The sequence below is a fragment of the Trachurus trachurus genome, assembly GCF_905171665.1.
Source record: "Trachurus trachurus genome assembly, chromosome: 10".
NCBI lineage: Eukaryota > Metazoa > Chordata > Actinopteri > Carangiformes > Carangidae > Trachurus > Trachurus trachurus.
In genome coordinates, this window is record NC_139894.1 from 10354869 (window position 1) to 10643226 (window position 288358).

Below are 288358 nucleotides of genomic sequence, written 5' to 3' on the forward strand. Positions count from 1 at the left end.
GCTTGCACCGACAGTTACAGGTAACAAACCTACTGCTAAGACTATGGATTATGGGCCAATTTGCCAAAATGTTGAACTATCCCTTTAAAAATAGTTTCTTAAAGCGTCTTTGATAATAGCCCCGCCCCCCTCCTTCCCGCCTCCGGCTCTCTGCCTCCCATACACGCAGCACGTGGCGGATAAAAAGGTAGGAAACTGTGCGGATGCTTGTAAGCAGACCTGCCAACTTTTGGTAAATGTGTAACGTTAGGATACTGTCACAGTGAAAATAAAATACGACGTCATATCGGGGCCAATAGGGAAATAGTTGGAGATAATGTACTGAAATCTGTCGGTCATGTTCCTCTAATGACCCCAATGAAAAAAGAGAAAGAAGAGAATTAGCGTGAGCGGCCTGGGTGTGTGCATAACAATGTGGAAAATACCAGAATTGTAGTCAAGAACAGTGGCCTACTTATCTACTTAGTTACTTAGTCCCCACTGTTTTTCTCTGGCCGTATATTTTAAGGTTAAGGACAGGACCATTTTTTATTTTTCTGTTGATGGGTTTTCTGATGGATATCTGTGAAGAAATGGTTAAAATGTCAATATTTTGTTCATTAACGTGATATATCATTTTATTGTTTTTGTTTTATAACCAATTTCCAGCCAGTGAATGATGGGGAAATTACTGTCTGCAGAAGAAATAAAAAGCCACAGACACAAATGGTAGCTACTACTATTATTATACTTTTTTGCCAAGGTTGGCAGGTCTGCAATTCCAGTAAAAAGAGAAAATATATAGGCTTATATACATAATTAAAGTAAACTAGACTAAAATTGGCGTAAAATAAGACTAAAATAGAAAAGTCTTATTTTTGTTTTATAACCGATTTCCAGCCAGTGAATTATGGGGAAATTACTGTGTGCAAAGCAAAGTAGTTGCAAAGGCAAAAGTCTGACACAAGGTTGGCAGGTCTGACCAAGCGGCAACTCAATGTGCTTTACATAAAACAAACATTTAACAGTAAGAATTGGAAACAAAAAACAATCAAATAAAATTTTTAAACATACAATTAAAAGCAAGAAAATAGAATAAAAGAAAGTAGCCTACAGGAAAAAGAGAGAAAATATATTGTAAAATTGGCATAAAATATGGTAAGACCACTGGTAAGACGGTAAGAAGAAGTGTTAGCTTTGGATACATTAAAATATTCTTGTTATATCTGTCTAATTTCTCTTGTGGCTTCCTGTTTTCCTTCCTGTTGCAGGACTTTAATCACTCAGAGCTGCAGCTGCATGTGTGCATGATGCAGCTCCATCTCTGATTGGTCGATTGATGTCTGATTACCATAATTAACTCCACCCACTCTTACACACAGCTCTCGTGTGATTGGCTGCTGGAGACTGAACCCTCATCTGGTTGTTGTGCAGCCTTGTTTGTGCTCCTCAGTTTGACCTGCAGCAGCAGCAGCAGCAGAGACAGGGCGTTGCGGCCACGATGCCTCGCACGACCCCGACCTTCTCCGACTTCTACTTCGAGCCTCTGACGGAGGACGTGGAGCAGCTGCTGGCTCGATTCCAGCAGACCAACTCCGTGAGGTACGAGGTGTTTTCATCCATCTGGAGGGACATGAGCTTCTCTGACGTCTTCACGGGGATCCCGCACCTGAGCGAGATGCGGCGGTTCTGCAGGGTGACGCTGGCCACGGCGATGAAGTACTTCCTGCCGCCTCACAGCTACCAGATCAGAGTGGGAGGCCTCTACCTGCTGTTCGCCTTCTACAGCACGCAGCTCACCGTCACTCCCATGGCCATCAGACTGGCGCTGAAGGACTGGGTCCACGTGCAGAAGTTCCTCAAGGACTCTGTGGAGGCCGGGCACCAGGACGTGCTCTACGTTTACCACAAGCTCGTGGCGACTAGAGCCATCCACTACGCCGCCATGACGCACTTCCTCACCTTCCAGAAGCAGAGGAAGCCCAAGAAGGAGCCGGTGTGCGAGGAGTTCCTGGACAGGAGCACGGCCGTGCAGGATCTCATGTCCTTGGAGATCCTGGACGAGGTCGCCGACATCCAGAGCCAGTACGAGAAGATGAAGGCGGCCACGGCGGAGGTCAGCGGCCAGGTCGCCATGACCCAGCCGGAGTTCGTCTCCCACTTAAAGGAGTGCATGTCGGAGTTCCTCGCCTGGCAGCAGGAGGCTTCCTCTCAGGACAACAAACACAAGAAGGCAGGAAGCGACGAGAAGAAGCCGACCAGGGCTCAGCTCCTGACCTCCATCAAAAGCAAGAGCTACAGCAGCTTCCAGGTAGGGATGTTGTGCTTGAAGCAGACGGTTCGACACAGTATCGATCTGTCAAAGCAGAAGTATCGCGATGTGTCGATGCCTCGCTTTTTCACCATGCCAAAAATTACGTGACTTTCCAAATGAAGCTTCCTTACGGCGTGTAGCGGCAGATTTGAATTTAGGGCAGAGTTTTCAAAATCACTCTACACTTCGTTTGACAGGAGGAGAGTTTTTGTGTGCGTTGTTGTGATAGTTTCATCGATTAACAACCAGAGAGAGTGCGTATAGGAAAGATTAGTACAAAAGACAGCCACACTCACGTTGAATCACAAAGAAGGGAAACAGACTGAAGCAAAGCTCAACTCAAATGATCTTGTTATTAACTAGAAATCAGAAGCCCTTCCCACTCTCGCCAGCATTTTGCACAGTTGTCATAACAGTCCCTAGTAGTAGCACAAGCATTTCCCAATTTTCTTCCACATTTTTGTATTTTGTAAATACAATTTTTGTATTTCCTATCAATGTTGCATATCTTTATTAGCCTACATACAGCATGTTATGAAGACACAATCACATTATAATCCAAGTGTAACAGTTGACACCTTGCCCTTTATTGTTAAAATGCTATGTTAAAGGTTGACCAGCAGATGGCGCCATGTTGAATTGTGTCAAATGCTTCGAAACACTGAACCATTTCAACACAACTGCTTCATATTGATTCAGTGGTTCAGAAAGCTACTACTACTACTAATACTACTACTACTACTACTTCCAGGAGGCGCCGAAGGCCCGGAGGCACCGCCAGGCCGCGACGGTGGAGTCGTCCAGCTCAGGAGGCGAGCAGCTGCAGGAGCACGTGAGCACTCGGAGGAGCAGGAACAGGCCGAGGTCTCTGAGCTCCCGGATCCGGCTGAGCCTCGGGCTGCCGCACGAGGAGCCGCAGGCCCGGGCCTGGCTGCTGAGCGCCCCTGAGGGGACGGCAGTGAGGAGGTGACCGCCAGGCCATGAGGAGGATCAGGAGCCGGTTCAGTTTGTTTGTAAAAAGACATTTTAATTTAAAGGGATAGTTCACCCAAAATTGAAATTTCTATTGAAACTCATTAACTACTCACCCTCATGTCAACTAAGGGCTGGGAGAAGTTTCAGAGTCCTCCGTGCCTTCTCTGAGTTACAGGGGGTCTCGGCGTAGCACTGCATGTCCATATGACGGTTGCAAATGGATACCAACTGTCTTCGTAACAAAAAGACACACCAAAAAACATCCAAATACCTCCATGCTGCTCTAATGTAATGTCTGTCTTGTATTGAAGCCCAGAATTGCGAAATTGTCCCGAAAAAAATTAAATAAGTCTATATTTCAAGCTTGTTTCGTAGTGGAAGCTTCTCGAAGCCTGATCCTGGTTCGTCCAAATTTGACGAACCGGGAAGAGGAGCTTCCGCTACAAACAAGCTTGAAATATAGACTTATTTAATTTTTTTGGACATGCAGTGCTACGCCGAGACCCCCTGTAACTCAGAGAAGCCACAGATAACTCTGAAACTTCTCCCAGCCCTTAGTCGACATGAGGGTGAGTAGCTAATGAGTGAAATTTCAATTTTGGGTGAACTATCCCTTTAAGTATGATTAACATTTGGATTTCTGTTGATCCGTTTAGTTGCTGCATAAAGAGCCATTTAATTTGTGAATAAATGAATTGATCTGCTAATAAACTGGTTGTCATTTAATTTTTATAGCTGATAAACCTGTTGTCTGCACACAAATGAGTGAAACTGATCATTTGCAAACAGGTGGGTCAGAAAAAGCCATTATTTTTCTATCTCTGTGGTGCAATGTGTAAAACATAGATGAAATTCTCAAATTACTTTTTACTGTTTTGTCTGATTAACCACCCAAAAATCCAATGAAGATGCAAAATGAAAGTAAAAGTGGTGAATCCTGGATTTCTGTGTTGATGCGTGTGGAAGTTAGTAAAAACAAAAAAGTGTAAGAAGTGTAACAAGAATATACAGTATGATAGAAAGAAAATATTTAACCTCAGAAGAACATACATACCTTGTGCTTTTTTCAGACATTTAGTAAAACATCTATTTATTCATTCATTAATTCATGTATATTTTACATGTATATATCTAGCTATGCAATTGTTTGTATACTAATATAGAATTGTTATATATTTTTAATAGAAATATTAATTTATACATTTATTTGTCCGTTTAAAATAGATTTTTGTTTAACTTTTTTACATTTATTAAAACATTGGCATTTGTTTGTACACCAATATATAGTATAGTTTTTTTTAAATAAAATTATTTATTTGTGCATTTATTTATTCATTTTATGTATTCCTTATGTATGTTTTCTGTATTATAATATTTATTTATGCTATGATTTATTTCTCTGTTTCTGAGAGACGCCATGAGTTACGTCATGACGCAGTACGGCGGCCCCTGGCGGTCAGACGGTGGCGCTGCATCAACACAGCGCCGCCGCCGCCGCTTCAGCCCGGAAATATCGTTGGAAGAAACTTCCCCCGGAGCTTCCTGTGTGTGATAATCCACTTGTTGAGGAGCCGAGAGGAGAAACACAAGGGGAAGAAGTCAAACTTGAAGCTCCGCCACTCATTCACACACACACAGCAGGAGGATATATAATATGATGCATCAGTCCGCCGTGTAAGAGCAGCAGCAGGAAGCCGCGGTCGGAGCACCATGTTCGGGCTGAGAGAAGCCGGAGTCCTCGGTGTCTCCGTGGTCGTAGCGGGAGGAGTCGCTTATCTGGTCTGGAACTACGCGTCCTCCTCCGGGCGGAAGAAGCCGGAGGCCGGAGGAAAGAAGGAGGAGGAGGAGGAGGTGAAGAAGAAGAAGGAGGAGAAGAAACAGCAGCAAGCACGAGCCGAGCCCACACAGGTAAAAAAAAAATATATATATATATATAGCTATATTACCTGGACAGGTGGAGATTTGTTATTATTAGTGCAGCTATTATTATTATGACGTCGTTATTATTACTACAAACAGGTGGGTTTGAGCGCCAGCCATGGACCACAGGGCACTGGTAGACAGAAAACACACTGCAAAAACTCAAAATCTTACCAAGAGTAGGCCTATTTGTCTTATTTCTAGTCAAAACAAATCTCATTGTACTTTAAAATAAGACTAATTACATAAAAAGTAGCTTGTTTTTAATACGCATTTTACTTCTTTCAAGCATATTTTCACTTGATAGTGGAGCAAGTTTTTCTGTCTGGCAGATTTTTCTACTTATTTCAAGTGAAAATGTGTTTGAAACAAGTGCAAATTATCTAAACACAAGTTAATTTTTAGGTGATGAGTTTTATTTTAAGTGGAAAGACATTAGTTTTGACTAGAAATTAGACATTTTTGCAAGAAATAAGACAAATATTCTTGAAAAGATTTTGTGTTTTTGCAGTGCACACCGTTTATTGTTGTTTATGTGTGTTCATTTCTCTATTTTCTACCTTTATTGCACCTTTTTATGGACATTTTTGCATCTTTTTGTGTTGATTTTTGTGTTGTTGTTTTTTTTTTACATATATATTCCTTCTATGTGGTCACTGAGCATGTGCTTGTTTGTATTGTGTCATTTTGCATCAGTATTATTATTGTGTTTGGGTTTTTTTTCCATTTAATTGTTTTTTAGTCGTGTTGCGTTAAGTCTGTGTGGTAACTTCATGTTCAGACAGACTTGTTATGTGTCTGTTCATTTAGCATCTCTCTGCATTTGCTCTGTGTCTCTTATTATTAATTATGTGTCTGTTTTTTGACCATTTTGCATCTATTTGTGCTGCTGTTGTGTTATTTTACTAGTTTTGTGGTCACTGTGTGTCTTTGAAGGCATTTTCTGTGCACTAATGAATGTTTGTGTCTATTTTTAGTTATTACGTGTCACTATTTGGTGTTGTAATTGAAGTCGGCCCCTATTTAATTGGTTTTCGGGCTCTATTATTAGTTTGTGTGGTCAGTGTTGCGTCTCTGCAGAGATATTTTAAGTCTACACAGACTTATTTTGTGTTTCTGCTATTACATTTTGTTCATTTTGCATCTCTGCATAAATTAATCGATGCAGAACAGTCACTTTGTGTCTGTTTTGACTTGTTTTGTGTCTATTTCTAGTTCTAATTGTTGTTGTTTGATTGATTGTTTGATCGACTTTCCAACATTAATTATTAACCGCCGCTTCACACAGAAGCTCAGGCCCAGGGCCATTTCTAATGTAGTGTTTGTGTGCAAGTCTGGCTTTAATGTAACTAAGGTTAGACAGTGTTTCATTGAAGTAAAGGCCTTGTATTTCTATTCTTACTTATATTTCACAGATGAATTGAAGATTTTTCTTCAATAGAAACAAAAATATTGTTTATTATTAACAGAAAACCATCCTTGTCGTATCAAACCCAGCCATGAATGGATATTTTTATGTTTGTGTCATGCCAACAAGACACATTTACTGACAAATCAAAAAACTAGACAGTCCTTCCTGTTGGTACTGTACGTATCACTTTCAGTACTCATCTGTATATCGCTCTTGGTCTCATTGCCCAGGCCTTTTCAATAAATAAAGAAAATGCAAATGTTTTCAACTGAAAAAGATGTTTTTAGCTTCTCAGCATCGTCCAACCACACAAATGTGTTATTTGGATCTCCCTTACTAAACAGTTTTTGTCTTATAAAGTCATAGAAAGGACAGTATAACACAAAAGGAATTTCATTCTCCACCTAACTGTCTCCGTGTGTGTTTTTTATTTTTATTTGCATCCTCAGTCCGGGCCGGTGGAGTCGGGGGGGACCCAGGTTCTGGTTCTGGGTCTGGACGGAGCCGGTAAAACCAGTTTGCTGCACTGTCTGTCCACCGGGAGCCTGGAGCAGGACATGGAGTCGACGCAGGGCTTCAACGCCGTCTCCATCAACAGAGAAGACCTGCAGATCGAGTTCCTAGAGAGTGAGTCTGAGTTTTTATGTATTAAAAAACACCTGATAATAACTAGTCGATAGTGAACGTGACTCATGTGTGTGTGTGTGTGTGTCCGTCAGTCGGAGGTAAGGAGGAGCTGCGACCCTACTGGCCGAGGTACATTTCCAAGGCGCTGCTCCTGGTGTTTGTGGTCGACTCCTCCAGCCAGCAGCTCTTCCCCGTTGCTAAGAAACATCTACACGAGCTGTTGACCTCTGACCCCCGGCTGCCTCTCATGGTGCTGGCCAACAAACAGGTGAGTGTGACAGAAAAAACACTCCAGGCCGCTTGTGATGAAAGCTGTTGTCAACGAGACCGGCTCAGTTCATCAAGAGAGAGATTTTTATAACGCAGCTGATTCATTTTATTATCATGGATTATTTTTTTTTACTATTATGGACATAAATATGAGTAAATAGAGAGTTAGTAATAAAATATTTATCACGGTTTCTCAGGATTCATGGTGATGACGGCCTTAGATCGTCCTAATTTTGTCCTGAGTGGGAAAAGACCACGTGTGCTTCTGCCTGTGTCATTTGTAAACTTTCAATCCTCAAAATATAATGAATATACTTAATATAATACAGTAAATAATACTCAAATAAAGGTAGATAAAAATAATCTCCAAAATCCACATTTATTCATAATAATAATATGATATCGTAAATATAAGAAAATATTTACATTTAATGTTCATGATACCAGAAAATGAGCCGCTGATTTATTTTGTTGTGCAATTAATTAATCTTTAATCAGTAAGTATCAAACCAAAACTAAGTTTTTGTTTCCTGGTGCCATGAAACACAGAAATAAAATCAGTTTACTGTTATTGTCAAATTTTGGTCTGAGAGCTGAGAAATAAACTACAAAACAATTTAAGTCAGAACATTATGTTTGATCCAAGACAACACAGTGATTAACACGAAGGCTGCGATGCAAATCAATAAACAGGAATAAAACGTTCACTAAAGAAGAAGAGTCAAACGGTTTTTGTTACTTTTTCTGCTACAAATCTGATAATAATGTTGTTGTTTGTTCAAAATCTAAACTGCATCAACACGGTAGTAATGCTTCTGTTTTTTAATTTAACAAAAACTGATGTTAGTTAGTTTCATATTTGTTTTTCAAGACGCCATTACACTACAGAACATGTGTCATCATCTGGTTTTACAAATGTCAACAAAAACAGATGCATACAATAAATTAAGATACAAAATAATGTGTTACCACCAATGTTCTTACATCAGAAAAATAAAATAAAATATCTATCAAATGAATTGTATGATCTAAGTTTTTTCCAGGTAACAAGTTAAAGCAGAAGTGAGTGATATATTTGTGTTAATATAAGTCTTAAATAGTTATATCTTCCGACAGCAATCACTTACATAGAGTGTTTGGACTGAAACACGGGTCTCTCAGTCCCTCTGCTCTGCTCTGAGCCGAAGAGAAAACATTTATCGTATCCTACAGTTTTTATCCAATGAGGAGAGAGAACGGCATGCAGGGCTGTGTGTGCAGCCAAGGAACGCTGTGAATGTGGTGACGTAGCGACGAGGAATGTTATGGTGCGTTCAAGGAAACTCGTATTTTTCCGACCGTGAAGTGGTACCAGTTCGATCTGGTACGAGTTCACCGGTCGGAAGTTACGAGTGGCCGTTATAGTGACTTTCACCGGTAAAACAGGTCGGAAAAACAGGAGTGGGTTGCCTGGAACGCTACAAAGTCGTAAGTTGTGACTTGAAGCTGTAATTTACGATTTCAAAAGCCTGCCTGGAACGCAGCATTAGCGAAAACGACCGGATCACTCACTTCTGCTTTAAATGTCTAAATATTTAATAGATGTAGAAGAAAAAGTAGAAGCAGGATCTTTGGAGTCGATTCTTAAAATTTGAAAGATGGGATGTTTTATTAAGATCATTTTTAAAATCACATATTAACTCTTCCAAGATCTGAAAAGTTAAACTCAATAAATAAAAAGTCAGGTGATTATATTTTATCTCCCCCTGGTCTGCAGGATCTGCCCGGCGCCTGCAGCATCACCGACCTCCACGAGGCTTTGTCCCTGTCCGAGGTCGGAGAGCGCCGGCTGTTCCTCATCGGTACCTACGTAAAGAAGGGGGAGGCGGAGCTCAGCTCAGGCGTCCAGGACGCCCGGGACCTGATCACAGAGATGGTGAACGAGGGCAGATAAACAAAAAGCAAAAAAACAAAAAGAACAAACACTGTGTTTCTGTCTGTGGGCGGTTTGTTGTCACTTCATCCTGTGCTTTTGATAAAAGTTCAACAGTTTCTTTGCACTTTACTGTTTTCACTGAAGCAGGTCGGCTCAAACTCTTTTTTATTTATTTGTGAGAATATAAAACTTATTGTTTTGGGTTGTTACAGTTGGGATTGAAGCTCTTTTTTTGTTGTTGTTCACCATTACCAAATATTTCAGACTGATCTTTATATGAGATTATTTACATATTTCATCGTCACCAAAACTTTATTTTCCTTTTTTTTCATCCCTGCAGGTGTTGTTGGGTCAATTTAAACCCTGTTAGCTCACTTCACTTCACGCTGAGCGACTCTAAAAGTAGCTCAGTGTGAACTGTGAAGTAACAGGTTTTAATGCAGGTGACACAGAGTCACTGTGGATTTAGTTCAGGCCACCTGGGGTTTGTAGTTTCATCACCAGCTGTGATTTTAACAGTTTAGCGTCATGGTTGTGTTTTTCTAGTGGGAGACACAAGAGGGGCAGATAATAAAGTGTCTAATTTGGACTTTAATGTGATTTTATTCATCTTTAAGCTACACCAGGGCAAGATTTTTAAGATTAAATTAACATATCAGTCCATAAGTTTTTGTTTTTGTCCATTTTTCCCCAAAATCCACAGCACAAAAACACAAAACTCCTGCTGTGCTCAAGATTTCTGCCTGTTTTTTTTTTGTTTTTTTTCATTTCTATTATTTGAACAGTGACTGCTTTCTGCCATGTGGGACCGCCAACGTGCAGCTTTAAAGACAAACATCATTTCAACAGGAAACCACGGTTGTTGTCTGTTTGTTGTGATTTTCACCGATGATGTAACCAAACCTTTAACACTACATGGCGTGTTTTGTCACTGGAGCGGAGGCGTTAAATTACAGCTACAAAAACACAGTAACTTTTGTTTTGTCGTCATCTTGACAAGGAGACGAGGGATTATAAACTACATGTGTTTCTCTTAATGTCTTTTTGAATAAGCTTTATATCTTATTTGCTGTTCAGAGAGACGTTACCCTGTTTATTTTACCACTGTTTTATTTTATATAATTTAAGGAATTACATTGTCGAAGTGCGTTTAAACCTCTGTATATGTACTACAAATGTAACTGAGGAATGTAGCCTAACGGTTTCAAAAAAACACATTTTCTGTTACTATACCAAAACAAAAACAACAATAGCAACAGCAACAAACAGGTCAAAGTGTTGTGTGAAAAGATAAAGATGCCTCCCAGTTTGATAAAGTCTTACAAAGTGTTTTTCACATTTAAATAAAAATGTTTACAGTTAACTGCTCAGTGTAGTTTGTCTGTTATTGTTGTCTTTTCTTATATTATACACCCAAATTAGTAACAAGAGATGACTATTAGCAAGAGATATAAATACACAATCAATGCTTTGTTTTGGATTTATATCAAATTGCATTGCAAATAAACCAAAACAAAATATTCGCTGTGGCATTAAGGGGATAAAAATTAATAATATTGATAATATCAGCTTATCTGAGAATGTATATTGACTCCTCCTGATGTGATGAAAAACCTAAAAAACCAGTTGTTTCCTGTGTCAGAGAAACATTTATACATTTATTATAAATGTGAAAACCCTGCAGCCGCTGCCTTTGACCCCATTGTATCACTTTTCCTCCTCAACATCCTGCGTTAAGAAATCTTGAGACGACGGGAGGGAGGGAGGGAGGGAGGGATGGAGGACGGTTTAACCGCTCAGACTCCGGTTTCAAGGAGTCCACTGGCTGGCTGGTGGTTGCCAAGGACTCCCGGCTCCGTGGCAACAGCAGGAGATTAGTGTGTGTGGCATCGGGCCAGTGTGACGGACACACAGCTCTGCTGCAGGTGGAGATGGTGTCGGACAGACAAGGTAGATTTAAACAATTTAAGATCAATATAAGATGTTCAGCTGAAGATAATGGTGGTTATGGTCTGATGTGATGTTGTTGCAGGTGTTCGGTCCAGATTTGGTCCATCCAAAAGGTGAAGTGAAGTCTTTTTTTAATCAGTTTTTTACTTTTCTTTATTTGTGTCAATACGTGTTAAGATGATACCAACTTTTAAAAACGTATTGAATATGCACTAGAATGTGTTTGCTCTGTTAAAATATCAGGTTTAAATGTTTTTACAGGTGAAATAATTATCAGATTGTCGTAGTTTGCACAATTGAAGTATTGTGTTTTTAGCTATTTGAGATTTTTTTTTGTAGATATTTATTTCTACTATGTTTTTTTATTTTTTTGACAGTTTTTGCACTTGTATTTCAAGTATTCAGTATGAAAACATTCAGTTGTTGCTGCTGCAGTGGCCTCACCTGTTTGTATGTGAAGTTGACATTTAGGTTGTATTCTTATATATTTTGTGTTTTTTTAATGTTTAGAAATTACTACAGCTTTGTGTAACCTTATCTATCGATTCCCCTCTCTCTGTCTCTTTCCGTCTTTCTCTCTTTCTTTATTTTTTTCTTTCTATCTATCCCGTCTGTCTTTTTCTTTCTTTCTTTCTTTCTTTCTTTCTTTCTTTCTTTCTTTCTTTCTTTCTTTCTTTCTTTCTTTCTTTCTTTCTATCCACCCCCTCTCTCTGTCTTTTGTCTTTCTTTCTCTCTTTCTGTATTTCTTTCTATCTACCGTGTCTCTCTGTCTTTTTACTAATTTCTTTCTTTCTTTCTTTTTTTCTACCCCTCTCTGCCTGTCTTTTTACCTACTTCTTTCTTTCTTTCGACCCCTTTTCTCTGTCTTTTTACGTCTTTCTTTCTTTCTTTCTTTCTTTCTTTCTTTCTTTCTTTCTATCTTTCTCTCTATCTACCCCGTCTCTCTGTCTTATTACTTCTGATTACCTGATGTAATCTCTGTCTCTATTGTTCTGTAGTTGTCTTTAATCGAAAAAATAAATCATATTTCTACATTTCTGCTTCTTTCTCTTCCCTCATGTGTACCTCTGTCGTCTGGTCTCCTTCATTCTGAGCTGCCAAATAAAAAACCACTGCGATGAAAACTAAAGACTCTCGGATAAACTCTGACAGTTTCATCTTTGAGTTTGATTAGTGACCACAGGGACAAAACCCTCTGTTTACACTCAGGAGCAGGAGCAGCTTTAGGATGTTTCACCACTGCCAGAAGGAGTAGAAACCCCTCCACAGAAACATGAAGTGCCTGAAATACACTTGTATTTGATGCTGATTTGTTACTTTTTTACATTTTTGTGTGTGTTTCTTTTTCTGGCAGAGTCCTGGAGCTGGCGCAGCACAAAACCTCTAAAACAATTTGGGCTACAACTCCGTGGTGAGCAGCAGAGTTATAAATTTTTATTTTTTTTCACTCGTCTTCCAGCTCTTACATCATGTGAGGTTGGATTTTTGCTCATTGATCCAAGAATCCACCAATCACCAATAGTGCATGTTTCCTTTCGTTAAACCGACCTGAAAACAGATGTCTGGCACAATCAGAGCAAACAGAGACCACGTCTGATTGAAAGTACCATTGTTTCATTTGGTGATTGACCGCTCTGAAAATATGTATTCTGCTCCTGCATCCACATCCACATCCACATCTCCTTCTCTTTGTCATTGATCAGTTTGAGGCTGAACCGAGGTGACCAGGAGCCAGTATGGCCGCTGGTCGGTCTTGGAGCTTGGAGCCAACAACAAACAATAAATTGTAGTTTATCGATGTAAAAAACTTGACAATTTAGTCCCTGACAAACCATTAAAGTCAGTGATGAAAGAAACAGACGAGATAGAAGTAAAGAGTTTGGTTTTCTCTTGTTGTTGAATTGATTCTCTTTGGGTCAAAAGAAGACATCTATTGAGTTCACCATTGGTTTTAGTGAACTTAATGAGTTATCAATAGTAGAGATGATGTCATTATGCAAAATAATAATCAGATTATTCATCTCATTATTTAATCTCATTCAACAAAAAAGAACCAGAATCTCAGAAAATGCCAATTTTTACTAAATGAATTAAAAATAATTAAAAAATAATAATAATAATTAAAAATAACCTAAATCTGGATGAAAACATCCTTTATCAATACTGTATGTCATATCTCTTGACTCTAAACTTAAATCAGCAGTTTCCTCTCTTTATTAATGATCAGTGAGAAGCTGAACTGGGTGATAAGGAGCCAATATGGCCTCTGTCAGCCTCAGCGCTCGGAGCCGGTCCAAGTGCAAGAATCCAATACCTGGCCAAGTGCAAATAAAAAAGACAATTCAGTCAATTTGAAACGTTTTCTGTCTGAAGAATTGTAGACAATTTTGTGATTGATAAACCATTAAAGTCTTAATTAAAGGAGATGAGCTAGAGGTAAAGAAAGGACTTTTTTTTCTTTATTTTGCTGTTAAATTGAATTTGCATTGCATCTTCTGTAGAGGCCACCATTGGTTTTGAGAACTAAATGAGTCATTAATAGAAGAGATGACTTCATTATGCTAAATAATAGGCTAATATAACTAAGAATGTATTTCCAGTTTAAAAAATGCAATAATTATGACAAAAATTATTAAAATAACTCAAATCTGGATGAAAACATCCTTTATCAATATTATAACGTCACATCTCTCGACTCTTTAGCTAAATCAGCACTTTCCCTTCTTTATCATTGATCAGTGAGAAGTTGAACTGGGGCAACGAGGAGCCAATATGGCCGCTGTCCGCCTCGGAGCCTGTCCAAGTACAAGAATCCCATCCGATTCAATCAATTTGATACGTTTCTGTTCAATAATATTTGTCGATGGAAAATACTCAGCAATTTTGTGATTGATAAACCATTAAAGTCAAATACTACCAAAAGAGACGAGATAGATGTAAAGAGTTTGGTTTTCTCTTGTTGTTGAATCGAAACATTTGCAGAGCTCGCCATTGGTTTTGTGAAGTAGGTGAGTGATAAATAATAGAGAGGAATTCGTAATCGTAATGCAAAATAATTCGAATGACCAATTCCCCAAAAAGGTAATTTAATTTTGCAAAAACAACCAGAATCTCAGAAAAATGCAATATTTATGATAATAAAATGTTAAAATAACAAAAATCTCTATGAAAACATCCTTTATCAATACTATAACATCACATCTCTTGACCCCCTGAGCTTAAATCAGCACTTTCTCCTCTCTGTCATTGATCAGTGAAAAGCTGAACTGGGGCAACCAGGAGCCAATATGGCCGCTGTCGGCCTCTGCGCTCGGAGCGGGTCCAAGTGCAAGAATCCAATACCTGGCGAGGCACAAAAGAGACTTCTCAGCAAGGGAGGACCACCGGAGGTAACTGTAGCCTGCAGTCTGCAGCCCGAACATTATTGATGACTCCATCAAAAAAGCATGAGAGCCTGAGAGGTTTGTGTTTGTTTGTGTTCAGGGAGTGTACACAAGCTTTTACCGTTGTGCTGCATCGACGCTATTTGTGGAAATGTTTTGCTGGGTAATAACTTCGAGAAAGTCTCCCTGATGATTCAGGAAACTTTTTAAAAGCCACATTCAGGGACCGGAGCCAAGATGCATCCTGGGAGCTGTCGGGCTCAATTAACAGAAGGGGGAAGAAGACCTGATTGTGGTTACAGCCCCCGAGGGTTTTATTTTGATAATGTTTGTTGCTTCCTGACTCAGCCGTCACATTAAAAGCACAGAAACATGCAGTGTAACTCAATCAAGAAGAAGAAGCCCACGCAGGAAGTTGCAGCTCCTAGGAAAATAATAATCATTTACTGTAATTGATGATGATGATGACTGCGATCGATCACCTGCTGGTTTGCCCATCGGAGAGTGATGAGTCCGTACAGATGAACGGACTAAATTTAATCTGTGATGAATGCATTTGCAGGTCTGTTGTGTCTGATAATTACACGACTGTAATCACATCAGTCTGCGCTACACAGGTCTCGTCCATCTTCTTCATTTCTAATCTAATTATTTGGAAAAACCCGTCACTTTAAGAGCGTCTGCTCCTGTTCCACTGTCTGTTTATTTATACCAGGAATCAGATATCATTGTATTATGATGGTGGGATTACCATAAGTATGAGTGACGGCTTCAATACACGGCTTAATTTCATTAACAATTCATCCTCTTATTATCATCTTAAAGCAGAAGTAAGTGGTCCGGTCGTTTTCGCTAATGCTGCGTTCCAGGCAGGCTTTTGAAATCGTAAATTACAGCTTCAAGTCACAACTTACGACTTTGTAGCGTTCCAGGCAACCCACTCGTGTTTTTCCGACCTGTTTTACCGGTGAAAGTCACTATAACGGCCACTCGTAACTTCCGACCGGTGAACTCGTACCAGATCGAACTGGTACCACTTCACGGTCGGAAAAATACGAGTTTCCTTGAACGCACCATAACAGTCCTCGTCCCTACGTCGCCACATTCACGGCGTTCCTTGGCTGCACACACAGCCCTGCATGCCGTTCTCTCTCCTCATTGGATAAAAACTGTAGGATACGATAAATGTTTTCTCTTCGGCTCAGAGCAGAGCAGAGGGACTGACAGACCTGTGTTTCGGTCCAAACACTCTATGTAAGTGATTGCTGTCGGAAGATATAACTATTTAAGACTTATATTAACACAAATATATCACTTACTTCTGCTTTAATTAATCACACAGGTCTCTAGAGCATGTTTGCTTTGTCTGAGTTGTTTTAATAGTCGAAACCACAAATATATTAAGGAATCAACCAAGAAGCTGGAACTAGTCAATGTTTGGTGCTTTTGCTTGATTTTGCATTGATTGACAGTTCAATCAATGTAATCCATTCCAAATACTCAACAATTTTGTAATCAATAAACCATTAAAATCAAATTAAAGAAAAAGATTCAATGGACACAAAGAGATTAGGTTATCAGAGTTTCTGTTTTCCTCTGTTGTTTTGTTGAATTGAATCTCTTTGGATTTCAGATTGTTGTTTTGACAAAAAAAAAGACCTTTCAAAGAGTCACCATTGGCTTTGTGAACCGTATGAGTGATTAATAACAGAGAAAAAAACTTCATTAAGCAATGAATTAATAATTACCCATGCGTAAGATGTTAATTTTGTTCAGCAAGAACAGTCAGAAACTAAGAAAGGGCAACACACATTGTATAAAATGATATTAAAATAACTAAAATCAATATGCACACAGTTTTGTAGAATCAAGTCTTTGTTGTTCTTCGATTGACCATTGATACGAAAAGTCTTAGAGATTACTCAGCTCTTTATCACCATTATTTACTCCTTGGGTTATTGTGTTAAAGAACAAAAACTGGATCAGAATGTCTTCATCAGCGGGAAACAAGTCGCAGTCTCAATTAAACGTTTAACAAAATTGAAATGTTTTTGCCGGTGCAGACGATTTTCTCCTCATACCTCCATCATCGGCTGAGCTCTGACACTCATCCATTGTTCTCTACTACACCCTCCCTCCTTCCCTCTGACTACACTCCACATTGTTTTGTCCCTGACTCACAACACAACACAACACAACACACCACGCTATAATAGTCGTGGTAATAGCTTCCATTTTCCTACAGGAAGGAGGAGGAGGCGAGCGTCTTCAGGAAAACACAGCGTCCTTCCTCCAGGACGAACCGGTACGAGAACATTGTCCGCCTGTCGACACCCAGAACCAGGAGCCGCGGCTCCCAGGAACCAGGGTAATCACCGCGTTCGCCATCAATCAATACCCAATACGTTAAGTTAAACTGGGAAAAACCAAACAAGCTCAAGTTAAATGAGTGTTATTATATAGCCATTATCATAGCCTCTGTGGAGCCCAGTTAAAACAGGTTGGGTTTTTTTATTTGAAGGCCAAAATAGCCATAAATTGACATATGCCTGAACTATAATAGTGTTTCTGTTATTCATTATCAATCTGAACATAAGAAAACTCATTAGTTTGATTGTTTGTTGTCAAGTACTAACAGTTTTCCCACTGAATCTCAATGTATTGTTACTGACAGCAACAGTTTGGAAACTTATTTACCACATTAAAACTGCTGCTTTGATGTGAAGACATGGTATGTAAAGCAGCTCCATGACAAACTCTTCAGGTATCTGTTTTACAGATTGTCTCCACCTCCAGCTCTGCAGTACTAGACCTCCATGTCACCGCTGTTTTGGCAGATTTGCGACTCCGAGCTCCAAAAGCTTTTCATTCTCCCCTCAGGGAGCCCGCATACAAACCAAAGTCTAGAATTTAATCACTCCAGAATGAAACATATCATAAAGTTAAACTGGAGAAGGCCAAACAGAGGCCCGCGTCCAACACTAACGTCGTAGCTGTTTGAGGAAGCCAACGTTTGGACATCTGTTATTTCACTGTCAGACTGTGGGAGAGTGAAGAGCGGAGACAATAGAGCTTATTGTCCACAGTTCAGGACCCCTGGGACGATCGCAGACAGCCGCGGAAGTCTTTTTATAAATCCTCAACGCCGCAGCCGCAGAACATGGTGCTGTTGGGATGGAGATTCATCCATCCAGGGTTTTATATCCTCAGCTCAGTAGGACACAAAATGAATGCATTACTGTACATTGATAGCTGTTTTAATGCCAAATGCACAACAAATAATAATCTCCAGCAGTGGAGACTTATAGACCTCACATGTTGTTGCTCCATAGAAACGAAATCAACAAAAAATAAAGAAATGGAGACAGATAAACAAATCAAATACAAAACAGAAGGCAGAACCACGTGGGAGCAGATAAAAATCAAATACTTTCCCCTCCAAAATTAAACAGATCATAAATCTACCCCTTCAGAATAAAAGCGTAACCCTACCTAACCTAACTTAACAAAGAACAAAGTAATTGTTGTTCTTTTACAGAAAATTTAAATACCTAAGGAAGAAAGAGAATCCATTCATCAGGTTTCTGGATGTAGGATCTTTTTAATCCATCAAGACAAAGAGGAATAAAGTCTAAGACAAATACAGCTCAGTTGTTTTATGCCATGCAGCGTGTTTGAGAGGCGTCTCTGCTCTGTTGGTCCCACAGGCCTCCTCCTCACACACCTCAGTGTGAGAATAACTGTCCTATCTGGCACATCGACCCAAGAGTGAAAACTGCTGTGATCACGCCTCGACTGCTGCAGCTCTCACAGCCCAAACTGAACCATCCAGACTTCCAGAGCAACAGAGAGGTGAGATCCTGCAGCACAGGTAATAATAATCACTGACAAAAAAAAAATAGAACAGGTGATTAGAAGAAGACGTCACCTGAAAAGTTGATTTGTCAAGATGTCAAGAGTGGAGATTTCTGAAGTGAAGTGTGTAAGCATGTATGACAAATGTATAAAATAAATAAAGGATGTGCCATAAAAACGTGGCAGATGATATTCAAACAATTTGCAAACAAAATAATGCAAAACAAATAAATAAGTATAAGTTGCATACTCAAAAAGGATGGAGAAGAAGTAAAACGTATTCACTCACACCCCTTCTCTATAACATATATCGGCATATATAAATGTACATGTTTCCATAAGCGCAACAATATCCTATACCTAGTAACTACCAACACTCCATTCCTATATTTCATAAGGATTAAATCTTTGTGTTTCTTTTTAAACAGTTTAAAATTTTGGACATGCTTTATTTCCACTTCAAATCCATTAAGACTATTATGTTATAAATGAACTTAAATCATAGCTGAGGGTCTCTGTTGTCCTGAATGAACGAACACCACCTGATTATTTTGGTGTTTTTACATTTATGGTACGACAAGCTTTTCTAAGAAAAGAAAAAATGGACATTTAAATATACGTTTTTGCTACAGCTACAAATGTGTTGTCAATTTATTCTGCTGTGAAATGAACAACTCGGATATTGCAACTTAAAATTGCATCCAAAACAACCCCTGTTTACGAACCAGATGTCCCCTAAACACCTCACAGCAGAAGCTACAATATCCGCATTCTTTCCACGCCACACATGCAGACTACAATTTACAGATCTCCCTTGAACGCCACAGTCTTACCCCACTCACAGATATGCAAAACATCTTGCAGATTGTGCTGCAAGTTTGTGTTGCAACTTAAAGGTACAGTATGTAAGAAATCTAAAGCAACTGGCCATCAAATCCTCCTAATATGTCACAGAGACTCAGGAATAATGTTCATATAACATGATGAACTCGCCAACAACAATAGTACAGCCAGAGTATTCGCATTAAAAATCTTTTTTTGCAGACTGCAAATCATGTTTATGTTTTGAATTTACATGTTTACATGTTGCGCCACCTAGCCCTCTCTCCCAGTCACGGCGGTGTCAGTGGCATTTCAGCCTCCGGTCTGGTCCACTGAGCTGCCGCTACGGCTGGGAGAAAAAATGAGATTGTTGTGTTTTGAATTTGACTGCAGTAACCGTTTTTGGCCACATTCTTACATATAGCACCTTTAACACCCAATTTTACTGTGTTATCAAACTCCTCACACCCTACTGGTGTTGTGGTGGCAATATGGTGTGACACAATAGAAATTACATATATCTGATTATATTAGACCACTGTAAGGACTTTGAATATATACTTTGATGTATAATATATCTTTGTACAACAGAGTTTATTATTGTTTCTCAAATTGAGACTTTGTGGCACTGGAATTCATTATTTATTTATTTTTTAAATACCTAAGTGATGGTTGAAGGACTGATTTACCCTTTAGAGATCAGTTAATTTTCTCTGTGTCCTCAGAACGCCGCCTCCGTCGTGTCCTTGGCATCCAGAGGAACCCGAGTCCCTCAGCGACTGGTTCGGCTGTCGCTGCCCAGACTGAAGCAGAGCAACATCTGCTGCGAGCTCGGACGTCCGGAGGAGCCGATCTGGAAAGTAAGAGCAGTCATTGACTACTATCTACCATCCTCATCTGAAGGATTTCTGTAATTAAAAACCAATGCAAGACTCACAATCCACTGATATCAGTAGAGGGAGTAACTAATCCCCCTGAGACTGTGTCAACAGCAGCAAACATGAATACAGAAGACAACAGCGTTATCTGGCCTGGACACTCTACATCAGCAGCTGTGAAGTTAAACATGATGAAAAGATCATTACATTAATTGTGGAAATTTCCAATAATTGCCATCAGCCCAGTGACTAATGTGTTGTCTGCTTGCACGCAAGTTTCCAGATTTTTATTGCCCATCCATTGTTTTGCAGTCTGGTTCGTATTCAGGCTGATTAATGGCTTTGAAGACACGAGTTCTGGGTTCATTACTTTCTGAGTTTTCTCTGGCATTTCCTTCTCAGACCCCCTCTCTGACTTCTTTTGTACCACACATCTCCTCAGACTCCTCTCATGTTGCTCATCGTGTGTAAAACCAGGTTTCTGCGGCGGCGAGGAAAGCCACAACAAGCGCTCGAGTTGAAATGCTGGCATGTCCGAAGCAGCTTTCTGAGGACTACGTCCCTCCACGACGCCCAGAGTGGAGCCGGAGAAACACCATGTCCACCTGAGCCCCAGCACCAAAACCAGAGTCAGTGCTGGTCTAAGAAGATTTTGTTCATTGTAAAACTTTGTGAAAGATGAAAAAGTAAAATACAATCCATTGTCATATATCAGCTTTAATGGTCCATATTTTATACATTGGAAGTTTTGAAACATGAGAGGAGAAATCTTTGGTTGTAAGAGTCAAAAACCACCTCAGGAGTGCGTGGTCCAATCAAAATAGAGCAGATTTCAAAATAAAACACTCAGAGAAACCAAATCCTGAAAGTTGTTTGTTGGATGGTGGGTCCCAGTGGTGGTGGGCGGGGCTTTGGGTGACTGCTTTGTTGTGACATCACAAAATGACAGGAAGTCCTGACGGCTGGTTTTAAGGCTCAGTTTCTGAATACAGGCTGTGTGCATTTCTCTGTGGACTGAGGCTTTGATACTTTCACAGAATTAATATAGAACCTAGAGCTGCTTTATAATCACACTACACATGCAAATCTCACACTTTTAAAGTTGGTAATCACAATAAAACTACGGCAGTTTGTGTTAGTTCAACATTTTGACAAATTGGCCCATTGCCACAATCCCTATAGTCATAGCAGTAGGCTCGTTATCTTTAATTGTCGGTGCAAGCTATTTTTAGAACGGCGGAGCAGAGCCGCGAGCTGCTCAGAGCTACACTACGGAGGCTAATGGGATTTCTTGGTTTCCCTCATCAAATGCACAATCCAACAACTCCAAAACGCTCTGGTGGACAAGTTGTGACCTGCACATTCACCACGCTATGAGATAATAACAGAACGTTACCAGACAGAGTTGTTTTAGAGGTAAATTCATGCAAATCCGCTGATGTGCATTCCCGTCTGTGGCAGTTTTTCATCAACAGTCTCTGCATTTCCCTCTAAAACAACTCGTTCTGGTAACGTTGTGTTATTATCTCATAGCGTGGTGAATGTGCAGGTCACAACTTGTCCACCAGAGCGTTTTGGAGTTGTTGGATTGTGTATTTGATGAGTTTGATGAGGGAAACCAAGAAATCCCATTAGCCTCCGTAGCTCCGTAGCTCGCGGCTCTGCTCCGCTGTTCTAAAAAATAGCTTGCACCAAACAAAGGTAACGAACCACTCCTAAAACTATAGGGATTATGGCAATGGGCCAATTTGCCAAAATGTTGAACTATCCCTTTAAGTAAAATTTAATTCAAAAGAAGGATCCTGACACAAACAGCTTTAAACTGCAAACTCCAAAAAAAAATAAAGAAAAATCCAGATGAGCAAAGACACCAGTTATACTAACAGGATGTACATGACAACTTGAAGTAAAAAAAAAAAAAAAAAATCAAATTATGACCTCATCAAAAAGAGTTTAAAGTAATAAAATCATCACTGAGTGTGTTAAAGTGTTTAAATTCCTGACTCAGTTTGAGAGATCTGTGCAGCATCCAACCTGCTTCATCTGCTGATATCATCACCGTGAGCACGGAGCCTCAAAGACGTTATTGTTGGATTATGATATTATGACTTATTTCTGGTTTGGATCTCAAAATCAGAAGCAGACGAACTGAGCGATGTCAGGAATAAAAAACACGTCTCCTGCTCTTTCTCTGTCTCTCTCGCTGCCTGAGAGCTGCAGCCTCAGCGTGATATACTGATCCACATGGTTTCTCCTTTGCACTCGAGCTGGATTTAGTGTTTATATCACAACCATGTGCGGACGAATCCCTGCCGGTGCGCTGATTTCTATTCAGTCTGTGCTTTGAACAAAGCCATTCCTCCAATATTGAGGTCGTGCCTTGTTGAAAAATACCACAAACCTGCCCACAGTGCAGTTGACAGAGGTGCTGGGGCTTCAGTTTTGGAGATCCACTGTAATCCCACTGACACCTCTCTAACATAAAGCCTGGCCACAGCTGATGTGAGGCCCCCTGTGCTGTTTGGAGGCAGCGTGGGCCGCAGGTTTGTGGCCCGACACCAAGGGAGATTGAACCCACGTCCTGCTCGGAAAGGTAGTGAAGAGGAGGAGGAGAGGCGACAAACAAAACAGAGTATAAACAAAGTTTTAACATAGCAGGATCAATCTACACTTCACAGTCTGTGGCCTCATCCGCATGGAAACGGAGCTTCACCCCAAAACGATCTTTTTCTTGTTCATTTCGATAAAAATCTCAACACGGCATCGTTTCAAGAAATATCTGTGTACACACGGATCCACTGAAAACGACTCAAAACACTCATTTACACGAAAACCAAATGATTGCCTTAATCCGACTATAACTGGACAACTGAGTGCATGTAAACGCGCTAGTCCGACTAATATTGGACTAACGCGACTAACTCCGGTTAAGACATCCAGATAATGCGATTGGAATTCGACTTTCTCCGTCATGTATACGCCGTAATCAGAGTTCAACTGGACAACACATGTGCGCATGCTCCACACCCCCCGGAACAAAAACATCCAAGAAAACCGGTCGCAGAAGCTGTTGTTGTAGCGTTACGGCATTCTTGTCTGCCTCTCGAAATCACCGTGACCACGAGGGATGGCGTGCACCTTATCTGCACAATAAGTAACGCGCACATTACGTATGAGATGAACAAAGCTGTACGATTAACCATCTCGCTGTTGTTCGAAAACCTATTTTCTCAGTTGCATGTGAATTTAGACAGCAGAATCGAATTTTGAGCATAGCTCGATTTAGCTGTGCATGTAAACGTACTGAGTGTAGTAGCTACATACTGTAACGTCGCCACACATAAACACCAAAAACAGAGAAGAAGAAGCTATAGCCTATTCAAACTCTAAAGTGGATTAATTGTTGACCGAGAGTCGTGTCAGAGCAAATATGACGATCGATGATGGTTTAACGGGCAAGATTCAGCAGCAGCGTCTGAGGAAACCGACAGTAGTCAGCTGTTGTTATTACGTTACGTCCATAGACTGTAACATCTGGCTACAGGTTACAGGTGAGAGCAGTGGGGGGTATGACATCATCATTTAACAGCAGATCCGTTTTGGGTGTCTACACAAAAACACTGCGGGACAGCATTTTTTTAGATTTTCTGGAACCCGTTTCCAAAAAATACTGTTTTCAAGCCCCCAAAAACGTCGTTTCTGTCTGGATGAAACGGCGAAACGATTAAAAAAAAAAAAAAAAACTTATGAGGATTCACTTAAGCCCGTATCCGTGTGGACGAGGTCAAATGATCTATTCCACATTTTAAAACCTGCAGTGTTTACAACCAGCGTCACATCGACTCTCCATCGTTTGTTGGCTCACACTCGTTCCTCATCGCCGCCTCCAGCTGTTGATCAGTGGAAACCCGTCAATAGGAGTGTGTATCATCATGTGAACCACACGCTCGTTCACACACATGGATCCCATCTCATCTAAATGTTGCTGCACTCTGCTGCCAGAGCTGAAAAAACTTTACAACTTTACCACTTCTAAACGTCTCTTATCATTAAAACAACAGTTTACCATAAAAATGACTGGACGTCTGCGTGAATCCTCATTTAGTGTCCAGATATTTAGATAAAACTGTCTTTCATGGCCGTTGTGTTGGTTTTTGCTGTCGTTGTGTTGTGCTGAAACCCACAGAAAATTAATTTTGATAATATTTCAAAACATTTATTCAAACCAAATGTGAAATGTTTTCCCGTTGCAGCTCCTCCCATGTTCAGATCTGCAGCGACGACTGAACATCTATTAGTTGAGACGACTGAAGAAGACGTCATCTCTGTTATTATGCAACATTTTTACCATTTTATAACACAGAGAGGTGATGAAGTGAAAAAATAACAGAAAGATAAACTGATCATAAATATGATTATGTTATATTATTAATGATAAATACCAGAAGATGTTTGTACATCGAGTGCTTCACTGTGTCTTTTCTGTTGTGGGTGTGTTTTTTTTTTTTTTTTTTACCTCATTGTTTTGTGCCAACGGCCTCTGACAGGATGTTGTGTGCAGTCAGCCCACACCTTCTGCAAAACACAGGAAGTCCTGCAGTTCATGTGAGACGCTCTCATACCATCGTCCAGACACTTTATAGACACTTTAACAAACCAGCTTGTTCTTGTTTTGTTTTTTCTAAAAACAACTCCCTGATTTACACCTAATTAATATTTTGTCAGTGCAGCGATGGAGAACCTGAAACCTCCTCTCATGTAATTAAACTAGAAAAGTCAAACCATGTATGAAACCATATCTTAGTTTTAGGTTTGTGAGAGTTAAATTATCTCTGGTTATCATTTTGTGTTTTGCATGATGTCGCTCTGCAAACAACCGTGTCAGGGTGGAGTTACAGGAACTCTCTCCAAACAAATAACCTCCTCAGTAAATATTAAACCAGAGAAAACCACTGCATTCTGATGCTACAGTGGAAGTGCACTGATCCAAAGAGTGAAACTGCCTATAGTTTAACATTTTTGGTGAGATTCTTCCCCACTGAGCTGTTTGTTCCTTTTACCTCCAGTGTTGTAACGTGATGTAAACTCCTTCCAGTACCATCATCTTGTTGCTGTGGTTCTTCCGTATCTAGATATTGAAGCTGGTGTTGACTTTCACAGTGACATTTTTTTTGGAGCTGGGTGCTATAAAAACAGAAAGTCAGTGGGTGGAGTTGTAGATAGATCATGTCAACAGTGTTTTATATTATCACAGTTATCAATAGCACATGTAGATAAACACTGGACTCCAGTTCGTCTCCCTGTCGACTTAGAAACTGGAAAACAGAATTGTATAGTGTGTAATTGTGTAGTTTTTTTTAATTGTTTTTACCAATGATTATTGATTAATTTGCTCTAATCTTTATTCTTTGTTTGAAACAACATGTCAGCTTGTCTTCATCCCATTCGTTTATAATGGATGGACGGGTGGATAGATACATCCCTTGCCTTGTCCATCTAATTGGCTATTGATCGGCACATCGTCTTAACTTTAAAGGGATAGTTCAACATTTTGGTAAATTGGCCCATTGCCATAATCCCTATAGTCATAGCAGTAGGTTTTTAATTGTCGGTGCAAGCTATTTTTGGAACGGCAGAGCAGAACCGCGAGCTGCTCAGAGCTACGCTACGGAGGCTGATGGGATTTCTTAGTTTCCCTCATCAAATCATCAAATACACAATCCAACAACTCCAAAACGCTCTGGTGGACAAGTTGTGACCTGCACATTCACCACGCTATGAGATAATAACAGAACGTTACCAGACAGAGTTGTTTTAGAGGGAAATACAGAGACTGCTTGCTGAAAAACTGCCCCCGAGAGAAACGCGCATCAGCTGAATCAGCATGAATTTGCCACTAAACTAAAGTAAAACTAAACTCTGTCTTGTGACGTTCAGTTATTATCTCATAGCGTGGTGAATGTGCAGGTCACAACTTTGATGACCGCTAAAACTATAGGGATTATGGCAATGGGCCAATTTGCCAAAATGTTGAACTATCCCTTTAACATGCATTAACACAGGTGTTGTTTTTTTTATTTTAGGAACAAACTGTTTAAACGTTTAAAGAGAATAAAGAAGAATCACTTTAAAAATGGTAAAAACGTGATGAGGATGAAGATGAACAGTGACAGGTGCAGAGAGAGAAACGACTCTGCAGGATTTCTGCACAAACGTGGCGAGGAAACGATCGGGTCGATGTCACATCAAGTGGAACAAAAAAGTCAGGTTGCAGAGAGTGACGCCGGCTGCAGCCTGGCAGCGTCCGAACGACAGATTCCTCGCTGCTCTGCACAGTTTTACTTAGCAACAGACAAAAACCAGGCTCCATTCAAATTCTGCACACACATGCTCATCATCAGCTCTCGTGGCGAAACAGAAGAAAAGAGGCTCAGTTCACTCCGTCATATGATCAATGCAGGAGAGGGAGGGGTGGTCAGAACTGTGTAACTTTTAATTAACTCTTATATCAAGTTATAATCAAGAAAGTAAAGTTTATTCAACTTGTCGTCCCATAGTAAAGTTGTTTAGGGAAGTTATCAACTTTCCACAAACTAAACCAGTGTTTATTTTCATCTTATTATGAGTATTATACAAATTGCTATTGATTTAAGGTAACTAAGATTATAATATTCTTTGAGAGCTGTGTTATCTGTAACAGAGACTAACTCCCTTTGACACACACACACACACACACACACGTAGTTTTAATAATGAATAAAAAATACAGCTTTTATGTGTGTGCAAAGTTTCTGAGTTTCTATTTTCTAATGATTTCATGATTAAACATTTGAATATTATGACTTAAAGACAAACATTAACTAACATTAGCTTCTGGCTGGGTGCCCGTCTTGCAACAATAACCCAAAAAACACAACAACAACTTTATTTTAGTATGCTAGTATTGCTTGTATTTTCTTATACTTTATAATAAGTACATTTGGGTAACACTTTATAATAAGTACACACTAAGCATTAGTTAAGCTTTAAATACTGAATTCATCATTTGTAACACATGAATACTCATTAGTTTGTAGTTAAAGATGTTTTGCTCATCATTGATAAGCACCAACTGTATTTATAAACATACTAATAAGTATTCATGCGTTATTAATGAAGAATTCAGTATTTATTAATGTTTAACTCATGTTTAATAGTGTGTACTTTATTATAAAGTGTAACCGTACATTTGCAACAGCTGAATCTTTTCCTTGTTACAGTATTTCAGAAGCAGAGCAGCACGAGGTCAACACTGTGTGATAATCAACACAATATGAAATACATCTTTACAATAACGCACATAAAGTAATAATTTATAATAATTTAACATTTTTACGTTGAATTTGACCTCATTTTGCTTCTAATTTTCTGAGGACCTCCTTGTGTCCTCTGCACCGACTCCTGATGAAAACATCTGGCTCTTACAGTAAACTGCTGCCGGCTTCACCTTATTCCCTGGCAAGTCGTTAATTTAGTTTGTCTGGCTCTTCAGTGCTGCAGCAGGTTGAGGACAGACTGCAGTGAGTCTTAGGTGAAAACAGCCATCTGCAGTGAACCAGTAAAACTGTGGGCCGTAAAATTTAAAAAAAGGAGCTGAAAGATGCTGAAACCCTCGATAGAGCAACAAGACCTCGTGTTGCTCCTTTAAAAATCTTCATTATAATAAAGATTTAGAGTTGAGTTTAGCAGCAGTCGAGCTAAAATTAGGACTGTGTTGAAATTTCTGCCATGAAACTCTGACTGGTCGTAAAGTTTCACAACCTCACTGTGTGGTATCGTGGGTTTTCGTCCACCCCCCTCCGGGCTGCTGCAGCAGATACATCAACCGCATCGTGATCGTTCTTTAACCTATAGGGAACAACAACATCTTTGGTATTCAACCGTTTTACAGTGTTGTGCAATTCAGCTGAGATTAAATTGGGGATTTATGAGCCAACAGCAGCAGAGAGGGGCGGGTCTGGAAACTAATGTATGTTTTCAGCCGGGGGCTTGAGCAACTCTCTGTGTGTGTGTGTGAGTGTGAGTGTGTTTGTGTTTCTTTCAGTGGGTGTCACAGCCTTTTTTCTTTTTTTTTCACGCTCAGATGAACAGAGGAAAACACCCCGGGCACAGGAAACAGACACCACCACAATGTGTGTTTGGTTTTTTCTATACTAACGAGGATCAAATGTCCTCGTAAACAAAACTGAAATCCTGCGGACAGAGAGAGAGATGTTAGATTTAGGAATAAACAGGATCACTAGTGCACACTCTATGAATGTGTGTGGGATGTCACTGTGTGTGTGTGTGTGTGTGTGTGTGTGTGTGTGTGTGTGTGTGTGTGTGTGTGTGTGTGTGTGTGTGTGTGTGTGTGTGTGTGTGTGTGTGTGTGTGTGTGTGTGTGTGTGTGTGTGTGTGTGTGTGACAGTGTGTGTGACAGTGTGTGACAGCAGCCGGTAAAAACACAGGTGTGTTTAAGGAGCGGTTGAACTACCTGTTGGGTCGGTGTTGGTTTCTGTTGAGCTCGTTGTTGTTACAGTCGGTCGTTCCCACGATCTCAGCGTCTTCACTTCACTCCCGGCTCTTTGGCAGCAAACCCCATCCCCCCTCTCTCTCTCTCTCTCTCTCTCCTTCTTCAGTCTCTTCACAAACTGAGTCCTCGCTCTCTTCCCGTCCATTATTTCTCCATTATTTCCATCTGTCTATCTGTATACTGTACAACATGTGCAGCAGCAAATATCCTGTGTTTAACTTTTTTTTTTCTTCAAAATTTTACCAAATTTTTCTCACCAAAATATTACTTTTTTTTCTCCAGAAATTTCCAAAAGTTCATGCCATTGGCAGTAATTTGAACGTATATTGACTAAAAAAAAGCAACGTTATTCACTCTCGGAACAAATATTTGTGTATTTCTGGTGTCAATTTAGAGGTCCTTGATGTAGAAAAAGTTTGAGAACCACTGCGGTAGAGGACTGTGGTTATCATTTACACAACTGAAACTTCAAATTTAACTCTTATTCTTACAGTAATATAAATGGTCACTATCATCATGATAAAAGACAATTTGTTCAGTTTTATGTTACTGTTTTGAGTCCTTTTTCATTTTGTATTGAATTTAGGGCTGTCAGCCAATTCAAATTATGATTAATCTAATAAGTGTACATAGTCAATTGTAATTAAATGTCATTAAAAGACCAGAAGAGGCATGACACTAGTCTTTCTGCAGTATCTGACTTCCATATATTAGTTGCTTTTAGCCCATTGGTCCCTTCTGAAGATGTAAAACTGTGAAAATTATTCGTTAGAAGGAGTTTTGTTTACAAATAGAGCTCAATATTGAATCTTACTTTTTCATTTTGTATTGAATTTAGGGATGTTTCCAAGTGTCCATTTCCTTTAGAGTGCAATAACCTTTTCCTGTGTAATATTACATCTGCAGTGCAATAAAACATCTACTATCTATTTTTTAATTATGTATTTATTCTTTGTCTTGTGTGATATTATTGCACAGTTTTTTGGGGGGGTTTGAGCACCCCAAATTTCATTACACATGTTAAAGTCTAATCAATCTATCAAGTTGATCCATTAAAATATGATTAATCCCCATAGTCAATTGTAAGGAAATGCCATGAAAACATCAAAACCAGCAACGCACCAGTCTGACTTCCATATATTTTTAATGATGTCTACAAAAAGAGTTTTGTTTACAAGTAGGGCTCAATATTTTGTTTCTGGACAACAATGGAGCTCTGTGACAGAGTTTTAATAGGCACACAATACTTGTTGGCAGAAACCATTGGTCTTTTTGTGGACATGTGGACGGTGGCGGTGCAGAACTATCGCCGGCCTGATCCTTTTAAAGTGGACTCTCTGTGAGGCCCAAAGCTCTAAATCACCGGTGAGCTCACGTCCCCCTTTATACAGAACTAACTCGGTCACGGGGGGAGAGAAGAAAAAAAGGGACAATGAAATGACATCACCTGCCATTTGTTTAGCCCATGATGCCATTCAGTTCGCTCCGCTCGGCTCACATGTCCCTCCCCCCTCTCTCCCTCTCTCTGTTGTTGGACATGTTCCAGATTTGTCTCTGGTCGTTCCTGCAGCAGATTCCAGCAGCATCTATTGTAATCCCAGCAGCGCTTCCTTACATCTTTTATAACCCTGTGAACCGCTTGGCGTCCAGCCCCGCTCCCTGCTGATGGACACGCATGTAAACAAAGCCGGAAAACAAAAGCATAACCCCCCCCCACACACACACACACACCCTTTTTTTTTTTTTTTTTGAACATCCCGCCATTGTGTAACCCGGCTTCCTATGGAGGGTATTTGAACCCCAGATGCACAGTAGCACACGTCAGAGTCGGTTTAACTTATAATAACAATATGTTTATTATTTCTGTAAACATGGCGGTTATAATTGGCATCATCATCAACACACAAACACCTTCACATTCTGTAAGTTAAAATAGCTTCATAGATACAAAAAAGAGAGATGGACACATGGATGGAGAGGGAGGTGTATGAGGAAGAGGAGGAGGAGGGAGGGAGATGTGGGGAGGGAAACGAGGCCAGCGCAGAGCTTCGGGCATCCAGGAGGAGGTCGGGAGGTCTCAGTCCAACACGGAGCCCAGTTCAGCCGGAAGACCCTCGGCCTGCCGCCACTGTGCGTTACGTAGCTTGAACCATTTCTGGAGGGGAAAAAAAAAAAGCATAAATAAATAAATAAATAAAAATATGAAAGAGGGGGTAAACAGTGGGGGTTTTGTAGGAGGAAGACATGCACATTTGGCTGCAGAACCTGAAACACGAGAGCGATGAGGTAACTGGGTCCGGTTGATCCGAAATGCAGCAATGACATGAATATTCCTGAGAAATTATCCAGGTGGAGTTCTGCTATTGTCAGGAGTGATTTGAACCAAAAACACTGACGACTCCAAATGCATTGTTATGCTTTCCTCATCCCCAGGCCACTGTCTACATTTACATGTGGCTTAAGCAATGGCTTCGCCCGACTGGAAATAACAACCAGGGGTGTAAATTCAGCTTCCTATACAAAGGTGTTGGACTGGAAACCTAATAGTGCTGTTTACATATGCTGTGGTTATAGAAAGCATCCAAGCAAGACACAACATGGGATTTAGTACATGCACAATATTTTGACGGCTGTCTGTAGCTGTCAGTGCACAGAACAGGTTGGTGCAGTCGTGGTCAAAGCATAAGAAGCTGCCATGACATCATAATGAGGAGTTAGATGAGTTCATACTAATCTCATGTTTGTATAACAGGATGTAGACAGATCGTGTTATCTTAGTTTAGCATGAAGTCTAATCCCTACACAAATTTGAATACAATTATGACAATCTGCAAAGTCTCATCCGGTTTCAAAACATTATTAGTTAACTTGGAGGCTGACAAACTGCGAAAATTAACGTATTAAATCCTCACTCAACTTTTTAAATGGTAATTTTTAGACAGGATTACATCCATATGAGTACAACTCAACAGACTACATGCTACACACTAAACTATAATGTCCACCATTGGCTAAAGTTAACATGTAAACATAACAGCTATTGTTTTTAATATATTTTGGCATGATAGCGTTAGCGTTAACTTTATTGTTAACACACACTGATGTCTGGCAATTAATTGTTCAACTTTAACGTTAGCATGGCAACGGTCATGTTTACTACTATTGAATTTAACAGACTGGAGATTTAGCATATATTTAGCATTTTATCATGTTACATTACAGTAGCTACAGTAACTTTAAAGGGATAGTTCAACATTTTGGCTAACTGGCCCATTGCCATAACCCCTATAGTCATAGTAGGTTTGTTACCTTTATTTGTCGGGGCAAGCTGTTTTTAGATCGCTACACTACGGAGGCTCATGGGATTTCTTGGTTTCCCTCATCAAATACACAATCCAACAACTCCAAAACGCTCTGGTGGACAGGTTGTGACCTGCACATTCACCACGCTATGAGATAATAACCGAACGTTACGAGACAGAGTTGTTTTAGAGGTAAATTTATACAAAACCGCTGATGCGCGTTCCCTTCGGGGGCAGTTTTTCAGCAAGCAGTCTCTGCATTTGCTTCAAAGACAACTCTGTCTGGTAACGTTCTGTTATTATCTCATAGTGTGGTGAATGTGCAGGTCACAACTTGTCCACCGTTTTGGAGTTGTTGGATTGTGTATTTGATGAGTTTGATGAGGGAAACCAAGAAATCCCATGAGCCTCCGTAGCATAGCTCTGAGCAGCTCACGGCTCTGCTCCACTGTTCTAAAAATAGCCTGCACCGACAATTAAAGGTAACAAACCTACTGCTATGACTATAGGGATTATGGCAATGGGCCAATTTGCCAAAATGTTGAACTATCCCTTTAATGTTGTCAGTAGCATTAGCACTAATGTGCCAACATGCATTACACTGTAAGTATGAAGTTATAGCAGTTTACAGGATGGCTCAGGTTTATCATCTAAAACTGTGTAGTATTAAGATTGTAAACATGGTTTAAATAATGTTGAGGGTTAAGGACTGTGCTGAAGGTTAACATTACCAGCTGTAAAAACCTTCAAGAAACCATGATTCACAGAGAGAAACAAACTGCAGTTATTTTCCTTTCTGGCTCTCGTTGGCTTTATAATCACATTACAGTCACATTTCTTGGTGCATGTAAATGTGGTGGCTGACTCATGCAGACACAGCAGTGACCCTGAGGTGAAGTTGTGTCAGGGAAACCACAGAAAAACGAATGTTTCCATCCAGTTTTAACAGGGAATGTTTGGCACAGACCCCCGGGCCTGTTTCTCTGGATCCAGTTGCCTGTCTGCTCTCCGACCACTCGGCTAATGACGGCATCGACTGCAGCCAGCGCTACGATAGCTACAACACACCCGCGACCCGTTGCCGCATCGCTGTTTTTGCCGTTCAGGTTGTCAAGGGATCCACAACAGAGCTGACATCATTTTGATAACACCGAGGGGAAAGGGAGGGATACGACTCTGAGGCTTCGAGACACACGACCCTGACTCTGATGTGTGCGGAACAGTTTCCACATTTTATACTGAAAACATATTAGATTCCCATTTGGAGGTTTCTGGGTTTGCACTTAAAAATATACAGGGACAAAATCAGTCTCAGTCTCGAAACTTGGTTTCTCATGCTGCAGGTCTGGCCTTTAAGGGCTTAAGTCTTTAAAAATGTCATTTACCTCTTCCAGGATTTGAATGGACTTGAATTGCTTTGTACCTTGTATTGTTTCTGGCCCTCTCTCAAAGTACAAAAGTTCTTTGAATGTCTTATAAAAGCATTACACACATGCCATCTCTGAACAATAATGTCAAGATTTATAATCCTGCTGACCCACACAATGGTGCTTGTGTCATGTTTTCCCCTCGACTAACACCGGATTACATAACCAGGTCTTTCAAACTTGACTCTACCTTTAAAGCCCTGACTTTGCAGCACAGTAAAACAAATAAAATAAAATAAAATCTGTGAAAGGAGCTTAAACACGCCACACAGAAGCTGAAGCACATTGTAAACGCTGTTAATGTGAAACGGGGAGTGGCGGCAGGAGGGGGGGGGGTGTGTTTCCTCAGCTACACCTCCTCCAATGAGACCTTTGTTAACAAGTCCAAAAACACTCCAACTCCAGGAGGTGTGCTGCAGGAAGAAAAAAAAGAAAACCAGAAAAAAAAAACATCAGCTGGGAACGAAGTGAGGTCCTTTGATGAGCGGCCAGATCTTTACCTCACTGTGCCTGGACTGGGCCCCCCCATGTCACATTGGCCACAGCTTCTCCAACCTTCCCACACAACAAATAGTAGCTACCAGTCTCTAACACCAGAGGAAGGATTGGGAAGCAGTAGCCTATGGTGCATTAAAAAAAAGTCATAACCTCTCTTGAAGCAGAAAAAGCTCAATTTAAACCTTGATGGGCAGAGCCAAATAGTAAAACCCATCTGCTGTCACGGTAATGACAGGGTGAAGATGCATGGGGATTGGCTGTAATAGAGTTAGATGCAGTTAAAGCTAAGCTAAATCAAATTGGTATCTTTTCTGTCTTTTCTTGTTCTTTGCATGTCCACTCAAAGATACATCTTGACGGTCACACCGAGGCTTGATGTCTGGGCGACACATTTTGGCGAATGAGTTCAAGATATTTCGACAGTTGGCGACAATCAAACAATTGGCTTGTTTGACGTGCACATCACCACAATGCATCTGCTAAAAATACAGTGCTTTGTACGACAACTGATCAGCAAGCCTCCACAACCAATAGTTACCCATAAACCTCCTTTTTCTGCAAAGATTCACATGGGTCCTCACAACTGTTCTCACATCTGATCAGAGTGACTGGTTTGGATCACCTCAGGCTGCAAAATAAAACTTCTGGCCGATCATGGCCCAAGTCTGGCACGTAGCTACACTTGCAGAGTCCAGCTGTTATCCTTCAGTATTGACCGACAGCTGGAATATTTTCTGTACTGCACAGCACATTGGTCCAGATGTAGGAGTAGCATCAGATAATCGTACTGTGTATGGGCCAGATTTGGGCCATAGAACCGGGCCAGAAGAAAACAAACATGTGGCTCAACTTGGCCAGATTTGTTTAGCTAACTGATGTCTATTGGATGCATGAATCCCATCATAGAGATTAAGGATTAAAGTATTTTCTCTCAACGTTCATAACTGCTGTTGGATCACAACCAATTAATCTGCTAAATTTTTATGAGCAATCGAGTAACTTCTCGGTCTTTAAAGCACCGGGAAAAGGTTAGAAATGTCTGCTGCAATTTCCTCCAGCTCAAGGTGACGTTCTCTAGCCTAAATATATTGAATTTTCTACAATTAAGACAGGAAATTTAGCGAATTTTCACAATTAAGAAGCTGAAACCAGCAGATGTTTGTCATTACGGCTTGAAAACTGACTTAAACCATTATTCAGTTATCAAAAACAGTTGCTAATTCTCTGTCAATCAATTAATGGACTAGCCGTTGCAGCTCTAAACCACAGGGATTGATGAATTAAGTCTGAAAGATGCAACAACTATCGTATGATATGAAATTCTTCCTGTTTAAATCAGGGGGAAACTCCACGCAGCAGCTGTGTACGCATCGGCATGAAATGTGCAGCAGATTTAATGTTCCCTGAGAAATCTGGAGGAACTGGTTTGTGGAGTCGAAGTGGAAAAACGAGCGACGCAAAACATGTGTCTGACGCACACACACACACAAGTCATTGATTGGTGAAATGTTTGTACTGAGAGAGCTAATTATGAAAAGGACACATGTTCCACGCCATGTGAGAGCTCCGTCTCTCTCTCTCGCTCTCTCTACAGCAGCCTCAACCCGCCTGTCTGCTCACAAACACAAAGACCGGCAGAAATTTGCCTATAAAATGAACCCGATGTTTTGCTTCGACTCCAACAGAGGACAGAATTTACATGCAGGGCTTTAACTCCCAACAAGTACAGCTAAACTCACAGTGGCGTTGTTTGCCTGTCAAATTGCCAACAGCAATAACAACCGACTCGTTTCATCTTAAAGTAAAACATCCGTCACTCCTGTAGAGAGAGATTTCTTTTTTTACAGTGACCTATCCATGAGAGGAATGCTACTGGAGGTGCCTGCAAAGCTTCAGATGTTGTTATCCGTGCTCTGAAGCTTCACATCTGGCTCCTGATGTGACAGTTGCCTCAGACTTCTCAGTGTACAGTACAGTAGGCCAAAGGCATTCCTCACGATCCAGGATGGTGGGAGTGCTATAACGTGTGGGAGAGGAGGGCGAGTGAGCGAGGAGACTAAATACCTCAGGAATAATGTGTTGGGGTTTGATATCTATATATAAAACTAAATGACAGTCACCGAGTGCAACAACATCTTTAAATCTTACTCCACTCAGCGTGTCTGGTCAAAACAAATCAAAACAAGCTGGTGGATAGCAAAACAATATATAATATGGATATTTATAATCAGTTTTTTGGGGTAATTTTCAATTATATTTACATCCTGAACAGTGTCATACAACTTGCATGATGTGTTTATGATACAGTTGTCTCATCCTGACAATTATGAACTCACAAGAAAACATTTTCTAGTTCTTTAGTGTTTGTTTTCTAATGATTTTTAACATCAGACGTCGTTACTGTAGTGAATGTACTGTTGAAACTGAAGGGACAGATGTACAAGACATCTCAATTCACATCATAACTCGAACCCATATACGTTTTTCCACTGATGATGTGGTTGAAAGCTCCAGAAAACTGACCTTGAGTCAAGGTTATTCTGAAGTTTCACATTAAAACCTCAGAGTTGGTTAGGGGTTGGGGTTAGAGTTTGGTTTGCATGATTTTTCAAAACCTGTTTCCGTGTCATTACAGTGACTGAAACTATTGCAGAGGCCCATCTAAGCGTCAGGTGCTGTAAACTCATTAATAATTAATAAATAAAGTTTACAATCAGATTAACCCAGAGTAATATACCCAGGTTGCATTAAGCTGTGTTGCATTTGAGGAACCAGAGTGTGAGTTGTTTCTCCTTGTAAGTGACTGAGGACGTGATTCTCACCAAACATATGACCTCTTCACCCTGAACAGACGAATCACTGTTTGACTGTGTGAAGTGAACAAGTCGTTCTCAGAGCTGAAAAAGCAGCAGGAAACTCGACTCTGACGTGACTTCACCATGAAGAAAGAAAGAAAAAACGACCTGGAGCTGCTCCGCTGACGATCAATGAGGCGCTGCCTTGTGATCGGATGATTATTTCATCCTTCACTGTGACAGAAACACTGACCAGCACCGCCACTGTCCACAAACCTGCTCCATTCACTGTCAGTGGAGCAGCACCAGGTTGGACATTTCAGATTAAAAGTCTTGTTTTTCTTTTAGAAAAGAAAAAAGAAACACCCTCTTCCTGCAGACAGATACTTTGTGTCAGTGCCTTTAGAAGTATTTCCTCAGATATCACCTGACTGAAAGGCTGATAGTGACGATGATAACCCTCATGACTCTGCAAAGTCTCTTTACACCAAGCTGTGATACCATAAAGTCAAGTTTCCTGAGTCGAGATCTCGTGTTTTTAAAGTCACGGCTGGAAGCTCATGTCAAACCTCTGAAAACTGCACAGAAGTCAAATACCAACTAATGAAAATAAAAACATCTAGTAAAGTACTGTGGTAAAGTGCACTCCCACTTGGACTGGCACTCCACTGCAATTCTGTAATATAAAGATAAAGAATATAATTTATCACATAAATGCATAGTTATTCTCTTTTATCAACCGGACCAGTTACCTAATGAAAATACAAGCTTGCAAAATTACACATACACAATTTAACAGAGGCATGTTCTTAATGAATGCCCTATACCTTTATCCTTTAAGTAATAAATGTATAGATATACACTTGGATTCCTATATTAATGGGCTTTTACTTGTACTGGAGTCTTGTTACATTGTGGTATCGGTGTTTCTGAATACTGATACTTAATCTTCCAGCACAGGAGAAAACCAATCAATACACTTCCTATAGGAAACTTGTTTTACATCTGTCCTTATGGGGGGGGGAGGGGGGATGATTTTATGACAAGTATAATAGTGGAAACTATAAGTCTATATGGGTCCTAGAGAAGACATAAATCATTGGTTATTACCAAGCAATGTTACTAATGATTACAGCAGTTCAATCAATGGTTTCATATCCTCTTCAAACTCTGAACGTCCTGTTTGTGTGCAAATCTGCAGCAAACATCTATAAATAAGTCAAAAACATCAGGAAATCATCATCACTACATTCCTGCTCGCAGAAACTGAAAGATTGTGACTGTGAGAACTGAAATAGGAGGTTTCCACTCACTTGTGTGTCCTGCTCTGACAGTCCACACTCCGCAGCCACCAGCATGAGCTCCGTGCCATCCGGATGCTTGCAGCCTTTGAAACTGTCCTCCAGCACTTTGATCTGTTCCTCCGACAGGTTCAGACACTGCATCGATTTAGAAGCCATATTCCTTATAGCTAGTTCGTCCTTGTTGTAAAAAAAACAACAACAAAAATATTCAGCCTCAGTCAGAGCTCCGGTGTCGGCGCCGCGGTGCGCAGAGGACGCACAGCCGGGTGAAGGAGCGTGGAGCGGCGGATGATCGGTGACAGCTCGGCGGGGAGCGGGAGAGTGTGTGAGGGCGGCAGCTACAGCCTGTGACTGTGGGAGTTGAGTGTGTGTGTTTGAAGCTTTTACTACTGTCAACAGAGGCACGTCATGCATGAGGCCAGTCCCACCAGCAGGACCCTCCCACAAACACTGGAACTGGACTGGACCGCAAAACATGCAGCACATAGGGCAGCAGAGCATAGTGTAGTGTGGCCTAATGGCAATAAGAAAACTAAACCAAGTGAGATAGGCCTAGATAAACGTTTGATTGATTTAGACAAAAATTTTAAAAAAAGTTAATAGGCTACAGCAATTTAAGTTTCTGAATATTATTAATGTAGGTAATAATATCCAATGGTATCATTTTAGGAGACAAAATAATCTTGGTGAGAATTTGTGCAGTGTTGTGTGTTTCAGTGCTGTGCTGTTGTTTCATATCAGGCCACTGGGAGGCGCCAAAATCAGCTCAAAAATATTTTTCTTCTTTTTGTCGAGCTATGCAGCCTTAAATAATGTTGTATTTTATGTTGTACACTCACCATATGATGTAAATCCAGGTGATTAAACTGTTGATTCTATCTTGAATTAGAAGGAGGAGTCAGGTAGGACTATAGATCATTACCTCCTGCATGTAGATCTACGTAGACTACCTCACTTAGTGTCAACCATATTGACATTACAAATGCCACGTGACGTGAATTAAATGTATGAAATATTTAGTGATATTAAGGATGGAAATAAGTGTAGACATTGACATTTCTTTCTCACAAAATGACATTAAAATTAAAATAAAAAAGTCATAGGATACTATTCAAAGCTAACCTACTCAATGGGGGAATTTGGTTTGTTCCTAACTGGCAAATCTTTCTGATTTCCTTCAGTGTTGTCATAATGAGTTGCCAGGCAACCAGTGGCACAGAAGTTTCACCACCTTAGTTACTGCTGCTATGCCTGACGAACATTCCGTTTTAGTTTAGCACACTACTTTACGTCGATGTTTACAGCGCTCCACAAGGCTAATTCTCAGTTCTTTTTTTAAATGGCTGCTTAAGTCCCTGTTTTTTAGAGAGATTTAAGAAAGATCCTCTAGTTTTATGTAGCTAAATGTTTATAGCTTGGTTGCTAATTAGGCTAACATCATGTGTCCCTTTAATTGATTGAAAATGTCTCTGGCTAGCTTTTTGCTAAGCTCCATCTTAACAAGCTAAAAGTGAATTACCCTGCACAATTCCTTCGTTTACTTCATTTACCTGTGAGCTGGCTAAACAGGTGCTTGATAAAGGTACTGTATATGTTGATATAATGAACTTGTTTGTTTTTCTTTTTGCTTGTCTGGTGTGTCTCGGTTCCCTTTAGTTTTTTCTTAAAGTAGCTATTTGATTATTCTAAATTTAGATTTTCTGATTTATTTTTACACGCACATTGATAAACAAAAATATGCTGAGTTGTACATGAGAGTGGTACCAATGCTTGGCAAGAAATGTAATATGTTAGCCTACATGTAGGCTATGTCCAAAAATGTTCACCGTTTCCTAAAGATTTAGCTGTAATGTACCAAACACTGCTGATGAAGACAGTATATACAGTAAAAGCCTTAAAAATGGGGAAAAAAGAAAAGAATAAAGGTCACTGGAAACATAATTGCCAAAGTAGCTACACATAGCCTACTGTAGGAATATTATGTAACATGACCATAAAAATCCAATTGGCATATGCTCATAGACTATTGTGTGAGTCCCAGGGGAGCATTTAGGTTTAAACAAGGATACAGGCTGGCTCAGCTGGAGCCTGAAATAATCCAAGGATAAAGGACTAATTTACACTATACTTTAAGATTAATCTGACTCTGTTTATGTTCATGCATCTCATCCACTCTCATTACAGAACATGTTGACTGACTTGAGGAGGGCACAATGCTTTGGGAGCCGCCTGTTCTAGCATGACAACATAGATAAGATACTCCTTTTAAATCGTTTAACCCCCCCTTCTACAATCTTCAACACATAAACACGACACACACACACACACACACACCCTAAAAACACTTTCCTCACCAGCAATTGTTATTACGCAATTTTAACTGCACTGAAATGAGCGGAATATTTACATGACTCACTTTGATGAGATAAACACAGACTGTTATGGTGATTTTGTGGCAAAGGAAACATCCCGACCGAGCATGTTGAATTTCACATGGTAGAAACAGTAAATAGCGGCCTGATAATGCATCTGTATCCTCAACACACACACACACACACACACACACACACACACACACACACCACAGAGTTCCCTTTGATGCTATCTTTGGATTTTGATTAGACCCATAATTATGTGGTACTCTCACTGAAAGCTTGACTTAAGCCACTGCAAAGCTTTCTGGGTGATTTCCTCCTGCCTGCCAAATAATGTCTCGCCCACACGAATCCATACAAAAACCTCACCTGTGATACAGACGGTAAGTTATGATGAATTCAGCCCTCAGACGCTCCATCTATCCTTTAATGCAGCCATCTTTGCAGCGTTGTTTACCGTTTATCTGAGGTCTAATCGCTGGGCTTTTAGGTGTCTAGAAACTGCTTATTTCCTTCTCTACCCCTCTTTTTTTTCTGACAGTCAACAACCACTTAGAAAATCCTTAAAGGGATAGTTCAACATTTTTGGCAAATTGGCCCGTTGTCATAATTCCGATAGATTTAGGAGTAGATCGTTACCTTTAATTGTCGGTGCAAGCTATTTTTAGAATGGCGGAGCAGAGCTAGGCTACGGAGGCTAATGGGATTTCTTGGTTTCCCTCATCAAACTTATCAAATACACAATCCAACAACTCCAAAAATGCCCTGGTGGACAAGTAGTGACGTGCACATTCATCACGCTATGAAATAATAATGTAATGTTACGAGACAGAGTTGTTTTTGAGGCAAATACAGAGACTGCTTGCCAAAAAACTGCCCCAGACGGGAACGTGCATCAGCGGTTTTGCATGAATTTACCTCTAAAACAACTCGGTCTCGTAACGTTCTGTTATTATCTCATAGCGTGGTGAATGTGCAGGTCACAACTTGTCCACAAGAGCGTTTTGGAGTTGTTGGATTGTGTATTTGATGAGTTTGATGAGGGAAACCAAGAAATCCCATTAGCCTCCGTAGTGTAGCTCTGAGCAGCTCGTGCCTCTGCTCCGCTGTTCTAAAAACAGCTTGCACTGACAATTAAAGGTAAAGAACCTACAGTACTCCTGAGACTATAAGGATTGTGGCAATGGGCAAAGTTGCCAAAATGTTGAACTACTGTATCCCTTTAAAGTGCAGGATTGTTCTCTGTCCAGCACGACTGTGGTGTCGCTTGTTTATTGTGAAATCGCAATCTGACACACTCAGAGGAAATTACCTCAAAATGCAAGATTTCATGGGCGTGAGTAGGCAGGGTGGGGGGTGGCGGGTGGTTGATATGTGATAGCCAGCAGGTCCTCAGGCTGGAAAAGCTGAGAACAAAATGAAGTCGGAAGTCAGTGTGTTGACCTGGAAGTCGACCTCCAAGGGCTGAATTTCTCTGGTTTGTTTAGTTTGCGAATCCAAATTTATCTCTGACCTCCCACTGCTCTTCTTGCAGAACTCTACCTCTATATATTGCAAAGGGCTGTGTTGTTGTCGGACCTTCTTGTAGCCCCTGAACGCAGCAATAAAAGCCGTTTCAGACGTTGCACTACACAAGCAGAGTTTGATGAATGATTGAATATCGTCCCTCTCCTACACACCACAGCATATGTTGATCCTGCCGATAACAAGCTGTTGTTTTATGGCGGACAAACATAATTTGTGGGATTCAGTGGAAAAGGCCTCGTCGTCGGGTAAATAAAAACTGCCGCCGTCCGAGCTGATTGGCTGCTGCAGATCGCTCCAGTCGTATTTGAAGATAAGAAAAGTAAATCCTATCTGAAGGTTCAAAGTTCACACCGAGCGCCTGAGGGTGTCGGAGATGTTTCTGCACATGACACCAAGTAGAACAGTACTATCTTTTACTGTTTGTCAGTGAACGTATCGCCTGTTTGTCGTTTTAGTCTCTGTGGGAAAAAACACGATTTCTACTGTTTCACACAAACACTAACTCAAAGTGTCCTTAAAAATGGGTAAACAATGAAAGTGTCAGTGATTTTAAACTCATGTAAACTATGATTATAATGAATCTTATTAACTGTTGGATTTATGTTTGGAGTTAGACCTTTAGATAAACTGACTGTGTCATGTTACTTCACTTTTTCTGCACTAATGTTGCAACAAGAAAAGCAAGTTTTTTGTTGCTGAATCACATGGAGGAGTTTATTTTGGCAATAAACAAATATCCTCCAGTTACTGAGCAAAGTGTTTGGTCTGAAAACCATTAAATCTCCTGATAAATGAGTGACCTGCTGCTGCTTTTCTGCCTACTACATGTGGAATAACAGGACTTCTCTGGAGCCAGAAATAGAGAAACACTATGATAACAGTGAGTGGCCCAGAGTAAAAATATCGCAGGAGGTCACAACCTTTTATTTCCAGTCAGTGTCAGAGATAGTGAAGTCATTCATGAGGCAGGATTTGTGTCCGTAAATGTCAGCGACCTTGTGCGACCAGAACGTCACACACTTGTGATTAATACTGTTAATACTTTATAGCAGTAACGAATGAGTCATGGTTTCTCCCTCACAACAGAAGTCAACAGATTATGAAAACATCATAAATATCTACTTTTCGGAAACTGAAGTTAATGGGTTTCATTGCATTTCTGATTCAAAAAAGGGAAAAAGTGTTCACTTAATGATACTTAATGTCATCCCTAATTTATGGTTTAATTTGCAATTAGTGAATGTTGAAATTGTTTTGAAACCTGCAAATGGTACAAACTCAAGTTTCTACAGCACATATTTTAAATTATAAGACTGAAATGATATGAGGCAAAAAGGATTTTGATTATTTATCCATTACATTACATTTTCAGCACCTCCCAGCAGCATAACAATAATCCATGAGGATATTATTAATTATTAAGTAATTGTATGAATGGGGTCTTTCAAAATTGTAAAGTTTTTGAAAAACTGACAAAATTGCTGATGAGAGTATTTACTTCCTGTTACTGTGACAACATCGTGTGTGTTTTATATCAGAAATAAAGTCAAATTTGATTTGTAAAACTGACTTTAATCTGACACATACTCTCCAGTTTTATTCACACCTAAATTAAGATGAGGTCCTTTTCTCTTTCCTGATTTTAACAAAGTTAAAGTCTCGATGAGGCCCTGACATAAACATAAACAAAAAAAAAATCGAACAATTACAACTAATTTAGACAGAAAAACCTTCACATATTGTTTTCACGTTTTTTGAAACTGTTTTTAGTTCAAAGTAGAGCAGGCAGACTGACTAATGACAGTGTGGAGGTGAAGATGAGCTCGTCCAGCGGTGATCTCATTCTTCACTGTTCTATCTGTAGGACAAGTCACTATTTACATCCACTGCTGTCGTCTTTCCAGCTCAACACGTTTCTCAGCAGCAGATTTATCAGCGAGTCGACTCCTCGACTCTCCAGATAAAACTGAAACACTCACTTCACTCATCAGCATGTTGGAGGATAAGAAACGCTCCATAGCATCAGTTCACTTTGTTCTCTTTATCTTCATGTTTGACGTTCAGAAGACACGTTCTTTACAGTATGTGACCAGGACACACTCCACTGGTACATATTAATCTCTATCAAACAGTCATTTACTATTGGCTTGTTAAGAAAAACAAAACATTTTACTGTAGAAGTTTATGTTTGGTAATATAGGTAGTATATTGTATTTAAGTCTGTTCATTGTGGGGAAAATGACAAATGTGCAGATTAAACATGGTGCGACTGAATGGAAAATCAACTAGTGATGGGAACAAATGTGAATTAATATAATTAATCATTATATTTCAGTTTCTAAATCCGTATACGGCAATTAGTATGTTGTGCTCGTACTGTACATAATTAGTATATAGTTGGGGCATGACATATGGAGCAGTCTGTATGTGAATACACTTGAAGTCTGATTGTTATGGGTCATTATTTGTAATTATATTGATATCATTGATGCTCAATTGGTTTTTGCTTGTTTTTTTGTTTACATTTTCATTATATATAATAAAGATGGTCTATAATTGAGTTTGATAAGTGTAATCAAACGTATAATGAATTCTTATTTATATCCACACACCACTTAACTACCTTTATTGATGAGATTCAAAAGGGATGTCCACATTTATAATTAATTTACGTGACCAGAAGCTGCACATGGGACATGAAAGATGGAAATATCTTATAAATATCTAACAACTGTTTGTGAAAGTTACATCAGACTGATCTGACTGAACATAATCCATGTGAAAATAAAGAACGTGACTCAGTTTTCTCTGGGACGGAGCTTCACGATCCCTCAGGATGTGATTTCTGTTGCGAGGATAAAACGGCCCTGAGGTGATCGCACACTCGTGACAAAGTGTGAATCACTGAAGATCCCATGTGGCATTCCTGCAGCGAGACATGGGATCATCTCCTCGCAGACGACGGCCGCATCCTGTGCAGGCATGTTGCAAAGTGTTGTTTTTACGCCTAAGTACAGGAGCACGCGTCAAACTCCCCGGCTACTAACGCCTCGTCACTGCAGCTTTACTGTGATTTCTCCACTCGTATACAGATGCTCGGCCGGAGTCACAGCTGTTTACTGTCACAGTCAGAGGCTGACGTCATGACATCAGTAGCACAATGTCACTGCAGTCTACCTGTCAGTGTTTCCATTAGAGATGGAGAGACGGAAGAAGACAGGGCGGTTACTGCCAAAGCTGTGAGACATATGTAAATATAATAACAGCTCCTACTAATGTAATGATTGATTTTACGAGGACGACAGCGTTTACAGCCTGAATAAGCTTGTAATGTATGATCTCAGATGGGCTCTCACCAGTTGGACTTTGTTACTTGACACTTAGGCCTATTCATTAGTCATGGAAAAACTAGAGCAGTTACATTAATCCAGGTGTCAGATCCATCAGAAGTAGCGTTAAACAGCTCCACCACAGTGAATCTTTTTATACAGTGGTGTGCAAAAGTTTGGGCACCCCTTGGTCAAAATATCTGTTAATGTGAACAGTTCAGCAAGTGGAAGATGAAATGATCTCCAAAAGGCATAAAGTTAAACATGAAACACTCTTTTTCAATATTTTAAGCAATATCAGTGTATTGTTTTTGTTTTCTACAGTTTTAGAGTGAGAAAGGGAAACAAAGCAGCAGCCTGCAAAAGAATGGGAAACCCAGGAGACTTGAGCTCTCGGGTATCTCAGGTACCAAGGAATCAGACAAGATATTTACTATTTACAGGCTGTGATAGTTTCCAAAGGAGGGGGCTATAGGTACTGACTATGCCAGGTGGCCAAACCTTTGCTGCTCGCCCTTTTCATTTTCTGTCATTTTGAAAATGTATATATGTTGTTTAAAATGTAAAGGGAATGTGCCATCCATAACTTTATGCGCCTTTTGGAGATCATTTCATCGTCCACTTGCTAAACTGTTTACTTTAACAGAAATTTTGACCAGGGTTACCCAAACTGTTGCATGCATGCCACAAATCAAGAATCTGTGGTTTAACAAACAAGAAGTCCTACAATGTTGAGCCAATATACCCCCAAACCACCTAATCGGTTGGGCCAAAAACACAACATGAAACTTCATTAATACTTGATTGATTGCCATGAAATCCCTTGTTTTGTTTGACCAGCAGACCACACAGAGATCTATGGGAGGCTTTGGACCACCAGCGTCCACCACCACCATCTTCAAAACACCAAACAAGGGAAAATCTGTAGGAAGATAGGTGTTTGTCCTCCAGCATGTACTGTAGTGACCCAAAACAATACTGAGACACTAGATGTTGGTTTTTCCTGTTTCCTGTCATCCGTCTGTATATTAAACAAACACAAAGTGATTACTAGGCCCATAGCTAATAGTGGTGGTTGTTGACAGTGATATTTTCCATCCCCGAGTGGAGATAAACAGATAGGAGTTGGCCAGTGGCTAATTTGCTTTGAGACTTTCATGAAACAGGAATGGATAATGTCAGGTTTTCATGAATACATCTCAGTGTCTGTTAAAAAAAAGGCAACAAATGGCAAGAGCCTGTTTAAGCAGGGACCTGAGGAGCAGGAAAGGAGGACTAAATCCAAGACAAACACTGAAGTTTGTGTAGAGAAGTGGAGCCTCATCCTCCTCGTGAGACAGTAAATCCATGGAGAATCAAATATGTACAGTAGGTTACTATTAATAAATCTCAGGCTCCTGTGGGAAACAGGGAGAGCAGATCTCTGGTAGTCTCACCACCCTCGTCCCCCTGTCCTCATCGTTTAACCCTCGTAATTCACACAGCCTTGTTTTCATTAAAGAGCGGCTGCGAGTCAGGACCGATGCCCGGAGGAGGCAGTTCATTATGTTGGCTGGGAGTCATGGTCGGCACATGGCCCTTACATAAGTCTCAGCTCCCAGCGACTCACTCACCCACCCACCCACTCGTCAAACAAAAACATCTGGGAATGGAGAATCTAATTCACATTGACCTGAGAGGGGCGGAAACGTGGCTGCCGTCTCCCTGAGTGTTTACAATGAACTGCTGTTGACAGACACACACACATGGTTGGAGGCATTTAAAAAAAAAACTGTGAATAACAGATCTGTAATCAGAAGAAACTTAAAGGGAGAATAACTATAACTCATGTTTTCAGATCTAATGGTCTCAAGCTTGCACACATGACCATGACGTTATTGATCTGTAAAAGGTGAGTGAATTACCTCATTACCCAGTATTACTGTACCCTGAGTCACTCTGCTAGCAAAACCACTGGTGTTTCCCAATGAAGCGGTTGTATCTTTTGGAGGCAGCATTTGAAAACTGATCAACACCCAAAAAAACAACTATCTGGATTGCCATGTCAGCATGGGTCCTATGGGATCCTACCGAGATCCATCTAGGTACAACCAATACCTAAGATTCATTCCATGCCAAATGTTAAATGTTGTTGTCACCAGTTGTAAGTGTTGCTACAGTTGGTGACAGGAACTTTTGACACAAAGGTTAAGAGCTGGCACAGCTGGTAATGCAAAGCAAAAAGACCATACCATCTTATTTCGGCTACAAATGGAAACAACCACAAACATCCTTGAACTGGGACCTATGACTGGGACACAACTTAAAGGGATAGTTCAACATTTTGGCAAATTGGCCCATTGCCATAATCCCTATAGTCATAGCAGTAGGTTCATTACGCTACGGAGGCTAATGGGATTTCTTGGTCTCCATCATCAAACTCAGCAAATACACAATCCAACAACTCCAAAACGCTCTGGTGGACAAGTTGTGACCTGCACATTCACCACGCTATGAGATAATAACAGAACGTTACCAGACAGAGTTGTTTTAGAGGTAAATTCATGCAAAACCGCTGATGCACGTTCCAGTTTTTCAGCAAGCAGTCTCTGCATTTACCTTGAAAACAACTCTGTCTCGTAACGTTCTGTTATTATCTCATAGTGTGGTGAATGTGCAGGTCACAACTTGTCCACCAGAGCGTTTTGGAGTTGTTGGATTGTATATTTGCTGAGTTTGATGATGGAGACCAAGAAATCCCATTAGCCTCCGTGGTGTAGCTCTGAGCAGCTCAGGAGTCTGCTCCACCACAATTAAAGGTAACAAACCTACTGCTATGACTATAGGGATTATGGCAATGGGCCAATTTGCCAAAATGTTGAACTATCCCTTTAAGAGTCTACCACCATGATACCAGCTTCAATGTCTACGTCAATGGGAAGTTCTGCAGGTATTAAGGTCATTTACCCGAGTACTAGACATATTAAAGTTTGGGCCCAGTGTTGGTCAGGTTACTGAAGTTCATCCTGGTCGACGTTGAATGTTTGTACCAAATCGTTCCCAATAGCTGTCATGATTTAGCGATACAAAGCTAAATCCTCAAGACGGCACCAATCATTACCATCTGGGGAACATGAATATCAGTATAGATAATATTTGCTGGGTCTGCTGTGGGGGTCACCTCACAGTTACCTGTTTCTTTGATACCTCCTTACTTAAGTGTTTAGTCTACTTGCCAACAATGAGTACCCGGAAATGTTGAGTACCCCAAAGTTTTATGTTAGAAATAGATAGTATGGGTCCCCAGTATTCAGAAACTGCCGGATGCTAACTTATATATATATATCTAAACCGATGACCAGATTTTGAAATCCATCAAAATCGGCCCACTGGCGGTTAAAATCAGGTCACTTCCGGTTTAGACAGCCATTTTGAATTTTGAAAATGTCAGAAATGGATTCAGCATCACCAATAACCCCTAAAACCACTCCAATATTGCCCAGATCAGCCAAGTCAATTTTGTTGAAATATTGCCCATATAGGCAATTATGCAAATTTATGCTAATTATGTCAGTTATGCTAATTGCCCAATATATATAAGTTAGCATCCGGCAGTTTCTGAATACTGGGGACCCATACTATCTATTTCTAACATAAAACTTTGGGGTACTCAACATTTCCGGGTTCACAATGGGGCCCTATGGGCTGGCAAGTAGACTAGTTCAGAAAACAGCTGGTTTGCTGACAATTTTGTGAACATGTAGCTCACAGATTGTCTTTAATTTTTCAGTCAAGCCAGAAAAGCTGCAGCTCACTGGCTGGAGTTTCTTCAGAGAAGCCCCTGCTCTAAATGTTTGTCCAACTAATCCAATCTGTTTTCAAATCCAATCTGGATTTCAACACCAACATGTGTGGGTATATTTATAGCGTGGTTGCCCCCGCTGGGATGGGAATCCTGAACCACAGTGGCACAACTGCTGCGCTGTAGAAACATGGATGGCGACACAGAGATTTCTATCTGGATATTTTCCATTTGTTCTTCTTTGTTACTCGGGCTGGCATTCATAGAGGAAGTGCTGAAGACGTTTCAACAGCCAGAAAGGGGAAGCCAAGACTTGACAGCAGGGAACAACTTCCTGAGTTGGTTTGGGGATCCAACCAATACAGAGGAAGCAGAAGGTTTCGAGGAGCTGTAAGCTGGCAGCGTAAAGGCAGGATCTGTTACGTAACAGGGTGGATTTATACATTCCACGTCAAACGCCGGGGGCCCTCGGTATAACGACTATTGGGAGGAGGTCAAGGCTGAAGCCCACCAGTTGCTGCTGCCGCCAGCCAAACGCAACAGTGCAAAAGCAGCAGACTGAAGAAGTGCCACCTTGTTATGGAGAGGCACCAAAGGAGCTGTGAAAGAGCTGCTCTCAGTCCACTGAACTCCAAAAACAAAACAGTTGAGCCAAAGATTTGCAGCTTTGAAAAGCAGAAAAGTCTTTGTTTAAGCAAAAACAGAGGTTTTTCTGAACAATTTGAGGACTTGAAAAACCTTTAAAACACAGTGTGGGTGTTTCTACATGAGCCCGCCCTTTGAGAAAATAACATTCAGGTTAGTGTTGTGTCACTTCCTAAAATTATCTTTCCATTTAACAATTGTGAAAAATGCACCTTCCAGATTACTCACTTTGTCTTGACGTCAGTCCACAATGGGGGAATTCTCTGAATTACGGCAGAAAAGTGTATCAAAGGAAACAGACAGGGATTAGTGCCAAAAATGTCAGAGGGAAGACTTAAAAAATGTAAAAAATTACATGCAAAATACAACTTATAACAATAATAATAAGGTGCATTTCTTATATTTTCACTGTAGACAGAACTACAGTGGCCCTGAGAGTTCAAATCACCGTGACTCCGGATAACAAATAAGTGTTTCTGGACTGTTTGTTCAAAGCTTCTTGATTATTAGAAGTTATGAAGACAGCAGCTACCTGTTGTTTGAAAATAAGTTTGTTTGGTTTATCATAACACCACTATCACATGATTCAGATATGATTATTGCAAATATGTATTGCTAGCTTAGCATTAGTCAAGTTTTTGTGTCTCTGGAAATTGGAAAAAAACCTGGTGTGGTGAATTTTTGCACCACACTGTCACGTGATCAAGATGTTGACATCTAAGGAAAAAAGGTAAGCCTTTAATTTAAAGGCTGTTAATTGCGTGATAATGTCCAGAAATAGCCTAGAAATAATGGTCAATTTCATAGTATTGTCATGTTTTTCATAAAGGCAAAAGATTACACATGCTTTTCATACTTTGAATTTTTTGGGAAGGAATTTTGCAGAGTCTTTGCAGTGGACCGTTATTTCTGGGGCTATTTCTACATAATCAATCATCTTGGCTACATTTCTCAACATTTATATGAAATTGGTCATTATTTCTAGGCTATTTCTAGACATTACAGTATGACGCAATTACTTCTTATTTCTTGACATTATCACGTACTGTGATTAGCGGCCTGTAAATTAAAGGGTTACTGGGAAATTCTAAGGGAATAAAATGTGTGAATATGTCCACTTTAGGCTTCCATAGATTGTTAAATAGTCCTTATAAGGTTTCTGAAATCCAATCTTCAACTTCACTTAGTTCTGATTGAAGACATCCAGACAGAAACTGGCAGCAGAATGAATCTAACTACTGTATTAACTTGAGTATGATCATTAACATGTGATCTGGAGGATGTGGGAGTTATTACAGGAGATGTTTAAGGCTCATCTCATGATTTTAAGTTCCTTTAGTTGAGCCTCACAGGATGAAACGAGGTCCAACACACACTGCTGGGCTCTGGTGTGTGTGTGTGTGTGTGTGTGTGGTATGTTGTGCGTGTTGAGGCCTCCACCAATGGCGCCGCTGCAGTTGTTCTCTCTGAAGTCGTTCTGCATGTGGTTCAAGTTGAGGACTCGGGGCCATCTGAGGAGGAATGCTCATCAAAACAAACTCTTCTTCTTCTTCTTCTTCTTCTTCTACTTCTTCTTCCTCCTGGCAGCCGAGCAGCCTGATCAGGAGGTCGGAGGGACGACGGTCAGCCGGGGCCACGAGGGGCCACGGGGGCCGGTGGCTGGCTGCAGGAAAGCTGAACAAACAGCGGTGTTTGTTCGTAACAAAGCGTGGAGGGCGTGGCGGTAAAGAGGACGTGACGACGGATAAAAAAAAACACATCAATGCTGCTTTCACAGACAGGTGTTGTGAAACCGGTCCTTTTGTTGTCTTTTAGCGCTTATGGAAACTTCTGAGGTTGAACCACAAGTAATGAACTCCACAGGACAAACCTCCCTGAAAGAGAGCTACGGACAAAACACGCAACCGCATTTTAAATAAACCATCTGTGTCTCGTACCGAACCACAGGCAGAAAAACAAGGCACGAGGTCCTTATCTGGCCTCAGACTCAAATATTTTTCCCTCGCCGACTTCAAAAAGTAGTTCTCTCTCTCTCTCTATTTTGACTGCAGCCCGGGTCTATCTGAAGTATATCTGCTGCAACAAAAGCCCATTGTTTGCTTACAGGACCAGCACAGAAACCGCCTTTGAGCACAGCCAAGAGAAACCCTCCTCAACCCCCAACCCCCAACCAGACGGCAGAGCTCGTATCACAGGCAGATAACCTCCGAGAGCACGAGACCAGGGCGGCGTGCGAGTCCCAATAGTTCGTTTTGATTTCAGAGAAGGAAAGAGTAAGATGTGGAGGGCGGCGGCGGCAGAGCGGAGGCCTTATCTTCTTCTAACGGTCGTCTCAAGTCAAAACTAAAGTCGGTGATGAGGGAAGCTCCACCCAACTGAACAACCTGCTCACTGTCATCACTCGTCTACAGTATCAAAACAAACCGGTGACACAGGTTTTCTATGGAGGTACATTTGTGTCTTTATTATATTAAAAAAAAAAGGTAGTTTAAACAAAAAATATATTTTCAATCAAAACAAACTTCACTTCAATAAAAAAAAAGTTTGAATGCAAAACAATATATTTTAGACCCCAAAAATTGCATTTGAGCCCTTTTTTTCTTTGATTGAAAAGGTTTTTTTTGATTGAAGTGAGTTATTATTTGATTGAAAATATCTTTTTTGTTTAAATCAACGTTGTTTTTTTTTGATTGAATAATAAAGACACAAATATTCTACCCATATGGCCCAAATACAAAAAAGATGACTTTAATCCAAACTAAACTAAATCTTAATTCACCAAATCAATAAAAAAAAACCTTCTAAATCAAAGGAAAAAAGTGCTCATTTGCAATTTTTGGGTTCTCAAATATTTTTTTTTTTACATTCGAACCCTTTTTTTCTTTGGTTGAAAGGTCTGTTTGTTTGTTTGTGTTGATTGAAGTGAAGTTTGAAAATACCTTTTTTGTTTAAATCAACTTTTTTTGATTGAATAACAAAGGCACAAATGTACCTCCATAGTTTGCAGCTGCTCAGGATGAATAATAATATGTGACATTAATAGATGAATATCAGCTGCTGCAGGTGTTTTTCCTTCGGTGACGCAACTTTATCTGGAAACAAACTAGTCATTAAAGTTTATTTAATGTTGTGCTGATATTTTCCCATGAACAAAGACTAACATTGGTTGGTTTCTCATAATTATCTGGGAGCATAATTCATTTCCTTGTCACTGATAAAGTTTATTTAGTTCAAACAGAAACTTTACTGTGATGATATCTTGGTTTTACAGGAGTCTGGGCTGAGCAGCGACATCCTCCTGTTGCCACTCTTCTCTTTTCTATGTGTTTATTCATTTTAAGTTTTTGAAGGTTTCTTTGATAAGGAGAGTAGAGACAGAGAGGGAGTCGAGGGGATAAAAACAGGAAAGGGTTCAGCCGGTCGGGAATCGAACCGGTGACCTGCTGCTCAGAACTCATTAGGCTCAATATGAACATTGTATGTTGTCACATTGAATCGACCTTTGATATACAGTATAAGATTAAATTGTATCACAACACTTTGCAGGGCAACTCTAGAAGGTATTGCAAGACCTTTTATTTATTATTTTAAACACGAGTTACCATCTGCTCCATCTTAGTTTTGGCAGCTATTTTTATTCTATTTTATTTTTCAGTTTTTAACCCAAGAGTGTCTGATGTCTGGTATTAGTACGATCTGTTCTGTTACTGTTTTGTCTGTAGTTGTATATTTTGAGTCTTCTTCTGTCGTCTTCTGAATGGGATGTTTGTTGTGTTGTGTAAATATGAAAACACAATAAAAACACTTTGATCATTATTAAATTCCACCACAACATCAGCTGCTGTGATATAATTAGTGCATGCAACTCAAATTAGGGCCAAAAACAGGTTTTTGTCAGGTCAAAATGACCTTTGACCTTTAAATTTCAGTTTGTTTTAGACATTAAAGGTCCAGTGTGTAAAACCGTGATATCTAGCGTTCAGGAGCATGGAGCGACGAGGTGAAGATCTAAACCATTTTACGATATGTCTGCTGCCTTCTTTCCTTTCGCCGCCTTCTTTGTTGGTTTATTTATGAACACAATGGATGGATTTTCCCTTCAGGCTGCCGTACAAAAATGGCGGCACAAGATGGCGACACTCTCTAAAGATAGATATATCCACGATATAAAGATATAAAAGAATAATTCTAAGGCTATGAAAACCAAACAAATTTTATATTATAGCGATTATACACTTATACAAATGTATTCATGGATAGTATATTCACATATTGCCAAAAATACTTGACAATTATTCCACACTGGACCTTTAAATTAAGGTTTCTCGCAAATTCAAAGAGAAACATCCTCAAGTCGTTCCTGAGAGATTGTGTTCAGAACGAGTCGTACGTTCAATTGTAAAGCTTTAACACGTCGTAAACATGTGACAGATTTTCAGTCCTTCAAAAACTTCCCATGTGATGTTGAAGAAGCAAAAACTTCTTAAAAAAAAAAAAAAAAAGCATAACTGATGTTTCTGAGGGGATTCATCTGCTCTCACTGAGGCTTTTATTCCTTGTTTAACTTCATTTGGTCTCTCGTTACGTGGATTATTACTGTGCGAGGAAACTGTGACTTCATGATCATAAATAAATCAAAGAGGGTCTGTAGTGAGAGGGAAAGTTGGACCGGAGCTGAGGGGGTGGGATGGGTGATGAGGAGGGGGCGCTGCCTGGGAGTGGGACCGTTGGAGGTGTGTGTGTGTGTGTGTGTGTATGTGAAGGCCAGAGTTTAAATATAAACCGTCAGAACAGCACTCGCTTGTGTGTTGGGTGGAAAAAAAAAGAGAGAGAGAAAGAGAAGCTGAAACTCGTAAATGACGTCGAAGTGAAGCAGATTTGAAAAATCTCTGAATTTAATTTGTCTGAGCGGAGGGAGGACCAACATCTGGCAGCACAAATCCAATTATCCCTAGATTTGTAAAATGCTGCTTTTCAAAATGCCTTTTAATGACTCTGCAGCACTCATCTCCAGCCAGGTGGTTTCTCTCCCTGCAGCAGCATGTTCACTCACATTTTACCCCAAAATCTGAAAAATGAGAATGTAAAAAATTTTGTTTTTTTTTTTCTTCTTTTTTCTTGGTTGGCATCAAGAGAGGTTGAAAAATGTTCAGTTTTCCATGAGAAGCAGAAACAGCAACAGCAGCAGCAGCATCTGGGAGCCAGATCTGTTTGCAAATGGAGCGAGAGAAGAGTTTGTGTGTTTACTACAGACGATTAGTTGCAGAGTATTTCATTTCACAGCTCTGTCTTAAAGCAGCTCCACTCTCTCAAATAAGGAAACTAACTAATGGAGGATGAAGTGTTTTTTAGGGGGGGGGGGTATCTAAAAAAAAAGAAAGAAAAAAACTCATGGGAAAACTTCCAGACTATGCTCCAGTGTTCGCCGATAAGGACTCAGTATCATGCGTCTTCTCAACGGTCCGATCCTGAATGTTTGGCAGCATCTGTCGGTCGGTAGGAGTGAACGGTGGATGAATCGGTTCAGTGTGTACGTTTGTTTGTTTGAGTGTGTGTGTTTGTGTAGATTTCGCTGAGAGACCGACAGACGACGCAGTCATGCTGCTGCTCCGGCCTCCACATGTGATTCTGATTTGACTGCAGGAACGTACAGACCTGAGCGCTGTTGTTGTCTCAGAGGCTCGGCGTCAGGACAAAGCTCAGAGACGTACAGTAGAGAGATACGTCTCGAATTTGTTAGGTTTGTTAGAGAAGAGCTGTGTAGAGGCTGGAAAATAAATATATATAAAATTAATGGGTATTACTGATTATTATAAGCACTGATTTAGATTTTCTTGTGTGCTACAAAAAAAAAGTGGCAATAATTATCAATACATAGATGCCAAGTATTGATCTTTTATGTAAATTGCCAAGTTACAAATTTAAGTTTTTAGTACTTTAATACTTTTTTAGGACTGTTTTGGTCCCAGAGCAAAGTAGCTCTAGTGGGAACCAACAGAAACCCAATGATACAATAGTATCCTGATACTTGAGTCACGATAAAAACATTACTGCAAACTTAAACATTTTGTGAAATCCTGAGTGTTGCAATCGGGATCTAATGACCATTTTGCAATTGTTAATCTCATAATTTGCACAGGAAGAAAGGTGATTTAAGTGACTTTGAATGTGACGTGGTCGCTGGTCTGCGCTTTTCAAAAAACTGCTGATCTACTGTTGTTTTTTTAAGTGTATTTTTTGGGGCTTTTTCACCCTTAGTTGATAGGATAGTTGAGAGAGACAGGAAACGGGGAGGCAGAGAGAGGGGGAAGTTTAATACGGCCCCCTGATCTACTGAGGTTTGGACAAACAACCTTGTGTAGTGTTTAAACAGGGAATAAGCCTAAAAAACACTTAACTGGGTTACCCTTTAATTCACAGGCCATTAATTACATGATGATGTCAAGAAATAGCCAAGAGATAACGGTCAATTTCATAGTAATGTCGAGAAATATCGCCAAGAAATAATGATTGATTGCGTAGAAATAGCTCAGAAATAACAGTAAATTGCAACGACTTGGTGGAGAAAAATTCTGGCCTTTCCCAAAAAATTAAAAGTATGAAAAGCATGTGTGATCTTTTGCCTTTATGAATGAAATTGACCATTATTTCCAGGCTATTTCTTGACATTACTACCGAATTAATTGTTATTTCTTGACATTATCACGTAACTAACGGCCTGTAAATTAAAGGGTTACCAAAAATTGTCCAAAAGCTGGACAATAACAGATTAGAAAAACGTCGCCTGGTTGATTTCTGCCGAGACATTTGGATTGGTCGGGTCACAGTTTGGTGAAATCCTAGGTTCATCCTGGTTTGCATCAACAGTTCAGGCTGGTGATGATGATGTGGGGGAAACTGCCCCGACACCTTTGGGCAACCGAGCTTTGACCTTGAGGATGCGGTGGTGGAACAGGAGATTCACATCGTGGATATTCAGAAAAAACATCTGCAGATACTGTAGCTACTTAGTTGAGTCTGGTCTTTAGAAACTTTGCCTTTTTTCTGAGAGTTTTGTAACTGGGACGTTGAACAAAAGGAAACCAAAGCAGCCGACAAACAAGATGCAGCTTCACATCTGTAAACAACTGTTTCAGCAGCATCTAAATTTATCCTCGTCACACTCGTCCGAGACATATTTACAGTTTCCTTCCTTTTTATACTTTTCCGTAAAAACAAAACGCAGCTTCCAGTTGTCCGACACAAACAGACGACACTCAGCCTCATCAATACAGGACAGTTTCTCAGATTGAGTTTAAAGGTAGAATCTGGAGTTTTGTTCGTTGCAGTTTGTAAACAAAACATTGAAACTCGGCCCCTCCTCTCAGGCTAAACTGTGTAGCCTCCTGCTCCGAGAGTGGCCTGCCCCAGACAGCTGGAGCCGTGGGCCGATAGCCGATTGTCAACAACACCGGGAGCCTCCGGTGTTAGCAACAGACGCTAACTGCTACCGCTAGCCGAAGTTAGCATCGAGCTAGCTCACCACAACGGTCCTAATACTTGTTACCAGTCGAGGCTTTAGTTGTCGGTGACGGTCGGGAATCGGTCTGCGGCTCCATCGCTTCACTCGGACTGTATTTCTTTTTCGTTTGCGGTCCTGACTGCTGCTGCTGCTGAGAGAGAGACGTGCTAGCACCTGTTAGCATCAGAGACAGCTAGTGCGGCTAGCAGCCATAGCTGAGCCCTCCTACTCTGCTGCACGTAGCTTCACCTGAGCTCCGTCAATGGCGGGAGAGAAAACACCGACTCTCTCGCTCTCCACCCACAAACGTCCACGTGGACAACAAAACACAGCAAAATACCAAAATACAGGCAATATACAGGCAAAATACAGCCCCCACCACACAGACAGATTTCATTTGTATAAGTCTAGTGTTTATTTTTGGGCACAAAACTCCAGACCCAACCTTTAAAGGGACAGTATGGGACTTTATTGGCTTTTTATTGACAAAAATCAAATATCGCTTTCATAAATACGTATTTCACTGAAGTGGAATCGCGCCCGCATACAAACGAGCGCTTTCTCGTACCTTAGAATGAGATGTTACAAGTCGTTACAAACATACAGGGGGGGGGGGGTTCACCGAACCTTCTCTGCCATGTCGCCATGTTTTACGTTCAGTGTCACCGTGGCTGTAAGTAACCTCAAACTCGGGCCGCCGGAGCTTCTCGGCTCGGGGAGAAAGTTTTCCAGACAGCGCCTGTTAAAACTGTCACCACCGTGTAGCTAGTGTGAGGAAGGACGGAGGCACTGGTGTTGCCTTCAGGTGCAGTCAGACACCTGAATGACGCCGTGAGTGACGCCGTCGGCAAACCAACTGGATGTTATTTTACTCGACGAGAGAAAGCCGGTAAAACGTGGGTCAGGTAAACAATACGACATCACCATGACAACATATTGTCACGCCTGTATTGTTTTGCCTCGTGCTGGCGGACCGTTTGTTTACATAGAGGCTTGTTTATCCTGATACATGCAGCGTGTGTTGTTTTTCTGACTTCTGCCCGAGTTTACGTAAACGCAACAGCAAGAATACGTGCCGACATGCAACCGCACCGCTAGATGGGGGTAAATCTCACATACTGTCCCTTTAAGAACCTGCTGCTGCTGACGCTCGAACATCTGTGTCACTGTACGTGATTGTTCTGTTATTTCTGGTGTCTCGGTGTGTGTCACGTATCTGCAGTTGCCACTTTTGTAGACAGATTTATTTTGGGACAATTCATTTATCCTCCCTAATCTTACACCTAGTCTGAATTGGCACACTGTAAGGTGGATGAAACACTAGTAGAAACACTTTTCATTTCTAGTTTCTGCTTTGAATGGAGAGCGCAATATAATAATTTCTAGCAGATCTTCACCATTATATTATTGTTTATTGATTTACTTAGGAGACTTAAATTTGAATCTCATGTTTGGCTGTAAAGTGTCAGAAAATTAGGTCCCAAAAAGAGAGAAATGTCCTCAGCTTCAGTGATGATGGCAGCACTGACAGTTTGAGGCCTGTGTGTAAATAAAAGTTATTTCTTTATTCTGTTAGAAACCACAGATATCTGCATGAAAGAGGCCGAGTTCTGTTTTTGTTTTTTATTTAATAAGCTGGTTCATAAATTATCGCACATAAAAGATTCTTTTCAATAGTTACAAAGTGGAGAGCAACTCGAGTTAGCGCCTGGAAAAAAACAAAATTAAACAAATGAGAATAAGATTGTTGACAGAGGAGGAGGAAGAGGAGGAGAGAGGCTTTTTCTTTTTTCTTCTGAAGTTTGAGCTCGACATGAAAAAACCAGTTCACAAAGCAGAGCGGAGAGAAGAGGAAGAAGAAGAAGGAGAAGAAGAAGAAGAGGAGCGGAGCCGACGGCAGCTTTTTTCCCCCCCAAACGTCCAAACTCGTCATCGTCGTCGTCATCAGTGTCGTCGTCGTAGCAGCAAACAAAACGGTGACATGCGTATTTTCAAAGCTCAAGCCGGTAAAAAACAACAGAAGGGGACGTTTCTGTTCTCCAGTGTATTCAAGTGTCTCAAAATAAAATAAAACCGAAGGAGCGAGAAGAGGGAATAAATTATGAAGTAAAAAAGAAAAGAAAGAAAGAAAGAGAGGAGGAGAGAGAGAGAGAGAGAGAGAGAGCACTAGCTACATGTGAGGCTCACAAAAACAAGTCAAACTAAAAAAAAACGAGCTGCGGTGGCGTCTTCTTCTTGGCTCGACTCTTCTCTCCCCGTCTTCTCTCGTGAGCGATGAGCCGATGTGACGAGGGGGAAACCAGTGATTGATTTGATTGATTGACTGATTGACTGACTGACTGACTGACTGACAGGCATGTGACCAATCCTTCATTTATTCCTTTTTCTGTTCTGTTTTCTACATCTACACCCTCTCTCCCTCCCTCCCTCCTCACCTTCAGATGGAGGCGGACCAATGAGCTTTCGGCGCTAAGACTGACTGGGGGTCTGAGGGAGCGGTGGGAGTCCGTCGGTGGCTAAAAACTCTAAGTTTTCTCACTCTACGAGACTGAAAATCCTTTGCGGCGCCGGTTGGAGGATCCCGACCCGGAGGGAGCGGGAGCGGCGACGGCGACGGCGGCGGCGTCTTCTCTGGGCGTGAGGAGGAGGACAGGAGGACGGTGGCCCTACTTGGACATTTGCTGCTGGATGTGCTGCAGGAACTCGTGGTAGGAAGAGGCCGAGTCCGATCGATCCTCCACCAGCTGCTGGAAGAAAGAGGATTTGGCCGAAGCGTCGTCCCTGAAGAAGAAACAAAGAGAGAGAGCGTTAAAAGTTTGGTTTTATATTACATCATTATATTCTTTTAACACCAATTTCTCATTAAACAACGTATATTCATCTATAAGTGAAGGACGAGACAAGTCAAACATCACTTTGTCCTTTGGGAAATTAAGTGGATTTTCAAAACTACAGGACATTTTTGAGACTAAAGTGATTCACAAATATCAAAAATAGTTCCTGTGAGTTTGACAGGAGAATCTCTAATGTCAGTGATCTTCGCTTTGAGAGGAAAAAAACTGTTTTAGTCGGACTATAAAGTTTAAAGGGATAGGTCAACATTTTGGCAAATTGGCCCATTGCCATAATCCCTATAGTCATTGTCAGTGCAAGCTGTTTTTAGAAGGTCGGAGCAGAGCCACAAGCTGCTCAGAGCTACGCTACGGAGGCTCATGGGATTTCTTGGATTGTGTATTTGATGAGTTTGATGAGGGAATCCAACAACTCCACAACGCTCTGGTGGACAAGTTGTGACCTGCACATTCACCACGCTATGAGATAATAACAGAACGTTACGAGACAGAGTCGTTTTCGAGGTAAATGCAGAGACTGCTTGCTGAAAAACTGCCCCTGAAGGCAACGCGCATCAGAAGTTTTGCATGAATTTACCTCTAAAACAACTCTGTCTGGTAACGTTGTGTTATTATCTCATAGCGTGGTGAATGTGCAGGTCACAACTTGTCCACCAGAGCGTTTTGGAGTTGTTGGATTGTGTATTTGATGAGAATATTTTACAGCAGACTCTGTCTCCATCCAGATGTTTCATTCTCAACTTAGGCAAATAAATAAAAAAAATAAAAATAAAATCAGGAGTGGAAACAACAACAAAAATCTGTGGTCGTGTATCAGGTGCGTTCTGTCTGGGGTTCATTACAGGTGCAGATGTGGGGCCAGATGTGTAGCGTGCTTAGTGGTGCTTACTTGATGACGTGTAGCGTGGAGCTGAACGCCCGGTTGTCCTGCAGCCAGTCCAGAAACGCTCTCACCCGGTCGGACAGCGGCGTCTCCAGCTCAGGAATGTGACTCTGGGATTCAACAACAACAACAACAACAACATGAACAACAACAAGGTTTGTTTTTACTGCAGCGCACACAGAGAGACACACACAGACAGACACACACACCTTTGTGGAGGAATAAAATCAACACACAGGTGCTGACTGCTGCTGTTTGTGTGGAGGTGACAGAGTTTTCTAGGCCGAGTGTTAAAAAGCTGCAGCAGCAGAAAACACAGAAACACGGTCGCTCTCTGACTGTCGAGCAAAACTCTGACTCATTTTCTAGAGAAGTGTGTGTGTGCGTGACAACTGGGCGGCGGCAGCGTTTGTGTGTGTGGAGACGTTCGACAACGCGTTTCACTTTAACACAGTTTATTTACTGATGTGATGAAACGTCCTCCCTCCATGGAGTACGAACCAGACTGAACTAATAATGATTGTTATTCTTTTATTTTTCATTTTGCAGACACTCAGGACATTTAATGTTTTGATATGTTACCTCTTTACTTCTCTTTTTTTTTTTTTTTCATCACATTTTAAACCAGAAAATGTTTTAAAAAGTAAGTGAATGGACGGATAGTTGGAAGAGCACAACAAAAATATAGAAAATAAGAAATTCAGCTCCTATAAAATACACTATAAATATGCATTAAAATTAAATAAGAAGAAAAATATTATTCAACTTTGTGTCGTCTCATATAAACAGATGGAGCTGCTTTCAAATTGGAAATTTAAATAAGTTGAAAGTGCAAAAAGTGTAGAAAAAGAATAAAAAAGTATTAAAATAATATATATTTATAACATATATTTCAGCTGAACAGGATAAACAAAAGTTGGGGTCGTCTAAAATACAACAACTTAAAAGTTTTAAAACTAAATATTTGCGATAAAAGCATAAGGATGCTAATCGTTAAAACTCCTCGCCAACTGCTTTCAGCTCACTCTTGCTCTTCAAACGATATCCGATACGTTCTACCATAATACTCACCATGTTGGGGGGGATGGAGGCGTAGTTGGGGCAGCCCAGCACGTCTCTGATGAACATCTCGTTGCAGCATTTTCCAATCCACAGGTAAAACACCTGCAGCAGGAAGAGAATAAAATAAATTTAACTACAAATATAAATATAAACATAATCGATCAGAAATAAACTTCATCTCCTTCGTGAATAAATAACGTGACGATAAAAAAAAAATCTCCTTACGCTGCCACAGTCCATGAGGAACGCTCCGTCTCTGCTCACGCGGTCGGACGCCAGGTGGAGCAGGGGAGGCTGCGGCACCACGGTGTCGTTCAGGTGCAGCGCCCCCTACAGGACGCACAGGGACACAGCAGCTCGTTAGTAACAGGTTCGATCCCCACAGGGTTGAATATGCAGAAGCACAATCACATCAATTACAACTAATGTGCTGAGTTCATAGTGACAACAGCAGCTACACACAAAAAACACACAGCAGGAGTTTTTATGAGGCTGCATGTCGGGGCCTCAAACAGTTCACTTTAGCTGTAGTCCCAGGTTCAATTCCACCTAGCGGCCCCTTTGCTGTCATTCCTCTCTCTCTCTTTATCCTTATCTCTCTCCATTTCCTGTCTCTGTCCAGCTCTACTGTCAAAATAAAAGGTGAATAAAGGAGTCGAGCTACGCATGTGTTGGAGGGATAAGGCCTCTAGAGCCAGATCTGTCTTATTTCTGGAGATAATTTCCCTTCTCACCGTGCTCCCTGTCTTTATGCTGTATAGATGCCGTGTACAGTTATATAAATATCTATTTTTCTTTTATAAAGAAGCATTTTATGGAGCTAATTTATTCCTTCATTCTGGGGAAGACGTACTGGTGTGGGCGGAGTTGTGTTTTGTTTAGTTTAGCCTGAAAAAAAAAAAACCCAAACAACTCAGGCTGCACAATATAAAAAATATATTGAGATTATATGAGCAGATGTTGTGATGTTAGTGTGAATTTTTGCATTAAAAATGTTCAAATTCAAGATTTTTGTTTGGTCATTTTGCAATTTCAATTACATTGTGATTAACTGTGCTGCTTGAATTTTAACATTTATTATTCCCACACCTCTAATATTCACTATGTACTTATCTAACTAACCCAATGTTTTACAATTGGTTTGTAATTGTAATTATGTAGTTACTTAATTAGTTATAAAAAAAAACTGAATGTGACCGATGTAAGCAAGCACTTTTACTTCAGTATCTGTTTGAGCTTCAGAGATAAACGCTGTACTGACCACTTTACATTTACCCAGCAGCTGTATTTTTACTATTTACTTTTCTAATTTATGATAAATAGACACAAAACATACAGATTCATGTTAAACATACTAATAAAAATGATAATAAACATGGTGAACGACGTTCTGATGGCCATTTTGTATGATTCCCTTTGACACTAATGTGCTTTAATAAGAGTGAAGCTTTAAAAGCAGAAGTTGAACTTGTAAAACATGTTGCTGATTTAACTTCAGTGAAACATCTGGATCCTTCCACCACTGGTTCTATAGCTCAGGACCAGTTCAATTCAAACTAACCCCCCCCCCCTCCCTCAGAGGGTCTGGTTCTGATCCCACCTGGTCCGACATGTTGTCCAGCCGGTACAGGTCCGGGTGAACCATCCTCATCAGCTGCTGCAGCGGCTGCGTCTTGAACTCACACATGGCGAAGACGCGTTCATCCAGTCGCGTGCTGGTGCCGGTCCGCAGAGCTCGCTGCAGGGAAACGATCACATGACAAGTCACTTCCTTCTGGTTCTCACTCGTTTACAGGTTTAATTATAGACGGTGTTTTATGCGTTTTATGTAGAGTGTGTGTGTGTGTGTGTGTGTGTGTGACCCTCGGAGGTGAATCTGTGGCATTTTATCTCACAGTTTTACTGCTCTTAGTTTTACTTTACACCTTCTTCTGTTTTAACTCTTTTATCCCATCTTTTCTTATCTTTTTGTGTCTCATCTTAACTTTTTTATCATTTTTAAATAGATTTTTATTTATTTTATCTAATTATCTTCATCCCGCATTTTAATTTTTTAATTTGAGTCCTCCTGGTCTCAATTTGTTGCTTGGGTGCTCCATCTCTTATGGTTTTATGGCACTTGTTTGTGACTTGTGAAACACTTTGTAAACTTGTGTTTTTAAAGGTGCTATATAAATAAAGTTATTATTATTATTATTATTATTATTATTATTATTATTATTATTATTATTATTATTATTATTATTATATTAATAAGTTGAATTCACTTAATTTTACACTTTAGTCTTCATGTTTTTTCACCTCATTTAGCTACTTGACAGTCACAAAATCAAAACTGTGAACTTATTAACTGTGTATGTCTGTAATGTCCCTCTTGTATTGAAGCCCCGACATGAGAAATTGTTCCGCCGGTCATTTGCACTGACACAGGAAGAGCAGTGAACTGAGACACTGGGAGCTTCCGCTACAAACAAGCTTAAAATATAGACTTATTTCATTTTTTTCGGAACAATTTCTCATGTCGGGGATTCAATACAAGAGGGACATTACAGACGAGCAGCATGGAGGTATTTGGATGTTTTTTGGTGTGTATTTTTGGACGAAGAAAGTTGGTTTCCATTCACAACCATTATATGGACAAATACTGCTGCGCGGACCCCCCCGTAACTCCGAGAAGGCACGGAGGACTCTGAAAATTCTCACAGCTCTAAGTTGACATGAGGGTGAGTAGATAATGAGTGAAATTTGACTTTTGGGTGAACTATCCCTTTAAACCCTGCCAATTCAGCATTAAATTAAATAAATGGACTAGTATCTTTGTAAATCATTTTCCTTTACTTTGGCGCACATCTGCTGATAAGGTTCTGACATAATCTTTTTCTGAAAGTGACGGTATTTAGGAATCTTTACGATCAATTAATCATGACGTTTAATACCGCGATTAATTGTGAAAACATTACAACTAATCGTGACGTCCCTGATTAGAAATGCAGCAAAGTTTATCACATATTGCGTTCAAGAAGAATTTTATTCCAGGGGCGTTTTATTATTATTATTATTATGTGGATTAAACGGAGGCTGCGTCAGAAAATAAATCAGGTTTCGACTTCTCGTCTTGAATGGCGGGTGGCGGTTGATGATGTAATCTGATTTAATTTCTTGTTTCCGGGCACGCTTTCATTTCTTTTCAGCTCGTTCAGGGTGTGTGTGTGTGTGTGCTGCTGTCGTGACCTTTAGGAGGGTTTTTCTTTTTTCTTTTTTTTGTTTCAGATGACACAGAGGGTGTGTGAGCGTGGACACACCCTGTTCTGGGTGGATGAAGAGTCGGTGACCGTGTAGCAGCCTGTTCCTCTGTAACCTCCGCCTTTATGAGTCCGTGTGTGCGTGTATTAATGTGTGTATGTGTGTGTGTGTGTGTGTGTGTTTGCAGCTCAGGTACAAGGTGTTTTCAGGGTGTGTGTCGAATAATGCGCTTTATATTCCACGTGTGTCATCGACCTGCAGACGTTTGATCGCTGTGTGTTTAACTTTAACGCCTCTGTTGAATGTGTTTGAAGTCTGAGCCCACGTGTGTGTGTGTGTGTGCGTGTGTGTGTGTGTGTGTGTGTGTGTGTGTGTGTGCGTCACCTGTTTGAGCAGAGCGAGGATGTAGAGGGGGAAGAGGCACAGCGAGGTCGGGACCACCAGGCCCGAGTGCTGCAGGTTCGACACGTTGCTCTTGTAGGCGCTCGCCAGGTCGACCACCGCGTTCACCAGCGCGTCCCGGGCGTCCGACAGGCTGGAGGTTATCGACCGGTCGATGGCTGGACGGAGAACGAGGACGGAGAGAAAAGAACAAGACGAGTTGTTCATATTATCTTTTTAAAAAATCTGGCCGATGTGTCAGACTCTGAAGTGACCTGAACCTGAGACATTAAAGGACAATTCCGGCCAAATTCAACTCGGGGCTGTATTTTCATAACATTTTAGGTCTAAAAGAAGGAATCTGAAGATTTTCAGTTTAATTGCTCCTGTTTTGCGCTAGTTGTGTCTGTACCCGCATCACCACGGCAGCAATGAATGGGAGAGGATTGAAGTTCCGCTGCTTAGGCTGTTTACATCCCTCAAAGCCGCAATTGTTTTCCACAGACAGCGTCAGATGGCGACTCAAACATGCACGAGAAGTTTATTTACTTCAAGCAAGTCAAGAGTTGATATTCCTGTGCTTATTTGTTAAGATTCCTTTATTTGTATTTGTGAAGTAAATAAACTTCTCGGTGCATGTTTGAGTAGCCATCTGACGCTGTCTGTGGAAAAAAATTGCAGCTTTGAGGGATGTAAACAGCCTAAGCAGCGGAACTTGCATCCGCTCCCATTCATCGCTGCCGTGGCGATGCGGGGACAGACACAACTACCGCAAAACTGGAGCAATTAAACTGAAAATCTTCAGATTTCTTCCTTTAGACCTAAAATGTTATGAAATTACAGCCCCCCCCGAGTTGAAATTGCCCAGAATTGTCCTTTAAGTCTGTCAAAGTGAAACTCAAAGAAAAACATTCAGATAAATAACCAGTTCTTTGAGGCTCATCGTTCCTGTGTGAGACTCACCCATGTTGGCCAGTAAACAGGTGATGGCCTGGACGTCGGCGCCGGCGTACACGTCACTGAGCTGGTTGACGACCGGCAGACACAGAGTGTGAACTCGGATACGTCTCTTTCCTGCAGAGACGGAAACAAACAGACGGACGGTTTGTTTGGTTTGGTAAATCAGAGACAGAGAGAGAAGAGAGAAGAGATTTCTTCTTCTCTCTTCGTTTCTTTTTAGTTGTTTCCCAACTTTTCCCAACAGACAAACCAAAACACAACACTTTCTTATTCCCTGGATGGAAACATAATTATGCAAACATAATTATTCTGAAAGAATCTGTCAGTCACTGAGCAACAGTCTTACAGAAGTAAACAAAACAACAAACAAACAGAGAAAATAAGCGACACTGATGATCTTCAACAAAGCTGTTCAGGGTTCATACACATTTCTCGAGACCCTCATTTCCACGTGCGCTGCAACAGCTGATCAGCATCACATCCACTGATCTCCGTCTCCGCTGATCGCACTCAAATATTATATATTCTTTTGGCGCAGCGCTGTTGATGCGCATCCATTCACAGGGACTGCGCTGCACAACTGGCACATCCTGTCAGTCCTCCTGTGTAACTTTCTGCTGCGAAATACGACTGAAGACACGTGGAAGTCTGCAGGTGTCGACACGCCCCCATGAGTTGACAACACAAGGAGCTAATTATCTATATTATTAGCTATATTATCGGTTAATGGTTAATCATGTGCATCCCTAATAGCGCATACAGAATAATTAACCCAAATAACTTCAGATAAAACCAAACCCAGATAAGTATTAAGATAAATATATTTCCATACAATGTTCCATATGTGTGTACTAGGAGCCCTGTGTGTTGGTACTGAGGTCAAGCAGAAATATATATATTTTTTATATCCTTAGCAGGTGATGTTTTAAACTCTCAGATCTCCACATGTTCACATTTGAACGTGAGCCGGAGTCACGAGGAGCTCATAAAACACGTTAAATGACACCGGGAAGTGTTGAAAAGACTTTGGTCACTGACCCACAAACACTGATCCAAGTGTGTGTGTGTGTGTGTGTGTGTGTTCGTGTGTGTGTTTTATGCACCTTTATTGGAGGTGTAGAGCAGCGCGGCCTGGAAACAGGCCAGAGACGAGTCGGCCAGAGAGTCTTCGATCGACATCTGGACAGCGAAGGCAGAGTCTGGGTTCACGTTGGCCAGCGACAGGAGGTCGGTGGAGCGGACGAAGAAGTTACCGTGGAACGTGTGGATGGACAAACCTGAGAAACAACGAGGAAAACAACAAACAGGTTGAGGGAGGAGCTCGGGCCAATAAAAAACCTTATCTTATCTAATCTTTAATTACCTTTAGTGCAGCGTATTCTCATCACCGCCTCGAAGCCGATCTTCCGGGTGAAGTAGCGATCCAGATCTCTCTGGAACTTCTCCAGCTGCGCCGGGTTGTGGATGTGGTGGAAGGAGGGGTAGTAGAAGATGCTGCCCGCCGAATACTTGGAGATACAAGCTGCAGACGGAAGGAGAGGTGGTTTATTACAGATTACACAGAGGATCAAACTCTTTTTTAATGTTTTCAGGTATTTTCTGTTCAGTTCAGACATGAATCAGACGCAAATTAAGTGTTAATTTAGCGTAATAATGTGTTAATATGGTGCTTTTTTGACATAAAAGACTGCAGATCAGTTCAGATTCACAGCCGTTACATTGGATCAATAATAATCCTGATCATTTGGTGTTAAAGAAAAAGCCGCCAGCTTTTCTGAACCACGTTTTAACCTCTGATAAGTGATACTAAATAAAATCTGAGGCCGATTCAGACAATAGTTCCTGGTTTCACCACAAATTTAAGTGACAATTTCAATTTCTCTGTACAGATGTTTCTCTCTCTTTAAAAGCTCTAAAATCAGAAATGAATTAATAGATATGTGCCATGAAAGAAAATATTATAACTTATTGGATGCAGAAAAGAAGCAAAACGTTCTACAAAATATGGCAACCAGTTTTAATTTACATGGAAGATCTTTCAACACACCAGGCTGAGTAATCTCCCTGTACTGGAGCTCGACTTCACTTGATCCATGAGCAGTGATGTTTCTCTCTGTGTCTCTGATTATTGCATACTGTATTTTATTTCTTCTTTTTTTTTTTTAAATGTAAATTTTTTGAGGTGCAAGAACGATATAAACTAAACTGTAACTTTGATCCTGAAGAAATATAAAAAAAAATTTTTTTTAAAAAGAAAGCTCTAAATCAGAGGTTAAAGAGTCAATCAGTGATTTTTAAGACGTTGGTGTGTTTACCCAGCGAGGCGAGGTCGGTGTACTGGGAGCTGAGCACGAACAGGTCGACACCGATCTGTTGTCCTGAACAGTCCAGAGCCAGTTTCTTGTAAAAGTCCGTGGCCGGGCCGAGGTGCTGCACCCCCTGGGAAGAAATACAGACGTGTTAGAGAAGAAAGAAAAAAAAACTTCACTTGTTCCCTTCTAACTGTGATGCTGTATAAATACAGAGTTGTTTTAGAGGTAAATTCATGCAAAACCACTGATGTGCGTTCCCGTCGGGGGCAGTTTTTCAGCAAGCAGTCTCTGAATTTACCTCTAAAACAACTCCATCTTGTAACATTGGGTTATTATCTCATAGCGTGGTGATACAACTTGTCCACCAGAGCGTTTTGGAGTTGTTGGATTGTGTATTTGTTGAGTTTGCGCGGCTCTGCTCCGCCGTTCTAAAAATAGCTTGCACTGACAATTAAAGGTAACGAACCTACTGCTATGACTATAGGGATTATGGCAATAGGGCAATTTGCCAAAATGTTGAACCATCCCTTTAAATACTTTGCAGTAACTTCTTGACAAATCAAAGATAAATAAAGAGCAGGATTCAGTCTGTAAACATCAGCCCTGAAAATACAAGTGCAATAATTACTGGATAACATAAATCCTCACAGCAGGAGGAAGAGGAGGAGGAGGAAGAGGGAGTTGCTCTTCCAGATTTCATCAGTCATATGATTTGATTTAAGGGTCATAAATCTCAGGGAAGAGCTCGACCAACATCTAATTGTCCCGTCTCATCTAAAAGCTGCAGCTGCTGCTAAAACAACAACAACCATCTTCATCATCATCATCATCATCATCATCGGTCCGCTGCGTCTTTACCTTACTCGACCGCTGGTTGGGGTCTTCCCTCGACTGCAGCTTCCCGGCGCCGAGCGTCGGCAGCTGCGTCTGGAACACGGTGACGCGGCCGCCGGTGGGCGACATGAGCTTGAAGGCGGCCTGCAGCGCCGGCCCCAGTGCATTGTGGGTCTCCCTGCTCTGAGCGAACATGGCCGGCAGCGACGTCAGCAGGTCCTTCACCAGCTGCAGGAGGGAAAACCAGAAAATGACACGTTGTTGTTACCATTTATATTTCATTTAAAGGTGAAGAAGATGATCCTGGAAAAACGGTTCGAGAAGCAGGCGACATTTTGAAAATACACAGTTTAAAAGTCAACGCTCATTTTCTTCTTCAACGTTTGTTCTTTCCTGCCATAACGTTTCTGCAAATGTCTTGTTGAATTCAGCTTCGTCTTTTCCATATTGTAAATCACTGAAGACCACGAGCATGTGCGCAATTAGTTTGAGAGACGCATCACGATCCAATAAATTTGTTTGTGGCATTCAAAATGATTGGTTGGCGTTTTTACAGGATTGACTGTTATTTTACATTTTTGTGAAAAATCTTTTGATTAATTGGCTTCAATCAGGGGTTGAAGAGGATTTATAAACAATAAAGCTTAAGAAAAAGATCTGCCCTCCTGCGTTTAAGTTGTTTAATTTTACACAAACCCACTGGAGACTGTGAGAAAACATTTGACTTGTGCATGTGGGTCAGAGCCGGTAGAAGGAAGGAAACCTTGCACCATTATTTCTTATAACAGTCTGAACCCAACACGATGTGATGAATATAACTTAACATGTAGCATTTGTAAATATTATTCCTATTCACTTTATATTTACATATTTTTCTATTCATTTTTACACACTATTTACATTATGTATGTAATTGCCCTGCATGTACAGTAAACACCTGCTGCTGCTTCCCAGCCTGGGATTAATAAAAGTATCTCTCTCTTATCATATCTCAAACACAATTAAGGTGCCACTATCATACTTTATTAACTTATTTCAAAAACAAATGTTCATCTCAACTGCCATCGACTTTATTAACAATAACCAATGGACTTTATCTGTTTTGATGTCAAACCTAAGTTTCCACTGCTCTTGCAATGGACAATAAAGTATTTCTGATTTCTTAAAAAGGCAACAAAAACAAGAAGTGAAGAAAAACTAAACAAATTTTGCACCTTAAAGGAGAATTCCGGCCATTTTTGACCCCTAAATTTTGACCCCCTAAATTGTTTTCGTTTTGCTTAAAAAACGGCCGGAATTCTCCTTTACATGAAAGCAAACTTGAAAAAAAAAATTGTAAAAACATTAGTGGAAGAAGTTCATAAACACATGTGGAAGAGATGCTTACCTCTTTGCTCTCCTTCAGGTTCACCATCAGACTGTCGTGAGACGGGATGAACACGTCTGAGAGAAGAAACAATGACAAACAAAAACATAAAGTTTAACTACAAATAAATAAAAAAAACTGAAAAACCTTCACTCACCTACCAGCTGCTCTGAAATTTCATTTATTTACACATTTGCAAAAAGAACAAAGCACGCATCTTAATTGTTTTAAGTATTTCGACATAAATAAAAACTAATTTCTCTATAGGTAGAGATCATTTGTGATGAAGTTATAATCCTCCGGCTCTGATGAATCCGAGGTGAATTTATTTTCTCTTTTCTCTTTGTAATAATTAAATTTTTAAAACATGTTTCCGTATCAACGCCGTGACGTACCGTCGATATCAGACACCACCAGCATCTGCGGCTGCGACAGCCCCTCCTGCAGGTTGTAGAAGTGGATGGTGCTGTCGAAGGTGAGGAAGCCGACCCTGGTCCGCGTATCCCCGGGCAACCTGAGAGACACAAATACAAAATACACACACACACAAAAAAAAAAAAACACTTTTGTGTCAGAAACGGTCGGTTCAGATGGAGAAACAAACATCTGCTTGTATTTTTTTTTTTAAGGACTGACTTATCCAGGTTGTCGAGCAGCGATTCACAGAGGTGCTTCAGGTAGCCCGACTCCACTGCATTATGGGATACGTCGAGGACGAACAGGTAGACGGCCGGCTGAGGAGGTCGCAGCTGAGCACACAACAAAAACATGACGAGTGGAGACGAGACCGATACAAATAAATTAAAACAAAACATCAGATCAGACGTGAAAACTTCTCATTTAATTTCATGTGTTTGTTTCTTCTGCCTGTTTAACTTCACACACACGCCTCAGATGTTTAATCACCAAGACAACGCTGTCCTCTAGTGGACAGACCATCATACTACACCAACTATGTAAAGTCAGGGAGGTCAGAGGAGGAGGAGGAGGAGGAGGAGGAGAGATGGTACCATGTAGTCTGAGGAGGCGATGAACTCCACGGTCGAGTTCTGCACCTCTGGTCTCTTGTGAGGTTCACCGTACGACCTGGTGACGGGGTTGTACATGAACTCATCTGGAACTGGAGGAGAGAAGGAGGAGGAGGGGGTAGGGGGAGGAGGAGAAGAGAAATAAAGAAGGAGAGGAGGAGGAAGAGGAGGGGTGGGAGGAAGAGGAGGAAGAGAAGAAGATGATGAAGAAGAAGAAGAAGAAGAAGGAGGAGGAGGGAGAGGAGGAGAAGAAGAAGAAGAAGAAGAAGAAGAAGAAGAAGGTGGGGGAGGGGGAGGAGAAGAAAGAAGGAGAGAAGAAAATGAAGGAGGAGAGGGAGAAGTAGAAGGAGAAGGAAGAAGAAAGAGAAGGAGGAGAAAAAGGAGAAAACGGAGGAGAAGGAGAAGAAAGAGAAGGAGGAGGAAAAGGAGAAGAGGGTAGAAGGAGAGGAAGAAGGAGGAGGAGGAGAAGATAAAACGTGAGTGAAACATCTGCAGTGACTAAAACAACTGGACATCAATGATGAAGTGATAATAATTAGATGAATGAATGAAATGAACTGGTCGGCGTCTCACCGTCGTTGACGCGGTAACAGAGGTTGCACTTCCAGCGGCGCTGGTCCAGGAAGGTGACGAAGGGGTTGATGTAGGTCCGACAGGAGCGGCAGCGCACGATGGTGTTGGACGTGATCACAGGGAGTTGCTGCACAACAACAACAAACAAACAAATAAACAAACAAACAAACAGAGTTATTAACCCTCCTGTTGTTCTTCTGTTCCCTTCCTCCTTTCCTTCCTTTCTCCATTCCTTCTTTCCACAATCCTTTTTCCCTTCCCTTCGTCCTTACTTCTTCTTCCTTCCTCTTTTGATCCAATTCACCTGGTCTGTTCCCTCCCTCCATCCTTCCCTCCTTTTCCCTTCTTCCTTCCTTGAACATCTCTGTTCTCTCCCTCCATCTTTCTTTCCTTTCCTTCCCTTTCCCTTCCTTCTTTCCACAATCCTTTTTGTCTCCCTGCCTTCATTCCTTCCCTTCATCCTCACTTCTTCCTTCTTTTCTGACCCAATTGACCCAATCCGTTTCCTCCCTCCATCTATCTTTCCTTCCTTTTTCCCTTCCTTCTTTCCTCCCATCTTTCCCTTTCAAGGCTCAAGGTTTTTTATTCGTGTCCCCGTAGGGCAATTATTGTTGCAGCGAATAGAAAAAAAAAAAAATACTGATACAAGACACACAATTTAAAAGTCCGTGAGGGAGGGGGGTAAAATACAGTGTGTTGAAACAACAACAGTGGCACGACTTAAAAAAAAAAAAAGTCCTTCATTCCTTCCTTCTTTCCCTTTGTCCTTCCTGCATTCCTTCCTTCTTTCCCTTTGTCCTTCCTTCCTTCCTTCCTTCTTTCTATCCCTTCATCCTTCCTTCCTGCCTTCCTTCCTTCCTTCCTTGACCCAGGAGGTCAACAGGAGGGTTTTAATCTGATGTGTTTTTACTCCACATTCACAGGTCGCAGGGCCGGGGATCGAACCGCCGATCTTTTGATTCAAACGTTCCTCCGCTCACGACTGAAGATTTGAAGCTTTTTGTTTCTGTTCTGAATACATTTTTGTTAAAGCGACGCCTCCGTCTGTTCCCGACGCTTCGCTTCCCTGTTTAACTTATTGATTACGTCTTTTTTATTGATAAAACCCGATCACTTCACTCTGCGCTGCTGAACTTGTTAACTGACCATTAATTGATTGAAATATTAATATGACAAATCTCCTCTTTCTTTTATTATCCGTTCAGTTAAATGGTTAATTACTGAGCTCCACTGATGGAGCAGTCGCTTTCTCTCACAAATAAACAACAAACACTAGAGTTGATTAATCACTTCTTATAAGTATTTGTTGATTCAAAATGTTAAATAACCTTTTTTTTCCTCTGTTTTATATTATTAGAAATTAAATATCTTTGTGTTTTGGACAAAATGTTGCAGATTATTTTTAGCTCTGGAAAACAACAATTGGTATTTTTCACAATGTTCAAACACTAAAGAGATGAAACAACTAAGAAAATCATCGAAAGGAATGATGTTTTTACAAAAATAAACGGTCGAGCAGTGCAGCGGTAATGTCCTGTGGCGGGGAGAGCAGGCTCTCTGCGATCGGATAGTAATGTCTTTCCAGGATGTTTCTGAGGTGAGTGACTACATGCAAAAACACAAAGTTTATACTGTTTATACTGTACACTATCTGAGTTCAGTGGTGTCTCGTAAGGATTCCAGTCATGTACCATAGATATTTTATTGTTTTTTGAGTGTTTGTTGTGGTTGAAAGAATTGCCCCCATGGGTTAGCGTTGTCGCTATCCCGATCGCCGGGTAGCCATGGTGTAACTTTGGTTTGCCTGCATCAATTTTAGTCACGTTTTTTGCTCCCCCCAACACTGAGTGACCACCAGGAAAACGATTTAGGGGTCAAAAATGGCAGGACTCCTCCTTTAAAGATGATAGTTCCCCACTGTCCTGCCAGTTTTTAATTTTTGAATGGGAGGCTCTTAGTTATTAGCTTAGTTAAATCCAGGTGGTGACTTCTTTTTTTGGACGGGTAGTGTATCTTTTCTTTTTAGCTGAGGAGAAATGTAACTATCAAGCCACGTGATTATTCTGAGTACTGGTAGTGATACAGTGATGGTCCTGAAAATGATCTCACATCGGTTTGACGGTCTCGCCCACAACGCTGCTGCCTGAAACTCTGCATCAAGCTGCTCGGCCGCACAAAGTTTCCATTCACTTCTGAACATCGACAAGCGTTCGGCCGCTGTCGCTGTTTTTCCGGCGGTATCAGTGCATCGCTGTTCTCCGTCAGCTCTCGCTCTCCCTCTCTCTCTGAAACCACGTCAGCCTCGACGACACCTCTATAAATACACTCTCACTCTACAATCTGCCTTCGTCTTATCACCGTCCTGCCGCCGCTGCAGCTGCAACTCACTCCAACTGTCTCAGTGAGTGGTGAGCAGACAAACTTTACACAAGGTGAAAACAACCAAGTACAAGATTAAATTTATATATTTAGGATGAATAAAGAGAAAGAAGTGGGAGCACCCTTCTTATTTTTAATCGTATGGAAATAAAAAAAATTTTTTTAAATGATGTGCTTTGCAAAAAGTTAAGAGGACAGAACGACTGCAGCCTCTGATGATGATAATGATTTTTAATTGCAGCCATAATCAAATCTCTTACTTTCTGTTGCAAACGGATCAAGAAACTAGAATTAATGCATCGTAGTTAGTCAGTGAGTAAGAAGCATTTGTGTGAAATCTGGTCATCGTTTATGGCTAAAAACTGTATCTTGGGGTCACACTGACTCTGACTTTTGACCTTTGACTACCAACATCTCATCTATTTGATTAATTTTTCTGAGATATAACGTCTAATGAGAACAGGACAGACAGAAAAACTGAAAAAAATAAAACACGGCTCCTGTTGCAAAACTTAAAAATGCAGCAGAAGTGCTGTTTATGTTCTTTTCTGACGCTATTTATTTTATGTTTTACAGATTTTGAACTGGAAATAAAAAATAAATTAAAAAAAGTCCTCACACACTTGATTTCTTCGGGAAATTAAAATGGAAAACGTTAAAGATACTAAACTCTCATTAGAAGATAATTAACGTCTAAGGTGGTTTGTGTCTGAATGTTTTACATGTTGAGTCTTAAAGGTCACAGAGGTTCGTTCGTACCTGTAAGTCTCTGAACGGGTGCAGCAGGAGGCCCAGAGGAAGCCGGGCCTTGTTGAGTAGCGCCTGGGTCTGAGGGATGCTCGACAGCGTACACCTGAAGGTCCTGATCAGCAGACACACATTTAAAGATTAGAAGACTCTTATTTTGAAATTTCCTGATCATAACAAGACTTGAAGGGACAGTTCAACATTTTTTTGGCAAATTTGCCAATTGCCATAATCCCTATAGTTTTAGCAGTAGGTTTGTTACCTTTAACTGTCGGTGCAAGCTATTTTTAGAACGGCGGAGCAGATATGATATGATATGATATAATAGCGGAACGTTACGAGACAGAGTTGTTTTAGAGGTAAATTCATGCAAAACCGCTGATGAGCGTTCCCGTCAGGGGCAGTTTTTCAGTAAATAGTCTCTGTATTTACCTCTAAAACAACTCTGTCTGGTAACATTCTGTTATTATCTCATAGCGTGGTGAATGTGCAGGTCACTTGTCCACCAGAGCGTTTTGGAGTTGTTGGATTGTGTATTTGATGAGTTTGATGAGGGAAACCAAGAAATCCCATAATGAGCCTCCGTAGCGTAGCTCTGACCAGCTCGCGGCTCTGGTCCGCCGTTCTAAAAATAGCTTGCACCGACAATTAAAGGTAACGAACCTACTGCTATGACTATAGCGATTTGGCAATGGACCAATTTGCCCCAAAAATTTTGAACTATCCCTTTAACGTGTCGGTTCACTCACTGCGGGCTGCAGTTGACCTTCCTGAGGTCGGCGCTGAGGTTGGGCTCGGGGCCCTCCAGGGGCCGCGGCGGCAGCAGGCACCGCTCCTGCAGCAGGTTGATCGGCCTCAGGGCCTCGACCTCCAGCTCCGGGACACCGCTCAGGCCGCCGAGCGCCGCGGAGAGCTGGGACAGGCTGGGGAACGGCTGCACCTGAAGAGAGGAGGAGTAGAGAGAGAAGAAAAACAAGTTTATAAAATCTGCAAGGTGATAAAGAGTCAAACCAAACGATCAAGGAGATAAAACCTCTGTAATAACTTCATCAATAGTTCCTTTAAAAGCTGCTGTTACATTGTTTAATCTCTTTTAAAAGCTCAGTGTTGAATATGTGAAGTTCTGCAGGTTTAATGAACCGAGAGACTCAAACTAAACTGAACACAGTCTCAAATAAATATGCAACGGAATTTTCTACTTCTAATTGTTTGACCGGCTGTCATGGTAATATCTTGAAGTTTAGGCCCCGTCCAGACGAAGCCGTTTTTTTCGAATCCGGATAAATACTTTATCGGATTGGCCTCGCGTCCACACGGATCCGGCGTTTTCAGGGGGTGAAAACGGTATTTTTTGAAAACGGGTCCCAGAGTGGGAAAATTTGAAAACGCCGCCCCAGCGTTTTCGTCTGGACGGCCAATACGGATTTTTTCAGAAACGATGATGTCATGCCCCCCGCCGCTCTACCTGTAACCTGAGACACACACACACACACACACACACACACACACACACACACACACACACACACACACACACACACCGCTGCAGCAGCTGCACACTGACAGTCTGGACGTAACAACAACAACGGCCGACTAACGTCGCGTCGCTCAGACGCTGCGGCTGAATCGCGCCTGTTTAATCATCACTGATCATCATATTTACTCTGACACGACTCCCTGTCAACATTTAATCCCATGTTTGAGTTTGAATACAGCGGGGAACTTCTTCTTCTATTGAATTACAGCGGGGACTTCCCGTCTTCTTCTCTGTCTTAAGTGTTTATGTGTGGCAAGCAGCGCTGCAGCGACACACACGCTCCACACACACGCCTGCAGTATGCGGGTACAGCGTTTTGGGTCGTTTTCACTGGATCAGTGTGGACGCAGATATTTCTGAAAACGATGCCGTGTTTACGATTAAGAAAAAGATCGGATTCAGTGAAGCCGCGTTTTCGTGTGGATGGGGCCTTAATCAAAGCGATGTCAACTAGCGATGTTTACGGCGTGACGTAATCGTTAAGTGACTGTTGTTTACACGCGGTTGCAGACACGTGGTGGAGAACGAGCCCGCAGCGTATTACGTGTGCGCATTCCTGGCCAAGCGTACCGTGCCCAAGCACACCTCTCCCAACCGTGCCGGGCCAGGGAAGTGTACCGTGCTCAAGCACGGAAAACTTGCACTCACACTAGGGCACTGTACGATTGCCTAGTGTGAGTGCACCCTTATTCTATTTTAGTATTTTACTCATAACAGAACATATGCATGGACACAGTTTATATGAATGTGCAGCTCACAGATCTGAAAGTACCTACTGTAACCTTTTTAACCTTATTGCATCCAAAACACGACTTCATTTCATTAAAAAAAAACAAAAAAACAAATCCAACCAAAAGGTACGTGAGAATTTCGACGAAATTACTTGTAATTATGTGACAAATAAACTTTAAATAGGTCTAGCTTGTTTTTTTTGTAAGGAAAAGTACCTAAATCTTCTCATGACGCCTCTAGTGCATGGTTGATAGATCATGATGATGATTAATGGCCAATTAAACAAAAACAACTGGAATGGCCACCACTGTATGTAGTGTGTATTATTCTTACTTTTCTTATATCTGTGTTACATTGCCCTTACATTTTTATATATATATATATATATATATATATATATATATATATATATATATATATATATATATATATATATATATATATATATATATATATATATATGGGATTGGATTGGATACTTGAATTTCCCTTGGGATCAATAAAGTTTCTCCAAGTCTAAAACAGTCTTTCAATCTCTAAAATAATAGAAAAACAAACAAACAACAAAAAAAGCTTTTATATAAGTAAAAACCCAACTAACATATTGTTCATAAAGAAAAATGTTGCTCTGATTGACTCTTGTGTTTCTCCAGCAGCAGAAACAGACCATAATCAACCCTGAGAGAGAAGCTGCTGCTGGTCGGGTGGTTATTGATTATTGATCCGTCCCCTCCTCCTCTCTCACCTTTGCGTACTGCTGGTAGCCCGTCGTGCCGCACAGGTCGTGTGTCGGGGAGGAGTCGCCGCTGTGGGGGGCCGGAGCCTGTCGATAGGCCGGCTGCATGCTGGGGTAACCATAGCTACCGTACGACTGCGCCTGGTTGGTCATGTCGTTGGAAGGAGGCATCGAATCTGAGGAAGGGAGAGAGAGGGAGAGGTCATGTGAAGGTGTGATATTTATGTTTTAACAGGTGTTTCCATAAGTTCAGATTATTTATTTCATGTTTTAAATTATTTTACAAGGTGGGAAAAAAAAAAACGTGTTGTAATTGTTTCTTTCGTCGTCTGAGCAGGTTTCAGTCGCTGCTCAGCGAGTTTCATTTTCAGTTCGACCTCCACGCGTTTGGTTTTTCTTGATTTTCAAACCACAGACCGAAACTATGTCAGTGCCAAGTTATGATTTGTAATAAAGATAAACATCTGAAACTGAAACCTGAAACAGAACAAAACACATCGTTTACATGTTTAATGGTGAATTTAAAGCAGAAGTAAGCAGAATATTTGTGTTAATATAAGTCTTAAATAGTTATATCTTCCAACGGCAATCACTTATATAGAGTGTTTGGTCTGAAACACGGGTCTGTCAGTCACTCTGCTCTGCTGTGAACCGAGGAGAAAACTTTCCTTGTATCCTACAACCTTTATCCAATGAGGAGAGAGAACGGCATAAAGGGGCAGTCCTCTCTGTGTGTGCAGCCAAGGGATGCGCGTGAATGTGGTGACGTAGGGACGAGGGCGGGGACTGCTAACTCCATCGGCTGACAAGAAGTTAGCCAAAACGACCGGATCGCTTACTTCTGCTTTAACTAAACTCTGTCGCTCACTGTGAGTTAATCATACATTTTAAATAAAACATTTTATTTGTAAGCATTTTTACAGTTGAAAAACTGAAAACAACACGGTTCCTTCCCAGAAGGCATAAAAATAAAAGTCCTGCAAAACTTTAAAAAGCAGCTGTTTCAAGACACTGTCTGTTTGTTTGTATGTTTAACAGATTCTGATTATTTACATTGTCAATGGTGACGCTCACTGTGAGTTACTCCCAATAAAAGCAGCAGGTTAACACCAAAACTCATAAAACTATACTTATACTTTTAGATTTAGATAAGAGTGTGTTTTCTGGAGAGTTTGTACCTGGGTAGCTGCCTCCTTCCAGCGAGTCGTAGCTGTTGGGAACCGGCGAGGCGCTGCCGGTCGTGGAAGAGGAAGTATCACCACCTGAGAGAGAAACAGTCAGAGACACACGTTAAAAATCAAAAGATTTTAAAAACACACAAATAAAGAGATAATAAAGAAAACAGTTGAACCAGGATCCAGAAGGAGGGATAAAAAAAAAAGCTAAAAAGTAAAAGAGAAAATGAGGGAAGAATGAAGGACGGCAGCTGCAAATGAAGCGAATAAAGGACGGTGAGGATGAATGATACAAGAACAAGAGGGAACGAGGGAGAAGAATAAAAGAGACGAAACATTAACGGGAATGAAAAGAAGCTTTTTTTTCTGTGTGTGTGTGTGTTTGGCCGTGAAGCTGCGCTGAGCTCGGACTCCCTCTGGGCTCGGAGAGAGAGAGAGAGAGAGAGAGAGAGAGAGAGAGAGAGAGAGAGAGAGAGAGAGAGAGAGAGAGAGAGAGAGAGAGAGAGAGAGAGAGAGAGAGAGAGAGAGAGAGAGAGAGAGAGAGAGAGAGAGAGAGAGAGAGAGAGAGAGAGAGAGAGAGAGAGAGGGGGAAGGATGGAGTGAATACAGAAAAGAGAACAGGATGAAGAGCTGCAGAGAAAACATGGAGGACGACGGCTGCATGAGAACAACCAGAGATGAGACACAGATCATGAGATCGACTCTGAACTTTACCGTCTTCGTTTCCCCAAACACTCAGAGTTTCTCTTGTATCGATTCACTGATAAACTATTTATAATATCTTTTATCTTTTCTTAACATGTGAGTTTAGAAGGAGAAAAACAAAGACATGTGGGAAACAGCACTAGAAGAAGAAGAAGAGGAAAAAGCTCCAATCTCAATTTCTAACCCTCAGACGTGTAAATGTTTTCAGCTTTAATAAAGATTTTAAAATTACCACAACTATTTAAAGTTGTATCCAAATCGTGTGTGAACCTGAACACATCACGACCCCTGTTCTTCATAGAAAAGATCTAGTTACATCGTTGCTGCTCATTTGAATAAAATCCTTTTTGTTTTGTTTTTTACACATTTTCATGTTTGATGCAGCAGCTGATGCAAAATCTAAAACCAAAATCCTGCAGCAATTAATTAATTAAACTTTTTTTTTTTTTTTTTTACTACTTGTCTGATATCGATACATTACAATGCAACACAATGATAATGTATATTACAGAATCACAGTGGTGTCTCATTATGTAGGGGAATATTTCTATCATTACCAACCCTCGCCATGTTAGGTAAAAAGGTATGAAAGTGAGTACTGAGCTCTTAAAACTTGAAAATATCTTACTTGGGTATAAAAGAGTATCACCACCAGCAGCAGATACTTTAACGTATCAAATTAAGCATGTGTGCATTAAAGTATGTGACATTATTGAATCAAACAGACTTTTATTGCTGTAGCAGCTCAAAGTGAAGTGAGTTTTAATGCTTCTTAAACTTGCTGTAGTGTTGGAAAGTAAAAAAAAAAAAAAACACCTCAAACTGATGGTGTTATTGTGTTTTTTTATCTGCTTTTCCTTCAGCTTTTACCTTTAGAGGGTGATTTCATACATTTCCCATCCCATCAGTAAAAACTGAAAAACTCAATCAGTCTGATCGATACAGTCGATCTCCTGTCTGATTCGTTACCGACACAAAAAGTCAAAGTGTAAATCCTTCAGATCTCATCTGCAATAATGAATGAGTTGTTTTAGTTTTTAATTCCCAGCAGGACTATTATTATTATTATAATAATAATAATTATAAGGGTCCACTATGTCTGAATGCATTGTCGACGCCTGTGGGGCCAAGAGGAGGGATCAAACCGAGACACGCGACAGGAGCCGGTGGCCAAGAGCTGATTGGACGGGAGGGGATCCAATTATCTCCGACTAAATCAGAGCAGCAGACTATTGGATTATCTGCTCTGAGGAGGAGGAGGAGGAGGAGGAAGACACCAGGACAGTTAAGCCTTCTTCTTCCTCTGTTCTGTCACAGATGACAGATCAATAAAAAGAAAGAGGAAAACAAACTGTTTTTGAATTCCTTCTCCTTCGTCATCTGATCCTAAGTTTTCAGTCACCTCCTCTTCCTCGCCACTATCGCCCCTCGTTAATGATAATTAAAACTTCATTCACACCGTGGTCGTCCCTCCTCCTCCTCCTCCTCCTCCTCCTCCTCCTCCTCCTCCTCTCTAATCGCTGCCACTGATCTGATTATCAACGATAACGTGTTTCAGTTTTCACACTGACGGTCGACGAAGGGTTAAAGTCAGAAAATGTAACGTGCGACTGAAGGATGAACTCAGACGCCGGGCGCCGCCGCTCTGCTTTCATAACAAGAGCGTTCGATGTCGCTCACTTGAGACACACACACGCACGCACACACACACACACACACACACACCACCACTCAGCGGATTCTGGCTCCGGCTCCAGAGTGACTCAGCGGGTTTGGCAAAAACACGACAAAGAAGAAATCAAAACACTGACAGAGTGTGTGTGTGTGTCTGAAATCAAAGTGTGAAGATCTGTGTGAATTTGGACGATCACTTTCACACTTTTCACAGTTCTGAGTAGAAATGAACAATATTTGTGTTCAAACTGGTCACTAATTCATCAAAATTGCCAAATCTAATGTGTTAAAATGTGGCGATATGATGCGACTATGAAAATAATGCTCACTTACAGTAACTGCAGCAACAATTAAGTGGTTGTATTGTGCAACTTAATATTCAGTTTGTTCATTTTAACTTCAGCTGCACCTCAAAGAAATGAAATAAGCTACAATAAGTGACACACTTACATTATTTACACTATTTTTAATGCTTGTGTGTCTAATTATAAAGTGCATTTGTCTGTTTTTTAACCACGCATCTCAAAAAAGAAACCCAATCTCTGTTTAAATAAAAGGGTTTCATAACAATAACACTTAGTCTCTTATTCTGATTTGATTATTTTTATAGCATTATTTGCTATAAATTTGTTATTTGATGGCTTTGAAAAGAGGACGGGCCGTTAACAAATATTAACCTAATGTCTATTTCAGACATTTATGATAAAGTGTTGCTGTTTCCCATGACGACAGGGTGATAAAACAGCATCATCATCACCTCCCTCCAACTCCTGCTGCTCAGATTAATGATTGATGAACTGTTTTCATTAATGAGCCGATTTGAAGAGAGAGAAAACTCAACCGTATAAAACAAGTTAGTCCGTTTTGAACCTATTTGTTCATTTTGTGAGTAAAATATAGACAGAAAGGTTTTCAACTCCTGGTAGATCAACATCTCTGCCGCTGTAAGACGGAGCAACGCCGCCGAGACCTGGTGCAGATCATCGGGGAGGAGCTGAGGGCTAAAACAAGCAACTCTTTTAATTAAGTGATGTGCTAATGAGCGCTGGACGGCCGACAAAACCTCCACCAGAGCTCCCTCACCGGGACCGAGCGAGTCAGCAAACACACACACACACACACACACACAGGGAGGCTGCAGCTGGCGGCGGGGGAGGGGCTATATTTAAAAACCCGTTAACCTCTGGCTGATGACACAAGCACCTGAGGGAGCGTCACCTGCAGAGCAGCTGAGTGGTGCAACAACAGACGGAGGTGTGAGACCGAGGTAACGCGGCGCAGCGCAGAGTTACATCAGCACCAGTTAGTTCGTCTGTTTCAGAAACTAGTTCATATTCTGTGGAGGCCTGTTTGTGACAGTGACATAAAGTAAATATCCTCAAGTTAAGTCACAATTATGAGACGAAAAGTCACAATTATGAGATTTAAAATTGAAAACACGAGATAAAAAGTCATATTTATTACATCAAAAGTCCTAATTATGAGATTTAAAATCTAATTTATGTGATTTAAAGTCACAATTATGAGATAAAACCATAAAATTATTAGATTAAAAATCCAAATTATGAGATTAAAATTCATAATTACGAGATTTAAAATTGAAATAATGAGATAACAAGTCTGATTTATTACATCAAAAGTCTTAATGATGAGATTTAAAATCAAATTTATGTGATTTAAAGTCACAATGGTTGAGTTTAAAGTAAAAATGATGAGATAAAAACATAAAATGATTAGATTAAAAATCTAAATGATGCGATAGATCACAATTATGAGAAATTAAGTTATAATTATGATATTAAAAGTAAAAATGATGAGATTAAAATTCATAAATAAAAAGTCATAAAAAGTGTCAAAGACAAATTTTGACTTTTATATCCCACAATAACGACTTGAAAATCTCATGATTTTAACCTTTTTATCTCATACTTATGACTTTTTTAATCTCATTATTATGGCTTTCTTTGGGGATATTCATTTTCTTTCAGGTCCCATAAATAAAAGTCTTGTAGTTTATCTCAAAGCAATGCCAGTTAAATTAACGGCTGCGTGAAAAGCACAAATCGTTACTCCTGTGCAGAACAAAGTCAAACAATAATATATTAAAAAGCTTTCAGTCAGAGTCGAGCACTTTGGTGAAGCGCCAACAAGCTTTTTGCCAAACAGGGTCGTCTCAGGCCAAAGAGACGATTAAATGACTTTGCCTGTAAGTCCATGAAAACACTATGATAATAAAAAAGCATAAAAACTACAAAAAGCAACAAATCCTCATGTTATAGAGTCCATAAATGACCAAAATGTGGTGGATTAATTATCAAGCTGCACCTGAAACCTGATCTTATTAAGCCCATTATTAGATAATCACATCTATTTCCATTTAATCTCCACAGCTTTGAAGACTCAACACAGTCTGATTTATTTATTTTTTATTTCCAGTTGGACGACTGTTAAAAACCCACAGACGGACGGACGATCAACGTGTCCCTGAGATTACTGAGTGAGAGCGAGTTAAGACGGCAGCGAAGGAACCAAAGCTTCCAATAAAAAAGAGAGGAGGCAGGAAGACCGAGAAGCTCACCTGAACTTACCTGCTCACCTTTCTGAGAAATAAAAATAACACAAATGAATGTCAGTTTTAACTTGACGGAGCTACAACGGAGGAGGAATAAAGGTTTTTAAAGGACGACAGACGGTGAAGGGGAGAGGCGGCAGGTGGAAGAAGAATCTGATTAAACCAATTAGATCAAGAGGAGGCGGACGGACGATGGGCGGAGGGACTCGTTTCCACTACGTCCACACTGCTACGTTTTTATTTTAACACAATCGCACCTGAAAACACACGTATACGATTCAGGTACAACATCCTCTTCTCCGCAGCTGATAAGTTACTACATTAATGCTGCAAAAACAAGTAGCTGCAAAGAGCTGTGGTGTTCAGATGCAGAATTTAATTTAAAAAAAAAAACAGCTTCTAGCAAAAACAACAAGGTCAAAAACCACTCGTATTTCATTAACCGAGTTGCTTTCTCTACTGATGAGTCATCGTTATCAAAACGTCTCTGTGTTTTCGGTGTTTTCCTGTGGTATCAAAGTGAAAACGAAGCAGAAAACAGATGCGTGATAACATGAAAACATGTAGCAGCATTAGGAGCTTTAGGTGGAGCAGGAATGACAGAAGAAGTAGCGACTAAAAAAAGTGACGTTGCATGAGCGGGAAATGAAAAAAACATCAACAAAAAACGCAGGTAACCCTTTAATTTAGAGGCCGTTAATTACATGATAATGTAAGAAATAACGGTCCATTGCAAGAACTTGGTGGAGAATATTCTGACCTTTCCCAAAAAATTCAAAGCATGAAAAGCATGTGTAATCTTTAGCCTTTAAGAAGAACATGACATTACTATGAAATTGGCCGTTATTTCTATTTTATCACGTAATTAATTGTTATTTCTCTGCTATTTCTTGGCTTTACTACGTAATTAATTGTTATTTAATGGTTATTTCTTGACATTATCATTGTTATTTCTTGGCTATTTCTTGACATTACCATGCCAAGAAATAACAATTAATTACGTAGAAATGTCAAGAAATAACAAATATTGCTATTTCTTGGCAATTTCTTGACATTTCTACGTAATTAATTGTTATTTCTTAGCTATTTCTTAACATTATCACATAATTGTTACTTCATGGCTATTTCTTGACATTATCGTGTAATTAACAGCCTGTAAACTAAAGAGTTACCAAAACGCACAAAAAGTTATAATTTAAAAAAGGGAAGTTTAGGGGGCGATGCAGGTTTCAAGACAAAAACAGGAGGTGGATGACGCATCACAATGGAGAGGGGGGATGTTGGGGGGGGTGGGGGTGAAAAAAGGTTAAGGGGGTTGGAGGTAAAAGCGAAAGCAGACCTGCTTCCTCATCCTCATCCTCCTCCTCCTCCTCATCATCATCATCCTCATCATCAGAGCTGGATGACGAAGGAGCTGCTGCTGCTGGGCCTGAGGCGGCGGCAGCAGAGGCAGAGCTAGCTCCACTATTAGCAACATATCCATACTGCATGCCTGTTGGAAGGAGGGGGGGTGGGAGGGGTGGGAGGGGCGGGGGGGAGAAGGTACATGAGAAAAACCGTCAAAGACGAGGCGGTCGACAGAAAAAAACGGGGCGGCGATGAACATCATGCAGTAAAGATTTCCAGTTGATGTGTGTAAATAAACTTGCATCTAAATTAATTTGAAAATCATGGAAAAGTTTATTTATGTCAGTAATTCAATTCAAAAGTGAAACTAATACAGTATATAGATCCATTAACTGATTGAAACCTTTAGGGAGATTCAGGTGTCCGAAACAGAAACCGTTAAAAAAGGAGAGGCAGAAGACGGTCTTTTAAAAGTTAAAGAAAGGTAATTGGCTATTAAGGTTAATAAATAAATAGATATATAAATGAAAAGACAGTACAAGGGCGGTATAACCAACTCATGAAGAAAGTATTAGAAAGTAAAAAGTGCCAGGTTATAGTTAAAAAAAAGTCTGTTCAAAAAAGTGCCATAAAACACAGAGTGAAACATTTCATGTCTTTATTCATTTAATTTCTTTTAATTGTAATGATTATGTCTGAAGACTTAAAATTCAGTATCTCAAAAATGTTAATAATATTACAAAAGGTCATTAAAAAAAAAAAGAAGCATTTTTAATATGGAAATGTTGGCCTTCAGCTAAGTATGTCCATCTATGCTCTCAATACTTGGTTTGAGCCCGACGACACTGTTGATCTTTGTTTTCTGACTTGTCCAACACTCACAGACCGTTCAGAAACATTTTAACCAGGCTGAGACACTTTGATATTTTTGACCATGAAACAAGATTTTAAGTCACAACAAATCGGCCATTTAAAAGCTGTGAAGTGTCAGAGGCCAAACACACAAACACACACAGTTAGGTGTTGTGTGTCTGTCTTTAGTTTCACCTTTTATTTCCTGTGGGACATTATTTCTCAGGCGACTCCCACAGCCAGTGGATTACTCAACCAACCGAGCTCCACCCAAAAAAAAAACTGAAATATTTCACAAAATGCTGCAAATTGCGTCACACAAAATTTGACACAACAATCACAGACGCTGCGTTCAGAGTTATTCGCTCACTAGATTTAACACCAGAAGCGACCGAGCGTGTATTTAAACACACGCCTGTTACAGAGGTGTGGCCTGTGTTTGTTTATCCTGCTGCTCTCTTGTTATTGTTGTTGTTGCATGTTTTCACTGGAGCAGAGGACACTGGTTTAAACTGTGAACACACAACGCACAGTCAAACAACGTCATAGATTTTGCTCTGTTTACATTTCTAAGATTTAGTTTCGCTCTACAGTACATGCAAAGACTACGCATCGTTTTTTTAAAAAGGGCTTTTGGCTTTGCAACCAGAATAATGATTTAAATGCAACTGCAGTCGGTGCTGGAGAAGAAAAACATCACCAGTCTGAACCGAAATAAACCGTCAGTTTACTGGTGGGAGGCGAGTCCCGGCCTGAAACCCTCGAATTTGTGTAAAGGCCTCACACACCTGCACATTTGAAAGTGTGTGTGTGTGTGTGTGTGTGTGTGTGTGTGTGTGTGTGTGTGTGTGTGTGTGTGTATATGGATGTGTGAGTGTGTGCAAGAGACGACATGTGGTGCATTTCCAGAGTGCAGCTGTGGTTATGTAAACCGTACACACACACACACACACACACACAGACACACACAGACACACATTTGCCCTGTGAACTAGGAGCAGGATTTCAAACATCCAACCTGTACGTCTAAACACAGGCTCAACAGACGCAAAAGACAAAAACCAGGACACACAGAGAGCACAGAAATAAAACAAACGCTGTTGTTTCACCTACAACAAAACACAAAAGTAAAATCTGGTTGGAGAAAAAGTTTTCAAAATACTGTACTGGAAATACTGTATTTTAAGTGCGATCTTATTAATAAAATGCAAAAAAAATTAGAAATTAATCTTAAAACAAGCAGATGATTTCATAAAAACAGCATGTCAACTCTCATAATTACACATACAGAGCCATGAATAGCGCCGACAGTTTAAATAAAGAGCAGCGCAGAGTGAAGACAAACCTTAAAACGATTTGTAAATGAGTCTTAAAATAAACACTTTTGTGATAAATACCTTGGTGGTGTCCCGGTGAGGAATGAACTGAAGTGGAGGGCGTTCCTGAGGGCGTCTGGTCTGCGTCCGGACCACCGGCACTGTGAGCGACCGCCCCCCTGCTGCCGTACGAGTCGTAGCTCTGAGGAGGCCGGTGGTGGTGGTGGTGGCGGCCGCCGTGGTCGTACTGTTGGTGGACCGAGGTCTGGGCTGCAGCGAAGGAGGAGGAGGAGGAGGATAAAAAACAAAAACATTAAATCACAGGGAGGAAAGAGCAGAGTCACCTTCAGTCTCTATGTGAGAAATCGCTGCTCAGGGAAGCACAGGAGAAGATTTAAAGTAACAATGATGAGATAAAAAGTCACAATTATGAGATAAAAAGTCAAAATTGTGAGATAAAACATTTAAATTATGAGAGAAAAAGTCCTCATGAGATTTAAAATTGAATTTATGAGATGTAAAGGCACAATGATGAGATAAAAAGTAAAAAATTGTGAGATGGAACATTTAAATTATGAGATAAATCATAATTAAGAGAATTTAAAGTCATAATTCTGACATACAAAGTTAAAAATTTGAGGGTCGACGGCTTAGGGTACCAAAAAGCAGACTGAACAGATATAGGAACTCATTCATCTCATCCGCCATTACGTCACTACACGGCAACATGAAGCACTTTACCTTATTTAAGAACTGTGGGTTTCATTTGACTGGTTTTTACCATTTTATATGTGTTGTATGGAAGCACTGTATGTTACAGTATGTGTCCCATCCTGTATGTATTGTGTAATGTTTAGTTACTTTGCTGTGCAATCCAATCCAATAAAATAAAATAACATAAAAATGACAATTTCTCAGTCGTTGAAGTTGAATTATTGGACAAATACATTTGATTGAGCAGCATTTTCCCAGATTTCCACAGCTCAGTGTTGCACAAACACTCACACACACCTGTGCTTCCTTGACCGTTGACCGTGGGCGCCATCTGACTGGGAGGACCCCCGCCGTACCCGGGCTGCACCGCTGGCATGGAGGCCGGCGGCGGCTGCGGCTGAGCGGTGCTGTACTGATGAAGCGGCGCTCCCATCTGGATGGGCATCGCTCCAGGCGTGGCGGAGGAGGAGACTGTGCTCTGCGAGGAACTCAAGGTGCCATACTGGCTGCTTCCTGGCGCCGAGGGGTACGAAACGATGGGGTAGAGGGGAGCTCCGGCGCCACTGGCCGCTGCAGGAACCAAACTGGGATGTTGTTGTTGCTGTTGCTGTGGAGGGTGCTGCTGCGCTGGGGGAGCACGGTACGCCTGCTGTCCATAGTAGGACCCCGGAGTGGCGTAAGGTGGAGGATGTTGCTGCTGGAGTTGCTGTTGGTTGTACCGGGCGTTTGACGGCGGAGGCGCTGACGAAGGAGGGAGAGGAGCAGCATACGGCGAGGGTGCTACATGATGCTGAGGGACATGGTGGTGATGCTGCTGCTGTTGCTGCTGCTGCTGCTGATGGTTGTTCTGGTAATAGTTAGCACCGTGGGCACTGTTCGTAATGGGCGCTTTGCCGGGAGGTGGCGTGGAGTGGGCAGGGATGGTGGGGTAGCTCTGGTGCTGAGGTGGGGCGCCATAGTAGCCTATAGGTGGTGGATACATGGATGGGTACGTCTGTGCTGGACCTGGGAACAGAGAGGAGGGCAGTTAGTTTAATACAAGTGTAATTGACCAAATATTTCAGCTCCAAACTCAGTCAAACCAGCAGCATTAAGATAATAAATAAATACATTAGATTATCATTACCAATAAGCAACAAGCAGCAGCTGTTTCCTCAGCAGTGGGGGGTTAATACAGTTAGCTCTCTAATTAATATCCCCTCTTTAATAAAAATCAATTATTTTGTGTTAAATACATTGTATTGTATTGTATATTTAAACAAAATAACACAATGAAATGATGGTGCGCAATCTGTCACACAGCTATTATCCGGCTAACACTTTGCGTTAGCTTTGCTTCGCGTGCTAACGTTAGCGCCGCTACCTCCCTGACGTCAGCTATGGGGTTGTGCTGCGTTCGAAGACAACGCCAAACTCGGATTTTTCCGACCTCCTACTTGAAACCTCCATCTGCTCCCACTCGGCGAAGCCAGAGAATCAAATCTACCCCGACTTCTTCGAGAATCAGTTGTCTGACTTCACACAACAATCTATGCACCCGTTCAGAACAACACACGGCAAAAACATAAATTCAAATGCATTCACATGCCAACATATATTAAAACGTTATTTTTTTTAAATGCTTTTTGCCTTTTATAATGTATTTATGCCTTAGCTACGCGAAGCACTTTGATTGCAGGGTTTATCCCTGCCCACCTTATATTTTTTGTTATTTTGGCGTGGTGCGTCTCGAAAGCTTTCAAATAGGAACTCAGGGTTTTCAGGATTCCGAGGTGTCATGAACGCAGCATTAGCTACCGTTATCCTAGCTGTCTAGCTTTAGCTTTAGCTTTGACACTTCACTTTTTTCACCGAATTAACGCGTTGATTTAATTTATAGTTAATGTCAACGGTGTTATTAACACCAGATAGTTAGATGTGTGAAGAAATAAAAACTCAACAACGCGGCCGCTAAAAAAAATCGTCTTTTGACATCACACGGCATTAGCGTTAGTACCGTTAGCATGCTAACATGCTAGCGGTGCCGGCTAACCGCATCACCCCGGCCTGGTACCGTTCTGGTCGGGCGGCGCAGCTCCTCCGTTCGGCGTCGAGCTCTGGTTGTAGCTGACGGGGCTGGAGCCGCTCCGGTTGGTGGTTGAACCCGGCGCGGACATCATCGCTGCTCTGTCCTCCTCCGACCGGTCCTCCTTATTCCCACTGGTTCACGGCGGAGGAAGAAGAAAGACACATGAGTTTCGTCGTCGGCGTCCCTTTCCCTGCTGAAAAAGCCCGGTGGTCGGCGAGGAGGACCCGGGCAGCCCGGCCAGGTTCACGGAGAGATGAAGCTTCCAGTCTGGATGTTGATGAGGAGCTTTACTGGCTGCGGCTGCTGCGGTCCTACCGCTCCCCCTGGTGGATCTAACTTTACTGCTGCAGGTGTACGTTACCGTTCATTTCTTAACTGTCTTTTTAATTAAAAACAAAAAGAAAGATTCATAATTCACAATAGACGTCTATTTAACAACTGTAATATGCATATTTTTATTTTTTGATTTATTCAATTCATGGTACTTCACATGGTTGCACATATTTACATCCTAATGTACACATAGTCACCATGAATGAAAAGGAGCAGGATGAAGAAAAACTAGTACCTGCCCCTCTCTATTGTTATAATTGCATTGGCTATCAACACCAATAGGCTATTATACTCTATTTAAAAAAAAAAATTAAAGATGATGAAACAAAGAATAATAACAAAACAAACAAGCAAAATAGCAGTGGACACCACTCTTCTATCTATCTTTTCTTTTTTCCCTTCTTTTTCTCTTTGTCCTTCTTTTTTGTAGGCGCTTATCTTTTCTTTTTTAACCATTTTCTTTAACTGAGATTGTACAACTTTTCAGTTCCTTGCTTTGTGAATGCCACAGTATTAACTGTATTCATAATTAATACAGAATAGAGTTGCACACCTACAACCTGAATTACTGTAAATATGTTTGTAAATATGTCTCCTCATAACCTATGCAGATTTTGTTACTGTATCCTTATTATTGCCTTGGTTATTTTATTCTCCTAATTATCATGTCTGTATTTTTTTTTTTTTATTCTATTGGAGCTGCTGTGACACAATAATTTCCTGCAAAGGATCTATTAAAATTCGCTGCAGTCTGCTTATGTTTGCACAGATAATGACACAATACACAGTTGTGTATATTCCCTCCAGGTACATGTTATTTATAGCTTTTGCATCTGAAAGTCACAGGTTCAAATTTTGCAAAACACATTTACTCTTCAATGTTTTACTTCTAATATAAAAATTGTTTTGTTTTAATGTGTTTTTTGATGTGATGTGTTTGTATACCCGAGCTGCTGCCCCCCTCCCAACTTTCCCACAGTATTTCTGGTACCAGAGACTTTTTTTTAACGCAGCAACGTTAAAAAAAAAAAAACATTCATGTACAGTGTCTCATAGCAACGCAAAGCTGAAAAAATGTTTTCTTTTGAAACTGTATTTTAAAAGAAAATAATAACATTCTTTGAATGGCATCTCCTGATATGATGGTGCCTCAGGATGTTTACTCTGTATCCTAGCAGTGACTTCATCATGGAGGACTTCACATGGAAGTTCAGCCGTTGCCATGGGTGTGATGATGTACACAAATATTGTTACGATATGAAAACCTGTCTACTTTCTGAGTCTTCACCAATAAAATGACCTGTTAGTACTTTTTAGCTAATATTAAGATTTCTACTGTTATAGTGACAGAAAGTGAACATTTAGAAACGAAATCCCATGAGCCTCCGTAGTGTAGCTCTGAGCAGCTCGCGGCTCTGCTTCGCCGTTCTAAAAATAGCTTGCACCGACAAGGTAACAAACCTACTGCTATGACTATAGCGATTATGGCAATGGACCAATTTGCCAACATGTTGAACTATCCCTTTAACCTTTGCACCTGCAGCAGCAGCAGCAGCACAGCGACCATGAAAACACCTCTTCATCTCTTCTCATCTGGAGCTGGGTGGCATCGTCCAAACCTGCTCTGTTTTTCAATGAAAGAAGCTTCGACCTCTCCTGAATGAAGACGCATCCATCACAAAATACGACAAAAATACACAACGTAAACAAACCAAAAGGTTGAGTAAAAAACTCAGACCTACCAGACGTTTTGCTGTGACCAGTTGGAGCGCATGTTCTACGATGTTAATCCAGCGTCGGTGCCTGAAATAACTCACTCACACTTCATGTAGGGAACGGATATAATTTGTGGACATGAAAATATCAAATTAAAACAGACCAAGACCCAAAAAGCTGCTGCACTTTCTTGTCTTGTCACATCAAATCCCTTTAGTTTAAAATTGTCTGTGAAACCTTTGTGTTTTCTGACACAAAACAGCACTGATAAAAAAATTTAAAAAAAGATAAAATCCATCCATATTTACACCAGGAACTGAGATTTCATGGTGATTTCATTCATTCAGTTTCACAACATGCAGGAATTAAACTTTGTGGACTGTGCAGATGTATTTAAACAGTTTTATCATCTGATATCAGATCTGTGAAATACAATGAAACCACTTAGATACAGTAAATCTCACTTCATCTCAATGTTCATGTTAAAAAAATGAAATGTTTTAAAATGTCCTCGTCAAGTTGCACATTGTGTTGAATGTCCCAGAACATGTGAACACTGATGATCCGGTGGCTACGCATCCTGAGGGATTCTGGGTCGTCCGTCTGTGCACTCACACTCCTCCTTGTGATGTGGAGCAGCGGTGGCGGAGGAGGAGGAGGAGGAGGAGGAGGAGGAGGAGGAGGAGGAGGAGGAGGAGGAGGAGGACGCCGCCGTTTCTGAGCCTTGAGCCTTCCCTTTGGTTTGGCAGGTGGGGCAGCAGGCGGTGAGTCCGTCCCGTCTGCAGCCGGGACACGACAGCACCAGCTGGCAGCAGAACTGGGTGGAGCAGAGCTGGTACCGGTCCCAGGGACGGCCGCAGTACCTGCAGTCTGAACACACACACACACACACACACACACGGTCATTGTTACAGATTTCATTGTTTATGTAGATTTATGTTTCATATGTCATAAGAAAAATACAAAAAAGATTTGAGTTCATAAATAATTGAAAAGGTTAATAAATAGGAATGAATAGAATGCAAAAATATAAACTTAAAGGGATAGTTCAACATTTTGGCAGATTGGCCCATTGCCATAATCCCTATAGTCATAGCAGTAGGTTCGTTACCTTTAATTATCGGTGCAACTATTTTTAGAACCGCGGAGCAGAGCCGCGAGCTGCTCAGAGCTACGCTACGGAGGCTCATGGGATTTCTTGGTTTCCCTCATCAAACTCATCAAATACACAATCCAACAACTCCAATATGCTCTGGTGGACAAGTTGTGACCTGCACATTCAACACGCTATGAGATAATAACAGAACGTTACCAGACAGAGTTGTTTTAGAGGTAAATTCATGCAAAACCGCTGATGAGGGTTTCCGTTGGGGGCAGTTTTTTGACAAGCAGTCTCTGCATTTACCTTGAAAACAACTCTGTCTTGTAACGTTCTGTTATTATCTCATAGTGTGGTGAATGTGCAGGTCACAACTTGTCCACCAGAGCGTTTTGGAGTTGTTGGATTGTGTATTTGATGAGTTTGATGAGAGAAACCAAGAAATCCCATGAGCCTCCATAGCGTAGCTCTGAGCAGCTCGCATACTGCTCCGCCCTTCTAAAAATAGCTTGCACCGACAATTAAAGGTAACAAAGCTACTGCTATGACTATAGCGATTATGGCAATGGGCCAATTTGCCAAAAATGTTGAACTATCCCTTTAAAAAGGGTTTACATTTATAAATAATTTGAGTTGTCACTTAAAAACCTTGATGTGAGGACATTTTATTTTGAAAGTGTATGGTCACATGACCTTGGTCTGTTTGAGGTTGAACCATAGAGGGTTGAACTGTGGGATTGTGGTGTGAAGTCATGGTGCAAGGATGCGCACATGCGGTAAGTGTGCTTTCGTTTCATCTGAATTTCATTTTCTGGTTGTTTACAATTTGCTTTAAGCGTACATTATAACCTTTGTGTTTACTTATTTACAGCATAAACCTCACAACACAACACGAGACAAAAGAGGATGGAGGAAACACCGACCTGAGATGACGTCGCCGTTGGAGGAGATGGTGTAGCGCTCGTCGAAGACAAAGAGTTTCCCTCGATAGAAGCCGTCGGGGAAACGCTCCAGGTATTTGTGAATCCCTCCTTTCAGCTGGTAAACCTCTTTACACACGTCCTGAAAACAGAGACAGAAACAGAAATCTACTAACTGCACGTTTACCTGACAATCTGTTTTATTGTTTTTGCCAATTTTCTTACAATCCTACTTCCCATACATGAAAAATCACCAAACTTTGCACAAAGCTCCAGTCCCATGCCAGATTTACTCAACTCCAAGCAACATGTCAATATTCCTCATATTCGCCCAATAAACGTCTAAATGTAAAAACTTTGAACTTTGATTCCTACCAAACCAAACCACCAGCACGTGCTACAGTTTTGCAACTTTCACCAAAATGTCGCCCCAGTACTTTAGAAACTTTTGTACGATTTAATCCAGTGCAAATTATGAAGTCCATCCCTGTTAAACCTTTCTTCTCCCACAATTTTTGCTCAATTGACAGACCGTCCTCCACAAAAATACCACCCGACTTTTTGATATTTGAAAAACTGAGCCTACAGTGCATGAAAACATTTGACTGTAAACATACACCAGCTAAATACACATTCAATCTTCCTGAAAAAAACTGACAATATCTTGGAGTCAGGGTTGATGAAGTTTGGCAAATATCAGAATTTTATCTCAAAAATTGTATTTATCATGTTACCTTTAATCATACCGACAATTAAAGGTAACAAACCTACTGCTATGACTATAGGGATCATGGCAATAATATATACGTTACATAATGTTGAACTATCCCTTTAAAACCCAGACACTTCGTCCTCTTACTTTGGAGCGGAGGTAAGCGGAGCCGCGCTCACAGCGGATCCCCCCGGTGCAGTACATCAGGACCCTCTTGTCTCTGAACAGCTCCAGGTTCTGGTCCACGTAGTCCGGGAAGTAGCTGAACTTGCGGATGTTCGGGGCCAGACACTGAGTGAACTGTCCCTGGTGGGAGACAAGAACCACAAACATCACAACCCAAACTTTAGTGGGTTTAAAAAGAGTCGTTTAAATCAACATTTCAACATTGTTCATCATTTAGGCACAAAGTGAATCTAGCATTCCCACTGCTACTAGTCTCAGTACTGGTATTTTTATGAGAAATATGTTGATATATTACACAAATTAAGTGGAATAAGCAAATAAAGGATCAAATCTGGATAATTAATCAGGTACCAGAGGTGCAAAACAATGTTTTATGTAGTAATAATCTGATCTGAAGTTACTTACAATTTTACTCTCGTAAAAGTTGCGGCAGTCGAGGAGGATGGTGTCGTTGCACAAATCGCCTTTCGCCAAAAGAGCCTCCACTTCTCTGTGAAACTCCTCCGGCTCCAGATGAATCCCTGAGAGGAAAAAGATTTAAACTAACACGACTTTGCATCAACTTAAAGGAATAGTTCAACATTTTGGCAAATTGCCCCATTGCCATAATCCCTATAGTCATAGCAGTAGGTTTGTTACCTTTAATTGTTGGTGCAAGCTATTTTTAGAATGGCGGCGCAGAGCCGTGAGCTGCTCAGAGCTACGCTACGGAGGCTAATGGGATTTCTTGGTTTCCCTCATCAAACTCATCAAATACACAATCCAACAACTCCAAAACCACCACGAACCTACTGCTATGACTATAGGGATTATGGCAATGGGCCAATTTGCCAAAATGTTGAACTATCCCTTTAACAAAACATTTTTTGGTAACACTTTATAATAAGTACACACTATTAAGCATTAGTTAAGCATTAATAAATACGGAATTCTTCATTTATAACGCATGAATACTCATTAGTATGTAGTTTATAAATAGTTAGTGCTTATCAATGATGAGTAAAACATGTTTAACTACATACTAATGAGTATTCATGCGTTTTAAAGGATAAATTCAGTATTTAATGCTTAACTAATGCGTGTTACCCATTTTTTCCATGTGCATCACTGTAAATGTTGTGTAAATATTAAAAATGTACAAACTGTTTATTAATGACATGGTAAAGTTTATATATTTTGAATATAGAGGGTTACAGTATATTATTATTTAGTCACTGTTATTAATTTCTTGTGAGGTATTAATAAAGCATTTCTGATTCTGAAAACATTACATAAAATATTCAAAACTGTTTGTTTGTCATTAGTACAGTTCATATTAATTCTGTGACATTACAGTAGCAGTCCATCACCTGCTGATCGGTAGGAGACGGCGTCAGGATCGAGTCCCATGGGGACGATTTCTTTATAGACTCCGACCTTCAGGTCTGTGAAACACTCTGCACCACCTTCACTCATCTGCACACGGGGAGAAGAGTTTACATTAAACACAACTCTCTGTGATCATAATTCTAAAAAAAATGACCTTTTGAATAAAACAGTTTGATGTTGTTCTTAAAACCCAGTGGATCACAGCGCAGCGGCGGCAGGTGAGTCTGAGACGTGACATTACGAAGCACTGATCTCTACCGTCCATCATCATCTGCTGTGATTGCTGTTTTTATTCTGACCTTAAAATCCTCCCACTGCATCTTGAACAGAGGATGTGAACGCATCGCGCTGATGTAAATGTCAGTGGCCGTGTCGGTGCCTCCGACCGTCCCGTTGATGCCTTCAGTCGCCACCCGCACCTGAAGAAGAGGAGAAGTGTTAATAAACCTGTGGAGTTCGTCTGTGAACACTGATTGATTATCATTTACATTATATAACATCTAAAAGCAAGCTTAGGAACTAGATTATTCATATTTTACATTTACATTATTTATAATTTTAGTGAAAAAGGGACAAAAAAAATAGTTGGAATAAACTCCTTTTACATGAAAAAAGCTGGTATTATAGTTGAATTTCTTACATATTTCTGCTGTTTTGGTTTATACAAACACAACTTTGTGCTGTTCTATAATAATATTTAGGCTATATTCATTAAATGACTAAAGATATGAACATTTTCACTTATGTGAAGGTGCCTGTGTTATAGTTCATTCATCTTGGGCTCATTGCAGTTTATAATTTTACATTTACACAGGAGTTTGTGCTAAAGGGACATAAATTGATGCATAAAATTGTATTAATGCATAAAATAATAATCAAAATGGACTCCAGAGGGGCGGTGTTTAGCTCAGTTGGTAGAGCATCCGCCCCATGTGTTGAGGCTATAGTCCTCACTGCAGGCGGCCCCGGTTTGAATTCCGCGTCGGACGGCCCTATCCTGCGTGTCATTCCCCCTCTCTGCCTCCCATTTCCTGTCACACTCTCAACTGTCCTATCTAATAAAGGCATGAAAAGCCAAAAAATATACTTAAAAAAAAAATTAAAAAAAAGGACTCCAGAGAGGCAAGTAGTTAAAATTACAGTCACTGATTAATCTGTAGTGTTTCTTTTTAGCAGCAGGATAACAGAATGTATTTACTTTGCCCGTTAAATGAAGTTTTTCGCACAAAGCTTTCTGCCAGGCACAGACGACGTGTGGATCCTCCACTTGACAGTAGTGATAATACAGGATCACCTTTCCAGGACCCCTGAGGGAAAATCAAGAGAACGTCAGGAGAATTCAGGATTTCTGTTAAAACAGAGATTTATAATTCATAAATCAACACAACTGAGGTGGATTTTCTCAGTACAAAGACACGAGTGGCCTGATGACTGAACCCAGACAGGAGGATTTTTACTAAAGTGGACCAGTTACTTCAGCAGCTGCTCCTCAGAGACGTGGCTGACGTCGGGGATCCACACAGAGACGTCTGCTCTCTGTCCGTTCGGCTGCTGAGCTTCAGGCTCGTCCTCCAGCTGCCGTAACAAACACTCGTACGTGGCCTGTGTGAGCTGCTTTATCTCGGCCTCGTGAGTCCGGGCCACGTGTTTGTGGACGGCAGGATGCTCCCTGAAGGTTTGACCGCAGCAGCACCAAGACGAGACCGCCCCTCCCTCCTCCTTCTCCTCCTCTGAACGGCCGACTCGCTTTGACGCCACAAACGCAGCAAACGACTGTGGAGAAGAGAAAGAGTGAAGAGTTTCTAAACTTTTTGATTTGTGATTGATTTATTATTAGAGTTAGATCATTTTGTGACTGTATGCCTCCTATAACAGCTCCAATTACAGTTAATTAACATGTGAATTTTCCCGCCATGACTGTGTTTGTGACCTTTAATCTTTAACCAGCTAAATTTAATCAATTCATCCTTGAGTCCAAGTGAATGCTTATTAACTCACGCCCACAAAATTCATGTTGCAGTATGGCCCAATTCATCAAAACTGATATCTCAATATGAGTTTACGTTACATAAACTACAACTTAAACTTTTGATAAAGATCCCTAAAACATTATTTTCAAGAAATCGCCACTACATACTTAATAAACTGTCAGCAAATATACTACCCCAACTTATTTACCAGTCTAAATTCATCCATCTTTATTCGTTCTCTATCAAATTTGTTTGTTTAATTCTTTATTTTTTCGCGTTTAAGATATGGGTTATTCTAATAGAAGTCTGTTTCAAAAGAATACCCTGATATGTTGATTCAAAATTGTACTTAATATGTTAAATACGGCTGGGTGATTTGCGTATATCCACCACTGACCCTATGATAATAAATAACAATCTATTTATTGATTATTTTTGTATTATTTGGTAAAATGATCAAGGTAGCCAGGCACTAAGATTTAGAGGTTTGTGAAAAGCACAATATTTGTAATGCAGAGAAGCATAAGTATAAAGAAGCAAAAAGAAATTCCATTATGTTTTATCTGAGCTCTTGTTGTCTAATTTATTTAAAAAATGTCACCAAATTCTTATTTATTCTTCAGTGCTATATCTGTAAAGTTTGTAAACCTACTGAGAGATTATAATGTGTTCACTGATCTGTAAAATACAGTGTTTTTATGTTGTCGCTCACCTTCCTCCTGCAGAAGCTGTAGTATCTCCTCTGTGAGGCAGAAAGTTGTCTCTCCTGTTTTAATCCATCACATTTGGACTGAATGGAGTCGATTTCCCAGTCGACAAACTCTGAGCAGGTTGTCTGATCCGCTGCCTCCATGATGTCATTTAACAGAGCCTTTTAAAAACATTATAATAAGTTTAGGGGAAGACACAGCTAATAAACAATCACTGAGCTAAATTACAGGGTTTAGCTCTTCTTTCTGATCTGAAAACAAAGCTAGATAACTCCTAATCAAACCCCACTGGTGCTGTGGTAGCCTCGTTTCATCGATTGATTGATTGATTGATTGACAGAGGAAAAGACATATAAAATGAATAACACGTGTTATAGTGTCCCCCAAAAAACTAGACTAATATTCAAATCAATAAACAACTATTCTGCCTAAAAAAGGAGCAGGAGGAAGCCGAGCTTGTCAGTTCCCACTCCATTATTCACTACGACATCACTACTCTTTAGTCAAAACAAAGCAAAACAAAATAAACCTAATACAAGTAACTTAAACAAAGTCAACAACACACTCACTCTCAGCTTTATAATCACCTATACCTATGTATTTAAAATAATACTCCACTCTCCAACCTCATATTATTTTTTACGAACATGTTTTTAAATATATATTTTTTTTAAATACGACGCTCTGATAGTAGTAAAACTTACATTTTACAGTAACACACGAATCATCCACAACAAACGTGCAAGCAGCAGCATCCGCATCCAGACTGCGACGTCGGACGGAATTAGCCGACGCACCCACGCACGTTTCCGGCGTTTTGACCTCGGAAGTGCCTCACTTGAATCAGACCGCTTTTATTTTCCTGCTGCGGCCAGGCTGAAAAACCAGTGATCATCCAGTCCAGAAGCGCTCGTTCAATCAACCGACTTCATATTTTTTTGTTTTAAAAATATCAACTCACTTTTTTGAAGAGAGAAACATGTCGAGGAGACGAGCCAGCGACGAGAACGACGGTACGTGAACGTTACACGAGTGCGATTCAAACCAAACGTCCGGCTAACGAGCGATGCTAATAACGTTAGCCGTGTTAATCTTTGGCTTTGGTGCAGCCACGCATGATTATAGATAAAGTATTTAACAAAGCCAGATTTAGATTTTGTCGTCGTTATTATAAAATGTGATAAATGGGATAGTGTTTATTTTTAATTAACGTGGGTAAAAGCGAGCAGCAAAGTGCAGCTCAGCTCGAGTTAACCGGTAACATTTACCGTTAGCCGCTGTTAACGTGTGTGGTTTAATATGGGGGCGGTGACCAGCGGCTGTAAAACCGTGTGAAAAACCTACATTTTCTATCAAGAGACCACTACAAAATGTTCTTAATAAATCAGCTTCTCTACATGCATGGCAGCCATCGATTCCAGTGTCTATTGAACTCCAACACAAGCACACCTCACGCTGAACCAAATCATATTTAATGAGGAAGAAAGATTTTAAATAAATAAATAACACTGCTGAAATTGTGATTATTCCACCAATGTTCATTTCTAAACTCTTCCTAGGTTTAAAAAGCAGTGTTGTGTTGTTTTAAAATGAATATGAACTTGTTTTCTTTGCCTTATACAAGGTCTGAAAACACCAGACCTTTTTTGTTATTTTGACCTGCTGCCATTTTCTGCAAAAAAAAAAAAGCTCTTAATGACAATATTTTTATTTCCAATTTGGGAGAAATTTTGTCAGTAGGTTATAGAATGAAACAAAAGTGTTCATTTTACTCAAACACATACCTATGAATAGTAAAACCAGAAGAACTGATCATTTTGAAGCTTGGTCTCTTTATTTTTTCCAGAGCTGTATATATGGATATATCTTTATTTATAGACTCCAAGCACAATGATAAAACAGAAAAACAGACAACAGGTTACTAACAAAAAAAAAAAGAATAGACAGCACAATGTGTGTCCACACAACAGTTATTTACTGAGAAATGGACATTATGACTGAATCACAGCTGTGATTTAGCTTCTTAAATAAAACTGACTTTCTACATGGATTTTGTGCAGGTTCACTGAGTTAAATCAAAGACTTTGAGACCCTTCAATACATGTTTTACACACTACATGGAAGGCATCAATGAAAACCAGTAGCAATGATGGCTTCAAGTATTTAAGTAGATTAATTTACTGACATTTAATCAAGTTAAATCAATGTTGCTGATACTGGATGCAGCAGACAGCAGCTGGATAAATACATGCATAGATTAGACAATTCAAATTAACTTTAAGATAGTTAAATCACATTAATGTTTGCTATTTAAACCTGTTTAAAAGCCAATCTAAGATAGCTAACCTTTAGCATTGCTGACACCCTGTGATCCTAAAACCAGCATTAAAGGGATAGTTCAACATTTTGGCAAATTCTCCTATCAGCATAATCCCTATAGTCGTAGCATTAGGTTCATTACCTTTGATTATCGGTGTATGCTGTTTTGAGATCGGCTCTGGTGGACAAGTTGTGACCTGCACATTCATATCAAAATATAAATACGAACTGAACCAACAGGGGCTGAAATATCTTGATAATATCTATTCAAAGATAATCAAATTTCACTGAGCCCAAGCTGAAATAACTCTGGAGATATGTGTTTTTTTTTCAGTCCTTGAAAAGCTCCTCAAGATCAACAGAAGACATAACACATCTGTTTCTGCAGAGTGATTTGCTTTTTCATTGACGAGTTATTGTGTTCATGTTTAAAAGGACAAACCACAGATGAAAGCAGAGCCGAAGCCGAAGCTGAAGTTTTACTAATTGTACTTTCATGAATCCTCCATGCAAGCATCTATTTTTGGATCCACCAAGGCCGCCCTTCAGTCACATAACTCAGCTGATGTTTCTCTCAATCACTCTGTGATTATTGTGTTTCTCCTTCAACCTTGCAGGAGGTCAGCCCCACAAACGGAGGAGAACGTCGGAGCCCATCGAGATTGAAGATCGTCTGGAGTCACTGATATGTCGCGTGGGGGAGAAGGTAAAGAGACTCAATTATTTTATTTTATTTTATTTATTTATTTAAAAAAAGAAGGGACAATGCACATTTATGATCATTTGAATGTAAATTTAAGGTGAGACACTACAGACAAAAACACACATTTTTCATGCACTGATCAATTTTGACATGTATTCTTTCAGAAAAGTTGAAAGAAATGGTCGAAAATCCACATTAACATGGTTATTTTACTTCATTTTGTCTCTTTCGTCAGTAGATTTCTCCTAAATTCACCAAAAGTTAGTCTGACCCATGTCATGTCAGGTATCTCTCTCTCTCTCTCCTGAACAATTATGTAGGCTCCAAAAATTAATTGTCATTTCCTCCGTATCCGCAACCAATCGCAAAAAAGTACGATTTACATGAACAATCTATAGAATTTTACAGTAAAGTAAGCCGTTTTCTCAAAATACGTTTTTCCTCAGACTCTGAGCTAGAAATCTCCACTTCAGCAGCACTTACAGACACCAAACCTTCCAGTTTTAATCCTGTCTATATTCTGAAGGTTTCTACAGAGGGTTTTGTTGATATATCATTCAAAGCCTGATTTATACAACATTTTATTCCTAAAAACATGGAGAAATTAGATTTTCTTAGGGCTGGAGACAGTATCTTCTCATTTACAGAGTGATAAAAAGAGATATCCAAAATCCCCTCTGTAAAAACTTCTGACTCTAATATGTCAACAAAATAAAACAAGGTTTTTTTTTAAAGGGGCTTTATCCATCGTTCAGATTTCGGTTCTGGAAATATATGCAAATTAGCGCATATTTCATTAGATATTGCCTCATTTACATATTTAAACATAACATTTGACAAAACTTGTAATACAAGAAATATTTGTCTTAATGTAAGTGATAAACTTGGGAAGTTTCATGGTGATTCATGACCGGAGCATTTGGTGGTGTTTGTTACAATGAAGCTCACACATTAAAAAGTTAAAACAGTAAATTGCTTCTTCTGTTGTTTATTATTATTATTATGATGATTATTATTCTGAATGCTGAATTATCTCGTCTGTCCTTACAGAGTACGTCGTCTCTGGAGAGCAACCTGGAGGGCCTCGCTGGTGTTTTAGAGGCCGATCTTCCAAACTACAAAAACAAAATCCTGCGCATTTTATGTTCTGTGTAAGTTGACAGCGCTTATCGGCCCATTTCTGGTAAAACAACCTCTCTTTTATTTCGTTAGTTCTCAGTGATTCGTCCTTTCATCCCCAGCGCCCGCCTCCTCCCTGAGAAGCTGACGGTGTACACGACTCTAGTCGGCCTCCTCAACGCCAGGAACTACAACTTCGGGGGCGAGTTTGTCGAAGCCATGATCAGACAACTGAAGGAGACGTTGAAAAACAATTTGTACAATGAAGCCGTTTACTTGGTAAACAGAATATATAGATACACTAATAATACAGCTTTTAAAATTTTACCTCATTGTCTATTTGTATTCTTTAATTTATTGTTCAGTTGTTTTCCGTATTTTTATATCTAAGTACAAAGAGTAACGTGTGTTAAAGGCTGATTCTGATTCTGAAAAGCATCGCCATCTGACTGAAATATAACGTCTTCTCTGTTCAGGTGCGTTTCCTGTCCGACCTGGTGAACTGCCATGTGATCGCTGCTCCCTCCATGGTCGCCATGTTTGAAAATTTTGTCAGTGTTACTCAAGAGGAAGACGTACCTCAGGTGGGTGGAAGAGTGAGGAGTACATGAGATTAGAAATGAACTGTTTTAATATTTAACTTTAAGTTCAGCGCAGAACACATCTGTTTCACACACACATTTTAATGTTTAGGGTTTTTTTTAAGTTTTATTTTTTTATATATTTATTTCGAACATGTAAAACAAAATAAGGCACAATTTCAGCATAAACAAGTTGAAGAACAACAATTGGAAACAAACACACAAAAGCATAATACATATTCCAAAAGGTGTGAGAAGAAGCTGTGCTAATTGAATCCCACACCCTTTTCCACAAATCATGAATAAATCACTTGTCCCACTTCCTTAATTATAACCTCCATTACATCGTTTGTGTTAGGGGGGAAAAAAAGAAAATGTAAAAAATAGAAGGTAAATAAAAATAAAAAAAACTACATGTTTGGACTTTGCTTTAATTCGTCGTTCCATAGTTTCACACCACATACAGACACGCAAAAAAACCTTTCCGTGTAGTTTTTACTTTTGCTTTTGTGAAGTACAAAAATCCCCCAAAATTATATTTCCCTTCCCTCTAAACATGCTCTGAATGTTTCCTGGTAACTGATTTTTTTGTTGTTGCTTTGAACATGATTTGTGCTGTTTGATTTTCCATTTGATCCCTTGGTTTTAGTATCGTTGACTGTAAAAACAGTAGATGTGTGTGATGGTTCCCTAGTCTATCAGTGATGTAGGAGAGTTTGTGTTTTGTGTGTCCAGGTTCGGTCGGACTGGTTTGTGTACGTGGTTCTGTCCTGTCTGCCCTGGGTGGGGAAGGAGCTCTATGAGAAGAAGGACGTGGAGATGGACCGACTCCTCAGTCAGGTCGAAGGCTACCTCAAGTACGACGCCTTCCTTCCTTCCTTCCTTCCTCGTCTCCTACACTTCCTTCCTCATCTTTCTGTACCTCCTTTTAGATTTGATTTGATTTTTTTGATTCATTCATTAGCACATGAAAGAGTAGAACAACAAAAAGAAACGTACAATATATAGAATAGATACAACATGCCACAAATGTGCAGGAGGAACCCAAAAAAACCCGCTAAAGGCTTGTCAAGTTGTCTTGCACAAGATGTACAATAATGTGAAGAACAGCACATGTGATGTAGAGGAAGCAGGTGGTTATGCATTTGCTCAACTGGGCCAATAAGAAATGAATAATTTGCTTCTTGAAAGAGTTTCTACTTGTGCAGTTTCTAATGTTGACTGGCAACCAAATGAGAAGTGAGAGAACAGTAGATTAACATTAGCTGCTTGATTGTAAAGTTTTTTACCATTGTACTTTCTACTTTAAAGCAGAAGTAAGCGGAATATTTGTGTTAATATAAGTCTTAAATAGTTCTATCTTCCGACGGCAATCACTTACATCGAGTGTTTGGTCCGAAACACGGGTCTGTCAGTCGCTCTGCTGTAAGCCGAGGAGAAAACGTCTTGTATACTTCCTTGTATCCTACAACCTTTATCCAATGAGGAGAGAGAACGGCATGAAGGGCTGTGTGTGCAGCCAAGGGATGCGCGTGAATGTGGTGACGTAGGGACGAGGACCAATAGATCCATGACGAGGGCGGGGGCTGCTAACTAACGAAGTTAGCCAAAACGACCGGATCGCTTACTTCTGCTTTAACTTTCTCTCTGAGCTCATTAGATGTTTTTATTTCCTGCTCATAACTCAGTCTGTGCTTTTAATCACATGCATCAGCTGATCGTTGCATCGTTTTTCAGGAGGAGAGTAAAGACTCACGTGGCGATGCTGCAGGTGTGGACGGCAGAGAAGCCTCATCCACAGGAGGAGGTGAGACACACAGCAGAGTTGCTTAATTTATTTATCTATAAAGCTTTCATAGGAAACATGCAATCATACACAGTATATTATATACGTATATATGACCTACCTAAATCAGTCTCATACTCAAAATTCCTCATTTGGAAGAACTGCTTTTAGTTTTTCTGCAGCATCAGCCTGGGATAACTTACAACTAACATTAAAATTACAGACATTTGTGTCTCTGGGTCAGTTTTAAACTATGGTAACAAACTCCCCTGTCTATGAATGCAACTGTTTTTAATGAATGTAATTGTCTTTTGTGTTGTTTTTTAAAATCTATGCTGTGTTGTTGTTATTATCTGTATATAGTGTTGTAAATATCTGTCTCGTATTCTCCACATCATTGAAAATGAGTGCTTGCTTTCAATGATTCTTGAGATTAAATAAAGGCTGAAAGCTTCTCATATTGAAGCCGAGGTCAGGTCGATGTTAAAAACCTCTCCCCTCCCCCCTGCTCAGTACCTGGACTGCCTGTGGGCTCAGATCCAGAAGCTGAAGAAGGATCGCTGGCAGGAGCGTCACATCCTTCGCCCGTACATCGCCTTCGACAGCGTCCTGTGTGAGGCGCTGCAGCACAACCTGCCGCCCTTCACCCCGCCGGGCCACATGCCCGACGCCCAGTACCCCATGCCCCGGGTCGTCTTCCGCCTGTTCGACTACACCGACGCCCCCGAGGTACACACACACACAAACACACACACACGTTGTATTCACCATCATACTGAGCTTGTTTAGCGAACCGGTACTGAAAAGATAAGATAAAGTTTATTTGCCGTTTGTACATTTGTTAGGGTGCAGAGGACACTCAGAGTACAATAAATAAAAGAGTAAATACACTTTAAGCAAGTGCACACATTTATAAAAACATGTAAAAAGACAATAAATAAGAATAAATACCAAACAGATACTTTGCACTGCACCTAAGGAAAAGGTAACACTTACTAAAGCAATAAGAAAAGTCCAGTATTTTGAATGCCATTTTAGTGTATCTATTCTATTTAGTGTTTTAATGACTTAATGAGTGTTTTAATTTTCATTTTTAGTGCTCCTGCTTTATCTGGAAAAGTATCAAAGTACATATTGGCATTGGTTCGACATCATACTAGTTTGTTTTTGTTACAGGTGCATCTCAATTAATTAGAATATCATGGAAAAGTCAATTTCAGAAATAGCGAGTGCATAAAGATGGACATACTTTTCAGAAGGAAAACATTTCCATATTAAAAATGTTTATTTTAAATTGGTATTTTGTAATATTCAAATTATTTGCGCATTAAATATAAGCCATAATCATTACAATTAAAAGAGATTAAGTAAACAAAAACATGAAATGTTTCATTCTGAGTGTAATGGATCTATAATGTATTACCGTAAAATTCAGTGTATAAGTCGCACTTCTTTTCCTTTTTTTTTCATCTAAAAAGTTGGGTGCTTATATACCGGTGCGACCTATAGACCAAGGTAAATGTCAACCCCGTTTAAAACATGCGTTCTCAGTGATCAGACTGCAGTCAGATAGAGCTGGACCACTTGAAAGTAAAGCAACCAGGGTGCATTGAGGACGGATTGTGATCCGATGGACCAAACCACCTCCCGGTGGCGGTCGGGGTCGCATTGTGACCAGGTGTGAGCGGTAATGCGTCCTGTATCCACATACGACTACGCGGGCAGAACGGTGTTTCCGATGACGGTAATTAACGAGACTCATTTGGGCCCGCCATAGTCTCTGACGTAAAATAATATGATTGTTATGGTTTTTTTTTTTTAAACCACTGTCTCTCATCTCTGTCAGTCAGCCCCTCCTCCTGCTGGACTCGGCCTCTCTCTCTCACGAGCAGGCGTTCGCAGGCACACACACACGTGCGCATGGAACACTAATAAATGCTATGCACTATATCGCGCTAAATGTACATGTTTTTATTACCAAATAGCAATAGAAAACCTTGTTTTCCCAGTCTGAGGCCCTTATATTCCGAATTCTACAGTAGTTTCACTTTTTGAATTGAATTACTGACATAAATAAACTTTCCACGATATTCTAATTTATTATGATGCACCTGTAACTAACTGTCGAAGGAAGCTTCCAAAATATTACAAATGGATCATCTACCAATTTAAAAAAACCAGGAGGTTGTTTAAGTTGAGTATATAAATGAAATGTGTTTTGATTCCAGTGTTCAGAAAGAGAAGAATAATGAAGAACAAAATGTTGTGACAAGAAACAATCATTATATGTAATTTAGTACATTTTAGAGCATATTCTTCAAGATAAAACACATTATCAGGCCTGTAACTGTGAATACGGGCCCAGATCCACTCCGGTCCAGTTAGAGGACGTTGTTGTCATGTCCAGTGTCCCTGCTCTCGTCTCTCAGGGGCCGGTGATGCCCGGCAGTCATTCTGTGGAGAGATACGTCATTGAAGAAAACCTGCACTATATCATCAAGACTCACTGGAAGGAGAGGAAAACATGGTGAGTGTCAACTTTCACTTTTGTTAACGCTGATCATCGACCTGCTTGTTTGTAATAACACCTTCTGTTTCTCCCTCAGTGCAGCGCAGCTGCTCAGTTACCCAGGGAAAAATAAGATTCCTCTCAACTATCACATCGTGGAGGTAAACGCTGTTTTCATGAGCTGAGAAGTGAACTGACAGAAACGCTGACGGCCGGTCTGAGACGTTGTTCACGTATTTCTGTTTCCAGGTGATCTTTGGAGAACTGTTCCAGCTGCCGGCTCCTCCTCACCTGGACGTCATGTACACGACGCTGCTCATCGAGCTCTGCAAACTGCAGCCGGGCTCGCTGCCACAAGTCGTATCCTTGGTTATCACTGTGTCAGTCAGCCGCGTGCATCGTCACTGGGCTCACGATTCAATTCGATTAATTAATTTATATTGAGCATGTGATGGTCCCTCAGGGGTCCCTTGGTCCTTTTTTGGACCTTTTTTCCTTTTTTCTTTTTTGATTTTCTGATCATTTTGGCTGTGTTACAGCTAAAGGTATGGATTTCTGCAAGAAAGTTCCTTTTTTGACAAATTTTCGAAATCTAATGTCACTTACTCTTACAGGTCATTTTATACACTTATTTATACCCTTCCGAGTCCCTCGTGTCCAAAAATGGACACATAAATCTCTTAAACCATTTCAGCGCTGCTCAAAAATTAATGAACATTTGGTAGTTTTGAGCAGCGCTGAAGTGGTTTCCCTTTAACCCTTTAAATGCCAGTTTGAAGACATGTTGCCTCTTGTTTTATTCAAAATAAAATACAAAATATGGGGGGGTTGGGGCATTGCTGGTTATTAGAGTCTTGGATATGTCAAAAATTAGCACCAACATCAGTGACAACAGTATATGATGATTTTTATAGCAGTTCTTTTGACGGTCTATTTTTGGACACGAGGGTCCCGAAAGATTAAAATTGGAGGAACCCACCAGGGTTAAGTGATTAGAGGATATTAAGAGACGTGTCACCTTAACTCCGTCCGTCAGTTGGCTCAAGCCACAGAGATGATGTACATGAGGCTGGACACCATGAACACCACCTGCATAGACAGGTGAGCTCAGCGCACACTTAACGTTACCTGAACGCCCCTCAGGTGTTTCCTGTCTGTGCTGCGACATCGTCATCTTCATCTTCATCTCGTCTCCTTTTTCCCTTCCAGACTAATCAACTGGTTTTCTCATCACTTGAGCAACTTCCAGTTTCGATGGAGCTGGGACGACTGGTGAGACGTTCAGGGGCCGAGGCCGAGCAGCTGTGTTTTGGTTTTAAAGATGTGTTGATGGTGTGTTAACGTGACTGTGTGTGTGTGTGTGTGTGTGTGTGTGTGTGTGTGTGTGTGTGTGTGTGTGTGTGTGTGTGTGTGTGAAGGGCCGACTGCTTGACCGTGGATCTGGATAAACCGAAGCCCAAATTCGTCAAAGAAGTTCTGGAGAAGTCTATGAGGTATTAACTCATGATGCACATTTTTATAAAGTCGTTATAAAGAGTTTTAAATCTTAAAGACGCCCTAAATTGAAATTATGGTCGCCAATAGCTTTGCATGTTTACAGTTATGAGTGTTAGGCATACTAGCTATATTTCATGCTCGTTACGGCAGGTGTCTATTTCCTTTATTATCGTGATAATATCGTTAATGGCGATTATTTTAGCCACAATAATCGTGACATGAAACGTTCATATCGTCCCACCCCTAGTCATGAAGCATTTGCATACTCATGAATATTCATATATCCTGGATTTTTCAATGAGGGAGAAATAGTAGACATGTTTTCAGCCTCTTTGAGAGTTTTTTTAAACAACTTTTTTGTGGGAAAGGAATTTTAATCAAAAAAATAGTCATAGCAGAGCATTTTTACAAATTTTAAAACACCTCTTTAAGGGGACTTTAAGTTTTGTCCTTTCTGGTACGACAGAGAAAAGTTTATCCTGGATGAAGTCACTTAATTTGGTTTTACCAGTTTTATTTAGTTCCTATTCCTAAAGTTGATTATTCCCATGTTTTCTTATTTCATGACTTTTCCCAAATAAACAAACCAAAACAAAACACTTTCTTATTCCCTGGTCGGAAAGGAGCAGGAAGAAGATACATCTTATTATTGTCTCCCACTCATTCAATACATAATTATACAGAAATAATCTTTCAGTCACTGAGCAACAGTCTAACATTGAAATAAACAAAACAAACAGAAACATAACAAAGTCTCAATCTGACACTTTCGCTTTCAGTTGTGAGTCATAAATCACTTTTTAAAATTTTATTTGATCCTTTAATCAATATAAAATCTCATCTTGACCCAGATTTGTCTTTTCGCTTTTCTTCTCCAGACTTTCGTACCATCAGCGGATCGTGGACATCGTCCCTCCCACCTTCGCCGCTCTCATCCCCGCCGAGCCCATCTTCATTTACAAATACGCAGACGAGAGCACCGGTAAGGAGGAGGAGGACGCTTTTAAACTCATCTTCTCGCTTCAGTCAGCATCAAACCTTTGTGTTCATCAGGGTTCTTACGGATCCTTAAAAAGTCTTAAAAGGCATTGAATTCATTAATCTAAAAACAAGGCCTTAATTGGCATTAAAATGTCTTAAATCAGTTTTTCAAAGGTCTTAAAAATGTTAACACTTGGTAAGTGGGATTTTATGATTGTAATTAGTCTCAAATCTCAAAATAATTGGTACCATTCCGACATAGAGAAGTTAGTGGCGGCCGTCAACGCAAAATTTCTCACCGCCTCCAGCTCCCGAGTCAGTGTTTTTTTTTTCCGGACTTTTTCTGCATTTATTTTGAATGGACAGCTGGAAAGAGACACAATCCCATGTTCATGTAACAGTCACTTTACCTTGGAAGTGGGTAAAATTGTCCCTAACCCTATGTAATTGATGTGGTGTTTTTTTTTTTCTGCATTTGTGTTTATTGTGAAGTCGGTCATTTCAAGTGGCTTTAAAAAAGTCTTAAAAAGTCTTAAATTTAACTTGGCTTAAGCTGTAGGAACCTGGTTCATGCTATAGCTTAACGTCTCTCTCTCTCTCTCTCTCTCTCTCTCTCTTTCTCCCCGCCCTTGCAGCGTCTTCGTTACCTGGTTACGCCATGTCCATCACCGTCGGAAACGCCATCAAGAACCGGGCGTCCAACGAGGAGATCCTGACCATCCTCAAAGACGTTCCCAACCCCAACCAGGAGGACGATGATGGTGAGGACGTTAGATGTGTTTTTTAATAATCAGCTGTTTGACATTAATATTTAATTCATCTTCACCTCACACGACCTGAAACTCTCCGCTGTTCTGTATTTAGATCAGACTGATTTGACATTTTATATAAATATCATTCCAGCTTATTGGAGGAAACTGCATTCATTTTCTTTTCTTCACACTCTCTCTCTTCTCTTCTCTCCCTCCGTCCAGACGAAGGCGAGAGCTTCAACCCTCTGAAGATCGACGTCTTCCTGCAGACGCTTCTCAACCTGGCGGCCAAGTCCTTCAGCCACTCCTTCAGCGCCCTCGCCAAGTCAGTTTACTCACCATGACAACAAAAAACACCTTTTATCTCTGACTTCCTGCAAATTGACTCACAATCAAACACATAAAAACACTAAAGAACAGTAAAAATAGTATGAATACAAAAATACAATTAACACATAGAAGTCGTCAATAATTTAAGATAATATACAACTACAGCTGGTTAAGGTATTTAACAGCTGATGGAATCAGAAATCTGTTGGACCAAACTTCCTGGTGGCAAAAGCCTAAAATGTTTATATAGAGGAAGCTGTTTGACAAGAAGATGTGATGTGATGTGCATAGCAGCAGTGTGTGGAATTAAAAAAAAGAAAATAAAATGTTATTATCAGCATAAAATATATTCAGTTAAAGCAGAAGTAAGTGGTCCGGTCGTTTTCGCTAATGCTGCGTTCCAGGCAGGCTTTTGAAATCGTAAATTACAGCTTCAAGTCACAACTTACGACTTTGTAGCGTTCCAGGCAACCCACTCGTGTTTTTCCGACCTGTTTTACTGGTGAAAGTCACTATAACGGCCACTCGTAACTTCTGACCCGTGAACTCGTACCAGATCGAACTGGTACCACTTCACGGTCGGAAAAATACGAGTTTCCTTGAACGCACCATAACAGTCCTCGTCCCTACGTCGCCACATTCACGGCGTTCCTTGGCTGCACACACAGCCCTGCATGCCGTTCTCTCTCCTCATTGGATAAAAACTGTAGGATACGATAAATGTTTTCTCTTCGGCTCAGAGCAGAGCAGAGGGACTGAGAGACCCGTGTTTCGGTCCAAACACTCTATGTAAGTGATTGCTGTCGGAAGATATAACTATTTAAGACTTATATTAACACAAATATATCACTTACTTCTGCTTTAAGGAAGAGAAGTGTTTTAAAGGTGGTCAGGAAGTTTTCCAGCTTCCTGAAACACATCTATCCTTTGTAACACAGTGTGTGTTCACACTGCAGCCTCAAGAGTGTTTGAACATTTTAACTGAGATGTATTCATATAAAGTGTTAGTATTTACTGCTAATGCATCAATTTACCTGGAGACTTTACGTGACAAAGTAGTGTAACATGAACACAGTGTGATGTCAACTGCAAAACCCATGTTTTAAATCTGTCAACTAACACTGCCAATACAAATGTTAGTAAACATTAATTAGAATATGAGATAAGCTGAAAAGATATGAAGAGCTAAAATAAATAAGATTTGAAATATTTAAACACTTTTTTTTTGTTTACTTAATTTACTAAACTTAAACGATCTATATTGAATGAATGAATGTTAATCTTTTGCAGGAAATGGTGTTGTCATAGCATCTCCAATAGAATAGAACAAAAATAAAGAAGATAACTTAAGGCGAGACACCCCAGGTGAATAGGGTAAAAAATTTAACTAACAGCTATTGCCATGAAACTTTCTATGTTTATTACTTAGATTGAGACAATTATTTTTTGTATTACATGTTTTCTTAAATATTATGCTTACATATGGAAATTAGACATTATATAATTAAATATGCGTGAATTTGTGTACATTTCCAGACCCGAAATCTGAAGATTGGATAAAGCCACTTTCAAAATTCTTGTTTTATTTTGTTGACATATTAAAGTCAAAAGTTTTTACAGAGGGGATTTTGGATATCTCTTTTTATCACTTTGTAAATGAGAAAATACTGTCACCAGCCCTAAAAAATCAAATTTCGCCCTGTTTTTAGGTATAAATTGTTGTATAAATGAGGCTGTGAATGATATATCAACAATCCCCTCTGTAAAAACCTTCAGAATATAGGCAGGAATACAACTGGAAGGTTTGGTGTCTGTAAGTGCTGCTGAACTGGAGATTTCGGGTCCAGAGTATAAGAAAAAGCTCATTTTGAGAAAACGGCCTTTAAAGATTCTATTGCAAAAATTCCACAAATTGGCTCTATGCACAGCTCTACTTCCTGAACTTAGGGCAGCTCCTTTATTCCCTGTCTTACATTATTGGACAGGTTGATTGATCCAGGTGTGTCTGACCATTGTGACTACTCAGACACACCTGGATTAATCAGTTTGTCAGTAAATAGGAGAGCTGTCTTGAATTTAGAAAGCAGTGGAGCTGTGCATAGAGCCCATTGTTACTGGAAACAAGGGTGTCTGGTCACTGTGAATTTTAAGGTGTGTGGGCCAGTAGGTCAGAGAAAAAAAAAATAATAAAAAAAATAAAAATAAGAAACACTTTAGGTGTAGCCTAGTTGGGCTCATCTGTAATATGACAACCAATGTTTTCAGTTTCTCTATGTCTGGCTAATCATCTATGGCCCATGTCAGTGTCACATCCGTTTCACCTCTGTCACTGAGAAGTAAACTACTGCACAACACGTGATTCTGAGGATCGATGTTCATTTTAAGCCCTGTACCAGCGCAGGGACATATTAAATCTCCGATCAGTTCATTCAGACGTCTGATGTGTAAAAAAAAAAAAAAAAAAAAAGCCACCTCTGTGTATCGCGCTGGTCTCCGGCGGCAAACACTTGTTTTTTTACGGGTGACAGCTTCCGCGATGACGCACTTTGTAAAGGGATCTTATGGCTCGGTGAGTTTCTGTGCTGTGTCTTTTGTTGTCTAGCAAGTGAGAGTTGCTGTTTTATTTTACGTGAGGATTTAAATCGATTTCCTTTCCCCGTTTTTAAAAGTCCCTCCGCTGTTCAGAGCGCGTCACGTGATGCTTCTAAACGAATCACGCTGTCGGAAAACGACACCAGCCAATGAGACCCTCCCTCGTACTTTTACGATTCGTCGCTGGTACAAAGGAAATGACCATTTTTGGAACCGACACATTAGTGCAGGAGAGAGAGAGGGAGAGATAGAGAGAGATAGAGAGAGAGCTTCACAGCGATACCTGATATGACAGGAGTCTGATAGCAGAGCTCGCTCCGCGATAGAACGCTCAGTTCTGGTGAATTTAGGAGAAATCTACAGGCGACACCAGTCAAAGTGAAGTAAAATAAACACCCATAATGTGTATTTTAGACTATTTTTTTGTATTAGTCTGAAAGAAGACATGTTATGGAAGCAAAATAGCCCAAAATCTCAAAATTGATAAGTGCATGAAAAAACGATGTTTTTGCCTGCCGTGTCTCGCCTTAAAAGAAATAAAATAACTTAGGCTAGCAGTAGTATTAACAGGAAAAAAGAAAGATATTGTATCAATTTATAAAGGAGACATAAAACATAATTTCAATTGTGCAATGTGATTTACAAAGTGCAGGTGTGCAGCTCTGTAATGATCCAGATGTGCTGCTCTGACCTGCATCTGTTTCCCTGCAGGTTCCATGAGATCCTGAAGACTCTGGCCGAGAGCGACGAGGGGAAGCTGCACATCCTCAAAGTGGTTTATGAAGTTTGGAGGAACCACCCGCAGGTAAAAATAAAGACCTGTTTGGATGTGTGTGTGTGTGTTGTGTGTTGTGTGTCCACGTCCGTCCGTCAGGTGTGTGTCCGACCGAACCTTTGACCAATGAGCTGTTTCCTGTCGTAGATCATCGCCGTGTTGGTGGACAAAATGATTCGGACACAGATCGTGGACTGTGCTGCCGTGGCCAACTGGCTCTTCTCTCAGGACATGGCCCACGAGTTCACCAGGTGAAGGACACACTCACTCACACAGATGTTAAACACACACACAGATGTTAAACACACAAAGATGTTAAAGGTCCAGTGTGTAAAATGGGGAGGGACCGTTACATCTAGCCCCTCCCATCGGCAAAGTGACGGTGGCCTCTGAGGACAAAAAACAAACCGTGTGTTGATGATCCATTCGCAAACTTTCAGGTTTATAACTCAACAACTTCTCGCTTCTCTCCACCGACTAACGACTCACTCGTTCTCTGCTGTTTCTTCCTCCTCCTACTTTCCTTCCACCTTCTTTTTCGTTGGTTTATTTATGCACACGCTCTCTGCCGTACGAACATGGCGGCGCAAGATGGTGACACTCTCTAAAGCAGTGGGTCTCAAAGTCCAGGGGTCCTTGAGAGGGTTCATGGGGGTCCCCAACTTTTTCTTGACATTTTACCACTTTATTCTAGAATTTAAAAAAAGTTTTTACCGCTTTTTATTATTATTTTAGATATATTCTTTTAGAAATTTTACCACTTTTTTGAGATTTTTTTTTTTTTTTAACTTTTTTTTTCTAGAAATGTTTAAACCTTTTGGGGGAAAATTTTACCACTTTTTTTCCAGACATTTCTCTACAATATTTCCAAAAATTCACGCCATTGGCCCTAATTTGAACGTACATTGACTAAAAATGTAACGTTCTTCAGTCCCAGAACAAATATTTGTGAATTTCTGGTGTTTGCTTCAAAGTTTTGTCCAATGTGGGTCTGTGGTCTAATTTGTGTCAAATTATATGTAAAAAAGTTTGAGAACCAACCACTGCTCTAAAGCAGATTCCTTGCTATATGCTATATAAAAGGATAATTATAAGGCTACGTAAACCAAACAGATTTTATTTTAAAGCGATTAAACACTTAAACAAATATATTCATTTTGATTTTTGCCAATAAACTTTGCCAAATATTACACACTGGACCTTTAAACACACACACAGATGTTAAACTCTGAGGTTTTATCTATAGTCAGGACTTTAGTTTTTAGCTCTCGTGAAGTTTCCAGAATAAAACGTCTTCTTCTCCTCATTCAGACTTTTCATCTGGGAGATTTTACACTCGACCATTCGGAAGATGAACAAACACGTGCAGAAGATCCAGAAGGAGCTGGAGGAGGCCAAGGACAAGCTGGAGAAACAGCAGCACAAGAGGGTACGATCATCCAACATGTCATCGTCAGGCTTTTATTTTGAAAAACAAACAAAGTAAATGAATTCAGTGGCTTATAATAAAGTTATATTGTTTGTTTGTGCGGGAGCAGAGGGACAGCGGTGACGAGGAGGAGATGGACAAGAACAGCGAGGACGAGGAGGGTCAGCTGGAGGAGCAGATCGAGAGGCTACAGGAGAAGGTGGAGTCGGCTCAGAGCGAACAGAAGAACCTCTTCCTCGTCATCTTCCAGGTACTGAAGCCTCAGACAGACCAACAGGTGTCCACAGGAGACTGGACCAGGTGAGACTCTTCTCTGCACCTCACTCACTGTTTCTGTTTTGTTTTGTTTTTCTGTTTTCTCCAGCGTTTCATCATGTTGTTGACGGAGCATCTGGTTCGCTGTGAGACCGGCAGCGTCGACATCAGCACGCCCTGGTACAAGAACTGTATCGAGAGACTGCAGCAGATCTTCCTCACGGTAAAACATTTATCTACATTTATTAAAGCTCCATGCAGTATAAAGGTAGATGTTTGTATTAAAGCTCCTTCAAAATAAAGGTAGATGTTTGTATTAAAGCTCCATGCAGTATAAAGGTAGATGTTTGTGTTAAAGCTCCTTCAAAATAAAGGTAGATGTTTGTATTAAAGCTCCATGCAGTATAAAGGTAGATGTTTGTGTTAAAGCTCCATACAGTATAAAGGACGATGTGCATGTGTAGTGTGATTATAAAGCAGCTCTAGGTTCTATATTAATACTGTGAAAGTATCAAAGCCTCAGTCCACAGAGAAATGCACACAGCCTGTATTCAGAAACTGAGCATTAAAACCAGCCGTCAGGACTTCCTGTCACTTTGTGATGTCACAACAAAGCAGTCACCCAAAGCCTCATCTACCACCCCCTGGGCCCACCATCCAACAACTTTGCAGGATTTGGTTTATCTGAGTGTTTTATTCTGAAATCTGCTCCACTTTTATTGGATCAGTCTGTAAAAACAGTCAGCCAATCAGAGAGAGTCTCGGAGCCTCCTCTTTTCTGATTGGCTGTTGTGACTAGAGTTCCAGAGAGGAGATGGAAGACTACACTAAGATGGTTTTGGGTTCTTAAAAGCACAAATATATCTTCTTATGGATCAACACTCGAAATAAAACACATAAAAGTAAAATATGATGCTTTTAGTTTTTTTTTTCAGTGTTTAGGAAAACCAGAGATTTTTGTCTTTACAACCAGGGAATTCAACAAAACAGGGATTTAGCTGCTGAACGTTAAAACTATTCCAGTAAACTGAGGACTCTTAGTTATTATTGACCTACATTTAGTCTCCCCTGCTCTCTAACACTGACATCACCCCTGTCCCCCCCCCTCTTCCCCCCTCCAGCACTATGTGACCATCCAGCAGTACATGGGAACCCTGGAGAACCTGCTGTTCACGGCCGAGCTCGACCACCACATCCTGGCCGTGTACCAGCAGTTCTGCGCTCTGCAGCTCTGAGACGAGTTCAAAACGTTACAAACTTAGAAAAAAACTACCAGCTCTTGCATCAAGAATCTCCTCAATACAGTTGTTTTGTTTTGTTTTTTTTAAATTGACTTGTTTTGTGTTTGGTGCCATTCGACGTGTCGGTTATGTGCAAGAGTCTGTCGTTAATTTGCTGTAGTAATCTCCTTTTTTTTTTTTTTTTTAACTGTATTTACCTTTTTAGTTTTGTTTTATTTGGGGTATTTTTTCTTTTCTTTTTCTTTTCAGTTGTGTTTAATTTTTACATCCTGCTCGTGTTCTTATGAATGGGTCTTTTTAAAACTGTAGGAACTGTCTGAGTCCAGACGGAGCTGGAGAATTGAGAATCAGTCATAGGAGGAGGAGACGGGAGACATCAGGTCGGCTCGGAGTCATTCTGAAGCTAGAAAGCGCTCTACTTTTTTATATTTGTTTTTTTTTTTGTGCAATTCGGAAATAATTAAATTCTCCAGAGTCTTTACCGGTCTGTTCAGTTTCTGTCTCTGTCTCCACAACAACAACAAAGTACCACTGATTTATTCACTCTCTCTTCATAATAAGATAAAAAAAAAAGATTGAAATTCAAATTAATTAATCCGTATTTGAACTGTTTATTCTGATCAATCGGCGTCTCTAAGATTAAGAGGAAAACATTATTATTGGGCTCTATGACTCTACTGTTACTCTATTTACTCAGAATTCAACTACATCTCTACAAATAAAACAACTTGGATCAATTAGACAGAAAATTAACAGTGTTTAGATCATCAATCATTTCAGTCTTTATTTGTCTTTGATTTCAAGTTTTGAATGTGTTTTTTTTTCCAGTTTTAATTAGTGAACACATTTTTAGTATTTTAAATAAAAGTTTTCAGTTGCAGCCTCGCCCTTTGAGTGATACTGATTTAATTAAGTATTTCTGTGTGATGATTAATTGAAGCAGAAGAGAAATAGTAAAAGGGTTGTAACAAAGAAAACACAATGTAAACACAAATCTCATTGACCTGGTTTTGTTTTATTACAGAAACTGGAACTTGTATTTTCAGACGTTATGTGCCTCAAACATGATCAAGTCTAAACAGGTTTAAATCCAGTTCAACAAAACAACAAAATGCCTCTTTTTACTGTTTTGAAAAACACACAACACAAAAATGATAAGTCGCATGATTAAATGAACATTAAACATTCAGAGCAGTTAAAACACAAGTGTGTCATCTCCCATTAACAGAACATTTATTTATCTTTTATTTGTTGATTCAATTTCAATTAAATTCAGGGTTTTTTTTAATACAAGAAACGCATGATTGAGACGTTACAGAGAGAAACTCAGCAGCTGGAGTTTCCTCCTTCTATTGCACAAAACCCAAAACTGTCTGTTTACAAAATTAAGGCTTTAACGAGTCCGTGCAGTCGTTATGGGTTCATTAGTGGCACAGAAGTAGAAATACACATTTGGATTTTAACAAACATTTCAAACATTTGTTTTTCAGAAAAATTACAGACACGTTAAGTTAATGTTTTTTTTTCTCTCTTTGTTACTGAACAGTTTTACAGTTTTACAGTGTTTTGTTTAGCACCGAAGCATCAGATCCAGATGTGACGACACATCAGGTGAGAGCAGTAAAGCGTCTGAGAATTAAAGAGGATCCACGGTTTGTTTTAAATAGTGGTGAGTGAGAAACAAGCAACAAGATTAAAGCAGCATTTGTTGGTGCGTTCAGGGAATGTAGATACGTACGTTTTACATACAGGTCCGTTAGGATGTAACTGTTTAATTCTAATCAAATGTAAAAAGTGTTTCCTCCTTTGCTCTCGTCCTTCAATGCCGCTCTTTCATCTGCGAGACCAGAGGTTTAAATCCACTTAACGTCAAACCCACAATCACATTTGGGTGAATTAACGGGAGGATCCATCTTCATTTCCTCTCCTGTTGCTAAATCAAAAAGGTAAATCAATAATCACTTCAATCTCTTGATCAGATCACCAGTCAGAGAGTCGGTTTTACAGCTCACACACACACACACACACACACACACACACACACACCTGCCACAGTAGAAAAACAAACATATTCACATGTTGAGTGCTTTTTTTTTCTCAGTTTGTTACAGAAACACGTTTTCCATGAGTCGCTGGAATTATGAAAGAATCTGTTGAGCTTATTTCTGCCGATTAATCATCAGTTTATCTGGTTTTTGTTTCTAAGTTTGGTCCAAATATCAAAAAAATCGTTGTGATAAAAAAAGAAACTTGTGTCCCATCAGTCTGAGGTCACTGGAATCAGCTTTTCCACACTGTCGCATATCGATCGGTAGGTGTGGTAATACCCATAATTCCCTCTGTTACTGCCTCACGTGTCCAGTCTGGGTGTGTTGTCATTGCTGTCGGTGTTGTTGTTGACGCCGGGCGCCGTGGCGTTGGGCCGGCCGGTCCCGTACGTGGCCGCCTCCTCGGCCTCCAGCCGCCGGTACCTGGTGTTGAAGAGCAGGACGAAGCCGCAGGTGAAGAGGCTGCAGAGTCCGGCCAGGACCAGCGACGGCACTGAGGGCGACAAAACCAACAGGTCAAAGGTCACGACGGCTTCGACACAACAACAACAACAACAACTCAACAAGTGAACGCTGATAAAAACAACCAGCTATTGATCATATTATTGATTTTTCTCCTTTATTTACCGTTTTGTTTACGACAGGGACATTGCACCGCTCTCAGCCGTCTAGTTACTTTCTGAATTAGTAACTGAGTTACTACATTATAAGAGAGTAACTCATTTTTACTTTTTTATTAAAAGCTTAAATATGTGAAATTACTTGGTCTCACCTCCCTGACCTCCTGTTTATCTGGAAATAACCAACTTTGTTCCAGATAAACGGCTTTTTTCCGACTAGTTGATGGACTGAAAAAACTTTAACGGGTGTATTATTTTGTGTAATCGTGCACTTCATTGTCAGTAACGGTAACGGCGTTATAAGGGGGGCAACAGTAACTTTCTGGATTAATCCTTACTGAAAAATGTAGCACTGTTATTTATAACACCGTTATTCCCATCACTGCTGCTAAGACAAAACATCTAACACTATAATAATAAAACATAAACAAATATAAAACAGATCATAATGAACCAAACAGAAAAACAAAGTAAACACAAATGAAAAATTATAATTACAGATGATATAATAAAACACAGCCTATGTATATAATTTTTCAAAATAAGACAAATTCTGCTTAAAACGTATAACTCAAGTAAAGTACAGATACACAGATACTTCACCACTGTTACACCTGTGGTTACTATAGTGACACGTGTTTTCAAAGTGACAGTGTGTGAGCTGAAATATTAAATACACAATGTTTTCATGTGAACATTTATAAACTGTTATTGTAAATGTTGTTGTTTTTTAAAATCTTTTTTTATACATTCATATAAACAGACAGTTCATAAAGTTGAAGCAGAAACATGAGTTTCCGACCTGCATCAATAAATAAAAAACAACTGATCAACAGTCGAAACACGACAATGAAAATGCAAACTCGCAAAAAACTGAGGATGAATAATTTATCCATCGGTTTCTGCTCCGCAAAGTTTCCTGGTGAAAGTTTTTCTACTTTAATGAGCAGAAATCCTTCAGCTGAGGTCAGAGCACACACACACACACACACACACACACACACACACACACACACACACACAGAAACACACACACAGTGTCGGTGTGACATCACGTGACCCACCTCTCCAGCTCAGCACGTCGTCGCCACACGTGGACAGCGGCGAGTCGGCCAAACGTGTGGTCAGCGCCTGGAGGAGGACGATGTAGAGGACGGACTGGACCTGACTGAGGAGGAAGGACACGTCAAGCTGACTGTGTGTGTGTGTGTGTGTGTGTGTGTGTGTGTGTGTGTGTGTGTGTGTGTGTGTGTGTGTGTGTGTGTGTGTGTGTGTGTGTGTGTGTGTGTGTGTGTGTGTGTGTGTTTGTGACGGCCGTACCCTGACACGAAGATGAGGCCGGCGGACGTGGCCTCTCCCACCGGGTACGAACACTCGACAGAAAGCTCCATGGCGACCGGGTAGATGGAGAAGCCGAAGAAGCCGAAGAGAGAGCAGACGGCGGCCACGGCCACTTGCTGCCGCGGCAACAGGGACACCTGAGGGGCGGCGAGGAGGACGGACAGGTCAACACATCAACATGTGACTGAGGGTTTACTTATGTTCTAGCTTTTATCGTATAAAGTTATGTAAAGTTGGTCACGGTCGCTAGTTAATAATGTCTTTTCTCTCTTGTTCAGTTCTTCCTCCGCTTAATTTAGTCTTTAATAATAATCAATACTGCAAACTCATATTTTATGCTCTATTTTAGTCTAGTTTTCATTCATATATACATACATACATACATACATAGATATATATTCTTTTTTTCTTTTCTTTCTTGTGCTCTCTCTATTATTTTTTCTTGCTTTTAATTGTATGTCTAATGTTTCCAATTTTTTACTCTTCTGGGTTTTATTTTTATTTTTATTAAATTGTATGTTTTTATACTGTTCTTCCTGTTTCCAGCTCTTACTGGTAAATGTTTTGTCTTTCTGTGAAGCACATTGAGTTGCCCCGTTGGTATGAAATGCGCTACATAAATAAAGATGACTTGCATTGCCTAGTAATACCAACACATGTAATTAAAGTATTTTATTTACTGTTATGGTGGCGAGCCTCAGTGTACTGGAAGTGCTTCTCTTCTTTCTTGACATCATGTAATTAATTGTTATTTCTCTGCTATTTCTTGACATTATCACGTAATTAATTTTTATTTCTTGTCTATTTCTTGACATTACTATGTAATAAATTGTTATTTCTTGACATTACTATGTAATTATTTGCCATTTCTTGGCTATTTTTTGACATTATCACGTAATCAACACATCAACATTACTGCAAATACAGTAAATACTTAACTTTATTTGTTTATTTGGTCGGGACAATGCATATTAATGAACAGTGAGTGCTAGAGTACCCACAGTAAATACAAACTGTATTGATAATATGTCAGGATGTTAAATATATTTCCATCTAGATTGTTTTCCTTTGTGTCCTCTACTTGACCCCTCACTGTGATTTTGTTCAGACTCTACTGTAGTGAGCTGCTGCTGCTGCTGCTGCTGCTGCTCTACAGTAAAAATCTGTCAAAACATCCAGAACAGACGGCGTCACTTTAAAGAGTTTGTGCATCAAACACTGTGAATGTTTCCTGTGTTTGTTCACCCATCAGCTCCTCACTGTGTCACACTCACTCACTGCAGACGTTATAAAGAAACTGTTATTATCCATTCATCTCTTTTTGTTTAAAGCTTCTGGTTTGATTCATCATTGATCCTAAATTAATACATCAACTCAGATTTAATGACCCATATTTTCATGGCTATTTCTTGACATCATGTAATTAATTGTTATTTCTCTGCTATTTCTTGATATTATTACTATGTCATTAATTGTTATTTCTTGGCCATTTCTTGACATTACTATGTAATCAATTGCCATTTCTTGGCTATTTTTTGACATTTATCACGTAATCAATTGTCATTTCTTGGCTATTTCTTGACATTATCACGTAATTAATTGTTATTGGTCATGTTCTCGAGCTTCAATCTCCTGTTTCCCGTCTCATGCTCTCACCACGGCGAAGGCGATGCAGGCCAGAGCGCTGAAGCTCATGTTGACCTTTGTGGCTTCGATGAACATCTTGGTCTTGTCGACGAAGAGCCCCAGAGCGCCGGCGCCCACGATGCCGAACACGATGAAGAGAGCGCCGCACAAGCCAGCGAAGTCCTGCAGGGTTCAGACGTCACAGCTTTGAAAAACATTCAGCACCGAGTACATAAAAAGAGTCTGACGTGTTTTACATCTGTTGTTGTTGTTGCTGCTGATGCTTCTTTTGTCTCGGTGTCGTTCTGGACTTACGTCGGTGTATCCCTGTACGCACAGGATCTGCTCCAGCAGCGTGGAGAAGCAGGTGAAGGCAGCGATGCCCGAGCCGAAGCAGAGCAGCAGGATGAGGTAGGCTTTGTTCTTCAGCAGCTGCAGAGAGAGAACGAGGTAGAAAAACATCAGACTTCTGTCGCCGGGTTAAGTTTGAAACAGATCGTAATGACAAAACAAGATTTAACTTTATGAAATGATTCGAAAACGAGTGAAGACAAGTGTGGGAACAGTTGGACCGGACATAAACAAACAGAAAAACAAAGTAAAGACGAGTGAAGAGGACAAAATAATTATTGCAGATGATGTAATAAAAGACAGCCTTTATGATTTTTCACAATAAGATGAATTCTGCTTTAAACATTATAATATATTTAAAAACTATACTAAACTACTTCATTGTGTAAAGGAGTAAAAGTCAGAGGTAAAACAGTAAATTCAAGGGTAAGTTTGTGTCACATTGAGAGGGAGCGGAAAGTCTAACAGGTGTTGCATTATGGGAAATCCAAGATCTAGTGTTTCACATATTATGTGCTAAAACTGGATTATAACATCAGTGTTTAACTTTTAAACCAGATCATGGTTTGGGTTCCAAATTATAGATTAAAATGATTAAGATTCAATATAAACCTGTTTAAACTGAGGTTTGTTTTTACTTTAATCCAAGATTAACTTTAATTAATTTATTCAGACAGTTGAATAAGTTTACAACGTTTACAATGTCTGCTGACTGAAATCTGGTTCCTCAAGGAAAATTAAGAGACAAGACTCAACTCATTTGGGTTTTATAATGAAGATGGATTTGAATGTTAGTGTTTAGGAGCTGAACAGGTGAACTGTAGTAACAGAAACACATCTGCAGCAACAGATGCTGCAACATCTGGGTGCTGTCAAAGTGGCTTTTTTTTCCAACAGTGTGATGTTTCATTCAGTGAACATCAAGTGTAAGAGAGTTGAGGAGCGGTGTCATTAACTACGTCTGGTCCCTTTTATTTAAACTCAGTTTGAATTCAGTGTTAAGTTTCATTTGAAATGGTGCAACAACTTGGTTTCATTTTTTTTTTATTAAACTTTTTATTTGAAGGAAAAAACAGCTCATACATGTTGCTCTAAATTTTGTACACGTATCATAAAGTCTTATCATCAAAGCAGATAAAGAAAGAAAAGAACAAATCACATCATTACAAAAGCACCTACACTCTCTATCGCAGTACTACACAAGTATACTTGTACCTAAACTGAAAGGCAGAACTTGGTTCAATTTTAAACCTGGATTAACTCATTTTAAATCTAGTTTTACTAAATTCTGATTAAAGCTTTTATCTTAGATTAAAGGGACAACGAGGAGTTTTGGAAAAGCGAAGCGTTTTCACACTACATTTATGAGCCTCCGTGCGCACCGTGAAATTCTTTGACCGGCGCAAGACAGACTCATGTTTTCATTTATCAAGAATAATAGTCAGAGGTTCAAAGACGATCACATACCGTCGTAGTTCCGACCATAAACGGCGCTTCAGCTGCGTTATTCTCATGACTCACCGAAAGTAAGGAAACGCTGGTCGGCTCGACCAGCATCTCCGCCACCACTAATAATAACAAAATAACGATAGAGACAAAACGATATATTTATCGAAAATGGGCCCATTAACAAGTGTGGGTAGCGGAGATTCATCCACATTAACGTGAGACTTTTTTATAACCAAATAGAAACTCCTCGTTGTCCCTTTAAATAAATCCTTGTTGGAGCAGTCCACCTTAAGAGTCTCGATATCTTGACTCTTTGCTTTGACTTTATGGTGCAAATGTAAATTACTAATTTAATTACTATTAATTACTATTTCAAATTATTATTAAGTACAACTGCAGAGTAACTGCTGTTGTACTTTTTATGACTTGTTACTTGTTTCCGTCTGTTGAACGTGTGTTGTATTGTTTTCTTGAACTGTGCGTTCTGTCTTTGTGTCCTGTCTTTGTGTCTTTTACCAGTTTGATCCCCTGTATGAACGGCTCTGACGCGGCGGCCTCGGCGCTGGCTGACGGTGGCGTTGGCGGGGCGCTGCTCCGTATCCCCGCTATCGCCAGGACACAGATGACGCAGGCTGGAACGGCGTAGACCAGCATCTGGCGGAGGACACACACACACACACACACAAATATAATATGATGATAAATGGATGTTAGCGACTTAAATCAGAGACAGTTTATCATCGTTAGCAGCAGGTGAGGAGGCCGGAGCCTCCGACACACAGAGCTGAGCTGCTGCTGCTGCTGCTGCTGCTGCTGCTTCTCTCCGTTATGAGCTGCGATGCGTCAGTGGCCGGTGGGAATCCAGAGGTTTCTAGGCCAGCTGAGGTTTTTTTTAGATTTTGTTTTAGCCATTTTTCCTTTTACTGGACAGTTCACATCAAGACATGGAGGGAGGGAGGGAGGGAGGGAGGGAGGGAGGACACAAAGGCCCCCAGCCACTTTCAGTCCTGGATGCTCAGTGTGAAGGAGGTTGATGTATTTTCTCTCTGTTTTTGTTTTGTATTTGTTCAATGACGTGAAAATTAACACATGTTGTTTATTGATGCCTCAACAACAGCTTATTAATGATCCATAAGAAGCTATATTTGTGATTTTAACAACCAAAAACCATCTCCAGTGTTGTTCTCCATCTCTTCTCTCAGCTTCTCTAGTAACAACAGGTCGATATCAGCCAATCAGAAGAGAGGTGATCCAATTAAAAAATAGAGCAGATTTCAGAATAAAACACTCAGAGAAACCAAATCCTGCAAGTTGTTGGATGGTGGGTCCAGGTTGTGAGGGGGCGGGGCTTTGGGTGACTGCTTTGTTGTGACATCACAAAGTGACAGGAAGTCCTGACGGCTGGTTTTAATGCTCAGTTTCTGAATACAGGCTGTGTGCATTTCTCTGTGGACTGAGGCTTTGATACTTTCACAGTATTAATATAGAACCTAGAGCTGCTTTATAATCACACTACACATGGACATCTACCTTTATACTGTATGGAGCTTTAACACAAACATCTACCTTTATACTGTATGGAGCTTTAATACAAACATCTACCTTTATACTGTATGGAGCTTAACACAAACATCTACCTTTATACTGTATGGAGCTTTAACACAAACATCTACCTTTATACTGTATGGAGCTTTAACACAAACATCTACCTTTATACTGTATGGAGCTTTAACACAAACATCTACCTTTATAGTGTATGGAGCTTAACACAAACATCTACCTTTATACTGTATGGAGCTTTAACACAAACATCTACCTTTATACTGTATGGAGCTTTAACACAAACATCTACCTTTATACTGTATGGAGCTTTAACACAAACATCTACCTTTATAGTGTATGGAGCTTTAACACAAACATCTACCTTTATACTGTATGGAGCTTAACACAAACATCTACCTTTATACTGTATGGAGCTTAACACAAACATCTACCTTTATACTGTATGGAGCTTTAACACAAACATCTACCTTTATACTGTATGGAGCTTTAACACAAACATCTACCTTTATAGTGTATGGAGCTTTAACACAAACATCTACCTTTATACTGTATGGAGCTTTAACACAAACATCTACCTTTATACTGTATGGAGCTTTAACACAAACATCTACCTTTATACTGTATGGAGCTTAACACAAACATCTACCTTTATACTGTATGGAGCTTTAACACAAACATCTACCTTTATACCATATGGAGCTTTTAAATTGATTACATTATTTACGTATTTCACTAAGTTTATGGTAACTGCAGTTCACCAGCTGCTCTCTAACCGTCTCTGCTGCTGCTCTCAGTAAATGTCCTAAATAATCCTGATAATCCTCTTCAACATCATTACACAGTCATTTCAGCCATGGTTAATATTTTTAAGAAGACAGGGGGAGATCAGGGCTCCTTTAACTTTTAGGGTCTAATCATTGATTATTGGAGAATTTTAACCATCGACCTTGTGGCTGAGTTTGGATCTTCGTTAAGGCGCCGATAAAGACTTCAGACTTCTTCTGTGTGTCACTCACCAGGTTTGGTATCTGTGCGGCCGTTGGAGCCATCAGAGGAGAGATGATGTTAGCGAGCAGGATGCCCAGTGGATTGGCTGAGGAGGAGAAAAGAGAAGTGGGACTGGGGGTCATTCTGGTTTCTGTGCTTTATAAAGAATCAGTGCAGGTCAACTCCACTTCCACTTCCATGTTATTCATCTCTGTGTTTAAGCTTTAACACAAAAACATAGAGCATCGACCCCCCAACCTGCAGCTTCCTGCTCCACCTTCAATAACATTCCTGTTTAATCTCTTGTTTAAACATTCAGTCTTTGTTTTTGTTTGTTTGATTTTTTTTTTTATTCCTGTGCATAATAAAAATAAAAATATTACGCAAAACAAAGTTATTTTTACATCGCATGTTTATGTTAGGGAATGTGAATGTTGAGTTTGCTGACATGCTGAAACTCTCAGTTCCTGCTTTAACTGATTCACAGACAACAGGGTGAATGACTTGAGACACGAGCAATGACACTAAATACCTTTTACAAATAGCTAAAACAATAGTGACAAAATAAAAAAAAATTATATGTGGGTCAAATTAACCTGGACAAAAGTTTTAATTTAACTTTCACTTCTTTTTTCCCACATGAGCTTCATAAAAATAAACGAGTAAAATATTTTCTTTGTTTCAGTTTTGTGGTGATCATTCTGGAGTAAATAACATTAATCAGTGAATATTTTTGGATGCCTGTGAGTTTCAAATCGTCCTTGTTCTCGTTTTTTTTTTTCCCTCACATTTACTTTTACATCAATAGTATTTCAACACCCAGTATGACAATTCATTTTACAAGTGGTCTTAGTAGACAAACTACAGTCGGCATCATTTTTTAATATACATTTATGTAAAAATAAATCAGAAAAAAACTAAAGTTTTGAATAATCAAATACTTAAAAAAAAAAATAAACAAACAAAAGAGAACAAAGAATCTTTGTTCTCTTTTTAAGCGTTTTTAGTATCCTCCATTTAAGTCTTGATCATGTCCTGTTAATAAATGAGTCTAATTAAAGGACTTCTAATTTAAAGTGACAGAAATGAAGAAAGTCACAATAAGTTACAATAAACACACTCCCAACATCTGTATTACTTAAGTAGTTTTGGTTCATGTGTTTTATATGTATTCTGTACATTATGTGTTACGATGTGACTCTGTAACTCACACATGGAGGCGATGGTGTTGGCCGTGGCCCGCTGGTGGTCGGGGAACCAGAGCGCTGCCAGCTTGGTGGGGGTGAAGATGATGAGGGGCTGAGCCAGGGCGCCGAGCGTCTGACCCAACATCACGATGATGTAACGCACTTCAGAAGGCTCGGAGGGCGGCGTGCCGAGGAAACGCAGCAGGGCGCCGAACATGTTCAGACCGGAGCCCAGGATCAACTGCAGGTCAGGAGACAGGTGAGAGGACGGCGGTTTTATCGGTCACCGGGTGCAGGACGTTTCTTAAATTTAAACTACTGAATAAAAGCAACGTGGACATTAAATCACATGGGTTGGACTGTAAACATAAGAAAAGGAGCTAACATGGCGGATAACATCAGTCTACACAGCTGTACATTTAAATTTATGTATAAAACAAGAATATAAAGTCTGACTGGCTAGATTCAATTAGTTCAATTAGATTTAACTCTGTATTTGTGACAGTTCTTTATACAACACATTGATGAATGAAGAGTGTAATGAGAATAAAACACATTTTTTTAATCTCCTCATTCATTCAGATAGTTTCTGTTCTTACATGTATGAACTTATCTTTTATTTTGTTACCCCTTTATTCATATTTAGTGTTTTTGTTGTTTTTGGCACCAACTTGTCAAAGTAAACTCCGAATGAACTCGTGCTCCTGAGACAACAGATTCATTTTATGACCTCCTAATTAAGATCCCTGTTCGGTTTTGTAGATTTAAAAACAGTTTCACACCTGAATGTCCTTTTGTGAATCTGTAGTGTGTGCAGCCGCATGAGTCACATGCACAGGTAAAACATTTTGTCTGGACGTCAACATGAAAATATCAAATCAATATCTCCTTTTAATCCAGTGCTGTCAGTTGATAAAAGCACAGTGTAGAAAACAAATGTTTTTTTTTTTTAAATTTCCTAAAAGAATGTATAAACAAAATAGAGTTCATGGCCAAACAACAAATACATCAGTTGTTTACAACAGAGTGTCAGCTCCACTTTGAAGAAAACAGAGAATAAAGTCATAATATTACAACAATGAAGTCTTCTAAAGTAATTTAATATTACAACATTTTATGACTTTTTTCCTTCTCAATTTTGACTTAACTCTTCTCAAAATTATGACATTATTCTTCGAAGTCCTTCCTTTATTTTTTATATTTTTTCATTTTCTCTTTTTCCTAACAATGGAATGAAGGCAATTAAGGAAGTGGGACAAGTAATCGATTTATGATTTGGGGAAAAGGGGTGGGATTCAATAGGCACAGCTTCTTCTCACTCCTTTTTGAATATATATGATTATGCCTTTATGTTTTTGTTTCCAAATGTCCAAATGTCAATTTGTTCATGTCATTTACATATGAAGGGACAAACTGAAATTGTGCCTTATTTTGTTTTACATGTGCGAAATGAATATTTAAAAACTGTTACAAACAAACGTATTATTAGTTCTACGAGCTTGTAGTTTCTGTACCGTGACCCGTAGTCCCACGGTGTCCAGCATCCATGTGGTCCCAAAGCTGACGGGAATGGCCACCACCATGTAGATCATTGACAACCAGTTGATTTCCTCCAGGCCGACCTTCAGGTACTGGGCCGACTGGTCTGCTACTGGTGCAAAGGTCAGCCATAACTGGGGAGGAGGACACATGACACAGTAGCAGTAAACAACCATTACAAAATGATTACACGATTAGGTAACTTTGTATTTAAGAACTGGATATTGATTATTGTTGAAAGGTACACAAGATGTCTCAATAGCACACCAGCAACATCCTGCGGAAAGATTTACAAAGATTTTAACAACATGTAAAACTACTGTCTGTGTTTCACTGAGAGCAGACAAAAGGATAAAAGCACAAATGTCTTTTAGTAAATCCGCTCTCACTGAGCGACGGTTTGACCTGTGACCTCCGCCTGAGCTTTAAAATGTCAACATAAAAAACAAAAAGAGAGAAAAAAACTGAAAGATGAGTCATTTTGGCAGGACGACAATAATGAAATTTCAGCTCTTTCTCCTCTGTCATTTAATTTCTGTCACATATTGTTTTGATTCAATGAAATTATTACACTGTCTCTCTGCTGTAGATTTATAAAAGTGAATTATGACCAAACAACTAAATAACCACAAACAGGATTCACCTCTTCATGGTTTATCTGCCTCCACCACAGACTAGCTCCATGTTAAATCCCTGTTTATCTTTTTATAAGTAAAATATAGTTACTAGTTACTGTGTGAAATGTTGACCATCGAACACTCAGTGGACATTTGAAGAAATGTTTGTTTCCACTTTTTGGTCATGTAATTATAAATGTATGTTAATATGCAATAATATATATATATAAGAGCTGATTAAACACATTGCTTTTGCATTGTGAAATCATCAGGATAAATACACAGGTGAATAGGACGCAAGTACCGTAGGTCAGGTCGCTTAAATAAAAACAGAAAATAATTATATTTTCATTAAAATAAAAAAGAAATACACTAGTGTGTTATGCTTTAGTTTACAGCTGTCAAACTCCAGTGTATTTTCTCCGTTCACAGCTCCACTGTTCGTTTTAATATCAGATTTCCTCATTCATCTAAAAAAATGTCACGAAACCTGCTGGAGTCATTGTTTAACGAAAGAGGAAATGACGAAATGACTTTGTTCGGCTCATGTGAGTAGAGTGAGAATCTGTTTTATTCCAGATTGTCGTGCTCTCACATGACCAGTCAGCAGCCAGACTCAGGCCGCCGTGTCGCCGTGACGGGAGCACGAGAACCAGGAGGAACTGACAAAACCGTGAAGCCTGAAGAAAAACCCTGTGATACTTCAGGACTTTAGCGACTTTTAAAGAGATTTTTTGTGTTTTCTTTACTAATAATTACATTTATTTTATATGTAACAACAAGGGTTAGGGTTACAATAATACATTGTACTACCAGTTATGTAAAATATGTGACTGTATTACCATGGATTAACCTACCATGGCATTTTATATGATTAACTAAACCTCACCTTGACAACACTGAACTACTGGTTACAGATTCATTGAACTACATTAACAGTCCAGTATAACAATTTTCCAGGTAAAATGACAACAATTAGATAAGATTTTTGTTTTTAGATGTTTTATTAATAGAAAATGTTTCAAAAACCCATCTGTCCTTGTATTAATTATGGGGGGGGGGGGGGGGGGGGGGTTTCAGGGCAACAGATGAAGGGAACACAGTCTTTCACAAGGATAATGTAGAGAGAACGAGTGTATTTACATTCACTTTAAAGTCAGTGGGTTGTTACTGTTTGTTGGCTGCAGTAACTTTACCTCTTAAATGTCACATAAACACGACGCCCACTCGCAGTGATTGGAAAAGATAGAAACCCGTTAACACAGATTTATTTATCTCCACAGATTCCTGCAGAGACAAACATGAAACCTGATTTCTCGGGCATGTGCAGGCAACAACCAGGCGATTAAATATGAATTATTTCTTTCTTTTTTTATGCGTAATGTGGCGGGATTAACAAGACTGAGACCACACAGGCAGCAGCAGCAGCAGCACAAGTCTCTGTTTTGTGGACAATGGAGAAAAAAAACCTAATTGTTGTGGAGCTGAGTCGAGTCGGTCAGCTGATCAGGACACACAAAGACGGTGCTGTCTCCGTTCAGAGGCATTTTACATTTCCACACGTCTCCGCCCTCGGTTAAACTTTAGATCCATTCTGACTTCAGACTCCCTTCACACCTTTATTTCACCACCACAGACCTGGTTTCCTCTACTGGAGTTTCATATTGTATTGAAACTACAATGACTCATACAAATGTGAAAACAAGTCACTTCAATACAAATGTATGAGAAAAGTTATATTTATATAGCCATTACATTTTCTCACTTGATTGTCTATAAAATGCATGAATGTAACACCGTCTACTGTTTTCTGCTTTTTTGTAAATATCAAATTAATAAACTCTTAATTGAGTGTTTTAATACAATCATAGACAGAAAGATTAATTATTGGATCATATATCATATAAGTCATTTTACACTGAGAAACTGGGTTTGAGGGCATTTAGAAACAAGCACAGTACAAACATTATTTTTACACTGTAAAATGCCTTTTTTCTTTACTATTTCAGTAATGTTTTATGAAAGTAAGACGTTTTTCAGATGGATTTTTTATTTTATGTGTCAAAGTTTCATACATTAATTTCAGTACTAACACTGTCTATTGTTTTCTCCTTTTTTCTCCCCACTTGAGTGTTAATACAATCATAAATTAGACAGAAAGATAAATTGATGGATCATATTGTGTCATCTTGTACTGTATATCAAATTAGAAACTGGGTTTGAGGGCATTTAGAAACAAGCACAAACATTATTTCTACACTGTAAAACATCTTTTTTTTCCCTTAAAAGATTGTTTTAAAAGATCTTTTTAAAGATGTTTCAGTTTCAGTGTTTTTTATGAAAGTAAGTCACTTTTTAAACAGATTTCTATTCTCTGTGTCTCTCTAACCTGATTCCCCTTTGCTGTTGGCCTTGTAATAGTCACATTCAAATGCGTCTGTAAATGGATCAACTGTTTATTTTCTTCTGTGTGTTGCAGGGAAATCTTACTAGGTATTGTGGCTTATCCTATTTTTCATCTGCGGTTGATTTGGATGATTCCTCTGAGATTCCCACATAAGAGAAACTGGAAAGTCACATGTATCCTTCGCTCAGGCTTCCTCCATGCTGGGGCGTATTATCTGAGGATCCCTGCTAAATCAATTTACCAGACTAACCATCTCCAGTGTCACACAGATTGATGTCTCGCTGGCTCGTCGGCTGTTATTCGCCACATCATGAATAACTCTCCAGCAGCTGAGCATCCTTTGTGAAGAGGAGACAGCGGTCCCCCGTGAACAAAAGGGGGCTCGGAGAGAGGACGAGTCCTGTGGGAGCTGGACGTAGGTGAGGGAGGGAGGAGGCTCAGTTTGCATGAGTGAGGGAGGCACGCTTGCTTCCAGGCACACTCTGTTTCTACAATGACAACATCCCCTGGGGAATAGATATCAAGTTTCAATAAACCTGTGAGGGCAGCGCATGTCTTCAACCTGCTGTGTTCACCACCACATCTGCTAGAGGAGGCTTGAAGAGAGGCAATAAGATGTTTCTGAATATTAATGAGGGTGAAAAAAAAGGCATGATTTTTATTTTTCATATTTACTTTGTAGTGGATTTTTTGTTTGTTTTGGTCGAAATTAGTGCATCTCTGTCTAACTGTGTCCCTAAAAACTACATTTAATTAAATGATTGATTGGTTAATTAATTAAAGATAATTACCTTGCTGTGATATTATGACAACAAAAAAGCACAATGGATCTACATAATCTGCATTTAAACACACTTCCTCTATTCGGTAAAAGTGTTGGAGGGACTTTGAGTTGAGCCCAGTTTGTCATGTTTATAACTTGAGATCCAGATGTTCAGAGGGTTTCTAATGTGATACAGCTGTGTCCTCTTCCTCAAATAAACAGGACTGGTGATTGACTTCAGTAAAACCTCTGAATAAAGCAGTTTCATGTTAAAAATCAGTGTTTCTCCACTATTCTGACTGATGCTAACCTTTGCTCGGCTTGTTTTTCTGATAACTTAAGATCCCAACTTTCAGAAGCCTTTAAACATAAGACAAATTATGCATAGATGTGTCTGTTATCTCCTTAGTAAACAAGAGGACTGGAGATTAACCTGGGTAAAAACAAAGCAGTTCCTCAGTTAAAAGGAACTGTGACTACGTTTACATGCAGTCAACGACTCTTTCATAACCTGAATATGCTCATATTCCCAAAAATAACCCCTGGGTTACTCCTTTTCTAACCCCAATATTTGGTCATGTATACGGCTAACGGGATATCCCCATCGAAGGGAACATTAATTTGTGTTCTGCGCATGTTCTATTCGCAAGGAATCTTGGTCTTCTGAGTACAGGACCTACTCGTAAACATGGCGAAACGCAAGATAACACCACACTTTTGGAGCGAGGAGGAAACAAATCACTTCATAAGTGGTGAAAGACAAGAACATCATGTCTTTTGTAGATGGTAGAAAGTACCGGGATAGCGAGATCACCGTGCTGCTGCTGTTGTTGTCGCTGTTTTGATCGGGATATCCAAATTTATTACAGTTACCATATATACAGGAATAACCCTGTTTGCTCACGCATGTAAACGGGTTATTCCGAATGTTTCAGAGACCGGAATATTGACCCTAACCCGAATATTGACTGCATGTAAAGTCACTGCAGCTAACTTTTACTCAACTTAATTGTCAGATAACTTAAAGGTACTCAGAAAAGAAAAATGAATTTGAGCCCATTATGGGTCTTAAAATTAGTGTAATCACTCTTTTATCAGGCGATGTAGCCCAAACTTTGTGCAAAATTCTATTTTCGAGTAAATCCGGGGTGAAAGTGGGGTAGTTTTTTTTTCGCATTGGAAAATGCAGGCGCACAAAAAATGTGTCACGTTGCTCACGATTCATCTGCCACTGATATTGGATCCGTCATCAGTCAATCAAACGTCTGAGAAAAACGAGGAGACTCGTCCACCACCACTGACACAAACTCTCCTCCGTCCCTTCCACTCTCCTCCTCCGGATCCCTGCGCTCCATCACTTAGCCTCGCTAGCTAAGTTAGCGAGCTATAACGTAGCAAGCCTACTAGCTAACAGTTAGCTACGTTAGCTAAACACACTCGCACACACACACATACACACACCGAGCTCGGCCGCCCCAAACATTGAATATCCCGCCCCTTCGATAACGACCAATCAAATTTGCTTTCCTTACTCGGGTAAACTCGTGCGGCAACCCGTGGAAGGAGGCGCCACAAACAGAACAAACAGCCATTTCTGAACACCTTTAAGCTCCAAACTTTCAGAAGTCTTTTAACATGAGCCAAACTATCCAGAGGTGTGGTTCATCTCTCCAAAATAAACAAGAGGATGGGAGATTAATTTTTTACCACAGAATAAACCAGTTTCTCATTAAAGCAGCTACAAAGAACTTTCAAGTGGTAGGTTTCTCTTTGCAGATCCTGTCCCAGTATCGGCCATGACGAAATTTAGCCTTGTTTTTACTGGCTAGCATAGCCAGCAACTCAATGTTAATTTATGGCCTGTGTCGGTCTGAGTGCCGTATATCGTTTTGTCCGGTGGACTGACCCGACCACTGATTCCCCAAGGTAAAGAGTTACACTAATAGTGTCTTCCAACTGATGGCCTCATTTGCTAATGTAGGTCATACAGAGACATCAGCAGAAACAAGAAACTTTTGCATTTCCAGTTAGAAGTTATTTGTAGTTGCTTTGACCACTGCTAACCTTTACTCAAATTATTTTTCCGATAACATAACATTGCAACTTTCAGAAGTCTTTTAACGTGAGCCAAATTATCCACAGATGTGTCATCTCTATGAAATAAAAGAAAGAATAAACCAGTTTCTCATTAACTGTTAACGTTTTGACTTAGCACGTTATAAAATCTTGTAATTTTGACATGTGATGAACAAAATGGTCAAAATGTAAGTACGGTATCTAAAAAAACGGTCTTAAAACTGGTTGAAGTAGACGATTTTCGACCTGCAACTGTTGACGGTTTAGCCTAATTAACGACTTTTCGTGACAATGGGATTTTCATTTGTGATAAATTGATAATGTAAGCCCAACCGTCAGTAAAGGCAAGGCAAGGCATCTTTATTTACCAAGGCAACTCAATGTGCTTTACATAAAGACAAAACTTTTTTTTTTTTTTTTTTTAAAGAACAGCATAAAAAAAACTAAAATAAATCCGGTCTAGATATTGTTAACACCGAAAAATTATATTAATCATTTAACTTTGTTGTTAAATATCAGTTTAATAATAAAAATGTAAAAACTGTAACGGGGAAAAAAGACGATTTTCGACCTGTCAATCAAACGACTACACCGTCCGCGCATGCGCAGACGAGACCTGCTGCTGCAGCCGTTGACAGTTTACCTTGATTTAAATTAACGACTTTTCGTGACGATGGGATTTTCATTTGTGATCATGTAAGTTCAGACATTTTAACACGGAAAAAATACACGCTACATTTAAAAAAAACTAAAAAAAAAAACTACAGACGTTACTCACCATTGCATTGGAGCAGTTTAACAGACAGAGCACGAGCAGCACCAGCCACCTCCTCTTGTAAACTTTAAACACCAACAGTTTCCTCAGCTCCGGGTTTGATCCCATCGGGACACGGGAGGAAACAGTCTGAACCTCGGAGGAATAAACCCGTCCTTCTTCATCTTCACCGCCGCCGCCGCCGCCGACATGATTCTCCATTTAGTGTCCGATTGGTTTTTGTTGTTGACAGGTTTTTCCTCCGCCGCCCCGGGGGTTGAAAACTGTTAACACCGTGCAGCAGCAGACATCTCAAAGCGGCATCACGAAGTTTTTATACCGTCGTCTGTGGAGAGGAGGGGAAAGAAGCCAACAGAGCCGTTGTGAATCCTTTAAAAGACAAATACTTAATCCATTGTTGTCTTCTGTGGGATTTCCTTTTTATGTCTTTCAGTGGACGCCGGGGAAAATCAGGTCAGCCTTCCTGGGAGAAGTCGTCCAACCCGAACATCATCACTGTAGTTCAGCCCGGGAGTGTCACGTACTGTACCAGAGATCCTCCACCGAGAGGATGGTTCACTCGGTGAGTAAAACAACCGCCCGCCTACAACTTCTGACACCTGTGTTTTTATTGCCCTTCACAAACCAAATAGTTCAATTTATAGCCTATATTTGAAATGACTGAGAAACAGTACAAAAAGCAAATACAATAGAAAATCAGACACTTGTTTTGCAGATTGTTTTCTCCAATAATTGATCAACTTATCAAAACAATAAAACAAACCAGTCAGACTCTTCATGTCAAAAACCTCATAAAAGACGGAATAAAGTGTAGGCTCGCTATATATTACACTATTTGCAATTTTAGTTATAAAAAGTTTATTTTAAACGTGGTTCGATTCATTTAATCATGTTTAATTTTTATTTAATTATGTATATTTTCCCTTGGGTGTACATTTATGTGTTTAGACACATGCATGTTTGTCTTTGTGTATGGGTTTTTGGCAAATACAGACATTGACGAGACGGTAGTGTCAGTAATAACTGCTGTCACTCATCCATGTATGCATGGGTTTTGGGGTGGTAGGGAAAAAAATGTAAAAAATAAAATAAAATAAGTGTCAAATGTACTAATAACAGGAAATGTATAATGTTTCATTGACGTTTTGCTTCAATTTGTCCTGTGATGACAAATTTGCACGTGAAAATGTTGTTGCATTAAGAGTGTTGTCCTCCCCCAGTGGCGATTTCTCTTTTCTTGTGGCTAGAAACAGGAGCAGAGTGAGACGTCGTCACATCGTCAACTTCTCTGATTGGCAACACACTCCTCCCTCCCTTTAACCCTTTGTTTGTGTCTTGTCACCTGTGTTGTTCAGTTTCAGGGGGAAAAAGAAAGTGATACTCAGAGAAACAGAGACTCACCTGTGTTCACCTGTGGCACGTGTATCAACGTCAATGGTCTCTTGGCCTGTGTGCTCATAAATTTTGTCTTGAAGTCATCAAAATGCTTCAACAAACAATTATTTTTGCTAAAATTAAAGTGCAAACCAAATCATCCATTTCATTACACAATGCAATCAGTGTGAATACAATAAATTGTTCTTCTATTTTAGCTTGATGTTAGTATTCATGACACAAAAATACATTAATATGTGTTTTATCTATTCTGCACAATAAAAGATTGAAGGAGCAGCAATAGATAGGAAAACATGAGAATAACCATTTTTTGCCACCTATCTTACAAATACATATTTATAGAGCATCCAGCGATAGGCCTATCGTCATTTAAACTCAGTCTAAAGTCAAGCTGCAGTCACAATAGGCTTGGATTTGACTGTCTTATTACATGCAAACGATTTAAGCATTTTATAATCCTACATTTAAGTGAGTGCCTTGGAAATCACATTTAACTATAAGTTATTTGCAGCTTTTTCTTACACAGCTTTACTGACTTTTAGAAAAAGACTCAGACTTGATTGAATTAATCTTGATCAAAAGCCTTGTACGGTTTAAATTGAGTTACAGTACCTCCACCCTGCACAAAGAATAAACGATGCAGGTGGGAAGCTCTATACTCCTGAGGAAGTCTCAGTTTCTGGAGTTTGGAGTTCAACCCCTGAATAGAAATGTGGCTGCAGTGTGGATCTGAATCCTAAGTGGGGATGTCAGAGACTTTAAAACATCTGAGGCTCAACTCTGCAGATGTCGGCCTGGGATTTTTGGCAACTGTGACCACTTTTCTGTTTTGTTTCAGTCATTATTTCCAGTTGAGAGCGTGCGGCTCACAGGACTTCATGACAATAGTTCAACCACATGTTTTTCACGGCTCAGGCCACAGTCTCAGCCACGCTCACACCAAAACAACCACACCAATCCCTCACGTAACCCCCGATCACCTTCATCTTCACTTGACCATAACTCTTTTTAACTTTATACCTCAACTGGACCTTTTTAAAACTTCTACATCAACACAATACATTTAAAAAATCTTCTGCTAATTAAAGACCTTTTGGACATAAATCAACCCCAGAAACAAAAAGCTCCTCTGGTATTTACAGCTCCTTTAAATGAAAGGTTTTAAAATGTTTTTTAAAGGATAAAAGTCACTTTTAAGTCGTCACGGTTCAGTTTAAAACTTAAGAAGGAGGACACATAACTATTCAATGATTTGAAGCAGGGATGCACAATAAGCAACAAACATCATTCTGCGAGCACTTGGTCACATCGTTGTTTCGATGACATTGTGATTGAATGTGCAGCACTTCAACCGTCACTATAAAGGACCTTCAAGTCAAGGAGCTGTTGATGGCAACTTCTATCAGTATGGATAATTTAATACTTCACTTTTGTGACATTTCTTCAAAACAAGTGACAAAAACAAAGAAAAAAGGTCAAATTTAACAAGATGGGCAAATAAATAAGAAGCCCGCTCACTGTGAAACATATGGGACTCATGTTCTTTGCATGTTTTTTTTTTGACACGTCAGTGACAACCGTATAAAGACACCCCTCAAAGAATCTGTCACAAATATAATTGTTTTAAGGATTAATGTAAATTTTAAAAAAGTGTCAATGAACAAGAAAACCACCCAACACAACTCATCAGCGCAGAGATCAAACAATTAACTACAAAATACCACACATCGACCAAATGGAAAATGTATTTAATTCTTTTGAAACACTAGAAAAAATAGGACCCCAAATGACGTCGACTTTGGAGGACGAGTTGCTGTATGAGAGCTGAATCTCTTCTAGTTTTATAAAGTGTAGCTACAACATCTGTCGGTCAGCAGCAGATGTGAGAGGGAGGTGTCAGAAAGATTTAATCTGCTGTTGGTGGCCGTCAGGGGACCACTGTCCATTCTGGGGACCATTAACTTCTCTCTCTTTTTCTATTTATAAAGCTTCATCTCAGTCTGTCCTACGGTGGCCCTGAGGGCTTAACGCACTGCAGCTTAAGAAAACACCTGCAAAGACATGAATAAACTCACAAAAGTGTTTCTGGGGGACACAAAAAAGTGACGGACTGTGGTTGTTTACACTTCAGACAGCTTTCTGTTGGTGCAGTTTTAAAAGGTGAGTTTGTTTAGTTTATTATAAAGTCAGTATCACATCGCTCAGATATTATTCCTAAAATGAACTCAGTCTTTAGCCAGGTCCGTCACTTTTTTGTGTCCCCGGCAACACTTTCTGTCGTGTTGTGTGTTTTGTTGAGTAACAGCGAATTCACAGTCATATTGATTAAGTTGTGAATTTGCAGCGTGTTTGTGTCTTTGCATGTTGCGGTGCATTGATCCTTCAGGGCCACCGTACCATCCAGATGTTACAGTGTGAAAGCCTACAATATAATATATTTTCCCATGTCTTTTTACTGGGCAATTTATATACAAGGTCACCCTATTTTTTTAGTGCAAAGAAGTACAAGTGCATTATTAACATTTTTACTTTTACAAAACATTATGAACAACCTAAAGTTTCTTGAGAAAAATATGTATAATTTCAACAATATAATCTGTTCTTTATATAATTTTCACGCTTGACAAATTCATCCTGTGGGACAGACTGGACCCTCTTTAATTTTATTAAAATGTTGGAGCCTGTATTTCAAAACGTGTCTTTTTCTTTCCAGATGGAGTCGGAGTCTGCCCGACTTGTGATAATGTGAGGATACATTTTTTTTTGCTATTATGAGACTGTATGAGATAAAACATTGTTGTGTTTTGCTTTTTTGAAGGTTTCAGATACCCCAAGAATAATGAGTAGGGGCTTTATCTACAATAAAATATAATATATTATTCCTAATAGGCCAACAGCTGCAGAATATAAAAACACTGTCATGTGACTATAAATACAAAAACAACAGTTAATCATTTAGGACAAAAAAAGGATGTGGGACAACTTGAGCCAATCAAAAGCACCAATAATAAAAAACAAAAACAACAACAAAAAAAACGTTCACATGGCTGGAAGTCACCTTTTATTTATTTCCCTCTCTAATTAATAATGAATGAGACACTCTGTGGATCAATTTAAAAAAATTAGTTGCACTCGTTCACCCCGCCTCCCCCTCTTATCCCCTCCTCCTATGGAGGTACATTTGTGTCTTTATTATTCAATCAAAAAACATGTTGATTTAAACAAAAAAGATATTTTCAATCAAAACAAACTTCACTTCAATCAATCAAAAACAAACAAACAATAAAAAAAATTTCAATCAAAGAAAAAAAGGGTTTGAATGCAAAAAGAATATTTGAGACCCAAAAAATTGCATTTGAGCACTTTTTTTCTTTGATTGAAAAGGTTTTTGTTTTGATTGAGGTGAGTTATTATTTGATTGAAAATATGTTTTGGATTAAAGTAATCTTTTTTGTATTTGGGCAAATACGGAGGTACATTTGTGTCTTTGTTATTCAATAAAAAAAACGTTGAGTTAAACAAAAATATATTTTCAATCAAAACAAACTTCACTTCAATCAATCAAAAAACAAACAAAAACCCCTTTTCAATCAAAGAAAAAAAGTGCTCAAATGCTATTTTTTGGGTCTCAAATATTTTTTTTGCATTCAAACACTTTTTTTGATTGAAAATGGGTTTTTTTTTTCTAATGAAGTGAAGTTTGTTTTGATTGAAAATATATTTTGTGTTTAAACTAACTGTTTTTTATTGAATAATATAGACACAAATGTGACTCCATACTCCTCCCTCCCTCCTCCTCCTCCGGTCCGTCCCCCTTTGCGCATGCGCGTCGCTGCTCCAGGAGTTGTGCAGTTTCGGCCTGTTCCGCGGCCGCTCGGTCATTTTCGCCTCTTTGTTTTACCGATAGTGGATTTAACTCGGATTCAACCCCACCACATCCAGCGGGCCGTGCTGCTCCCGAAACAGGTTAGTTCGCCTACTAACTGGACTTGTCCCCCCCTTCACCACCACCACTCCTTCCTCGCATACATGTGTCCGTCCTCGGCGGCTCCGTGGCCCGGTTTTCTACGGTCCCGGTTCGTGCCCTCTCCACCACCACCACCACCCTCCTCCTCCTCCTCCACCACCACCACCTCCTCCTCATTTTTCGCATGTCTCTCTCTCTCTCTTTCCGCTGGCTGCATGCTATATCTACACTGTGTTGTTGTGTTGTGTGTCTGTCTGTGTGCGGTTGTATGGCGGCGCCGGGCCCTGCTGTTGCTGTTGCAGTTGCAGTTGCAGTTGCACACCGGGGATTGGGGGGTGGGTTCTTTATTTCCCTTCTTCTCCCCCCACCCCTAAAGGAGGAAAGTGCAGCCACCGTCCGTCCAGGCTCATATAAGCTGGAGCTAACCCACACCACCACCACCAGCAGCACCGGGATGCACACGGCTAGCCTCGCCGGAGGAGGAGGCTCTGGCAGCGGCTTGTGTTCTTGCCCTGCTCCCTTGTGCTCTGCAGCCTGTCTCGTCATGTTTAAATGCTGTTGTGTTGTTTCACTGGAGCCGATTCTTCTTTCCCATTGAGCTGGAATGTGCTCGGAGGAGGAGGTGGTGGTGGTGGTGGGGGTGGAGGAAGAAGAAGAAGAAGAAGAAGCTCATGGTCCACCATTAGGCTAACCCCCCACCCCCCTTCCTCCTCCTCCTCCACCACCACCACCACTACCAGCAGCAGTAACACCACCGCCACCTCCTTCTTCTTCCTCCTGCTGTGCAAAGTTCAGAGTGTGTGCGTGTGCAAAGCAGGATCTACATGAGGTTTAGGTTAAAAATGAAGACATAAAGTTGGTGCATTTCCCTCCTTCTCCTTCTCTTTCTGTGTCTCTGTCTGTCTGTGTCTCTTCTTCTGGGTGGATGTTGTCCCTCGCCAGTCTGCTGCTGCTGCTGCTGCAGAGCCCTGTGTGACACTGTGAGGTGGTGGTGTTATTTAAGGACAGATGCAGCTAAATCATTATGTTCTTTTTGTTGTTGTTTTACACATAACATTTGTGATTGATGGGGCAGAGCTCGGTTTTATGTCTCCTCCACCCCCACTTCCACCTCTGGGGTGATTTACAGGTCAATAGACGCAGGTGTTTTGGAAACAAAAAATGTGAAAGTTTTTCTGGCTGTCTGGGTTTTTTTCAAAGCTGCAGCAGCATCTGTGTCTCATGAAGTCACTTTTTGGCTCTAATTGATTTGTTGAAGTCCAGAAAGTGTTTGTCCTTATTGTTAAAAAAAACTACGGTCGCCCAGAGAGCTCAGTGCATTGCAACTTAAGAGAGTGCATTCAGCTATTTAAAAGAAAAGAAATGCGCTGTGAATAATTTGAGAGAACATCTCCCTTGATATTTTGGCAGCACATGTGCTGCTAAAACTCACAACAAACAACAATGAATGTGTTTCTGGGGGACACAAAAAAGTGACGGACCTGGCTGTGATGTGCTAAGGAAACATTAGCACAAGCTTTTTAACAATTACAGCACAGTACGTATCTGCAATAATATCTAAATCATGGGATATTGACGAGACGGATAGCTGGGTTCGTCACTTTTTTGCGTCCCCAGAAACACTTCCTTTGTGCTGTGAGTTTTTTCAGCACATTCGTTGTCAAACTAAACAAGTTGTTTTGTTTTTGAGTTTGTAGCACTTTTTTGTGTCTTTGCATGTTTCCTCTTGTTGTTGCAGTGCATTGAGCCCTCAGGGCAACCGTACAGAAAAGCTGTTTTCACATTAATCTGCTGACGGAGGGAGGGAGGGAGGGAGGTAAAGAAGTTTGCCGGCATGGTTCTGTGTGACATTGCACTTCGCTTGGAAGACGGCGGTGTTGGGCCGGCCTGCAGCTCATACACACTCACACACTCAAGTGTGATATGATGTGTGAAATCTCCAGCGCACTGGGAGTGGGCTCTGCGGTCATGCAGGAGACAAATATTTTCATATTCATGTCGTCTTGACCGTTCAACAAGGGAGAAGTCGCTCTTTAAGACATGTCTGACACTTATTGTTATTGAAAGCTGAGTTCTTCATTTTGCTTTGAAATATGGTTGCAGTTTTTCCTCGGTGCGCCCAAATTCTTAAAACATTACGGCTCCTGGAAGCGAGTTGTTAAATTTTAGTTTGGTTTAACAGGGTTTTTACGGCTTGATAAGGTGGAGCGTATAGTTGCTGTATATTTTACGGCCTGGTATGACACTGAAATGCTTTTTTAGAAACGCCCATTTCACCCGGATTTGTGAGTGTGAACGCAGCCCAGTGGAAACCTGCGTGCACACCTGTGTTTGTGTTACACACTCTGCACCACAGGCGTCTGTGAATGAGTGTGTTACTCATTTTTAGTGTTGAGGTCGGGTCAGGTCAGTCGCTGGAGGCCATATTGACTTTAAAGCCACTGACGCTGCAGCAGCATCATCGTCGCCATCATAGTGTGTTACGTACTGGAGATGGTGGCAGGTTTCCATAACGTGACTATACAGGACGGTTGTTGGCGGCACGTCACGCACTCTAATGAATTAATTTGTGATTGTTAAAGCACACACACACACACACGCAGCAGCCGCCAAGTGTTTCTTTTGTGAGCTTCGTTTGCCTCAAATCCTGTAACCCGCCGCCGCCGTGTTTTAACAGCCGAGCGGCGCTCTGATCCTTTGTGCCACCTGAGAGCAAAGACATCTGATGTTTTGGCGAGGTCTCCCTCTTTTTTGTTTTTTCCTCAGGCTTTTCACTTTTACTCTTTTCATTTTTGATTTTGATTTATTTTTTGACACAGAAGAATCTAAAGCTGTGGCACGTCACTCGTCTCTACCTCAGTTTCTAATTAAAGAGGAACTTTGCAAGATTTTTACCTTAACTATTCTACATTTTTACCTTCAGATTCCTTAAATCAATGACTTGTAACTAGTTCCAGGGAGAATGGAGGCTCTCTGCCTTCCACCTAGCGTCTCTTGGCTGAAAACCAACCTTGTAAGATCAGAGCCTCCCACCCGGTGTCCCAGCTCTCGTCTCTGCAGCACCGCCACACAAACGTAACGCGCCCCGTAATCTCTTGTTTATGACAGATAAGACTACACAAATATACACATGGTAACATGGTAGATGATAAATAACGTTATCCACCGCTCCATGGCTTGATTGTATAGTTCCCCTTTAAAGATGGTGACGTTTCCTGGTAAATAGGATGAAAATCCCTCAAAGTCTGAGAGCAAAATACCAGGAGGAATAAATGTACCAGTGTGAGTTTATGTACTGAAAATCTGCAGAGGAATCTAGTAAATGCACGTTTAAAGTTGGCATCCAGTCAGGTGCCATTAAAACCACAGCAGAGGCAGATTGTGCAACAAGAAGAAATGGGTAAAAAGTTCAATTCAGACGTGAAAATGATGTAGAAAACTTGACAATAATTACATTTCTGTTCAGTTTTACCTATTCATTTGAGGACAGTCACAGTTTTGTCTCATTTAAACCACTGGCTTCAATTACGTTATTATTTATACAGCAATAATCTCTTGTTTATGACAGATAAGACTACACAAATATACACATGGATACGCACATGGAGGAGAGGAGGGTTAGAGACTCAGAGGAGGAGAGACCAGACTTGCATGGTTCCCCTTTAAAGCCGGTTCTACCAGAAACTTCTTAAGAAAAGACGCCATTGCCTCCTGAACCTCGGGCCCCTCTGCAGACGGACCCCCGCCACTGGACCGTGTGGCCCCTGAATGTTGCTTGTCCTTGCACTTTACAGATCCCACACCATACGATCCGACTGTTGCATAAGACGGGCACATACTCTCCGAGCATCGGCTTTCATGTCAGGTTTCTGCTTGCTCTGCAGGGCGACCCCCCCCCCCCCACACACACACACACACACAGAATTACACACAGCTTTTCTGGTCGTCTGACCTCTGGCCTGAATCTGAATAACATCTAATGTGCTTCTTTTTTTAAATATTATAGAGAAATATCTGGTGCATAATGGCTATAAATCACCAAAGGGACGTTAATTTTGACCCATTAGCCCGACACTTGCAGCCCCGGCTCTGTGTTAACGGTCCCTCGGGGCGGGGGGAGTCCGATAAAAGCGTCGGCCCTGCTGCAGGACGGGTGAGCAGGATGTGGCCTCTTAAGGACCAGAGCTGCTTCATAATGGAGAGAGAGAGACAGAAAAAATAAAAACGCAGCAGTAACTAAAGCAGTAGAAGATGCATTTGTCTTTTTCTTGGACAGGAAATTATCTCAGGCAACTTCCTAAACGAGCTACTGACTGAGCGGCTGTGGAGACGAATCGAGCTGCGGCTCACATCCTCAGCTCTCTGTCTTTCTGTTTGATTGTTTGTTTGCATGTTTGATAAGAAAGGAAAAACAGATTCTGCAGGAAAAACAACAAAGCGCGCAAGTAAATCAGTCAGTTTTCAGGAGGAGGAGTATTCAGGAGGATTAATGCTGCGAGGCCACACAGGTCCAGAGGTTCAGATCGAAGCTATTGATGGGTAATAACTGTTGGTTATTGACTCGTGCTTGACTCGTGCTGCTGCTGCTTCAGGTGAAAAACACTCTGGGAAAAACTGTGATTTTGAACGAACCCCGCGACGTCACGTGTGTCAAAACTCCACACGTGGTTTTATGATGTAGCCTAAGGGTTTTACAACCGCATGAAGTCGTCACGGCCACAATCGCTTCATTCTCCGTCCTTTTTATTTTTTGTTTTAGCCTGGAGCTCTCGTTGTTGTCGTTAGTGAGTGACCACTACTACATTAACACAGTGGGTTCATTGAAGTGAATGAGACGCTGCCTGTGTGTCTTCATGCTGCACTATTGTCGCCCCTCTCTCGTTCCTCGAGGCTCGGTCACACCAGAGTTTTAAAGAGGAGAACTCTGCAGGATTTTTACCTTAACTATTCTATTAACTCCTTGGAACTAGTTCCAGGGAGAATGGAGGCTCTCTGCCTTCCACCTAGCGTCTCTTGGCTGAAAACCAACCTTGTAAGATCAGAGCCTCCGACCCGGTGTCTCAGCTCTCGTCTCTGCAGCACCGCCACACAAACGTAACGCGCCCCGTAACCCGTAACCTCTTGTTTATGACAGATAAGACTACACAAATATACGCATGGTAGATGATAAATAACGTTATCCACCGCTCCATGGATTGATTTCTCACCGACTTCGTTGAAAACATGCACATGGAGGAGAGGAGGGTTGGCAGTACAGAGGAGAGACAAGACTTGCGTAGTACCCCTTTAAAGATGGTGACGTTTTCTGGTAAATAGGTTGAAAATCCCTCAAAGTCTGAGTGTGCAGAGGAATCTAATAAATGCACATTTAAAGTTGGCGTCCAGTCAGGTGCCATTAAAACCACAGCAAAGGCAGATGGTTGCAATAAGAGGAAATAGGTAAAAGGTTCAATCCAGCCCTGAAAATGATGTAGAAAACCTGACAAATATCAAATAGCCTATATATGACATTTCTGTTAGTTTTGCCTATTAATTTGAGGGCAGTCACAATTTTGCCACTCGTTTCATTTACGTCATTATTTATACAGCAAATAATCTCTTATGACAGATAAGTAGATGATAAATAACGTTATCCACCGCTCCATGGATTGATTTCTCACCGGCTTCGTTGAAAACAAACGCACATGGAGGAGAGGAGGGTTAGAGTAGAGACCAGAATTGGAGAGTTCATCTTTAAAGATGGTGACCTTTTCTGGTAACTAGGTTGAAAATCCCTCAAATTTTTTGGTGCGAGAGTCTGGTAGTAGTCAGAAAATCTGTACAAGTCTGAGAACAAAATACCAGGAGAAATAAATGAACCAGAGTGAGTTGACGTACCGAAAATCTGCAGAGGAATCTAATAAATGCACGTTTAAAGTTGGCGTCACTACTTTTCCAGTCAGGTGCCATTAAAACCCCAGCAGAGGCCGATGGTGCAATAAGAGGAAATGGGTAAAAAGTTCATTTCAGACCCGAAAATGATGTAGAAAACCTGACAAATATGACACTTCTGTTCAGTTTTACCTATTAATTTCAGGACAGGCACAGTTTAAACCACTGGTTTCATTTACATCATTATTATTTACACAGCAAAACATTTTCATTTTCATTTCCATTGAAAACGTTTTGTGGAAATCTGAGTTTGATTTCTGAGCTCCGTCATCTCTTCACAAACTCGAAACATCTGTCTGAATTAGCAGCCAATCAGCCAGATTTCAGGATCTTAATCCAAGCGTGCTGCGTGCTGATTGGCTAATCGACGCTGATGAGATTTACTCATTTACTCCTTATGGTTTTGTAAATTTGGTAACGAATTTTGATCCGCTCAAGTGAGTCCAAAAACAAAATTCAGAGTGCGGCAAAGCTGGAGGAAAATCTCTCCTTAGACTTTCCACAGAAAGGCAGAAATAACGTAAATACCGTATGAGACGACAGGGTTATTGATTTGTCCTGAGCAGATATTTATACAACAGGCCACAAAATCCTTCACTGAGGGAAACAGGAAGTGAAAAAACATCCTCCTTTTGCAGCCTTGGACATCTGTTTCCAGTCGCTTCAGCAGCACAAAGAGCAGAGGACAGATATGAAACACCTGAGCTGAGGGGCAGATGAAGATCCGTCCGTCCGTCCGTCCCCGGCTGCTCACTCCGTCTCGTCCTCCTCCTCCTCCTCCTGATAAGATTCACAGCCAAGCTTCTGCTTCTGCACCGATCTGTATCTGTTTTGTGTCAACATCTTGAATAACTGGTTGTCAACAGGTCGGGTGAATTTAAACGGCTGCTGCGCCTGCCATCGTGTCAACATTAAGAAAAAACACACACACACACATAAACACACACACCCATTGGCAGACGGGACGAGAGACCGAGCCAGAGTCGGATCCCAGAGTCTGAGCTCCAGATCCTCGTCAGACGTCCTGTTTGTGCTTCACGCTGCCTGGTTTTAAGTTCAGACGAGGACAACGAGGGTCGATCGGGGATGTTAGTTTATTATTCGCCTCGTTTTTTAAAGTCACTCCGGCTGATGTGTTGTTGTTGTTGTTGTTGTTGTTGTTGTCGTCGTGGCAGCAGCAGCATAAACGATCCCGTGCAGCCTCCAGACTTGACTTGTTAGTTGAGACGTTTTCATGCAGACAGGAAGACGGTGCAGGTGGAGCTAGTGGTCGTCCGTTCATCAGTCTTTTATCGAAGGACTCCCGTGTTTCTCCTTTATCTGCTGATTTCCCATCCTCACGCTGAGAGATAAAAACAGCTCGTACAGCGTTATTAAAACACGCTCCAGGATCACGGGAGTGAAACTTAGGGACTTGTACAGTTTTTGTGACCAACAAACTCGGAGGAAAGCAAACAACGTTTTGTCTTCTCCTGGTCATGCGTTGCCAGTCGTCTCTTAAAGGAATAGTTAAAGCAGAAGTAAGTGGTCCGGTCGTTTTCGCTAATGCTGCGTTCCAGGCAGGCTTTTGAAATCGTAAATTACAGCTTCAAGTCACAACTTACGACTTTGTAGCGTTCCAGGCAACCCACTCGTGTTTTTCCGACCTGTTTTACCGGTGAAAGTCACTATAACGGCCACTCGTAACTTCCGACCGGTGAACTCGTACCAGATCGAACTGGTACGAGTTCACGGTCGGAAAAATACGAGTTTCCTTGAACGCACCATAACAGTCCTCGTCGCTACGTCACCACATTCACGGCGTTCCTTGGCTGCACACACAGCCCTGCATGCCGTTCTCTCTCCTCATTGGATAAAAACTGTAGGATACGATAAATGTTTTCTCCTCGGCTCAGAGCAGAGCAGAGTGACTGACAGACCCGTGATTCAGACCAAACACTCTATGTAAGTGATTGCTGTCGGAAGATATAACTATTTAAGACTTATATTAACACAAATATATCACTTACTTCTGCTTTAACCAAAAAATGAAATTCCGTCATTATCGACTCACCCTCATGCTGATGAATACTCTGGAGTAGTTTTTTATTCCTCAAAGTGCATCTGGAGACCCAAGAGGCCGGTTCGTAGTTCAACGAAAACTTTATACGAGAGTCAATAGGGCCTGACACAAAAATGTCCATAAAACTACACAAAACCTTGTAACCTTCCTCCTTACTGCTCGTCCGCTGCAGTCCAAGTTTCCTGATGGGATATAGTCCAGAGATTACTTGAAACGATGCCCCTTAGGACATTTTTACAACCTAAACAGTCAAGGTTTTTTTGTAGTTTTATGGACTTTTTGTGTCGGGCGCTATTGACTCTCATATAAGGATATCGTTTATTGGACTACGAACCGGCCTCCCGGGTCTCCAGATGCACTGGAATAAAAAACTACTCCAGAGTATTCATCAGCATGAGGGTGAGTCAACAATGACTGAATTTCATTTTTTTTGTGAACTATTCCTTTAAATTCTTTATAATCATTTTATCCTATTTTTTTTTTACCCATGTACAATTTGTAATATCTTATTGGTCAATATTAGTAACCCATCTATTTATTCATTCTATTTATTTCATTTCATTTTTGATTTATTCCATTCATGGTTTACATACTTCACACGGTTGCACATAATTACATGATGTGCACATAGTCACCATAAATGAAAAGGAGCAGGATGAAGAAAAACTTATAGTACCTGCCCCTTTATATAGTTACGATTGCATTGGCTTAATATCAACACCAATATTATACACTATTTCAAAAAAATTTAAGATGATGAAACATATAATAATAAAGTAAACAAACAAGCAAACTCACCATCAATCATTGATTCCACTATATTCCTTGGCATTTTATTTATTCTACTTTTATGTACTTTATCTATTTTATTGTGCGTGCATTAATGAAGTTTGTCTGTCCGTGATGCCTTCAGGTGACGTCACCTTCCTCCTGTGAGGTGTTCACTTGCTGCCGACGTCCTGGTCTGAGCAGATTTCACCACTGTCGTATAGAAATGAGCAGCTGATTGATCAATTAGATGATTGGGAACTGTTTCTGATAATGGATCAAGATGCGATTAGACAGTTCAGAAGTTTGTGTCAAATCATGACAGACGTTGTTGTTGTTGTTGTTGTTATCAGGAATCAAGCTGATGCAAGTTATTAGTAATCAATGAGGTTTAGTCTGTGACTGTGTGTGTGTGTGTGTGTGTATGCAGCCCTTCGGTGCTGACAGGTTATTGATCGTGATGGGTAATCAATCAGATGGTGCAGTGGCGGGACAAAGTGCAGGTTAAAGAGAAGAGACGAGTGACTGGATTAATGCCAAGACAGCTCATTTTTATTGATTTGAGGAGAAAAAAAAACTGTAATAAAAAGTAATGAAACCAATAATGAAGAATAAAATACTGAAGCTGATAATCAATCAATATCTCAGAGGAGTCAGGGGACACAAATAGTAGTATAGTAAATATAGATGTTCCTGTTCAACACTGAGACTCTTTTTCTCAACCAGATGTTTTATAAATTGACGTTTGTTATTTAACCGTCACACCTGAAAAACAGGAAGTCACTAAAACTGAATTACATCTTTAGCGTCTCTGCTTCTTTTTATTTTCATTATCTGTTAACCAGCTAAGCATTTTGTTGATTGTTTAGTCCTTCAAAATAAAACAATGAGGTCTTTTTGCCCCCCAGTCCAAATATATATAAAAAAAAGGAAACATGATTATTAATCATCTAATAGTTTCAGTTTAGCAAATGATTTCCTCTTTCCAGACCTCACACACGTTGATTTTAAGAATGAAACTCAAAATTTAAAGCTGGATTTTCTTTGTTCAACGTCTTATTTTGAGAAGTTAGTCAATTTCACGACTGCTCAGTTCTAATTTGGGGCTTTTTTGATATTTTATCTAACACAACAGCAGCTGGAGGTGTTGAGAAATAATCAGTATTGATCTGTGGAGGGCTAAAGGTGGAGACATGTTGATCAATCAAAGTTTAAAGGTTCGTTTTCGGCTCCTTCTCCGTCGTCTTGTGATGTTTCCTCCTCTCGCTGATCTGCAGAGTCGTGGTTAAAGCCTCTTTCTCTCTCCCTCTCTCTAAAGGAAAGGACCAAATGGACGACGATAGAACAGGTCAGCTTTTATTTAGTGCCCTGTCAGCTGTTTGATGAAACGTGGTCGGGGTCAGCGAAGGTCTTTCTTCCCCCCAGAAAGTGTGTGTGTGTGTGTGTGTGTGTGTAACGCAGCGATGCACAAGTGACAGTGCAGTTTAACGTCTCTGTCCGTTTTAACGAAACATCGGTGCAACCAAAACGAGGAATTAATTACTCGCTTTCCTTGATCTTTGCGCTGTAAATGGGTAATAACTGTCATCTCTCCCAAAGCAGCAACCGCCAATGCCAACACCGCCGCCGCCGCCGCAGTCTGTGGTTTTTAGACGAAGCCCGTTTACCGACAAACCCACGTAACGGCTCGTTGCAGCCGCCACAGACTGAAGGCTTTATTTTTTACTCCTCTGGGATGGAAACAGCAGCTCATTACCACTTTGTTTAGTCTGAAAGTTCATAGTTTGGTCGGAAACGGTATCGTCACAGCGCCGTGGCAACCGTTGCTGACGCCCTTTAATGGCCCTTTAAACTCAGGACAGATTATCAAAGAGAGGATTTCTGCTGCTTTTCTGTTCCAGATGAACGCAGATTGGTCTTTTTGAGAAGTCGTGACAACATATTGATCAGTTTTCTTACATTTTATTGACATTTATTGCTTCTTTTGTTTGTCTTCGTGAACATAAATCTTTGGGTTTTGGAGTTTAGGTTGATTGAAACCAAGAGTTTCTATTTTCTAATCTGCAGTTAACGAGCAACAAAAAGACAATCAGCTGATTAACCGAGGCCTTATCCACACGAAAAAAGAGCTTCACGCAAAACGATCTTTTTCTTGTTCGTTTTGAAAGAAATATCAGTAAAAACATGGCGTTGTTTCAAGAAATATCTGTCATTTCAATATCGATCATTTCAGATTTTCCCCAATCTGGGACCCGTTTCCAAAAAAATACAGTTTTCACTCCCCCATAACACCATTTCCGTCGAGACGATACGCCAAAATGATTAAAAAAAAAAAAAAACTTGTATGGATGATTCGTTAAAGCCGTATCCATGTGGACGGGCTCTGATAATAGAAATGATCAGTTTTCGCAGTTCTATTGACTGTGACCATTTGAAGTCAAATGACCTTTGGTGACCTCTGCTCCCAGAACGGATCCCACTGTATTTGTGGGTGGTGTCTTGGCTCCTCCTCCCCCTCAAACCCTCTCTGCTCCCTCGGTCTCTGGTGTCGTTACCCTGGAGGTCAAAAGGTCAAGAGCTTCCTAAGTGGTGCTTCTCTGACCTGTGTGTGTGGTTTAGGCTCATCAGTACAATCATTTCTCTCTGTGTTTCTGTTTGAGAGGAAGCTTTTTATATTTCTCTGTTAGATCTTTGTCGTCCAACTGTGTTGAATTCAGAGAATTAAGTTGCTTGAGTTGTGAAATCCACACAGATAAAACCAGGAAAAACACTTAACGCTCAGTCGCAGCCGTGGAGTTGTGAAGCTGTAAATTGCAGTAGGCTGTTGTCTTTTCTTTTCTTCTTTTTTTTTCTAACTGGGTGTAACTAAGAATAAGGAGGTGTTGAAAGAAAGCTCGTTCTCAGCAAAACCTCCCTGGGTAAATAAAGGTTTAAAATGCAGCTTATCAGCGAAGCCATTGACGGGGGAAGTGGCAGGTCACGGACTCCTGCTCAGGTTAAAGGAGGTGGCGTCTCAGACGGAGACCTTTTGACCAGAGTGGAGGGTTTTGACACTGAGGTTTGTTTTGTTTTTGTTTTTTAAAGGAAGTGACACGTGGAGGGTAATTACAGGAGTTAAGATGTCAGCACTGGAAGGATGTGATTTTAACCAGAACTGAACATAAGTGGAGAATTTTTTTGGAATTTTCAAAAATAAAATCAGAGATTAAGCGTGAAGCGTCCCCAATTTTATGTTGATACATAAGAAGAGGGAAATGTGTAGTTTTCCATCTCCTCTCTCAGCTTCTCTCTGGAGCTCTGGTAACAACAGGTCGGTGTCAGCCAATCAGAAGAGAGGAGGAGGCTCTGAGCCTCTCTTCTGATTGGCTGACTGTTTTCTTGAGCGATTAAAACACTCAGATAAACCAAATCCTGCAAAGTGATGGATGGTGGGTCCAGGTGGTGAGGGGGCGGGGCTTTGTTGTGACATCACAAAGTGACAGGAAGTCCTGACGGCTCGTTTTAAGGCTCAGTTTCTGAATACAGGCTGTGCGCATTTCTCTGTGGACTGAGGCTTTGATACTTTCACAGTATTAATATAGAACCTAGAGCTGCTTTATAATCACACTACACATGGACGTCTACCTTTATACTGTATGGAGCTTTAACACAAACATCTACCTTTATATTGTATTGAGCTTCAACACAAACATCTACCTTTATACTGTATGGAGCTTTAACACAAACATCTACCTTTATATTGTATTGAGCTTCAACACAAACATGCTTTAATACAAACAATCAAACAATCTACCTTCATTTTGTACAATATGGGATGTTTAAAATGTCACCAAAAGGAGATAAAAGCTGCAAATTAGTCAAAAAAACAGAAATAATTTGGATTACCTCTGTATCTGTTCATGTGCAGTCACAGCTCCACTAAACTACTTAAGCTGTTGCATAATTTTTTCTTACTCTCAGCTGCTGTAAAAGCACAATATAATGGCTTAACCTGTGACACTTCATAAAATAATCAGCACAAAATGATAAAGTTACAGCGTTTTGCTCTTTCTGTTGACACGACATCCACACTCTCTCTCTCTCTCAGATGAAAGCTAATGCGTCGAACTCGTCCACCAGATGAATAATAATACTGGTTTCAGTCCTGATGCTTTTATGCAGATTATTATGAGGGAAGAGCTCAGAGCCTCAGGACAACGGTCACACACAGAGAGAGAGAGAGAGAGAGAGAGATATACAGCTGCAAAAAAAACCAAACTAGTATCAGACGGTTAATTTAAGAGCTGATACCGTCTGGGTTCAAGCTGCCCCACCGCTGCGAGGAACCTCGAGTTGCATCGACAGCTTTGCAGCCGTTATCGTAAATGATGATGAGTGATAAGTGATGTTGTGTCAGTCCTGCAGATAGAGAGAGAGAGAGTCTGATGCTTTTCTTAAATAGAGAATAACTGAAAAATGTGCTCAACCCATCCAGAGCAGAGGGAGGGAGGAGGAGGAGGACGTCCGACTGATGCCGCCGCAGGTTTTATTGACTCGTCTCAAGGTGCAAAGTGAAGAATCTCCCGCTGCTGCTGCTGCTGAAGAAGTTATTAGACTTTCATAAAAGCAGAATATTAAACCAGGAAGAAAAACGAGCCGAGCAGCGACATCAGACAGTGAAGGCCTCACGTCGCTAACGAGGCCGGTGGCCGTCGCTCCGTGATGAAGAGATGAGATGAGATGAGGTTTCTCACCTTCAGCTCAGCAGGTGATTTATTAACGTGTAACAGTCGCGTCGCTTCACACGAGTTTATCAGATCGGGTCGACACAACACAGACGGACGAGAGAGAAGAAGTTGGGAAACCTTGAGACGAACGGCTCGTTAGCTTGATGAATGCAACTCATTTTGTTTTCTAATTAGTTGACGACCTTTTTTGTCTGATCGACAGGAATAAACACATATTTTCACTTAACTACGATAAAAAACCAAGAAATACCTCAAAATCTTTTGTGAAAGAGTCTGAAAACGGTGAAAGTTTTGTAGTTTTTTTTCTTAGAAAATAACAAATAATTGATAGTTTATGATAATAGTTTCATTGCACAGTAATCAAAGCAGTGAAGTGTTGCGATATTTAATGTTATTGAACATCCACCAAAGCTTTTCTTCATTGTTATGGTTTGTTTTTTCAGGCACAGAGCACCAGAGTTTGCTACGAGCTAATTAGCATCTGTTGTCCTTGGACAGGTAGAAAAAGAGCAAGTCTATTGTCTCACACAGGAGAATATGGAAAAAGTCCATTTGTGTGGACTCAAACAACGCTATTGATCAGCTAATAATCGATCAATAAACCAGTAGTTGCAGCCGCAGGGGGGGTTGTCTCTTGCTGCGGTAAAATAAACCCCCGCAGTGCGTCCTCTGTTTGATGATGATAAAAAGGTTAAACAGGTTTGAACCCGTCCGACGACTCAAACTGGAAAAGTGAGACGAACGGGTCGGAGGAGGTGAAGCTCGGCGCCGTGGCAACGCCTCGCCTCGGAGACGCCTCGGACTGGTGTGTGGCGTCGGGGCCGGCGGTCTCGTGGATCAGTTTAATGTCAGTCAGACGCGTTTCACAATAAGAGACACCGACTCATTTTAATCCTGAAACATCAGACGCCTCGTCCTCAGGTTACCTCCAGTCTCAGATCAGAGTCACCATGGTAACACCAGTGATCAGTACCTGCACCGACCGGTAGCTCCAGACGATGACAACGACAACAACAGGGCAACATGGCTCATAGTTTGTTGTGTTGATGTTTTTATGGAGAAAATGAGTTTTTAGAGACTAAATCTGACTTTTTTCTTTTTAAAGTTTCACTCTTTTTTTTGAAGTGAAAACATCTGAAACGGTTGAATTCCTCCAAATGTTTACGTCTGTGTAAACACAACCGAACAGTTGGATGCAGCTCCTCTGTTGGCTATTTGCTTTTATTTTGAAAGAAAGGTTTGAATTACCCAGAAATCATTGCACCACAGTCTGACTTTAGTTTGTCAAGAACTAAACAGCTTTGTGTGACAGAGGATTTTAAACTCAGTCTGAACTCAGACTGTTTGTCATATTCAAAGTCAATATTTATGAAACTGGCCTTTGATATTTAACATTTGTGAACTTAAAGGGATAGTTCAACATTTTGGCAAATTAGCTCATTGCCATAATCCCTATAGTCCTAGAAGTAGGTTTGTTACCTTTAATTGTCGGTGCAAGCTATTTTTAGAACGGCGGAGCAGAGTTGTGAGCTGATCAGAGCTACGCTACGGAGGCTCATGGGATTTCTTGGTTTCCCTCATCAAACTCATCAAATACACAATCTAACAACTCCAAAACGCTCTGGTGGACAAGTTGGAGTTGTTTTCGAGGCAAATACAGAGACTGCTTGCTGAAAAACTGCTCTCGACGGGAACGCGCATCAGTGGTTTTGCATGAATTTACCTCTAAAACAACTCTGTCTCGTAACGTTTTGTTTTGAGTTTGATGAGGGAAACCAAGAAATCCCATGAGCCAAAATGTTGAACTATCCCTTTAAAGTCCCCCTCCTGCGACCCTTTTTGGTCATTTTAAAACCAGCTCATTAGCAATGCACATTAGCAATGCACCTCTGGAGGTTGGGCGGAGACTGCACTGCTCTGCACCTGCCCAGCCACCTCCTCGCACCCCCCCGTTTACCGTAAAACTGCACACTGGGATTCGATCCCAGACTGGAACATAATCCTTGCTCACTGTGCAAGCTGCTCTATCAGGTGAGCTATACCTGGTATACCTTGACAGCTACACCGAGCTGTCAAGCCTTTCACCTCTGAGCCAGATGCAGAGCGGGGCGGGAGCTTGTAGCACTAGTGCCCTCCCCTGGAGCTGTGACAGAGCAGCTCCAGTCTCCCTGAAACTGCCAGTTTGCGTCTGCCATTGGTTCACAGCAATTTGAAGGCAGAAAAACTCAGAAATGCAATTTTGCACTTCCTTTTCTGCTGATATGTCCTCTAACACAAGAAAAGTGCCACAGGAACATGTGAAAAGCACGAAAAACACGATTTTCATGGGAGGGGGTCTTTAACAGTTATGTATTACTCAAAGCAGCTCATATGTCAATTTTGATGTAAGATCTTTTTATAAGGAACAAATAGAAATCACATAAACAACAGAAATTCACAGTATTCCTTCCTAGATGCATGTAGATTATTTGCAGTGCTGGGGCGAACACTTCAATAAGAAACAACGCTAGTTTGTAGAATAGTGTTGTTAACTAACTGCTTTCGCAAATTAGATGCAAATGATGTGAAAATGGCAACAGCTTCAGAGTATTATATGGTTTTATATTCATCGATCACCTGACCACAGGAACCGCCTAAGCCTGTGTGCACATTAATTCAAGCGTAAAGTTACTTTACCAAGAAATGTATGTATCTCTTGAAAGAAGTGACAAGAAATGGCGACAAATGACAAATCTTCAGTAACTTTTATGACTGAGCTGCCTTCATGCAGCTGTCAGGCTCTCACACATCTATCCACCCTTTGAAGAGTTTGATTCCTCCATGTGTCTGTTTGCCAAAGTATTCTCCTAAAAGAACAAGAGGCTTCTTCTTCTTCTTCCTAGATCAGATCTGAGGTCAGTTGAGTTGCCTTCCTTTGGTTTCAGTCGACTGGTGAATGAACTGAAGCAGCAGCAGCAGCAGCAGCAGCAGCAGCGTTTGACCCAGCTGCTCCTCAGGATGATGATGATCATCTGGGACGGAGACGAGCTGCTCTGCATCTTGACAAACACGTCGACAGCGACACGAAGGCCAAGAGGAAATATTTCACATTTCTTTGAAGGAAACAGACGCGTCATTTTTATCTAATTCACCTCTTCAGGGGTCGATGGCGTCGTTGACTTGTTGGTTTTATTATCTGGACGCCGACACAGGAAATTCATGGTTTATTCAGTTGATTAATATCTGACTGTGATGAGACGTCTCGAGCGTTTTTATCATCATCTTGTTGTGTTTCGTGTTTCACTGAATAATGTGACGGCTGAAAGAAACCGTTTCAGTTTCTGTCAACACAATAATTTGCAGCTCGTTATCCCCTCGTCCACCCATCCTCTCTCTCTTCTTCTCTCTGGGAGCTGCAGTCAGCGCCGCTCAGTACTCCGGTTTAACGACTTAATTAAAGGTGACTGATAATTAGGAGCCTGTTGCACAAACGCCACGTTGACCGCTGAAGACGCCACGTTAAAAAAACAACAAAAAAAACCTCTGGACGATGCCGGAGGTTGGTCGACCTGAGGAGGAGTTGGTGAAGTTTTAGGAGATGTTTTCAGGGTGCGAGGTGGCGAGGCGTGGTCGCTTGTGAAGTCACATGGTCGTCGACACGCTCAGTTAAAGCAGAAGTAAGCAATATTTTTGTGTTAATATAAGTCTTAAATAGTTATATCTTCCAACAGCAATCACTTACATAGAGTGTTTGGACCGAAACACGGGTCTCTCAGTCACTCTGCTCTGCTCTGAGCCGAGGAGAAAACATTTCTCGTATCCTACAAGTTTTATCCAATGAGGAGAGAGAACGGCATGCAGGGCTGTGTGTGCAGCCAAGGGATGCGCCTGAATGTGGTGACGTAGGGACGAGGACCAATAGATCCATGACGAGGGCGGGGGCTGCTAACTCCATCGGCTGACAAGACGTTATGGTGCGTTCAAGGCAGCCCGTAACTCGTGTTTTTCCGACCTGTGAAGTCGTACCAGTTCGATCTGGTACGAGTTCACAGGTCGGAAGTTACGAGTGGCCGTTATAGTGACTTTCACCGGTAAAACAGGTCGGAAAAACACGAGTGGGTTGCCTGGAACGCTACAAAGTCGTAAGTCGTGACTTGAAGCTGTAATTTACGGTTTCAAAAGCCTGCCTGGAACGCAGCATTACCCAAAACGACCGGATCGCTTACTTCTGCTTTAAAGGTTCGTGTTCGATGCTGAAGCCTGATGACGCCGTCTCATCGGCTGAGTAAACAACAGACGGCGTGAAGCTGCACGACCTCGTCCCTGTAGGACGTGATGCGTTCAGGGTCTCCTCTGAAAGTGGTGGTCTGCTTGTTTGTCTTTTTCTACTTGTACTACTTCTACTTCTTCTGCTACTACTGCTTGGTGTTTCGACAGATTTCAGTTTAACTTTAACTTTTATCTCTTGTACTACCACAACTTCTACTTCTACTAGTCCTACCTCTATCTCTACTTCTAGCGGTCTTGTACTTCTACTTCTACTAAATCTACCACTACTTCTAAAACGACTACTACTACTTGTGCTACTACCATTACTACTATATTACTTCTTTCTTTATTTCTTCTACTACTAACACCATTTCCACTTCTACTGCTTTTACAATGACTACTACTATTGTTACTACTTCTTCCCCCTAACCACTACTTCTACTTCTTTTTTTTTTTTTTTTTACTTCTACTACTACTTCTTCTACTTTTACTTATACTAAAACTACCACTGCTTGTATTTCTTCTACTTCTACTACTACTGCTTGTGCTACTACTACTTCTACTGCTTTTACAATGACTACTATTATTACTACTTCTTGTACTTCTAATAATAATAATAATACATTTAATTTAGAGGCGCCTTTCTTGACACCCAAGGTCACCTTACAGAGCATAATACCACTACTTCTACTTCTTCTACCTCTACTTCTTCTACTACTACTTATTTTTCTTCTACTAAAACTACTACTGCTTGTGCTACGACCATTACTTTCTCTACAACTACCACTATTTCCACTACAACTATTACTACTACTTCTATTGCATTTACTACTACTACTATACTATTACTACTTCTTGTGCTAATAACACTGTTTCTTCTTCTACTTCTGCTACTGCTAAAACTACCACTACTTCTACATTAAGTAGCCTACTACTTATACTGCCATTTTTCTTTTACCTTTCCTGCATAATTTATTCTTGTGTATTTTTACCTTGTTCACTCATACAAGCCATTAGGGGTGGGAGAAAAAATCGATTCACATACATATCGCGATATCTTTTTTGACGATTTTTAAATCGATTTTTTTTTCAAAAATCGATTTTTTTTTTTTTTTTTTTTTTTTTTTTTTTAAATATTGTGCAATGTGTATTTGTTAGCCTCTTTTACATACAGAGAGTACAGGCTTTGAAAAGGGTTTAAGTTCACTTTATAATGGAGTATGTTAATTTATAGGCTCCTACAGTATTTGTGTGGAGATAAATGTTAAAAATGCGACTAAAAATCGAGAGAATCGGCAATATCGTAGAATCGCAATTTAAATCGAATCGCCATCCAAAAAATCGTAGAAGAATCGAATCGGGAGAAAAGCATATCGTCCCAGCCCTACAAGCCATACTTTTACTTGTTCTTCATGACCACCACCACCACTGTGCGATATCTTTGACCAAACAACATATAGTTTTCTACTTAAATATTTATATATACTTTTTGCACATAACAGTGCATATCTTTGTTTTTTTATATTCTTGTACATTGTGAATCCTTTATTTTATTCCTTATATACACATCCTTTACTCTTTGCTACTGTTACAAGAATGTGGGATCAATAAAGACTCTTATGTCTTATATCTTCATCTATTTCTACCACTTTTACCACCACAACACCAACACCACCACACTAATACTACCACTACTAATACTACTACTATCAATCCTAATACTATTTCCACTACTAGAGTGAATAAAGCCAATGTGTCGCTGCTGTCGAACCACAACAAGGAGCTGAAAGACGCTGAAGTTGATAATTGATCTGTAATTATTGATCACTGCAGCTTGAAACCTGACAGTAAAGGTGATGTGGTGTGTAAACAGAAATTAAACTAATTGAAGTCTTTAATTGATTAACCTGATATAAAACAGTGTCATTTCCACCAGGACTCGGCTGCAGAGCGTCGGCGTGTTTCGACAGATTTCAGTTTAACTTTAACTTTTATCTTTTGCGTCTCTGAGGCGTCATGGCGGCCGCGGTGGCGCCCTGAGCCTCTGGGCGTTAAAGTTGTTTACTCTTTGATATCGTCTGCTCGTCTGCACTGCAGGACCACCGCACACTGGGCCACTGCGCCGGGCCGTTGTTCGATAGCCGGGACGGAGCCGCGCTAATAGCAGAGGCCATTTCACTGGAAACGTTTTTCTCACAGCGTGGTGAGTTTAAGTACGAGCGGCACCGGTGGGAATTCATAACCCTTTTAGCCGTGGAGCCAGTAAAAAACCACTAAACCCACATAGTGACACTGGTGTAATTTGCCCAGCATCCCCTGCAGGATCAATTTGACTCATCTCTTCTGGAGCCGCACATGACGACAAAAGATGTTGGAGATAAAAAAAAAAGAGATTAAAGAAAAACTGTGGATGTTTTTTTTTATCTCCGCATTCTGGGAAACACACACAGCTCCTTGTAAATCGTTAACAAAAACCGTCTCATCCGACTTCAAACGGTAAAACAAGATGTTAGAAAACTCAGAGATGAGTTCAGTGAACAGATTTTAACTGCTGCTGCTGCTGTTGTTGTTGTTGTTGTTGTTTTTGTTTCTCCGTCTCGTCTCTGGTTGGAGTTCATCTTTTGTTTTAAGCTTCTGTGTTGACGACAGCGTTTTCAGTTTTTGTCTTTAAGTCTGTCGGTCTAACGTCTTCAGACTTGGCACAAACATTCACAAAGAGTCAAAGATGAACTGGTTGTAGTCTCGTGGTCAGTGGTCAAAGGTCACGGATGTGTTGCTGACCTTCATGCAAAACCGCTGATGCGCGTTGCCTTCAGGGACAGTTTTTCAGCAAGAAGTCTCTGAATTTACCTCTAAAACAACTCTGTCTGGTAACATTCTGTTATTATCTCATAGCGTGGTGAATGTGCAGGTCACAACTTGTCCACCAGAGCGTTTTGGAGTTGTTGGATTGTGTATTTGATGAGTTTGATGAGGGAAACCAAGAAATCCCATTAGCCTCCGTAGCGTAGCTCTGAGCAGCTCGTGGCTCTGCTCCGCCGTTCTAAAAATAGCTTGCACCAACAATTAAAGGTAACAAACCTACTGCTATGACTATAGGGATTATGGCAATGGGCCAATTTGCCAAAATGTTGAACTATCCCTTTAAAGCCTCACTTTCCCCCACATTTCCTGTCCCTCTTTACTGTACTCATCAGTAAAAGCTTAAAACTATAATATTGAAAGACTTCGGTGGCTAAAAGTCAAACTCTTATTTTTTGAGGATCCCTCAAAGGAGCCTCTTCAAATTTGGCACAAACCTTCACTTTGACTCAAGGACGTATTGATGAGATAATTGGTAGTCAGAGATCAAAGGTAAAAAAACACAGCTGAACACAACAAGATCTCAGTAACGTCTTGAAAGAACTTCTTGAAATTTGGCTCGAACGTCTATGTGAATTCATTTAGAAGTTGAAGGCTAAAGGTCAATGGTCAAGATTCAAAATGACTCGCACTGATTTTTTAACACTGATGTAACGTGAACCTGCTCTGCGCCGCAGGCAGACGACCACGAAATAGTTATTCTAGTTTCCTTTCATTTTGAAAAGAACATGCAGCATCCTCGAAAGTGAGTCCGTAAACACTCGGCTCTACACTCTGATATCGATTCTTCTAATCAATAACAGCATTATTCTGACCTTCAGAGAAAAGATGCTCGAGCAGCCGGGCTGCGTTCAGCGCCGCAGCGACCTTGTGCTTGTTGCTAACATGAAAAACAGGCTGATGAAGAAGAGACAGAGTCGTGACCAGTTTGTTTCAGATTTTATTAAATAACATAAAAACAAAAACAAGTTCAGGTTCAGATGAGACGTGATAAAACTGTGATCTCAGCTGCTGACCTGAGTTTAACGCTCTGACGCCTGTTCACATCAAAGAGACTCAACTTTAATATTAAAGGTAAAATAAAAACGAATTATCTATGAGCAGCTTTAAAATCTGTTTGTGACTCCTGGCTGAGTTCATTGATCACTGAGACGTTTGAAGTTGATGCAAAACAAAACAAAACAGTCGGTAAACGATCTCAGAGCTGTGTAATTGTCTCACATTGAAATGTCGAGTGTTTATTTGTGTTTAATGAACAACGTTTTGCCTTTAAAGGGTCAGAGAATGGTTAAAACGATAAAATAAATGACTGAAGCATCGTCGTCGTGTCCAAACATCTTACAAGTCCAGTGAGTTTTGTTTGAGTTCACACAACTTTGCGCAAAGAAAATCTGTTTGTAAAGCTCCCAATCGATTCCTGTTCACGGCCTGATTGAGAATTGATTCTTAACTCATTAAACAGAAACGCTGGAGGTGTAATTACGACTTTATTCCGTCTCATTGTGCAGAAAGGAGCTGCAGGAAACTCAGTGTTTGACTTTTAGAAGAAGGTGAAACCATTTTTTTTTTTTTTTTTATTTACTTTATATCTATTTAAACTTATTGATGTGAAATACTCTAATTTATAAAATACTAAAGTGAAAGTCTGCTGTGATGGGTCTGTTAACTTCATTGAACTAAGGCGACTCGTTCCTCTTCCTGTTATAAAGCATCAACCTTGCGAACTTGATTTAAATCTGCACAAACATCATGATGTAACTTTTTGAGTTAAATCGTAACTGTAAGAGAATATTTCACTTTTTTTTATCGTTATCAGAAATGATAAGTTGATGATCTGAGTGACTGTGATCATTTCAGCTCTGGTGAGTTTGGAGAATCTGCCTCAGTTTGTTCTTCACTGATCAACAAAAAGTTGTTTTTTCCTGATATTTCCTGGTTAATTCAGAAGAAACGACAGGTTTTAACCAACGTCTCCGAGATTTTACCTGGTGAAGTCGACTGTTGAGTTTTTAACCCGATGACCTGCTGTCAGAGATCAGGTGTGTGAAATGAATCCTCAGGGAGAAACATCGAGGAGCACTGTGTGTACTGTTCTCAGTATCTTCCTCCTCACTGAGACACTTTTAGCTCAAAGTCAAACAGAAGAAAAAAAAACTATCTTGAACATCAGACTGAGTCAGAACAACAGTTGTGTGTTGTGTGTGTGTGTGTTGTTACTTGATGACGCTGCTGTGAGACTGTGATTAGACAAATTACATGTGTTACTTTACTCCAGCGCACGCTAGAGCATCATAGGGCAGACGAGATTTATTATCGAAAGTAAAAACAGAACAACACGTTTCACATGTTGCTTTTTTGCAATTTGATAATAAATCTTGTTTATCCTCTGCTTTGGACTTTCACTGTGATTTATCCTGCACCAGCTGGCACCTAGAAGAAAATACTTATTCTACTATAAGCAATACTACTACTATTACTTCCACTACTATTTCCTCTGCTTATACTAATGTTTGTTTCTCTTCTCTACTGACATTACTGTGTATGAATTTATTACCACTTTTGTTTTTACCTACTACTACTACTGCTGCTGCTTCTGCTGCTTATTACAACTTGCACAACCTCTATTCATTCTACAACTACACTTTTTTCACTACTACTACTAATAATACACTACAACTTCTATGACTACAATCAATGTTTCTACTGCTTCCACTGCCACCACGTCTTTTACCACTTACACTACGACTTCTACTCATTCTGCAACTGTCACTTCCTTTACTACCACCACAAATACCACTAAATAATGACCCTGCAGTAATGTCACTGTCAGTGAACGTGTTTGGTATAGACAGGTATGTGGTTGTATGAGTAAGCAAGGGGGCGGGGTGAGTGTAGGAAGTGAGAATGTTTGTAAACATCCGGGTGGGCGGGGCATAGCTGGAGGCAAAACGTCTGAAACGCGGTAGCTTGTAAACGCTGGTTAGCATGTTTTAACGGACTGTTTTTTCAAGAATGGACGAGGAAAAGTCATATTTTAGTGAATATGTTAGTACACCCAGCCTCAGAGACTGTGAGTGTTATTTTAAAAAGTTGACTCCAGACCGTCATATGTACAGTAAATTCTCAAATAAAAGCTGAGTCTCAAACAGACGCCCAGCCGGGTTTATTTCTATTTTCTGCTCCAGTAGTTCTTGTAAATGTAGTAAGTTAAACCTCTGAAAGCCCACGATCGCCTGTTTGAGCAGTTTCTAAGCTGCTTCAGTCCTGCTACAGTTCTCAAAGACCCGACCTCGGTCAGATCCGCAGGTGTTGAAGCCTGGACCCGATGCGGCCCCGGACTCACGTCACGAGCATTAACTCTAGACCGGACGGCGGCAAAGAAGAAAGAAAAAAGAAGCCGGTGGTCCGCCGATCCGAGCTATTAAATGTTTTCAACCTGAACCCGGTACGTCCGGTCGTGCTGTTCGGTCCGGCGGCCCGTTGAGACCTCGGACTGGGCGGAGTACACGTTTATTTACAAGAAGTTTAATCGGTGCTTGTAAATGAATGCTGCTCTGGATCCGACTCTTTCCTTCTACTCTTACTCTTTTAAACAGAGCATGTAGCCGATGTCGATCTGGCCCTCTGCGTTGTGTTTCTCACGGCCTGCCCTAGGTGGGGTTCGATCCAACGACCTCCCGCACCGGAGGCGACGATGCTAACCTCTTCGCCAAGAGGTTGACAACCGCTTGGCGGGTTGGTTAGCACGTCTTTTATGGGTGGAGTGAGTGCACATCCGTTACACATATACAGTATATTTTCCATGATGCTGATTATAACATTTGTTCAGAATTAATTTAAAACCTGTCCCGTACACAGTAGACGCCTGTCTAAACAGATGCTGGGTCAGTTGTTTTGCCTCCAGTGAACGTCTTGACGTCACAGTGACGTAGGCCATGAAGGGGTCTATAGGGGAGTGGGAGAGCGGAAAATGAAGGAGAGCTGTAAGACAAATTCAGCGCTGTTGTTATTTTGGCGTAGTTACGGCCGACAGTAACTGTGGCATTTCTAATAATAAAGAAAGGTGAGACCAACTGCCTGAAATGTCTAGTAATTGATCCAAAAAAAAACTTAACTAATTATTATTATTTTTTAAATTATGATTAAAAACACCACAAATAATCTTAAACAACTTTATTCTATACTTACACTTTCTCAACAATAAATCGAGTTCAAATAAAATGCAGCATATAAAAATATCTGAGCTGATGCTGCCTCATGATTGACGGCCGTGATCACGTGATCCGGGGTCGACAGAAATTTGTGATGTGAAAATGAGGTCACGAGCCAAAATAGGTTGGGAACCACTTGTTTCTACTAAAACTACTACTTTCACCACTATTTATCCACTATTTACTATATAGCCTACTACTTCTACTCCCACTAGTGTAACTTCTACTGTTTCTATTTCTACACTCTCACCGACTCCATCACAGACTACATCTTAGCCTCAGTTACTCTCGGTGTTTCCTCTCGTCGTCTGTGTATAGCCTTGTGCATCTGTGTGTAATGGTGTGTGTGTGTGTGTGTGTCAGTGTGTGTGTGTATTGGCCTCCTGGCCTCCCGTCCGGCTGCAGTCTGCTTCTCCTTGGATCTCGTCTATTGTCTGACTGATTTCCCGAGGCACCGAGCGCTGGCAGGAGGACGGAGGGCCATCACAGAGAATTAGGAGGAGACAATAACGGTGTGTGTGACGCTGTGTGTGTGTGAGTATGTGTGACGCTGTGTGTGTGTGTGTGAGAGAGATGCTGGGTGTGTGTGGACGCTGGTGTGCCGAGTTGGACCGGAGGCACATTTCCATTTTTTTTGTGTGAGTCTTTTTTTTCCTTTTTCTTTTTTTTGTCATGCATCTAAGCGTGTATCGCTGATGTGTGTGTGTGTGTGGCCTAGGACTGTGTGTGTGTGTGTGTGTGTGTGTGTTTGAAGTGCAGCCAAAGCCTCCACAACAAGCCGAGGCCTCTCCTCCTGGCTCCGTCCACGGGTGCAGACCTTCGGAGGCCGTCTCTCCAGCTGGCAGCAACTTCTACTGGGGCCAAACACTCAGCAGCCACAGGCAGGGCAACAGGGCAACAGGGCAACAGGGCCGCCTTTGTGATGCCAGAGAGTGTGTGTGTGTGTGTCTGTGTGTGTGTGTGTTATCAGCTACTGAGACAGTTGTTCAGCTCGTGATTGACTGCAAATGTTGTTAATCTCCAGACTTGGCTGAATCCTCAGGACGTGAATCAGTGTTAAAGCTCGAATTACATTCTAATAGCAGCTCAGAGTCGTCGAGAGTCGTTGCAGCGGAGCAAGAAGAAGAAGAAAATCGATTGTTTAAAAACACAGAACGAGTCGTTTATGAGTTTTAAAACCGAGCTGCTTGAAAGAAAATCAGTTCACACTTCACATTCGTCATCAGATAATCAATAGTTGAATCGTTTCGGTGCCGTTTAACTATTTTCCCACTGGTTTATAATTAACAAAACAGATGTGACATCAACATCTGTATCACACAGGCGTCGACTCACTGATGTTGATCTGAGATATTCACAAAAAGCTGCTTTTACTTCCACTTTTTTTATTTTTAAATTATGACACCACATCCTTTGCCATGTTGATCACATGACTCTGGTCACATGATGCGTTTCACACACTCTTCACTTCCCATTTGCTCATTTCCACGTCGTCTCGGTCTAATTTCTGTGTGAAAATGAACAGATGATGTTTCTTCACTTCTCATATTGAAAGATTTCATCACATCAGTTTCTCCTTTTTCCAATAACTCAACTAAATATTGAAAACTAGTACATTACATGTTAGTTTTCCGCTTTTCAAATTCAATTTTCATTTTGAAATCTTGATCTTAAAGGGATAGTTCACCAAAAAATGAAATTCAGTCATTAGTGACTCCCCCTCATGCTGATGAATACTCCGGAGTAATTTTTTATTCCTCAAAGTGCATCTGGAGACCCGGGAGGCCGGTTCTTAGTCCAACGAAAACTTTATATGAGAGTAACAGGGCCCGACACAAAAACGTCCATAAAACTACACAAAAACCATTTAATATTCCTCCACACTGCTCGTCTGCTGCAATCCAAATGTCCTGAAGGGATGTAGTCCAGAGTCATTTAGGACATTTTTACAGCCTAAACAGTCCTGTATTGAATTTGCCTGGTGCGCGCTCTCGCTTTCACGCAATGCACGCGGACGTGACCGTTGTCTCTAGTAAACTCTGGACTACATCCCTTCAGGACGCTTGGATTGCACTGGACGAGCGGTGTGGAGGAATATTAAATAGTTTTTGTGTAGTTTTATGGATGTTTTTGCGTCGGGCCCTATTACTCTCATATAAAGTTTTTGTTGGACTAAGAACCGGCCTCCCGGGTCTCCAGATGCACTTTGAGGAATAAAGAACTACTCCGGAGTATTCATCAGCATGAGGGTGAGTCAATAATGACTGACCTTCATTTTTTGGTGACCTATTCCTTTAAGATCAGTTTTTCCTTTTTCCAATAACTCAATAACTGCTGCATCCAGCTAAGTATTGATAACTAGTACTTTACATGTTGGTTTTTTGCTTTTCATGCAAATTTTTCCTCTATTTTATTTTGAAATGTTGATCTTAATATCATATATTTGTGGTTTAAAGAACCAGAAACTCAATTTGTTCTCTGTTTTCAAAGCTGATTTTTTTTTTTACTGTTTAATCTGAAACAGTATCAGATATGAGACGTTTCCTACGGAGCAGGGACATCGGCCGTTGTCACTGTTTCTGTTCGTCAGCTACAGCTTCAGTCGTGACGTTTAAAAAAAAAAAAAAAAAAAAAAAAAACCTGACGTTGATTCTGCTGCTTCTTCCTCCTCTTCAGCCGTTTAAACCTGTTGCGATCCTGAACGCCTCCCCTCTTCTGCCTCTTCTGTCTGTGTTTTTGTTTCCCGGCGTCTTTGGCGTCTGTTGACAACAAAATCAAGTTTCTGTTCCTGTTCTCAAAGATTGTGGAGTTGGTGTGTTTTTCTCTTGGCTCCAGCTGCTGTTGTTGCTGCTGCTGCTGCTGCTGCTCTGGGATTCGTCCTGATTGTGTCCACGAACGGTTTTCACAACAATCAGTGAACAGGATACAGTTTGTCCAGCGCTGAGACGCTGCCAACTCCGTGTTTGTCTCAGTTCATAGAAACAAGAAATCCTCCTCGTCTTCAATTATCTTGTAGAAAACTTTGCCAAAACCCTGTTTCTTCCACCAAATATCTATTTATTCCTATAGTAAATATTAATTTATGCATTTTTTATACCCGACAAAATAAAAGCATGGCATGTTTTATTCCTGGCGTTGCCTTGAAATTACATCTGACCAGTGCTGCTCGTTGTCAAAGACATGAAACACAAACCATATCAGTCCTCAGGTTGTTTTGTGTTTTTTAAAAGCTTTTGAACTGACCCTTGTATCCACAGCAACAGCATCACCAGGTGTGGTGTTTGTCTGTTTGTTTGCTGACCTCTGGACTTCAAAGATTTTACATTTTGACATGAATTAAATGAGGTGTAACGAGTGTTTTCACATGTAAAGTCACGTTTCCTCTTCAGCCTCTCGTGAGCAGCTGGGTTTCGTTACTCTGTTGTGACTTTGTTGATATTTCACCTCAGACAGAAACAGGTTGGAGATTTTTGTGACATCATTTTACATGTTTATGTATTATTATAAAGGACCAGGACCAAATCCAGTGTAAACAAGGAAGAAGAAGAAGTAAATCTGGAGCCCTGGATACGAATGTGCGTTTTAATCTGCAAAGTGGCATGAATGCACATGTGGATGTGTTTTTAAAAGCTGATATATCAGTGATTTTTACATTATTGACTTTGTACTCTGAGCTGCATTTTCCTGAATGAATGAATGAACGTTGATAAACCAGACCAGGCCAGACCAAAGCACAAAGGAAGCCTTATGGGACAGTTTTTGGTTGCATCGTTTCTGCAAAGATGATGAAATCTCATAAAGCTGCAGAACAGGTGCAGAACTGATTTATGAGACGTCTGTGCATTTAGGACAATAATAGTGTAAAAGATTTAGAATAAAAGTGTAAAAGTGTTGCATGAGAACAAGATGTTCCTCCATCTTGGTTTTGTCTCATTTGAAGAACTTTAAGACGCCTGAAGACGTTAAAATGTTCAGCAATTATTTGTGACCTGCTCTGACTTGCAACTTTTAACCCTCTAGACGAGCACAATATTAAATAACTTCTGAACCGTTTATGATAGAGACGAGCTACAAACTGCATCTGAATCGTGAGATTCTCCGCTTTCCGAGCGTCCTTGAATGGTGCCTCTATGGTTGAGTGTGGCGTTGATGTTAAACCAAGTGTAACATGGATGCAATGCTTGCAGATGTTTTACAAAAGGTGAATAACTTCTGAACCGTTTATGATAGAGACGAGCTGTAAACAGCATGTGAATCGCTAGATTTGTTGAATGGTGCCTATAGGACAACAAGGGACTGTATAGGGTGCGTGCAATCACATCGTACAGGAACAGACGCCAGAGTTTGCTGACCAGAGACGTTCTATATTGTTTAAATGCAATTTTCTCAGGTTTTTAATCAGAAAAAGAGAGTGGAAGTTTTGAAATGTGGGTCACTGTGACTCATTATGCTGGATCACATTTGTTGTTTTTGATTCTTTTAATTATCTGTTCGATCAAATTAAAAAACACCAACACCTGGATTATGACATTGAACTTGGCTGATATGCAAATACTCACTGATCTAATACCAGGAAAGAAAACAACAATAATATGTTGTTTTCATGTTTTTATCTCTTTAACGATCTGTTGAACCTCGAGACTCCAGGTCGAGAACCTGGAGGCCAGAGGCCACAACAACAACAACATGAAGAGACGAGATCTTCTTTTTATTTAATCCTAAATTACAGTCGAGGAAAAGTTACCTGTGGAGATGATTGATAGATATTTATCAGTTGAAATATTCAGCAGCAAACATCTGAAGTTTCTTGGAGCCATTTAAAGTTTGCTTACGTCCTTCAGACTTTGACGTCGTGTAACTTTGTGCAGCTTTAATCACATGAGCCAGTGAGCAGCGTCAGATCTGCAGCTGCTGATATTTCTCTGTGAAGGTGTCGGCGTGAGTGTGAATGAGTCGGAGTGAAGGATTGTGGGAAACCGTGGCCAGCTCGACAGGTTTCAGTAGGAGGAGGAGGAGGAGGAGGAGGATGAAGATCTGTAGTCTCATCATGAATCACTACAGTTCAAACACGTCTATGAATCAGACTCAGGTTTTTTCTCATCTGAAGTGTTTGTTTTGATATTTTAGAGCCGATTAATCGATAAATGATGTGTCAAACTGATAGAAAATGAATCGTTAATTACTTTAAAGGGATAGTTCAACATTTTGGCAAATTGGCCCATTGCCATACTCCCTATAGTCATAGCAGTAGGTTTGTTACCTTTAATTGTCGGTGCAAGCTATTTTTAGAACGGCGGAGCAGAGCTGCGAGCTGCTCAGAGCTACGCTACGGAGGCTAATGGGATTTCTTGGTTTCCCTCATCAAACTAATCAAATACACAATACAACAACTCCAAAACGCTCTGGTAGACAAGTTGTGACCTGCACATTCACCACACTATTAAATAATAACAGAACGTTACGAGATGGAGTAGTTTTCGAGGTAAATTCATGCGAAACAGCTGATGTGCGTTCCCATCGGGGGAGTTTTTCAGCAAGCAGTCTCTGTATTTGCAAGAAATTTCATGAGCCTGCTCAGTCGATCTAAAAACAACTTGCATCGACAATTAAAGGTAACAAACCTACTCCTAAAACTATAGGGATTATGGCAATGGGCCAATTTGCCAAAATGTTGAACTATCCCTTTAAAGTTGAAATTCTCCAAGTGCAGCTGGTTTATTGATGTTTTTTAACTGTTTTCTTTCTGACATCGATCAGGTCAAACGAGTCATTAATTAGCTGAAAGACAATGTTTTCCTAATGGCAGAAATCAATAGCTGCAGCCTCAGTCTGTGTGTGTTTTATTTCCACAAACGTCTTAATATAATATAATCTCATTTTAGATCCTTTTAATCTCAACGTTTAATCACGTTGGACTCGGTTTAAGTGATTTAAACTGTTGCACTCGTGTGTCACATTAGTCAGAAATCAAACGGCGGTGAACTGTGTGGATGTGGACGTCGTCGTGCTGCTCTGAAGATAAATATCAGGAGTTTAATGTGCAGAGTCATTAAACAGGGGGATAGGAGGAGGAAGAGGAGGAGGAGGAGGAGGAGGAGGGTGAGTAATTTAGTCTCGGACGTGTCGACCGGACAGATCAGAACTTTGTTCACGGACTCGAACGGATCCTGGTGACGTAGACGATGATGAATCACCTCGACGCTCAGGGAAGTGGGTGAAAAATCTGTGCTGCATTTGGACTGAAACGTGATTAGAGAGAGAAAGAGTGTGTGTGTGTGTGTTTGTGTTTGAGTGTGTGTGTGTGTGTGTCCTCGGCTGAACTGCAGCTGATTCTCTTCACGGTTTTGAGTCTTTTCCCGCTCGTCCAACAGGAGAGCGACGGATCACAGAGGTTCAGATCAGCGAAGCCTCAGACGACACAGAGACAGAGACAGAAACAACAACAGAAGCAGCAGCAGCAGCAGCAGCGTCACTGAAAAACTGAAGTGACCTGAACTGAACTGAGACTGAGAGAGGAGAAGGAGGAGGGTTTATCTTTTCCTCTATACGTCGCCTTGAGTCTGTTTTTTCTTCTTTCCTCTGCAGCAGCTCAAACAGCTGAGAACAGACGGAGAACAAACATCTTCAGTCTGTCTGAAGGTCTCCATCTTCATCATCAACATCAGTCTGAACCACAGCTACAGATTCAACAATAGACTCACAATATTATCATCAAATATCTCAGTATTTCCCTCCTTATTCAGTATTTATGATCATTTAATTTTGCCTCTGTGCTGCTGAATCACTGCTGAGCTTTAAATTCCTGCACCTCATGTCTGTAAATACTAATAATGATGAACTGTAAAGGGAAGGCAGTTTTATTTGTGTCGCCCAGTTCTACAAACAGTTTTACACAACATCATGACAACATCCTCTGCCCGTAGACCCTCACATCCACTCCCAAGAAAAAAAAGAACAGGGAAATAATGTGACCTCAATGTTTAAAAAAAGTCAGTGCAACCGAGTAAAACACGGCGCGCAGAGAAATCAAAAACATCTGGCAGGCCAGGGTTTACCTCAAAATGCATAAACCTCATGATATGGAACTTGCACGTCTTCTAGAACCATCATCCAGCATTTTAAACACATTTATAAGTCTGAAAAGCTTGAAAAACATAATAGATCCCCTTTAAAGGGACATTGTGTAACTTCTCCTGTTATCTATTCACGAAAATCGATTATTTCGTTCAAAAGTATGTTTTTCATTAATCAGTAATCCCCCCCATCAACAAACTGAAGTGTTCCTTTCAGCTCTGAATGAGCCGTTCGTATCATTCATATCTACATGGAGCGGGTAAGCTCGGTGCTGCTGCCATGTGGTGTCGCCATGTTTTTACGTTCAGTGGCAGCGTGACGGTAGGAAACCACGGAAACTCAGCGGAGACACCGGAGCTGTCGGCTCAGGTCGAGGTGGCGTCTGTGAAAAGTCACCGTGGTAACGCAGTGAGGAGGGATGGAGCGTTACACTGATGCTGCATTCACCTGCAGTCGGGCAGACGGCCGTCGCTAACAAACCAAATTTTATGGCGCATTTCCACTAGCACGGCTCGGCTCGGTACGGCTCGGCACGGCACGGCTCGGCTCGGTTTGGTTGTGTTTCCATTACAACTGAGTATCACTAGTACCGCCGTGACGTCATTTACACGTCGCCGAGCAACGCTCTAAACTCTGTAAATATATAACTTTAGCAACATTTGAGCTTGTTACTAAAGCTAGCCGTAGTGAGCAACGCACTTCCGGTTATTTTCACAAAATAAAATACCCGTTGCCTTTTATCATAAGGAAAGCCGTTACGATAGAATTGGTGCTTTTACTTTGAAAACAGGAAGTGAACCTACCCTCGCTGTAGCTAGCTTTAAACCGCCGTTTTGACTGCTCTCTCGTCCCGTTAACGGCATTTAACCGTTCAATATGCCTTACCGGAGAGTCTTGCCAGCTCTGAGATCGGCCTGGTTCATTGTAAAACATTTATTTATTGATGTAAATGTGGTGTTTTCTGTGCGTACAGACCCCAAGGCAGTGCTGCTCTTCTGTCTAACCACAAACAAACTTCTGCTACAGCCACAATTGTTAGATTTCATCAATGAGACCAACATTTAAGAGTTTAACCAGCCGGTGGTAAACCTCTAAAAGCCATCGGGGAAGTTAATTAGCGGTCTGTTCTCCTCGGGGTGACGGTGGTAGGCTGGCCGGCGGAGCACGTCAGGAGCCGGGCTGCTGCCTCTGTGATGTCGCGGTCGCTGCTCGGACCTGGAGCTTCACACTCGAAAAACATCGGGGCAAACTTCTAAACAGCCGTCGTTTGGATAAACTAACCGCACATGGGGATCTAAACAGTTACTTTCTCGCATGAAAAAATATTAAAACTTAATAAAGTCACGTAATAACAGAGCCAGTCTCAATATTAGAAATTATCTGGTAATAACAGGCTTCAGGCTTCAGCAGGAACATTTCTGTTGTCCGTCGTCGCTTCCAGTGACGACACTCATCGGCCAATCAGTGGAAGGCAGTCGGCTGACGTCACGTTTTAGTAACGCTTCGGCTCGCTTGGAACCAGGGCTGAGGTGATACCAAAAATGTACCCGGTTGCAGGTACTGCGTGCTAGTGGAAACACGCAATAGCGCGCCGAGCCGTGCTAGTGGAAATGCGCCATAAGTCACAGAAGTCGAGAGAAAGCCGGTAAAACGTGGGTCAGGTAAACAATACAACATCACCATGACAACATATTGTCACGTGTATTGTTTGCCTCGTGCTGACGGACCACTTGTTTACATAGAGGCTTGTTTATGCCGTTACCTGCAGCGGCTGTCGTCCGTCTGACGTCTGCCCAATTTCACGGTAATGCAGCATGAAAAATACGATTGAGTTGCTTGTGATATACAACCGCAACGCTAGATGGGAGGAATTCCTACACAATGTACCTTTAATATTTACACACTAATGATGGTTGTACTCATTAAGACTTTATCTTGGTGTCGTTATGACGGGTGTAGAGATCGTCTCACCTCGGTTCGATTCCACGACGTCCGTCCACCGCCGCCGTCGTCAACGCGTTGAAGAATCGTCCTGGAAACATCTGTCAACATCTGTTTTCATCTGTCATGTCCTCACCCTCAATGTTGTTCTCACTGCCGACACAGTTCATGTGTTCACACCTGTCCGAGTGTGTGTCTGTGTGAGTGTGTGTGTGTGTATAGAGTGTGTGTCTGTGTGTGTGTGTGTGAGTATAGTGTGTGTGTCTGTGTGTGTGTGTGTATAGTGTGTCTGTGTGTGTATAGTGTGTGTGTGTGTAGTGTGTGTGTCTGTGTGTGTGTGTATAGTGTGTGTGTCTGTGTGAGTGACCTCGGCTCAACCTCACAGATATAAAACACCACATCATCACTGAGGAGTCGCCGGGCGTCATGTGACGATAACATCTGTCTGAGGCTCATCAGTGTGTGTGTGTGTGTGTGTGTGTGTGTGTGTGTGTGTGTGTGTGTGTGTGTGTGTGTGTGTGTGTGTTAGTGTTACTGTGTGTGTGTGTGTGTGTGTGTGTGTGTTAGTGTTACTGTGTGTGTGTGTGTGTGTGTGTGTTAGTGTTACTGTGTGTGTGTGTTAGTGTTACTGTGTGTGTGTGTGTGTGTGTGTGTGTGTGTGTGTGTGTGTGTGTGTGTGTGTGTGTGTGTGTGTGTGTGTGTGTGTGTGTGTGTGTGTGTGTGTGTGTGTCCTCAGCAGCCCTCGCCACGTTTCATCTCTGTCGACTAACTGGGTTAATTTCACGGTCTGATGAGCAGACAGAGGCAGGTTGGAGTTAGTCTGGTCACCGGAGACTTTAAAGAGTGTGTGTGTGTTTCTGTGTGTGTTCTTGTGTGTCAGTGTGTGTGTGTTTCCTCGCGTTCATATGTGTGTGTGTGTGTGTGTGTGTGTGTGTGTGAGACTGTGTGTGTGTGTCGTGTTGTGACTGTAGCGGTCGTCCTCCTCTCCGACCACTGACTGACTCAGACCGTCATGACGATGATGCTGCTCCGACTCATCACTCAGATCTGTTCCCTGTGTTGCCACGGTGACTGACAACCACAGTGGTGGTGGTGGTGGTGGTGACTATGACGACGAGTTGTGTCTCCGTGGCGACAACATCAGCTCCTCGTCTGTTTGTTTGTTTGTTTGTTTGTTGTCGCTCAGTCAAGTCAAACACACTTTCTCTCTGATGTCACTTCATCTCAGTCTGACGTGTCGAGTCCTTTGAGATTATTTCCCATCATGCACCTGGTGGAACAAGGTGACGGCCTGATTGGTCAGTTTTCAATGGAGTTAGCTTCTTCTCCTCTTGTCCTTTCCTTATCTCTCCTTTCTTTTCTTCTTTTTGTTCTTCTTCATCTTCTCTTTCTTTCTTTCTTTCTTTCTTTCTTTCTTTCTTTCTTTCTTTCTTTCTTTCTTTCTTTCTTTTCTTTTTCTTCCTCTCCTCCTTTTTTCTTTATCACCTTTTTATCTTTATTCTTTCTTTTCTCCTTCCTTTTCTTCTTATTTCTTTATCTCTTCTTTTCTTCCTCCACCTTCTTTTTTCTTTATCACCTTTTTATCCTTAGTCTTTCTTTTCTTCTCATTTCTTTCTCTTCTTTTCTTTTCTTCCTCTCCTCCTCCTCCTTTTTTCTTTATCACCTTTTTCTCCTTATTCTTCCTTTTCTCCTTCTTCCTTTTCTTCTCATTTTTTCTCCTTCTTCCTTTTCTTCTCATTTCTTTATCTCTTGTTTTCTTTTCTTCCTCTCCTCCTCCTCCACCTTCTTTTTTCTTTATCACCTTTTTATCCTTATTCTTTCTTTTCTCCTTCTTCCTTTTCTTCTCATTTTTTGTCCTTTTTCTTTTCTCCTTCTCCCCCTCTCCTTTCTCTTCTCCTCCTACATGTACATTGTATTTGTGATGATTTGCTCCTGAAACGACTGGTTGGACTGTTTCTTTTAGTTTCCGGTTTCATTTTGAAATAGTAACTGTTTGTTGTTGGACATTGAACGTCACATCTGTTTGACCCAAGACTAAAAAACTGAGGCTCATTTTCATTAGACTTGATTCTTACTGGACCGAAAACAGAACGTGGCTGTTTCGTGTTTAGTTTCTTAAACTCTCAGACTCACATCATCGACATCGTTGCAGTTTGTCCTTCCCTTCTGTTCAGTTGCGTGTCGTTGATATCTGAGACAGTTTGTGTGACACTGAAGCAGCCGCTGTCGTCAGCTCTCTGACCTCGCTCTCACTGTTGATCCTGATTGTCGTTGATAAACAACAACAGGCGACTGACCTCCGTCTCTCTCTCCCCCTCCCTCCCTCCCTCCCTCTCCCTCTCCTCAGGCTCCGATGAGAGACTCTCCATGATGAGGAGCTAACGCCGTCGGCCGATCAACCGCAGGAAGAGACGTGGCTGCTGCTCCATCCACAGTCGACGCATGGCGGTTTTAGGGGTAAGAACCACACACAGAGCTGCTGCTGCTGCTGCTGGTGACGATGCGTTCACTGACCCACAAACCAACGGGAAACTGGACGCAATTTGAATGTGTTTAAGTGACTATGTCTGTGGTTTTTACGTGTTTTTAATATTTCATTGAGCTGTTTTAAAGATACATTTCTGTTTTTTTATTCTATCTATCTATCTATCTATCTATCTATCTATCTATCTATCTATCTATCTATCTATCTATCTATCTATCTATCTATCTATCTATCTATCTATCTATCTAGACTTAATTAGAGGGAAATATAAGTTTTAACATTTGAATTTCACTCTGTCACATATTTAACTTTTTAAATTAAAACACTTAAAAATAAAAATATGATAGTTTTCTCTATTAACTGGTTTAAAATTTGATCTAAAACCTCCAGAAACATTTTGAAATCACTGTTTTTTGTTCGACCAACTCTTCAAAAGCTCAATATATTTAACATAACATATTCTCACAGTTTTGAAGCTAAAATTAGGAATATTTGACACATTTTCTTGAAAAGAAAATCGCAAATATTGAAGATAAATCGGACCAATCTCCCCTGATCTGTCTCATAAACAGTTTTTCTAACTTCCTGCAACACGTTTAGAGGATTTAAACATCGTCACCTTCAGATGACAACATCTGGATTCATCAGGCGTCTTTATCTCCCTCGTATTGACCTCAGCGTCCAGATGTTTCAGCTGTCAGTCGCTGTGGGTTTTTTATTTTAATTTTTATTCTAGATCCCGTGTGGAGCCTCTAAACGACGTCTGATTCACTGGACACAACAACCGTCCGTTAACTGAAGAGCAGTTGGCTGCGATTTCACATCTGCTGGTTTTGGCTGAAAGTCGGTGTCGGTTAACTGTGAAACTGGCTTCATGTGTCGAGGAAACGAGCGTAAAGAGTAAAAAGAAGTTGTTTTCATCAGGAAAACACAAAGGAGGAGACAGAACGACACCAGTAGATGTGATTAACGTTCAGACAAACATCAGGTTTTAGTGAAACTCCTCAGTCTCGGCCGCGAGAGGAGCCGAGTCGTCTCCTCAGAGTCGAGACGAAGCTTCAAACATTTTCTTTAAAGACACGAATCAGACGTTTTCACTGAGTTTAAAACGTCGTCTCTGTCGGAGAAGAATGAAGCCTGTCGAACAACAACCTGCTGCTGATCATGAGGAGGAAGAAGTCACATTTTAAAGCCACAATACTGTTTATTTTTAGTTTATTTACATGTCAAATCTGTAACTTGGTCCCAACCACAGCTTTATGTTTATTATTAATTAATGTTTTGAGTTGTTAAAAGAGAAAGAAAAGGGTAAAAATGTAGCTGGGTGTTAGGTGGTAGTATTTATTTATTACTTTTCCTGCTTTTCAGGCAGAAACAAAGAAGCTCTTTAGTTGAGACGGAGTCGGGCCCAGTTGTGTGTCGATACTGAGGAGGTAGAAGATGTTTGGTTCGTTAGTTTGTTTTATTACGATCCAGTGATGTTGAACAGATTTGGTTCAAATCTTCACATCTGACCAGTTTCATAACATCATAAAAACCTTTAAACTGTTGATTTGATGATCAGGGCCTGTATTCACAAAGACTCCTAAGACTGAAAGTTGCTCGGCTTAGTTTGTTTTGTTTTTTAACACATATCTTTATTGATTTTTGAACTTGGTACATCATTCATCCAAAAACATTTTGTGACATCTTTCAAGTCTTTAAACAACTTCCCTCTCACCCCCCAACCCTGAAGTTGGAGCCATCAGTTTAAGAAAACAATGATCCTTTGATCCTTTGGAAAATGAAAAACAAAAACCCAAGTGATGCACACATACAAAAGAATCCAAACATTTATGTCCCTAAGTTAAGTAATGTGTAATAAAGTGAAATGACACATGGAATAGGTATTCAACACATGAGGAAAAGGAGGAGGTGCAAAGAGGTTTGGAAAGACAAGAAAGCAGCTGGAGTCGTCAGTATTTAGAAAGTAATTCCTCAGTGCAAAGTTATATCAGCTGGTTTAGTCCAGTTGACGCCTATGAAAAGGCAGTGGTGGACAGTAACGGAGTAAATTTACTTGAGCACTGTACTTAAGTACATATCCAGAGGATTTGTACTTTATTTATTAGATTTCTTTGGTACTTATTACTCTTACTTGAATACATTTCCAAGACAAATATTTTTACTTTTACTCGAGTTAATTTCTAGAAAGGCTGAAAAGTACTCGAGTCGTTACCTTCAGCTCTTTTTTCTAAAATACTATTGAATACAAGCTGTGTTTGTCAAAGAAGGAAACCCTAACCCCTAAAAGCAGCACATCAGTGTAGGTGGTTTCAAAGAGTTAATTCTCAGAAACGAGAGTTAAAAGTTAAAATTCATTTAGAAAAAAGTATAGTAATTCATTGATGGGAAAGATAATAAATTTACTCTTACTCTTACTTAAAGTAGATTTAAAAGCATGTACTTTTGGATACTTAAGTACCTTTAGAAGCAAGTACTTTTTTACTCTTACTCGAGTAACATGTCGACTGAGCTACTTTTACTTGTAAGAGGCGTCTCATGACGGGGAAAAGCAAAGAGCTTCTCAAGACCTTCAGAAACTGATGTTGCAGAACAAACCGATGCATCGGCTACAGACGTGTCTGAATGCACCGTTTTATCCGTTAGTGCCGTTAATCTGGAACTAAAAAGAACATTTCACCTTAAACTGTCCACGACCAGGTCCTCACAGAAAACTAAGAAGAGTTACAAGGAGACAGACAGAGCTGTAGACAGACCTGCAATTAGCAGATACAGTAAAAAACAAAAACAATGAGTAATGCATTTAACCGCCATGGCCTCTATGCTGCTCACCATGCAAGTCTATTCAATACTGATTTTCCCCGCCATATATATGTGTGTGTGTGTTTATAAATACGGGTAGTTAGAAACAAGGGCAACAGAAAACAACGATAGACGGTGAAATATGGGAGGAAATCTTACTTTTACTTTTACCTTCGAAAATATCCATATGTAACAGATTCAGAGAAATGCAATAATCTCCATATATGTATAGTAAACAGCAGGGGCCTCTTCAAACTGCCCAAAATGTAAGACTATTTTAGGGACAAGATTTCACTACCTCTGGGAATGTGAAAAGATTCAACGGTTTTGGCAAACTGTATGTTCTGAGGTTAGTGTGATAATTAAACAGCAACTACAGCCTTTTCCAACATTGTGTTTATTGGGATATACAGTATCCCTGAATCAATAAGATCACATAAGAACACTGTACACTTTTTGCTTATGTTGGGCCGAAAGGCTGTAATGACCAAATGGGTAGGAGATGAACCTCCTTCAACACATCTGTGGAAGTCTTTGATATCAGACTATATTTCTCTGGAAAGACTAAGATTTCGTATCATTGGTCAGAATGACCTTTTTACAGCAAAGTTTGACAAAGTGTTAAAGTACCTGGGAACTCAGAATGCAACTGCCTGAAATGTAAGACCTAACTAGGACCTTTGAGATCATTGCTGTGAATATACTCTGGATTTGCTACATACTGTATCTATAATCTGTATGCACTGTACCGGACTGTTATAATTTTGAAAATGTTCAATAAAAAGAAAAAAAAGAAAAAAAGAAACAAGGGCAACAAAGACATTGAACAGATGAGATAGTAATAGTGATAGTAAACTTAATCTCTGTAGAAAAAGAAAAGTTACATAGTGCTTGCACAGAAAAAGAAAAAGAGAAACAACAAACAACAAAACCAGAGAAATAATAAAATCCTGTGACCCCATAATGTTTAAAACAATAACGGAGAACAATATAAGATGGATGCAGCAAAAGTTGCCAAAGGGTTTGAAATGAAAAAAGAAAAAAAAAAGCCGTGGACGGTTCAGACAAAGTGCAACAACTAAATAACAAATACAAACTGAATATAGAAGCAGCTGAGTGGATGAAAGAGCCGGTGTATCGGTCTGTCTCTTACACCGCAGCTCTCCGTCTCCACCTGTGGACTGAACGCTGCACTGATACTGATACCTGCCTGCTCTGCACTGTGTTTTAGTTTTAATCTGAGAGAGTTCGTTTCAGGTCCGAGTCTGAACGGAGTCGGAGCTGCAGCGTCAAACAGCTGCAGAGACAGAGAGAAGAACAGAGAAGCTGCACTGAGACGTTTCTGTTTCATCAGCTGATTCTTCATGTAACTGAAGATTTAACTCATTTACCCTTTAAAAGAAAATAATCTTTGTGCATTTAGACTCAAAATAGACTTAAATAATCAATCAAATAATATCCATTGATTAAATGTAAAATATTTAAATTAATTTATTGTAACAGTGTAATGTAATGTCTCCTCCTTCCTCCTTCTCTTGCTCGTCCTCCTCTTTCTTTCTCCTCTTCCTCTTTCTTCCTCCTCTTCCTCTTCCTTCTCCTCCCCCTTCTGTTCCTCCTCCTCTTTCTTTCTTGTCTTCCTCCTTCTCCTCCTCCTTTCTCCTTCTCTTCCACTTTCTCCTCCCCTTCTTCCTCCTTCTCTTCCTCCTCCTCTTTCTTTCTCGCCTTCCTCCTCTTCCTCTTTCTCTTCCTCCTCCTCCTCTTGTTCGTCTTCCTCTCCTTCTCTTCCTCTTCCTCTTCCTCCTCCTTTCTTTCTCCTCTTCCTCCTCTTTCTTTCTTTCTTCTCCTCCTTCCTCTTTCCTTCTCCTCTTCCTCCTTCTCCTCCTCTTCCTCTCCCTCCTCCTTCTCTTCCTCCTCCTCTTTCTTTCTCCTCTTCCCCCTCTTCCTCCTCTTTCTTTCTTCTCCTCCTCTTCCTCTTTCTTTCTCCTCTTCCTCCTTCTCCTCCTCCTCCTCCTCTTTCTTCCTCTTCCTCTTCCTCCTCTTTCTTTCTTCTCCTCCTCTTCCTCTTCCTGCATTCGGAGCTGCAGAGACAGAGAGAAGCTGCACTGAGACGTTTCTGTTTCATCAGCTGATTCTTCATTTACCTTTTAAAAGATAATAATCATTGTGCATTTAGACTCAAAATAGACTTAAATAATCAATCAAATAATATTGATTGATTAAATGTAAAATATTTCAATTAATTTATTGTAACAGTGGGTGATGTAGGAAAAAATAATATTCACTTTATTAACCTGCTGATTATTGGTGATTGTGAACGCACTGGTTAATTAGTCATTGATAATGGATGGAACTAGTGACCATGGGGGCAATTTCTATCATCAACTCATTGATAATGTATTGTTTTAGTATATTGTTTAATGTACATTCAGGCTTCCCTTTGTTTATTGTCATGAAAAACCTTTGTTTAACATGGGAGCGAGAAGCACGGTGCAAAATAAAAAGGAGACACATTTAAAACAAAACAAAGAAGAGACGGCAGCGGTTTTCTTAAGTAAAATAAGATTGCATTAAAAAATTACGAATTTTCTGTCTTAGTGGGATTCACCTGAATCAATAAAGTTTAATGTAAATGTATTTATTCTCCCTCCTGCTCAGATTTCTGGACGTTTCTCTCGAGTTAATTTCACCTCAGTTAACTTTTTAAATTCTGACCAAACGTCCTCGATCTGGTCTGAAAACGCAGCTTAATTCAGCCACAAAAAAAAAAAAAAAACATTAAGTTTGTTTTTGCTGCAGTGTTTTCAGAGTTTTAACCTCGTCTGTTTGCACATCTGTGACATTATGTAACGTACGGAGCAGTCGGTGTTTTATCTGTGTTTGTAGAGCAGAGACAATGGAGATTAAACCTGTGACCTGTTTTTATTAACGAGGCTCCGTCAGTCAGACAGCGACCGTGTGACCATGTGACCTGCAGAGTGTAATAGAGGGAGAACAGGAGTGTTGATCAATACATGGAGATAAATAATTGCTCTTTATGTCTCTTTACTTTTTTACCTGATTGGAAACAGTTCAACTCCACTCTTCTGATCTGAGTTTTTCTTTTTCAGTCGTATAAATATTTGCAGTTTGCAGGTGAACTACAAACTGTTTTAATGAAGAAATGACTCATAAATATAATGTTAATGTTGTGTTTATTCATTTGTCTCTGTAGGTTTGATCCACACAACACTGTAGAGTCCAGGGATGTCACGATTATTGTCAGAGAAATAATCATGATTATCACGATTATTATATTAAATAATTTGACAACACTATGAATGTGTAAAATCAAATATAGTCAAAATATAATTGCATTACCGAATACCGATTACATAAACAAATTATTATCTATTAAGGACCAATTATTAATCCTTCAGAGGAAATGTTTGAAGTATTCAAATGTTTTTTTTTTCTTACAAATGAGGCACTAACATTTAAATTCCTACCAGTTCAGTGTTATGTTAGGTAAATTGATATTAACATAATTTAAAGCAGATATCAGCTTCACGGCCGTTTCGGCTAATGCTGCGTTCAAGGCAGGCTTTTGAAACCGTAAGTTACAGCTTCAAGTCACAACTACGACTTGGTAGCGTTCCAGGTAACCCGTAGCTCGTGTTTTTACCATCCTGTTGTCTGTGAAAGTTCCCTATAACGGCCACTCGTAACTTCCGACCCGTGAACTCGTACCAGATCGAACTGGTATGACTTCACAGGAAGGAAAAACACAAAGTACGAGTTTCTTTGAACGCACCATGAGTTAGCAGCCCCCGCCCTTGTCAGGCATCAATTGGTCCTCGTGCTACGTCACCACATTCACGCGCATCCCTTGGCTGCACACACAGCCCTTCATGCCGTTCTCTCTCCTCATTGGATAACACTTGTATCCCACAAGGAAAATTTTCTCCTCGGGTTACAGCAGAGCAGAGTGACGGAGAGACTCGTGTTTAGGCTGAAATACTTCATGTAAGTGATTGCTGACGGAAAATAGGACTATTTAGGACTTATATTAACAAAAGCATTCCACTGATATCTGCTTTAACCTGTTACTGTGTATTTACCTTTACTTGGAAAGTGAGTGGTATTTAGGAACCTTTACGATTAAATAATTTTGGCATTTGCTTACCTCACTTTTATCATTAGGACGATTTAAAACCATAACTACATCTTATTTTACCTCTAACTGCTCCTGCTTTTAACTACACTTATGTTTCAATTTATCCTTGTTGTCCGGTATTCTGTTATGCTTATTATGTATGTTTCAAATGTTTTGTCTTCTGTCCTTGTCCATATGTTTTGTGTGTTTCATCTCGGCTATATTGTAAATGAGGTTACTCCTCAATATATCTCTGAGTTTAAAGCAGATATCAGTGGAATGTTTTTGTTAATATAAGTCCTAAATAGTCCTATTTTCCGTCAGCAATCACTTACATGAAGTATTTCAGCCTAAACACGAGTCTCTCCGTCACTCTGCTCTGCTGTAACCCGAGGAGAAAATTTTCCTTGTGGGATACAAGTGTTATCCAATGAGGAGAGAGAACGGCATGAAGGGCTGTGTGTGCAGCCAAGGGATGCGCGTGAATGTGGTGACGTAGCACGAGGACCAATTGATGCCTGACAAGGGCGGGGGCTGCTAACTCATGGTGCGTTCAAAGAAACTCGTACTTTGTGTTTTTCCTTCCTGTGAAGTCATACCAGTTCGATCTGGTACGAGTTCACGGGTCGGAAGTTACGAGTGGCCGTTATAGGGAACTTTCACAGACAACAGGATGGTAAAAACACGAGCTACGGGTTACCTGGAACGCTACCAAGTCGTAGTTGTGACTTGAAGCTGTAACTTACGGTTTCAAAAGCCTGCCTTGAACGCAGCATTAGCCGAAACGGCCGTGAAGCTGATATCTGCTTTAAATAAAGGTTATGAAATGAAATGAAATGAAATACCACGATTAATTGTGAAAACAAGTAATCGTGACATGACATCCTAGGCTAGTAGAGTCCAAATGTTCAATTATTCATTAGACTTTTCACTTCACCTGTTTCTGTTTCTTTTATTCACATTTTCCAACAGTTTCCTTCAGAGCTGCACTGGCGACGTTTTGGATAATTAAAGTTATTTATTGTTAAATGGTAAAATGTTGAACATCTAATGTAATTTGAACCGTATCATTGGGATAAAAGCAAAAAACTGTGTCGTCGTCGTCACATCGGTCACAAACTTTTTTTCAGCCACATTCACACATTTTATTTACTGAAATTGTCCTGATGTGTTGGTCATTTTGTTCAGTTTGGATGTGAAGATGTTTTAATTTTGATGTTTAAGTTTTGATCTCTGAAGCTGAATTTTATTTTACAGATTTATGTTTTAACCTCTTCTTCTTCTTCCTCCTCTTCCTCCCCAGAACCCCGACATGCTGACGAGGAAGATTAAACTGTGTCACATCAACGCCCACATCACATGTCGTCTGTGTGAGGGCTACCTGATCGACGCCACCACCGTCACCGAGTGCTTACACACCTGTAGGTCCTTCGTCCTCCTCCTCTTCCTCCTTCCTCCTCTTCCTCTTCCTCTTCCTCTCCTTCCTCCTTCTCTTCCTCTTCCTCGTCATCCTCCTTCTCCTCCTCATCTCCCTCCTCATCTCCCTTCTCTTCCTCCTCTTCCTCCTTCTCTTCTGCTTTCTCCTCCTCCTTCTCTTCCTCCTCTTTCTCCTTCTCCTCCTCCTCCTCATCTCCCTTCTCTTCCTCCTCTTCCTCCTTCTCTTCTGCCTTCTCTTCCTCTTCCTCCTCCTCCTTTTCTTCCTCCTCTTCCTCTTTCTCTTCCTCTTCCTCTCCTTCCTCCTTCTCTTCCTCTTCCTCCTCATCCTCCTTCTCCTTCTCCTCCTCCTCCTCATCTCCCTCCTCTTCCTCTTCCTCCTTCTCTTCCGCTTTCTCTTCCTCTTCCTCTTCCTCTTCCTCCTCCTCCTTTTCTTCCTCCTCTTCCTTCGTCTCTTTCTCCTCCTCCTCTATCTTTCTCGTCTTCCTCCTCCTCCTTGTCTTCCTCCTTCTCTTCCTCCTCTTCCTTCTCCTACTCCTCCTCTTCCTCCTTCTCATCCTTCTCTTCCTCCTCCCCTTCCTCTTTCCCCTCTTCCCCCTCCTCCTCATCTTCCTCCTCTTTCTCTTTCCCCTCTTCCTCCTCCTCTTCCTTCTCCTCCTTCTTCTCTTCCTCCTCTTTCTCCTCTCACCTCCCTGATCTCTTCCTGTTCTTCTGCATTGTTGTGAATCCTCTTGTTTCCTGCTCAACACACACACACACACACACACACACACACACACACACACACACACACACACACACACACACACACACACACACACACACACACACACACACACACACACACACACACACACACACACACACACACACACACACACACACACATAATATTATTATTATTATTATTATTATTATTAGACCTTTTATTCAACCAGGTGAAAGCCTGAGAGAAAGCTACAGACACATCAGCACATCATGTAAACTGTGTATTTATTAATCAGTTCTATTAAGATATTATTAATAATAATAATATTATTATTAAGATAGTATTAAGATACATCTCTTGTGTCTTTTTGTCCTGATGAGTTTCGTAATAATCCGTCCTCAGCTGCACAAACTCCCTAAAAGACTCATGTTAATAGATGTTTTTATGATGTAAAACCGTCTCGTTCTCAGATCTGTTTTGATTTATTCGTCGTAATTAGAAGCAATTTTCTGCAAGAACGAGTTCATTCTCAGAGTTAAATCTGAATAATCGTCCGTCAACCGAAACAAAACGACAACAAGTTTAAATCATCAACACTGTTATAATAATAATAAGAATCAGGATAAAGGCAGTGGTGATGACTCTGTTCTCATATAAACAATCAGTAATAAATCAGTTTTCTACTGTAAACAAACAAATGGAAACGTTCAAAGCGGAGAAACAAAACTGATTAAAGCCGTTAACGGAGCAAAAGTTTTTTTTCTGAAGCTGTGAATTCATATTATTGAGAATTTGAACATAATTAACAATAGAAAAAAAAAGCTTTTGTTGGTTTTGTGGAGTTTTCTAAAGGAGAACTGTGATTGTGATTGAAGGTCGTCCAGATGTTTTGTGATCGTTGAGTTTTTCAAAGCAGAAGTTACAAAGAGAGAAAAGATGAAGAGGAAACAAACGAAGTTTAACCAGATGATTAAGGTTTTAAATCATGATTTCTGCTTTTCTGTTCCAGCGACGTTTGATAAACAAGCTTTAAAAGAGTCGATGAGTTGTGACGTTAAATTATTTAATCCAAAGTTTTCTATTGTTTTCTGTTGGATTGACATTAATGCAGTTAGTGTTAAGTGTGTGTGTGTGTGTGTGTGTGTGTGTCTCTGTGTGTGTGTGAGCGACACAGCTGTCGACCATCTGAGCTTCACTGAAGCTTTCATCGCTCTTGTGAAACCAGTTCTCGTGCCGAGCTTCCTCTTTGATTCCTCGACCGTCAGGCCACACGACTTCCTGCACCGCCTTTTCTTTTTTAAATCAATTCTCCTTCATTTCAAACGAGACTAAGAAATAGATTTAAGACATAAAATGAAGCAATTAAACAGGAAAAAATGAATTTAGGAAACAGAATAAGAAGAATAATCCATCTCTACATTAAAGGAATAGTTCACCAAAAAAATGAAATTCACACCCTCATGCATGAGTAGTTTTTTATTCCTCAAAGTGCATCTGGAGAACCGGGAGGCTGGTTCGTAGTCCTAAGAAACTTTATGTGAGAGTAATACGTCCATAAAACTACACAAAAACCATTTAATATTCCTCCACACTGCTCGTCCACTGTAATCCAAGTGTCCTGAAGGGATATAGTGCAGAGTTTATTGGAAACAACGTAATTTAGGACATTTTTACAGCCTGAACAGTCCTGTATTGAATTTGCCTGGTGCGCTCTTGCGTCCACGCAAAGCACGCGTGCATAGTGCCTGACACAAACGGGTCCATAAAACTACACAAAAACCTTGAAATATTCCTCCACACTGCTTCTCCACTGCAATCCAAGTGTCCTGAAGGGATATAGTCAGGAGTTTATCTGAAACAACGTCATTTAAGCAAGTCCGGTCACGTCCACGTGCGTCCCGTGAACATGAGAGCGCGCACCAGGCAAATTCAATACAGGACTGTTCAGGCTGTAAAAATGTCCTAAATGACGTCGTTTCCAGTAAACTCTGGACTATATCCCTTCAGGACACTTGGATTGAAGCGGATGAGCAGTGTGGAGGAATATTAAATGGTTTTTGTGTCGGGCCCTATTACTCTCATATAAAGTTTTCGTTGGACTACGAACCGGCCTCCCGGGTCTCCAGATGCACTTTGAGGAATAAAAAAACTACTCCGGAGTATTCATCAGCATGAGGGTGAGTCACTAATGACTGAATTAAATTTTTTGGTGAACTATTCCTTTAACGAACAACTCAATAATAATAATAATAATAATAGTAATAATAATAACCAACACTAAACAACAAAAACCTGACACCAGGTCGACTTTGGAGGTCACGATGACAACGCTCCAACATCAGGCCAGATGTTGTTGGTTCTCTACAGAATCCACAGCTGATATTTAGAGGCTCTTATTGTGAAAATCTTAGCTGTGTGGTTGGTGCTGCAGTCTGATGAAAGAGGCCCGGGGCCGATCTCAGCGCCGCCACCGCCGCCATCATCATCACTGTGGTTTGAGCAGTTTAATCAAAGTCGACGTGTTTGTTTCCTGGAGCGGCTGCACTCGACGTTTTGACCTGGTGAGAAAAATCCCAGAGACGAGGAGGAACGAGTTTGTGTTCCAATCATATTAATGACGTTTTTATTTATATATCAGGAGGTTTTAGAGACAAAACAAAGAAACTCTGACGACTGAGTGAAGGTCGATGCTGCAGGACGGAGAAGATACAGAACAGTGATGTTGGTCTGAACTATGAGACGTGTAAACATCTGTAAATATGAAGAGGAGTTCATCAAACTTGTTTTCTCTGTTTATACTTAATTTATAGTTTCAGTTATTCTCTGAAATACACAGATTACAACCAGTCATCTGCTTTAAAGGTTTATCAGTGTGAATGTGACAGAGCAGGTGAGAGCTAGACTAAACCCGTTTGTTTAAACTAAGAAAAACATCCACTTATGGCCAAATAAGAGCAGGTATAAAGCTGTTCTTACTGAAAAGAAGGATAAATAGAGGACAAATATAAACTTGTTAAACTATAAAACAGAGCAGATGTACTAAAGTGAGTAAAACAATAAATGAAATGTATGATTTTATATTAAATATCCAGTTAAAATGAAGCCAAAATACAGGAGATGAAATGATAAAAGGCTAAAATAGAGGAGATACATTTAAACTACCCAGAAATAAAAGTAGACTATTAAAAGAAAAAGAAACAGCTCTTAAAATGTATGAATAAGTAAAACATAAGAAATAAACATTAAAGCCAGTAAGATAAGATAAGACTTTATATTGATCCCACTTAGGGCAAATTTACTTGTTACAAAGGTGAAAAATAGATTATATATATATATATATATAAAAAAGACTCAATAAAAAAAATTCAGTTTGCCTTCATCAGTGAATATCTGACCTGTGATTGATCTCATTATTGATCAGTTATCAGTGTTTAATGTGATCGTCTCTTATCAAACCACAGAGACGTTCAGTTCACTCAGACGCTGCGGTTCCTGCTGCGTCCACACGGCGGCGCTGCAGCTTCACGCAGACACAGACCAACACATTCACATCACATCAGCGCTGCAGCAAAACACCACACACACACACACACACACACACACACACAGTGACTCAGTCCAGGGTCACGCAGAGGCCGAATGTCCACGCACACACCAGGGTCCATGAACGCAACATCAGCATCATCAGTGTGTTTAGTGAAGTCGTGCAGGTGTTAAAGTTTCTTTGACTGGTTCGACATCAAAACACACACACTCACACACACCTACACACACACAGACACACACAGACCTACACACACACTGACACAGACACACACACACACTCTGTCATTTCTTTTAATCAACGACCATTCAGTGAAACTCAGTCATTTAAAAACTGTCATTGCTGCTGCAATTTTAGGCTTTATGTGCTGCACACCTGTAACTTGGAGATTAACCGTGTGTGTGTCTCTGTGTGTGTTTCTGTGTGTGTGTGTGTGTGTGTGTGTGTGTGTGTGTGTGTGTGTGTGTGTGTTTCTGTGTGTGTGTGTCTGAAGTCTGTAGAAGTTGCCTAGTGAAGTATCTGGAGGAGAACAACACGTGCCCCACGTGTAGGATTGTTATTCATCAGAGCCATCCACTGCAGTACATCGGGTGAGTTGTACACACACACACCTCTTTCTTTCTCCTCTTCCCCCTCTTCCTCCTCTTTCTTTCTTCTCCTCCTCTTCCTCTTTCTTTCTCCTCTTCCTCCTCCTCCTCTTCGTCATCCTCCTCCTCTTCCTCTTCCTCTTTCTTTCTCCTCTTCCTCCTTCTCCTCCTCTTCCTCTTCGTCTTCCTCTCCTTCCTCCTCTTCCTCCTCATCCTCCTCCTCTTCCTTCTCCTCTTTCTTTCTCCTCTTCCTCCTATTTCTTTCTTCTCCTCCTCTTTCTTTCTCCTCTTCCTCCTCCTCCTCATCTTCCTCTTTCTTTCTCCTCTTCCTCCTTCCTCCTTCTCTTGCTCCTCCTCCTCTTTCTTTCTCGTCTTCCTCCTCTTTCTTCCTCCTCTTTCTTCTCTTCCTCTTCTTCCTTCTCCACCTCCTTCTCTTCTTCCTCCTCCTCTTTCTTCCTCTTCTTCCTTCTCCTCCTCTTTCTCCTTAGGGTTATTCCTCCTCTTTCTCTTTCCCCTCTTCCTGCGCCTCCTTTTCTTCCTCTTCCTCCTCTCACCTCCCTGATCTCTTCCTGTTCTTCTGCATTGTTGTGAATCCTCTTGTTTACTGCTCCACACACACACACACACACACACACACACACACACACACACACACACACACACACACACACACACACACACACACACACACACACACACGCTCTCACTCTGGAGCTTATAGCATGAATACATCCAGGTTGTGTCCAGGTCTTTTTACTGTTGCAGCAGCAGAAACATCAGTCTGACGTTGTGCTTCTTCCTCAGTGTTTCTACTATAATGATGCAGTTGATTATAATTATTGATATAATTGATTATAATTATGGTCTGTTGATCATTTGAAATTTTATGTTTTGTTATAAAAAGTGAGAATAAATTCTTAGAATCAGATCAGAAGCTTTTATTGTTTAATTGTTACACGTGCAAAAAATTTAAAGTGCACATAACAAGACGGAGGGATGATGAAATGTGTAAAAAAATAAAAAAAATAAAGTGCAACTAAATATAAATGAAGACAAAGACTTAGTAAAAGTATCCACACAACTCATATGGAGAGCTGTGCAGTGTGTGGACGTTGTTAAGGTTCAGTGAAGTAAAGTTAAAGACGCTGCGACCTGCAAACAGCTGCAGGTCGATCATCACACAGCAACACACCAACGTCTGCTCAGCTCAGCTCAGTTTACTGTTTAAACAACACACACACTGGTGGGAGCTACCTGCTGCATCAGTCTCAACCTGCAACACACACACACACACACACACACACACACACACATGGTCGTCCTCTGTGGGAATCAGCTGTCAGTTCCCAGTAAACAACAACAAACTGCAGGAGGAGCGACGACGTCGAGAAAAGAGGCTCAGGGTCTCTGAACCCGTTTACAACTCAGTTTCTGACGTTAATTGAGAATATATAGAGTTTATGCACTGGTAGAAGTAACATAAAGGTGTGTAGCATTTATTTATTTATTTATTTATTTATTTAACAGGGACAATGCTCAATACATTTATTGTGTCAGATTTAGTTGTAAGCTGCCGTCGCTGGGCACAGACAATAGGAAACAACATGACTTCTAAATGCAATAACATCTGTACATGGTACAATACCCAATTAAAATACAAACAGTTAGTAACACTTTATAATAAGTACACATTAAGTGTTAAGCATTAACAAATACTTAATTCTTCATTTATAACACATGAATACTCATTAGTATGTAGTTTATAAATACAGTTAGTGCTTATCAATGATGAGTAAAACATTTTTAACTGTGTTTATAAACTGCATACTAACAAGTATTCATGTGTTATAAATGATGAACTCAGTATCTAATGCTTAATAGTGTGTACTTATTATATTACCCAAACAGTTCCATATCCTATCATACATTCATAACACCAGTGTGTTAACTGTATTATACTGTGTAATGAAGTTGAGATAAAACCAACTTAACGCTGCTGGTTTTTGACCCTTTATTGCAGCGGTGTCAAACATATGGGATGGATTTGCAAGTGTAAAAAAAAAATACATCAAAGAAGAGAAATAATATTGTTGAAATTGCACATGTTTGTCTTGTGGAATTTCAGCTTGTTCATAATGTTTTGTAAAAGTATAGTTCATGAAATGTAAACATCATAATAACGTATATTTAGGGTTCTCATTATTTAGAGGTTAATGCTATTGGTCCTCTCACTTGAGATCAAATTAGTCTGTCCCAGTTTGACCCCGACTCTCTCTCTCTCTCCATGAGGGAAACAAAAACAAAACCTCCGTCCTCTCGGTTTTATTCCTACGCCCCATAAATTGAGTCTTTATTGTAGATTTTCTGTGTAAAACTGAGTTTATCTTGGAGATATAAAACACAGCTGTGACTCTGTCTGCTGCTACCGTCCAGTCTGTCTTTATACAGCGTTAGGACAACAACAGCAATAATAATTTAATTTTTTATAACACCTTTAAAAAACAAACTTATCAAAAGACAGAATAAGTCACTGAGGCAGAACAAACTAAATACTTCAATATAAATCAGGAAACACATGCACGGCAGCAAACAATAAAAGCAGTGAAGGAGCGATCTGGAGCCGATAAAAAGATAAAATAAAAAGACGACAGCACATAATGGCAGGTCCATAAAAATAAAAATGAGTTTTAAGAGGTTTTTCTTTTTTGATGGGAAAAACGTGGTCTCCTCATGGGTTTTGGTTAAAAAAAAAGGAAGATTTTGATAGAAAATGACAAGAAATACAAAAACACATTTCATGAAGACACTAGATGGACAGCTAGAAAATGTGTTTTATGTTTTTAATTGAGAAACAGTTTCGTATCAGGATTGATTGCCTCAAAAATACAGAAATTTAAATGTAAAAGAAAGTGATTTTAAAGCTTGTCTTTTTAATATTCAACATAAATAAGACCTTTATAATATGAATATCATATATGTAATAGAATTGGTAAAGTTATGATATCTCAGTTAATGCATTGCAACATAAACCATTTAAAAAGTTGCACTTTCACTTGTTTTTATACTTAAATTCACCTTTTTTTCTGTGATTTTCTCGTTGACTGCACAAACAGACCTCAGATATAAAATAAATATAATAATATAATAACAATAAACACTAAGTTATGACGTTATTGTTCATAAATCAGGTCGTCTGGTTGTTAGTGTGTTTTAGTTTGTGTGTTTCAGACTCAGTGTTTTGTGCAGGAAATGCTTCATTTCAAACACATCAGCTCCTCGAGCAGCTGTTTTTATTTTTCGGAGCTGATGGGAAACGTCACAAGCGATTTGGAGGCGACGCTCTCGACAGATGATTCATCGTCTGATCATCAGGACGATTGATCAAAGTCGATTTTAGAGGCTGAACTAATCCCAGCACGAGAGCAGCTTCATGGTTTTAATCTGTTTTTATTCACACATGCGGAAAATAATCACTAGTATTTTCTATTATTTTAGTCATAATCAGACTTAAAATAAACTGGTGGTGCTTGTAAAGAATCCAGTCCTTGAACCCTGGGGGAGGATTTAGCTGATGTGGCTCATGTTTATTTTATTTTTACAAATATAGGAGGTAGATCAATATGCAGTTAATATTTTATGATGACCTCACATACATTTATGTATACATTTTAGATGCTGTAGAGACCAGGAGGCTTAGAGGAGCATGGCTGAAGCTGTTAACATAGACTCTCTTGTGAACGTAATTCATAGTAACTGCATTTGTTCTCTGTAGTTTTTTGTGTTTAGGGTCATTTTACTTCAGATTTACTCGGTTTTCACCAGTTTTATTATCCAGCACAGTTAAGTTTTCCAAACATTGTGTGATATTTTCTCGTGGGTTGAACTGACAAACAGTGGTATCATTTACTTTTGGCAGCTGGACTCGACAGCAGCAGCAGATCCAGATCAATTAATGTGAATGTCTGTAACTGAGCGAGTGAAAAGACTTTGTACATGATTTGCTGCAAAATCTCCAGATTAACAAACTTTTCAGACTTTTTTTTTTTTTTTTTTACTTTTATGTATTAATTTTGACTCGGTTCCCTCTTGGGTATTTTATTTTAAAGATTTATCGGCAAAAAGCGGTCAAAGTTAATGAAATATTGTCTGATGACAAATTTAGACCAATAGAAAAACATCAGACAAATGAAACCTTCATATCTTAACACCTTTTTATTTCTCTTGTTGACCTTCTGCAGGGTCCAAACCCTCAGACTGAGAATCATTACACTCATTTTACTCATCACAGTCAAAGGAAACAACAAAGTTGATCGTTATTCTATATTATTCAATAATTTCCTTTCCTTGGCAGTGGGTTTCTGCTGGATGAAACCCAAAATCTGGTATTTTTTGGTATTATTTTGTCTTTTTCCTGTGAATATTTCTTTAGATTTTTAATATATCGTAGCGTGTAGTGCATTGAACACAGTTGTGTGTCTTTTTTTTTGTTGTATGTTTTGTCACATCATTACCCAACAGACCTCAGTGTCTCCCCCTGTTGTCAGGCTGTAGTACCAGGTCTGTCCACCAGGGGTCAGTGTTTCTCTGTGGTTCAGACTGAGACTCTCCGGCAGGAAAAGAGTCAAACGCTCCACGTTTTGTTTCTTTTTCCTTTTTTTTTCCCGGGGGTTTTTCCTCCACCGCTCTATAACCAACTCTCTGTGTCGTGTCAAAACTCAGCGTCATGGTGACGGACCGGAGCCCACACTGTCACACACCTGCAGCCGCCCGGTTAACTGTGACCGACTCAGCAGGAGGAACATTTATCAGATTTAGAGTTTGTTGTAACACGTTTGGTTTTTTTCTCCATAATTGATAAAGTTTGAAGGTTTGTAAATTCACAAACTGCAAACGGTAACACTTTATAATAAGTACACACTATTAAGCATTAGTTAAGCATTAATAAATACTGAATTCTTCATTTGAATATTCATTAGTGTGTAGTTTTTGAATACACTTAGTGCTTATCAATGATGAGTAAAACATTTTGAACTGTTTTATAAACTACAAACAAAATTTACCTGAGGGTATAAATAAAGTGACCTTTGACCTTTACATACTAATGAGTATTCATGTGTTATAAATGATGAATTCAGTATTTAATGCTTAATAGTGGGTACTTATTATAAAGTGTTACCGTCTCAACTTTAACTGATTATTTCACTTCAACCAAAAATAATTCAAAAATGAGTTACAGGAATTTTATATTTATTCATCACTGTGTGTTTTAAACTTTTTCTTCTTCTTTTTTAAATGTACCATGTGAACTTGTCACAACTCAGCCTTAACTTCAAATTCTTGTTATTGTTCTATATTTGTTTTCCTTCCTTATTCCACTAAGTTCAAACAGACTCTAACGACCTCTGAACACAGTTTGGGAGTAAATTAGTTTGTGCATTGTCCATGTAAATAACTCTACATATTTATAAGAATAAAAAAGGCACAATTAAAAGAGGAGAGTGTGAAAAATCATCTGTAGAAGCTTTGTCCTTTTCTATACTTGTATCTTATCTTACTTTTGTCCTCAGGTTTTGGTTTGGCTGCTTCAGGACCAAGAGTATCAATGATTGATCAGATCTGTTGGCGTGGAGTTCGTATCCGTAACGTCAAATCCAATAAACTAATCAATAACCTAATTATTTTCTTATTCTTTTTCAGCCATGACAGAACAATGCAAGACATTGTCTACAAATTGGTACCGGGACTTCAAGAGGGTGAGTGTGGTGTCATCATCTTATGATCAAATAACCTTAAAGGGATAGTTCAACATTTTGGTAAATTGGCCCATTGCCATAATCCCTATAGTCATAGCAGTAGGTTCGTTACCTTTAATTGTCGGTGCAAGCTATTTTTAGAACGGCGGAGCAGAGCCGTGAGCTGCTCAGAGCTACGCTACGGAGGCTCATGGGATTTCTTGGTTTCCCTCATCAAACCCATCAAATACACAATCCAACAACTCCAAAACGCTCTGGTGGACAAGTTGTGACCTGCACATTCACCACGCTATGAGATAATGATGGAACGTTACGAGACAGAGTTGTTTTAGAGGTAAATACAGAGACTGCTTGATGAAAAACTGTCCCTGAAGGCAACGCGCATCAGCGGTTTTGCATGAATTTACCTCTAAAACAACTCTTGTCTGGTAACGTTCTGTTATTGTCTCATAGCGTGGTGAATGTGCAGGTCACAACTTGTCCACCAGAGCGTTTTGGAGTTGTTGGATTGTGTATTTGATGAGTTTGATGAGGGAAACCAAGAAATCCCATCAGCCTCCGTAGCGTAGCTCTGAGCAGCTTATGGCTCTGCTCCGCCTTTCTAAAAGTAGCTTGCACCGACAAATAAAGATAATGAACCTACTGCTATGACTATAGGGATTATGGCAATGGGCCAGTTTGCCAAAATGTTGAGCTATCCCTTTAAAGTTTCTTTCTTTCCCCTCATGTGTCGACTAATCAGCTTTGAGTCTCTTAAAGAAACTTGTATCTAAATAAAATAAAATAAAATAAAACCATCACACGCCTCGTTAACTGTAACTGACTCGTCCTCCATGTTTCCTCCCGGAGCAGCGGAGATAAAGAAGCAGAGGGAGTTTTATCAGAAGTTGGGGATGGAGGTTCCTGGAGACATTAAAGGAGAACTGTGCAACATGAAGACTCATCTAGATCAGCGCAACGGTACGATCCACCACGCCGCACACGGTTCGTTCCCCTCCGACACCACACACACATTCTCTCACACACACACACACACACACACACACACACACACACACACACACACACACACACACACACACACACACACACACACACACACACACGATGACTGCTGTTGTATGTTGAAAATGTCACACAACCTGGTTACCATGCATCATGCTAAGTCTGTTAGTTCTTCTTCGTCTTCCTCATCCTTCCTAATCCTTCTTGTTCTTTTTCCCCTCCTCCTCCTCTTCTTCTTCATCTTCTTCTCCTTCTTTTCTTCCTCCTCTCTCTCTTCTTCTTTGTTTTTTCTTCTCTTCCTCCTCCTCCTTCATCTTTTTCCCCTTCTCCTACTCTGTCTCCTTCTTCTCTTCCTTCTAGTCCTCCTCCTCTTCCTCCTCCTCTTTCTTCCTCCTCTTTCTTACTTCTCCTCCTCTTTCTCTTTCTTTCACCTCTTCCTCTCCTTCTTCCTTATCTTCCTCCTCCTCTTTCTTTCTTCTCCTCCTCCTCTTTCTTTCTCGTCTTCCTCGTCTTCTTCTTCCTCCTCCTCCTCCTTCATCTCCTTCTCCTTCTTTTCTTCTCCTCCTCCTTCTCCTTCTTCCCCTCCTCCTCTTTCTTCTTCTTCTTCTAACATTTGTTATTGATCTTGTCGTCTTCGCTGCAGCTTTCATCCAGTTTTTCTGTGACACATAACTTGTTCAATACTCCGGCTTGGGACAGTTCACCAAGATAAAACCAAATGTCAGACGATTGGTCTTAGTTTATACATTTATCCAGGGTGCGATTTGCCGGGGGGGGGTGGTCGGGATTTTCCCTCCCTCTGGTTTCGATGCCCCCCCCCTCTGGTCATTTATTATCATCCCCGGGGGGGGATACGTGTTGTCCCCCCCTCTGGTCAGACAGAGCCTACTGATCAAGTCTACATCATTTGAACCGCGAGTCTTCTCATCCCATCTACAGTAGCGCACAGCGTCTCCCAGACCGTCATGTGTAGCCTACTGTAAATTCTCAAAAAAAAGAAAAAAAAAAGGCGAGCCTCGAGATGCCGGTTGCACTGGGTCGCATCTGTCTCCATGTTTGAGCAAATAAAAGCCGGTTTCAATTTAGAAGCCGGGTCTGTTTTCTACAAGTTCTAGTGAATGAACAAAACCTCTCAAAGTGCTTCATTCCTGCTACAGCTCTCAAACAAAAAAAAAGAGAAAGAAAAGTTATTAAATGTTTTCTGGACCTGGTGTGTCCGGTCGAGTTGTTCGGCTAGTTGAGAATTATATTCCTATATTTTCAATTTTCTATATTTCAATAGTTGGACCAGTCCCAGCCTGGTCAGTTGCTACATGAACTGATGAAGCCTCTTGGATGAAGGTGAAACGTCTTCCTAGACAAATAACTAAGTCCAGTTGCTTTCGATTTAACCTCCTTTGAAATACTATGACCTGGGCAAATGAGAATATGCACCGGCTTATATTCCTATATTATTTCCCATCTTTGGTGAGCTGATTTGTTCGAAATTACATAAAAGCCTGTCCCATATTAACATATCGTGAGTGGATGTGACTGTATTGTATATAAACTACAGGTCCACAACCTGGAGATGCCCCAGCAACCCCCCCCCCCCCCCCCCCCCCCTCTTCTGCTTTTTTCACAAATCGCACACTGCTTTATCTATTAATTTTACAACATTTCTGCTGACGAAGCCTTGATGTGCAGGTTGTGTTGTGACCTTCAGGTGATACGGGACAGATCAATCAGGAGGAGTCGACTTGTCCTGGACAAACAAACTAAACTGATGTTCGTCCCAGAATCAGATGCTAAACTAAAGATGTTGCATAAAACAAAAAAAAGACTTAACATGTCACAGTGTTTACATCTACAAACATGTTGTTTGTCTCCATGAGCTCATTGAAGCTGGATTCACACTTGACACGAAGGATTATCCTGTTTCCTTTTCTTTTTTATCTTAAAGCAGCCGATCTCGTCTCGTCTCCCGCTGCAGCGCCGACACACGCATCATCCTTTAATTATATTCAATCCCACAGCAGCTTTTGTGTCTTTGATTCTCTGTGATGACAGTGGAGATTTGTTTTAGATGTGAGTTACTGAACAGGAAACAATTACTGGGCCGTTAAACCTGCTATCTCCAACAGCAGCACCAGGACCAGTAGTTTGTTTTGTTGTGATCGATCAGCACAGAGTTTATTTAAATAATCTTAAACCTTTTAAGGGGAGACACTACAGGTGAATATGGTAAAAAAAAATAATTAACTAACAGATATCACCATGAAACTTCCCAGGTTTATCACTTACATTAGGACAAATATTTTTTGTATTACAAGTTTTGTCAAATTGTATGTTTAAATGTGTAAATGAGGCAATATCTGATGAAATATGTGCTAAAATTTGCATACAGTACATTTCCGGAACCGAAATCTGAACAATGGATAAAGCTACTTTTAAAATTCTTGTTTTATTTTGTTGACATATTAGAGTCAGAATTTTTTACAGAGGGGATTCTGGATATCTCTTTTTATCACTCTGTAAATGAGAAAATACTGTCACCAGCCCTAAATGTCGAATTTCTCCATGTATTTAGGAATAAAATGTTGTATAAATCAGGCTGTGAATGATATATCAACAAACCCCTCTGTAAAAACCTTCAGAATATAGAAAAGGATCAAACTGGAAGGTTCGGTGTCTGTTAGTGCTGCTGAAGTTGAGATTTCGGGCTCAGACTCTGAGACTTATTTTGAGAAAACAGCCTTTAAAGACTTGTACTGTAAAATTCCATAGATTGTTAATGTAAATCGTACTTTTATGTTTGGTTGCGGATACGGAGGAAATGACAATTTTTGGAGCCTTCATCACTGTTCAGGAGAGAAAGAGCTTTACAATGATTTGATGAATTTAGGAGAAATCTACTGACGAAAGAGACCAAATTAAGTAAAATAAAAACCTTAATGTGGATTTTCTACCATTTCTTTTAACTTTTCTGAAAGAATACATGTTAAGGAAGAAAAATAGCCTGTGTTTTTGCCTGTAGTGGCTCACCTTAAAGCTTTGGACCAGATCTTTGGTCATGTGACACTTAAACCAAACTGAGCCACTCCTGTTTCCTGTCGGACGACACAGTGGGGTCAAGTGTCTCGCAGCCCGTTGGACCTGTAATGAACAACATTAGAGAAACAGTGGAGCCCATTAAACAGCAGCGATGGAGGCAGTTTAACTGATCACAATGATTTCTTTCACCTCCCCTTCTCTCTCTTTCCTGCTTGTTGTGCACGACGGCGTTTTTTTCCAAACCGGAGCGCCTGGTGCTGGTGTGAATGTGTGCCCAGAGGGCCGTCACGCTGGCAGGCCTAATCGCTCGCTTAATCCCCCCCACACTCCCCTCCATCTCTGATTTTGGTAATTAAGGCTCAAATGGAAGTGGAAGTGCTCCCCTGCTTTTCCTGTACAACACACACACACACAACAACAGAAATACACTTTAAAAGGGATAGTTCAACATTTTGGCAAACTGGCCCATTGCCATAATCCCTATAGTGCAAGCTATTTTTAGAACGGCGGAGCAGAGCGGTGAGCTGCTCGGAGCTACGCTACGGAGGCTAATGGGATTTCTTGGTTTCCCTCATCAAACAAATCAAATACACATTCCAACAACTCCAAAATGCTCTGGTGGACAAGTTGTGACCTGCACATTCACCACGCTATGAGATAATAACAGAACGTTACCAGACTTTAGAGTTGTTTTAGAGGTAAATTCATGCAAAACCACTGAGGTGCGTTGCCTTCAGGGGCAGTTTTTCAGCAAGCAGTCTCTGTATTTACCTTTAAAACAACTCTGTCTCGTAATGTTCTGTTATTATCTCATAGCGTGGTGAATGTGCAGGTCACAACTTGTCCACCAGAGCGTTTTGCCGTCCACCGTTCTAAAAATAGCTTGCACCGACAATTAAAGGTAACAAACCTACTGCTATGACTATAGGGATTATGGCAATGGGCCAATTTGCCTTTAGGCACAAACTCAGAGTTTTTTCCTCGTCAGCACAGTTTGACACCTGCAGGAGAAGGAAAAAAAACTAAACAAAACAAAAAAACTTGGTTTTCCAGCGACGGCGGCTACAACGGACTCATTTTCTCTAAATTGCCTGGTTTCCTGAGCACTTAATGCAAGGAAATGGAGAGACACATGAGGCCGTGATGAGTCTGCTGAGTGCACTTTCCTCTTTCCACGACAACATCGCTCAACTCCCAAACACACATTAACACACACACTGACACACACACAACGATCGGCTGCTTTAAGCCTCATTTGAAAATGTTATTGTACATGTCTGTGTGATTTGATTGTGTGAGAGATCCCATCAATCAAAAGAAAAAAAACAACTCGACTTCAACTGAGGGAAACCTTATCTCTTTCCTTATCTCTTCTTTCTTTTCTCCTTTCTTTTTCCTCCCTCCTTTTCTTCTCCTTTCTTTATCTCTCCTTTTCCTTTTATTTTCTCCTTCTCCTTCTTCATCTCCTTCTCTTTCTCCTTCTTCTCTTTCTTCCCCTCCTCCTCCTCTTCTTCGTCGTCTTCTCCTCTTTTGCTTTCTCCTTCTCCTTTCCTTATCTCTTCTTTCTTTTCTCCTTCTTTCTTTCTTTCTTTCTTTCTTTCTTTCTTTCTTTCTTTGTTCTTCCCTCCTTTTCTTCTCATTTCTTTATCTCATCTTTTTTCTTTTCTCCTTCTTCGCCTACTTCTCCTCACTCTTTTCTTCTTTTTTTCTTTCTTTTGCCATTCTTTCTTTTTTCTTTCCTCCTTTTCTTCTCCTTCCTTGATGTCTTCTTTTCCTCTTCTTTTCTCATTCTTCTTCTTCCACATTTGCCTTTGTGATTTGATTGTGTGTGTGTGAGATCCCATCAATCAAAAAACAAAACAAAAACAACAACCCCTCAACACTCGACTTGTTCAACTGAGGGAAACAAAACGTTTTTTTTTTTTTTTTTTTTTTAAATAAATCCTCCCGTCACTTCCCACACCTCCACCTCCTCCTGTCTGGTTAGAGTCAGCGGAGACACTCGGAGGTTGTTTGAAGGTGAGACACAACAATAACCCCTCACCTCCTCCTACCCCCCTCCTCCTCCTCCTCCTCCTCCTCCTCTTGATAACCAATCAGTGAAGCCGACTCTGGAGGCGATCGCCGCGGAGACACCAGAGCGAGCTCAGAGACCTTTTCCCGGTAATACCCTGTGGAATTGGTGACAGTTAGCCCAAATGGAAAACGGTCACAGAGGGGTGAACATAATCCCATCTACAGTGTGAGCAGTAAACTGTCCACACACACGAACACCGTGTTATTACCCACTAAAATCCAGCAGGAATAGACTGGATTCCTTTGTTTGTAAAGGTTACAGGAGAGAGAGAGAGAGAGGAAAGAATAAAAAAAGAAAAAGACGCAGCAGTAAAAATCGGTCCGTGCAGCAGTTTTTTTTTTGTCAGTGCGACGCAATTTTGACTTTTGATAACTGAGTTTCATATCCAAAATTCAATACTACAATATCACCGCCCCCCCTCAACGGGGAAATCCACACATCCGCAAAGAAAAGAAAAGAAATCCATAAAGAAATATAAAACCCCACCTGGGCCGGACAAACTCAGTAGCTGCTTCACATGATGGGAGTTTAAAAAGTTGCTCAGTTTTCCGTCCACAAGTAAAACTCAGATTTAGAGGCGTGAAAGTGGCAAGGAAGTTATAATATTTAAGATAGATAGATAGATAGATAGATAGATAGATAGATAGATAGATAGATAGATAGATAGATAGATAGATAGATAGATATATACTTTATAGATAGATAGATAGATAGATAGATAGATAGATAGATAGATAGATAGATACAGTTAAGGTCAAAATTATTAGCCCCCATGCAACTTTTTAACATTTCCCTAAAATAATGCCCAATGTTAGCAATATTCATAAAATTTTATTTAGTAAATCATTCATCAATGATATGACCCCATTTTGGTACACTTTGGAATGTGAAATAAATATTCGAGATTTATTTATGAACAATTTGGTAAAAATTGAGATGGTCAAAATTATTAGCCCTCTATGGGATTTTTTGCTTGCTTTTTCTGCTAACTCGGTTTGAAACCACACCTGAGCAGTCAAAAAACACAAGATTTCCAAAACTTTGGAGCGCAAAATAATCAGAGATGTCAACAAGAAACCCTCTGCAAAGACGATTGTTGCTGAACTGGCTTCATCTGGACATGATGTTTCATGCAAGACTGTTGTGAGGGCTCTTCATCGTGGTGCATGCCCAAACAGCTCATGTGTAGTTTCATCAGACCAAAGCACAGACTTCCAAAACTCACCCTAATGTTTCAAATTGTCTCTGGCAAAGTTCAGTCCGACTTTGATGTGCTGCCGTGAGAGCAAAGGGGTTTTTCTTGGACGATGACCATTAAGTCCACCACGATGAAGATCCCTCACAACAGTCTTGCATGAAACATCATGTCCAGATGAAGCCAGTTCAGCAACAATCGTCTTTGCAGAGGTCCAGGGTTTCTTGTTGACATCTCTGATTATTTTGCGCTCCAAAGTTTTGGAAATCTTGTGTTTTTTGACTGCTCAGGTGTGGTTTCAAACCGAGTTAGCAGAAAAAGCAAGCAAAAAATCCCATAGAGGGCTAATAATTTTGACCATCTCAATTTTTACCAAATTGTTCATAAATAAATCTCGAATATTTATTTCACATTCCAAAGTGTACCAAAATGGGGTCATATCATTGATGAATGATTTACTAAATAAAATTGTATGAATATTGCTAACATTGGGCATTATTTTAGGGAAATGTTAAAAAGTTGCATGGGGGCTAATAATTTTGACCTTAACTGTAGATAGATAGATAGATAGATAGATAGATAGATAGATAGATAGATAGATAGATAGATAGATAGATAGATAGATAGATACTTTATATATAGATAGATAGATAGATAGATAGATAGATTGATAGATAGATTGATAGATTGATAGATAGATAGATACTTGATAGATAGATAGATAGATAGATAGATAGATAGATAGATAGATAGATACTTGATAGATAGATAGATAGATAGATACTTTATTTATTTTTTGATAGATACTTTATTTATAGATAGATAGATACTTTATTTATAGATAGATAGATAGATAGATAGATAGATAGATAGATAGATAGATAGATAGATAGATAGATAGATAGATAGATAGATAGATAGATAGATAGATAGAGGAGCATTCAAACATCATCACATCAAAACAGATTAAAAATGGCAGAAAGTGAATTCAGAACGGCCCTGGATGGACATTGCCTTAAAATCAACACATCCTAATTATAAATATATAATTTCTCTCGTATCATTGAGTCATTTTGGGTTTGACACAACAAACGTTTTTTTTTTTTTATTCGCCTCCGTGAACCCTGGGAAAATGATCTGATGAGATTTTGTTCACAGTGACTGACTGATCCAGGAACTAATTGTCATGTAACTTGATAATTAAAAGTCGTGTTAGTTTCAGTAATCAGTAATGATGCTCCTGACTGTCATCCAGACTGAACCGCGACTATTGATCTGTAATTCTTTCATTATTAGACCCTGTTTATTATCAACGCAGAGCTGATGGACTGGATTTCAATTTCCTTTTATTTATATATCAGTTTGCTAGTTGATTAATTGATTGTATTGATTGGTTCTTGGTCTTTCTTACCTACAGATACAGATACAGGTTCATTCATAGATGTCTGAACCGTATCATCTCTTGTTTCAGTCCCACACTTTTTGCATCTTGCAGATCTTTGTGATGTCGACTCAAAGTGCAGAAGGAAATAAATTCCTTCTTCCTGTCTCGCATCAGAGGTGAATTCATGAGGCTGCAGTCGGCTCAGCGCATTAATATTTGAGTCGCTGCTCGAAACAGGAAACACTGAAAAATTGTTGGATGCAAACTCCCCAAAAATCCAAAATCCTGATCTATGAACAAGTCTGAGGGGGGAAGGAGCTTAAAATGCAGTTCAACAGTCCCTGAGCACTTTGTCTGAGACACAGTTCAGCCTTCACACTTCAGTCCTCGAGGGGATAATTGAAGGTAATTTCAGACTGTAGAGGACTTTTACTGAAGCCTTTCATGTCCCCAAAGGTTCATTTAAAAAATCTTGTCTTCAAGCCTTTTACATAAACTGTAAATACAGTCGATCTGCGGTGATTCGGATCGTTCAGTGCCTCAGCTTTTCTGAGAAAGGCACAAACAGTAAAAAGAAAAACCAGATGAAGCCGGCGCTGGTCTAGGTTTAATCAGTGTGAAGGAGGACGACTGAGGGGGGTTTTGTTGTTTTATTACAAGTTGCTGTGTATGTTGCGACGTGTCCAGGCAGCAGATACGTCGTTTAAACAATGCTTCGACACCCTCGGACATGTAATTGCCTTTATGAATGGAGCTCTGCAGGAGGCGTCTTTATGCTCCGGCTGCACAGAGAAACACACCCCAGTCTTGGTTTTAACAGGAACCTGAAGCCTCGTGACTTAAATTAATGAAATAAAATCAGGGTTCCTACTCGTCCTGGAGAACGGTTGACCAATTTTCCAGTCAAATGTCCTGGAAAAGCTTGAGTTGTCCTGGAAAATTATTATTATATCACATTGTGACATCAGCTACCAGAGCTCAGTTTGACTTTTTCAGACCTCGCTAAGGATTTATTTTCCAAAGAAGCGCCTAGAGAGAAAACTAGAGGCTTTTTTCAGTTGATGAGTGTTTCCAGTTTTGCACCACGAACATAAGGGTTTTCTCTGCTGAGTGACAGATAGAGGAGCAGCAGAGAGCTGCAGTGGGCGTGGTTTAAAAACAAAAACATTGTTCTATGATAAATTTGTCACCATTTCTGAGCATGTAAGAGATTATTTCATAAATTAGAGCCATAGACTGCACATCATTAACTCTGACTTCTGGGGGTGAGAGAGGAATAAACAGAAACAAACTGGTTAAATGTGCAAAATAAGGTACAACTGTGGAAAAGAAAACTTCTTCAAAACATGAATGAATAAACTATTAGTGTATGGCGTAATAACATGCGTCTCGTACTGTAGCAGCTGAAAAAGTCCTGGAAAATGATTTCAAGGAAAGAAAAGGAACCCTGAAAATGTTTCTGATCGGTTTCTGCTCGATCAACGATGCTCAATTCCTGGTTTTCTTCTCAACAGGTGACGCGAAATCGGAGGACACGGCCAATAAGGAGGCGGGAGAGGAGAAACCAGAGGAGGACAACGACTATCACCGTAGCGACGAGCAGGTGAGACTCCAGCAGGTTCTCCAGCTTCACGGACACATTAGTCTGATTGGCCGACACGTAGGTGTGAGTGTTAAGTGTGTGTGTTTGTGTGGAGTCATGTCAGCCCTGTCATGGACCGGATACCTGTCCAGGTCGGACCCCGCCCTCGCCCTGTGGCGGCTGGGATCGACTCCAGCGACGCTGCATGGACGAGCTGTCGGGCCGATGGATGAATGGATGAAGTGATGAATGGTGTCTGGGTCTGAGACATCAGAATGAACCAGGGTTTTTCTTTTTTTATAGCCTACAACGCAAACACAGTCACTCACATCCTTCATTTATTTTATTGGTTACTGGAGCCAAGGCGGCGGATTTGGTCACATGACTTGATTTAAAGAGGAACTAAACAGGATTTCTTCCGTGGCTATGCTACATTTTAACCTTAATTAAAAAGCTCCAGAGTAATTGTGATAGTTAACTACATGACTTGTGACTTATTACGAATGAGAACGGAGGCTCTCTGTCTTCCACCTGGCGTCTCACGGCTGAAACCAACCTTGCAACATCAGTGTAGTTACTTGGTCGCCGCCCCGGTGACACCGTGACACAAACGTGCTCCGTAACCTGTTAAGACACAGTTAAGACTACACAAATATACAAATCGTAACATCGTATATGTTATATAATGTTATCCACTGCTCCATTTATTGATTTTTCGCCGGCTTCGTTGTAAACAAATGCACGTGGACGAGAGGAGCGTAAACAAAACAGCGGAAAAGCGAGCGGACTTGCACAGTTCCCCTTTAAATCCCTTTTTTAAAGTATTTTTTCAGGCTTTTATGCCTTTATCTAACTGGATAGCTGGAGAGACACAAGAAACTGGGAGAGAGATAGAGGGGGAATGGCATGCAGCAAAGGGCCGCTAGGTGATATCGAACCCGGTGGCCATTGCAGCGAGGAGTATATCCTCTCTTTATAGGACACCTGCTCAATGCAGTGAGCCTTAAATCACATATTTGAAGAGGAACTGTGCAAGTCTGGTCTCTTCTCCTGTGTTGCTAACCCTCCTCCCGGCCATGTGCATTTGTTTGCAACGAAGCCGGCGAGAAATCAATCCATGGAGCGGTGGATAACGTTATTTATCATATACGTTGTTACGATGTTTATGTTTGTGTAGTCTTATCCGTCATAAACAAGAGATTTCAGGTTACGGGGCGAGTTTGTGTCGCTGCGACAGAGACGAGAGCTGGCACACGAGGCGGCAGTGCTGATCTACAGTAGTGAAGTTGTTTTTCAGCCAAGAGGCGCACTAAGTGACATACACTTTGAAAGCAGAGAGCCTCTAATGTCCCTCGTAACAAGTTAAGCCATTTATTAAACCATCACAATTACTCCAAAGATGTAATTTAATAAAGGAAAAAAAATTAGCAGAGTTAAGCTACAAATCCTGCACAGTTCCTCTTTAAGGACTTTAGACTTGCCTCACTAACATTGATAAGACTTGACTTTGACTTCAGGCAGGTAAAGCATGGACTTAAAAAGTAAATATTCAACATATATTTTTGAAAAATTAGGATTGAGGTGATTTATAGTGCAGTGCCAACAAACCTGGCAACCCACCAGGACCCTGCAGGCCTCTCCTGACTGGCTGCATGTGATTTCCTGGAGGCTTTAATGTAAGAACCAGGGTAAATTAAACAGTAACTCTCTCTGTGTGGTTAGATAACACTCCAGTTAAGTGACTGCATGTTCTTTTTGATGTGACACTAAGGGAACTGGCCTTTTTAAAAACAAACTAGTTTTAAGGAAATTTCAGACGCAGCGCAAATTAGTTTGTCTTTTTTTTTTTTTTTAAAGATAAGAAGAAGCAAATTGGATAAAATAATTGCAGGTTACAAAGCCGACTGTCAGGAACAAAAGCACAGAGGAATTAAAATACTGTTGGTGATAATTGTTGGGACAATTACCTTTTAAAAGCCTGCTTTTTAATTATCGCCTTTATAAACGTGGCCCGCCGTGTGATTCACCACCACCACCGGGGCTGTTTCACAATTACCGCTCGCTTTTGTCTTTTGGGGGTTTGTGTCTGTTTGATTTCTATAGGTTCACATTTAGAGACAGATTCCTTCGTCGTTGTCCACTGAATGGATGCATTTAAAATGGAAACGATGATCCTCTTGATTTCATTTGTATTCTGGCACCTTCTCCCATCTCTGCAAAAAAAAAGAAAAAGATATTAATAATGCAGAGCGGTGATTGTTGTTGTTGTGGACAGACGGTATCAGGAACACAAGGTGTCGTCTCCTTCTCCCTCTTAATGTGAGAGAAAATTGTCTTTGTTCTATTTTAGCTGTTGTGTTTTTTAATAAGACATTTAAAAAGAAGAAGCCAGCAGCCAGATTTTTTTAAAAGCACAAGCCGGTCTCCTCCAAACGCAGCAGCTCAGCCTCGTCGGCCGTGTGGGAGGCGGCCGGTGAGGGTGGAGATCTTGCCCTTTTGAAATTTCAACAGCGGTGCAGAATGCGCTCAGAATATCTAACAGGGTCGAGTCGTGTCAAATATCACGGAGAGAGAGGGAGGAGGGGAGGCAGAGGACGACAGGAGAACTGATTTCTACAGTATAAGGTTTTTACCTCTAAAGACCATTTCTAGATGTTTTTAGGGACATGCAGAGATCCCACAGTCGCTGTTGTTAACGCATCTCACTAATGCTGCAGGTTTTGGAAGAAGCAAGTGTTTTGAGCTTTAAGATATTCTGCAAACAAGAAACCCTGCAAACCTGCTGAAGTAAGAATCCTGCAGAGGGACCAAATGTTCAGTCTTTTTCTGACTGTTTTGGGATCTGTTAGTTTGCTGTGACAGTTTCTACATTATCCTCAATCATGCACTTGTGATCAGTTCTGTTGTTTTTATCCATAAACTTAAACTGATTTTACAGAAACATCACTTGACTCCAGTAAATATCAATATAATATGACATAAGAAGACATAAACAGACTTAATTTAACACAAAGGGACAAAATGCAGAGGTCTATAGAACATGAAAGTAACAATATAACGGTAATAATGATATAATATGTACATTAAATGCCGATAATGATATGCTAATGATGTCAGTGCTGTATACATAGCATGCATACCTAATGATATGGAAATGATAATAGTAGAAGCAATAATCTATGATGGATTATAAAGCGGAATAAGTTGATAAAGATGATGATAATGAGAAATAGACCAGCAAAGCAAAAGCTCCACTGCAGGATGCACAGGATGTATAAAGATGAATGGATCTGCATGATACACACACTAATAGCAGCAGCAGTCCAAGTTAAAGCTAAAGTAAAGTGCATTAAAGGGGACATATTATGGAAATATCACTTTTTGAAGGCTCTTTAACATATATTTGGGTGTTTGTCTTGCCTTCCGGCCCCCAAAATGTGAGAATTGACAAAAAAATCTGTAATTTTTAGGCTCAAGTTTTACGAGCTGTTCCCCTCAGTTGTCTTCCAGTGATGTAACTAGGACTCAAATTTGCATAATACCACCCCTACCTGGGACCGGTACAAGGGGGCGGGGCAAGCAGTGGCTTATTTGCATTTAAAGGGACAGGCACTGAAACCAGCCGTTATGTTTTGAGAGTATGAAAAGAGCTGTGATGTTTGATCCTTTGGGTATTTTACAGATATGTCTTTTAAGACACCCGGGAACTATTTTAATTTGTGGAAAAGGGGCAGAATATGTCTCCTTTACAAGTAACTTTATACGTACTTAACTTCCTCTGCCAGATGTCTCTAAGTTTGACTCCACAGCTGAGGACTGAGACTTGTACAGATCCTTCAAAGCCCCGTTTCCTCTCCCCAAATGTAGCAACCAGCTACATGTTGTTAAGCAGATGATGCCGTAATTACAGACAAGCTGTTAGAGAAGCAGAGAGGTGACGAAGGGAGACAATTGGAAAATGCAAAATGAGACGGAGCCTCTCAGGAGTTTTATGGTGCTTTGATGAATTTGAGCAAAACCGAAGAGAAATAAGTCAAAAGGAGGAGGCAGCAGCTGCAGTGAGGAAGAGTGAACACCAGGGACACGACAGTCCCAGGAAGCTGAGTTGACGGTCCCCCTCCCTCCTCCCTCTTGTCCCCCTCCCCGCCCCGTCACTGAAGACGTGGAGGCCGCTCTCTGGCAGACCGACCGCCACGCATGGACGGTTTCCAGGACACGTCCCCGCTGTCTTCTGGACGACCTTTCAGTCGGTAACCTTGGGTGTGAGAGGCAGCGCCAGGGAGAGCAGAGCTAATGGAAACACAGACACATACCAGAAATACTAGAGCTGAATCACAACTAGAAGCCGGGAGAACCTGAGTCGTTACCAGAACACGAAGCAGCAGAGTCGGAGGAGATCGTCCGTCTCTGTCCAAGAGGATCAGATCAGATCATGTAAATGTAAAAAAAACTACAGCTGCTCCGGGTTTAAAGAGTCTCACTGTGCAGAAACTTGGAGACGGAGCTCGACTCTAAATTATTAACCGAACCTTGGACGCTTAAAGGTTAATTTATCAGCGTCCAAACTAAGGCTTGTCCATTATTCTTCTATTCTGAGTCTATCTCCGTAAAAGAAAAGAAAAGTTTTGCAAAGTTTTCTGATGCCGATACATCTAAGGATGGATTTTAACCCCTTTTTTTCCACCAATACCAATCACTGATAACTTTCTGCTTCTCATAACCGATGCCAATGCCTGATATCGTTTTTAAAAGTTTATATCCATTCTTTTTCAATTATTTAAATTTTTCATGTGTTGTCTTTGTTAAGTATTTATTTGTTATGTCTGACTGTATTATTTCTTAACATGTCTGAAATAAACTCTAACTAACTAAATAAATAACTAACTAATGGTGCTTTTCCACTAGCCCCTAGTACCAGGTACCATTTTTGTACCTCCTTGGCCCTGGTTCCAAGCGTGCCGAAGCCGGCTGCCTTCCACTGATTGGGCAGAGCGTCGTCACTGGAAGAGTCGCAAGCGCTGCGTCCGACATGAGAATCAAACCCGGAAATTTCAAAAACAGAGCAGCAGCAGCGACCACTGATCTGTACCGAGACTGTTGTTATTCATTCACCCGAGTTAAATGTTGCTGTGTGTAAAACCAGCTGTGGTCCGTAATCGAGGTGCAGACGAGTGAGTTTGGAGCTGACGAGAGGATCGAAAAAAGAGAGAGAGGGCCCCACGACGACCCCACCCCCGCTGAGGAGGAACTAGAAGAGCTCAGCTGTAGTGGAAAAGCACCCATGCCGTGCCGTGACTGTGTAGTGGAAAAGCGCCGTAACTACAAGAACAGTTAAAACTCTTCAAAAATCAACATTTATTATTGTTTCAAATCAACTGAGGGGACAAACAGACTGAAAATGAGGGAAATCAAGGCGATGTTGGCTGATTATGATGATTAATGCTCTAGTCATCAGCAAAAAAGATGTTTTGGCCGATAATTATCTGTACCGATGGTTGTCGTGCATCCCTAACTTTTACTAAACAACCAAAAACCCTTCTGACATTATGAGTCCAAACCTGATACTCAACAACAACGACAGGGACAGAGAGGCTCAGTAACGACTGGTGGGTTTTCTGTATGATATTTTCTTTATGTCTCACTGTTGCATCAGTTTCTACCGGCTCCTTAAAGACGTGGTCGACGCCACTGTGATGTGGTGAAGCTGCCTTTGACTGTGGAGTCCAGATCACCACTGAGGCTTTTATTCCACATTATGAGCCTCTGCTATTGCCAGGCTCTATTGGAGAGCACGATATGTTTCAGTGTTGCCAGTGTTGATCTGAGAACAGAGACGATTTCCAAGTTTAAGCAGAAAGCAGGCCGATGTTCGCTCTGCCTGTCTCCACACACAGAGAGAGAGAAGGAGAGAGGAAAAAGAGACAGAAGGACACCCACTAATGAAGAAATACAAAGCCTCTGTCCTCCTGTGCTTTGGTATGCGGGGGCCGAGGCTCAGTGGCAGTAATGCATTCTGACTCCTGCAGCCGGTGACTTCCAAAACCCACCCACCGTGTCACCTCGAGGGGGAAAAACAAGTGCACGGGCCAATGGCAGCGACACTGAGGCGCAGGAAAGAAGCCAATAAGCCAAAGACAAACAAGACAATAGTGGCTGAGTGAGATGTGCTGTGGAAGCAAAAGGTGGAGATCAGCGAGCCGCGGTGTCGGGCTGAGTTAAGGAGCCGTCACTGCACCGGCCTGCTGCTGTGATCCTGGAGGAAATAAGAAACCCCCGTTTTTATTTTACAGTAAACTCACACCGACTGAACTCTGAACAGTGTTGACTTGGCATCTCTCAAATTTAGCTGCAAGCTCAGAAAAAAACTAGTTTGAGAAACAGTAGCAGCGCTCCTGCAGCTGAGAGACGCATTACAGACACATTGCTGAAGATAAAGAGCTGGATATGGGGGATTCTTCTGTTGCTTGGGCCTTTTAACCTGTGAAATCTTGAAAAAATACATCTTTTTAAACTCTTTTTTTCCATTTCAAAAGCTTTATTAGATCTTAGCAGAGCTTTGATTGTCATTTTGACGTCATTGACTGTCAGCCAATATTGTGATGGTAAAGACAATGAGATGGTGCTGCTTACCATTCAGATCAATAAGTCATGATCCTTCTGTCATGTCTGGCCTTGAGCCACTGGTACTTTTGTTTGTTTGTAGTTTGAAAAATCTTTATTGCTCTCTAAACAGTGATGGTAATGACACATGAACTGGGGACAGTGATATTGTTCATATATAAGCTAAATGAAACTGAAATATATGTTTTAAGTTATTATGGGACAATGCAAAGTTTTCATGAATTAAACTTTTTTTATTACTTTACTATGAAGAAGATGTTGTTGATGTCTGGGTTGGGGACGAGCCCAAATCATAGAAATTCTGGCATATTTGGATTTTTAAGATGCCAAAAAAATATTCAAATGTCATAATAAAGACACAATTATTTTTTTTTCAGACCCTTTACAACTTAGACCTGACAAAAACAAAACTTTATATTCCTTTAAAGTTCACTCTGGAGACAGAGAAACGCCCCTAATTGAAGAATCAGCCACATAACTGAAAACCCTGAGTTCACCAACACATTGTTGTCTTGTCTGTTTTTTATTCACTGTCCTCTTATTGTTTTTACTGGACTGTGTTTCAAACTGTCTGAATGAGCGAGACACCTGAATTTCCCTTCAGTGATTAATGAAGTGTTCTTTGACTTTGACTTTGACATTAATCAACCCCAGATATGATTGCTAAAGACTGCTACCTGAAAACTTTGGGAAATCTTGAATTAAATCTTTCAGGGAGGTTGTGTTTGTTGGTTTGGTGTGTTTTTGTCAGTGTGTCAGTTTTGTCTTTATGTTCATGTTTATATTCAGACCACCTGCTTTTTACTTTTCTTTCTCTCTTGTAAAATCCAGTGGGACGATGTGGAGGTTGTTTGGCCTTAGTAGAGAAACATTTTCTACTGTAAACTATTCAAGTTTCTGATAAACTGCAGAATGAAAATCAGTTTTTCCTGATGTTTTTCACGTCTGTTCACCTCCTGCTCCGTGTCGCTGTGTTTCCTCCGACAGGTCAGCATCTGCCTGGAGTGCAACAGCAGCAAACTCCGAGGTCTGAAGCGCAAGTGGATCCGCTGTTCAGCACAAGCCACGGTCCTCCACCTCAAGAAGTTCATCGCCAAAAAGCTTAACCTGACATCATTTAATGAGGTACAAATAATAACGCGCTCCAGCAGCGCGGAAAGCTGCGTTCTGAGAGGAAACCACTGTCACACACGCTACATGTGGTTTTTTTAGTAAAAGGTATAGAAGGTTAGAAACCACAAAGATTAGAAAAAGGAAAAGAAATACAGTATACGACATAGAAAAGTGAGGAAATAAAAGAGAATCATCTTAACTTGATGATAAAAGTGGTTTAATTCCAACATTTTGTGTCCAAATAATTCCTGTGCTTAACAAAGAATGTGGATACAAATCATCTGCGCTTGTTAAAGACAAACAACAAATTGCATGTTTTCGTTTGTTTTGTTTTCCCCCCAAAAAAAGGATTTGTATCAATTTTGGTACAAATCTCTTAATTATTGGCGTTTGTTTTGAAGCAGCTGGGCGGTGTGGGCCATGTGTATCAGAAAGTTTAGTTAATCACAAGATATTACATAAAGGTCAGTGAGTAAAACGTCTCCACGCTGACTCACACAGAGGCCTTTTGTGTTTGTTATATTTGGCAGGAAACGAGTCCCTTTTGATATCTAGATGTGGTAATTTTTCTATTTATTGTCTTTACCGCCTCATTCAGAGCGACGTGGGGGGGGCAGGGTGGGGGTGGGCCACGATTTGACAGATGGATTTGTTTCAGGATGCCGTGAATAATCATCACGGTCGCCTTCTTGCCTTCTATTTTTCTATTTTCCGTGTTTTTGTTTTTTATTCTATTGGCTGTCACGGAGATGAGTGGGCCGCCTCCATCATATCGCCCCCCCCCCCCCCCCCCCCCCCCCCCCCCCCCCCCAGTAGCACCAGTTTGGCGAGGCGGCCGCTCTGCCATTGTTGTGCTATCTGTCGACTATCAGAAGTCGTTGTTGGAACGTATTCTGCGGCGAGCTTTACACATGAGTCGCTTTGTCAGAGAACGACGCAACCATTTACTCATCCCTTGTGTTTTTAAACCCACCGCTGTGGTCCTGTCGATGAGTGGATGGAGGAAACCAACCAAGCTCTACAGCTCCATCCATCCATCTGTTTTCTTCCTATTTGATTCATTAAACTTGAACTGCATTATTGGAAGTCAATAGCTGGGTTTACATGGAGCCAAATATTCTGATAAGAATCGGTTTAGATGTCCAAACCTGAATGAAAATGCTCCATATAAACACCTCAGAATAAACGGGCCCAAACTGAATGGAGTTTCATTCGGTTTCAGAGAGGTGGAATAAACCTTTTTTGAATGTTGTCTGTCTGGTTACGTTCTTTCTGCGCATGCTTCATGTCGACATGTAAATGAGTAGTGACGTTTCTTCACTTGCAAAAGCTTTGCGTCAGGGTTCCATACTTCCTGTCGGGGTTTATTTCTCCATAACAACCTCCAGACTATACATTATCCCTTACATATAGGCCTACAGTATTCCTCTGTAGTTAATAGGGCAGCAAATAAAATATTAATTTGTGGGTTAATCTGGTAAATAATATGAATGTTTTTGGTTAAATTATCCAGCACAATTTCTCAAAACTCATGTTTACATTTTAAAATGGATTGCTTTGAGAAAACTTGGAGATAAGAAAACCAGAAAATTAAAGAAACAACCTAATCAGATTTTTTAAATAGTAAAGAAATCAACAAAATAAAACAAACACAGTCCAGGTATTTTCCTGATCAAACTTGGACTGGAGGCCGGCTGCTGTTCTGCTAGTCACAGCCAGCAGGTGGCGCTGTGGCAGTGTTTGTCTCAGTCTCTCTCTCTCTCTCTCTCTCTCTCTCTCTCTCTCTCTCTCTCTCTCTCTCTCTCTCTCTCTCTCTCTCTCTCTGTGTCTCTCAGTATTGATTGGCAGATGCAGATGCCGAGGCGCTGCTCAGCAGAATATCAATGTTGACTTCACAGGAGGAGCCGTGGACCTGGCGCTCCTGCCCTCGTGCTCGCTATTGAACTCCTGTGTTCTCCCTAACAGCCCCACTGCTGCACGGGCGCCGGCGGCCGCTCATGTCAAAACTCAGCCCCCATGCACTCTGGGAAACAGTGATGTTATAAGTCAGGCTGAAAAATGAAAGCCAGATAGTGGGAGAGAGAGGATAATTGTTGGAAGTTTTGCTGCTGCAGCAAATCAATGGGATGCAGCTGGGAAATCCCACAATAAGTGGCTTTAACCCACTGTTTGTCTTAGTGTGTCATGTTAACTTCCTCTGAGGGAGATGGAGATTCATCTCTCTGCTGTGAGGAAGCTCAAACTGTCTGTGGTCACAATGTGGTCAGTAATTTACTGTCTTCTTTTCTTTTTATAGCTGGACATTTTATGCAATGAGGAAATCTTGGGGAAGGACCACACTTTGAAATTTGTTGTTGTGACAAGATGGAGATTTAAGGTGAGTCACACTCTGCTAAAATTAATGTTGTGACAGTTTTGACTGATTTAAAAGTGTTAATGAAGAAAATGTTTCTTATCAAACCTCAAACATAAGAAAAGACTGAGCCCTCTACATCTGTTAAAGGGATACTTCACTCAAAATCGATAATTCACTTATTTTCTATACTCGGCGTCATGCCAAGGAAGGGTTCGGAGAACTTTCCGAGTTATCAAAATGCTTTTGGAGTTCCAGGGGGGGTCCGGCTGGTAACGGATTTTCATATAGCCTAATGATGGCAGATAGAGTTCACTTTTGAATCGTCCAAAACACACACTATGAAACACCCAGATACCTCCATACTGCTCGTCTGTACTGACCCAAGTGTCCTGAAGCCACGCCCCCTCCTTGATGCTACATTCTAGAACCTTAACACTGCAGTTTACTATGGCAACGGTGTCACATTTCACACTTGCGATTGGTGGTTTTATGTTGAATCTGTTTCACCTTTGATTTCAGTTCCTGACTAGATAGGCAGTGATTTGTTAACTAAAAACATAAACAAAGATATTTTAACTATAAAGTGTAAAGTTGGACACTTTCAGAGAAATACAAATTTATTTCAAGCCTAAAAGGTTCACTAGGCTACATTAAAGCTGTGTTGCTATGGTAACAACCACTTAGACCAGTTGCACCAAATGAGCTTTTAAGAGAAGTAGCCTAATATATAGACCTGCCACATTAAGTATAATGTTAATTTTTAGTTTTTAGTTTTCAAAAGGCAAAAAAAGAAGAAATTCTGAGTTTGTTTTTGTGTTTTTCTTGCAGAAATCCCCCCTCCTGCTCCATTACAGACCCAAGATGGATCTGCTGTAGCTAAAAACGGACACAACGGTTGTTTCTTTCTTTTTAATTTTTTGATTCTTTTGGCCCGGTGGCTGCAGACTGTGCCGCAACATTTTTTTATTTATGCAAAGACGATCAATCAACCAACAACACCAAGCAAACGCCCGACGCTAAAAGTCAGCATAAGCCAGCAAATCGGGATCCAAAGGGGGGACAAGGGGACGAGTACAACACAAAACTGGCAACCTCCAGCACAGACACTGCAACACTGGCGTGTTTTTAGGAACTAAAACAACCATTTTTTGTCCGCTACATCCTAGATATGTGAACAGAACAAAACAAAAAACAAAAAAACAACGACAAAAAAACAAAAAACTGAAAAAAAACAAAAACAAATGGAGAGAAAGCATATATTTATACTTTTGTACAGAAGAGACACATGGAACCAAGACACTACTGGTGCTCTGTTTACACGCAAACAAGATGTCGGGAATCACGTGACCGTCTTTTTGAGCTCCGTGCAGATTTCATCCTCCTGAGACAATGACTGAGAGAAGAGGAGGAAGTTTTTTTATATAAAAGGTGTTTTTTTTCTCTTCTTCTTCTTTTCACAATACACTCGACACATCTTGGGAGCACAGAAAGTTTATGGAAAAGGTAAAGGTTATATAACAGGCATCAATTTTAAGCTGTTTATCAAGTAAATTGTCTCTGAATCTTTTTTTTTTTTTCCCCCATTTTCATTTTGTTGGCTTTGTCTAATTTGCTATTGGGTTCTTGATGATTGTCAATTGTGAATAGGCTAAAAAAAAAATTTGTGTAGTAATTTATGTTCTATATACCAATATTGTACATAAAAATGTCATTACAGAGAGAGAGATTGAAGAGAGTAAGAGAGACTTTAGACTGTTAAAAAAAGAAAAAGAAAGCAAACAGAGTGGATCCCAGAAGTGCTATCTATATGTCCGGAGGTGATAAATTAGGATTTTTAAAGACAGACTCACTATCAGTATCAAAATATATAAATGCATCTTTATGTTGTCTGAGAAAGACACAAAACAAATATATCAGATCCTTTGCCAGTTTGTGTGAATGTGGGGTCTAAGTATGTTACATTACTCTCATAGCATTAAAACAGAGAAGACGAAGAAAGCTTCATAACTACCCCCGACCCTCCACCCACGCTCCTCATCTCACCTGCTTTCTTAAGATTGCAGTTTTTATTTTATTTTTTTATCATTATCAACAAATTCTATCCTGAAGCTTCACAAAGAAAACACTCATGTCCGTAAATACCTGCAAGACATAACAAATGCAATATTTGTGCAGAGAACTAGTTCATTATCTTAGATCTCAAACCTGTTGAGTTCTGGCTCCATGCAGTCCTCGGTATCCGTCCTCGGGTTCCTGCAGCAGGCAGATGCTGATACACCCACATGTTTACAGCTTTTTAGTTTGAGCAGATGTTCACCTGCCTCCTTCAGTGCTATAGGGTTGTTATAAAGTTATTTTTACTGCAAAATTCTCCCAAAGCTGCAAAAGTAATGATTATTTTTAAACAAATGTAAAGTAGGAGATGTCAGCCGGTTTGATGAAGTGCAGATTACTGATGTCACAGCTGATGTCGGGTCTCTTGGGTGTATTTCAGTTACTTGTCACTGCCAGCTGGAGCTGCAAATGCTTGAAAGTTGTGAAATCAGTTAAGGAACATTTCTAAAAAATTACAGTGAAAATAGTTTTTTTCTCACAAGAATCAGTATAAAACTTGGAATTTGTTTGCAGAATAGCCAGTGTTCAATTTATGAGTCTTTTTAAAAAAAAGGAACAACTCGCAGATTCAGGTTTCGCACAGGGGCTGAGGTTTTTAGAACATTTTGATAATGAAATTCTGAATAAAATGGCCGGTGTTTGGTCATTTTTGGTGCTTATAAAAAAATTTGTGTGTTTCTAAATCTTGAGGAGGATTGTTCCTCAGGAGCGTTTGCTGTTCTTTAACTGTGCGACACAGCGAAACAAATGTTCTGTCAGATACGAGAGAAGAAAAAAAAAAAAAACAAGGTCTTAACTCACAAAGCAAAACTGCAACTGTCTTCAACCTTCAGCCACAACTGGATCCTTAAACGCCATGTCAGACCTCAAGTAGTATTACCTCACTGACCTGGGTGGTCAGTAATCACATGACCATTACTTACCCTTTTGCATTGTACCTGCCCACAACAAGCTGCTCTGTGTGTACGTTCACATGCAGGGTTCCTATGCATCCACATAATATTGGAACAAGTCAAACTACTCATGATACATGTACATTTACAGCCCCCAGTATCCTCCTCTTTACAGTCCTGTGTAGTGAGTACAGTCGTGTCATCCATCCATCCATCCATCCATCCATCCATCCAACCATCCATCCATCATACAAACAGCTGTCAGTGTTTAAAACCACAGTTTTAATCATTTTAGATGTGGAAGAAATGGATAAATGTTTAGGAACCCTGCTGCAGAAGGACCTACCATGTTTTTGTTTTTTTTAAAGCCTACAGGTCTGAACTGAACCAGCTCTACCAAAACCCCTCACACCATCTCTGCATGTTTCAAGGCCCTTGACACAGTTACAGATGGAAAGTTCATTGTTTTGGGGTTTTTGATGCCAGTTATGTCCAAAATTAGATTTTTATTTTATCTTTTCAATTTCAAATATTTGGAGTCTTGTATTTTCTCCTATTTCTGTAAACATACAGAGATTTTATTTCAATCGACTGGGAAAACAACTTTTTTGAAGCCTAGTAGAAACAAACAAAAATCAGAAATGACCAATTTATCAATTTAATAATATCATTCTAAAACCAAAAACAATGAGCTGAACAGTCATGTTTTGTTTTTCCTGGTGAAAGTTACTGCAAACGTACTGTAATAACTCTGTACTTTGATGTGAGAGCAGATTTGGTGTTTTTAAAGGATCATTTCATATAGAGACGAGGCCAGTGTCATGTAACTGTGCTGCAGTCGACCATCACACACACACACACACATACACACACACACACCCTGGACTCACGCATCAGGCTTTTCAATCTTATTATTCCATCGTCACGTCTTGAGTGTCGTCGTCGCCTCCTGTAAAACGTCCCAGTCTGTTTCTGATCAAATCTAAATGTACTTCAGCTTTTTTTTCTTTCGGGTGATTGTGCTTTAACACACCCACCAAGGTGCTACTGTAAACACAAATGTTATCAACACAAACACAAACACACACTGCATTGACTGGTTTGTACTGTGTAGAAAGGCTGGCATTGAAACTGAAACTGAGGTTTCATTTGTGCATTTTAACTCTCTAACTTTTGTTTCACATGGTTACGTTCACACTGCACCACTGTTCAGGTCCAATTTAGGTTTTCCTCTGGTGAATGGTCTGATCCAGATTCGACTTGTGTCATTTTAGAATAAACAGATGCAAAACAGATTTTTTTTTTTTTTTTACTGACAGACAAAACATTTGATGAGATCGTTTGAATTTTAACACAATTCGGCTGCAGTGTGAACAGAACCTGTCACTGTAGTTTTCTAGTTTTGTTTCATGAACCTTGAACCTGTGTGAGACGGAGGGGAGCTGATGGAGAGGGTGGGGTCTTTTTTTAGGGGGGGAAGAGAGGAGGCTTTGCCACAGTGATGGCGATCAGTGATCTCTGGTGCTTTTCTCGGTGCTAACAACAACAACTTGGTTCTAACTCAAGAAGGCTGCAAGAGAGATTCAGAAAAGCACTGTACGGCAAAGATTTTCTCATTTTTCCCTTTGGGTCTTTGTTTTTTGTTTTTTTTTGCTCTTTTCAGAGCTGGTGCAGATAAAGAAGGTGCTTTTTTAAAATTATTATCTTTTTTTTCTCCATCAGCTTTGGTTCGGATACTTGCCCGGGCAAACAAACAGAGGGAGTTTTAAATAAGTCAGAGACTGTGACGGGTCCAATGCTGTGAAGAATAAAAAAACAACTGGTGAGAAATGTAATTTCTAGCCCCCAATAGAAACTCTCACCTATTATCTATCGGCTTCTCCTGTGAGACGTTTGTGTCTCTGGGTCATGATTGAGAGTAGATTCGATCTCTAACACCTAATTGGCTTCTGCGACTTTAAAACATCCAACTATAAAATCATAAACAACTGATTATTATTTTTATATTTTTTGTAAATATTTCCAAAGATCTCTTGAGCTCCTCAGAGATCTGACCTTCTCAACCACTGCGGTGTGATACTGTCGGCTCCATCTTCCACCTCTTGTGCACCAGAATCGATCGATGTTCATGCTTTTTTTATATATATATATAATTGAGCACCAACATTGAGACATCAGTGCCGCCACGCTTGACGGCTGAGCTAAGAGGCTTACAGGAGGCTCGACTCTGCCCGGCTGCAGATATGGGGTCAGACTCGGACTTGGGGTGGGGAGGAGAGGGGAGGGGGGTCTCGGGCCGGCGAGCGAGGCCGGGATCTGTCATGAGTTTCACCTCTTGTTCTGCTCATCTTCTTCTGCTTTGACCTTTGACCATTTGTTATCTCCTGCCGGGGGTCCTCCAGGGCGATCCACGTGAAATTTCAATTGGAGGCGGTGTCACGGCCTCACGTGGACTGTCAGTAGGCTACCAGGCAGATTTGTGGTTCACCACCGTGATGTGAGGACGAGTAAACAATCCACTGTGGGCTGCTTCCTCTGCACACAGTTTGTGAAAATGGGGAGATGTCTCAGGAGCCCGCTCTCTGACGGCAGCAGCAGCAGCAGCAGCAGCAGCAGCAGCAGCAGCAGCAGCAGCAGCAGCAGCGTTCATTTGGAGTTTGTTGGCAGCAGAATCACTCCTGGCAACTTAACATGGCTCCTGTGTGTTTACTCTGCTGTAATAAGTGTTCGCTTTGAGAGCACGATGCTGCCTTTTGTTGCTCAGCTCGCTCTCTCCTTCACCTCCGTGTAGATAAGCATTGATCTCACAGGCGGCTTTGTGCAGGAGATCTTCAGGGTCGGCTTAAAGGGATAGTTCAACATTTTGGCAAATTCTCGTCTCACCATAATCCCTATAGTCGTAGCAGTAGGTTCGTTATCATTAATTATCGGTGCATGTTGTTTTGAGATCCACGGGGCAGAGATGTGAGCTGCTTAGTGAACACAGTGGAGGTACAGGTCCATCCCTCAACAAATACACAATCCAACAACTCCAAAATGCTCGTGCATGAAATAATCATGTATTATTATGTAACATTATGACACATGAAGCAAATACTCAGAATTAGCTACTTATGCTTTTGAAATCACTTCGCCCAGCACCCGTGTCTGCCTCGAAAACAACTCTTTATCGTAATGTTACATGATTGTTTCATAGCGTGGTGAATGTGCAGGTCGCAACTTCTCCACAGGGGCGTTTTGGAGTTGTTGGATTGTGTATTTGATGAGGGACAGGGGACCTGTACCGTTCACCTCCATTGTGTTCACTGAGCAGCTCGTGTCTCTGCCCCGCGGATCTGAAAACAATATGCACCGATAATTAAAGGTAATGAACCTACTGCTATGACTATAGGGATTATGGCAGTAGGCGAATTTGCCAACATTTTGAACAATCCCTTTAAAAGTGGTTCTCAAAGTGAGGTCTAGAGACCCCTCGGGGGTCCAGGAGGAGGGTCCTGGGGGTCTCTATGGAAAAATTGAGGCACTATTGTTTCAGAGGAGCTATTTGTGATTTTTTGCTATTGCCACATTGCTAGCGTTAGCATTAGCAGCTGTTTACGTACCCAGCTAGTTCTGCATCAAACTTTAATTCTTTACTCATCAGTAACTGTCTCCAGAGGTGGAAAGCAAAACTATTTTGTTTTGTTTCTGTTTCTACCACCTCTTATGCTGTAGTTAGCATACTAACTAGCTAGCGTAGGCCTAGTTGTCATTTTCCTATACCGAGTCACTGAATCGTCCAAGCTCGCTGAACGTAAAGAGGTGCTAATGCTAGCATAACAAAGCATAGCTATGAAATTGTCTTTTTTTGTGTCAAAACATCTATAAAGCAGAAATCTTATCAGTTTGGGACCCTGGGACAAATCCTATCAAATCTGTGGTTTAATTAGTGGCAGTTAACGGGTCTTTGGTTGAGAACCACTGGACTAAAACATAGATTGTGTTAGTGCTGATGCTAATCGGTTCTGGAAACTCCCACACTCACGTGCACTGAATCGTCGCGTTGCCATTGTTGGTGCAGTTTGAGGAGAGAATGACTTCATACGTACGAGTTGAAATTGGTCATTGCAGCTAACCTTACAGTGGCATACCCCCATGAGCCATAGCAGATGTCATCAATAAATCTGTCCAGTTTTGTATTATTGTTATTTATTTATGCTGATTAAGTGACTTCTGCAGTAGTTTCTTGGTTAATGCATTTTTTTTTGAAGAGATTTGCTCCCTTTTTTTTCTACTTTGTGAAACCTGTACCGGACTCATGCATAAAATGGCTTAAATTATGAATTTGCAATTGAATTCCCTTATTTTGTATTCTTAGTGTGTTAATGTCTACACAATGCTCTGTCTGTGTATAACAAAACACATAGGTGTGTGTTTTTTTTTATTTCCTAGGTCAAGCGCAAAAAAAACAAAAACAAAAAACCAACAAAAAAACGTATTTGTGTGAATCTGGCAATGTGGTTATTGTATTTGCAAGGAAAATGTGCAATATACGGTTCTCAGATGGTTCCAGGTTTCAGCGTAGAACTCCAATGTTTAAGTTTTGTACTGTTTTTCTTTTTTCCAGTCAGTTCCTCAGGTCACTAAATGCCTTCTGGTCCTGAGGGTGACCAGGAAATCTCAGAACATACACTAATGCACCCGAAATACAAAACGACTGGATTTTACTTTAGTCTTGTGTCTCTCTCTCTCTCTCTCTCTCTATTTTCTTCACCCCCACCCCCCTCTCTCTTTTGTTTTTCTGTGACAATTTTCTCAGACTTTGTTTTGTTTTTTATTTTCAGGTTAACACAGGCACTTATTCAGGTGTCCTTTTCCTTGCCTCATTTTGTATTATTGTTATTTATTGCACATGTAATGAACTGGTTTCCTTTGCCACATTTAATTCAAGGAGTTTTGGGTCTAGAGTGGGGCTGGAATTTCTTACATACAAAAACTACAGAGGCTTTTGTCAAATCTTAAGTGTGTATTTCATCAATAAATGCCTTTAAAAGTGTCTTTAAGAGCGTTAATTATGACTTCATTTCTCTCATCTGAACTTTTGACCCTTCACACTGTGATGCAAGAACAAAACAAAACAAAAACAAGCAGTGTACTGTATATCAGTCAAAAGGACTGTTTGTCACTGACTGCTGCCTTCCAGATGTGTGGCAGATGTTTTATGTCAGGACAGTGGCAGGGCCTCAGGTTTCCATCTGCTCACTCTGCAGCTGCACATTCACCACATGTGGACATCATGTTGTCCATCTCATCCTGCACAAAAAAACAATATTATCTATAGGATTTAAAAGTTTTAAAATTCACTAACTGATATAAACACCTTCAGTTGTTTGATTGAATTAAATATTTAACCAAGAACGAAGATGGCTGTACCTGTATTTTAGTATTATCCAGCAATATACAGTATTTTCAGTTTCTATAAACTGTATTTCAGACTGATAAATATACATATATGGGAGATTAAAAGATGTTTCATTAGCAGCTCATCCAACATGTTCTCCTCCTTCTTAGATGTTCTGTTTAAAAAAAAAAAAGTTAAATTCATCTGACACACAAACCGCTAAGGAAATAAAAGGCAGATATATTTGTTCAATGAACTCAATGTATTGAACAGAAATTAAAAAACCATGAAAATAAATAATTGAATGTGTTAAAGAAAAACAAAAGAGTTGGTATAAAAAGCAAAAGAATATAGAATCTAATATAAAGAATATAAAAAGACATTATAGAACAGATATTCTCATTAAGATGCTAGATTAATCTGTTTGATTGATCTGTTTTAACCCGAGTACAGGTTTGATCTCCAGCTGTGTGAAGATACAGCTCAGGGTCTTTTCACCCTCTTTAGTCATAAGATCTAGTACGGAGTTTGTTTGTGAAGTCTAGAGACCTGTTGGACTCATTAATATATTTACACCCCAAACTATTTAGGCAATAAATAAATCTTTGAAGCCGACCCTGTATTTGACTGTACTGAGGTGGAAAGACCTGAGATTTGTGGAGGAATCCGCTTTCTTTTCTTAGTTATATGAACCCGAGCAGCAGCGGGTTGTTGTTAATGGTTTTATTTGGTGAAGCAGTGAGGAGAGGGTTGCAATAATCAACTCCAGAGGATATAAAGACATCAGTGAGTTTCTCTAAGTCTAAACTCATCCACATTTATAAATCAGAACTTTCTTCTTTCTTCTCTTCTTCATCGTCTCGTGATCCTTCAGATTAATGTTGGGCGTCTCAGGGCAACAGGGCAAAACTGCACGGATGTAGTGAAAACTAGCTCCAACTCAAGCAACTATAAAAGTATAAATAATGTAGTTTATCACAGTCATAATGGTGCATGTGCAAGATTTGACTTTTACTTCAGGTTAATTCATGATGCAGGATATTTTTACTTTGTCGTATTGAACTGAAAGGATCTGGGCTTCAACTGCAGGTTCATTTTGAGAAGTAAAAAAAAAAAGATTGTATGGCAAGGATTGGTCGAAGAAGATGAAGAAGTTTCATAAACAGCAGCTGGTGTTTCTCATAAAGTTCATTGTTAGAGAGTCGGTTTGGTCCCTGTTGGTCAAATGTGTGATGAGTTTGGAGCTGATGAGAAACCTGTCAATATTTCACTGCAGACAGATTAAAATAATTGATCAGTCTTCAACACCATTTCACACCCAACTGGTTCCAAGCCTGAACCGTTGTGGCTTCTGTCACAGCTGTTATCAGGTTTGGGTTTGAGTTCAGAGCTGCAGCTGATAGGCTTCATCACATCATCATAGCATCATTAAAATCAGTTAATTCTGCATTCATGAAGTTTCTAATGTTCAGTTTTTGTGCCATAACGATCATCAACAAGTCCTGGATCCGCACAGGAAACAGTTTCTGAAGCCGCAGCAGCAGCAACAGCAGCAGTGTGAACAGACTTCACTGTAATATGTATGAACATTAAACATAAATGGCCATCTTTAATCTTCTCCGCAGTGCCACTGAAAAACTTAATTATTCATTTGAAATGATAAATATACGACTTCCCTTCAGCTGCCACTCGCTCGCAGCCCGAGCAGAAATTACTCTCCGAAGACAACAGGATGTGATGCGTTGTTTGTTTTCTCAGGACCATTAGATGGCAGCTATTTCAGTCGGTACATGTGGGCGGAGAGCTCAGATGTGTGAAATGAGAAGAGGAAGAACCACATTATTGACTCATTAATCGAGGCCCTGGTGTGGAGACTGAGGGTTTCTTTTATTTTCCATCGATGGGGTGCCGTTACTACGCCGACGGGGGCACAAGGAGTCGTGATGATGTAATTCTTTGGCTTCAAACTCTTGTTTTTATGACTTTAAAGTATCGGTAATTAAAATAAATGAAATAAAGAGTGGCTTTGAAGGTCAGAGTGGGCCGCTCCATCATTGCCAGTCCAAAATGGACATAGAGGAGGAGCCTGTTCAGAAATCCAAGCCTTATTAATGAAATTTAAATGAGTGAACTATAAAAAGGATTCGCTCCCTGCTGCAGTCTTCATGGGGAAGGAAATTAGCCGTAGGGAGACCAAAGCTGTTTCTGCACCAGGCTGTAAACATGTTTATTTCTGCACATTTTAACATGGGAGTCTATGGAGACTGACTCAGTCTAGTGGTCAGGAGAGGAACTGCAGCACCAGGTGCAGATTTCAAAAGCTTAAAAGTCAAACTATCGAGAATTTCAGAATAAAAGCCAGAGATGTGATGAAATGTAGATACATGTGTCAACACAGAAACTATTTTCTCATAATTAAAGCAGAACTAAAAGGAATGTTTGTGTTAATATAAGTCTTAAATAGTTACAGTATATCTTTCGACAGCAATCACTTACATAGAGTGTTTGGCCCGAAACACGGGTCTGTCAGTCACTCTGCTCTGCTGTAAGCCGAGGAGAAAACTTTCCTTGTATCCTACAACCTTTATCCAATGAGGAGAGAGAACGGCATAAAGGGGCGGGCCTCTCTGTGTGTGCAGCCAAGGGATGCGCGTGAATGTGGTGACGTAGGGACGAGGGCGGGGACTGCTAACTCCATCTGCTGACAAGTAGTTAGCCAAAACGACCGGATCGCTTATTTCTGCTTTAATTTTACTCTAAACACTGGTTTGTCTTTGAGTCTTTGCATCATTTCTTTCACTTTACACATTAATAGCATTTCATTTCAGATGAAAACACTGTATATTACACCACATTTACACATGAGTCTCATCAGCCTCAAATTATTATTAACCCTTTATGTGCCTGGGTGTTTATTTAGTAGATCAGTGGAGCTTGTTGTTGAACTGTTTAATAATATTGTTGTTTTGTCTTATTTGTTCATTTTTGTGCGTTTTATTCTCTCATATTCTCTGAGGTGTGTTAATTGCTGTTTTTATCGAACTTTATTCCAACTTCTTATTCTGTAAAGTACTAAATTGCACTGTTACAGTTTAAACCCAACAATAGCAAATTAGCTTGGCTTCAGCACTATACAGTACAGTATATAGACTAACATTACCAGCTCATTTTGCACTATTTTCCAAGACATGGAAAGTGAAAGTAAAGTTCTTGACTTGTATTTGTAAAATTGACATTTTGAATGCATGACTTTTGCTGTGTGTGCAGTATTTTTGCACAGCGGTTATTATCCAACCGATCCATTTAAACCCTTCTCCAGCTCTGCAGTATTATCGAGTTGTCCTGAAGTTGCCTCCACAGTGAAGCACATGTACATCCAGTGCTGTGCTACTCAGTAATTGGGTGGAGGTGTCCTTAAACCACCCTCCTCCTCCACTTCAGCCCCAACACGCTGACAGCTCGGGGGTTACAGCGGATCAGGGGGCGTCTGAGCCAACACCATGGAAGAACAAGAGTCCTCCTCGTCCTGGGCGACCCGCTCGATGTGGTTCGATGCCGGCAGGAGGTAAGTGGAGGGGTTGGTGAGTGTCACAGTGTCTTCTTTTTTTTATTTCCTCAGCGCTCCAGCGCCCAGGCTCTGTTGATGTGTCTAGACAGCCATGGGCAGGATGTCAAGGAGAGCGGCCCCTTGCTGCACGATCTCCTCAGTCCTGGTCTTGGTTTTGACAGCAGCCTCCACCCGTCCCGTCTGCCCTCGGCTGCAAGAGAAAGAGAAATCAGAGCCTTGTTCTGCACTGGTAGTTACTGTGGCCTCTAAAAAATCAGATCAGACAGGACAGGAGCTCAGAGTTGGGTCTTTACCATTAAATTACAATTAGTTTCTCTTTGCTAGATGATTTATCCTGCTTATCATGTGGTAAAGATAAAGACTCCCAGCTCTGGATATAGATTATTTGGCACTGGAGAAAATTTGATATATACTATCAGAGAGTGTGGCAACTCTTTTTAACTATGCAGGAAGAATGTAGTGCATGTACTGTATCCATCTATTATTCCTAAACTGTATTATTATTTTATTTAATTTGATTCCTTCTTTTGTTTATTATTTGTGCATTCATCTTTTCTGTTGCACTGAATTTATCTACATGTCTCTAATCAATCAGAAATTGAGCGACTGGGGGAGGGGCTCCTCTGTCCACGAGTAGAACAAGTCAAAGCCTGATTGAGCCCATTATTGCTGCTGTTTTGTTTTATTTTGTGTCATTGTTTGTATGTATGTATTCGTGATTTGCATTTTAACCCTGTAAAGCACTTTGTGAGTTCTCTCTGTGAGAAGCGCTTTACAAATGAATGTTACTTAGCCTATACTTAAAGCAGAAGTAAGCGGAATGTTTGTGTTAATATAAGTCTTAAATAGTTATATCTTCCGACAGCAATCACTTATATAGAGTGTTTGGTCCGAAACACTCTGCTCTGCTGTAAGCCAAGGAGAAAACTTTCCTTGTATCCTACAACCTTTATCCAATGAGGAGAGAGAACAGCATAAAGGGGCGGTCCTCTCTGTGTGTGCAGCCAAGGGATGCGCGTGAATGTGGTGACGTAGGGACGAGGACGGGGACGGCTAACTCCATCGGCTGACAAGAAGTTAGCCAAAACGACCGGATCGCTCACTTCTGCTTTAAACCCAATTAGAGTTATCAACGTCGGTTTTCTATGGAGTTTTTCCTCAGTCTATATAAGGGTCTAAGGCCAGAGGATGTTGTTATGATGCCATGCAAAGCCCTTTGAGACAAACTGTTTGTAAAAATGGGCTATACAAATGAAATTGCCTTGCCTAAATTAGAGTAATTGCTTCAATGATGCTTTCATTTTATAGGACTTTAAATACTTAAAAAGACCTTGAACAAAAAAGAGATTACAATTAGTTATGTTTCACCAGTACACTGAGTATAATAATAACAATTATGATACAAAATCTCACTCAGCCACAAAATTGAACCTTGAGTTAATGTTTGAGACGATTGCACCTTAGAGATAAGACACACAAAAAAGACTTGCAGGTTCAGATGAATTTCATTTTCCTGTTGTCAATAAAAAAAAAAAAATTTGTTCTTATTTCTTTTCATTTATCTTCAGCTGCTCTCCTGCAGCGCTGCCTCAGGTTGTTGCTGCTCTGTGTGAACACAAAGGTCAATAATTAATTAACAAAGACACAGCGATCAGACCACACTGTAAAAAAAGATAGAACACAACTAAAAACGTCTAAAAACATTTGAAGTGTTTATTGTTTTGAGGTCTGCATTGAAGGAACCGTCCATGATGAGTCTTTGGTTCTAAAATAATAGATAAATTAATAAAATAAAAATCAAAGAGTTTTCTCCTAATTAAATTCAGTCGTAACCATTTCTGATAACGAAGAGGTGGCTCTAATTATATGAAGGTTGTGTCTTTGTCTGTAGATGTTTATTAGCTGCGATAATGAGACATAAATAACTCTTTAAAGATAAGAGCTGCAGACGGAGACACCACTCAGAGACTCTTTGAAACAATTAGCCTTCAGATCAAAGCAAACAAAAAACCAGAGAGCAGAACAACAGTTAACTCTTCAGGAGACGAGTCGACGTCCTCGTCCTCAGTGTGTGAGCGGACGAAGCAAAAAACAAAGAGACAGAGGATGAGTTTTGGTTTAATCGTTCAGGTTTTTGTAAAAAGGTGGTGGATGAACAACTTCAGTCTCAGTTTATTTCTGTTTTCTGGTGACTCTGGTGTCTTGGTTTACGGGTCTCCTTCTGCTGCAGCGGTTGGACTCCACTGGTGCGGACCACATGGAGGGAACTGCTGTAGCAACATCTCAGAAGGGGTGAGACACTCTGCTCTGTACTGAAGCCTATCCTGACTGACCTTTAATTAACTATAGGGCTGAGTCGCTTGAAATGCTTCAGAGAAAAAAGTTGTAGTTTTCTGCCATTTTTTTTTTACAGTCAAACAGAGAAACTGAGGAAGGAGAGAATGAAACAGAGCAAAGTGTCACTCAAACCTGCGTCACCAGGGTAAAGACTGAACACACACACAGGTCAACAGGTGAGCTCCTCAGACACACACACACACACACACACACACACATTGAAGAAGTCATATATCATATGACCTATATACAGATATAGGTCATATGATATAACACACACACACACTACAGGTTTCTGTGTCGTCACTGCTCAGTGTCGCTCTCTCTGCTGTAATCTGACTGTCATTATTTTACTGTGACAGTTTAACTTTAGTTTTGTCAACATTTCCTGTTTCTTAAAACCTGTAAGAAGCAGATTAAAGGACGACTTTGTGATTTTTCATCTGGTCTGTCTCATCCATTTGTTCGTACGGTGTTCAGTATCTGTTTATTTCTCTCTTTTCCATCTGTTAAAAATGATTCATGAGCTGAGAGAGAGTTTCTTCGTTCCTTTGAACAGAGACATAAAACGTAGAAAACAAGAGACAGACGTCGTCTCATCCACAGTCAGATCTTCTTTCTTAAATTCTGAACTAGATGCTCTGAATCTCTCAAATTGAATAAAACTAAGAGTTCATTTATAAACCTGTTGTTTTCATGTCATGAGTGTGAGTTTAGTTTATTTCACTATAAATGTTACACGAGCTGCAAATAAACCTGAAAACTTTTCCTGGAGTCAAAGTCCTGGTTTTCTTCTTCTCTAACTGCAAAGAGACATTTCCAGTCTTTTCCTTCTGTTCGTCTCTTTTCTCTCTCTCCTGCTCAGTCGGAGACGTCAGGACTCAGTTTCCTCCCTGAGGATCAGAAATCCTTTCTCTGCTCTTCATCCTTGTACTGTAAAAAAAAAAAAAAAAGAAAAGAAAGAAAGAAAGAAAAATAATCCTTCAAACTTCAAAATGTCAGACTTGTACTTATGTTATTTTCTAAATCTTTGTTGATCACAGCTGGAAAATCTTTGGACTGCACTGAGCCATAAGAAAAGTTTAACACTAATAAAGTTTGACTGATGAATCGTCTATAACACTTTTAAAAATATACTACATGTTCTTTTAGGAAACTAAACACAAAATGCCTGTTTTTATTTATTTATTTTGTGCCAAAACGTATGCATTTGGACGTATTAATAACACATTTGACACAATAAACAAAATTAAGAGGAAAACAAACAAACAAACAAACAAACTTCCACTTGTTTTTACAATAAAAAGCTCAATTAGCATCTTCAATCCTTCTTGGGAGGAGACAGACTTCGTGTTTCCCACCACTTCCTTTCAACCCCATAATTTCCTCCTCCTCCTCGTTCCTCAGGTAAGGACGTCGATAAAGAAAAAAAAAACGTCCTGTATTGATTGTGCGATCTGAACAAACTCTTCATCGACCCGTCCTCTGCTGCTTCACACCTTCACTGTAAAAACAAAATTCATTAAGTTCGCAGGTTCAGTTTCATAGTCTGAGTCTGAGACCAACGATGTGTTTCGTTTCTTCAGCTCCAGTTTAGAAAGTACCAAACTGTCCAGATTTCTGAGGATGAAAGGAAGTGTAGCGCCACATTACAGTATGTAAGAATGGAAAAAACTTTAATAACGCCTTATTTTGTAATAAAATTCTTGAACACAATATGTAATAAACGTTGCCACATTTTGTAGTAAGTCTTGACATAATGCACCAAATTTTTACATTTTCTTCATTAAAAAAAGTGCAACACCCACAACTGAAGCAATAATTATGTAACAACTTATTACAAAATGCGGCAAAGTTTATTACATATTGCATTCAAGAAATGTATTACAAATGTGACAGATTCTTACAAAATGCGGCGTTATTACATAATGTGGTGCTACAGGAAGTTTTCAGCAGCCAATGACTTTTTGTTTTAAAATATAAAAAACAAAAGATCAGAACGACTTTTTTACTGTGAAAACTAAATAATAATAATGAAGTTTTGTAATCTCTAAATGAAGTCTGGAGCAACAAGCTGCTGAAGATCACGTTCATGGCTCAGGAAACTGCACAAACCTAGAACCCTCTCGCTGCGAGTTCAACCCACTGTGCCACCGTGCCGCCCTGCACACGGACCATTAATGTTAAATCAAGTCCAACTCCCACTTTAAAATTAAACCTTAAAGACTCAACTCTGTTCCCAAACCCTCTGAGAAAATCTCCCATTTACTCCCATTTCCAATCACACACACACACACACACACACACACACACACACACACACACACACACACACACACACACACACACACACACACACACACACACACACACACACACACACACACACACACACACACACACACACACACACACACACACACACACAGTGGCCGGCCTGCAGGACGGGTTTAGCTCTTTGCATTTCAGCTATTGTGTAAAAAAGTGGATTTATTTTCCATCTCTTCACCATTTTAGCATCAGACTTCCTCACTCTGGATATTTATAGATTATTTCCATCAGCAAAAAAACTGAGTATATATGAATATATATTTATATTTATGTATTTACAGCGAGACTTTAATGCTCTTTCCTCGCTTGGGAGCTAGAGGAGACCAGAGTTGTGGTTTTACTGGGGGGCTTGATGGTGAGTGAATATACTGTTTTTGCTCATCATGCAAACTGCTAAAAAAAAACTAAACAAAACACAAGAATATCAAAATTATTGAATCCTTGTAGATGAATGTCTCGCAGCTTCCTCAGGTTTATTCATCTCTCTCTCTGCTCTGCTCTGGGGAAAGTCAAGATTTCAAATAATTTCCTGGGGAAGAGAGTTAAAGCAATTTTCTCCACACTGCAATTTGGAGCGAGCGAGATGCACAAACAATCTGAGCTGAAGTAGGGGGAAGAAAAACAAAAGAGACCTCAGCTCTTGCTGTGATTTCGAGAGCTCACACACATACACACACATGGGGGGAGAAAACGCTGCTTCTCTTTGAGTTCACAGTAGAACAAGAGGCTGTTAGCGGCAGCAGCATTTATTTACTTTCTCTCAGGGCGCCCAAACCACCTGGGGCTCCATTAAGCTGCTGTTTAATCATCACACAGGTGGGAGAAGAACGAAGCTGCTGCTGCATGATGGGATTCATGCAACACAACAGGAAGAAGAAGAGGAAGAAGGAGGAGGAGGAGGAGGAGGAGGAGGACTGGGTGGTCCTGTGGTGTTTGCAGTGGGGATTTCTCTACCCACTCATTTAGCCATTTAGTCCATTTAGAGCCTGTACATGAAGCCATAAAATGCAAATTTTTGACAACAGGTCCGCAAACTCATCAAATACACAATCCAACAACTCCAAAACGCTCTGGTGGACAAGTTGTGACCTGCACATTCACCACGCCATGAGATAATAATTACCATTACCAGAGTCTGTAGGAAGAGACATGAAGATGGCAGCATCACTAGACTGACTTCTAGATATTTAGTACAATCTAGCTTTACAACTCTTGGAAATCAGAGTAGAAATGCCACACCACAGACCACTGAGAGACTGATCTGGACCACAAGACTATGGAGGTACATTTGTGTCTCTATTCTTCAATCAAAAAAAGTTGGTTTAAACAAAAAATTTATTTTCAATCAAAACAAACTTCACTTCAATCAAAAAACAAACAAAACAAAAACATTTTCAATCAAAAATGTGTTTGAATGCAAAAACAATATTTGAGACCTAAAAAATTGCATTTGAACCCTTTTTTTCTTTGATTGAAAAAGGTTTTTTTTGATTGAAGTGAGTTATTATTTGATTGAACATTTATTTTTTGTTTAAATCAACTTTTTTTTTGGTAGAATAATAAAGACACAAATACCCATAATATGGCCCAATTACAAAAAAGATGACTTGAATCCAATCTAAACTAAATCTTAATTCACCTCAATCAAAAAAAACAACAACTTTTAAATAAAAGGAAAAAAGTGCTCAATTGCAATTTTTTGGGTGTCAATTTTTTTTTTTTTCCATTCAAACCCTTTTTTTCTTTGGTTGAAAGGGTTGTTTGTTTGTTTTGATTGAAGTGAAGTTTGTTTTGTTCAACTTTTCTGATTGAATAATAAAGACACAAATGTACCTCCAAAAGTCAGTGGCCAAAGTTAGCTTGTGGCAACACAAATCTATCACTCCAAAATTATTCATATTCTGAGCCTAAACCTAATTCTTATGTTTTAACTTTCAACTTAGTTATGGTGGGAGGTGTGTGTTGTTAAGATGAGCACTGGGAGAAACATTGCTGTTTTTTAGTGACTTCTGTTGTGAGCAATGGCCAATAAAAACATATTTTGGCCAGTAAAATTTTACACCTTACCTGCCATTGTGCTGCGGTAATTATTTACTTTATTTTCATTTAGTGTATTTGAATTGTAAACCTATAAAACATTCAATCAATCTGTTAGAAGAGCATAAGAGCTGATTATAAAAACTTGAACCAAAAGATCAGAAAATGAGTTGATAACAAGTGAGAAATGAGCAGGACTGTAAATAAAAAGTTACACACACAGTATTAAACTGCTCCTCCTACTGGAACAATGTCCAACCTGATCCCCTCCCTCTTCTTCCTGCTCTCAAACACAGTCAGCTCCACCCTGTTCATGTGTTTCCTTGTTTCCTCCCCTTCAGATCTACAGTTTGAAGATGGGTGGAAGCAACATGTGGTGAAGAGGAGGAGCCGACAGGCCCCATTCACTGCAGAGACACATGTTGTTTAGATCAGAGCTCAAACTAGTTTCACTTCTGAGCAACAGAAACTCAGACAGTCGTCGTCGTCGTCGTCTGTGAGAAGTGAAATGGCGCAGAAAGGAGTTCATCTGGACCAGGAGACCTTCTCTTGTTCAATCTGTCTGGATCTACTGAAGGATCCAGTGGCTCTTCCCTGTGGACACAGCTACTGCTTCAACTGTATTAAAACCCACTGGGATGAAGAGGATGGGAAGAAATTCTACAGCTGTCCTCAGTGTAGGCAGACCTTCACACCGAGGCCTGTCCTGGTGAAAAACACCATGTTAGCAGCTTTAGTGGAGCAGCTGAAGAAGACTGGACTCCAAGCTGCTCCTGCTGATCACTGCTATGCTGGACCTGAAGATGTGGCCTGTGATGTCTGCACTGGGAGGAAACTCAAAGCTGTCAAGTCCTGTCTGGTTTGTTTGGCTTCTTACTGTGAAAAACACCTGCAGCCTCATTTTCAATCACCTACATTCAAGAAGCACAAGCTGGTGGAGCCCTCCAAGAAGCTCCAGGAGAACATCTGCTCTCGTCATGATGAGGTGATGAAGATTTACTGTCGCACTGATCAGAAGTGTATTTGTCTTGTCTGCCTTGTGGATGAACATAAAGGCCACGACACAGTCTCAGCTGCAGCAGAAAGGACTGAGAGGCAGAGAGAGCTGGAGCTGAGTCGACAGAAAATCCAGCAGAGAATCCAGGACACAGAGAAAGATGTGAAGGTGCTTCAACAGGAGGTGGAGGCCATCAATGGCTCTGCTGATAAAGCAGTGGAGGACAGTGAGAAGATCTTCACTCAGCTGATCCGTCTGATGGAGAAAAGAAGCTCTGAGCTGAAGCAGCAGATCAGATCCCAGCAGGAAACTCAAGTGAGTGGAGTCAAAGAGCTTGAGAAGAAGCTGGAGCAGGAGATCACTGAGCTGAAGAGGAAAGACGCTGAGCTGAAGCTGCTGTCGCACACAGAGGATCACACCCAGTTTCTACACAACTACCCCTCACTGTCAGCACTCAGTCCATCTACACACTCATCCAGCATCAATATCCGTCCTCTCAGACACTTTGAGGATGTGACAGCAGCTATGTCAGAGCTCAGAGACAAACTACAGGACCTTCTGAGAGACACATGGACAAACATCTCACTGACAGAGACTGAAGTGGATGTTTTACTGTCACCACCACCAGAGCCCAGGACCAGAGCTGACTTCTTAAGATATTCACAGGAAATCACACTGGATCCAAACACAGCAAACACAATTCTGTTATTATCTGAGGGAAACAAAAAAGTAACAGTGCTCGAACTCGGGATGGGTCTGGCTTATTCTAGTCACCCAGACAGATTCTCTTATTGTCAGGTCCTGAGTAGAGAAAGTCTGACTGGACGTTGTTACTGGGAGGTGGAGTGGAGAGGAAAAGGAGTTGATGTAGCAGTTACATACAATAATATCAGCAGAGCAAGGAATGAAAGTTTGTTTGGATGTAATGACAAATCTTGGGCGTTGAATAATGACCCTGCCAACAACAGTTACACATTTTGGTTCAACAAGATCCAGACTCCAGTCTCAGGTCCTCAGTCCTCCAGAGTAGGAGTGTACCTGGATCACAGAGCAGGTATTCTGTCCTTCTACAGCGTCTCTGAAACCATGACTCTCCTCCACAGAGTCCAGACCACATTCACTCAGCCTCTATATGCTGGAGTTGGGCTTTACTGTTTTGGAGACACAGCAGAGCTGTGTAAACTCAAATAGACAAAGATCATTGAAGGTGCAGTTGGTAAAAATCTGTATTTTAGTTAATCACTTTCTTTAGTCTCCATGTTTGTTGCTAAAAGCTCATTGCTGTTGTGTCTCTGCACTGCACAGATCTATGGAGGTACATTTGTGTCTTTATTCTTCAATCAAAAAAAAGTTGGTTTAAACAAAAAATATATTTTCAATCAAACCAAACTGCACTTCAATAAAAAAACAAAACATGTTAAATCAAAAAAAGTGTTTGAATGCAAAAAACAATATTTACGACCCTTTTTTTTCTTTGATTGAAAAGGTTTTTTTGATTGAAGTGAGTTATTATTTGATTGAAAATATCTTTTTTGTTTAAATCAACTTTTTTTGATTGAATAATAAAGACACAAATATCCAACCCATAATATGGCCCAAATACAAATAGATTATTTTAATCCAAAAAATATTTTTAATCAAATAACAACTCACCTCAATGAAAACAAAAACTCCTTTCACAGAAAAAAAGTGCAATTTTTTGGGGTCTCAAATATTTTTTTTTGCATTCAAACATTTTGCATTTGTTAGTTGTTGTTTTTTTGCTCGATTGAAGTGAAGTTTGTTTTGATTGAAAATATATTTTTTGAAAGGGTTGAATGGAGCTGTGAAACGTGGTAATGTACTAGCACATCTGCAGAGATTGGGAGCTGGTATTGCCTTCTTACAAGAAACGCATCTCAAAAACCACACACATAAACATTTACATAGGAACTGGGTGGGACATGTGTTTCATTCTAGCTTTAATTCCAAATCACGTGGGACTGCCATTATAATTAATAAAAATATTCCCTTAATTACATCAGATATAATCTCTGACTCAAATGGCAGATACGTAATAGTTACTGGGGAAATTTATAACACTCCAATAATTCTAGCGAACGTCTATGCCCCCAACTTTGATGACGAGAGGTTTATAAGTTCAGTACTAGCTTATACCCAATCTTCACACCCACAACCTGATTCTAGCTGGTGATTTTAACTTTGTAATGGATCCAGAGCTCGATAGATCATCGAACAAACAACATTCTTTGTCTAAATCAGCAAAACTGTTACAAAATGTTTTAAAGTCAGTTAATGTAATAGATGCATGGAGATGAATGAATCAGGGCCAACGAAAATATTCATTTTTCTCTCAGCCACACAAATCCTTCTTCAGGATTGACTACTTTTTTATAGACTCGAAACTACTTACACTAGTAAAATATATAGATTATGAAGCCATTGTTTTATCAGACCATCAGAAGGAATATAACAGGACAACTTGTTGATTTGGATAAACAGTATGCAGTGTCTCCCACTCCTGACCTGCTTGCTAAGAGGACAAGTCTGCAAACCGAGTTCAATCTCCTATCCACAGCTGAGACAACTAAATTAATAAGTCGTTCCAGGCATAAATAGTATGAGCATGGGGAGAAGATAGGAAGGCAACTGGCTCATCAGATAAGAATATCTGAGGCCTCTAGACATAGTATAACTGAAATTCGCACCGGTTCTGGGAATACAACAAAAGACCAATCAGAAATAAATCTAGAATTCAAACAATTTTATTCTAAACTATATACAAGTGAAACAGCAGTTAATTCTGGAACTATACAAGAGTTTTTTGATAACTTGGAGATCCCTTCCATCTGTCAGGAGGATAGGAGTTTGTTGGAGGAGCCTATAACTCTAGAGGAGGTTACCTCAGCAATACGCAGTTTACAAAGCTCAACAGCACCAGGCCCAGATGGGTATACACCTGAATTTGATAAGACTTTTGTCACGGAGGTTGCACCTCTTCTCTTGAAAGTTTTTAACGAATCATCTGAGACAGGGTTTCTTCCGACAACATTCTATCAGGCAACAATTTCTTTAATACACAAAAAAGGGAAAGACCCACTGGAAGCAGCATCTTACAGACCAGTGAGTCTGTTGAACATAGACACCAAAATTCTAGCTAAAGTATTGGCAATTAGACTAGAAAATGTACTCCCAACAATAATTCACGAAGATCGAACGGGTTTTTATTAAAAACAGGCAATTGACCCATAATATCCGCAGACTATTCAATATTATATGAATGTGGCAGGATGGTCTTTCCTTCCATCCCTTCCCCCCTCCTCCTTGCTCCATCCACCTCAGGTGTGCACAGTTGCGCTGATTGAGGGGCGGCGCTGCGAGCTTTCTTGTACTGGTCTGGTCACACCTGCAGCCTCTCTCCTTTTGGCTCTTCCCGTCCTCCGTGGTGGCTGTGGCCTGGCGTGGCAGAGCTGGTGCAGGCGCTGAAGCCTGTAGTGTGTCTGTGTGAGGAGCCCTGTTTCCCGTGGTGGATTGTTGTGGCGCACGTCTCCGGTGTGAAACGACAGGTATGTGCGCCTCTGTCCTCCCTCCCGCTTAGCGTGCCACAGGGCGCATCTGGTGACGCGGTTCTCTTTTGTTTTAGTGTTGTGGTGTGGCAGGCTGCTGTTGCCTTTGGGGCCGAGTTGCTCCGCTGGAGGCTGTCTGTGTGTGGTCGTAGCTCCTCGCTGGTAAGTTGGCGTTGTCCGCCCTCTCCTTTCCTTTTACCTGCTGCGTAATCCTCCTGGCTAATGTTAATATTCTGTGTCACAGCTGAATCAGGCGGAAGCGTGCATCCACTCACCTGTCTGCTGTGACGCTGCGCCGGCGAGGTCCACGCCGGTGATTTGTTGCTGCGGCGCTGCTGTCTTGTTAACTGTTTAATCTTGCATTACTGGAACTGTGTTTTGTTGCTCGTCGGCTTTCCAGAGCCCTACTGGAGTAGTTGCAACGACACGCTCTTCCCTGAGCTGGCTTATAGCCACCGGAATCTCTTTTAATTTCTTAACTGCTGAATAGGATTTATTTTGTATTTTGTTTAGTTCAATTATTATTGAGTTATTGATTGTTTCTGTTTGGTTCTTTCAGTAAAAATATATTTGATTTTGTTAATTTTGGTTAGCGAATTCTGATTTATTGTTTTGTTTGTTTACCCAAAATATATATATTTTGTGAGTGTGTGTGTGTGCGAGCAGGTGTGTGTGTTTCTTTTGATATTTTATTATTCTATTGCTGCACTCAGCTGTGAGGCCCGTTTTATTAATCTGTGTCTTTTTCCTTGTGGACAGGTGCTGTGGGCCAAGTGGCGACCCAATCCCTGGTGGTGGTATTTTCTTCACGAACCCCCCTTCATTTGTGTGTGAGTGTGTGCAGTGTCACGGGTGTTTTTGGTTAGTAACCCCTCCTTTGATTTGATTTAGGTCCGCCACGATGAGCCCCAGCCCTGTTCACCCTATTTCTCTGGCCCTAGCTCAATTGTTTATGCAGCCCATGTTGATTTGATGCATTGCATTCCTTAATTGTAATAATAAAAAGAAACTATTTTTATACTTTCTGAAAACGTCTCTGCCCTGTGGTGTTTCGAACTTGTGGTAGCCTATAGTAGACCTAACCGTTCTGATTAGCGTATATAACTATCTCCTGGGGCGAAACTCCCCAGGTGGCGTTGTTGTCAGAGACTTATACAGCCTTCGTCTCGCCACATATACATCTAACTCCAACTCACTCTCTGAAATATTATTATCATTGGACGCAGAGAAGGCCTTTGACAGGGTCGAGTGGGGGTATCTCTTCTCGGCCCTGTCAAGGTTTGGTTTTGGTTCAAAATATATTTCATGGATCAAGCTCCTTTATGCATCCCCAATGGCTTCAGTACAGACAAATAAGATTAAATTGGAGTACTTTAGGTTAACACGTTCCACTAGGCAGGGATGTCCCCTATCTCCGCTGCTTTTTGCACTGGCAATAGAGCCTCTTGCAGTCTCTTTGCGAGCTTCAAAAGAATATAGTGGGATTCATCGAGGAGGCAAGGAGCACAAGGTTTCACTGTTCGCCGATGATTTATTAATATATATCTCCAACCCTTCTAAATCAGTCCCTGCAATAATCTCAATTTTGAACAAATTTGGACAACTATCGGGATATAAAGTAAATATTAGCAAAAGTATATTATTCCCAATAAAGACCATAAAAGACCAACAACTCCTTGATAAATTACCCTTTAGGACCTCAACTCAGTTTAAGTATTTAGGTATTAATATTACCAAAACATTTGTAGATCTATACAAGGAGAATTTTCAAAAATTACTAGACATTACAACAGAAGACCTGCAGAGATGGTCCCATATTTCCATAACATTAGCAGGTCGAATTAACATAATCAAAATGACCATCCTCCCCAAATTTCTTTTTTTATATCAGTGTATTCCCATATATATTAAAAAAAGGTTTTTTTCAAAGCATAGATAAAATAAACTCAGAATTTATCTGGAATAAGAAAAAACCTAGATTAAGGATGAGCTTTTTACAGAGACCAAAATCAGTAGGAGGCATGGGGTTGCCAAACTTTACATTTTATTATTGGGCAAGCAACATTAAAATGATGACCTACTGGCTACAAAAAAAGCCTCCGCTATGGTTAAGTATAGAGAATGCCTGTTGTCACCCTTCTTCTCTCCCAGCCATGCTGCTCTCAGCTCTGCCCACTGTAGACCCTGGCTCACTAAATAATCCAATCGTCTTCCACTCACTCAAGATTTGGTCTCAAATTCGAAAATCTTATGGTTGGCAGTCTTGTTCACTTCAAAGCCCTCTTATCGAAAATCACACCTTCGCACCTTCATTCACTAATACATTATTTAAGGATTGGTTCGAAAAAGGAATTCATACCTTCCTGGATATATTCATAGATCAAGTTTTTCCAACATTTGAACAGGTGCAGGAAAAATATAATATTCCAAGGTCACAGTTTTATAAATATTTGCAGATAAGGAGCTTTGTTATTAACTCTTTCGCGACCACACTAATTCCTCAGCACATCCGCTCAGGACCACATGTTTTTGGCTATTTGTTTACCTTTTATCTCACGTCGAACCGAACTCTGTACATCACCTAGAAACAAACGGTCTTCAATCGGTTGAAGAGTGACTTTACAACGTGCTCCACGAAAAAGGCGAGTTTTTCCGCCGTTTTGTTCGTGAGTAAGAAGTAGAAGAAGAGAGCTGGGTTTCTCCTAAAACGGAGCTCCCGCTCTAGTTTCAGAGAAAAACGCACTTTTGTGTCAAGTGGCAATCTGCTCATTTTATCGGTACTCTGCAGTGTGCCATGTCTCCCAAATCATTTCTACGGCTAAATAAATATATTTGTAGGCATATCTGGGGGGTGTGGCAGCGTGGAGAGCAGCGGTGCAGCGGTGTGGGTCTCTGGCCGCAGCGCAGCAGCTCCGGGACACTGCTGTGTGACTGGCTGGCGATGAGTGCTCTGGGGCGGGGGGCGGCCGGTCACAGCCCCCGCTGCAGAGCGCCCGCTCTGCTGCACAGCGCCGTGAAAACAGCCGTGATAACGGGCTTTCAGATCCGAGTCTCCAAACCATAAACGTTTGTAACAGCACCGGTAAAAGTCGCCACATTTGTCGTCGGTCGCTTTTGTCAAAAGAGGGTTTGGAAAGTCGCCAGATTCAGCGAGAAAGTTGCAACACTGTAGCCGACAGCCGCACAGCGCTGCACGCTGTCCCCACAGCAGCATTCAAGGAGAACGATTACTCAAATAAAACCAAGATCACACAATTTATAAAAAAACATTATGTTTTGATTTTAGTTTAAAACAGTTTTACATATCAGAGGACTATCATATTCACACACAGGGTACCTCAGAGTGTCTATTATCGTAATCTGTAAAAAAAACGGTTTTGACGAGTTTACTCGTCAATGGTCGTGAACGTTCGGCAGGCTGTGACGAGTTAACTCGTCAATGGTCGCGAAAGAGTTAAGAATAATCCATCATATCCAAATATTCCAAACCGATCCTCAATGGATTTGATACTTATGCAAGATCCTTCTAGAAAGGGAGGAATATCCAAGATATACGAAAATCTGTCAAATCTGGCTGGCAAAGATACTATGGATCATCTGAGGTTGGCATGGCAGAATGATCTAGGCAGGGGGATCACAGAAGATCAATGGCAGAGAGCCCTAACACAAACTCATAGCTCTTCAATATGTGCAAGACATGGCCTCCTGCAATTTAAAATAATACATCGTTTACATTGGTCAAAACAAAAGCTCCATAAAATATTTCCCTCAGTAGATCCTTCATGTGACAGATGTGGACTCGGACCAGCAACACTGGGTCATATGTTTTGGAGTTGCCCGAAGTTATCAAATTATTGGGACAATATCTTTCAGACTCTATCAAATATCTTACATAGACCTATTAACGTAGATCCATTGGTGGCGGTTCTAGGAATTATTGATTCAAGCATAACGAAAAGCAACAGGGAGCATAACATGGTTTTGTTTGTCAGTCGAAGGTTGATATTACTTAATTGGAAACAAAAGGCAGCTCCAACTTATGACAGATGTTATGAGACATTTAGAGCTGGAGAAAATCAGATTTTCACTGAAAAATCAGGAAAGAAAGTTCTATAGTATTTGGCAACCGTTCATTGAATATTTTAACCACTACATAGTCTGAGGGCAAGCTATAGAAATGCTCTTCTAGAAGGAAAGACTTTGTATTTTATTTTATTTTTTATATACATATTTATTTTTCCCTGTCTCTGTTTAGTTTATGTCTCCCCTTTTTCTTTTTTTAACTTTTGAAGAATGTATACATTTGGGTACGTATAATCTTTTTTATTTCCTTTTTTTATTTTTAAATGAATCCCCTTCATCTGTCTATTTTTCATTTTGAGATACATAAGTTAATACAATTTAAATGACCCTTTTTATGTAAATGTGTACGTGTAAATGTGTAAGATGTCTGTTGTGTCTGATGTGTTCTATGTTCAAAATGAGAAAAATCAATAAAGAGAGTTGAAAAAAAAGAAAAAAAAGAAAATATATTTTTTGTGTAAATTGACTTTTTTGATTGAATAATAAAGACACAAATGTACCTCCATGGAGATCACCTGTCAATCAAACATTATGGGCGGGACTTTGACCTCTTGTTGTCATTTTCTTGTTGTGTTGATGTTTGAGTTTGTTGAGGTGGAGCTGGAGCCGTGGAGGAGATCACTGCTCATGATGATGTTTCTTTACCTAAACTCACATTTCTCCACATGGAAATAACTTCTCTGAGCTCTAAATGTTTGTTGGATATTTGTGTTGATGTGTTGATGTTGTAGTTTGGGCCTTAACAGAGAAATCACCAGACCTTCCATAATCACTGCATGGACCATTAGGATATTTTGAAAAAATCTAGAATTACATTTACAGTGATGTTTTTGTCAGATTAAATGTTGTTGTTTAAAATCATCCATAAATAGAGCTTGCTACTGTGACGTAAACAGCCTAATTCGGCGCAATGCATTATGGGGTTGTGCGGCTCTTGGAAATTCTGACACTTGGTGTGAACGCAAAATTACATTGATTTTGGTCTTGGTTGAATACATACGGTCAGTCTGATTGGACAAATTGAAACCTCAATGATATGTGATAATGATATAGGCTATAATAATATAAAATCAGCCCAGTGCGTGATATAGAGCTGATACGAGCGGAGTTTTATCTGTCTTCATGTTGCCCTTTCATTCATCATCCCGTTACACTCAATCAAACAGATTGAATCAAACAGGTGGGGAATGAGAAATCCGCAGCACTAGTCCATTGATCACCGTGTCTGTAGTGCTGCATGAAGCGGACTAGTGTGATCTGGCTGAGGAAAAAAAAAACCTGATGTCCGATGATCCGGGTAGAAAACCAATGAATGAGAACAGTAACGTTAGTAACGAACGAGAGTTTAGCTATATCTATCATGTTTTTCACGCCCTATCACCATTTACACAAATCTGAAATGATTGAAGAAACATTAATATTTATGTGTGTGTTTTGTGTTGCTATGTGTTGTATTTATTCAGTTTGGGGGGAATCACGGTGTCTAGAAAGCATCAGTGGCTCAGCTGACAGGGACAGCTAACGGTAGCTAAGCTAACGGCGGTAGCTAAGCTAGCATCAGGACGTCAGCTGTTACTTAAAACCCTCCTGTTGTCGGACACGACATGAACCTACTCCAGTTAGCTCAGTCATGTTGGAACTCAGATATCCGCTGGAAAAAATATTTTTTTCATGGACCGTTAATTGAGTCACTGAGTCATTAAAGTTAAACAGGTAGCTAACCGTTAGCCCGGATAATCTATGATAACCATGACTAATTACAAGAACGTGCACACAGAAATAGTAATGTTTGTCCAATCATTGGTTTTATAGACTTTACAAACATCAGATTAGTCTAAACGGCGATATAGTGACGTGAAAAATGAGATATAGCGAAATTCTCGTCTGTCAATATTGTTCTCATGCTGGTTTTCTACCCAGCAGTAGTTGTAAACAACGAGGCGAATCGTTCTCAGTGCCGTATTTACCCAGAATGCATCGCGCTTTCAGCTGTCAAAGTCACGTGTGCCAGCAAGGTCTATAAGGTCTCTGGGATTCATGATAATCACCAATTACTGTAGAAGATGATTTATTATTTTCTTTTCCATATATGAGATTCATGTTAAACAAACTGTTTGAATGATGTGAATGTAACTGAAGTGAATAAATGATTTTCCATATGTGGTATAAGAATCAATGAGTAATATTTCAGTTGTGTTTACTTTTGAAGGTCTTCTTTAGGCACAAGGATACAGGATCTTTGACATTTAGTGAGAGAACAATGATTACACATATGAGAGATGATGGAAAACATTAGAATTAAGGGTAACACTTTATTTGAAGGGTGGGTGCATAGCACATTCATAAGACCTTTTATATGTTGCGGTAATTATTTACTTTTTTTTCATTTAGTGTATTTGAATTGTAACCTATCAAACATCCAATCAATCTGTTAGAAGAGCATAAGAGCTGATTATAAAAACTTGAACCAAAAGATCAGAAAATGAGTTGATAACAAGTGAGAAATGAACAGAACTGTAAATAAAAAAGTTAAACACACAGTATTAAACTGCTCCTCCTACTGGAACAAAGTCCAACCTGATCCCCTCCCTCTTCTTCCTGCTCTCAAACACAGTCAGCTCCACCCTGTTCATGTGTTTCCTTGTTCCCTCCCCTTCAGATCTACAGTTTGAAGATGGGTGGAACCAACATGTGGTGAAGAGGAGGAGCTGACAGGCCCCGTTCACTGCAGAGACACATGTTGTTGAGATCAGAGCTCAAAGTAGTTTCACTTCTGAGCAACAGAAACTCAGACAGTCGTCGTCGTCTGTGAGAGGTGAAATGGCGCAGAGAGGAGTTAATCTGGACCAGGAGACCTTCTCTTGTTCCATCTGTCTGGATCTACTGAAGGATCCAGTGGCTCTTCCCTGTGGACACAGCTACTGCTTCAACTGTATTAAAACCCACTGGGATGAAGAGGATGGGAAGAAAATCTACAGCTGCCCTGAGTGTAGGCAGACCTTCACACCGAGGCCTCCTCTGGTGAAAAACACCATGTTAGCAGCTTTAGTGGAGCAGCTGAAGAAGACTGGACTCCAAGCTGCTCCTGATGATCACTGCTATGCTGGACCTGAAGATGTGGCCTGTGATGCCTGCACTGGGAGAAAACTCAAAGCTGTCAAGTCTTGTCTGGTTTGTCTGGTCTCTTATTGTGAAAAACACCTGCAACTTCATTACGACGTGGCTCAGTTAAAGAAACACAAGCTGGTGGAACCAACCAAGAAGCTCCAAGAGAACATCTGCTCTCGTCATGATGAGGTTTTGAAGATTTTCTGCCGCACTGATCAGAAGTGTATTTGTCTTGTCTGTCTTGTGGATGAACATAAAGGCCACGACACAGCCTCAGTCGCAGCAGAAAGGACTGAGAGGCAGAGAGAGCTGGAGCTGAGTCGACAAAAAATCCAGCAGAGAATCCAGGACACAGAGAAAGATGTGAAGGTGCTTCAACAGGAGGTGGAGGCCATCAATGGCTCTGCTGATAAAGCAGTGGAGGACAGTGAGAAGATCTTCACTCAGCTGATCCGTCTGATGGAGAAAAGAAGCTCTGAGCTGAAGCAGCAGATCAGATCCCAGCAGGAAACTCAAGTGAGTGGAGTCAAAGAGCTTGAGAAGAAGCTGGAGCAGGAGATCACTGAGCTGAAGAGGAAAGACGCTGAGCTGAAGCTGCTGCCGCACACAGAGGATCACACCCAGTTTCTACACAACTACCTCTCACTGTCAGCACTCAGTCCATCTACACCAGGGGTGTCAAAGTCAAATGCATCAGAGGGCCAAAAAAACAAATTTGCTACAAGCCGAGGGCCGGACTGGTTCAATTTTTATTAAAACATATTAAAATGATTGCACATAACCTACTGAACCAAGACCTAACACAGTGCATTGTATATTATTTAATGATTAAATGAATGAAGCAATATTTTCTTATGGCTCTGTCATTTATTTAAAGGGAAAACATTTTCAACAGGCAAACAGCAAAAAAGTTAATGTCCTTCAAAAATAAAATATGCTCCTTAATATCGAGATAAATGCATAAATGAAATTGCATGCATTATAAACTGAAAATGCAATATTGTGCTGCTCCCATGCTTTCAAATAGTAAAATGAGAAAATAAAAAAATAAAAATAAAATCAGTTGTATTCTTTCTCATGGCTCTTATCTGCAATTTTCCCTGAGTCCATTAACTGAAAAATAAATATAAATAAATAAAATACAAAAATCTATGGCACACAGACAAAACAATACTTCTTTCAAAGAAAAATCATGTCTTGTAGAAACAAAAAATAAAAATAAATAAAAATTTAACTGAATTAAAAACTAAAAATAAGTTAATGCTCTGTGATGCTCACTTGTCTGAGGCTGAGCCTGATACTTGGTGGTGTCCCATCTTTTGTACAAGTTCATCAATGTTCGGGGTCAGGCTCTGAGCTGAGGAAATCCTCAGGATTGACTCAAGGTGTGTATCAGTAAGACGGCTCCTGTGTGATGTTTTGTTTAGCTTCATCAAAGAGAACATTTGTTCACACAGGTATGTGCTGCCAAACATAGAGAGCGTCTGAGCAGCTTGGATGCGCAGCTGAGGCAATGTGTCGGGGATGAAACGTGCAAACTCAGCAGCACCCACTCTCTCATATTTTTCCCTCAGTGTGTCATTGCACTGGAGCTCAATCAACTCCATTTGCAGGTTTGTTGGTGCGCTTTCCACGTCAACTCCAAAAGGATTGGCGAGCAGTTCAAACCTGCTTTTTTGAGCTTCAAAGTCAGCAAATCGGCGTCGGAAGTCGGCGGCAAGTATGTTGAGTTTATCAGCAAACTGTGCACTCGGGAACACAGCGGTAGAGATCTTCTCTTTCATTGTCTGGCAGCTGGGAAAGTGGCTCAAGTTTTCTTTCCGCATCTGTGTCTCCCACAGGATCAGCTTGGTTTTAAACGCCTTCACTGTACTGTACATATCAGAGATGACACGCCCCCGTCCCTGCAGCTGCAGGTTCATCGCATTCAGATGGCTTGTGATGTCGCACAGAAACGCCATTTCACACATCAATGTTTCATCTCGGAGCTCTGTTGTGTCTTTCCCTTTGCTTTCCATGAACAGACAGATCTCCTCATGCAGCTCGAAACATCTTTGCAGCACTTTTCCTTGGCTTAGCCATCGCACAGCCGTGTGATAGGGCAAGTCACCATACTCTGCATCTAACTCGCCCAGAAATGCCTTGAACTGGCGGTGATTTAAACCTTTGGCCCTAATGAAGTTAACTGCACGCGTTATGATGCTCATTACATGATCCATTTTCAAGGCTTTGCCACATAACGACTCCTGGTGTATTACGCAGTGATAAGCTGTCAGCTCACCTGTGACGTTTTCGTCCCGCATCCTCTCACGTATTCTTGCCACCAATCCACTCCTATGTCCACACATCGCGGGTGCTCCGTCTGTTGTCAATCCCACGAGTTTTCCCCAAGGCAGCCCCATCTCATTTACACATCTGGATACCTCTTCATACAGATCTTGTCCTGTAGTTGTGCCATGCATAGGACGTAATGCCAAAAACTCTTCTGTTATGCCCAGGCTGGAGTCAACTCCACGAATGAAAACTGACAGCTGGGCAATGTCACTTGTGTCGGTGCTCTCATCCGCAGCAAGTGAATATGCGATGAAATCTTTTCCCTTTTCCATAAGCTGTTCTTTTAGATTGGTGGAAAGCTGGTCTACACGTTCAGCAACGGTGTTTCTGCTCAGGCTCACGTTTGAAAATAGCTGCCTTTTGTCTGGGCACACCGTGTCACAAACTTTAAGCATACAGTTTTTGATAAACTCTCCCTCTGTAAAGGGCCGGGCTGATTTTGCAACTTCTTCTGCCACAATAAAACTAGCCTTGACAGCAGCCTCGCTTTGTGATTTGGCTTTTGTGAACAGAGCCTGCCGGGACTTAAGACCTCGTTTTAATTCTTCCACCTTCTGTAGCCTTTGTTCCATGTCCATATTCTTGTCTTTGTCTTTGTGTTTCTTAGACGTTTCATGGTGCCTTCTTAGATTATATTCTTTCATTACGGCCACACTATCTCCACACAGAAGACACACAGCTTTGCCTTTTACCTCCGTGAACATGTACTCTGCCTCCCACCTGGCTTTAAACCCCCTGTTCTCACCGTCCACCTTCCGTTTAGCCATTATTGGGGAGCGGGGTTGCTGAAAGTTGACATCTGCCCTGAATGATGACTAACGAAGCCGAGGCCCACTTGCGGCGCTGCAGTGAGTTCGCGGGCTACCGTTGCATTGTGGGAAATGTAGTCTTGGTGCGTGCAAAACGTTAATATAATACATCCATGGTGCAAAACACAAGCAGGCGGCTGTGGCCTGCGGGCCGGTTCTAATACTAATCAAATATCATCCCGGGGGCCAAGATAATTCATTCGCGGGCCGGATCTGGCCCGCGGGCCTTGACTTTGACACCCCTGATCTACACACTCATCCAGCATCGATATCCGTCCTCTCAGACACTTTGAGGATGTGACAGCAGCTATGTCAGAGCTCAGAGACAAACTACAGGACCTTCTGAGAGACACATGGACAAACATCTCACTGACAGTGGCTGAAGTGGATGTTTTACTGTCACCACCACCAGAGCCCAGGACCAGAGCTGACTTCTTAAGATATTCACAGGAAATCACACTGGATCCAAACACAGCAAACACACATCTGTTATTATCTGAGGGAAACAGGAAAGTAACAGCAACGACAAACAAAGAGTCTTATTCTAGTCACCCAGACAGATTCACTAGTTATTGTCAGGTCCTGAGTAGAGAGAGTCTGACTGGACGTTGCTACTGGGAGGTGGAGTGGAGAGGAGGAGGAGTTGATGTAGCAGTCGCATACAAGAATATCAGCAGAGGAGGGGATGAAAGTAGGTTTGGACGTAATGACAAATCTTGGGCGTTGAATAGTAACCCTGCCAACAACAGCTTCACATTTTGGTTCAACAACATCCAGACTCCAGTCTCAGGTCCTCAGTCCTCCAGAGTAGGAGTGTACCTGGATCACAGAGCAGGTATTCTGTCCTTCTACAGCGTCTCTGAAACCATGACTCTCCTCCACAGAGTCCAGACCACATTCACTCAGCCTCTATATGCTGGAGTTCATCATCTCTATTATGGCGACACAGCAGAGTTCAAATAGACAAAGATCATTGAAGGTGCAGTTGGTTAAAATCTGTATTTTAGTTCATCACTTTCTTTAGTCTCCATGTTTGTTGCTAAAAGCTCACTGCTGTTTTGTCTCTGCACTGCACAGAGATCACCTGTCAATCAAACATTATGAGCGGGACTTTGACCTCTTGTTGTCATTTCTTGTTGTGTTGATGACGTTTGAGTTTGTTGAGGTGGAGCTGGAGCCGTGGAGGAGATCACTGCTCATGATGATGTTTCTTTACCTAAACTCACATTTCTCCACATGGAAATAGAAACTTCTCTGAGCTCTAAATGTTGTTGGATATCTGTGTTGATGTTGTTATTTGGGCCTTAACAGATAAATCACCAGACTTTCCTTTATCACTGCATGGGCTATTGGGATATTTTGAAAAAATCTAGAATTACATTTACAGTGATGTTTTTGTCAGATGAAATATTGTTGTTTAAATCCTTCCATAAATAAGGTCTCCGGGATTTATGATAATCACCAATTACTGTAGAAGATGATTTATTATTTTCTTTTCCATACCTGAGATGCATGTTAAACAAACTGTTTGGATGATGTGAATGTAACTTCAGTGAATAAATGATTCTCCATATGTGGTATAAGAATCAATGAGTAATATTTCAGTTGTGTTTACTTTTGAAGGTCTTCTTTAGGCACAAGGATACAGGATCTTTGACATTTAGTGGGATAACAAGGATTACACATTTGAGAGATGATGGAAAACATTAGAATTAAGGGTAACACTTTATTTGAAGGGTGGGTACATAGCATATTCATAAGACCTTTCATATGCTGTGGTAATTATTTACTTTATTTTCATTTAGTGTATTTGAATTGTAAACCTATAAAACATTCAATCAATCTGTTAGAAGAGCATATGAGCTGATTATAAAAACTTGAACCAAAAGATCAGAAAATTAGTTGATAACAAGTGAGAAATCAGCAGGACTGTGATTAAAAAGTTAAACACACAGCAATAAACTGCTCCTCCTACTGGATCAAAGTCCAACCTGATCCCCTCCCTCTTCTTCCTGCTCTCAAACACAGTGAGCTCCACCCTGTTGATGTGTTTCCTTGTTCCCTCCCCTTCAGATCTACAGTTTGAAGATGGGTGGAACCAACATGTGGCGAAAAGGAGGAGCTGACAGGCCCCGTTCACTGCAGAGACACATGTTGTTGAGATCAGAGCTCAAACTAGTTTCACTTCTGAGCAACAGAAACTCAGACAGTCGTCGTCGTCTGTGAGAGGTGAAATGGCGCAGAAAGGAGTTCATCTGGACCAGGAGACCTTCTCTTGTTCCATCTGTCTGGATCTACTGAAGGATCCAGTGGCTCTTCCCTGTGGACACAGCTACTGCTTCAACTGTATTAAAACCCACTGGGATGAAGAGGATGGGAAGAAAATCTACAGCTGTCCTGAGTGTAGGCAGACCTTCACACCGAGGCCTCCTCTGGTGAAAAACACCATGTTAGCAGCTTTAGTGGAGCAGCTGAAGAAGACTGGACTCCAAGCTGCTCCTGATGATCACTGCTATGCTGGACCTGAAGATGTGGCCTGTGATTTCTGCACTGGGAGAAAACTCAAAGCTGTCAAGTCCTGTCTGCAATGTCTGGCCTCCTACTGTGAGAAACACTTGCAGCCTCATCATGAAGCAGCTCCATTCAAGAAACACAAGCTGGTGGAGCCCTCCAAGAAGCTCCAGGAGAACATCTGCTCTCGTCATGATGAGGTACTGAAGATTTTCTGTCGCACTGATCAGAAGTGTATTTGTCTTGTCTGCCTTGTGGATGAACATAAAGGCCACGACACAGTCTCAGTTGCAACAGAAAGGACTGAGAGGCAGAGAGAGCTAGAGCTGAGTCGACAGAAAATCCAGCAGAGAATCCGGGACAGAGAGAAAGATGTGAAGGTGCTTCAACAGGAGGTGGAGGCCATCAATGGCTCTGCTGATAAAGCAGTGGAGGACAGTGAGAAGACCTTCACTCAGCTGATCCGTCTCATGGAGAAAAGAAGCTCTGAGCTGAAGCAGCAGATCAGATCCCAGCAGGAAACTCAAGTGAGTGGAGTCAAAGAGCTTGAGAAGAAGCTGGAGAAGGAGATCACTGAGCTGAAGAGGAAAGACGCTGAGCTGAAGCTGCTGCCACACACAGAGGATCACACCCAGTTTCTACACAACTACCCCTCACTGTCAGCACTCAGTCCATCTACACACTCATCCAGCATCGATATCCGTCCTCTCAGACACTTTGAGGATGTGACAGCAGCTATGTCAGAGCTCAGAGACAAACTACAGGACCTTCTGAAAGACACATGGACAAACATCTCACTGACAGTGGCTGAAGTGGATGTTTTACTGTCACCACCACCAGAGCCCAGGACCAGAGCTGACTTCTTAAGATATTCACAGGAAATCACACTGGATCCAAACACAGCAAACATGTGGCTGTTATTATCTGAGGGAAACAGGAAAGTAACAGCAACGATGAACGCACAGTCTTATTCTAGTCACTCAGACAGATTCTCTTATTGTCAGGTCCTGAGTAGAGAGAGTCTGACTGGACGTTGTTACTGGGAGGTGGAGTGGAGAGGAAAAGGAGTTGATGTAGCAGTTGCATACAAGAATATCAGCAGATCAGGGGATGAAAGTAGGTTTGGACGTAATGACAAATCTTGGGCGTTGAATAATAACCCTACCAACAACAGTTTCACATTTTGGTTCAACAGCATCCAGACTCCAGTCTCAGGTCCTCAGTCCTCCAGAGTAGGAGTGTACCTGGATCACAGAGCAGGTATTCTGTCCTTCTACAGCGTCTCTGAAACCATGACTCTCCTCCACAGAGTCCAGGCCACATTCACTCAGCCTCTACATGCTGGAGTTTATCATCTCTATTATGGCGACACAGCAGAGTTGTGTAAACTCAAATAGACAAAGATCATTGAAGGTGCAGTTGGTTAAAATCTGTATATTAGTTCATCACATTCTTTAGTATCCATGTTTGTTGCTAAAAGCTCATTGCTGTTGTGTCTCTGCACTGCACAGAGATCACCTGTCAATCAAACATTATGGGCGGGACTTTGACCTCTTGTTGTCATTTTCTTGTTGTGTTGATGTTTGAGTTTGTTGAGGTGGAGCTGGAGCTGTGGAGGAGCTCACTGCTCATGATGATGTTTCTTTACCTGAACTCACATTTCTCCACCTGAAAACAGAAACTTCTCTGAGCTCTAAATGTTTGTTGGATATTTGTGTTGATGTGTTTGTGTGTTGTTGTTTGGGCCTTATCAGAGGAACGACCAGACCTTCCTTTATCACTGAGGTTTATACTCACTGTGGAAACAAAGAAATCTAGAATCACATTTACACTGATTTTTGTTTGTTTGTTGTTGTTTATCTTACATTGTATGGGCTATTGGGATATTTTGTTTTCAGTGTGTCACGAAAGAAAATCAAGAATTACATTTACAGTGATGTGTTTGTCAGATGAAATGTTGTTGTTTAAATCCATCCATAAATAAGGTCTCCTGGATTCATGATAATCTCCAATTACTGTAGAAGATGATTTATTATTTTCTTTTCCATATCTGAGATTCATGTTAAACAAACTGTTTGAATGTTGTGAATGTAAGTGAAGTGAATAAATGTTTCTCCATATTAAGTATATGAATCAATGAGTAGCCTCATATTTCCGTTGTGTTTACTTTTGAAGGTCTTCTCTAGACACGAGGATACAGGATCTTTGTCATTTAGTGAGAGAACAAGGATTACACATATGAGAGATGATGGAAAACATTAGAATAAAGGGTAACACTTTATTTGAAGGGTGGGTACATAGCATATTCATAAAACCTTTCATATGCTATGGTAATTATTTACTTTATTTTCATTTAGTGTATTTGAATTGTAAACCTATAAAACATTCAATCAATCTGTTAGAAGAGCATAAGAGCTGATTATAAAAACTTGAACCAAAAGATCAGAAAATTAGTTGATAACAAGTGAGAAATGAGCAGGACTGTGATTAAAAAGTTAAACACACAGTATTAAACTGTTCCTCCTACTCCCCTCCCTCTTCTTCCTGCTCTCAAACACACTGAGGTCCACCCTGTTCATGTGTTTCCTTGTTCCCTCCCCTTCAGATCTACAGTTTGAAGATGGGTGGAACCAACATGTGGTGAAGAGGAGGAGCTGACTGGCTCCGTTCACTGCAGAGACACATTGAGATCAGAGCTCAAACTAGTTTCACTTCTGAGCACGTGAAACTCAGACAGTCGTCATCGTCTGTGAGAAGTGAAATGGCGCAGAAAGGAGTTCATCTGGACCAGGAGACCTTCTCTTGTTCAGTCTGTCTGGATCTACTGAAGGATCCAGTGGCTCTTCCCTGTGGACACAGCTACTGCTTCAACTGTATTAAAACCCACTGGGACGAAGAGGATGGGAAGAAAATCTACAGCTGCCCTGAGTGTAGGCAGACCTTCACACCGAGGCCTGTCCTGGTGAAAAACACCATGTTAGCAGCTTTGGTGGAGGAGCTGAAGAAGACTGGACTCCAAGCTGCTCCTGATGATCACTGCTATGCTGGACCTGAAGATGTGGTCTGTGATTTCTGCACTGGGAGAAAACTCAAAGCTGTCAAGTCCTGTCTGGTTTGTCTGGTCTCTTATTGTGAAAAACACCTGCAACTTCATTACGACGTGGCTCAGTTAAAGAAACACAAGCTGGTGGAGCCCTCCAAGAAGCTGCAGGAGAACATCTGCTCTCGTCATGATGAGGTACTGAAGATGTTCTGCCGTACTGATCAGAAGTGTATCTGTTATCTCTGCTCTGTGGATGAACATAAAGGCCACGACACAGTCTCAGCTGCAGCAGAAAGGACTGAGAGGCAGAGAGAGCTGGAGCTGAGTCGACAAAAAATCCAGCAGAGAATCCAGGACAGAGAGAAAGATGTGAAGGTGCTTCAACAGGAGGTGGAGGCCATCAATGGCTCTGCTGATAAAACAGTGGAGGACAGTGAGAAGACCTTCACTCAGCTGATCCGTCTGATGGAGAAAAGAAGCTCTGAGCTGAAGCAGCAGATCAGATCCCAGCAGGAAACTCAAGTGAGTGGAGTCAAAGAGCTTGAGAAGAAGCTGGAGCAGGAGATCACTGAGCTGAAGAGGAAAGACGCTGAGCTGAAGCTGCTGCCACACACAGAGGATCACACCCAGTTTCTACACAACTACCTCTCACTGTCAGCACTCAGTCCATCTACACACTCATCCAGCATCGATATCCGTCCCCTCAGACACTTTGAGGATGTGACAGCAGCTGTGTCAGAGCTCAGAGACAAACTACAGGACCTTCTGAGAGACACATGGACAAACATCTCACTGACAGTGGCTGAAGTGGATGTTTTACTGTCACCACCACCAGAGCCCAAGACCAGAGCTGACTTCTTAAGATATTCACAGGAAATCACACTGGATCCAAACACAGCACAAAAGTATCTGTCATTATCTGAGGGAAACAGGAAAGTTACATGGATGAACAGAAATCGGTCTAATAGTCACCCAGACAGATTCATCAATTATCTTCAGGTCCTGAGTAGAGAGAGTCTGACTGGACGTTGTTACTGGGAGGTGGAGTGGAGAGGAGGAAGAAGAGGAGGTGATGTAGCAGTTGCATACAAGAACACCAGCAGAGCAGGTAATGAAAGTTTGTTTGGATGTAGTGACAAATCTTGGGCATTAGAGTGGGATGAAGACGCACTTTGTTTCAACAGCATTGAGACTCCAGTCTCAGGTCCTCAGTCCTCCAGAGTAGGAGTGTACCTGGATCACAGTGCAGGTATTCTGTCCTTCTACAGCGTCTCTGAAACCATGACTCTCCTCCACAGAGTCCAGACCACATTCACTCAGCCTCTACATGCTGGAGTTTGTCTTCACTGTAACAGAGTCACAGCAGAGTTTTGTAAACTCAAATAGACAAAGATCATTGAAGGTGCAGTTGGTTAAAATCTGTATTTTAGTTTAGAGTATTAAAAATAAGAGAGTAAAGAGAAAGAAAGAGTTTCAATGTGAGGTCTATTTTATTTTGAAAAGGTACAGTCACATGACTTTGTTGTTGTGAGGAATTGTGGGTAGAAGGAAACTGTGCGCAAAGAGCAAAGAGAGTCCGGATACATGGCGGACACCTGGTCACAAAAGAAAACAGACTACACTATGTTCTAGAGGCACACACAGTAAATATACTTTTGTTTGCCTGTGTATTATTTTGATTATTTCTAATGGGACTGTATTCTGTTTATTATTTTGCGCTGCATTGGCCTCACTTAGATTTTTATGTTTCAGTTTTCACGGTGTATCAAGATTGTTTGTCGTGTCGTCGTTGGAGGAGAATGAGGAGGAAATAAAAACATGAATCTTGACATCATTTGTGGCCTTTTTCAAGAACGAGTGTAGCTACAATGACTAAGTCAAATTATATAAACATAACTGATGTGTGTGCAACAAATAAAAATTGTCTGGTTTTCTACAGCCTGAAAATACAACATGGAGTCACTGTCATGTGGATTTAGGTGGTGATACTGACTCAACTGGGCAAACTGAAAACTTTACATCAATGGTACAAAGACATAATGGGTAACACTTTACAATAAGGGTCCCTTCATTAACATTAGTTAGTACATTATTAAGCATTATATATACACTAATGTGTTTATTAATGCTGAGTAATGCATACATAATGATAACTAATTATTATTCAACTTTTATTTTTACTTAATAATTTATTAACTAACTTTGAGTAATAAACATTAATGAACTGCTTACTAATAGGCTACATTAACTAATGTGTTTCCTAATCCTAAGTAATACATAATAATGATTGTTAATGTATCTGTAAACAGTTAATTAATGCTTAATAATGTACTAACTAATGTTAATTAAGGGACCCTTATTGTAAAGTGTTAACACATAATGTTTTGGTCTTGTTTCCTTCTGAAAAGAGGAAACACATGCAGTCATAAAGGTTTGATTCACATGTCACAGCGTCCATGACGAGATACTGAACCCACAACTGCCCCTAATGTCTCACTGAACACTGTAAGACTGAATACATGTGTGAATAAGACTCTACTATATAAACACAGTTCATTTACCTTGGCTCAGATACAGTTTTCAAAGTGGCCTATTTTTTTTATTTTTATAAATGTGATAAAAAGAAAAACTCTCTTGCTGCTTTTTCTTCCAATCTAAAAAAAAAAAATCTAACACTTCTTAACTTGCCAACATCCTCCCAACATCACATCTCATGTCATATCACACTCCGATAACATCTCCTCAAACTCTGTTTCTAGAAATAACCACTCGCACAAAGATCTGAGTAATTTGAGGTGGAATCTGATTAAAGCGTTTCACAAACAGCCTCAGGAGTGAACGTCTAAACACAAGTATGGAGGGAAAGAATAAAATTAATAAATAGGCTAAATAAAATAAAAAAACTAAAAATACAGCGGCCCGGCTCGAGTGGAAGAAGCTTCTGTCTGTTGTTGTGTAACAGTTTCATCAGAGCGAGAACCCAGATGGATGTTCCACAGCTTTATCCTCAGATGGAGGCGTTTTAGCAACAACTGGGCTCAGGGGAGCAAGTTAAAAACCTCAGAGCGATGTCACAGACTGAATCAAAGTAAAAAAAACAAAAAAAACAAATACACAGGAGGAGGAAGAACAACTGCTCTCTGTCCTCTCCGCTGTGGAAACGAAACACAGGTGAAAACTGAGAGCGACTTCACTGAATTAACCAGAAACAAAGAGAGGAAAGTAAGTTCATCTCATTTGTTTTAAGATTGTTTTACGTTTTAAGTTTCACTTCTTGTTTTTACCTCCAGACTTTCTCATTTGTGTCTTTATGGAGTCATTGAACCTCTCATCCAGATTTCTCTCGATTTGTGGTGTGTTTACTGCCAATCAGTGTCTGTTTTTCTCTTATTTTGTGTCTTTTGCTGCAGATAAAAAGGCAATTAATATTTAGACAGCTCTTATTAAACAAGCAAAGTCTTTGCCTTGTCTGCCTCCACTGCTGCTCAGATTGGATTCAAGTTACATCAAGTAACAAGTTTCATCCAGAGTCAAATAAAATATTATGTGAGGTCCTGAGTAAAGGGTAAAAGGTCTTCGTGACCTTTGACCTTTGACCATCAAAACATAATCAGGTTGTCCCTTTGAGTCTGTGTCAATATTTCTGCCAGGAAGAGAGAAATTAAAGGTTAAAGGAAATAAACCTAATGTAAACTTATTTAATTAATTAGCCAATTAAATTAATGAAAATAAAACTTAAAAACTAAAACGATCAGGTTCAGCAGGCAAAGAGAAAGACGTGGTTAAAGACTGAGAAAAGGGAACTTAACCAGAAAATAATTATAAAATAAAAAAATTAAATTCAACCCTTCAGGATCAGGGTTGGGTTAAGATTATACATTTTGATGATACAGAGTTATTTCAAAGTGAATGTGACACATTTCTCCAGTTTTCACTTTTAAAACAGTGCAGCACTTATCCTGAGGAGCTGCACCAACTATATTGGTGGTTTATGATGCAGAGCCTCTGATAAAAGTACTGTACAACTTTGATAAAGTATCTGAAAAAGTAGCCCAATACAGACATTAGAAATCATGTCCTGCAATGAAAACAACAACACAACTAATCTCTTGCCTCTTTATCTCCTGTCGCCTCTCGTCTCCACCTGCAGCAGCTCTAAGCAGCTTAACGTGATCAATAACCTCACCAATAAGCTCACATGTTGCACTGATTGACTGATAGCTGCGCTTTCCAGTAACCTGACCTCTGAGCAATTAGTCCAATTAGCTGTGATGTCACCGAAGTCCTCAGGAAACGCATCATCACAACATCATCACATCAGCACAGATGTTGTGCTTTTCCTCCGGCGTGACTCTGGATGAGCTCTTCATTGGATTTATTTTAGCTCCTCTCTTCATTTTCAGACTCAAGAGAGAAACAGGAAGCTGCAGCCGAGCATCGAGTGCCAAGACTCGGGCAGGAAATGGAGCGTAATTGGAGAGAGAGCTCTCAGCGGCATCAGATGACTCTCATTCATTTGCACCTGTGAGCATTCAAAGCCTCTAAAAAAAGAAAAAAAAGGGAAGATATGAAGTTAATTGGTTTTATTCAGGGACACGTACAGGGAATTTACACATGCACACTGAGCACATTAACAGATTGCTGGATAAAATTAGACGCCTAGTAGCCGTCATGTCACAGGTTCGAGAGCAGCACATGACGCCCAGAGATAACAGTTTAGACCTGGTTAAACTGAAACGTATCAGTTAAAGTTATTAGAAGAAACTAATGGGATGTTTTTGTTGTGAAGGTTTTATACATTGTAAACACAACACTGATGGTATAAAATGTGACCAAGGCTAATTAGGTAAAGTTCAGTGTTGACAATATAACACCTTCAGTCTGAATCTTTCACACTAAAGCCCTATTACCTGGGGACGTCTGGTAATTTGTAAATTACCCCCCCACTTCTGTGTTTCTTGCGGTGCATTCGCACAGGATAAGTGAAGTCTGTAATTTTACTCGAATTTACTGACATTAAGGCTCCGATATGACGTCAAAGCTGTGCACGTTGTAACGTCCGCTGTTGTCACATCCATGTGCGAAGCAAATGTAAATAAAATGTCAAAGCAGCAACGTGACTTCACAACAGTGCAGTTGTTGTCGCAATAACGGGCCGTCATGGCATTTGTATTAAGACTGTTGAAAGCCGCATGTCATCCATCTCAATATCCTCCTAAATTTCGCTCATTTTATGGATCTGAGCTGTTTATTCAAATGGGTCTCCAGCACCGATACGAGCCCGTGTTTGCACCTAAAACGCCTTCGAAAATGCCGCTCATAATCTCCACCGAAGCCTCCATGTTTCAACCCGTACAGTATGGTTTCAACCGGGGAAGAACAATTGCCCCTCAATTACTGAGATGCAGATTCGCACGGGACTAGTTTTACCACGGGACGTCGGTCTTTGGTGAAATATAGTAGGTCATTTGCGGGGGAATTTTTACTTTACAAATTACTGACATGGCGCATTCGCACGGGATTAAGATCACAGACGTCCTCCGCAATTATTACAAATTACCTGAGGTCCCCAGGTAAAACTAATCCCGTGTGAATAGGGCTTAAGAAAGTAAAATTTTGCAGCATCTTCAACATTTAATAAGAAGAGAAGATGGGGCTATGACATCATCGTTGTGGACTGGTTGTATACGCAAAGGTGGCGTTTTGAGATTTGTTCACTCTGGACCTGTTTTCAAAAATAATAAATAGTGTTTCAGTTCTCCATGTGGATGAAACGCTGATACGATATAAAACTTTTGCGGATCCTCCTAAACTCATCTCCATCTGTATGAGCCCAGAGTCTTTTCAAATGCTGGTTTCGAGGGGAAGGTTTTCAGTACGACACTAAAAGGCAAACACAGTGGAGAGAAATAAACAAATGATAACTTTAGCAAAACAACAAAAAAATGACTGGAGAACCCAAAAAGGGAAATTAAAAGGCAGCAGGAAAATAAAAAACTAACTAACACAACAAACAATAAAGGACAATGGGAAAACAAAATTTAGCCTACTAAAGCTCATTGCAATCTGATTTAGGGAATAATAAGAGCAGTTTTGTATATTTGGATGTTTGTGAAGCGTTTTGAACATGGCCTGAGGACAAACAAGTGATCAACTTGTCACCAGGATTAAAACAAAAGTTTAAAGATGAATGAGAGCTAAAGGGAAACTCCATTAAAATGTCGACTTTGATTTATTGTAACAACAGACAGACGCCCACGTCGGCACTTTTAATGTAATTATATGCAGATAAGTTCTCAGTTTGTGAGCGCTGATATGAACGCCATCTTTCACATGAACTTTAGCTGAGACCTAATTTTCCCCGACACCCTGAGAAGTTTTACCGCCGTCGACCTCCCAGCAGATAAAATTGTGGGGATGTGACACAGCGTCTGAAGCACCCGGTGTGTTGTTGTTGAATGAAGCTTTCAGCCGCTTTTGGCTCTGCATGTTGTTGTTGTTTTTTTCTGAGTTCAGAATAAAGCCTGTTTACTTTGGGTCTTCAGGCGTCGTGCAGATCGTGCAGTTGCATAGCAACCGGTTGGAAAGGAATGGAAAACGAGTTGACCTGTGCATCGTGAGCCTCCAACCGGCAGGAAACTACTCCCACAAATCCACTGGTGGAGTCGGGAAAACACTGAAAGACGTTCGCCAGCTCCGTTTTTTGGTGGGATGTTATGTAATTAGTCAGGAGAGGACGGAGCTGCTGTGAAATATGAATAATATCGAGCTTCGTTTTTTTTCTTCAGGATGCAACAAGTCGGTTCAACAGCAAAAGTTAAATCTACTATTGTCTCCACCGGCTCAGACAGTTTGGTAACATTTTTATATAATTACACACGATTACAAAACTCTTTTATTGTGTTGTGTTGTGATAATCATGTCAAATTTACTCAAATTTATTTGTATGGCACTTTTCATACAGTAATTGTCACAAAGTGCTTTAAATATGCAGAGACATGAGAGACATACCACCACCCACTCGTCATCCCACAGTGCTTTCGTGACAGAGAGCTGTTCAAAACCAGAGCGAACTGAGGAAACACTATTATTACTTTGTAATGAGGAAACACAGGGGGTAATTAAACATTTTTTAAAAAGTATGAAAGCTAAGGCATAAAAACTAATCCCTAAAATTAAAGGGATAGTTCACCCAAAATTCAAATTTCACTCATTATCAACTCACCCTCATGTCGACTAAGGGTTGGGAGAATTTTCAGAGTCCTCCGTGCCTTCTCGGAGTTACAGCGGGGCTCCGTGCAGCACTCCATGTTCATATGACGGTTGCGAACGGGGCTCACTTTTCTTCGTCCAAAGAGACACACCAAAAAACATCCAAATACCTCCATACTGCTCGTCTGTAATGTCCCTCTTGTATTGAAGCCCCGACATGAGAAACTGCTCCGAAAAAAATTAAATAAGTATATGTTTTAAGCTTGTTGGTAGCAGAAGCACTGACACCAGCGGAACCTTGAACTGGGTGTCAATGCAAATCGCACAAGATTTGCACTGACACAGGCAGAGCAGTGAACTGAGACACTGGGAGCTTCCGCTACAATAAATCTGACAGTAACTGACAGTATAAATATGTGAATATGTACATAAATAAATACAGCTACCAGTAAAAACAGATTAAAAAGGCATATGATAAAACAATAAAAAATCAAGACAATGACAGATGAACTTTGTCCCACAGTGAGACACAGAAAACACCAAAATAAAAGCCAGAACTGAGGAATAAAATAAAGCAAAAGTTACTTAATTATCTGAATGAAACAGTCATTTGTAAAGTAATTGAAAACTTGTAACTACTTGCACAACACTGTCTATGAGCTGTAGACAAGCTTATTAGTTTAGCTTGTTAGTTGCTTAGAATTGATGACGTATGTGTTCAATAAAGTTTAAATTATGCTTAATATTGTTTATAACAGTCATTATAAAGTGTTTGGGTTTTAACATTTATGGTTAGATGAAGATGCACTTCAACTCGCCGAGCCGTGCTGCTCTGACCGGACCAGCAGTGAGCAGCACCGACTCCAGCTCTGAACCTCATTATCTCCACAGTTCAGCAACAGCAACAACAACAACAACAAGGACGATAGAGAAGAGCAGCAAAGGAAAGCAAAGCAGCATCGAGGATGTAATCAAACTTGCGTTCACCTCAGTAATAGCAGGATGACAAGAGCTTTGTTACAGTAAAATACACCAGAGACACGATAATATGAACCTGTCCCTTCCTCCAAACGCAGGGTTACAGTTTGTCTCCGCGTATCATCGTCAAACCTCCTGAATGAGTTTGACCTGCTGAGGCAGCGAGGTAGGTTGAAATTAAAAAAAAGAAAAAACACACGAAGGATTTTCCACTTGACTGATTTGCCGTAATGTATTACTGTAATTATCTCATCCATGTCTCCTCTCACAACGGATCACTGCTCAGATTCATCCACTGCAGCTCTGATACCGAGACGCACACGAACCAACACTGACAATTAAACCGTTCTCAGACCAGAATAGGACTTTTCTGTCTGCAACTTCTCCTGTCTGCAACTGTTTCTCTTTTTCTTTTTTTACAACCTGTGTTTTAAACCCGCAACTGGTTTATTTTTTATTTGCATTTGTCAAGATGGTGGCGAGCATGTGTGTGGATGGTTCTTAGAGTGTTTTTATTGCACCGAACTGGAATGACACCTTGAAATCTATCTATCTATCTATCTATCTATCTATCTATCTATCTATCTATCTATCTATCTATCTATCTATCTATCTATCTATCTATCTATCTATCTATCTATCTATCTATCTATCTATCTATCTATCTATCTATCTATCTATCTATCTATCAGTCAGTAAGTAACTTTATTTATCATGTTAAATCAAGTGTTAGGCAATGACTGTGTTAAGTCTGTGTAATAACGCCTACGGCCGAGCCCAGTAGTTTTCTATTAACCCCCTGAACTATTTGTCTTCTTTGTGTTGGGTGTATTTCTGGGTTCCCATTTCCTGACTGATGATGATGTTTGTTTTGGTGTAATGTTACAGTTTTTCTCAGTCGCTTTGGTGCTATTCTCACATCACTCTTAACATTTGCACAACAGTTAGTGCATTTCTCAGAACAATTATCACAAACTGCAAAACCTAGTGGATGACCTGCAAAAGTGCGTCACTTGCTCAAAATGGATTGTCCATCCCTCAAAAGCAAGTACTCATGTCAATGAAACTGTCAGTGTCGTCAAAATGAGAAGTCCTGACACCATCGATTATGAACAAGATAGTCAAATGGCTTTGTCATGTTTTCATTAGGACACTTTATTCTCTAAGTGTTTTCCAATGCAAAAAGTGATGATACTACCTGAAAATGCTCAAGACAGCACTATACACTACTTGTACAGCCATGTGAAAACTACAGTAAAGTTACACATTACTGTATTTAGTGGAGATACTGAATATGTATGTTTCACATTTCTACTGCATATGCTCTTTGCAATTCTGATTTGTTCACAGCATTGTGCAAAGGAAAAATACACTACAGTCATCTACAACAAACATAAGAAACACTCTTTGGGTACAACTTTACGTAAACTATGTTGCAGTACATATAGTAACTGAACCTACAGTACTGTAAATCATTCCTGCACATCCAGACGTTCCAGTCACATTTCCATCTACATCACTCTGTCAATTGTAGCGATTGAAACAGATTCAATATTCCCAAAGATACAGTAATGTCATCCTTACATTGTATCTCTTTCAACTTTATGCCATTGTTTGTAATGGGCTCAGTCTCTTCCACCTCTGTGAGGTTGTCTTGTGATCCTATGTGATGCAGAGTAAAATTACAGTAATGTACAGTACATGTACTGCATCAACCATTATTACTGTAGTGTACAATACTGTAAAGGTGCTTCCTACTTGTAAAATGCTGTAGTACAGTACCGTACTGTAAAGATGGGAAATCTTTACTGTGGTTGCAGTAATACATTACAATACAGTAAATCTGTTCTCTAGTGAAGCTGTGAGTCTAAATGTAAATGTAAAAAAGTTCTTGTCCCACTGTATCTTACAGTAATGCCTGACACAATGACAGCAGTGCAGATTGTTTAGTGCTGAATTACTGTCCAATACCATACATACCTGTTGTTCCTTACTGTAAATGTTTGAATAATTGAATTCACAGTGCTTCTCCCAACATTTAGTTTGACAGATTTTGAAAACTAGTTCAAGAATTTTGTATGTAATGACTCAAGCAATGAAATGAGGACTATTAGTTTTATAGGGAAAGACTATTCAGCGTTCAAAAGTATAGTTCATTTTGACTGACATGACATAAACAAATGATAATGTTGTAAAACAGCAGATAATTGTATGAGAGCAACTGATACATGCCCAAAAGCATTTGCAATTTGTTCAGAGGAAGGAGAAACTGCTACTATGATGTGGACAAATGACTACATGTTGTGGAGGTTGAACTAATAGTTATGAGAACTTTCATTCTGATCTGAGAATAGCACCAAAGCGACTGAGAAAAACTGTAATTAATGTTTTCGGTAACACTTTACAATAACCATTGTTTATAAATGGTAAATAGACCATTTATAAATGGTCTATTAACCATTTATAAATGGTAAACAGATCGTTTACTAATGTATAATCATCATTTATAAACAGCATGTAGACCAATTATAAATGGTAAATAGATAAGTTATTAATGTTTAACCATAATTTATAATTGGCAAATAGGTAGTTTATTTATGTAAGTTAATAGTTAATTTACCATTAACAAGCAATTAAATTATGATTGATAATGTTTATTAATTAATAATGGAATATTTATTAAATGTTTATATAGGGTTTAAATGTTGGTTGTAAAACATCTATAAAGATTAAAGTGTGTATCAGTGGCACTTTGTAAATGGGTAATATTTGGTTTATAAACCATCTAGAAACATTACTTAGATGGTTATTGTAAAGTTGCAACATATGTTTGTAATACTTTGTAAACGATTAACAATTGGTTTATAAACCACCTATAAACATTACTTAGATGGTTATTGTAAAGTGGCGACTTATGTTCATAATTATTTAAATGATTAATACGTTGTTTGTACTGGAAATCATCAAGTGACATTTATTTGACTTCTTTTAATGGTGATATATCACAGAGTGATTATTTTTTGCAAAAGAATAGGGTCTGATCATCGTATTGAACACATTTATGAACAGAGTCAATAACATGCAACACTGTACCACAGGCGAAAATGGTGGGATTACAACACAACAATGACAACGTAATTTTAAATTTGATGATTACATTTGAATTGATGATACAATATTCAGGCACACTGCACTTTAAAATGAAAGGGACAATGAGGAGTTTTGGAAAAGCGAAGTGTTTTCACACTACATTTATGAGCCTCCGTGCACCGTGAAATTCTTTGACCGGCGCAAGACAGACTCATGTTTTCAATCAGAGTACCTGACGAGTCTACTCTCCAGACGGCCGACGAGTCCCGACTGAGCATGTTCAATCGGCCCCGACGAGACCCGACAAAACCCGACGCTCCCCGACGGAGAGGAACACACCAAACAGACGAGTTCCCGACGCCGTCCGACGAGGCCCGACGCCCGACGGTCGGGGCGGTGTGTCCCTGGCTTAAGGGCTGGGAGAAGTTTCAGAGTCCTCCGTGCCTTCTCTGAGTAACAGCGGGGCTCCATGCAACACTGCATGTCCATATGACGGTTGAGAACAGAGCTCATTTTTCTTCGTCCAAAAAGACACATCAAAAAACATCCAAATACCTCCATAGTGCTCGTCTGTAATGTCCCTCTTGTTCTTCTTCCCTTCCGTGCAAATCTCGTGCGATTTGCACAGACCCAGGCAGAGCACTGAACTGAGACACTGGGAGCTTCCGCTACAAACAAGCTTAAAATATAGACTTATTTAATTTTTTTCGGAACAATTTCTCATGTTGGGGCTTCAATACAAGAGGGACATTACAGATGAGCACTATGGAGGTATTTGGATGTTTTTTGGTGTGTCTTTTTGGACGAAGAAAAGTGAGCCCTGTTCGCTACTGTCATATGGACATGCAATGCTGCACGGAGCCCTGCTGTAACTCCGAGAAGGCACAGAGGACTCTGAAACTTATCCCAGCCCTTAGTCCATATGAGGGGGAGTAGATAAAGAGTGAAATTTGAATTTTGGGTGAACTATCCCTTTAATTTTAAAGTGCAGTGTGCCTGAATATTGTATCATCAATTCAAATCATCAAATTTAAAATTACGTTGTCATTGTTGTGTTGTAATCCCACCATTTTCGCCTGTGGTACAGTATTGCATGTTATTGACTCTGTTCATAAATGTGTTCAATACGATGATCAGACCCTATTCTTTTGCAAAAAATAATCACTCTGTGATAGGTCACCATTAAAAGAAGTCAAATAAATGTCACTTGATGATTTCCAGTACAAACAACGTATTAATAATTTAAATAATTATGAACATAAGTCGCCACTTTACAATAACCATCTAAGTAATGTTTATAGGTGGTTTATAAACCAATTGTTAATCGTTTACAAAGTATTACAAACATATGTTGCAACTTTACAATAACCATCTAAGTAATGTTTCTAGATGGTTTACAAACCAAATATTACCCATTTACAAAGTGCCACTGATACACACTTTAATCTTTATAGATGTTTTACAACCAACATTTAAACCCTATATAAACATTTAATAAATAGTCCATTAATAATTAATAAACATTATTAATCATAATTTAATTGCTTGTTAATGGTAAATTAACTATTAACTTACATAAATAAACTACCTATTTGCCAATTATAAATTATGGTTAAACATTAATAACTTATCTATTTACCATTTATAATTGGTCTACATGCTGTTTATAAATGATGATTATACATTAGTAAACGATCTGTTTACCATTTATAAATGGTCTATTAACCATTTATAAATGGTCTATTTACCATTTATAAACAATGGTTATTGTAAAGTGTTACCATGTTTTCCTGTACATTAGAGGTTAAAAAGGTCACATGATATGTATGGAGCATCTGGACAGAGGCTCCTTTCTGTCTGGAGAAGGTTCTGGAGATTAGCCAACATATAGAGGTGATTTGGGCTGAGACAGGAGAGGATTAATCTTGGCACCAGAGATTTTCTCAGATTTGGCATTTTTGTGACATTGTTCTTTCTTGTAATAAAGTCTTTTTGAATGCAAGCAAGGGCGTGTCAGTGGCGATCACTTCTTTCAATCAACACATCAATATACAACACTCTCCATAAGAATCAGTTCCCATATTGGCATGTGTGTGTAGCGCTGATTGGCAGTTCGACCTCCAAGTCGACTGAGACCATCTTTACTGCATGTCATTCCCCCACTCTCTCTCCCTGATTCCCTGTCTCTCTACACTGTCCTCCCAAATATCCTATAAACTCTGCCTGACTGTATGTGATTTGCCCTATTAGGTAGAAGAAGAAGGTTCTGGGTTCGATTCCCGGGCCTTGGGCCTTTCTGGGTTTTAGTTTGCATGTTCTCCTGGTGTCGGTTTGGGTTTTCTGCTGCATCCTCCCACAACTCAAAAACATTTTTATTTATTTATTTATTTTTATTTAAAAGGGACAATACACATTAATGAACATCAGTACGGGTGTACAGATGTAAATGTGTCGGAGTTAGCAGCCTGCTAATTTACATCTGCAGTCCCTTGGCAGGTAATAAACAAACAGACAGAGAAATACACAAAGAATTATACAGTGATTCACATCATATAAACATTCATATATACATAAAGTGCATGTCAGCATGAGTTCTATAAAGTGCCGGGTATAAAGTGCCAGTTTTTAAAGTGCAAGCGCAAGTTTAAATAGATAAAGTGCACACTAGGTTAATCGTTCAAAGTCGTAGTGCATCAATGTGACCCGGCCCTGCATCAGACTGGTGACCTGCACAGATGACGCCTTCGTCAGAGGTCGGCTGGGATTGGCTGCAGCTGCTCTGCAACACTAAACAGTATAGACAATGGATGGATGGATTAATGAGCAGACAGGTGTATCTAATAAAATGACCTATGAGTATAAACATTACTGTAAGTGTTGGAGAGGCCATTACAGTAAAAGCATCAGGGACGAAAACGGCCTACTTGACATCTAAACATAAATTCAATAACAGCAACATAAATCTGGTGTACATGAAGTAAAACAAAATTTATTCGGCAGTGAAGGAATAAATATAATCAGTGTAAATGAGTAATTAAACAGGTGTTGATAAAATCAAAGAAGAAAAACTGTAAGTGAACTCAGATTCTCTAAAACAAACACAACACTGCAGCTTTAAACATTTTTATTTCAGAGTGTCCTTGTTCCTTCCAAAAACTCCTGAAAATTTGCTTTTTATTGTGTCGTGTTTCACATTTACTGACAACATGAAGGTCACATCGGCCGCATCCCACAGAGTATTAAATGGAAAAATACACTGACAATAAAAAAAGGAGAACAGAGCCTGCAGGATAGTAAATGTCCTTAAAAACAAGTAAAATAAAACTTGAATTTGAAATAAAAACATCTGAGGTCCAATTCTGAACAGAATAGCTGAAGGACAGTGAACACAACGCAACCTTATTATTAGAGAGCAGCACTTTATCAGGTTCATGGGATTTTCCCACATGCCAACAACCAACACCATGCAAGGTCGTCATTTATTATTATTTAAAAAAAATAATCCAACTCTGTTTAGCCACAATTTCACCATATTTTCCTTCTCTTCTTTGTTTTTTTAATATAAAAGAATAGAATAATAATAAAAAACAGGGAAAATGTGATTGTTTGGCTTTCAATAGATAATAACCTCCTTTTTTTATGACTGTCTGCTCATTAATCCATCCATCCATCCATTGGCTCGTCTGCATTACCGTGCAGAATAATGGAGCATATATTATAAAACAGTATCAGATCTGTCCTGTTTACCCACAGCGTCATAGTGCAATATTTCACCGTGATGAGCAAATGACAGAAGCCTTGGGGAGCCATGATTTCATGGGAGGTTCTTCAGAAGTCGATAGCACATGTGGCGCCGCTTCAATAAGTCATTATCGCCGCTTCACTTCCCTCAAGTGCCGAACAACTGGCCTGAAAACCGTCTCCTCAGGTGTCAATTTTTGATCAAAGCTGCTACCTAGAGCTTAAATAAACCAGGTCACTCCTCAGTTTATCCGTAATGTTCATTTGTCTTTTATGAAATGTGTGTTTCCCTTCTCCCACCTCACAGAAGAAGCAACATGGCTGCATCATCCAAACTGTTACATCAGCTGCTCTCTTTGATTTTCTCTGTGTGTGTCTTGTGTTGGAAATGTAAAAAAAAAAAAAAAAAATTTGCATAAGATCGCAGCGATGCATGCATGCACGCTAAGCCTTTGATGTTGTGGTCGTCCCCTCCCACAGTAAATCTCTGCCATAATTACAGTATGTATGCTCACATGTGACGTGTTGTAACATGATCAGATTTGAAAAAACATTCACGTGCATATCGGCTGAATTTACGATTCATTACACACACTGGTGTGTTTAAACACAGGACTCAGTTTGTTTTATGTCATGTGACCTACATTGAATATAAAAAGCAAAGTCCTGTCTTCAGTGTTTGTGCTTTCACTTTGCAAAAGAAGCTGCAAATTCAAGTTACTGCATTAAAGGTTTGTGCATCTGAATCTCAAAACATGTGAGTCAACAGGACTTATTATATTCATACTAAAGCATTTTCATACTTATCTTTTTAATTTGAAAGATTTTGTAAATAGTTATAATGTCAGAAATGTCATGCGATGGCCTCTGATTATTGCTTGTTGTCAGGATTATACAAAAAATTGATGCGAACATCACTGTCCCTGTCAGCAAGATACTGTAAGGACTTTTCAGGAAATGATGAATCAATTCATCCTAATTCAAAAATCAAACTTACATGACAAAAACTTGGATATTCTCTGATATCGTAAAGTTATAAAGTCACCTATCCGTGTGGGTCTGAGGTGTTTTCATGTGTGACGAATGGACGTAGATCAAAATGCCTCTGGAAGTGATTGGACAGAGCTCAAACCAATCAGAACAACGCTCCAGATGAGGTATGCAGAGTCACGGAAAACATAACATGAACACCAGTTTTTATTTGCTTTTTAGTGAAAAACTAAAATTACAGCCCCTTAAAGGGATAGTTGATGAGGGAAACCAAGAAATCCCATAGCGTAGCTCTGAGCAACTCGCAGCTCTGCTCTGCCGTTCTAAAAACAGCTTGCACCGACAATTAAAGGTAACGAACCTACTGCTATGACTATAGGGATTATGGTAATGGGCCAATTTGGCAAAATGTTGAACTATCCCTTTAAAATCGAAGCAATAGCTGAATCGAGTGATAGCTGCTCTTCGGTGGCCAACATGTTGCATGAAGAAAAGCAGCTTTTTAAAAAATACCTGTTTGTGATTGGTTCCTTAGTTTTCGGGTAATTTGACCTCGACCTCAGCAGCTTCTTCTCCAGACGGATCTGCAAAGTTCATCCAGGCTAAGAGTCAAGACTTTGTGGGAAATCAGTTTTTCTTTTTTTGTATCAACGAAGGAAACAATATGCAAGTTTGGAAAAGCACAGTCTCCATAATGAAGCATTTAAATCCATCTTTAAAGAATTGAATTTGATAAAACCTCCCACTGCAGGTGGATCGCAAAACAAGTGACATCTGTCCAACCATGGACATTGTAGATGTGTTTATTTTCTCAGCATAAAAAACCCAACACATTCTGAATTTTTTCGTGCAAATTTGATGAATTCATTTCACCACCCATCCATCCATCTGTTGTTGGGTTGGTTGTTGAGCTCTCTGAGTTTGTGCATCTGACTCACCCGTTGCGTTGTTTGGCCTTGGTGGAGGTCTGTGCCCTTAGAGCTGAACAGACTTCATAACATTTAAAACCAAAATATTGAGTTGTACCTCAACACATCCACAATCATTTTCAATTTCTCAGCTGGGTTCAAAGTCTTAGGTCTGAAAAAGTCTTAAAGCATCAGATTCATGACTCACGTCTGAGTTAAACACCTGTGGCTCAGAATATTGAAAAACTCACATTTGTAAAAACCTGACGCATGATGAGACATGATGATTTTTGCTTCAGTAACATCATGGGAGAATGTCATTTTCTGAAATAAAGAGCTACAGCAGAGTCACAGCTGAACTGCATTTCCTCTTTATGCAGCAGTTTTCTCTCCAAATCACATTTCTCCTCGAGGAAAAACAAATTCAGCGTCGATGTCGCTGATATTTAAAACAGAAAATGCCCCTATATGTGGCGCTGAAGACGGCAGTGACGACGCTGTGGATCGGCGCTGAAGTGGGACGTTTGGCTGCTCATGAAGTGAGTGTCAGAGCTGTGCACCTTCAGCCGACTGACAGCTTTTAGATTCAAAATGCAAATTGAACTATCCCTTTAAGGTTCAAGCTCTTCAAATTGGAAACTGGAGGAGTCAGGAATCAAACCACTGACCTCCTAGTATGTAAATTTGATCGGTTATGTTGCAATTTAGACAGTTTAACTTACCGGTATCATTTAATTGAGACATTTAATATTCATAATAACTATTTGTAGGCTATTTTATTTGATTATTTTTTAAAAACTGCTGATTCAATTTTCATTTGACATTATATATATAGTATATATAAAATAATTTTTAACTGACTATTCTTACACTCGGTAGGACTCCTTCTTCAGCCCCCGGGACCCCCGAGGCAGCTGACGGGTACCGGCAGGCCAAGCGGACAGCAGCTCGGGCGGTCACGGAAGCAAAAACTCGGGTCTGGGAAAAGTTCGGGGAGGCCATGGAGGAGGACTACCGGTCAGCCTCGAGGAAATTCTGGCAAACCATCCGGCGCCTCAGGAGGGGGAAGCAGTGCTCCGCCAACACTGTTTACAGTGGAGGAGGGGAGCTGTTGACCTCGACTGGGGATATCGTCGGGCGGTGGAAGGAATACTTCGAGGATCTCCTCAATCCCACTGACACGCCTTCCGTCGAGGAAACAGAGTCTGAGGACTCAGAGGTTGATTCATTCATCACCCAAGCTGAAGTCACTGAGGTAGTCCGGAAGCTCCTCAGTGGCAAGTCACCGGGGGTGGATGAAATCCGCCCTGAGTACCTCAAGTCTCTGGATGTTGCGGGGCTGTCGTGGCTGACACGCCTCTGCAGCATCGCGTGGCAGTCGGGGACAGTGCCTCTGGACTGGCAGACCGGGGTGGTGGTCCCTCTCTTCAAAAAGGGGGACCGGAGGGTGTGTCCCAACTACCGGGGGATCACACTCCTCAGCCTCCCGGGGAAAGTCTATTCCAGGGTGCTGGAGAGGAGAATTCGGCCGATAGTCGAACCTCGGATCCAGGAGGAACAATGCGGTTTTCGTCCTGGCCGTGGAACGCTGGACCAGCTCTACACCCTCCGCAGGGTGCTCGAGGGCGCATGGGAGTTTGCCCAACCAGTCCACATGTGTTTTGTGGACTTGGAGAAGGCTTTCGACCGTGTCCCACGTGGCATCCTGTGGGAGGTGCTCCGAGAGTATGGGGTCGGAGGCCCTCTGCTGAGGGCTGTACGGTCCCTGTATGACCGGAGCAGGAGCTTGGTTCGCATTGCCGGCAGTAAGTCAGACCTGTTCCCGGTGCGTGTTGGACTCCGGCAGGGCTGCCCTTTGTCACCGGTTCTGTTCATTATTTTTATGGACAGAATTTCTAGGTGCAGCCAAGGGCCGGAGGGGGTACGGTTCGGGAGCCACTTGATTTCATCTCTGCTTTTTGCAGATGATGTGGTCTTGTTGGCTCCCTCGAGCCAGGACCTTCAGCATGCACTGGGGCGGTTTGCAGCCGAGTGTGAAGCAGCTGGGATGAGAATCAGCACCTCTAAGTCCGAGGCCATGGTTCTCGACCGGAAAAAGGTGGCTTGCACCCTCCAGGCCGGGGGAGAGTTCCTGCCTCAGGTGGAGGAGTTTAAGTATCTTGGGGTCTTGTTCACGAGTGAGGGGAGAATGGAGCGCGAGATCGACAGGCGGATCGGTGCGGCGGCCGCAGTAATGCGGTCTTTGTATCGGTCTGTCGTGGTGAAGAAGGAGCTGAGCCGAAGGGCAAAGCTCTCAATTTACCGGTTGATCTACGTTCCCACCCTCACCTATGGTCATGAACTCTGGGTCATGACCGAAAGAACGGGGTCCCGGATACAAGCGGCCGAAATGAGTTTCCTCCGCAGGGTGGCGGGGCGCTCCCTTAGAGATAGGGTGAGGAGCTCTGTCACCCGGGAGGAGCTCGGAGTAGAGCCGCTGCTCCTCCACATCGAGAGGAGTCAGCTGAGGTGGCTCGGGCACCTGTATAGGATGCCCCCTGGACGCCTCCCTCGTGAGGTGTTCCGGGCATGTCCCACCGGGAGGAGGCCCCGAGGAAGACCCAGGACACGCTGGAGTGACTACGTCACTCGGCTGGCCTGGGAACGCCTTGGGGTCCCCCCGGAAGAGCTGGAGGAAGTGTCCGGGGAGAGGGAAGTCTGGGCATCCCTGCTCCGACTGCTGCCCCCGCGACCCGATTCCGGATAAGCGGCGGACAATGGATGGATGGATGGATGGATATTCTTACACTCTCTCATACGCTGCCATTGTAGCAGAGCGTCCTTGCTCTCAAGGGCCCTCCCTGTGTAAACAAAGACTAATGAACAAACAAACAAACAGTGTGTGGACTGTACACATGATGTTATATGTAACTGTGAACAACACACATATTACTCTACTTTAAAATGAAGCAGCTCTTGAAACAGGACATGAATCGAAGCAGCTAATGATGAGATATTAATAAATAAAATGCATGAAAGAATATTTTCTGCTAAATTCTGATTCGTTTACTTCACGTGTTCAGAAACGAGCAGAAACTTCGACGTTCTATGTCAAATCTCTGTTTCGTTCACCTCTCGTTCACTTTTCTCTCACGATGTCCCAGAAACAAAAGGCGCAGGTCTGACGGCCCTTGGAGCTCGGAGGTGACAAGTGAGTCGGAATAAAGAGAAACAACTCTGCATTTATTGGTGGTGGCGTCCAATTGATCTGGAATAAAGCCGGGTAATTGCACTTTCCTTTCATGTTGCGTCTGTTTGGATTCTGAGACCGAGGAGGATTACTCTGCCTCCAGCAGAAGACGCCCACGCTTGGAAAGCTCACTCGCTGTGTAAAAAGAAAAAGAAGAAAAAAATCCTCCAATACATCAAACACACTCTTGTTACTTGGACTGAACTTGCTTCAGAAAAAAACAACATGCAATAGCATTCAAAGGTGGGAGGATTTAGGATTTAATATCAGTGCTAAGAGCCTTGAAAGATTTTACACAGGGTTGTTCAGTGGATGTTATGATGGCGCTTGCAGATATGCAATACCACAGAGGTGTGATCAGGACTTTATTGCCTCCTGTTCTCTCCTCTGTATGTTTGACATTTTCAATTCACACCTAATAACTAATATCAGTGGCTCGGAGCCTGTGAATGACTGCAGACGTCCAGCAGACGTTCAATACTCTGAGAACATGTAATAAAACTACAGTACATCAAGGCCTGATCTCTCTCTCTCTCTCTATCATCTCTCCTTTAGACAAAGACAGTTTGGGTTGAAGGACGTTTGGTGACGTCTATGTATGGAAGCCCACATGTGTCCAAAACATTGAAAAAAAGATGTGGTGACATATTTTTATAGGGTGATATAACCTCAACCTTTGTGAAATCTGTTTTAATGTATTTAATTACAGATTTAAAGTCAGTAACGATCACTGTCTTCAATTTGTGGATAAGGATTTTTTTTAATGGGGGATTTTGAATTTAGTTTTTGAGTAAACCTTTCTGTTTGCTCTTTGAATGTGAATCTGGATCATTTATTATGTTTTATACTTTAATGCTTTAATTGCCTTAAAGTAATTATCATAATTTATTCTTTGGGTGAACCCTGTGGATAAAGGCAAAACACACAAGACATAAGACTAAGTTCTGAATATTTCCGCTCTGATGTTTGGGTATAGAAGAAGAAAAGAAGATTTGAATCTTCAAGACAAAAAAAAAAAAATCAAGAAAAAAATAATCAATCAGTAGGCCTACTATTAGTTTAATGAAGACACTCAGAAAGTCTTGACCAGAATTTCTGATAAATGTTTCATCCAATATAAAAACCACAGTCTTTATTATTCTAAATCAGCACCAAAATATGAAAACTTAGATGGTGACGGTTTACTTTCGTCTCGAGCAAAAAACAAACAAGGCAAAAGCATCCGAGCGAAGATGTGGGAGGACGAAGCAGCAGCAGCAGCCTGTGGTTTCACTATATAAATCAATCCTCAGGAAACTACAGGAGCCTATTCATGAAAAAAACTAAACCTGTAGATTGTGTTTCTGCCAAATGAGTTTGACCTGCTGTAAATCTACACCTCACGCTGCTGCAGAGGAAAATCCACACAAACCAAACCAAACCAAACCAAACCACTGCAGCTGCTGAGGCTGCAAACATAAAGACTCATCTCAGGACCCCTGCAGCTCGGACACAGAGATGTTTCCACAGCGGAGATCTCAGCAGGGGTTCATTCATGGAGCTATCAGAGCAAAGCATAACCAAAACATCTGGTCTGCAGATTAATGAGCTGCACAAGTGTATCTAATAAAACTGTATGTTCATCAGGGTTCGATGCATAGGAGATGAGTTAAGATGTTTCTGAAGATAAAACGGTGCAGTTGGGTTTTCTCCCCACTTCAAAGAGGGAGTTCTAACCCTAACCCTAACCCAAGTAAACAACCTGGATGCTGACAAAATGGACAGAACATGTCAAGCAATTTTCTTTGAAGCATTTTTAAGAGGTGCACAGAATATCATTGGTTGCCTTGGCGTATGCAGCAGTGCTCGCTGCGATCAGTAAAATATGCCATCGTGGCATTATTGATGACATACTGTACGACTTGCAATGTCACGAAATATCCAATCTGTCTGTTTGGATTACATTGGCAGATACCTGATTCCTATTTGATTTATTTCCGAATATGAAGGAGACCGATCTGACAATATCTGATTGTCATGCGTTTCTTTTCAGTTTACACATTAAATTTACAGATTAAAGATCCGATTTGTGCCACTTGTGTCACCTGCACCATGTAGCCTAGTGTAAAGACGGTCACTTTTATCAAAGCTCAGAGACAAAATGAGCTGTGATCTTTATTTTCCACACACTGCACCACCACCACCACCACAAATCCTTGAAACTTTGAAAAACAAAGGCTGCAGTTTTCACCGTGTGTCGTCTCGTGGTGGTGAAAAACCTCACCTCCACACGAGTCCCTTTTTTCAGCGGATCAGCCGAGCGTCTTTCCAAGGAGCCGGAGAAAAAGCCAGATGGTGCGATCAGCTGGCCTCCTCAGAGCTCGGCAGGAATGTGGCTCTCCCTCCTCCTCGCTCCGGTCCCTTTGTCGTCTAACGCCGGCTTGGATCTGAGTCAACCTGTGGCAGGCCGGCCGGATCAAAGGGAATATTCAGGAGCTGCTTCTGTGGCCGTTTGAAAAGAACCAGGGAGGGATGGGAGGAGGGGGTTTCTTCTTCTTCTTCTTCCTGGCACTTTTTCTCGAGCGGCAGGAGAGCTGGAGGCCGACCTGACGCTGACGTTCAGAGGACGTGACAGGGACGCTGATGTGTGGAGCCTTGATCTGAGCTTTGTCTCTGACTTTGCTCTGGCGCCTCTGATTAGCAGCTCGTGGTGAATCGTCGCTTTGCCGCCGAGGCCCCTGGTGAGCGCTGATAGCGGCGGCGAGCGCTTCACGCGGCCCCCTCACGTTATAAATAGGTTACCGAGCTCCTCGGTGATGTTTGCTGATATACCGGCCCCTGTGGCTCCGCTCACGTTGTTGATATTCAGTGTATGAGTGTTTGAGAGGAGAACACAGGCTTCTTAAAGGCTCCATACGCAGTTTCACTGATGACAGACCTGACATATAAACAAGGATCTCTTGTGCTGTTGAATCTTTTTGTGTTTTACTAATGTCAGAATCAGAATCAGAAATACTTTATTAATCTCCTGTGGGGAGTTTATAAGGATATTGATACAGCCTACATATTTGAATATAGACAAAAAGTTAAGTAAAATACATCAACAACTGCAGAATATTAAAACAAAAAACGTTATTGTTCAAATTAATACAAACTACTATGTATTAAACTCAACCACAAACTCTCTTTGTCTTTAACCCTTTAGGTGTCTTGGCTGTTTTTGAATACTTTAATACCTTTTACTATATGCCACATATAAAACCAAAGCCATGTTTGGTATCTTTTTCTTTTCAGCACAACTCAGCTGATTCGACTAGATTGTAAAATGACAAAAAGTGACAGATATATCAACTGAAATGCGATGCCTTATAATATCTTTGGTTCTACATGGTCTATCAGTGTCAAACAAAGACTGGGAGAAAGTTTCAAAGCTGCACCTTTGAGTGAAGTTGACAGTGTGCTGCCGTCTTGGCCAGGTCACTCTTGGAAAAGAGGTTTTAAATCTCAATGAGTTTTTTACCTGGTTAAATAAAGGATATTGAGCAGCGCTCCAGGTTTTTTTTGTTATTGTTCGCTTTGAAAGTGTCACATGATCCGACACGTCGGCATGATCATAAACTCTGGAGGGTTAACCAGGATCCATCATTAATGCTGATACTGAACCTATGAGACGAGTTGTAGTATCGTAATGTGCATTTAGCTTTTTTTAAAATTATGTTTTGATTAAATATAGAAATGATCAAAGTGATAATAAAGAACATGATGTTCAGAGTCAAACACAAACTACACAGCTGCTCCTTCTGGAAGTTGTTATTTCTTTTATGAGTCATTTGTAAATTTGGTGTTTTTATATTCATACACATTTTTACCACATTTTTGTCCATATTCATTTTTTTATTAGCATTAGCAGAAGAAAGATTTTAATTGAGTGTAACTGGGCTCATTTGTTTTTGGTAACAATATTCGTGGAGGAAAGTTTATAGTTAAACAGTCTTAGTCTGGTCAACACTGGAGACTGATATAAAATAAAGTTTTATTCTGTTTTTTCTCCAGTTTGATTATTCTTCAGTCTGAACCAACTCTATTTAACCTTCAGCTCAGTTTCCTTTGTCTTCACCATTTTAAACAGACTGATTTAACTTCAGTCAGTGTCGTGATTGAATCAATGACACGTTGCATCACAAACCGGCTTCTCTTTACCAATTCTGTGTGTGTCTCTTTGTGTGTGTGTGTGTGTGTGTCACCTCCTCCTTCCCCCCCCCCCCCCAGGAATAAATTCTTCCCTCTGTCACCTTCAGCCGAGTCTCTCGGAGGAACTTGAAGCGAAGTGGCGCCACAAGCATCACAGTATCAACATCAAGGACATGAAAATATTCGGTGAAGAAAATGTTCTACATTTAAATAATCAGGCTTAAATATGCAAAGATATGCGTCGGCATAATTCTCACCTGCAGGTTGAGTGTTGAGTAATCACTGAAACGGAGTCTAATCTTATGACAAGAGAGAGAGAGAGAGAGAGAGAGAGAGAGAGAGAGAGAGAGAGAGAGGCCACTACACTACACTGATGTTTAATACAGTAACAACAGAGCAGCTGTTAATGGAGACACAGGAGACGAGTGATCACTGAGACTTAAAAACATCTCACATCTGCTTTGTTTAAGTTTGTGAAAGAGAAAAAAAAGAAAAAATCTGCATTTAACAGTTGAGTTATTATAGGGATAGTTCAATATTTTGGCAAATTGGCCCATTGCCATAATCCCTAAAGTCATAGCAGTAGAGCAGAGCCGCGAGCTGCTCAGAGCTACTGTATGCTACGGAGGCTCATGGGATTTCTTGGTTTCCCTCATCAAACTCATCAAATACACAATCCAACAACTCCAAAACGCTCTGGTGACCTGCACATTCACCACACTATGAAATAATAACAGAACGTTACAAGACAGAGTTGTTTTAGAGGTAAATTCATGCAAAACCGCTGATGCACGTTCCCGTCGGTGGCAGTTTTTCAGCAAGCAGTCTCTGTATTTACCTCTAAAACAACTCTGTCTGGTAATGTTCTGTTATTATCTCATAGCGTGGTGAATATGCAGGTCACAACTTGTCCACCAGAGCGTTTTGGAGTTGTTAGATTGTGTATTTGATGAGGGAAACCATGAAATCCCATTAGCCTCCGTAGCGTAGCTCTGAGCAGCTCACGGCTCTTCTCCGCCGTTCTAAAAATAGCTTGCACTGACAATTAAAGGTAACGAACCTACTCCTAAAACTATAGGGATTATGGCATTGGACCAATTTGCCAAAATGTTGAAATATCCATTTAAAATGTTTTCTGCAGCTGCAGCCAGAACCCATTCAGATTTAATCACATGAAATGATAAAACACATGTAATTCACAGTTAAAAGCAGCCAGTTTAGTGTCGGAGCTCTGAAATGAAAAGCTTCTGAAAATCTCTGTTGACTGTAGAGAAAAAAACACAAACACGTCACCTCTAAGTGACAAGTGAAAGTATTTATGGACTCTTTATGTTCAAGAGAGACTTTAACACTTTTCACAGCGGATTCCTGTGGAGCCACCAGAAGAAGTGATTTTTACACCTTCTCTCAAGTCGGCACAAAACACAGATCACAAATCACAAACAATGCAAAGATTATAAACATAAGGCGACTGAAGAAAAGAATAAAGTTTAAACATTTAATAAAAAAAATTATTTATTCCTGAACAGACCTGTGTGTGTCCATGTTCACATTAGCTATTTGTAAGTTTTGCTATTGCTACGTATTGATGTTATTCTCAAAATAACACATTTATTTCTTAACTTCCAAACTTTTCTTTCCTCAATGTGACATTAATCTCTGTTACAGATGAGAAACCATGTATATAGTCCTTTATTAATTGTTATGTTGATTTTTATAGGCACTGGCAGTCATAATATAACATATGATTAGGTTAAAGGGATAGTTCAACATTTTGGCAAATTGGGCCATTACCATAATCCCTATAGTCATAGCAGTAGGTTTGTTATCTTTAATTGTCAGTGCAAGCTTTTTTTTAGAACGGCGGAGCAGAGCCGCGAGCTGGTCAGCGCTACGCTACGGAGGCTGATGGGATTTCTTGGCTGCCCTCATCAAACTCATCAAATACACAATCCAACAACTCCAAAACGCTCTGGTGGACAAGTTGTGACCTGCACATTCACCACACTATGAGATAATAACAGAACGTTATGAGACAGAGTTGTTTTAGAGGTAAATGCAGAGACTGCTGCTGAAAAACTGCCCCAGACAGGAATGCGCATCAGCGGTTTTGCATGAATTTACCTTTAAAACAACTCTGTCTCATAACGTTCTGTTATTATCTCATAGCGTGGTGAATGTGCAGGTCACAACTTGTCCACCGGAGCGTTTTGGTGTTGTTGGATTGTCTATTTGATGAGTTTGATGAGGGAAACCAAGAAATCCCATTAGCCTCCGTAGCGTAGCTCTGAGCAGCTCACCGCTCTGCTCCACCGTTCTAAAAATAGCTTGCACCGACAATTAAAGGTAACGAACCTACTGCTATTGTAAGGTGTGGATAGTGAATAAAGATTGAATAATAAATGTTTATGGATTATTTGCAGATTCTTACGATCGGGTGGGAGCACACTGTCAGTGAAGATAAAAAACAGAGGGCGCAGATGCCAATGCATGTACAAGGTTTATTTACAGTTTAAAATGACAAGACCCAGTTGATAAAACCCTCTAAAACAGCTGCAGTCCAGTTAAAAGGGTTAAAAAGCTAACAGGGGTAAAATCCATAAAACGAGCAGTCTCTGTTTAAAAAGGATTCAGCCAGACCGGGATGGCGAGTGGGATTTGAGGCGAGTGGGATTGGAGGGGAAACTCGTGTGCAACGCCTCGTCCTTCTTTGGAGGGCCACCTGTAACACACGAGATCACTGCCAGTACACACGTTCAAAATGAGCAAAGCTCTCCTAGCGACCCCCACACCAGAACGTTACTAATATCCCCAAAGGGTACTCACACACGAGGCAGAGCTTTAAAGCCCTGCCGCTGCGAGTGTTACACATCGTAACGTCTGGATTTCCTTCCGTCTCTTTCCTCGTCCGACTCGAATGTCCGGTCTCCCCGTGGCAACTTCTCCAGCCAAGCTCCTGCTGTGTTCTGGTGCTCTGCGGTCTTTTGTTTCCGGTCCGGGCCCTCCTCCTCCGCCGATGATTGGTCTGTAGGAGAACAGGAGAGCCTCGCAGGTGCAGTGCATTTAATCAAGATGGTGGGTTCACAGGCAGTGGGAAAACACAGTTAATGTAACTAAAACACACAAGAGAATAAAAACATGCATAAAATCTCTACTAAAATATACACAACAAAACAATCAATAAAACCAGTCCCACTGCCCTGTGACACTATGACTATAGGGATTATGGCAATGGGCCAATTTGCCAAAATGTTGAACTATCCCTTTAACAATAACCTCTTCCTCATGTCATCACCAACATGTTTCTATGTGAACTTCAGAAACAGTCCAGCAGAGATGGACTGAATTAAAAAAATACATGAACATTTCCCAGATCACCACTTCAGCTCAGCGGCTATTAACTACAGTATAAGTTACACAGTTTTTAACTTCCTCACTTCATTCATTTTTGTCTGTTCAGTTTTTACGTGACATTTCTAAAAGTTACGAGTCAATTTAAACCTGTTGCTCTCTCTGCGTTATCAAGTCTCTTTCTCTTTTTCCCTTAGGAATAAAAAACAACATTTCAAAAGCCGAACTCTCCTCAGCATCCTCAGTGAATAATCTTTTTCACTCAGCTCCTCTTCTTCAATCAGTCGGGCTGCACATCCTCTGCTGTCTCTTGTAACTTCAGACCGGCTCTGTCCGCGGCGCCGTGGCCTCGATAATGACTTTTGTGATATGAATAAATGACAGCGGGTTCTTTCCTTCCTCCTCCTCACCTCTGGAGGATGTGAGTCCTGTCACAGCTCTTGTCCTGGAGCTCAGGCTGGGCTGGTAATGAGCACCGCCACTGGTGACGACGCTATCATCCGGCTCCGGGGGGAGTAATCTAGGTCTGTGCCCCCCCTCCCATCCCCTTACCACCTCCCCCTCTGCCCTCTTTCATCCTCACTGATGACTAATTAGGCCCCACAGGTAAAAGGACTTACCAGGTATCTGAGGGAGGAAGCAGCCAGTGGTGGGAAAAACCTGCGGATATCAATCTTATACGGCGGCTCCTCTGCTCTTTGACCTGTGCCGGTTGTTGATGTTGGAGTTTCACACCGTGCAGGCAGCTAATTTGTCAGTAAATTGGAGAGTCATGTATTTTTCACATGTGTGCGTTCCTCCTTTCTCATTATCTCTGCTCTTGCAAACCCTAATTAGCTCGCAGAAGGTCAGCTCACCTCTGTGGTGTGAAACAATGCAGGGATACACTTCATTGGTTCTGCTTCAACAGACCCACGCGCTCTCTTACATAAACTCATATGTATATATATATACATGTGTACTGTGTGAATGTGGTGTTAAATAAGAAATAAACAGCCATGACTGTGCTGATAAGTCTCCAAGTGCAGAGAAATGCATGAGATCAGGAAACATGACGATTTGAGCACCAAGTAAAATTCAATCAGAGACACTTCACTGTTTATAGAAAATGATCGGACAGTTATTTTCATCCAAAAGGCCAGAGCTGAAGTACCAGGTTATAAAAGCTGCTGGGTGCTTAGAGGAAACAGGACGTTGGTGTCGGTCAGCTGATGATGAATGAGCCACTGATGGATGAAGCATTAACGAAGCGGTTGATGCTAATTAGGTACTAGAAGTCAGTCACAGTGTGCAACTGATCATTTATCTATTATAATTGTGCTCATTTTTAAAAAATATGATAATTAATGGCTTTTGCAGTTGATACACTTTGTTATTCTCAGAGTGAAATTGTACAACTTCCTAAAATTAGATAAAATGAAATGCATTGTGCATAGTAATATGTACCATGTTGCTGTCGCTTCTAGCTTTGTTGCTTATCCTTACACTTTGAGAAAATATATTTACAGTGTTGATACACTCAGTTATGCAGATTTCTAAGTTTGAGTTTACTTTTGTTTACGGCGGTGTAAATGCTGCTAGGCTGTGATTGGTCAGTTTTCTGACATGTGACGTTGTTTTCTTTTGGGAGCAGTTCATTTCAACAGTTTCCTCGTACAAAACAAAAAAAAGCTTAACTCTAATTTATATTCAGTAAAGTGTTTACTTTTTAGTATTTTAAGTATTATTAGTGGATATGTTTATGTATTTCTCTTATTAATGTTGTTATTGTTATTGTTTATTTATCGGCATTTATATGGCACTTAATGAAAAACGTTATGACATTGACATAATATGATAGTGACCCAAACCACCATATCAAACCCTCAAACAACTATATAATATCACATTTGATAAGTTTTCTCTTCATTTGGTTGAATTTATGATTTAAATATTTAACCAGAGAGAAATATCTTAGTTAAA

The 288358-nt window shown here is 40.5% G+C and overlaps 11 protein-coding genes and 1 long non-coding RNA gene across 14 annotated transcripts; 8 read left to right on the forward strand and 4 right to left on the reverse strand.

Annotated features, from left to right (window-relative positions):
* Positions 1 to 1480: 1480 nt before the first annotated feature.
* On the forward strand, positions 1481 to 3263 carry LOC310992970 (snRNA-activating protein complex subunit 1-like; the record flags this gene model as incomplete). The annotated part of the gene is made up of 2 exons (XM_083981198.1): positions 1481 to 2290; positions 3045 to 3263. The coding sequence occupies 2 exons, from the start codon at positions 1481 to 1483 to the stop codon at positions 3261 to 3263; spliced, it is 1029 nt and encodes a 342-aa protein (XP_083837324.1).
* A 1507-nt stretch (positions 3264 to 4770) lies between these two features.
* Positions 4771 to 10727, forward strand: arl9 (ADP-ribosylation factor-like 9). Its single transcript, XM_083980803.1, has 4 exons — positions 4771 to 5176; positions 7049 to 7226; positions 7319 to 7494; positions 9253 to 10727. Exons 1-4 carry the CDS (start codon positions 4979 to 4981, stop codon positions 9427 to 9429), a joined length of 729 nt encoding a protein of 242 aa, XP_083836929.1. The 5' UTR covers positions 4771 to 4978; the 3' UTR covers positions 9430 to 10727.
* Positions 10728 to 30721: 19994 nt separating this feature from the next.
* On the reverse strand, positions 30722 to 38515 carry hopx (HOP homeobox). The gene is made up of 2 exons (XM_083980502.1): positions 38186 to 38515; positions 30722 to 31005 (listed from the first exon to the last, which is right to left on the reverse strand). The coding sequence occupies exons 1-2, from the start codon at positions 38330 to 38332 to the stop codon at positions 30928 to 30930; spliced, it is 225 nt and encodes a 74-aa protein (XP_083836628.1). The 5' UTR covers positions 38333 to 38515; the 3' UTR covers positions 30722 to 30927.
* Positions 38516 to 58960: 20445 nt separating this feature from the next.
* Positions 58961 to 91663, reverse strand: sec24b (SEC24 homolog B, COPII coat complex component). 2 transcript variants are annotated; one of them, XM_083980367.1, is made up of 24 exons: positions 91368 to 91663; positions 89612 to 90319; positions 88682 to 88870; positions 86425 to 86577; positions 80138 to 80221; positions 78969 to 79135; positions 76704 to 76894; positions 75967 to 76069; positions 72829 to 72955; positions 72238 to 72347; positions 71864 to 71976; positions 71623 to 71741; positions 71249 to 71304; positions 69886 to 70089; positions 69031 to 69154; positions 68079 to 68237; positions 67819 to 67992; positions 66719 to 66829; positions 65759 to 65934; positions 63732 to 63869; positions 62357 to 62461; positions 62141 to 62233; positions 61076 to 61179; positions 58961 to 60115 (listed from the first exon to the last, which is right to left on the reverse strand). In XM_083980367.1, exons 1-24 carry the CDS (start codon positions 91471 to 91473, stop codon positions 60001 to 60003), a joined length of 3729 nt encoding a protein of 1242 aa, XP_083836493.1. In that variant the 5' UTR covers positions 91474 to 91663; the 3' UTR covers positions 58961 to 60000. The 2 variants fall into 2 exon arrangements, with proteins under 2 accessions (XP_083836493.1, XP_083836494.1); XM_083980368.1 differs by lacking the exon at positions 86425 to 86577.
* A 1985-nt stretch (positions 91664 to 93648) lies between these two features.
* Positions 93649 to 101179, reverse strand: tstd2 (thiosulfate sulfurtransferase like domain containing 2). Its single transcript, XM_083980522.1, has 10 exons — positions 101101 to 101179; positions 100399 to 100557; positions 99191 to 99489; positions 98915 to 99023; positions 98016 to 98135; positions 97698 to 97803; positions 96754 to 96869; positions 96310 to 96468; positions 95454 to 95592; positions 93649 to 94301 (listed from the first exon to the last, which is right to left on the reverse strand). The coding sequence occupies exons 2-10, from the start codon at positions 100537 to 100539 to the stop codon at positions 94003 to 94005; spliced, it is 1488 nt and encodes a 495-aa protein (XP_083836648.1). The 5' UTR covers positions 100540 to 100557; positions 101101 to 101179; the 3' UTR covers positions 93649 to 94002.
* A 54-nt stretch (positions 101180 to 101233) lies between these two features.
* ncbp1 (nuclear cap binding protein subunit 1) lies at positions 101234 to 119897 on the forward strand. Its single transcript, XM_083980336.1, has 23 exons — positions 101234 to 101409; positions 103333 to 103421; positions 104469 to 104569; positions 104660 to 104816; positions 105014 to 105121; positions 105854 to 105975; positions 106856 to 106925; positions 107418 to 107633; positions 109334 to 109431; positions 109511 to 109574; positions 109663 to 109773; positions 110450 to 110514; positions 110623 to 110685; positions 110832 to 110906; positions 111789 to 111892; positions 112527 to 112652; positions 112866 to 112968; positions 116277 to 116370; positions 116488 to 116591; positions 117652 to 117769; positions 117879 to 118019; positions 118134 to 118247; positions 119146 to 119897. The coding sequence occupies exons 1-23, from the start codon at positions 101376 to 101378 to the stop codon at positions 119257 to 119259; spliced, it is 2391 nt and encodes a 796-aa protein (XP_083836462.1). The 5' UTR covers positions 101234 to 101375; the 3' UTR covers positions 119260 to 119897.
* A 554-nt stretch (positions 119898 to 120451) lies between these two features.
* Positions 120452 to 139096, reverse strand: slc49a3 (solute carrier family 49 member 3). The gene is made up of 10 exons (XM_083980061.1): positions 138618 to 139096; positions 131952 to 132110; positions 130462 to 130678; positions 129280 to 129356; positions 127217 to 127354; positions 125216 to 125332; positions 124931 to 125083; positions 123254 to 123411; positions 122998 to 123101; positions 120452 to 121806 (listed from the first exon to the last, which is right to left on the reverse strand). Exons 1-10 carry the CDS (start codon positions 138813 to 138815, stop codon positions 121616 to 121618), a joined length of 1512 nt encoding a protein of 503 aa, XP_083836187.1. The 5' UTR covers positions 138816 to 139096; the 3' UTR covers positions 120452 to 121615.
* A 4745-nt stretch (positions 139097 to 143841) lies between these two features.
* On the forward strand, positions 143842 to 220867 carry pcgf3 (polycomb group ring finger 3). Of its 2 annotated transcripts, none has more exons than XM_083980376.1 (10): positions 143842 to 143975; positions 180148 to 180257; positions 188526 to 188643; positions 193403 to 193499; positions 199194 to 199249; positions 200102 to 200233; positions 209458 to 209546; positions 217134 to 217271; positions 219556 to 219636; positions 220444 to 220867. In XM_083980376.1, the coding sequence occupies exons 2-10, from the start codon at positions 180243 to 180245 to the stop codon at positions 220489 to 220491; spliced, it is 774 nt and encodes a 257-aa protein (XP_083836502.1). In that variant the 5' UTR covers positions 143842 to 143975; positions 180148 to 180242; the 3' UTR covers positions 220492 to 220867. The 2 variants fall into 2 exon arrangements, with proteins under 2 accessions (XP_083836502.1, XP_083836503.1); XM_083980377.1 differs by having other exon boundaries at positions 200102 to 200209.
* A 17828-nt stretch (positions 220868 to 238695) lies between these two features.
* LOC310992971 (uncharacterized protein) lies at positions 238696 to 254136 on the forward strand (the record flags this gene model as incomplete). The annotated part of the gene is given in 4 exon segments (XM_083981199.1): positions 238696 to 238746; positions 238752 to 240462; positions 249738 to 250713; positions 253437 to 254136. Coding segments are annotated over 4 exon segments (3438 nt in total).
* LOC310992747 lies at positions 241228 to 243488 on the forward strand. Its single transcript, XR_014595717.1, has 3 exons — positions 241228 to 242839; positions 242917 to 243001; positions 243084 to 243488. It is a non-coding gene; the product is annotated as an uncharacterized lncRNA (long non-coding RNA).
* A 1271-nt stretch (positions 254137 to 255407) lies between the features above and the next one.
* Positions 255408 to 257081, forward strand: LOC310992745 (tripartite motif-containing protein 16-like; the record flags this gene model as incomplete). The annotated part of the gene is made up of 1 exon (XM_083980904.1): positions 255408 to 257081. One exon carries the CDS (start codon positions 255408 to 255410, stop codon positions 257079 to 257081), a length of 1674 nt encoding a protein of 557 aa, XP_083837030.1.
* A 1364-nt stretch (positions 257082 to 258445) lies between these two features.
* Positions 258446 to 260113, forward strand: LOC310992746 (tripartite motif-containing protein 16-like; the record flags this gene model as incomplete). Its single annotated transcript, XM_083980905.1, has 1 exon — positions 258446 to 260113. One exon carries the CDS (start codon positions 258446 to 258448, stop codon positions 260111 to 260113), a length of 1668 nt encoding a protein of 555 aa, XP_083837031.1.
* Positions 260114 to 288358: the final 28245 nt, after the last annotated feature.

What these genes read in the sequence shown, in the direction of transcription:
- arl9 (XM_083980803.1), top strand. Translation starts at nt 4,979, where the DNA reads ATGTTCGGGCTGAGAGAAGCCGGAGTCCTCGGTGTCTCCGTGGTCGTA. An exon ending in CACGAGCCGAGCCCACACAG is followed by an intron (nt 5,177 to 7,048) that starts GTAAAAAAAAAA and finishes TTGCATCCTCAG; the next exon opens with TCCGGGCCGGTGGAGTCGGG. An exon ending in GCAGATCGAGTTCCTAGAGA is followed by an intron (nt 7,227 to 7,318) that starts GTGAGTCTGAGT and finishes TGTGTCCGTCAG; the next exon opens with TCGGAGGTAAGGAGGAGCTG.
- hopx (XM_083980502.1), bottom strand. Translation starts at nt 38,332, where the DNA reads ATGGCTTCTAAATCGATGCAGTGTCTGAACCTGTCGGAGGAACAGATC. An exon ending in TGTCAGAGCAGGACACACAA is followed by an intron (nt 31,006 to 38,185) that starts GTGAGTGGAAAC and finishes TTTCCCCTCCAG; the next exon opens with AAATGGTTCAAGCTACGTAA.
- sec24b (XM_083980367.1), bottom strand. Translation starts at nt 91,473, where the DNA reads ATGATGTCCGCGCCGGGTTCAACCACCAACCGGAGCGGCTCCAGCCCC. An exon ending in CAACGGTCAAGGAAGCACAG is followed by an intron (nt 88,871 to 89,611) that starts GTGTGTGTGAGT and finishes CCTTCGCTGCAG; the next exon opens with CCCAGACCTCGGTCCACCAA. An exon ending in TCCACGCTACACGTCATCAA is followed by an intron (nt 60,116 to 61,075) that starts GTAAGCACCACT and finishes TTTCTTCTTCAG; the next exon opens with GGACGACGCTTCGGCCAAAT.
- tstd2 (XM_083980522.1), bottom strand. Translation starts at nt 100,539, where the DNA reads ATGGAGGCAGCGGATCAGACAACCTGCTCAGAGTTTGTCGACTGGGAA. An exon ending in TCTGAGGAGCAGCTGCTGAA is followed by an intron (nt 99,024 to 99,190) that starts GTAACTGGTCCA and finishes ATTTTCCCTCAG; the next exon opens with GGGTCCTGGAAAGGTGATCC. An exon ending in CAACGGCGACGTCATCTCAG is followed by an intron (nt 94,302 to 95,453) that starts GTCGGTGTTTCC and finishes GTGTGTGTTCAG; the next exon opens with ACTGCAGGTACTGCGGCCGT.
- ncbp1 (XM_083980336.1), top strand. Translation starts at nt 101,376, where the DNA reads ATGTCGAGGAGACGAGCCAGCGACGAGAACGACG. An exon ending in TGGAAGGAGAGGAAAACATG is followed by an intron (nt 109,432 to 109,510) that starts GTGAGTGTCAAC and finishes TTTCTCCCTCAG; the next exon opens with TGCAGCGCAGCTGCTCAGTT. An exon ending in CGATGGAGCTGGGACGACTG is followed by an intron (nt 110,686 to 110,831) that starts GTGAGACGTTCA and finishes GTGTGTGTGAAG; the next exon opens with GGCCGACTGCTTGACCGTGG.
- slc49a3 (XM_083980061.1), bottom strand. Translation starts at nt 138,815, where the DNA reads ATGGAGAATCATGTCGGCGGCGGCGGCGGCGGTGAAGATGAAGAAGGA. An exon ending in CCGCACAGATACCAAACCTG is followed by an intron (nt 127,355 to 129,279) that starts GTGAGTGACACA and finishes GTCCTCCGCCAG; the next exon opens with ATGCTGGTCTACGCCGTTCC. An exon ending in GGCCTCATCTTCGTGTCAGG is followed by an intron (nt 123,102 to 123,253) that starts GTACGGCCGTCA and finishes CTTCCTCCTCAG; the next exon opens with TCAGGTCCAGTCCGTCCTCT.
- pcgf3 (XM_083980376.1), top strand. An exon ending in GGTACCGGGACTTCAAGAGG is followed by an intron (nt 199,250 to 200,101) that starts GTGAGTGTGGTG and finishes CTCCCGGAGCAG; the next exon opens with CGGAGATAAAGAAGCAGAGG. An exon ending in ATCACCGTAGCGACGAGCAG is followed by an intron (nt 209,547 to 217,133) that starts GTGAGACTCCAG and finishes TTCCTCCGACAG; the next exon opens with GTCAGCATCTGCCTGGAGTG.